The sequence below is a fragment of the Muntiacus reevesi genome, chromosome 22 (assembly GCF_963930625.1).
Source record: "Muntiacus reevesi chromosome 22, mMunRee1.1, whole genome shotgun sequence".
NCBI classification, from domain to species: domain Eukaryota; kingdom Metazoa; phylum Chordata; class Mammalia; order Artiodactyla; family Cervidae; genus Muntiacus; species Muntiacus reevesi.
In genome coordinates this window covers 18,985,530-19,273,887 of record NC_089270.1, presented here as the reverse complement: position 1 = coordinate 19,273,887, position 288,358 = coordinate 18,985,530, and the positions used below count along the sequence as shown (strand labels likewise).

Genomic DNA, 288,358 nt, shown 5'->3' with positions numbered 1-288,358 from the left:
ACTTTTAATTAATGAATTAAATACACCTTATTTCTTGGCTCTAGCTTTCTTAGTTCTAGTTTTCATTTTTGCCAGATTAATCAGCAGCCGCTATTCTAAAATACTCCCTACTCCACTGTGGGGGAAGTTCGTTGGCACTTGATTTTTTCTAATTTTTGGTAAAGTAACAGTAAACAGCCTCTGACCAAGAGTTTAATTGGCTTTTTTTGAGACAAATTCATTACCATTTTGGCAGTCCCAAAACGCTCTTCTGCTGCTCTAATAAGGAAGGTTGCTGCACAAAATCTGATAACCAGACAGGTGGATATACTACAATGAACATGCTGTACCGAATCCATCCCATCTTTAACATATTAAATCCATCCCATTTATATTCAGTAGACATACCAAAAATATAAACAGATAAAAAAAAGCCTGTTAATTCTGGATAAATGGAAACTTATTTTAGCGTCTCTATAAGCATTCCCACATGTCCTGCCTCAAATTATGAGATGGTGTAAGATATCAATTTAAACTATCTATATTTTATATTACTGTATCTTAAAGCACAGATTACCTTTGCTGCCTTGAATGCAAAGACTGACTTTAAAGTTACTTACACCCCTGCAGAGACATGCAAACATTTTACAATGAAGGAGAGCTGGACTTTCATAAAAATCCTGAGCAGTGAAGTTAAAACTACAGCACAGGACTTGTTCAAGTAGCAAAAATGGGTCCCTAATACTACAAGTTGAAAATCTGATCCTTACCTCTAAGTGAATCAATAATTCCAGCTGAAGTGGAGAACTTCATCTACAGTATCAACAAAGTTTAATTTTTTAATCCTATCTATAAAATTATTTAGCACCCCAGAGGCAATACAGTATACAACTTACAACACCTACTGAACAATTAAAATACCCTTGCCTTGTAGATACTGACATTATACCATACTGTAATATTAAATGACAAGCACTGCAGATAACTCTCCAAGAGAGACTTGAGGGTGCTTTGTGGGACATTCTCTTCTAGAGGAAGTAAATTTAGAGGCAGTGAGCCAAGCTACTTGGGGTTTAAATCCTTCTTCCAGAACTTACTAAAAGCTTACCTCAGCTATCTGCAATAAGGATTTAAATGGCACAGAACATGGTATGACACACTCCAAGTGCTCCATAAAAACAAATTACTATTTAGAAGGGTAGAACACAAACTATATCTAATTATTAAATAACTTTTTCATTTATTCAATGACTTGAATTTTTTTAATCTGCATGAGCTGCTAATGAAAGTTTCCAACATTAAAGGGGTATAGGCCAGGATGAGTTTTATATAAATGGATCCTAAGATTATTTTTAATGCTGAAGACTTAGCCTCAAAACTTTAAATATCCCATATAAAAAATACAGACAGGAAATTAGGTTGTCTGAAACTCGTAAATAAAATGTAGTTCCAAATTCACACTACTGACTTGTCTATACTCCACATAAATGCCAGTACCTTCAATAAGGAAGCATTTCTGAATATAAAAAGCAGCATGGAAGGAGCAGTACTGGCTGGAGGAAGCTGTTCTGTCTCTTCCCATCTAAGAACTTTATTCTCTATGCTACTGAGGCCCCTAGGGTTAAACACTCCAAACTCAACAGGACTTTTTATATAAAGAGACTTCCCCTAACAAGGCTTTACTGTCAAATACCCTTTTCAGAGTAATACAATTATTACACTTCTTTCCAATTTTGGAAAAGGGCAAACAAAGTTCTCTTAACTTTTAAAACTTCCCAACAACTTGTAATCTTCCATATGTAGTTTCATAACAAATTCTGACAGTTTAAAAACTACAACAGAATGTCAAACTGATAATACATCTCAAGTGTGTAACATGACTAGCCAAGTACTGTCACCTTTTAGAGTAATGTCACTCAAGCATAAACACTAATTCTTATTTAAATAAAATTTCTAGTATTTTATCATTATGTCTTTACAATCCTAAAATATTAAAAGTTATTGATAATAAGAATATTAGCAATAGATTAAAAAATGAGTATTTATTCTTCCTTATAAAATACAGATTTAGTTTAAAATTAAGTCAGCAGTTACCTAAACAGGGAGGGGTTCATTTTTTGCAACTAGATATCACATGGTATCATTTCAGAATCTGTATAAAAAAATCCCCCTGGAAATGGCTTGACAAACTTTTAGCAAGTAAATAAAAAAAAAATTCTTCTAGCTAATGTATCAGATCTTATTTCTTCATACTTTGAATGAACCTAAATGACTAAAAAAGACAACTGAGTTGAAACATAATAGCTAATAAACATGAGAGTTTTTGAACAAACTTTAAATGTTTAACCCAAAATTTCCCCATTTCATTCCCAAGCAAGAACGACATCTTGTAATTTTGCTTTTAAAATAAACTCTCAATCAACTTTGTAAGGTAAACGCTGTTCTACCTAGAGGTTAACATTCTGGTTAACTGAGATTACTACACATTCACAATTCTTTATCAACACTAAACTCATCAAATAATTTTCACCTTTCTTAATGGAACTTCAGAATCTTGCAATGCTTTAAAATCACATTACTTTTTAATAATGTAAGGGGAAAAGTATGTAAGATTCATTCCATGACATTGTCTGTTGATTGCTTTTTGAGTATACTGGCTGATAGTTTCATCTATCTTTCTCACGAGACTTGAGGTAGGGAGACAGAGCTGTTTAGGCTTTGTGATAGCTTCAAGTCTAGATAAGCAGGAGCTTACAGAACATGACCCAATACTTAAAACTACCACCTTGATTATTGGCCAAACACTGTCAGTAATATGAGTTTCCCCAATCCACCCCCAAATAGTCTTAAATGTCTAGTTCCAATGTACAATATAATACTCCAGAAACTAAAACATGCTTACCTTTACTCCACAGGAGTAAACCAGTGGCAGTACCAACTATTAAGGCACAGGATAAATACACACAAGCTATGAAAGCAGGCTATGGAGTCAATCTTCCTGTGATGAGCAGTGTTTCCATCACACAGATCAGCAAACCAAGTAACAAGCATGTCGTATTACCTGAGACCACACTGTTGGAAGTGAAGTAACAGAAACAGATCCCACGCTTCCAGCATCCAGTTCTGTGCCCTATCTACTAAAACGTTGAAGCAGAACTAAAGTCAAATAAAACTTCAACTAACGAAAGTTGTTCATCACTCCATTTGTGAATCTGCACACTCTCAAGGTGCAATTTTAACTGGAATGGGGGAAAAAATTAATTCTATTCCTTTTTAAATGCTTTCAAGCTAAAACTAATCACCCTCAATATTGGCCATGAAATCACATACAATGGTAAATTCAAAACTCTGTTAGGGCACCCTTACAGATGACAGAGTACCCAGGTAATGTTAAAAAAAAAAAAAAAAAACACCCACAGTAAACATACTTAATTTATAGGGGTCACAAGTATATTCATCTCAAAAAGCAGCACTTAAAAACTGATAATGATATTCTCCAATTTCAAACCCAAAAGGTCAGGTGATTTTAGAATCCTGTGTATTAGAGTAAGAATGTGAAACGAAGAGAATTTAGTACTCCTTCCTTAGAGGTTCATCATCCTAAGTTCTGGGGGCATCCATTTCTGCAATTTTAGCCCTGGAAAGCTGCCAAAGGTTCCAAAGAAAGTTAAAATTCAGTCTACTCAGGGTCTCAACTTTATAGTAAATCCAATGTACTGAATCAAAGGCCAGTCAATTTGGCGTGAGACTACTTTATCTAAAAGTAACTGTTCTACAAGGCGATGCTCAAGATGCCCCAGAAGCCCCAGGGTATAGATTATAATCTCAAATATTAAAACAAATAAACTTGTTAGGTAGACCCATTTCTTAAAAATTAGATGGGTGACAACCTATAGCACATTTAATTTACAATATCCTCAAACAGGAAGAATCATACTTAAGTTTATACACTAATAGTTACAGTACTAGATCAATCACCCTATTAACAGGAAAGTATTGCTGTACTTTGGCTGATAGACGAATGGGGGATTATTCTGCTTCTTGTCTAATCCAGTGAAGGCAAGTCAATGCACCTACCCTGTAAAACTGTCTGAAGGTTAACACAGTTACTATTACAGCTCCCCATGAATCATTAGAATGTAAAAACTCCGTCTCCAGGTAGCTTGCTGTACATGGGATGTGTTCTTTTACCAGACACTAATTTTAGAGCATCTAAAAGGATTGTAGCCCTATAGAGAAGTCCACACCAAAATGGGCAATCCCAGTCTAGTAGTTTCTAAGTAAAAACTTGGGACGTTAAAGTTGGAAAAATTAAAATGAGGTGAACTCAGGCAGGCATTTTACTATGGAAATACTCTAAAGGCCCACAGTAAATTGTGGAAACCCTTTATTCCACTAGAGGTTTAACAAGCATGCCCTCCTCAAAATACCTGTTTATTCTTATATTAAAAATAACACTTCAGTCTACAATAATTTAAAATACTTTTAAGATGAAATCGTAGTCACTTTAGTCTCAAGCTAGAATTGTAAAAAGAAACACACAAAAAGATGTGTTTGAGAAATTAAATTTAGATAATTTTGTATGTAGTAACCACTATTTCACTGCTATTATGAAACTTTTCCCCAGTTTTCCTCAAATTGGGACACAGAGAAGAACATATAGGGTGGCAAGTGCAGACACCAAAAAGATCAGAAATTTGAGGGATTTTGTTTGTCTAAGAAACAGTATGTGTAAAGCACAAGGCCAACTAATAAGACAGTAATTTTTTTAAGTCAAATTATTAGACTTTAGAATGAAAATATTTGTTAAATGTACAAAGTAAATTTCATAATCTAAAATTGTTAACTGTAAATATTCAATTGTCCAATTTTCCTAAGGGATTACTCAAAAAACTTGCAAAGTTATAGTATTAGGTAACAGAACACAAAAATTATCGCAAAGTCAAAAAAAACAAGAAACCTTTATACCTAAGTGTATGGTCCTTTCAAATTACTAAAAATAATTGCTTACATAAGATGAAATAAGTAATGGAGCAGTAAAGTCAAGTACAGCTGTAATTTATACTTAGCTTGCCACTATTACCTAGAAATAAAATTCAACTATCAAAGGGCCAAACAGATTAATTTGCATCAAAAAACTTTTATTTGGTATGTCAAACTTCATCTCCAATAATAATACTGGACAGATTTCAGTGAAAGAAAATAACAGTAATAAGCTCCTGTAAGATTTAAATGTTATCCCAACTGGGCTCTTAGAATGTACTTTCTACAGCTATAAGTCAACTATCTTCAATTTACCTGCCCTCTAAACACCAGTGGTAGTAAATACAAACTCTTAGAAAACTCAGATATAACCTAAAGGCTGAAATAGTGACATTTGGAGAAAGGGAGGGATAAAAAGAACAATAATCTACCAGACTTCCAAAAAGTCATGCAATTGTGAATACATGTAAACCAACTGTAATTAACATTCCAGCCAAATCACACTGAACATCTAAAAAATCTGATTTAAGCTGTAGTGGAAAGCCACATCAGTATGCTTTAATATCAATGTGCAATTCTTATTAAAGTTGTGTTTACAAATGTTTGGTGATTTAAAAAAAAAAAGAAACTACATTTTTGCATACATATACACAATACTACTTTAAAAATGGTTTTACTATTGACAAGTCCAGAATACTTCAGTATAACATGCAATATATTTTAAACACAATACTTCATATAAGATAACCTTCACACATAGCATTAAAGTTAGAATTACAACAAAAAAATTTTGTCTTAACAAAAACAAATCAACTTTAAATTTACTTTTTCTTGCTCACATAGAAAACATCATTACTAATTATATTAAGCTTTAATTGGCCAAACCACAAATACATGCATTACCACGGACCAAAAACCATGTAATGGCATCAATTTTGCCCAAAGATCACACACGATACCTAAAAGGTTTTATATCCCAGGTACAATATCCTACTGTACTAAAGTCTAGAATTTCCTGGGAATCAATGGGCAACTAACCAATTCACAGCCTCCACATGTTATGACTACTGAAACCTTTATAATACAGAAATAAAATGTAAAAGTTTTACCATTCTTCCCGCTGTGCCGTCGCTGCTTCAGAGTGTCGTGGGGAGGAGTTTGAATGGCTAGGGAATTAACAACCGGTACAGCAACCAATCAAAATTCTAGTTTTAGTGTTTGACATGTTAGGGTTAAAAACTTTAATTCATTTACACTCTAGTTCAATAGTAGATAAACTACAAAGGCAGCTGCTTTGTGATTTGAAAAATCAGAACAGAAAGCCTGCCCCAAACAGTACGTTAAGCAATTAATCATTTGGCTGCCTCTGTCCAAAGAACAGAATTCAGAGGAAAAAAAAAAAAATGTTAAAGGCTTAAGTTGCCAAACATTTAACATATCCCTTTCTTAAACTAAGTCGTACATAATTCAAGATAAATGAAGTTCCCCATCCCACCTCTACTCTCCCAAAGCCAGCAATCAGCAAAACAGCCCCACACAAGTCTGCCTCGGCTGAGAATATTAAATCCTGGATCCAAAGGGCTTATCTCTCTCCCGCTGCAAACCTTGTGCTTTTCCCCAATAAAGGAAAACGTGTTTTCTAATATTGGGTTAAAGCGACATTTTACTGTTTTTACCTTCTACCAACACCTTTCTCCTTGTTACAGCGGAAAAGTTTACAGACACACCCCCCGGCCCAACCACAAAAAGTAATGGAAGCGTTAACCCAACATGAGCGATCAATAACGGGAATAAGAAAACTCAAGCAAGAACCTCGATTTAGTCCCTGCTGCTAACTCCTGTATTATGCTCCCGGCTCCCAAAGGCTGCGTTCTAATAAATACTATGCAGCTTTAAGTAATACACACAACGTATTCCAAATGGAGCAAACAACTTACTAGTTAAAAACCTGCAAAAAAAAAAAAAAAGCCATAGCACAATACAGGATTTGTTCGTTTTATGAAAAAAGGCTGGTGGGCCTCCTCTAACTTAAGTGGGTGAGAGCGGGAAGGAGAAATCAAGAGAGACCAAAAAGAGGATCCCGGGCACAGGGTGGGTTGTAAAAACTGAAAACCGCCCAGAAGAGGTAAGGTAAATGTACAATCTGTACCAACAGTCGGGGAATCCAATAGCCGAGGGCGCGAAAAAGGTGCGCGGTTAGAATAACTCAGCGGGGTGGGGGAAGGGCAGCCTGCAGGCCAGAGGTAGAACAGCTCCAGTCAGGCGCAGGCCCGCCGACCAGGAACTTCAGGAAAGCCCTGGCAGCAAAACCAACGTACCAACAGGCGATCGGGCAATTTTACCGGGCCCACTGGGTTTCGTAAAGCTAAAAAGTAGGGACTATGTGAGCAAGCCGTTGGGCGATGGTGCATAGAGAAAAAAGGCGAAGATCGAGGCGAAACTTACTCAAAATACTTAAAAAAAAAAAAAAATTCGGCCTGAAGCCGAGACGGGAGAGGAGCAGAGCTGGACAGCCTACACATTCCCCGAAGCATGTGTTTTGAGAAGAAAAGCATCGTCTCGGGATGCTGCAGTGAGAAGCACCCAATAACCCTTAGGTGTCCAGGCATACAAGCTTTTCTGTCTGATTGCGTTTTTTATGCCCAGGACTTTTAAGAAAACTGGGCAGCGAGAAGACATCGGGGCTAGAAAAAAGGTTACCCACTCGACAGGCGGGAAAAAATTCCGGCGGCTAAGTCGGTGGGAGGAGATCCGAGGCGAGGGAGGAAAGGAGGGCGGGCCGGGGAGCAGCATGGTGACGGCTAAAGGTGGAAACGTGTGTGATGGGGGAGGGGGCGATTAGCAGGCTGGGGGGAGAAGGAAATGAAAGCCCCGGGGAGACCAGGATAGAGAAGGGGAGCACAGTGCAGAGGCTGCACGGACGCCTGGAGGACGGGCGGAGAGCGGGAACGAGGCCTAATGGCGGGGGGGTAGGGAGGGGGAGGGGGGATAGTTGGGCCTGACTATCCCGGGCCGCCCCTTACTCACCCTTCATCCTCCTCGTTCTTACTGGCATCGATCTTCGCCCCCTCCGACTCGGCGCTGCTCCCTTCGGTGCCGCCGGCCGCGGTTCCGCCCCCGGTCCCGGCTCCACTTCCCGCCGCCGCCGCTGCCCCCTGCGCCGCCGCCACCATGGCTCCCTCCTGCTCGCCCGCCGAGCCGCCTACCGCCGTTGTTGCCGCCGCCGCCGCCCCGTCCCCTCCGAACTGCTCCTCCGACATGGTGTTACTGCCTCCGCCGCCGCCGAGACTACACCCTCCGCTGCCGCGAACCGAAACCAGCAGCAAAGTAATCCCCGCCGCCACCGCCGCGCGCCCGCTCTACCGCGCGAAGCACACAACAAGGCAGAGAAGGCGCGCGTGGCTGCAAAGGCTCCCGCGCCTCTCCCTGGCCTGCCCCCCTCGCCTCCCACTCTCGCGTGGCGCGCACTCCCGCTCTCGCCCGCTGCACTAAAAAAGAATAAGCAGCGGCGGCCGCTCTTGCCTCCTCCTCGCTTTAATGGCGCCGCCGCGGACCACCTAAAATGGCCGACGGAAGAACGGCGCGTCCCGGTCACGTGACGCGCGAGCGCGCCCTTTGCACCTCCCCCGCCCCCTTTACCGCTAGTTTTCTTCTTCCCCCCCTTCCTCTTCGGTCCCGCCCTCTCGCTCCCTTTTATACCTTCCTCGCACGCGCAGCACCGCGCAGCGTGGGGCCTTTAAAAGGAACCGGAAATGGCGTTCGATAAGACGGCCGCGCGGGGACCATCGAGAACAAGGAGCGCTGTTTCAAAGGCGCGGCTAGAGGGGCCCCTTCCTCCGCCCCCGCTTTTCCGAGAGTTCCTGGGCGACTCTCCCAGCAGCCCCTCCCGCACAGCCCAGCTGCGGGCGGGAGGCGAGGCGTCGGGCCGGGGTGTGGTAGCACCTCCCGGAAGGCAGCTGTGCCCTGTGCGCCTGCGGATTTGGGGTGGGGGAGGGGAGGCGCGCAGCCGGCGGCTCCCTGGGTGGCAGCGGTGCCCGCCAGGAAAGGGAGTCGGCCCAGAGCTCTCGACCCCGTCCCGCGGGCTCCCGGGGACGCCTGGGTGGGGGTGGCCTGAGCGAGGCGCCCCCCGGCTGGCCGCGCGCGGGCACGGACTGCGGCAGCTCCTCCAGCCGCCGTAGTCGCTGGCGACCGGGTGACATTTTGAGGGTTCCCCGGCTGCCCCTGCTTCCCAACCCGTGACGGGCCGGCTGAGGTTGACGATCAGGGCTGCTTGCCTTTTAAGATGTACTTTCCAAATAAGATACTTGCTTGCCTGCTTTTCTTCTGAAATTTTCGCCAGAAGTAGGTAACTTACGTATCCTAAGGGACGGGGTGGTTTTGCTTTGCTATCATTGAGGATCCTGAAACCTGCCACGATTCTTTGAAAATGCTAGGAGTTGGGAAGTGTGTCAAATCAACCAAGGGTTCATTTAATGTTAATGTTATTTAGCATTTGTGCTATAGAGAGTTTATAAATGCTGTGAGTCATCTTTACAAGGTTTCTCGGTGTGTTGTGGACTAGGGGAGTTTTTTTGTTGTTGTTAAACACCGCTCGGAGTGTTATGCTGGTAACAGTCAAGTTCTTTAATAGACCTATGAGAAATCCCAAGCGCCTTGACTGGAAGCTGGTTTATTAGGGCTTTGCGATTTGCAGCTTCTTGCGATTACATCTAGAAGAAGACGAAGATTTTAGGTACTTCTTTAGTCAACAAGTGATTATTTGCATGTTTAGCGTGTGCCTAGGCGCTGGAGAAACGAAGACTAGTGTGAAGTATAGCTAAGAACTCTGAAGAGTTTAAATATTTGTTTTCCATTTTGTAATTAAATGAATTTGTATTAACACCATCCAGAATTCTCAAAGGAAGACTAAAAACTTTTCTTTTCCTTAATAATTAGTCAAGTTAGAAATAGCGTTACAGAATAATTAAAACCCAAGACTACGGATCAATTTCTGAAAACGTCTTAAACATATAATCTTACTGAAATATATTAAGAAGTCATACCCAGGCAATGCCAAGAATATGCATCTTTGATCAGGTGGTAATGACTTCAGGTCCGTCTCCACCTGTCGAAATAGTAGCCAAGGGACTTCCTGCTGGTTCAGTGGTTAAGATGCATTTCCACTGCCGCGGGTGGTGGGGGAGGGGGTGTGGAATTAAATTCCTAGTCAGAGAGCTAAAATCCCAGATGCCCAGCCATATGGGCCAAAAAAATAAAAGTAGCCAAGAAGAAAGTGAGTCTTGTGCTCAAACCAAATATTCCAATTTAGAGATGACTAAGAAGATGATCTGAAGGGGGTGTCTTTTGAATCTCTTCTGTCTAAAAGAGAGGATTCTTTTGCTCTTCAGACAACTTAATCACGTGCCTGCCTTTTATTAAAAACTCCCAAAAGGTTTATTTTAATTCACACATAGCCCTGTCGCTTCTGGACTTCTTGGTGGTTTAGTTGCTAAGTGGTGTCTGACTCGTGATCCCATGGACTTGTAGCCCGCAAGGCTGCTTTGTCCGTGGGATTCTCCAGGCAAGAATACTGGAGTGGGTTTCCATTTCCTTCTCAAGGAGTTCTTGGCAGTTTATATTAAAAATTCCAGGAAACCTAGGAGTGATTTTAAAGCTAACACTTTTACTATGTGTTATGTGAGTATATATGATGCCTTAGAACTCATATCCCTACGTATTGTGGTCCAGATCTCTGCATCTTATGCTCCCACATCCACCCAACATTCCTCTTAGAACTCATTTAACTTCAACCCTAGTTCTCTAATGTTCGTTATCTGCCTAGTAAAACTCCTATTTGTCCTTCAAAACTCCAATTAAATGTTTCTACTTCTGTGAATCCTTCCCAGACTACCTGAGGTAGAATTAATCATATATTGTCACAATCTTTATCTTTTCTTCTGTTTTTCTAAATATGTGATTTTACTAGACCTTGAGTTTCTGGAAAGTAAAGATATGTGTTCTAAACATCCTTCCTCCCTTATGCCCATATGCACACATAGTAAACTCACTGCTGGTTGAATTATTGAATGACAACTTAGCTTTAGGATGTTTTGAGTAAACTAGGTATTCTTCCAGAGATTTAAAAGTCTCTTACTACCATCTCACTGGTTTTTCCAGTGGTCATGTATGAATGTGAAAGTTGGACTATAAAGAAAACTGAGCACCAAAGAATTGATGCTTTTGAACTGTGGTGTTGGAGAAGACTCTTGAGACCCCCTTGGACTGCAAGGAGATCCAACCAGTCCATCCTAAAGGAGATCAGTCCTGGGTGTTCATTGATAGGACTGATGTTGCAGCTGAAACTCCAATATTTTGGCCACCTCATGCAAAGAACTGACTCATTTGAAAAGACCCTGTATATAAATAGATAATTTTTTTTTTTTTTAATGTAAAGACCCTGATGCTGGGAAAGATTGAAGGCAGGAGGAGAAGGGGACGACAGAGGATGAGATGGTTGGATGGCATCACCAACTCAGTGGACATGGGTTTGGGTGAACTCCGGGAGTTGGTGATAAACAGGGAGGCCTGGCGTGCTGCGGTTCATGGGGTTGCAAAGAGTCGGACACGCCTGAGCAACTGAACTGAACCATCTCACTTAATCTCTGCCATAAAATCATTTCCTCAAACCACTTGCTGATGTGTGAAATTTCTTTTTTTTTTTTTCTGACGTGTGACATTTCTTAAGAGGGAAAAACCAAATTTGTATTCTATAGTCATTGGTAAGAGTTTAATATTTAAGTGGCTGAAGATTGTGTACTGGCAGTATGTTAGACTGGTGCCAACCCTGCGGAAAACTAGTATCCCCTCTCCGTGTTGACATCAGAAATTCCATGCCTCAGGAGGTTCCCAGTGTTTCAGATAACACACAAATGCTAGAGCCTGGTTGCAATCAGCATTTATGAAGCAAAACCTGCAGTACTTATGAAAGGCAGAGTTCATTTGAGATTTTAAACAAATCACTTTTGTCCAGAACAGGATATACACACTTAAGTCAAGAAATCAGTTTTAATGTAATAAATACACTCTACAGTTTAGGATTCCATGTTTTCACCACCCTGGCCCAGGTTCAGTTCCTGGCAGGAAACAGATCCTGCAAGCTGTGTGGCATGGCCAAAAAATTTTAAAAATAAATAAGTACACTCTACAAATGGAGTAAGCAAATTTGTGCTTAGAAGTGGAATACACATTCCATTCAACAACCTAGAATAAACTGTCCAGAAGAAAATGCAAGAAGAACCTGTTTCTCATGCAAGGTACACAGTTGAGCCTCTTCTGCATCCATGTTAAACTCACTTGCAGGACAGCCTCAGGAGGATTTAAGCTTTTTCTTAAAGAATTAGCTTATGATTTTAGGTGAAGTAACCATTTGCCAAAAAAGTGAACATTCGCAATCATCATTCTTAGTTACCAGGAAGCTCTTTCACTTAGAAAAAATAGAGTCCCTGTCATTGTGAACTGTCAGATTTTAACAAGTCTGTCATAGAGTTTGAGTTATGCTTGACCACAGAGATGTCAGTAGGGTGCCTTTTAATTCAGTTAAAACCTAGCTCAAAAAAGATTCAAACAATTTAAAAAATTAATTATCCCATATCCAACTGCCTACTTAACTTCTACACCTGGTTGTCCCACAGGCATCTCAAGGTTTAGGTGTACAAAACTGAGCTCACCCTCCCTACAAATCAGCTTCTTTGGTCTTCCTCCTCGTCTTGGTAACTGATGCTTCCACCCACTGGTGAGTTCCTGACAAAAATCAGGGAATCCTTGATACCACCCCCACCTTCACCGTGCATCTCCAATCAGTCACCAACTCCTACCTCCAAAATATGTCTTCATTCATCAAAATGCTTCTTAGAACATTGACGGTGGGTTATTAAAGCTAGATTTATTCACATTCAGCCATGTAACACATGACAAGGTACATTTCTGGCATTGGGAATGTAACAGTGACCAAAGCAGACGTCTTTGATCTCACCGTGCTGACATTCTAGTGGGAGAGACAAACAATAGGCAAAATGTAGTATAATCTTAGGTAGTGATAGGAAGAATTAGCAAGGTGCTAGAGATAGAGTAGGGGCTTTCCAGGAGGCACAGCAGTAAAGACTCCGCCTGCCAATTCAGGAGATGCAAGAGACCTGGGTTCTCTCCCTGGGTGGGGGAAAATCCCCTGAAATAGGAAATGGCAAGCCACCACAGTATTGTTGCCTGAAAAACTCCATGGACAGAGGAACCTGGTGGTCTACAGTCTATAGGGTTGCAGAGTCGGACACGACTGAGCAACTAAATATGCACAGAGAGATAGGGTATGGATTTGTTTTGGCTTTAGTTGCAGCATGCAAACTCTTAGTTGTAGCATGTGAGATCTAGTTCCCTGACCAGGGATCAAACCCAGGTTCCCTGCATTGGGAGTTCAGAATCTTAGCCCTCAGACTACCAGGGAAGTCCTGATTTTGTGCTATTTTAGATACAGTGTTCGGAAGACCCTTCAAGGAGGTACTATTTTAAATAGAGCCCTGAAGGAGGTGAGGAAGAAAGTCATACACAGCTGAGGGGAGACTTGACAAAACAAAGACAGAACTGTGCTGGGCACTTTCAGTGAACAATAGAGGCCAACGTGGATGGACAGAGTGAAGGCAAGAAAGCATAATAGATCATACCTAAAAGAGACCCAGAAACCAGGTCACCCAGGACTTTGTAAGCTGCAGTAGTTAGCACTTCGATTTTATTATCAATGTGATGAGAAACTATAGTAGGGTTTTGAGCAGGGGGAGGATGTGACCTCACTTAAAATGGCCAGAAAGAAAAAAAAAAAGTGGCCAGAAGAATCCAGATAACGATAATCTGGATTCCAGTAGATCATTCTGAATGTTGTATGGACCACGAACCGTGGAAGGGTAGCAGGAAGATGAGTCAGAAGGCGGTTGTCATGAGGGGCCTCTCACCGCTGATTTCTTCTGATGACAGGCTAATCTCCAAATAAAGTGGTTTTTATGTGCGGTCATATGAGTTAATTTTTTTCCTAGAGCGACATTTTCTGCAAAGAAAAACACGCTTTGATACAGCAAAGGATCATTGCAAATAAAACCAAGAATTGGTTAATAATAACATTTCCCATAAAGAATAAGATGAACATTTTCATTAAATTCAGTGCTTTTTCCTTTTTTCCCTGCCCCTTTCTGAAGCCCTGGAGTGAAATTTTGGTTAACTACTGTGGGTAGGGTTTATCCAGACTTGGACTGAGTTCTGGCATCTTGGATCCTCCAGATGTCTTTTTTTTCCCAGGCTGAAGCCAAAGAATAGCGGGTTTTGCTTCATAAACTACCTGTAAGTTTCTTTTAACTAAATTTATAGTTGTCCTACTTCGGTGTTTTTTTTTTCTTTTTTTTTTTTTTTGGTCATGCTGCTTAGCATGTGGGATCTTAGTTCCCTGACTAGGGATCAAACCCAAGCCCCCTGCATTGGAAGCTTGGAGTCTTAACCACCACTAGACCACCAGGGAAGACCCTTCTTTCGTTTTCAGCAGCTACAGTTCAAGGGAATAATTCTTGAAAGAGAACAGAATATAGACAAGTTGCGGGTTTCAGGTTGCTGCTGCTGCTGCTGCTAAGTCGCTTCAGTCGTGTCTGACTCTGTGCGACCCCATAGACGGCAGCCCACCAGGCTCCCCCGTCCCTGGGATTTTCCAGGCAAGAGTACTGGATTGGATTGCCATTGCCTTCTCTGGGGTTTCAGGTTAGGGTTCAACTAACAAATATTGAAAACCTCAAAAGTTTAGGAATGAGTTTCTTGTCCTGGGGCTGTTTGGAGCCAGGCCTTTATTGCAGTGGCTCTGAGTTATTTGATATGCCTCATTTTGTACCAGCTGCCTGAGGACAGTCACCTTCTTACACCCTATTTGGGAGTTCTCAGGTGCTCAGACTCAAGGTTGTTGTTCAGTAGCTAAGTCGTGTCTGACTGCAGCCTCAGGGACTGCAGCATGCCAGGCTTCCCTATCCTTTAGAATCTCCCAGAATTTGCTCAGGCTCATTCCATCGAGTCAGTGATGCCATCTAGCCACCTCATTCTCTGTCACCCCCTTCTCCTCCTGCCATCAATCTTTCCTGGCATCAGGGTCTTTTCCAATAAGTCAGCTCTTCACATCCAGTGGCTAAATTACTGGAGCTTCAACTTCAGCATCAGTCCTTCCAATGAATATTCAGGGTTGATTTCCTTTAGGATTGACTGGCTTGTGCTTCATCAAGCCCAGCATTTCGCATGATGTACTCTGCATATGAGTTAAATAAGCGGGGTGACAATATACAACCTTGATGTACTCCTTTTCAGATTTGGAACCAGTCTGTTGTTCCATGTCTAGTTCTAACTGTTGCTTCTTGACTTGCATGAAGATTTCTCAGGAGTCAGGTAAGGTGTTCTGGTATTCCCATCCCTTGAAGAATTTTCCACAGTTTGTTGTGATCTACACAGTCAAAGGCTTTGGCGTAGTCAATAAAGAAGTAAATGTTTTTATGAAACTCTCTTCCTTTTTCAATGATCCAACATGTTGGCAATTTGATCTCTGGTTCCTCTGCCTTTTCTAAATTCAGCTTGAACATCTGGAAGTTCACTGTTCACATACTGTTGAAGCCTGGCTTGTAGAATTTTGAGCATTTGCTAGCATGTGAGATGAGTGCGGTAGTTTGAACATTCTTTGGCATTGCCTGTCTTTGGGATTGGAATGAAAACTGACCATTTCCAGTCCTGTGGCCACTGCTGAGTTTTCCAAATTTGCTGGCATATTGAGTGCAGCACTTTCACAGCATTATCTTTTAGGATTTGAAATAGCTCAACTGGAATTCCATCACCTCCACTAGCTTTTTTCATACTGATGCTTCCTAAGGCCCACTTGACTTCGCATTCCAGGATATCTAATGCTAGGTGAGTGATCATATCATCATGGTTATCTGGGTCATGATCTTTTTTATATAGTTCTTCTGTGTATTCTTGTCACCTCTTTTTAATATCTTCTGCTTCTATCCTGGGGCTGAATTAGGAAAACAGTATGTCAAGGCTGTATATTGTCACCCTCCTTGTTTAACTTATATGCAGAGTACGTCATGCAAAATGCCAGGCTGGATAAAGCACAAGCTAGAATCAAGATGCTGAGAGAAATATCAATAACCTCAGATATGCAGATGATACCACCCTTATGGCAGAAAACGAAGAAGAACTAAAGAGCTTCTTGAGGAAAATGAAAGAGGAGAGTGAAAAAGTCTTAAAATTCAACATTCAGAAAACCAAGATCAGGGCATCTGGTCCTATCACTTCATGGTTAATAGATGAGGAAACAATGGAAACAGTGAGAGACTTTCTTTTCTTGGGCTCCAAAATCATTGCAGATGGTGACTGCAGCCATGAAATTAAAAGACGCTTGCTCCTTGGAAGAACAGCTATGACCAACCTAGATAGCATACTAAAAAGCAGAGACATTACTTTGCCAACAAAGGTCTGTCTAGTCAAAGCTATGGCTTTTCCAATAGTCATGTGTGGATGTGAGAGTTGGACTCTAAAGAAAGCTGAGCACCAAAGAATTGATGCTTTTGAACTGTGGTGTTGGAGAAGACTCTTGAGAGTCTCTTGGACTGCAGGGAGATCCAGCCAGTCAATTCTAAAGGAAATCAGTCCTGAATATTCATTGGATGGACTGATGCTGAAGCTGAAACTCCCAATCCTTTGGCCACCTGATGGGAAGAACTGGCTCCTTGAAAAAGACCCTGATGCTGAGAAAGATTGAAGGCAGGAGGAGAAGGGGACGACTGAGGAAGAGATGGTTGGATGGCATCACCAACTCGATGAACTTGAGTTTGAGTAAACTCTGGGAGTTGAGTCAACTCCTGTCATCACTCTGGTGATGGACAGGAAAGTCTGGCGTGCTGCAGTCCATGGGGTCACAAAGTCGGATACTGTCGAGCAACTGAACTGAACTGAACTGAGGATTGACTGCTTTGATCTCCTTGCAGTCCAAGGGACTCAAGAGTCTTTTCCAACACCACAGTTCAAAAGCATCAATTCTTCAACACTCAGCTTTCTTTATGGTCCAGCTCTCACAACCATACATGACTACTAGAAAAATCATGACTGGGCAAAGTGATGTCTCTGCTTTTTAATATGCTGTCTAGGTTGGTCAAAGTTTTTCTTCCAAGGAGCAAGCATCTTTTAATCCCGTGGCTGCAATAATCATCTGCAGTGACTTTGGAGTCAAGAAAATAAAATCTCTCACTGTTTCCATTTTTTCCCCAATCTATTTGCCATGAAATGATGGGACCAGATACCAGATCTTCGTTTTTTGAAAATTGAGTTTTAAGCCAGCTTTTTCACTATCCTCTTTCACCTTCATCAAGGGACTTTTTAGCTCCTCTTCGCTTTCTGCTATTAGGGTGGTTGAACATAACCTCCCTAGCATGGGAAGTGAGCACAATTGTGTAGTAGTTTGAACATTCTTTAGTATGCTCTTCTTGGGAATTGGGATGAAGATTGACCTTTTCCAGTCCTGTAGCCACTGCTGGGTTTTCAGATTTGCTGACATAATGAAGACAGCACTATAACAACACATCTTTTAGTGTTTTTAAATAGCTTTGCTGAAATCCTATCACTTCCATGAGCTTTATTGGCATCAGTGCTTCCTAAGGCCCACTTGACTTCACACTCCAGAATGTCTGGCTCTAGGTGAGTGACCACCCCATGGTGGTTATCTGGGTCATTAAGATCTTTTTTTTGTACAGTTCTCTATATTCTTGCTATCTCTTCTTGATCTGTTCTGCTTCTATTAGGCCTTCTCCGTTTCTGTCCTTTTTTGTGCCCATCTTTGCATGAAATATTCCTTTGATATCTCCAGTTTTCTTGAGGAGATCTCTAGTCTTTCCCTTTCTGTTGTTTTCCTCTATTTCTTTGCACTGTTCATTGAAGAAGGCCATCTTGTCTCTCCTTGTCTTTGTCTGGAATTCAGCATTCAGTTGGGTGTACCTTTCCCAACTGAATGCAGGGATTGTGGAAGGGATTGTGCAGTTTAATTAAATAAAGTCTCCTTTACTGGGAAGATTATCCTGGATTATCCAGGTGGGCCCAGTGTAATCACAGGGATCTTTACAAGAGGCAAAAGGTCATAGGCAGAAAGAGAAATACAAAAAATACGAAGGTTCACTACTGTCTTTGAGAAAAGCCAGTATACATTCATTTCCCCTAGAACCTAGGAAAGACAATCTCCCCTAAAGCTTCCAAAAGGAATGAAGCCATGTGACCCCTTATTTAGCCCAATGAGATTTTCCAAAATGTAAAATAATAAATTTGCGTTGTTTTAAGCCTCTAGATTTGTAGTAATTTGTTCCAGGAGCAATAGGAATCTTGTGTGGGAGGTCTCGCTGCTCTCTGTTCAAAAGCCAATAAACTGGCCAGGTTGGTGGAAAGGAATGTTTGCATTATTTCAGGTGCCAACAACTGGTGGGGGAGAGTGGTGAACATCTGTCCAAAGGCCGACTCCCCCCATGATACGCAGAGGGTGAGAGCTTCTACAGACAGAGTTGAGGGGGTTACATGCAGAAATCACACAGTCATCTCCAACAGCCGTCTTTGATTGGTCATCAGTGGTCTGACTAGCATCATTTTGGTTGTTTTAGGTACAGTTAATCTTCACTTCCAGTGTGAACTTGTTCCCATTTTTTTTACAGTCAATTCTTGGAATTGTGGCATCTCACGTCCTGGGTACAATCTGATCATCTTTTAGTTAACTTCTCCACCTGGTGTTTTGCTATCTATAAGACAGCTCACAGGAGGTGGCTCAGAATATTACCTATAGCCCTTGAAAAAGAACTAAAGATCCTTGACTATGCTTAATGACTACATAATTATTATTTAGTCTCCTTTGATGACTGTTTTCCTTTGTTTCAGCATTTCTCACTTCTCTGATTAAACTTATTCTTTGACTGAAGTTTTCCACAGGCAAAAGGCAGGCAGAGGACTTGGTTAGGGGACAAGGACCATATGGTCCTGCTCCGTTTCAATCTGATCCATCTAACTGTCTGGAGATTAGGGTCCCCTTGCCTGAAGAACCTGTAATGACCTATCCTGAAGTAGGTGCTTTGCAGATGAATGCTGATTCTCCTCAAGACCCATATCACTTCTTTCCTTGCTTCTAGACTAACAACTAGACTCAAATCCTGAAAGACCCCAGTGGAACAAGTACATTGCATATTATTCTATGGTGTTGACCGTCATTTAACAAATTTGAAAGGACATTTGTGAAGATTACTAAAACATTTCTCAAAGGGGATACAGTATTTGTTCAAGAGGACCAGACCATAAAGGTTTTTTGGTCTGCTGATAGTTTGACATTATAGCTAACTGGCAGTCTAGATGACATATAACTCTATTTGTGGGGGCTGATTTCTTTTTATGTTTTAGCATGGTTGTATGATTATGATAATAATACAGTAGAAGGACAAAAACTGGTGATGTAGCATAGAAATGGGATAATTGCAGAAGCCAGGTTCTTCTGGCTTCTACCCCAATGCACACGTTGGGGTAGATATGATTCACATGTGGTATAGGAGGGAAGGACGATTATATGAGTCCAGATGTAGGTAAATCATTAGGTTTGGTGATAAACAGTTCTGATTGCTTCTATTCTTCTCTTCTGGTTAAGAAGTCGGTCGTTAGCATAGAGAACGGACCTGTGGTTGCCAAGAGGGAGGCGGATGGGGGAGAGGTGGAGTGGGAGGTTGGGTTAGCCAGATGTAAGGTTTTATACATAGAACAGATAAACAACAAGGTCATGTTGTATAGCAAAGAGAGCTATATTCAGTGTCCTATGATGGAAAAGAATATTTAAAAAGAAAAACTGAATCACTTTGCTATACAGCAGTAATTAACATAACATTGTAAATCAACTACAATTAAAAATAAAAAAGTCTATCATTAGCAGAGAGTAGACAGGGATGGGGGCTTCCCAGGTTGCGCTAGTGGTAAAGAACCTGCTTGCCAATGCAGGAGACATAAGAGATGCAGGTTCAATCACTGGGTTGGAAAGATCTGCTGGAGGAGTGCATGGCAACCCGCTTCGGTATTCTTGCCTAGAGAATCCCATGGACAGAGGAGCCTGGCGGGCTACAGTTCAAAGGGTCACAGAGTTGGACGTGACTGAAGCAACTTAGCACACATCCACGCAGACAGGGATGGAGGCAGAGAAGATTTAAGAATGTTAAGGAAAATGGAAACACAAGTTCCCCAGGCCCAGGGAATTCAAGACTTTAAGAAAAAATGTTGATTAGGACAGAGCCCTCATAGAGCCTTTACTGGAAGCTATCATAGATCTACTCATAAGATTTGAAAGCCACTTTCTCCAGAAATCTTAGGCAGGGTGTCACTGATTTATCTTCTGTGGGTGTGGTCATTTACCCAGTTACAGTATAGCTTCTTGTGTATTCAACCAACTCCTGTTTCTCCAGCTTGATGCTGAGGACTCCTGAGAAACCCAGGTGGTAGACTTCCCCGTTGGTGCAGTGAATGGGAATCCACTTGCAAATGTAAGGAACACGAATTCAATCCCTGGTCCAGGAAGATTCCACATGACACAAAGTAACTAGGTCCATGCACCACAGCGACTTTGCCTGGTGGTGGTGATTTAGTCATTAAGTCGTGTCTGGCTCTTGAACTTTAGCCCACCAGACTCCTCTGTCCGTGGGGTTCTCCAGGCGAGAATACTGGAGTGGGAGCCATTCCCTTCTCCAGGGGATCTTCCCGACCCAGGGGTTGAACCTGGGTCTCCTGTATTGCAGACAGATTCCTCACCCACTGAGCCACCAGGGAAGCCCTACTGAGCCAGTCTGTGTACTGCAACTACTGAAGTCCACTCGCCTAGAGCCTGTGCTCCACAACAAGAGAAGCCACCACAATGAGAAGCCCACACACCAAACGAAGAGTAGCCCCTGCTCGCCATAACTCAAGAAATCCTGCACAAAAGCAATGAAGACTCAGCACAGTCCAATAAATTAATAAATTAAAAAAACCCAAGTGGTAAATATCTTTAAAGTTGTCTGCCAAACCAAGGCCCCTTTCTCCAAATCCTCTCCTCAACCAAGGGTGTGGCCCTTTTGCAGCCAAATTTATATTATACAATCCCCACCCCCACCTCCAATGCCAAAATAAAAGCTGGGGTAGACAGTTGACTCACTGATCAATTGGATTTTCTCTCCTGGGAATTAAAATTGAATATAAATTCAAATACTGGGACTCTAAGCATTTGACGCTGGGGGGGGATTGGGGGCAGGAGGAGAAGGGGACAACAGAGGATGAGATGGTTGGATGGCATCACCGACTCGATGGACATGAGTTTGGGTGAACTCCGGGAGTTAGTGATGGATAGGGAGGCCTGGTGTGCTGCGATTCATGGGGTCACAAAGAGTCGGGCACGACTGAGCAACTGAACTGAACTGAACTGAACTGAAGCATTTGACTAGAGGGCGAGAGCTAGCGGGAAATCTGATTATGAGAGTGAGCAGCCTTTTTGCACCATGTGGATCAGAGAAGCTGAGAAGATAGGTTTTGAGTGTGAAGAAGGAGAGAGAGAAAGAATGAGCAGATGTGTAGAATGAACCGGAGACCACGTGATCCTGAAAGATGGTATCTGCCTTGGTTCTTCACCACATGCTAGTCACTGACTGCTGTCCTCAGCTGAACTTCCTCCCTTGGGTTATATACAGTGGTCCTATTCCCCAAGATTCACACTTTGCATGAGCAAATCTGAGCACATTTGTTATTGTGACCCAAAGAACCTTGACCAAAAGCAAAGATTTTTTAAATGCTAAGCAGAAGTCAGGATATATTGTGTCTATAGCATGTCACTAATCTAATCTAATAACCATTTCTGTCAGAAAAGAAGTGACCTGAGACTGAGGGATTATTTAGTGACTCTATGCAAACTCGGGAGATTTGAGAAGAAAAATGCGATAGTCACTACATAAGATCCAGTTATAATTTTTTTAGTCATTAAGAATAATCTTACTCAGTCTGAAAAGCAATCAAAGGAAAGAAAAGAAATCATTCATATGACTGCCTTCCTAATATAACCACTCTGAGCATTTTGATATGTTTCATGTGATTTTTCCCTTATGTGTGGACTTTTAACAGTGAAACTACATGTTCTCCTTTTTTTCATCAGATATTATGCCATATATATTTCCTGTGTTGCTGCATAATCTTCATAGCTAAAGTTTTCATGGCTACCTAATATTTACTGATCTATGATACTGATCTATGATACTCTAAAAACAACACTGCAGATCTAGTTCTCTCCAGTTTGAAATTCTGAAAAGAAATTCCTAGCTGAGTATATATAGCTATTTTTATCATGAGAAAGAAGTTCTTTTTTATAGGGTTGGAGATAGTTAGACTTTACCATTTTGCATCTCTCAAGTTTTATGTTCATGGAACTTCCCTGGTGGTCCTGTGGTTAAGACTCAGTACTCCCAAAGCAAGGGGCCCAGGCTTGATCCCTGGTCAAGGAACTAGAAAGATCCCATATGCCACAACTAAGACCAAACACAGCAAATTTTTTTTTAAGTTTATTCCTTTTTATTGGTGGCTCAAATGGTAAAGCATCTGCCTGAAATGTGGGAGACCTGGGTTCGATTCCTGTGTCGGGAAGATCCCCTGGAGAAGGAAATAGCAACCCATTCCAGTACCCTTGCTTGGAAAATCCCATGGCCGGAGGAGCCTGGTAGGCTACAGTCCATGGGGTCGCAAAGAGTCGGACATGACTGAGCGACTTCACTTTCATTTTCAGGGAACTATATCCCACATGCCACAAATAAGACCAAGCACAGCAAATTTTTTTTAAAAGTTTATTCCTTTTTATTGTTGCATGGTATGCCCTGATGTGAATGCAGGACAGTTTATTTAAAGCATTCAGCTGTTTAAATTCATCTGAGCAATTTCCAGTTTAGGATTACAACAAGTAAAGCCACTATGAACATTCATGTACATGTTTTCTATGAACATAAATGTTCATTTCTTTAGAATAAACACCCAAGAGTGTAATTGCTGGTTCAAACAGTACGTGCATGTTTTGTTTTATAAAAAACTGCCAAACTTTTTCAGGGTGTCTGTACCATTTTACATTCTCACCAACACTCTAATGATGCACTTCTGCATCTTCACCAATATTTGATATTATCACTATTTATTTCAGCCATCCTGAGAGGTATGTAGTGATTGTTCATTGTGGTTTTAATTTGCATTTCCTCATGTCTGGTGATGTCATACATCTTTTCATGTGATTATTTACCTTGCACAAAAAAGCAAGAGAGTTCCAGAAAAACATCTACTTCTGCTTCATTGACTATGTCAAAGCCTTTGACTGTGTGGATCACAACAAAATGTGGAAAATTCTTAAAGAAATGCGAATACCAGACCACCTTACCTGCCTCCTGAGAAATCTATATGCAGGTCGAGAAGCAACAGTTAGAACTAGACATGGAACAACAGACTTGTTCCAAATTGGGAAAGGAGTACGTCAAGGCTGTATATTGTCACCCTGCTTATTTAACTTATATGCAGAGTACATCATGTGAAATGCTGGGCTGAATGAAGCACAAGCTGGAATCAAGATTGCCAGGAGAAATATTAACCTCAGATATGCAGATGACACCACCCTTATGGCAGAAAACGAAGAAGAACTAAAGAGCTTCTTGATGAAAGTGAAAGAGGAGAGTGAAAAAGTTGGCCTAGAACTCAACATTTAGAAAACTAAGATCATACCTTCCAGTTTCATCACTTCATGGCAAATAGATGAGGAAACAATGGAAACAGTGAGAGACTTTCTTTTCTTTGACTCCAAAATCAGTGCAGATGGTGACTGCAGCCATGAAATTAAAGATACTTGCTCCGTGGAGGAACAGCTATGACCAACCTAGACAGCCTATTAAAAAGCAGAGACATTATGTTGCCAACAAAGGTCTGTCTAGTCAAAACTATGATTTTTCCTGTAGTCATGTATGGATGTGAGAGTTGTACTATAAAGAAAACTGAGCACTGAAGAATTGATGCTTTTGAACTGTGGTGTTGGAGAAGGCTCTTGAGAGTCCCTTGGACTGCAAGGAGATCCAACCAGTCCATCCTCAAGGAAATCAGTCCTGAATATTCATTGGACGGACTGATGCTGAAGTTGAAACTCCAATCCTTTGGCCACCTGATGCAAAGAACTGACTCCTTGGAAAAGACCCTGATGCTGGGAAAGATTGAAGGCAGGAGGAGAAGGGGACGACAGAGGATGAGATGGTTGGATGGCATCACTGACTCAATGGGCATGAGTTTGAGCAAGCTCCGGGAGTTGGTGATGGACAGGGAGGCCTGGTGTGCTGCAGTCCATGGGGTCACAAAGAGTTGGACAGGACTCAGCGACTGAACTGATATCCACTTCGGTGAAATGTCTGTATGTGTTTATAGGGAAGGCACTTCTTGTGTTTCTGCTCTACCCTACTTCCACTGTTCTCACACTTTCACAGTTCATAACACCTCTGACACTCAATCTAATGGAAAAAACACCTTATTTCCTCTTTACTTACATTCACAACACTTTGACCAGAGGTGCGTGTGTTTTTCCTCAACACCAAGCAGTTCTCAGTTCCTCCCGACACCAGCTGGGTGTTTACAGTTTAACTCAGTTCTGACACTGTTGACTTGTAGATAGCATCAGCTCCCACAGATTAAGTGCTCGGACTCACAACGCTGCCCCTGACCACTTCAGATGCCGATTGCAAGTCCAGGTCTTTATCTATTCTTTTGACCAACCAGCTGTAAATCAGAGTTTCCCACAACCCTTTCTCAGTTTCCATTAGTTTGCTGGAGTGGCTCACAGGACTCGGGAGAACAGTTTACTTGATCACCAGCTTAATATAAAAGGATATGACTCAGGAACAACCAGATGGAAGAGATGCAGAGGACAAGTGGGGGAGAGGCACAGCGCATCCAAGCCTTCTCTGAATGCATCACTCTCCCAGCATCTCTGTTTCCACCAACCTAGAAGCTCCCCTGACCTTGTCCTTTTGGATTTGTATGGAGCCCTTCTCTGTAGGTGTGGTCAATTGAATCATCAGTCTTTTATGAAGAATTCAGCCCCTCTCCCCTCCTTGGAGATCAGGAGGTGGGCAAAAGTTCCAACTATCTAATCACATGGTTGGTTCCCCGACAACCAGCTCCCATCACATGATTATCTAGGAGTTTTCCAAAAATCACTTTATTATCGTACACAGATGGGGGAAAGGGAATTTTTACGAATAACAGAAGACACATATTTCACCTTTATTGCGCTAAAGCTATTTCAGAAACAAAAAGATGTCATTATTATAACAAAAGATGCCTCTGTGGCTCTGTTCAGCTAGAAAATTACAAGTGTTTTAGGAATTATGTGCCAGGAAGGGACAAAAATATCATAAATCACAATACCATGATGTCTTTTGCCCATATTCTAATTTGTTACCCTTTCTCTGAGACCCACCGCCCACACACATTGATGCACTTATGGGATCTCAGTTCTCCAACCAGGGACTGAACCTGGGGCATGGTAATGAAAACCCTGAATCCTAACCACTGGGTCACCAGGGAACTGCTCAGTTCTTTATCTTTTATGACTGAACTCTGGTCTTTATAATCTTTATATTGAGTTGGCCAAAAGGTTGTTCAGATATGTGACCAACTCAATGTATTCTAAGTACTAGTCCTTTTTCTTTTGTGTGGCTTGCAGATATTTATCCAAGTTTGTATCTTGTCTTTTCTTCCTAGGTGCTGTCCCAGAACAAAAGTTTTAATTTTGATGAAGTCCAGTTTGTCGATTTTTCCTGTTATAAATTTTGCTTTTGATATCAAGCTCAAGTAGGCTTTGCCTAGCCTGAATTCCCCAAAGATTTTCTCCTATATTTTCGTCTAAAAGTTTCATGTTTTTTATATAAGTCTGTGACTAATTTTGAGTTTACTTTTGCATAAGCTGTGAGGTTTAGGTTGAGATTCTGTTTTTTGCCCATCAAGGTCCAGTTGCCCCAGCATCATTCATTGAATTGGATTCATCAACATTTTATCATTATATACTTGGAGACGGAAAGCTTTCTCTTCTTCCCTTCTAAGTTTGTTGGCTGGAATAATAACTAGCTGACATAAAGCAGATTAACAGAAGAAAAACAAACATAACTTTGTATGTTCAGGATGCCCATAAAGACATGAATGCTGTGCTGTGCTTGGTCATGGAGTCGTGTCTGACTCTTGGCGACCCCATGGACTGTAGCCCTCCAGGCTCCTCTGTCAGTGGATTCTCCAGGCAAGAATACTGGAGTGGGTTGCCATGCCCTCCTCCAGGGGATCTTCCCAGCCCATGTATCAAACGCAGGTCTCCCACATTGCAGGTAGATTTTTTACCATCTGAGCCACCTGGGAAACCCAAGAATACTGGAGTGGGTACCCTATTTCTTCTCCAGGGGATCTTCCTGACCCAGGAATTGACTGGATCTCCTGCATTGCAGGCAGATTCTTTACCAGCAGAGCTATGCGGGTAGCCCTAAAGACGTGAGACTCAGAGGCAATTGAGGCTTACATACTATTCTAAGCTAAGAAGGGGGTAGGGTGTGGGCCCTCAAAGCGGAGCAGGACAAATCATAGGATGAAGAAGAGAGTAAATGTTTACTCTGACATGCAGATAAGTCCTTCTGATATTAAAAAAATTATCTCTGGTAATTACTCTTTTTCTGGTACAGGCCCCCTGTTTAAACTCTTTTAGACAGTTAAGGAGAAGGTTAAAAAGAAAGGTCTTCCTGACTCTGCTGGGCCTTGATTATCTTCAGCTCAAAATAATCCACATGTGAAAGTAGCACGTTCTGGGGAAGCCTGCCCCAAACGCCCCTATATTGTTTCTTTTTATCCCTCAAAGTTCACTTTTTTCAAATATTAATGTGATTATCTCAGCTTCACGATAAAAAAGTTGAACCCAGAAGGAAGAAATGAGGTACAAGAGACAGAGAGGGACTTCTCTGGTGCTCCAGTGGTTAAGACTCCCACATCCACTGCATGGGATGTGAGTTTGATGCCTGATCCAGGAAGTTAAGTTCTACATGCTCTTCATGTGGCCGAAATAAGTCAAATTTCTTAAAAAAAAGAGATATTTGAATCCAAAAATTGAAGCCTAAGAAAAGAAAGCAGGGCTTCTCTGATGGCTTAGTGGTAAAGAATCTGACTGCCGATGCAGGAGACATGGGTTCAATCCCTGAAAATCCCAGATTTTCAATCTGGGAAAATCCCACATGCTGTGGAGCAACGAAGCATGGGTGCTGCAACCATTGAGCCTGTGCCCCAGAGCCTGGGCGCCGCAACTCCTGAAGCCCCTGGCCTAGAGCCCGTGCTCCACAGCAAGAGAAGCCACCACAACGAGAAGCCTGCATGTCACAACTAGAGAAAAAGCCTGCCCGCAGCAAGGAAGACCCAGCACAGCCAGAAATAAATTATTAAAAAAAGAAAAGGGAATCCCACCATGGTTCAATGGATAAGACTCCATGCTTCCATGACAGAGGACATGGGTTTGCTGCCTGGTTGGGGAACTAAGATCCCACATGCTTTGTGATGTGGCCAAAAATTTAAAAAAAAAAAAAAAAGTAGAAAAATCTTCAATGCGTCAGTATGATAGAGATCATGCAATGCAAAGAAGCGAAACATGTGAGAGCAGAAGAGAGATCAGAGATCAGCTGATCTGAGCCTCCCTTTTTGCAGATGAGGAAAATGAGGCCAGGAGACTAATTGTCCTGCTGACAGTCACTCACGAAGTGTCAGAGCTGGACTACAGCCCTTGGCTCCTGATGTTCAGTACAGTGCCTTTCCTCAAACATCCTGCTCCTTCACTCACTCGGCGATTATGGATTGCTGGTGTCATATATACCCAGAGACTTAACCCATCACCAGTTTGATCATAGGCAATACTTTTGAAAATGGATAGCTTTATTTCCTTTCTCATCAATTCACCTTTAAGAGAGAGGAGCAAAGAAGGAGTAGACAGAAGGCAAAAAAAGGGAAAGGGAATAAGCTTTACACAAATATAAAATCATCATTGGAAAAAAAATAAAAAATTAAAAAAATCATCATTGGAGAAAGCTTAATAATATTTCTGCTCCAAAGAGAGGGGGAAAAGTAGATTCAGAAAAGTTCGCTTTGGAATTTCCCTGGTGTCCAGTGGCTAAGATTCCATGCTTCCAGTGCAAGTGACCTGGGTTCAATCCCTGGTCAGGGAACTAGATCCCAATGAGACAACTAAAACCTGGTGCAGAGAAAGAGAGAGAAAAAGAAAGAGAGGAAAAAAAAAAACTCATTTCAAAACACACACACAAATCCTTTTAACTGACTTAAACAGTAACTCAGACTCTTGACAATTTTATCAAGTTACAGAATAAAACAGCCAATATTAATCCCATCAGAATGGACATGAAGGATGTTTGAGGAGGGAAGAAGTTTTTCTTGAAACCAAATGATCTTTCAGATGGCTAAGATAGACAGTCCCTTCAAGACAGAGTTGTTTTCTCTTTCTCTTTTTTTTATTCTAACGTGTCTCTAAAATGAGCCATCTTATTTAGGTCAAAGTTCCGCAGAGTAGCCAGTACAATTCCAAACCATCTTCTATGAAGCTATATCAGAAAGTAGTGCAAGTTTATTAGCAGACAACCCTTGAGAAGTTGGCTGACATTTGGTCAAAAATAAAAATAGAACTTACAAGAGTTTTGGGCCCTAACCCCAAGGATTAGTTGCCCTGCCTGCTTACTCAAAAAACCGGTGTGTCTCTGAAGCCCAAAAAGAATATAAAAGTCCAGATTCAGCATAAAACCCTGCAATTAAGAACAGGGAGCGCTTGGCAGGGGAAACACAAGGGGTCTCAGATGTGTTTATTGCTACCGAGTTGAGGTCCTGGTTTGTGGCAGCAAAGGACTTGTCCATACCTTGACGGCAGTTGTTCCAGGCCAATCAGCCTAAGACAGCTAGGAACAAACCTGTAGTCAAACACACATGTTGCAACAAGAGAGATTGCACATGGGAGAAATTATAGGTGTCTCAAAGGAAAAGAATTACAGGAATGGAGAGAATGCCATATTTAGGTGAAATTTAAAGGAAAGTCAAATGGTGTGATGGGATCAAAACAAAGCAGGGTTGTAGGTAAAGGTGACAGCATCAGTTGTGGTCTGCCAGGACGTCCCTGGTGGTCCAGTGGTTAAGAATCTGCCTTCCATCACGGGGACACGAGTTCAGTCCCTGGTCAGGGAAGATCCCACATGCCACAGGGCCACTAAGTCTGTGTGCCACAACTACTGAGCCTGAGCACCGGAGAGCCTGTGCTTCCCAACAAGAGAAGCCACCACGATGAGAAGTCATCACTCTGCAAGACCCAACTTGCGGCAACTATAGAAGGCCCGCACCCAGCAACAAAGACCCAGCGCAACCAAAAGTAAACACATGATGTAATATACTTAGATCTGGCCTGCCAAAATGAACAGCCTTGTTTCCTTGGAAACGACAAAGTTAAGGTAAAGGTGGAATGTGGTTCTCTGAAGCTGCGTAGAAAATCATTTCTCACATTCATGCCTTTGTGTAATCAGTTACACTTGAGTGTGGTGGGACTTCTCGCTTGCTTCTGCAACCAGTAGAATATGGCAAAGGTGATAAGCTGTCACTCAAAGTAAGATCACCTCACTTTGCCTAAGACTGTTTTGCTGTTGTACTCACTCCAGATATTCTTCTCACTGGCTTCATGAATCTAATGGATCTTTTTTTTATTTTTGGAGGTTTTCATTCATTTATTCATATACTTGTGCACTCAGTTGAACATATACATATACATATAGTGCAAATCATCATATTTATTAGATAAAACAGTGTGCCAGGGTCTCTAGAGGATTTCAGGGTAATATGGGAACCCTTATAATGGCATGCCTGGCTGTCTATCCCAGGAATATTTTGATCTCATAGTTGGAGCTACTCAGCTATCATGCGAGAGCTTGCTCTTGCTGGTGAACCAGAGGAACCGAGCATCTGCATCCGCAGAATGGGCTCAGCTGTGCTGCTCTACTTGGACTCATTCACTCATTCACTTACTCATTCATCAAATATCTATCGAGGTACAAACATGCTTGACACGATTTTAATTCTGATGACAGAAAAATCAACAGTACATGGCTCCTAGCTCCAAGGGGCTCATGGTCTAGTGAGAGAGTCAGACGTCTTGACAGTAATTATATTGGGCTTCCCTGGTGGCTCAGATGGTAAAGAATCTGCCTGCAATGCAGGAGACCCAGGTTCAATCCCCGGAGACTGAAGATCTCCTGGAGAAGATGTGTTTATTGCTACCGAGTTGGGAAGCACTCGGTAGATCCCATGGAGAAGGGGATGGCTACCGACTCCAGTATTCCTACCTGGAGAATCCTGTGGACAGAGGAGCCTGGTGGGCGACAGGCCATGGGTAGTTCATCCTGATGTGGAGGGTGCTGTTGGAACACAGAGGATCAAGTCTCTCCCGCCGTCTGGAGAGGCCTGGGAAGACTTCACAGAGGAGCTGATTGTGAGCTCTGCCTGGGGGAGACTGTGAACCCCAGGTAGATAGGGGAGGAAGCGGTGTTCCAGGCAGAGGGGCCTGTGTGTGCAGAGTCTGGTGTAGACAGGGAGAGGGTCCTGACTCTCTGGACTCTCTGGAAAGACTGACCCCTCGAGACCATGAGGGGTCTTGGTTCCGTTGAACCCTACTTAGAAAAGTTACTCTCTGGCTTTCTTCCTGGTGACCAAACTCCACCTTCCCTCTTTACCTTGGCTGGTTTGTTTATTAACCCAGTTCCCACTTTTCCCTCTTGAGGACTCGCATGTGGCCAAATCCCTCTTTACTTCAGATACCAGCTCTTTCTTCCCTTCAACCTCTGCAGGTGTCTCCAACCAGTTCTCCAGACTGAAGCTACACAGCTTTCCAGATGCAGAACCTTGGATTCTCAAAAATTGAAGACATTTTTAAGATGATCAGACCAGTGGTCTTTTTAATCCTTTTTTTGGTGTTAAAGACATGGTGATTTTCTCCTGCAAAACATACTTCCAAGGATGTATTTGCACCAAAACTCTGTTCCTGTCTTTCCACTTCAACTAACATTAGTGAACTGCAAGTAGTTGAAAGAGACATCACTGTAGAACTAATGCTGAAACTGCCAACACTGGCCCTCCTTAAACCACAGGTAACAATGTCCCTGTGACTGATCTCAAGGATCTGATCTCAACCAAAGATGCTTCTTTCAACACCCCAGAACCTCAGCTTGACGATTCCTGATGCTGTAACTCTCGTCTCTCATAAGCGTCGTGTCCAACTCTTTGTGACCCCATGGACTATACAGTCCATTGAATTCTCCAGACCATAATACTGGAGTGGGTAAACTTTCTCTTCTCCAGGGGATCTTCCCAACCCAGGGATCAAATCCAGGTCTCCCACACTGCAGGCGGATTCTTTACCAGCTGAGCCATGAGGGAAGCCCCATTCAATTCGCGGACAGCTCCAAATATTAGTTCTTTCTTAAACAGAGTAAAATCTCCCTTTCTGTGATTTTATGTATGCCAGTCCCAGTCTTTGGTTACAGAGAATAAATATAATCATGCCTCCACTTAACAGTCCTTGAAATATCTAAATATGATTACTCTAATTCCAATAGCAGTTTTCTTTTTCTACTTTAAATATTCCACAGGCATGGTTTCCATTCTTGGAGGACTAAATGGATCATTTAGGTTATCGGGGTAGACAAAAATTGGATTCGATGTTTAATAATTTTCTCTCCCACTAACTAAGAGGAAAGTCAGAATAGTTTTAGCTTGAGAAAACCCATATGTTATACCCCACAGGGTTATTTTATTAGTGGGTAACTGACCAAACAAATTTAATTATAAATCAGTGGGGTAACAAAAGCATTATGGTACAGTCTTAGGATAATTTATTATGTGACTAAAACCTTGCTTTGGGAAAATAAGTTACAGAATTTCAGAATGTCAGATGGACTGCAGTGCCATATTTCTACTAAATAAAAGGTCTAGTATGAAAGGAAAACAAAACTCCAAGAACTTCTTGTTTTTTCCCTGTACACCTGAATTGTGTTAAGAAGTAAATTTTTGAATTTATTTCACAAAATTGTCATGGGGAAATACAGACAAAAGGAAAAACTAACAAATGAAAATAGTATTTTCTAACCCATTCACCCCTTTCCCCAGTGCACATCTAATATGAAATTGAGTACTTTTTATGCTGCTGTTTTGTGATTAGTAACATTTTATTACATATTTTATCAATAAAAATATTTCAATAGAATGATACTCTGGTGAATTACCAAATTTTTCCTATAGCTAAATATAAAGTAAATTTAAATCTTTGCTTAATTTGATATGGAGAGCAGGAAAGTCATTTTCAATGTTTTTAATTTTATTTCTCTGAAATTATTTAATCAGAATCAGTTCTTTGAAGATTTGGTCACATCTTGTCCATATCTAATTTTACCACTGAAGATTTTACCACTATAATTTTTTTCTTTTTTTAGCCTTGTGTGGGATCTTAATTCCTTAACTAGGGATTGCATTCAGGCCCTCAGCAGTGAAAGTGCGGAGTCCTAACCACTGTTCCACCAGGGAATTCCCTATAATTTCTTTTTATGACCATAATTTCTACCAAGTAAAAATTTCCCAGTCATAATTTTGCATATCTAAATTTTGTCAAAAGATTTCACTCTTTGATTTTTTAGTAAAAAGTAAAGTCTTTTTCTTTTGTCTGTTGAAAATTTTGTTTTGTGTTCATTATTTCAAAGGTTTCCTTTTGTTAATTTTTAAGTTTTATTTTCTAAGGGTCAACATTCTTATTAATACAGATCTGAATCTGATAAGGTCTGACCCAAGCATGTTAAATATTTCAACTTAGAACTGGTTAAGTCAGAGAAAAAAATTTAGTATTGTATTCAGTTCAGTTCAGTTCAGTCGCTCAGTCGTGTCCGACTCTTTGCGACCCCATGAATCGCAGCACGCCAGGCCTCCCTGTCCATCACCAACTCCTGGAGTCTACCCAAACCCATGTCCATCGAGTCAGTGATGCCATCCAGCCATTTCATCCTCTGTCATCCCCTTCTCCTCCTGCCCCCAATCCTTCTCAGCATTAGGGTCTTTTCCAATGAGTCAACTCTTCACATGAGGTGGCCAAAGTACTGGAGTTTCAGCTTCAACATCAGTCCTTCCAATGAACAGCGGATGTTGGCAATTTGATCTCTGGTTCCTCTGCCTTTTCTAAAAGCAGCTTGAACATCTGGAAGTTCATGGTTCACGTATTGCTGAAGCCTGGCTTGGAGAATTTTGAGCATTACTCTACTAGCATGTGAGATGAGTGTAATTGTGCGGTAGTTCGAGCATTCTTTGGCATTGCCTTTCTTGGGGATTGGAATGAAAACTGACCTTTTCCAGTCCTGTGGCCACTGCTGAGTTTTCCAGATTTGCTCTTCAAGAAAATTAGAGATACCAAGGGAACATTTCATGCAAAGATGGGCTCGATAAAGGACAGAAATGGTATGGACCTAACAGAAGCAGAATATATTAAGAAGATGTGGCAAGAATATATAGAAGAACTGTACAAAAAAGATTTTCACGACCCAGATAATCATGATGGTGTGCACTCACCTAGAGCCAGACATCCTGGAATGTGAAGTCAAGTGGACATTAGAAATCATCACTACGAACAAAGTATTGTATTACATACCCTCAAAAATAACAATTCACTTAATGTGGCCTTATCTGTTTATGATCTCAAAAGGTAGATTCTCTTCTTCCAAATAAAGATTCTAAGATGCATTCAAGATTTCTTTGAATGAAAATAATGCACCTTCTAAAACAAAACATTATAAAATTATACAAAGATTATTAACATTATAAAACATTATAAAATAATGCTGTGGATTACTAGATGCACTTCATTTCTGTTCAGTGGCTCCGTTGTGTCTGACTCTTTGGGACCCCATAGACTGCAGCATGCCAGGTCTCCCTGTCCTTCACCAACTCCCAGAGCTATCTCAAACTCATATCCATCCAGTCAGTGATGCCATCCAACCATCTCATCCTCTGTCGTCTCGTTCTCCTCCTGCCTTCAATCTTTCCCAGCATCAGGCTGAGTCTCAGTGTAACAGAAAAGATGTCACCGATAAAGAAACTTGAAACATGAAAAATTGTAACAAGGCCTTTATTTCATTTACTTCTGGTATTTCATAAATACCAGAGGATGAATTGGACAGTTTGTGATGAAACTTAGAAAACTTTTTCCATGAAGCAAACTTAGAAATCTTTGCTCATGTCTCTGTCTTCCAACCCTCCTTCACTGTGTTGAAGAGGTATCAAGTTCTGTGCAATTTTTTGTTAAATGAGTGGTTTCCAAACTGACTGGACTCTCCAGATAAGGAGTTCCTGCTCACAGTTTCCCGGTCACTAGATCTATGACTCGTCCAGCTTTGAAAATGATCTCAGGCAGTTCGTGTTTCATGTGCTTTGTTCATGTGACAAATAAAGCAGTGAGAAACAGTACTCCGGCTTCATGCTTCTAAAGAGCATCATGAACGAAATGGGTTTTTCACTTACTAAAACACCTTAGTGGGGCCTTCCAGGGTGGTGCAGGGGTTAGTTGTCTGCCTGCCAATGCAGGTGATGTGGGTTCGATCCCAGGTTGGGGAGGATCCCACATGCTGAGGGGCGATTAAGCCCACGTGCCACCACTTGAGAGCATGTGCACCACGACTAAGATGGTGATGGCAGTCAAAAATAAATAAATATTTTTTTAAGAATAAAAAAGAAAATGCTTTCTGTACACTAACATATGTAAAATAGATAGTCAATGGAAATGTGCTCTATGACTCAGGAACTCAAAACTGGGGCTCTGTAACAACTTGGAGGGGTAGAAAGGGGTGGGAGATGGGAAGAAGGTTCAAGAGAGAGGGAACATATGTACAACTATGGCTAATTCCTGATGATAGAAATGAAACCAATATTGTAAAGCAGTCATCAATCAATTAAAAATAAACATAATTTAAAAAATCAAATGCTTTAATAAGTAGGGATCCGGAACAAGCCTGGTTAGTCTCCCTGTAGCGGTTTGTTGAATTGTCCCAATCACTTTTCCCAGGGCCCATTTGGCTCCTGACTTTATGTGGAGTTGGGCACCTGGAGTTCCACACACTTGTGCTTCGGGCCCTGGAATCCACCCACGCAGCGGTCACCTCGAGGCTCCATCCACTGGCCTGACTCGTGGCTTCCTAAGCTTTCTTAAGTCAATATTCAAAGTTTTCGTTTTTTTTTTTTTTTACCATTTATTTTTATTAGTTGCAGTGATGTAAAAAGAGATGTGGGACTTCACTGGTGCTCCAGTGGTTAAGAATCCGCCTTCTAACCCCAGGGTTGTGGGTTCCATCCCTGGTCAGGGAGCTAAGCCCATGGGCTACAGTGAAGACACAGCACCACCAAAATATAAAAATAAAACTGTTCTTTGATATGAATCAGCCATAGAGTTACACGTATTCCCCATCCCGATCCCCCCTCCCACCTCCCTCTCCACCCGATTCCTCTGGGTCTTCCCAGTGCACCAGGCCCGAGCACTTGTCTCATGCATCCCACCTGGTGGCTGATTCATATCAATGTATGACAAAACTCACTGAAATGTTGTGAAGTAATTAGCCTCCAACTAATAAAAAAAAAAAAAAAAAGAGAGAAAAATAAACTGTTCTTGTACCTCTCTGAATGCATACAGAAATTTAAAAAGGAGAAAAAGAGACGGGATTTTTAAAAAACAAAATGTGTATCACTAATTTTGTCACGTGCAGTTTTAGGTGAAATCAACTTGATGTCATTCATACCACTAATACTCATTTTTAATTTGGTGTAAGACTGATAATTTATGTTTCTTTCTTAGAAAATACACGAGGAAATTATGAGAGTAACTTTTGATCATTCAGAATTTTTCCATTGTCCTAGATGGTCTAACATTTGGTGAATCTACTATTTCCACACGCATTTTAGGAACTAACTAGTTCAAAGCAGTATCAAAGCAAAGTTTTGATATTTGCATTTCCCTCATGACTACTGAGGGCTTCCCATGGGGCACTAGTGGTCAAGAATCTGCCTGCCAATGCAAGAGAGGTAAGAAACTCCAGTTAGATCCCTGGGTTAGAAAGATCCACTGGAAGAGGGCATGGCAACCCACTCCAGTATCTTGCCTGGAGAATCCCATGGACAGAGAAGCCTGGCGGCTATACTCCATAGGGTTGCAAAGAGTTGGACACGGCTGAAGCGACTTAGTAGGCATGCACGCAATGACTACTGATGTTCAGCATATTTTCATGTACTTTTGACCCATTTGTATATATTCTTTGGGAAAACTTCTATTTGGATTCTTTGCCTGTCTTAAAATTGGGTTATTTTTCTTTCCCCCCAGCTTCATCGAGTTGTATTTCTTTAATACTCCAGTTACGAGGTGTTTTTTTTTTTTCTATCAGATATATGTTTTGCAATATTTTCCCATTCTGTAGATTGTTTTCACTCATTTGATGGTATACTTTGAAGCACAAACATTTTTAATTTTAATAAAATCCAATTTATCTGTTTTTTGTTTCCTGGCTGGACCATTTATTATTTAAGAAATAAGCATCCTATGTAAATTGAAATGGCTAGAATAGTTATTTCTGGATTACTATAATAAATATTTGTCAAAACCACCAACCATGGGTGGGAGGGACGTTCAAGAGGGAGGGGACGTATGTATACTTAGAGTTGATTCCAGTTGGTGTATAGCAGAAACCAACACAACATTGTAAAGCAATTATCCTCCAGTTAAAAATAAATTTTAAAAAATCACCAACCATCTCAATAATCACACAATTATTTCATTCATAAGAATTTCTAAAAGTAACTCTTGTATCAAAGAAAAACTTAAAAATTGCATGGGAGAGTTAAGTAATGGTCTGTGGAGTAGAGGAGGAAAATTCTGCTGTGCGATACTCGAACAAAGCATTTTTTATTTCTTTTTTTTTGTAGACTCATTGTTTCTTTTTTTATTTTTAATTGGAGGATAATTGCTTTACAATATTGTGTTCATTTCTGCCGTATATCAACATGAATCAGCCATAGGTTTATGTATGTCCCCTCCCTCTTAAACCTTCCTCCCAACTCCCACCCCATCTCCATTACGCTTTTGATTGATACAGTTCATGAAAAAAGTCTCCCTTTGCCTTCCTTTTTTTAGTGATTCCTCTGAGATGAAATTCAAGAAACCAAATCTGAGGGGAAAACTGCTTTCATAATCTCAAGTGTAATGCAAACAGGCTTTTTGATAAAAGCTCTAAAACTTGAAGAGAGGAGAAAGGCAAGCATATATTCCTTTAAACATTTCAATAAATTTGCAAAACTATTCAGCAATTATGCACATATTGTTTGTATACTTTTAAATTTAGTTATATAGTTATAACTTCTTAACTTATAGTTATACAGGTGATATATAATATTATATGTTACATATTACAATATAGTGATTCACAGTATAATTTTTAAAGATTAGGCTCCATTTATACTTACCATAAAATATTGGCTATATTTCCCAGATTATACAATATATCCTTGCAGCTTATTTTATACATGATAGTTTGTACCTTTTACTCTCCCACCCCTGTATTGCCTCTGCCCCTTCCCTCTCCCCACTGGTAACCATTAATTTGTTCTCTATATCTGTGAGTCTGTTTTGTATACTTAAAAATGCAAGAAATCTCATGCTTTGAATATTTTGTCCTGAGTGTTTTAAGGATATTTTGTTCTAGACGATTCAAGACTTCAACACACATATGTAATATATATGGCTGTTGTTCAGTCAGTAAGTCATGTCCGACTGCAACTCCATGGTCTGCGGCTCGCCAGACTTCCCCACCCTCTACTATCTTCTAGAGTTTGCTCAAGTTCACATCCAAGGGGAGTCAGTGATGCTATCTAACCATGTCATCCTCTGCTGCCCTCTTGTCCTTTTTTTGTTTTTAATATATATTATGTAACAGGAATTCTCCATACATTTAATATTGTGGACTCCCTAACAGTGTCAAACAATGAGAAGTCAAACACGACCACATCTATGTTGTAAGGAGAGTCCTGAGAATCGTCTATGTCTTTGCTTTCTGCTCAATGCTTCTGATAACTTAGCAGATGTACAGCCATAACTTATTTTCAAACATCCAGACTCCCTCCCTGGCTCACCACAATTACATATGTGCCAAGTTCTAAGTATTCACAGAAAGACCACAGCTGACCCTTTACTTCTTTCTCGTCCTTTTACCAAACCCTTATGTCACTTATAACATTACTTATTAATATCCCACACTCAAAGAAAAAGAAAAAAAATGCAGGCACACGAGTTTCCTAAATATCACTTAACCAAATAAATTTAAAAATCGATAAAACACTTTAATTCCTGCAACACAAACGGGTTTTCACATTCATCAGAACATTTTAGAATTATTCAAACATGAGAATTGAAAATGAGTGAGCTATTTGGAAGAGAACTCCTGAATTTATTCTCCAGAAGAAAAAGCAGACCTGAAGCATCACATTGCTGTAACACCTGAGACATGTTGACAGTTTCTTGTTTTCTTTTCTTTTTTTTAAGTTTCTTGTCTTCTAAACTTCAATGAAAGCTGCTTGCACAAACTATTTAATTAATGTGCATGCATGTGAGCTAAGTCGCTTCAGTTGTGTCCGACTCTTTGCAACCCTATGGACTGTAGGTTGCCAGGGTCCTCTGTGCATGAGATTCTCCAGGCAAGAATACTGGAGTGTGTTGGCACACACTCCTCCAGGGGATCTCCCCAACCCAGGGATTGAACCCATGCCTCTTACATCTCCTGCATGATGGAGGCAGGCAGGTTCTTTATCATTAGAGCAACCTGGGAAGCCCCTATTTAGGGAAAATCTTCCCCTATTAAGCCAGATATCTGAAGTATTAAGGAAGTCAGAAGCTCAGTCATGTCACTTCTTTCTGTTGCCTTCAGTTGGTAGGATACTGACAACCAGCATAAATATACTTAATGTCTCCATGTAGATTCCCAGCATTGAATTGATAGGGTCATATTTTTGAACCATATACACTGGTACTACTTCTACACACTTGATTGATTCCTGCATATCATACATAAGAAACATGCTGAAAGGAACTAATCTACCATAAATTGCTACTGAGTATACAGTGGCAACAGCCACCATGGTAGGTGGAAGAAACCCAGATGCCAGTGAGAACACAAAGATAAGATCTAGGCCCATGCCCAAGGGTGCGCCCATGTTCAGAAACTTCTCACTGGGTAGACACATGGCCACAGTGGAAAGGTCTCCCACAGTGCCAGCAGTGTACCCCTCTGCTCTGATGAGAAGAAGCCCTCATAATATTTTGAGGAGCCACCACTGCACTGATCACACTTGATAGTAATAACCAAGCAAGATGTTTTGGGCCTGGGTTCCAAGAATATGATACTGACTGTACCAGCATTCCAGCTCCAGGTATGGCTGCAAAGGTTGCACCAATCAACACCGAAGAGCCTTTCATCATGAAGTTCTTGAAAGACGGAGTTCTGCTCACTGCCAAAGCAGATGAAGCTGTTAAGCCAATACTTCCTGCTAAGAGTTAATACATACAGTGGAATTCTACCTTTCACATACTGAGGCAAAATTATAGCCTTTTCAATAGCTCCAATCTCATTAGACATTCCAAAGTCATCAAAGCACGAAGCACCAAGACCAACAGCAGCACTTCCAGCCATAAAAACATCTTCCCATCTGACTGGTTTTAAATGTTTTTCCAATGATGGTTCCAAAGTTGCCTACTCAAGTTCTTGGCCAGCTCTCCCATCGGTTCCATCGCTCAATCCTGTCCGACTCTTTGTGACCCCCAAAACTGCAGCATGCCAGGCTTCCCTGTCCATCCCCAACTCCTGGAGCTTGCTCAAACTGATGTCCATCAATTCAGTGATGGCATCCAACCATCTCATCCTCTGTCGTCCCCTTCTCCTCCTGCCTTTAATCTTTCCCAGCATTAGGGTCTTTTCCAAGGAGTCAGTTCTTCACATCAGGTGGCCAAAGTATTGGAGTTTCAGCCTCAGTATTAGTCCTTCCAATGAATATTCAGGACTGATTTCCTTGAGGATTCATTGGTTGGATCTCCTTGCAGTCCAAGGGACTCTCAAGAGTCTTCTCCAACACCACAGTTCAAAAGCATCAGTTCTTTGGCGCTCAGTTTTCTTAAGAGTTCAATTCTCACATCCATACATGACTACTGGAAAAACCATAGCTTTGACTAGACGGATCTTTGTTGGCAAAGTAATGTCTCTGCTTTTCAATACTCTGTCTACGTTGGTCATAACTTTTCTTCCAAGGAGCAAGTGTCTTTTAATTTCATGGCTGCAGTCACCATCTGCAGTTATTTTGGAGCCCAGGAAAATAAAGTCTCTCACTGTTTCTGTTGTTTCCCCATCTATTTGCTGTGAAGTAGATGGGACCAGATGCCATGATCTATTGTTTTCTGAATGTTGAGCTTTAGGGCAAAAGACCTCTCCTTGGATCCTTGCAAGACTTTATTTCCAGAGTTCTGAAGAAGTTGATTTTGACAACTTTGGCTACTGTTCTCATTTCTTTTATGGAGTAGTGAAATTTTGGATGTCCTCAATCTGCTATTCTGGCACTGGCTTCCATTAATTCATCTGTTATATATCCTTTCCTCTTTTTTTTTTTTTTAAACTAAAAGTGAATTTAATAATGACTATTTTAGTACTTAGACTCTCTAGGAGAGTTGGAAAGCCACACTGGGAACTCTCATCCAGGAATTATTTCCAAAATCACACCGCAGAATGGGCTCCATAAAGCTCCCCTTGTTTCTCCTGCCGCTCCTGCTATCCATGAACCTGCTGCTTTCGGTACTGATGCCATCAATGCTGGAATCTGGATGCTGCTGCTAATACACCACTGCTCTCTTGGAAAAGGATTACCACCACAGTGGCCACCTGTCCTAGCACTGATCCCGCTGAATCAATTCACTTCTGCCTGTTTCACCGTCTGCTGTAGGAGAAGCCTGACAGAGTTGAGGTCGTAAATCTGTGCTCTGGCTGTAAAGGAGGCTGGGAAAGTATTTTTATTTTTAGAGAGACTTTTTCTTAAGACTTTTTCTTCCTGTGGACCGTACTTTTTTGCATTTATTTATTTATTTTTATTTACACAAGGTTTAATTATGATCAGTGATCTTTAGAGATAAAATTATAAATGTATACATCAATGTATGATGTATAGTCCTTTTTTTCAATATTATTTAAAAAAAACTTATTCTGTGGACCAGACTCTAAGAAAAAGTCTTCACTGAATTTGTTACAGTATTGCCTTTGCCCTCTGTTTTGGTTTTTCGGCCTGGAGGAATATGGGATTTTAGCTCCCCAGTCAGGGATGGAACTCTCTCCGCTGCATCGGAAGGTGAAGTCTTAACCGCTGGACCACCAGGGGAGTCCCAGCAATGCTGTGTTTAATGGTAAAGCACTGGGCGTGGCCCGGAGTTGAGCAGCAGGGACAAGGTGCCCTCCACAGAGTCTCACACGGTGAAGAAGATGAGGAAGGGGGCCATCGGACAGAAGAGCCTCCTAGCCTCAGACACGGCAAAGCCCAGAATGGCACGGGGAAGAGTCGCTGCTTCAGGTACAGATTCCTGGCATAGTCAGCAGTCAAGCTGCCAAAGACTGTTCCAATGCTGGCTCCTGAACCAGCCACGCCAACTGTGGCAGCCCCGGCGCCAACAAACTTGGCTTCTGTGTCAATATTCCGGGAGATAGCACTGGTCTGGGACTCCCGCCTGGCCCCCTAGAGTGGGACACTGCTGTCCGAAGTCTGTTCAGATGGGACCTCTGGCTTCCCCAGGAAGGAGGCAGACAAGCCTGATCAGACCCCTGGGACAAGAGTACATCGGTCACTGCTTCCACTTTTTTCTGAATCTGTTTGCCATGAAGTGATGGAAACAGTGACAGATTTTATTTTCTTGGGCTCCAAAGTTACTGTGGATGGTGACTGTAGCCACAAAATTAAATGACGCTTACTCCTTGGAAGATGAAGCTATGACAAACCTAGACAGCATATTGAAAAGCAGAGACATCATTTTGCTGACAAAGGTCCGTATAGTCAAAACTAGGTGCTTTTCAGGAGTCATGAATGGATGTGAGAGTTGGCTGAACGCTGAAGAACTGATGCTTTTAGATTGTGGTACTGGAGAAGACTCTTGAGAGTCCCTTGGACTGCAAGAATATCAAACCAGTCAATCCTAAAGGAAATCAGTCCTGAATATTCATCAGAAGGGCTGATGCCAAAGTTCCAAAACTCTGGCCACTTGATTTGAAGAGTTGACTCATTGGAAAAGACCCCGATGCTGGGAAAGATTGAAGGCAGGAGGAGAAAGGGGCAATAGGTTGAGATGGCATCACTGACTCAGTGGACATGAGTGTGAGCAAACTCTGGGAGACAGTGAAGGACAGGGAGGCCTGGTATGCTGCAGTTTGTGGGGTCACAGAGATTTGGACAGGACTTAGCAACTGAACAACAGAAAGAGCAGATAAGAGCAGGAGGAATGAGTAATGCCCCAGGGGTCTGCATGTTTTTCAATCTCCCGGCTTTAGCTCTGAGACTTGGAAAGTTGAATTTTTCAATAGGATGTTAAGTGGTATGCCAAGACTCCTATGATGGGAATTCCCCAAACATGGGGAGGCAGTCTCCATTTTCCATAAAATCCATACTTGTTCAGTCGCTCAGTCATGTCCCACTCTTTTGTGACCCCATGGACTGTAGCCTGCCAGGCTCCTATGTCCGTGGGATTTCCCAGACAAGAATACTGGAGCGGATTGCTAGTTCCTCCTCTAGGGGATCTTCCCAGAGGAGGGATTGAACCCCTGTCTCCGGCACTGGCAGGCCGATTGTTTACCACTGTGCCACCAGGGAAACCCATGCTATGTCATAATTAAAGAAATAGTGATTTGTACTTTAAATGCTTGCTTACCATAATATATATTGATTACCCTAAGTCTTTTACAGTTGAACCACCTCCACTCCCCAGTTATTTATTTCACTTATTTTTTGAAGATGTGGGATATTCTAATCGCTGAATTTCCTACAATCTAGATTTGGATCGTTGCATCCTCATGGTAGTTTAACATGTGCCTCTATTTCTTGTATTTCCTGCTTACTGGTGTTTGGATCTAGATGTAGATGTATTAAGGATTTTCTCTTTGTTGTTGAATATTTTGCTTTCACCATGATGCATCTTTGTTAAGATTTCTCAGTATTTTTTGTTACTTACAGTTTGTTGGTACCCCGAGTCAGTAGATTGTCTCCCAACACTTCTGAAAAGATGTCAGCCATTCATCTCTTCATTGTCTTTTATTCGGTGCTGGGTCTTTGTTGCTGCATGGGCTTCCCTGCAGTTTGCGGTGAGCAGGAATACTCTCCAGTTTCGGTGAGCAGGCTTCTTGTTGCGGTGGCTTCTCTTGTTGCAGAGCACAGGCTCTAGGGCACAAGGGCTTCGATAGCTGTGGCTTCGAGGCTTTAGATCACAGGCTCAATAACTATGGCACATTGGCTTAGTTGCTCTGAGGCATATGGGATCTTCCCGGATCAGGGATTGAGCCCACGTTTCCTACATTGGCAGGTGGATTCTTTACCACTGAACCACCAGGGAAGCCCCATATCGCCTCATATTCTAAACTTCCAATTAAACATCTTATATCTACCCACTGTATCCTTAATGTCACTGGTTCTCTAAGGCAATTTTCTTGTTTTTGTCTTTCCATACTACATTTTGGATTGTTACTTCTTATTCATCCTTCAGTTCCGTATTCTTAAATTGTGCCCAATCTGTGGTTAGACCAACGCACCTATCTTTTGCTTTTAATTTCATTTATTGTGCTGTTTTATTTGTGTAAGTCCTGTTTGATTCTTTATCAGATCTACTGTCATGTTTTTTTAGTTTCCTCTTCCCTGGAGGTATTTTCAAGCTTATATATTATTTCAACATGATAAGCATGGAGGCCTGATGCTTCCTGGAATTGTACATTGTGTGTGCTGATTCTCACTTATGCTGGTTTTATTTATGGGACATTATGTTTGAATAAATATTTGTAGAAACAATCAGAAACCTAGGATGAAATAATGATTTTCATTTGATTCTTTCAAGCTCTTGAGCCCCTTTACTTTTCCTAGCACTATCTTAAATTCTGAGACTGAAGTTGCCTTAGCCACCCAGATGAGGAACCCAGGTTCTCTCTCGTTGGAAAGTGTAGCCCTTTGGAAACCCTTAGTTTAATGGAGTAATAGGGTATCAAGAATTTCCACTGGGGACTGGACCTACATTTTTGGCTTCTGTGCCCTTAGTCCAATCCTCGAGGCCATCAAACCCATATTTGAGTGCTAGGTTTGCTTCTCTAGGTTTTAATCTTCTCTCAGATTTTAGCCAGCTAAACTCCCGTTACCTTTTCAACTCTTCCAGTTCTCTTGTTGTTGTTCAGTTGCTAAGTCATATCCGACTCTTTGCTACCCCATGGACTGCAGCACACCAGGCTTCCCTGTCCTCCACTACCTCCCAGAGTTTGCTCAAACTCATTCCCATTGAGTCAGTGATGCCATCCAACCATCTCATCCTCTGTCATCTCCTTCTCCTGCCTTCAATCTTTCCCAGCATCAGGGTCTTTTCCAATGAGTCAGCTCTTTGCATCAGATGGCCCAAAGTATTAGAGTTTCAGCTTCAGTATCAGTCCTTCCAGTGAATATTCAGGGTGGATTTCCTTTAGGACTGGTGTGATCTCCTTGCTGTCCAAGGGACTCCCAAGAGTCTTCTCCAACACCACAGTTCAAAAGCATCAGTTCTTCAGCATTCAGCCTTCTTTATGGTCCAACTCTCACATCTGTACATGACTACTGGAAAGACCATAGATTTGACTAGATGTACCTTTGTCATCAAAGATGCTCCTGCTTTTTAATGCAATGTCTGGGTTTGTCTGTCACAGCTTTTCTTCCAATGAGCAAGCTTCTTTTAATTTCATGGCTGCAGTCACTGTCCACAGTGATTTTGGAGCCCAAGAAAATAAAATCTGCCACTGTTTTCATTTTTTCCTCATCTATTTGCTATGAAGTGATGGAACTAGATGCCATGATCTCAGTTCTCTTAAGAAGACTTAAAAAAAATTTATCCTGCTTAATTTTCTTTAGGATTGAACTATTTAGGCCATAGTTGCTGAATGCAGGCAGAATTCAGAGCATTACTTGCAGAGGCAAGTAAACACTTTATGAAAAATTATACATGAATACCTCATTTTATTGCACTTTATTGTTTTCCAGATGTTATTAATCCTTTTTTCTTTTTTAATGGACAGTTTGTGGCAACCCTGCATTGAGCAACTATTGGTACCATTTTTCCAATAGCATTTGCTCACTTAGTGTCTCTATGACATTTTGGTAATTGTCAAAAGACAAAACTTTTAAAATTACTTTCATATTTGTTATGGTGATATGCCAACAGTGTTCCTCGATTTAAAAATTGTAATTGTTTTGGGCACTGGGAACCATGCCCATTTAAGAATGCAATCAATAAATGTTTTTTTTTTTTTTTTTTAAATAATTAAGTTTTAGCTGCACTGGGTCTTTATTGCTGTACTTGGGTTTCTCATTGCAGTGACTTCTCTTACTGTGGAGCATGGGCTCCAGGACACATAGGCGTCAGCAGTTGCTGTGCAAAGGCTCGGTTGCCTGGCGATATGTGGAATCTTCCAGGACCAGGGATCAAACCCGTGTCACCTGCATTGACAGGCAGATTCTTAACCACTGGACCACCAGGGGAGTCCTAAGGTGTGTGTTCTGATTGCTCCACTGACCATCTAGTCCCCCATCTCTCTCCCTTTCCTCAGGCCTCTCTGCTGTTTGAGACACAACAGTATTGACATTAGGCCAGTTAACAATCCTACAGTAGCCTCTGAGTGTTCAGGTGAAATCAAGAGTTACACATCTCAGTTTAAACCAAAAGCGAAACATGATTAAGCTTCATGAGGAAGGCATGTCCAAAACTGAGATAGGCGTTAATAGTGCATCTCTTGCATCAAACAGCCAAGTTGTGAATGCAAAGGAAAAGTTCTTGAAGAAAATTAGAAGTGCTACTCCAGTGAACACATGAATGATAAGAAAGCCAAACAACCTTGCTGTTGTTATGGAGAAAATCTGAGTGGTCTGGACAGGAGACCAAACCAGCCACAAGTCTCTCTCAAGCCAGAACCGACTCCAGACCAAAGTCCTAACTCTCTTAAGACCAAAGTCCTAACCTCGAGAGAGGTGAGGAAGCTGCAGAAAAAAAGTTTGAAGCCAGCAGAGGCTGGTTCTTGATGTTTAAGGAAAGAAGCCATCTCCCGTGATCTATAAACGGCCACAGTCTGGAGGACAGCACATCTGTAGACATGGTTTCCTATTTTTTAAGTCCACTGTTGAAAGAACTACTCGGAAGAGATGATTCCTTTCAAAGTATTACTGCTCATTGACAATGCACCCAAGAGCTCTGATGGAGATGCACAATGAGATAATTGCTATTTTCATGACTGCTAACACAACACCCATTCTGCAGCCCACGGATCAAGGAGTAGTTTCGATTTCAAGTCTCACTGAAGAAATCCATTTCATAAGGCTACTGTTGTTGTTCAGTTGCTCAGTGGTGTCTGACTCTTTGCGAATCTATCGACTGCAGCATGCCAGGTCTCCCTGTCCTTCACCATCTCCTGGAGTTTGCTCAAACTCACGTCTATTGAGTCAGCAAAGCCATCCAACCATCATATCCTCTATCATCCCGTTCTCCTCTTGCCTTCAATCTTTCCCAGTATCAGGGTCTTTTCCAATGAGTTGGCTCTTTGCATCAGGTGGCCAGGGTTTTGGAGCTTCAGCATCAGTCCCTGCAATGTCCATCCTCGTTAAGGCTATAGCTGTCATGCTTTGTGATTCCTCTGATGGATCTGGGCAAAGTCAATGGAAAATCTTGTCGAAAAGATCCACCATTCTAGATGTCATTAAAGAACATCTGTGCCTCATGAGGTCAAAATGCCAGATACCAGCTTGGAAGAAGTTGATTCCAGCTCTCATGAATGACTTTGAGGGGTTCATGACTTCAGCAGGGAGATGTGGTGTAAATGGCAAGAGATTTAGAATTAGAAGTGAAGTCTGAGGATATGTCTGAATTACTGCAGTCTCATAATAAAATGGAAGAGGAACTGCTTCTTATGGATGAACAAATACAGTGGTTTCTTGAGATGTAAACTACTCCTGTTGAAGATTCTGTGAAGATTGTTGAAATGACATCAAAGAATTTAGAATATGACATAAACTTAGCTGGTAAAGCAGTGGCAGTTGAGAGGATTGACTCCAACTCTGAAAGTTCTACTGTGAGTAAATGATATTAAATAGCATTAAGAGCTATAGAGAAATTGATCATGAAAGGAAGAATCATTCAATATGGCAAACCTCATTTTTGTCCCCAGCATTCAGCAACCACCACTCCGATCAGTCAGCAGCAACATTGAAGCAAAACCCTCCAGCAGCAAAAAGGCTACTTGCTGAAGGCTCCAATGATAGTTAGAGCTTTTTAGCAATATTTTTAAATTAAGGTGTACACATTTTTTAGACATAATGCTATTACACACTTAGTCAATTATAGTGTAAACATAAGTTTTATAGGATCCGGGAAACCAAAGAATTTGTGTGACTCACCTTATTGCTTGAGATAATCTGAAACAGTACCTGCAGTTATTTCCAAGGTATGCCTGAATGCCTTTTATATCTCATGGAGTTATATATATGTACATCTGGATACTGTTCACACTATAGGTAGGAGTGCACTAATACACAGAAATGTAAATATGTATTGGGGTGGAGAGGGAGGTGGGAGGGGGGATTGGGATGGGGAATACATGTAACTCCATGGCTGATTCATGTCAATGTATGACAAAAACCACTACAATATTGTAATTAGCCTCCAACTATTAAAAATAAAGGAAAAGAAAAAAATTCAAAAAATAATAGAATCTTAGCAGTGATTTATGGAGTAATTTTGAGAAACTTTGACATCTTCACATAGTGCTTTTTCTTTCGTATGGCAACTCCTAAATGGAGTTAATAAACTGTGATGGTTGCTCTTCAGTTACTAAAAGAGTCTCCATATTTTCCCATGAAATTGTCAAGAGAACAGCAATTAATGCCTGTGTCATTTCCTGGTTGAGTGTCTGGTAACTTTCCTGGCAGTCCAGTGGTTAAGACTCTGGTGCCAAGGCAGGGGGCACAGGTTTGATCTCTGATCATCAGGTAACTAAGAATGGCACGACTACCCATCCCCCTCACCCAAAGAAGGAATATGAGTAGTTAGTTATGACAGGCTCTAAGTTCTATTTTTACATAACTGTAACTAAAAAACACATATATATATGAAAAAACATTTAAAATGAGATCAAAGCTGTAACTTGGGGGTCTGTTTATTTCTGGTCATTCAAATGCATAATTTAAAAAAATTGTATCTGTACAAATATTTTATCCTTTTTCCAAATTATGAAAAATTACACATACTAAAAAGTGACTTTTCTCTTTATCTCCAATGATGTACTGAGTATAGTTCTTAAGTCCTAGAGAGCAGCAAAAATTATTGGACTTGTTTTCAGTATCTTACTAAAAATATTTTTTTTACATATACACACTGCTTCCTAACTATTTTTGGTTGTGCTAGGTCTCCGTTGCTGCACTCAGTGAACAGGGGCTCGTCTCTAGCTGCGGTGTCTTCTCTCCTCTTGGAGTTCAGGTTTTAGGGCACAGGGGCTGTGGCGGCTGCAGCATGCAGGCTTGCTGCTGGCTTTTTGCAGCTTGCTGGCTCTAGGGCACGTGGGCTTCAGCAGTTGCGGCACAAGGGCGCAGTTGCTGCTTGTTGGCTGTAGAGCACGCGGCTTAAGCTGCTCCCCTGCACATGGAATCTTCCCAGACCAGGAATCAAACCTCTGTCCCCCGCACTGGCAGGCAGATTCTTACCACTGGGCCAGCAGGGAAGTCCTATTTCCAGTATTTTAAAAGTCGCACGTAAATCACATGATGAGGATTTCCCTGGGGGTCCAGTAGCTAAGAATCTGCCTGCCAAGGCAGGGTTCGATCCCTGGTTTGGGAAGGTAAGACATGCCACAGTGCCACTGAACTCCTCAGCCACTACTAAGGCTACACTTAGAGCCTGTGTCCACAGCAGGACAAGCCGCCACAGTGACGTCTGTGCATCACAGTGGAGAGCAGCCCCACCCACTGCAGGTAGAGAAATTCTCAGGCAGCAACCAACACCCAGCGCCAGCAAAAATAATTTAAAATTTTGGTTGGAAAAAAATCACACATTAAAATACCTGTGTAAAAGCTAATGGAAATGCTTCTTTTTTACCTGGTGTCAATAAATTGATGGTACACTGCTGAGTATCGCTGTACCTGTTCTGACAGCCATATGCCTTTAATAGAAATGTCACTACATAATGAGAACAATATGACACATAAGCCATTCAACATATAGGCCATGAGAAGGCTTTCGTGGTAATGAAAAATACTGGAATTACGCTGTATTTGTCTCCACTGACACACCCTCTCTTGGCCCCCGTCTGTATGGCCTACGAAGAACTTCTATGTATCAAATGTCTCACTGTGCAAGGGCAACCAAAGTAATCAGTCAATCCCATAGGACAGCTCTCTCACTAGAGTTAAGTAGTTGCTCCAGTTTATCTAGGCCCATTTCATCAGAATAAATCAACTGTAATAAAATCCTACTTTCCTACAAAAGATCTTGGCACCAACTTTAGTAAGATCGCTCCTGAACACTGAACCTAAGCCTCAGAGATGCCTGACGGGATGGACTGTAATAGATCCCGAATTTTCTAGTAGCTAACTCCTTCAACTTGAGAAAAATTAGGCGATTTGTTTTCCAGAGGTTCTGCAGGGCTGGGCATTCCTGTCTCATCCACCACCCCATGTATGTGTTCACCAGTCAACACAATTTCTGAGTAAATACTTCTAAAGAAACTGCCTCTGGGCAACCTAATCAACAGCAAATGCTGGCAATTACCCGCTGGTCCAGTGGTTTCGGTTCAGCTGTTTGGGATCTGGGTTCAATCCTGGTCAGGGAACTAAGATCCCAAAAATCAATTACAAGTGTGTCTTTTTTAGTGTTTATGTATAGACATTCATTTCTTCTGTTGTCTGAAGAGAAATCATTTTTGGTCAGTCTCAAAAGGAGGTAAGCATTGAAACAGTGAGAGAACTTGTCTGCAGTACAGTGTTTCTCATTTATTTCTACAATGCGCTGGTTTTTGATAAACCAAAACCTTAAGCACTGTTACTTGAAATTTTTAAGAAATCAGAGATCATTGAATAGTCCTTCTCAATCACACCTAAGCCCTGTCAACCCTCTGAAATTATGATCCACCTCCCCAAATAGGGTGACTCCTCCTGACAGAAAGTCAGAAATTTAACTGCCATTTAAGGTAACACAAACTTTAGAATGTTCATCATTTCCCTGAAATCCACAGAACACCAGCAAACTCTTCCCTACATTTTATAAAATGCAGTGGTTGAGCAAAAGTGAACTTTTTTCGCTTCAACCAAAACAGCTGAAATCTCACACTTAATTTTACTATTTCAAGACAAAAATACATTATTAAACATAAATTAAAATGCCCTGAGTAGAACAGGGCAGCCACAAAACTAGAGATCACAGTAGATGGCAATTCTGTTAAGTTGAAAGTGAAGTGAAAGGCACTCAGTCGTGTCCGACTCTTTGCGACCCCATGGACTACATACAGTCCATGGAATTCTCCAGGCAAGAATACTGGAGTGGGTAGCCTTTCCCTTCTCCAGGAGATCTTCCCAACCCAGGGATCAAACCCAGGTCTCCGGCACTGCAGGTGGATTCTTTACCAGCCGAGTTACCAGGAAAGCCCTGTTAAGTTGAAAATTCTGAGGTATTTTTACAGAATGACATTTCTTGATTTTGCATTACTGGTAGGAGAAATTAAAATGGTAGAAACACACCATTAGTTCTACCTCCTGTAACTAAAAACTGCATTAAAAATGCAATTATGTAATTAGTGAAACAGCATCTTATGATTGACATCCTACCAAATCTTGACAAAGGATCCAGTTCCCTTCATCATTATGAAAAAGATGCATGGAAGAGAATGGAATAAATGTTGTTTATCCATGTTAGTTTCTCAATAAGCATCTTATTTTAACTCTTAATTCTTAATCATGTAAATGTATCTGAGACTACAGAGTATTAACATGCTGATCAATAAAACTGTTAAATAATTAATGTGTCTTTCAGGGTAGGGAGCAACACACACAACTTGGTCAAAATTACTCAGGAAGTGTATTTAAGAAAAATACAGGCTAATTGAGTATGTCTGTCATAGGTACTTCATTTTTCTAAAAGACCTCAGACAATCTCTAGATGTAGTTTATTTCTTCAAAATCATATATATCAAGACTTGACTGAAGAGTATGGATTTTGTTTAAAAAAAGCCTTTATTCATTTTTGATCAGGGAAAGGACAATCTCAATGTCAACTTGTCACCTAATCATAAATTTGAACTTACAAGATTTACTGCCCTAAAGACACTGCACCTGACTTTTGACAACGTAACTTAAAATGAAAATCTCCTTTCTGTCCCCTAAAGTTGCACGTTGAAAGAATAAACAATCCTTTGCAACAGCCAACAGTGATACTTGGCTTAGGTTTAAGGTCAAATAGCAAAACAGGAGCAAAACAAGGCCAAAAGCATTATAACTTGATAGCCCATCAAGTACAAACATCACTGAAATAAAGAAAGTTGCAGGCACCAAAGAAAACAAGAGGCAGGTTCATTAGCATAAAAAAAATTTACACTTGGTTGAAGGTGAGGTGAACTATTCCACAAGTAAACATGTATGCCAATCCTAATGGCGAACATGAAACCAAAGCAACAAAACCCGAAAACATTAAACTCAGTTAACTACACTGAATGTGAAATTCAAAATTTGAACTTATCTAGGATATCCTCCCAAATCTAGAGCTAAAAGGTTTTCTTTTTAACGCACCAGGAAGATCTGTTGTAATGACATGACTTGGTCACACTGAAGACTTGCATTTACATAAGACTCAAGGGTCATCCTTCTCCATTATTCTTTGTCTGAATGTGAATATGCTCAACTACCCAGCTCATGCACTAACCGCATAAAAAAATGACTGAAACCTACTACCCATGCCTTCCAAGAACTCACATCATGTAACAGTTAACACCCAGTACAGCTTCCTAACAATGCCCCAAGAGAAAACATTTTGTTCAGTTTGGTGCTTGCTGTGACATAAAACCAACAGAATAGTATACAATTAATTTACTCAGTTTACTACTTCAAATCTTGTAATCTAACTTTTGTTCGAACTTCATACCTATTTGCCAAAATTGTGTAAAATCTAACTATATCTGATACTCTTAACCTGTAGCTCCTATATCACAGTTTAAGCGCCCCCGCCCCGCAATGGGTATTATCTGGACATTTTAATCAAGAAAACAAAGTTATTGTATTATGATTAGTCAAAGCTCTTTCTAGCAGACCACTGAATACAGCAAACCATTAAAAAATGTTTTTCCGGGAGACAAGCAAAACATTTTCTTCATAAAAGGAGCTACCAGCATGCTTTGTGCCATTAAACATTTATTTTTCAATATATAACCAAAGACTCATGGTCTACTAGAAAGCTCCCACTAATCACAACAGTATAACTATGCCACAGAAACTTTCATGACAATGTCTCCACATAGGCAGAGAGGAAAACAACATTAAAGGTTATGATGGAAGCCTCAGTTAGAGACAGAAATGAAGTCTTAAGAGCATAGAATACATCTAACAAAAAAGGGGAACAGAGCAGACACTGTAGCTGGCTATTCATAAAGGACCACAGTTTTCTCCTCTTCCTATGGAGCAAAACGCCCTACAAAATAAACTGTGCGTTAATTATTGCTTATTTAAAATTACACTTTTACAGAGCTATTTAGTACCTGACACAGAAAAACAATCACATAAGGAAGCATTTATTTGAGGTTTAACATGTAATCATACAAATAAAGTTTGTATAAACACAAATCCACAGAGTCATAACACAGATAGCAAAAGACAAAGTAAAAACAAAGAAAACTAATTGGCGGCTATATACAGTTGGACACAAATTGTGTCTTGTACACTAGAAAGTCTTTTACAAAATAATCATCTTAGATCAACAGAAGACCAATCTTCAATGTCCTCCTGCAAGATGGTTACGTTAGCAATCTCTTCCTAAAAACAAAAACAAAATGGCAATTAGACTTGTGCAACTCTGGCAAGCTTTCTAAGGTCCACTTTCATGAATTAAGTTCTCACTTTATCCTTTTCTTCAATAATTAAAGATCACATGCAAATTCATTGGCAAAACGCAGTTTGGGTAATTGTAATCATCATCATCATCTCACCTTGAAGTTCCCAAATGATGTTAAAATTTACTTAGAAAATCAGGGAACACAATCTTTTCATATTCACAGGTTGAACTGTGTAGATGCAAGGTTTACTAGAAGTGTCTCTAGTAAGCCATGTAAAATTCTATTACCAACATGAATTTCTAACACGCTTGTATTGCAAAGCAACAAATTGCTATGTGCATATGATCTTTAATTTAAATCCCAGATTTTAAAGTTCTTGTTTTGGTTTGTAGATTTCACTATTAGCTATAAAAAGAAAAAGCAAGCATTAAATCTTAAAGAATGAACACTTAAAATGAGGCTCCACAATTGAAATACAACACTAAACAGAAGACCAAAATGATTAAGCTGTAAAAAGGCATTTATGTACTTTAACTCCTGTAAAAAACCATTTAAGTTAAGTTTAGACACTTAATCTTCAAAAAGATTAAAAAAGAAGCCAAAGTCTGAAGTTTTCCACTTTAATCTTTACGCTGGTACATGAAGTTGGAAGAGACCATACCACAGGACAGCGTTTTCTGGTGTATGCCTTGCGCTCTGCCCGCAACGTGCGACCCCCAGAGATAGACGTGGTCAGGGTGACACACGGCCTGCAATGAAGTTCCCGCTGGCGGGTACAAACAAGGTATAATGTCAGAGTTAGAAGACAACATTCTTGTTTTCCTTAAGTTGTACCCATTTCAGTACTTTACCTGTTAATAGTTCTAAAAAAGTTTAATTATTCCTCTAGACCACCTGGTACACAAAGCAAACAGAAAAACTCTTAAGTTTTTCTGTATTACTAAAGAAAGTGAGATAAAACTTTAAAGTTAAAGATCTATAGACACTTTAGGCAAAACAGGCTCATAAAGCAAGTAAAAATTTAACAATTTAGTAAAAACACGCTACATGGTATTTTGTTTTTACTCATTTTCATTTGTCTATTGATCTTTAAATTAAATCAGACATTTCCACTGGTTTCGTGAACTCTTATACACACCTGTTTTCTCCAGCGTCCCTTTTAATACGGCTGGTAATTATTTTGGTGATTGCCACCCCCTCGAGATGCCTTGCCATAAGTACTCTGTTGGCCTATATTGAAAAGACAAAAAATTATACTTAGCCTTTAATGATATGGTTTTCCTATAGATTTAAAAGCTATTAGATATGCAAAATTCTGCATGCCAAGTAGTAGAATTAGATATTTTAAGTCATTATAAATTAGACACATACCACATTCTAGAATGCTAATAACTAGTCACTAAATCAGTATAACCCCGAGACTATTACATCTCAAAAATTTAACTCTGAACACTTCTATAAATAGAACACACACAATCTCAGAACTGAGATGAATCTTAACACCATTGGTTTATGAAATTAAGTAAACATTCTTACCACTGTAGTCCGCATAGCCCTGTCCGTATCCATAGTTCCCATAGTTATACCCAGTGTAATCATAGCCGCCATAGCCACTATAGCTTTGATCACCACCATAGGCACTATTGTAATTTCCATATCCTTGATCATAATAGTTATTAAATCCTTGGTTCCAGTTTTGGCCCTGACCTGAAACAATGCACAATGACTGTTAGGAAACAACTTCTGATCCCCAGTCCTAACATAAAATGATGCATTCCTGTCCCTCACTTTGCAAATCTTAAAAAAGAAGGGACACCCACAGTGCTATCTGGTCAAGAAAATATCACTACAGTTGCCATAAAAAAAAGGGGGGGGGGGCGCGCGCGGGTGTAGAAAGTCCGATTGTGCCATTATCAGACTTCCTAAATCTAAAGGGGGGCAAAAATCAAGAAGACAGCAAGCATGTTTAGAACAAGTACTCCTGCTGTAAAAAACCTATCATGCCAAGGTCTTATCATGTAATCTTAATTACATTCAATGGTATTATTTTCCCATCAGTACTGACACTGTCAGAGTGACTATTCTTTGAAGAAGTGAAACCAATAAAACCAAAGCCTGTGGACTAAAATGAGCACTTTGCATGCTCTAACAGTTTCAATTTGCCTTTACTCTCCTATGGGCTTATTCATATTTAGCGGTTGATAGCTTAAACCATCACGTCACTTCCCTGGAATTAAGTCTCACCTCGGCCACGACCCCTAGTACCTCCTCGCCCACCAGCTGCAGCACCTCTTCCTCCCTTTTGTTGTTGCTGTTGCTGTCTATATACCTCTTTGGGTTGTGCAACTTTGATTTCACACTATAAACAAAAGGTGAAAAGAAAACAAAATTGTTACCACTGTTCTAATGTCAAGCCATTTTTTTCCTTCTCAAAACAGGTTGAGAAATTTCCCTTAAAAAACCAACCAACCAACCCAGCCCACTGGGTTCACTCAATAGAATCCAAATAGCTTTACCTTCCCAGAACCAATTTGATGGTATCTGCTTTCTAACAATTTCTTTACTGGCTCCTCGTCTGTATATGTAATAAAGCAAAATCCTCTTCTTTCATTTGTTTTTGTATCCATAGGAAGTTCAATATTTTCAATCTGAAATTAAGATGCACACTCAAGATAACCCGGTAAAGGTAAAAAGCTACCAAAATGTTTTAGAATGACACAAATCACTCACAAGTTTCAACAAAGTATGTTATTCTCATGAATTGACTTCTGTATAAACTGTTTCATTATCATCATCAAACTAGAGTAACCTGGCTTATCTACAAAGTATCTATTTAAAAGGGAGAGGAAAACCTCAACAGCATTTTGTATCCCACATAATGCCACTCCAGTCCGGACCACATCAAAGCATCCACCTTTTTGCTGAAATAAACTATTAACTTCCATTATTAATAAAAAAATTTCCATTAATTTAAATACTAGTTTCCATTGTAACTCATAAATAGAGATCAGGGAGGGACTTGAGCAATAATTTAATTCCACCCTGACCGAACTCTTTACTCTGTAATAACTGGGCCAGGGACAAGACGTTATATAAACGTATCGAATGAAAATACACAAACAAAAGCACAGCCCACCTCTCCAAAGGCTCCAAAATATTCTTTAATTTGTTCCTCCGAAGTATCTGGGCTCAATCCACCCACGAAAACCTTTTTTGGGGGTTCCTTCCCCTTTAAAGCTTTGGCCCGTTTAGGGTCTATCAATTTGCCATCCAGTTTGTGTTCTTTCAGTTCCAAAACCTAGAAGACAGATTTATGTGATCTGACAACTTACAACCAACCCGCCGAACGATTTGCAAAACGCACACAAAAAGCACGATGCGAACAGGTTCGTACCTTATCCACACTAGCAGCATCCTTGAAAAGCACAAATCCAAATCCTCGTGATCTTCCAGTAACAGGATCTGTTTTAATCGTGCAGTCCACAACTTCCCCAAATCGAGACAAATATTCAGTCAGATCTTTCTTGCTTGTATCCCAGCTCAAGCCTCCAATAAACATTTTACTAGAAATAAAAGTTGTTTATTTACAAACAGCAGTAGCGAAAACGGTTAAATTCTAAAGTGACGTTTGCTACAAACTGTAAGCACAGGGAAATTCATACCCATGTACAAGTAATTCCACCTGTTTACAAACACAGGAACCAAAGACCACAAAAAGCCCCCAATTTCATCGAGGTCACTTATCCAAATCTTTGTTCTCCACACTGCACAAGGCAAAGTTTAAACGAGGCCAACGAAACACGTTAAAAGACCATTCCGAACTAGGAAAATGCAACTTTCTAAACTGAACGCCCACTACTCAGGTTCACCGACTTCCTCAGCTGTCAAGTCAACGTTCTACCTGAAGAACTCATCATCACGTATACAGGGGATCTGGGAACAAGACGCCTACAGGTTCCCAAACCAAGGGTCCCCCTACATCCTCCCCAGAAAAACTGCCCAGAGCCCTAACAGATACAATGATGAGGCGGCAGCAGCCGCAGCGTGCGGCGGCCGGCCCGGCCCCTCCCCCCCAGGCCCCACGCGGCGCCTGCGCACTCTGGCCCCAGACGCCGCCGCCCTCCGCCTCCAAACCCTCTCTGCCCTTCCCCCACCTTCCGCGGGGCTCTCCAGTCACCCGCCTCCGTCTCCTACTTTCCTCTTTCCATCGCCCTAGTGAGGTCCAGCGGGCACGCGGGAGAATCGACTCGGGGCAACAATGGGGGGGTAAGGTGGGAAAGGGTAGCGCGCGGCTCCCGAGGAACGAAGGGCGCGTGCGGCGCGCTGGGGGAAGGGAGGGGAGGGGAGAGGCGAGAAGCGTGCGGTACCCGTCATCCTGCTGGTTCTTGCTCGCGTTGATCTTGGATCCCTCTGCGAATTCCTCTATGTTGCTGTACTCGTTCATGTCTTCCATAGCGGCGGAGTGGTCGGCCGAAGAGTGCTGGCGCGCAGACCGAGTCGCGGCAGCAGCGGCGGCGGAGCGTTGTATGGAGCTGGATTTAAAATGGCGGCGGAAGAGATCCGGGCGCCGCCTGCGCCCTCCCTTTATAGCCGCCCCGCCCGCCAATCGGGAGGGCTGCTGGGCGGTGACGTGGCGCTGGGCCCGGCGCGCCCCCTGCCGGGCGGAGCTGGGAGCGAGCGAAGGGAGGAGCGGGGCAAGCTGCCGCGGCGCCCGCGGCCGCCAATGGGAGAGGCTGCGGGAGGCTAAAGTAGCGGGAGCGGACGGGAACAATGGCGGCGGCACATGGGAGAGTCGGGGCGGGACCTCCATCGCGGGCCTCCCGCTGAGGAGCGAGGTCGCGGGTGAGGGGACGCGGGCTTGGGAAAAGAGAGACGCGTCAGAAGGGAAACAACGACGGGGCGAGAAGTCCTGGGGTCAGAATCCCGAGCAACGCCACAGTCCCTCTTGCCTTGAGAGCCTTTTGTCTCTGGCGTCCGGTCCAGCCCACTCCCAGCCAAGAGCCGTCAACCCCGCCTTTTTCCGCCCTCGGTTCCCCCAGCGCAGAGCTGCTGCTATCGATTAGCACCGTGGCCGCGCCGCTCCAGAAAAAGGCGGTCTGCGCCCGGCGCCGGCGGCTGAGGCGGCGAGCGCGCCGGCCGTCCGCCCGCCGCGCGCACGCGTGTTTTGTCCTCGAGCTGGCTGGAACCAGCCGAACAGGAAGCGGGCGCGCGGCGGCCTCTCCGGGCGGCGGCGCGGCGCGGACGCGTCTTCCGCTGCCGCCCCAGGCGCGCGGGCCGAGGGGGGCGCGGCGGGCCTCGCGCTAGCCGATCGGCCACGCCGTCCAGCTGACCGGGACCCGAACGGCCTCCTTCGGTGGCTGAGGAACGGGAGGAGGGGCGCGGACCCGGTCGGATTACTGTAAAAAATGCCAAAGCCGAAGAAGTGGGCGGGGAGGGTGGGGGCTAGGTGCCGTAGAGGGCAAGGGGCACTCACATCCCCGGCGCGCCACTCGCGGGGCTCCCGTCTGCACGTGCCCCGAGCCTCTCCCGCTCGCTCAACCAGTCTGCGGAGAGCGCGCACCCGCGCACCCGTCTCCCGCGTTCGCTTCTTTGTTCCCGCCCACGCGAGGCCCCATTTTGACGGATCGGATTCGAGGCCCTCTAGCGGCCAATCGACGTCGGCACTGTGCCTCGCCCCGCCCCCTCGGAACCTCGTGAGGACCGCCCCCTCTTTCTGCCCACGTGGTCTGGGCCTCCCGCCCCGGGCAGCTGGCGAGTTCAGGGTTCTTGGGCTGCGGATTTCTTTACCTCCGGAGGCTCGGACGAGTCCTCTCCGCCTCGTGCGTCAGGCCGCGCCGCGGTTATCCGTTCCGGGACTCTTTTTCGGGGCCACCAGAAGCCCAGCCCTTTGCTGGGGGCGCTGCCGGCGCCGCCCTCCGCCCTCTCTACCAGTAGGCCGATTCTCTTGGTAGCAGTCGGTGGGGTGGGGAAATGGTCGTGCTTTCGGTGCCCGCCGAAGTCACTGTGATCCTGTTAGATATCGAAGGTACCACAACCCCGATTGCTTTCGTGAAGGTGAGGGGCGGAAGGGAGCGGGGAAGTTACTTATGCTTTAAACCAAAAATGTTGAAGGTATCGCAGACCTTGCACTAGAGACCCGAGGCGTGGGAGAGACGGTGTGGCTTTGCACCGACTCTGGGGTGGGAGGAGGTAGTCTGCGGCGGATTGCTGGATGCTTTTTCTTCTCATCTTCACCTTCCCTCGTCCCTACCCTCGGTTGTTTGCAGGTGGGTGGGAAGGGACGGAGGTGGTGGTGAAGAAGGGCGGAGGAGGGCAGGTCCGCGGCGAAGAGATATGGGCGCCGCCCGCCGGGCAGGTGTGCGCCCCGTCGCCCTGCAGGTAAGCGACTGCCTCGTGCCAATTTGGACCTGAGGAGTCGGCGGCCGCGATCTAGTGGTCCCTTAAGCTTCCAGTCCCGCAAAATGAAAAGACTGAAGCGTTAGGATGACTTTTCAGGTAGCCTTGGTGTCTTAGGCAGTAATGGTTATTCTTCGCCTTTTCCCACTCCTGGTGTTCGTGGCCGATCTTCTCACTGAATGTTCGTGGACTAGGTTAGCAACGGTCTAGATTCCGTCCATTTTCCTTTTTTAAAAAAAGACAGTTCTTACCCAAAGTCATCTAGGATAGCAGTGCTGACTAACAGTTGTCTGCATCTAATTCACAAACTTAAAACTTTGCATTAGAGCAGGTTCTTTTTTTATATATATTGTATTTGTCAAGATGATTAAATATCAGATATTAATATAATTTTTAAAAGAATCCCTCAAGCCTAATCTTCTGTTTATTTGACTTTTAGAGGTTTAAGATGAAAGTTCTCCTAGAAGTGCTTGCGTGCAATAATTGAGATACCGTTTACAAAGTAGGGAAAACCCATCTTCTAGCAAACTGCAAGTCTTAGTTTTAATTTTTTTAATTTATTTTTTAAAGTTACCTGTGAGGAATGTTTTTCTTGATCTAGGTTATAATATAAAATTGGTGTACACTTTTAGGTCTCCACTGTAACAGCCACTTACAGATTCTTTAGAAAGATCACAATATCTTGACATCCAGCAAAGTTTCTTAAGCAATCTAGTTTGGCATTTTTTCCCCCAAGTTTTTAAGTACACGTGAGGCCTCTGCAGAAATACTCAAAATTGGCCAGATGTTGATAACTGAGTGGACTTTCTTTCTCTTGTTTGTGACAAAATAACTACTTTCTTGTAGTTTTCAAAAAAAAAAAAAAAAAGGATTCTGCATTTTAATGGTTCATAGTTTACACGTCACAGTCTTGCTTTCCATTGTTATCAGAAGACCAGGAGTAATGACAAGTAGTAATATGGCATATGTACCATTCTTGGAAAATCTATTTAGGAAGAAGATATCTCATCCAAATCAATTTTGTAACAAAAAATAATACAGCTCTTTCACCTTTTTTAATCCACTGTCTTCTGCAAGATGACCTGAGCCACTTCTTTGAATCTTTGTTTATGACAGACTTATTCTGAAATCTTTCTGAGAATAAAAATGCCTTAATGGTCTAAACAGATTTTTTTTTTTTTTTTTTTTGCATTTGAGACAAGAGTGCAAAAAAATCGTACTAGGATCTTGTTTAAAGGATAGTTTCTTGTGCTTTGTCCTATAACCTATTATTATTTGTATTAATATTAATTACTACAGTTGTCTATTTGCTATGCATTAAATGACCAAAACCAGTGTTTCTGAAAGTATGTTCAGAAGAACGTTAGGTCTTTATGGACGTTTATTGTTAACTATGCAGAAAAAGATTACTAAATGCATTGAGAAAATGTTGTGTTCGTTTTCAACCAGGTTTTTTTTATTGTACACCTTCTCAGATCCTTTATATCATACATACACTTGCACACACATAATGCTTTATGAACATTCAAGAGACTAACATTTCACAAATTTATTTGAACCAAAAAATCCTTCAGCAGAATGTCTGTATCTTTTGAATACCCTTTAAAGAGATGCTAAATTATATCCTTCTTGAACCTCTGTTCTACTTTGGGCTTTAGTCATGGTAGTGTGTGAACTTGGAATGATGAAGGGAAACATTGAGATGCAACTGGTATACTTGACTACAATTCAGGCTGTTTGCACTGTTTGCATATTACTGACAGGAAACTGAGGCTCTGAAAAATTGAACAGTATGCCTGGGATTTGAAACCAAATTGTCTTGACACAACACCTCTTACTCTCCATTATTGCGCTCCATCTCTGAAATGGGAACCACAGTGCTTGTTCCATCTTCCTTGCTTGGTCTTGTGGGTGTTAAATGACACAGCTGACATGAGAGCACTTTAATCAGTAAGAAATACCATAAAAGTGTATGGTGGCAAATTTTAGTTTACACCACCTCTTGGTGATAGGTTTAGGAGTACACCCTTGGAACAGAATAACTATACTTTATTTGGGGGTTTGGTTCTGCCGTCAGTATACACTGTGAAAATTGAGTATTGTCAAAAATTGCCTTTGTGATTGTCATACTGAGTGAAGAAAATCCATACTGAGTGAAGTAAATCCGAGAAGGAGCAATATCCTATGATATTCCTTGTATGTGGAATCTGAGAAATGATACAAATGAACTTACAAAACAGAAGGAGACTCACAGACTTGAGAACAAACAGTTTGGGGCGGGGGAGAGGGGGAGAGGGGAGGAAGGGATAGTTAGGGAGTTTGGGATGACATGTACACACTGCTGTAATTGAAATGGATAACCAACAAGGACCTACTGTATAGCACGAGGAACTCTGCTCCATGGGTGGGAGGGGAGCTTGGGGGAGAATGGATACATGTATATATATGGCTGGGTCCCTTTGCTGTCCACCTAAAACTATCACAGCGTTGTTAAATGGTTATACCCCAATACGAAAGAAAAGGTTTACCAAAAAAATGCCTTTGAAATAGCGTTAGGAAGCCAGTCCTCTGGAGACTGAGTCCATCTTTCTGTAGATCACATGCAGCCATTTTTCCTTCAGAGTTGAAACATTGCTGCTGCTTCTCTTGAGCATCGGAGGAAGTAGTTGGTTTGGGATTAGGTGATGTAGATGAAAAATATATTGTGTCAAATACTAGGCTCAAACTGAACCATTCATGCTGTCAGAGACACTGGGGAACTGAGACTGTCCCAGGGAACAGAATACCTTCTATGAGTGGAATGGCAGACAGGTTACCAGCACTGGTTATATTTGTTTTTTCCCTTTCTCTCTCTCTTTTTCCCCTTGCTGAGTAGTTAGAGTTGAAGGTGTCTATGATGCAACTTATAACTATGAAAGATGACACTAACTCCTAGGTACCTTAGAGGATTCCATAGAATCTTCCCAGTCTGGAAATGTGTTGTTGACAGCCTGTTGCTCTGTCAGGGCATGCCTTTAACCCTTAGGCTACAGACAGTAATAAACAATGGTTTTACTTAACTGCTAATGTATCTTATTTTCTTTGAGTCAGAATGGTCAAATTTCTGGAGCGAGAAGTGTTCCTTGCTCCGGTCATCTAGTCAGTGTCACAACCAGCTAATTAATTTCTCATATAAATCAATGGATGCCTAGAGGCATGTCTTTGTGAGGGTCATCACAACTTGTTGGGGACAGAACAGCAGTAGAACCCAGCTTTCCCTCGCTGGTTCTCAGTGCATCTGAGTCCTCAAAGACACCAGTCCTGCCCCTCACTGCAGAATGTGTGCCTCTGGAGTTTCTTCTCTTTTCAAGCACTGACTTTGATCCTCTATGGTGGTGATCACTCAACATTTTTAGGTTATATAAACCGTCAGCGGGCTTTCCCGATGGCTCAATGGGTGAAGAATCTGCCAGCAGTGTAGGAGACACAAGAAACACAGGTTCAACTCCTGGGTTGGGAAGATGCCCTGGAGAAGGGCATGGCAACCCTTTCCAGTGTTCTTGCCTGGAGAATCCCATGGATAGAGGAGCTTGACGGGTCACAGTCTAAAAGGTTGCAGAGCTTAAGACACGACTGAGTGACTACACACACACATATATATACAAAGTGTCAGTAGAGTTGGGGTAGGCATAACCAATAGAATTTATTGTAACCAGTAGAATTTATTATGTACTGTTATTAAGTTATAAAGTAAATTAGAATTTAAAGATGAGGTTTAAATGAGTATAAATGAATGGGATTGTATTTTCTTCCCTTATCCCCTTGAATCATCTTGCCTGCACCCCATGGAGCCGCCACAGATCTTTGTCCATGGTGGTGTAATACTCATTTTATGACTTTTTGCATTGTGTTATTCCAATTATTTTGGTCTGTAAGCTGCGAAATAACACCATTACCAGTCCTGTGGTTATCCTGTCAGGAACCTTCAACTATTGTTTTTGAGTTGGGGAAGATGATCTCTTGTTTCTGAAAATGCTCTGTAATTTTGTGCTTTTCCTGTCATTACACATCAGATTAGTACTTGTAACAGCAGTTGGGGCAGTTATGATCTCTGAAGTCACTGCAAACACCATCTTAGCAAATACTGAAACATTGTCCATAGAGAGGATGAAGGGAAAGTTTCCTGTGAGCTTCTGGTCACAACTGATGGATAGATAATCTCGTTTTGCGTGTTTCTGTTTGTCTTATTTAATACATGTCATAGATTCCCTAACATTGAGCTCACTGCCAATGGCGCTATAACTTAGGCTTTGGTGGAGCTTATCTAACCCATGTGCTTGCTCCAAAGTCAGGTAGTTTTCTTGCCTTAGGAACACTAGACAGCACCTCAACACTTCGGGGGCCATTTTAAACTGCAACATCAACAAAAAGCACAAAATGTGAAAATGTAGTTGCCAATAGACTTTGAAAAGAATGGTTGTTTAAAATATGAGAGGTGAAGTAAGGCAAAGCATCACCTCATAATGGGAATGTGTGCAACTGGTTTTTCAGAAGTTTTGCTGTTCTGCTCATGTATGTACCTGTTGTCAAAAAAAGTGGGAAAGTTCAGTAAATAATGATTAATTTATGAATAAATTTTAATAGGTAGGAAAATTTTCAAATATAGTATCTTTAAATAACAGGGATTGGCTGGACAGTGTAGTACTTATCGGGATGAGCTTGGTGACTGCAAGTCTGGCTTAGCTTCTGGCTCCCTGAATGATTTATGGCAAGTTAGTTATTGTCTTTTGTGTCTGGGTACAAATGTCCTGTACAATGGCCTATATTGTGGGGATAGCAACCTCATAAGGCATGAACATTTAATGAATATTTGTGCTCAGGAATTGTGCTCCCTCAGTCATGTCCGACTCTTTGTGACCCTGTGGACTGTAGCCCTCCAGACTCCTCTGCCCATGGGATTTTCCAGGCAAGGATACTGAAGTGTGTTGCCATTTCCTCCTCAGGGGATCTTCCTGACCCAGGGATCGAACCCGAGTCTCCTGCATCTCCTGCCTTGGCAGGCAAATTCTTGACTACTGAGGCACCTGGGAAGCAAGGAATGAATATTTAACCACCCCCACATCCCCCTTGTATAAAATAAGTAAATACATTTCCATAAGTATTTCATTTGCTATCAACAAACCCTGTCAGAGAGTAGTGGGTGAGTGGCAGTGGGGAGGTATATTTTTCATTTATGCCTTAGAAAGACTATTTGTGCTTGAAGATAAAGTCTTTGTAATAATTAAGAACCTTCTATTAACTGAAAGTATGAATCTGATTAGAATATTTGTTCCTACAGAGTGTATTAAGTGGGTTGTGGCGAGTACCCTTGCCAGTGGCCTTTTATATCTGTGCTTCTCAGACTTGAATGTGTTAGACAAATAATCCAGAGATCTGGCTAAAATGTAGTTTCTGATTCAGAAGATCTGGAATGGTACTTTTTTTTTTCATTTTTAGTGACATTTGTTATTTTCTAATTTTATAAGCAGTACATATTCATTGAAAATAGAAATACATAAAAGCATAAAGTAAAAATTGACAATTACCCATAATTCACATTGACCCCCTTCCCACCAGAGGTAAGTGTTATTTGCACTTTGGTGCATTTCCTTACAGTGTGTACGTGTTTGTTTTCTTTTTCTTTCTCTGGCCAGGCCACGTGGCATGTAGGATCTTAGTTCCCTGACCAGGGATCGAACCTGTACCCCCTGCATTGGGAGTATGGAGTCTTAACCACTGGACCACCAGTGAAATCCTGTAGTGTTTTAAATGGAAGTATAATTGACCTACCGTGCTGTTAGTTACAGGTGTCATAGTGATTCAATATTTCTGTACATTGTAAAATGATCACCATGATATGTCTGCCTAACATCTGTCACCATACAAACATACTACAGTGTAAATGGTTATATTCCTCATGCTGTACATTTCATCCTCATTTATTTTGTAATTGGGAGTTGGTACCTCTTAATCTCCCTCACCTATTTCATTAATTTCTCCAGATTCCTCCCTTCTGGCAACCGCCTGTTTATTCTATTTGTTTTGTTTTTTAGCTATGTGAAATCAGACAGTATTTGTCTTTGCCTTGTTTCACTTAGCATAATACTCTCTAGGTCCATCTGTGTTATCACAAGTGGCAAGATTTCACTCTTTTTTTTAATGGCTGAATAGTATGGAATGGAAGCTGAGTTTTGAACAGGTTCCTGGGTGATGCTGGTGCTGCCGGTCCATGGACTGAACTCTGAGTAGTTACACTGTATACAGAAGCCAAGGTCTGTTAGCGTCCCTCTTTCCTTATTGCTCACTGGAGGTGACAGAGCAGACCAAGAGAGTGTAGGTGAATTAAAAGAGGTCTGTCATCCTTAACAGAACCAACGTACTGTTACTCTCAGAAGTCAAGTAAATTGACAAAAGAGAGCAAGATAATGAAATAAACTGGTAAACAACAAAGCAAAAAGCAAGTGGCCACTTCCCCAGCTTTTGCAAATTGTCCTCTAGGAGCTGCAGTGTAACAATAACTTTTTTCTTGTTGCTTGTGGAACTTCCCCAACCAGGGATTGAACCCACAGCCCCTGCAGTGGAAGCCCAGAGTGTTTTTTTTTATTATTTATGTGTTTGCCTGTGCTGGGTCTTAGTTGCGGCATGCAAGATCCACTTCCCCGACCTGGGATCAAACCTGGACTTCCAGCAGGGGGAGTGTGAAGTCTTAGCCCCTGGACCACCAGGGAAGTCCAAAGAAATTTCCTTTTATTTTTTTCTTAAATATTTATTTACTTATTTGGCTGCATCAGGTCTTAATTACTGCACGTGCTTAGTTGCTCTGTGGCATTTGGGATCTTAGTTCCCCAACCAGGTATAGAACCTGCACTCCCTGCATTGGAAACACTGAGTCCAAACCACTGGACTGCCAGGGAAGTCCTGAGATTATCATTTTTTTTTAATTGAGTTTTTTTTTTAAAACAGAATTTTAAAATTCTGTTTAAGGACTGTGGTGGTGTGGAAGTTGGTAAAGACAATTCGTAGGAGCTGGAGTTTTACCTTAGAGTACAGAATTTTTGGCAGTGTTTTGAATAAGACCAAGAGAAAAGAAGATGTCTCAATCTTCTCCATTAGAAAATCTGAATTAAGCAGACAAATCCTTGATCTATCAGTAGTATTTTTTTTGAAGTAGCAGATATTCATTTCATAGAAAGTCAAAATGATAAAGATATTGATTCAGTTTAACAATGGAATCCTGTTTGTATGCTTTTCTGACATTTGTGTAGTAAATTTCTTTGGACTCTATTTTATGCCAAAGCGCTTTTAGAAATAGCTCACATAGTCGATTGTTTAATAATACTTGTAATTTACTCTTATGTTGTCTTATATTCTAACAGTATATTCTGGAAGATAATAATGAGGAAATGTTGAAGCTGACTTTTTTTTTCTCATGAAAACTATTATGTTAATTTTATGATCTTTCTAGGAAGAGAGCTTGTGTTGTTTGATAGTGTCTCCAAACTTTAGTTTAATATCCATTTAATAAGGATATTATTTCTAATGTCCTCAGCATTGAGAGCTATAGAGTGCTGACTCCACCCTCAGTATGAAGCTGTTACAAGACTGCCCACAAGAGACAGCACGCAGGCGCTTTTCCCACCTCTGTGGTTTATTATTGATGCTGTAACTGTGTCACTTTTCCTAGGTTCCTTCAATCTAGGGATTCAGGCTTTTTCATCTCCAAGAATGGGGGGAGTAGGATCTGTCATGCTCACAAGGAAGAGAAGAAGATCAAATGAGATAGATACAAAAAGCTTTGATTCCCTGGATACAAGAAGGTGAGCCTCAGTTCAGTTCAGTCGCTCATTGTGTCCAACTCTTTGTGACCCCATGGACTGCAGCACGCCAGGCCTCCCTATCCATCACCAACTCGCAGAGCTGACTGAAACTCATGTCCATTGAGTTGGTGATGCCTTCCAACCATCTCATCCTCTGTCGTTCCCTTCTCCTGCCCTCAATCTTTCCCAGCATCAGGGTCTTTTCAAATGAGTCAGTTCTTCGCATCAGGTGGCCAAGGTATTGGAGTTTCAGCTTCAACATCAGTCCTTCCAATGAACATTCAGGATTGATTTCATTTAGAAGGATTGGTTGGATCTCTGCAGTCCAAGAGACTCTCAAGAGTCTTCTCCAACACCACAATTTGAAAGCATCAATTTTTTGGTCCTCAGCCTTCTTTATAGTCCAACTCTCACATCTGTGTATGACTATTGGAAAAACCATAGCCTTGACTAGACAGACCTTTGTTGGCAAAGTAATGTCTCTGGTTTTTAGTATGCTGTCTAGGTTGGTCATAACTTTTCTTCCAAGGAGTAAACATCTTTTAATTTCATGGCTGCGGTTACCATCTGCAGTGATTTTGGAACCCCCAATAATAAAGTCTTTCACTGTCTCCACTGTTTCCCCATCTGTTTGCAATGAAGGTGAGCTTAAGATCCTGTATACTTTTCTGTATCCAGTGACCGCCATTATACTTGATGACCATTATGTTAATCTTCTGTCCTTTTGCTTATGGCAGGAGATGGGTTAAATAAATAACTTAGTCATGAGCTGGGGGGTAGAAAAAAACTTCGAAAAATATGAAGCCCGGTAGAAACACTGATTACAATGTAGGAAATATCAGACTGGAGACAGAAAGCACTTGTGAAGAGTCAATATGGAAAAGGGGGCTCTAACATATACTGAAACTCACTGTGATGACTTCTACCTGTGCTTCTATGGCCCTGGGCAGAAATAGGTCAAGAATCAGACAGAAAACATGACTGCTCTCAGACAACTTGCACTGGAATGGCAGGATTTCCTGGTTTGATTACTATTCCCCCAAACCTCCCCTTGCTCCGGATTCCTACAGGGAGATATACTCATGGTGGAATACAAGAGGATTTTTGTTGATTCAGCTTGAAACAAGGGGAGGAGCCTTTGGAGAATCACTGTATTGGGCCTGAGTATATCATGAGAGGGATTAGAAAACACTTCCAGCCTTAATTTCTGGTCTCTTACTCTTCTAGAACCTTCCATGTCATGGCACATGCATAATGTTTTCAGCTAATCAGTCTTCCCTTCCTTTCCCCCACATTTATTTGAATACCTATCATGTGCCAGGTGCTGCCAGGAAACCAAAATTCTTAAAGATGCAGTTGCCACCCTTAAGGAATCAAGTAAGGAAGACAGGTACATAAACGGGTTGTCTTTGCACCATCACAATTCCTTTGGGTTTCCTGTTGGCTCAAAGATAGTTTCAGCTCCTCACCTTGAGTGAGTCGGGTTTTCCAACTTCCTGTTTCTCTGTTGCTTTACCCCTTTTTTGGTAAATACCCGATCATGCCCCTTTGGGTCGTGCCAGTCTTTGATGCCACCGCTGTTCCTCCAGCTTGGGATGTCATGCTTTTTCCTCTCCAAGTGCAGCTTGGTTCCATGCCCCCATTGACCTCAAACATGTTTTAAAGCACATTTCTCGTGTTAGGCTGTGGGAACATACAGGTGATACCGACTTCTGCTTTCAGAGGACTTTGGTTTAAGCAGGAATTTCCAAGTGCCCGCCCCCCTGCTCTGCAGCGCCCTGTGTTTGCCGTCACCGCAGATGCTGCCTTGCGGTGTGTCTGTGCTGTCTCCCCGCCGTGCAGAGAGCTCCGTAAGGGCAGAGAGCAGAGCCTGGCGCAGTGCTTGCACGTACGGCGTTCAGCAAATGCTCGTGATGGCGATGCGATGCCTTCCAGACTGGGCCCGGGAGGGGCTGGCATTGTTTGCTCCCACTACTGCTATCCTTGCTATTTCAGATTCCCTCAAGGTGATATTTTATCTTATTTGCACAGCATGCGATGTAATTGTCGTGTTTCTAGAGTAATATTGGAACTTTGACCCAGCATTTCTAAAACTGGTGTGTTTTAGAGAAATGAGTTAACAATGGAAGTTAAACACCATAAAATAAACTTTATTAACAATTAAGTATCTAAAGAGCTGAATAGGTTATTCTTTGGAAACTTGTATCTGTTAATGTGAGGATAGAGGAGTGTTTCCCCCCCCTAATTTTTCCACGGAAGTTAGTTCATGCTTGTTATGAACTGCAGACATTACAGAAGAGTATAGTGTAGAGAATGAATGCCGCTTTTGCTCCTACCACCTAGCAGTAATCATGAAAAGTTTGGTGAATGTTCTTTCTGATTTTTTTTTCCTATGCATAAAGTCACTTAGATTCTTGAAGTATATGTAGTCAGATCAACTCCCCGAAAGTACCAATTCTAATATATAACTCCTGTTTTGAAAATACATAGATAGCTAAGCCTTTCTTTTGCTCAGATAAACTTTTTATGGATATCCTGTGTTTAGCTATGAAAAGACCTCCCTTCTCTGGTGGTTCTTAAATTTTCTATCCTTAAAGCTCATCCCAAGTAACTCCTCCCCACACACACAAAAGCTATTCTTTTTACAGTAAAGCTTATTTTTGTATACAGCTTTTGATTTTCACGTTTATTAGCATTTAGTTTTCATTATCGGTTTCGGTAGAGATAGGGGTCAGAAGAAGGGTGGCAGCCAGCCCACTCTTATCTTGCTGTATCCGGTCCTCCGTCACATGGAAAGTCAGTAATATTGTCCTCAGAGGCCCTTCTGGAACCTCGTTGGCCCCTTCCCAGGGGACTCCACTTTCAAAAACATGGATTGCTTTTCAAAGACAGAATTCTTTAATACAGAAAAGGGTTCTTTGTCTTCTGGGTATGCACGTGAGGGCTTCATTTCTTAACTTGATTTTCAGTGATTCATTATGTGACCTTCTAACAAGTTCCTTTTCTTAAGTCCTAAAAAGTGTGGAGCTGCTACTGGGTAAAAAGAAACTAACACATGTAGTTTGAAAACTAGTAGGAATCCTGGCAATGGGATCTGGGTGGGATTTCGGAGAGGAGCTCGTGGTCAAGACTGGTGTTTGTGCTGCCGTCCTCCAAGAGGCTGGCTGACTCCTGCCCTGGGCTTTGGCTGGGACCAAGTCGATGTAAGTCTAAGCTAATCAGATCCCTTTGACCAGAAGATCAGGTTCTGGGGATCTGACTCTTCGAACCAAAGAAGGAAAAAGATCTGATTGGTAAACTATAGTTTCTTAGTTTATGCTTAACCTTTATGTGCCTTTGTGAAATGGAGGAAATAAGAGCTCTTGTTTCATAGGGTTATTTTGAAAACTGAAATGATGTAATTCAGGTTATTCATTAATCAGTGCATTTAGTAGATTTGGAGGGCTTGGGAGCAGTGGCAGATGGTGAGAAGTGATTAGATTCTGGATGTATTTTGAAGATAAGGGCTGACAGCATTTGCTGATGAACTGGTGGGATGTGGAGTGTGAGAGCAAGAGGAGTCGAAGAGGACTCTAAGGCTTTCGGCCTGAGTATCTTGGAAGGATGGAGCTGCCACTTGACTGGGATGGGACTGTGGGAGGAGCAGGATTAAGGGCTAGAAACAGGAGTTTGAATTTCAGATATCCAAGTGAGATTGGGGAAGGTAGTTGAGAAAAAATCAGTCTGGAGTTCAGGGAAGAGGGCCAGGTTCAAGCTATGGACTTGGGTCATTGGCAACAGATGGGTATATGGATGGTGCTAGCGGTAAAGACAGGATGAGGTGGTTGGATGGCATCACCGACACGATGGACATGAGTTTGAGCAAGCTCCGGGAGTTGGTGATGGACAGGGAAGCCTGGCATGCTGCAGTCCATGGGGTCGCAGAGTCTGACACGACTGAGCAACAGAACTAACTACTAAGTGGTAAAGAACCTGCTTGCCAGTGCAGGAGACGAGACTCGAGTTCAAAGCCTGGGTCAGGAAGGTCCCCTGGAGGAGGAAATGGCAACCCACTCCAGTATTCTTGCCTGGAGAATCCCATGGACAGAGGAAGCTGGCAGCTTGCAGTCCATGGGTTGCACAGCATCAGACACAACTGAAGTGATTTAGCACGGCAACAGATGGCATTTAAAATCATGGATTAGACGCGATCACTAAGGACTGACAGTAGAATGAGAAGTGCCTGGAACGGTGAAGGCTCAGTTAGTGTTGGCAGTTGTTCCCTCTGTTACTATAATTATTATACCTGTTTATTGGAACAGTTACAGTGCTGCCAGGTGAACCAGAATCTCTCATTTCTTTTCTTAGTGCAAATCTCTTTGAGAAAAGCAGTATTAGACATTTCTGTGGGGAAAAAATATCAGGATCTGGGGGGTTGGGTGATCCTAGTGAGTTGTGCTCCCTGAAGTAATCCACCCACAGAGCTGGATAGGCTCAGTCATTGGGCTTCAGTTGATCTGGGTTTTAGTCCTGGCTTTACCCTACCAGTGGAGAAGGCAATGGCACCCCACTCCAGTACTCTTGACTGGAAACTCCCATGAATGGAGGAGCCTGGTGGGCTGCAGTCCGTGGGGTCGTGAAGAGTTGGACACGACTGAGCGACTTCATTTCACTTTTCATTTTCATGCATTGGAGAAGGAAATGGCAACCCACTCCAGTGATCTTGCCTGGAGAATCACAGGGACCGAGGAGCCTGGTGGGCTGCCGTCTATGGGGTCGCACAGAGTCGACCCCATAGACGGACACGACTGAAGCGACTTAGCAGCAGTAGCAGTTACTCTACCAGCAGTGAAACCTTTTTGAATCTCAGCTTCTCCATTTATTCAGAGGGGGTCACCTTGCACCAATGTAGGTGGATTCAAGGAAGTAAATGTCAGTTCCCTCCCCTGCACACTCACAGGGGCTAGGACTCTGTCCTAGGACCAGTCAGGGTTCCTGCTCTGAAACTTCCGAGACATTGATGTTCTTTCTCTCTGCTGCTTTTAAAGACCTATCCCAACTACTAGTCCTTGTGAATAATGATAACCTTCCCTTGTGAGATGTGATTCATTGAAGTTAATTAGATTATAGTTTATATTTCTTTAATTACAGTTTAATCTTCTTAATGGAATTTAGAAGACAAGTTTGTCTTACAGCATCACATATATTCTTTTTGAATGCAGATGAAGATACTTAGTGTTCATTCCTAAAGTCTTCAGCTTTCAAAGGGGAATGATTATTTCTGCTTAACCCATGAAAATAGACAGCAGAATTACAATTTCTGAGCCCTGCTGACCCTTTGTAGCAGCCAGAGATGGAAAACTTCTCTTGGTAGTTCCTAGTAACTGTCTTCAGGAAGGATATTTAAGGAGCAATTCTAATACCACAACTGTTGAATCTATCTGATGGATGGTGTGGACCACTCCAAGAAGTAGTAGATTCCTCATTGTTAGAAATGTTCAAGCAGGTGTAAATATCCAGTTATAAAGTAAGTAAGTTGTGGAGAAGTAATATACAACATAGTGGTCAGAGTTAATAATACTCTATTGTATACCTGAAGACTGTGAAGAGAGTAGATCTTAAAAGGTCTCATCACAAGAAAAAGTTTTCTTAATTGTGATGGATATCAACAAGACTCACTGTGGTGCTCATTTCCCAGTATACTACAAACATTGAACCAATGTGTTGTCTTCATTGTTTAGTCACAAAATCATGTCCCGACTCTTGCGACCCCATGGAGTGTAGCCCACCAGGCTATTCTTGCAGACAAGAATACTGGAGTAAGTTTTTGCCATTCCCTTCTCCAGAGGATCTTGCTGACTCAGGGATTGAACCTACATCTCTTGCATTGGTGGGCCTATTCTTTACCATTGAGCTACGGGAAGCCCAATACATTGCATAATTGTGACTAATATAATGCTTTGTATCAATTATATCAACTTAAAAAAAGACTGTACTCTTTGATTGTAGAAATAGATATGTTAAAAAAAAAAAAAACCAAAAGTTTTCCCCCTCCCTTGGTATCTCTTGTCCCAGAGAAAACCTTTGTAACCTGTTATATCCATTTTCTCCTAGGTTTCATTTTATCTGTTTAGATAGTTCCCAAAATATGATTATGCCGTTTTTTCATTTCTTATTTAGAGAATGTGATTGATTCTTAGGACCCATCAAGCCACTTGATTTTCCTTTGTTTTTTATCCTCTGGGATTAATACAGAAATAATAGGTCACCAGTATTGCCTTTATGTTGTTTAATTCTCTGGCTGGAAAATGCTAAATTCTCAAATATTGTAAATCATTTGCACACTGTGGTCCCTTTGGAAAGCTTTTAAAATAGTTTCTTTAAATAGCTGTAGTACTCTTAAGTATCACCCATTACCTTTTTATTGCCCATTTTCTTCAAAGGAGACATGAGTAAATATAACAACAGTTTTATTTTTATTGATTCTATGACCTTTTCATTAAAACAACCACTTGACAATAAAGCACATCCATATCTAGACTTCTGAACATTTATGAGGCAGTTTCTTTAATCAGATCTTCAGAAATGTTGTGGCCCTTAATGGAGCGCTTTGAGAATGCTATCCCTGAGCTGTGCAGAGTAATATAAAGGGCTGCTTGCGTAGTACCCCCTCTAGCATGTAGTAGAATTTGTTAATAATCGTAGTCCCCTGAAAGACAGGTACTGTTGTTTAGTTCTGTAGCCTTTTGTCATGTGTGTGTGAGCATCTTGGTTATGTTCAGCTTATTGCGACCCCATGGACTGTAGCCCACTAGATTACTCTGTCCATGGGATTCTCCAGATAAATATACTAGAGTGGCTTGCCATGCCCTCTTTCAGGGGATCTTCCTGACTCAGGGATTGAACGCAGGTCTCCTGCATTGCAGATAGATTCTTTACTGTCTGAGCCAACAGGGAAGCCCCTTTTGTCATGAAAGTGGAAGTCGCTCAGTCGTGTCCCACTCTTTGCGACCACATGGAGTATACAGTCCATGGAATTCTCCAGGTCAGAATACTGGAGTGGGTATCCTTTCCCTTCTCCAGGGGATCTTCCCAACCCAGGGATCGAACCCAGGTCTCCCTCATAGTAGGGGGATTCTTTACCAGCTGAGCCACCAGGGAAGCCTCATACTCCTGAAGCTGTAACAACCCTTTAGGTGCCTGGTGTACTAAAAATATTTACATGTTTGTAGAATCTTGGGTTTATTACAGCAGTTGTTTTCATACTGTAGAATTGTGAATTGTCTATAAGTGGATTATAACTGAAGTTAAAGAATTTATCATTGCTGTTCTCGAATTACTTTTAAAGCCTGAAAATTTTCAATGGGCAGGTTTGGGCGATAAGCATTAGCTTTATTTATTTCTTTCTTTATTATTTTTTGGCCATGCTGCGTGGCACTGTGGGATCCTAGTTCTTGACCAGGGATTGAACTCATGCCCCCTTGTAGTGTAAGCAGAGTCTTAACTGGATCACCAGGGAAGTCCTACTACCGGCTTTAAAAACTTTGTTTTTAGAACATTCTAATTTGGTACCATTTTGTTCTCCAAGGCCAAACTTGCCTTGAAGCAACTTGCCAGTTACTCAGGCACCGGGTGATTTCCTGCTTTTCTATTCCAGTCCCCAGTGATGAATCCGACATCTTTTTTTGGTGTTAGTTCTAGGAGGTCTTCTGGGTCTTCATAGAACCAATCAACTTCAGCTTCTTCAGCATCGGTGTTTGGGGCATAGACTTGAATTTCTGGGATGTTTAATGACTTGCCTTAGAAATGAACCAAGATCATTCTGTCATTTTTGAGGTTGCACCCAAGTACTGCATTTCAAACTCTTTTTTTTTTTTTTTTAATTTTTATTTTTTCTGTCCATAGGGGGGACTTTGACTTGAGCCACAGGAGGGTTCTTACCAGAGAAGCCCCCAGGGTTCTTTCAGAGGCCCAGATCACACAATGATTGTTGAGGAGCTCTAGATTCATCCCGGGAAAACCACAGACCCTCTGCAGTTGAACATGCCTTTCCTGGAATCCCCTACACTCAAGGGGAATCCCTTCTACTGCTCCCAGTGGACATCCATGTTGATTGATGATACCCTCAGGAGAGACAGAGGAAGGACCCTCACGGTATGAGGGAGGTCACAGACAGTCTCGTAAAGGCAAACAGGGAGGATGTAACAGGCACAGAGATGGCAGGGAGAAAGACAAAGATAGAACATTGGACAGGGACAGAGAGACTATCTCTGGCAGCAAAGGAACCCCAATTAGCACCCACCTATGGGCCCCCAGCCCTGCTACTGCATGAGGTACCTATCTCTACAGGAGAAAAGAAGCTGCTCCCCTTCCCCGCACCCCCCCCCCCCCCCCAACCAGGGACTGTCTCTAGGAAATGAGTTAGTTGCCCGTGGCCTGAGTCTAAATCATGCTCCCTTGGCACACATCAGAGTCCTCTGCCCTGATCAAGACATGGAGATGATCCAGTCATGGGGAGGCTCATGCTGTACACGGGGTCCCTCACAAGCTGTCCAGCCCTGACTGCCCTCCTGCTGTCCTCAGTGCCAATGAATGCTTTAGTGGGGGAAAGAGAGGCAGGGATCGCTGCATTTGTGGTGGAGCCTCATGCAACTTGGTGTATGTGAGGTTTATCCCCACCTGCTTGGAGGCTCACCTCTGTATTTTCCACCACTCCCAACTCCCAGACCACTCGGACACTTACCAATCTAATACAAAAACCCTAAACGGAAAGAGAACCTTTAATAACTAAAAAACAGCATATAATCTTTACATAAAGTCCCCAGACAAATGGAAAACCTGCACCCTGTGCACAGATCCCCAAGCAGCTGAGACTTCACACCTTTAGACAAACCCATCCTTAAAGCAGCTCAGAGACATCACAACTTAGGATCCAGAATCAAAAACTCAGAGGTCTCACAATCTGGGGTGCACACGCCTACAAAGAGATCTCACGCCCAGGGACTGAAATGCCAGAAACCTCCAAAAATGCACACCCCGGAATACAGGCACACACATCCTAGAGGCTTTGTACTAGGCTCACAAAATCCACTCAGATCAAATATTCCATCACGCCCAATTCCGCCCAAAGACTCAAGGAGATCAAATGTACCCAAACAGCACCTGTGTGTCACACGTAGCATTCCCAAGCTGCCAGATACAGTTTACCCTCCAGGGAGAGACACCAAACTCAGAGACCTCTCCTTGGACAAGAATTGCATGCATTTGTGCAAAACACCGTGCGTTGTTGCCACACGATCCAGACTGAGCAAGAGCTAAACAAGACTGAAACGCCGTCACCATGCTCCTCCAGCTACAGCGCCAAACCTTGCCACTAACCAGGGCAGCTATTCGACCCCTTCGGGAAAAGCAATACAACTCCGAGAAAAATTGTACGCTCTGAAAAGCCGCGCACGCCAACGCAGGCGCACGCGTACACACACGCTCGTGGCCCTCAGGTCCAGCTCTGCCACCCCAGTGCCTGTAACAGCCAGCTAGGCAAATGGAACGGGGCAGGAGACCAAGTAGGATTTCGAACTCTTATTATGAGGGCTACTCTGTTTATTCTATGGGATTCTTGCCCGCAGTAGTAGATATAATGGTCATCTGAATTAAATTTGCCCATTCCTGTCCAGTTTTAGTTCACTGATTTCGAAGATGCCAGTGTTTATTCTTACCATCTCCTGCTTGACCACATCCAATTTACCTTGATTCATGAACCTAACATTTCAGGTTCCCATGCAGTACTGTTCTTTGCAGCATTGGATTTTATTTTCTTCACCACATACATCCACAGCTGAGTGTCATTTCCGCTTTGACCCAGACGTTTCATTCTTTCTGGGGTTGTTAGTAGTTCTCTGCTGTTCCCCGTAGCATATTGAACACTTTCCAACCTGGGGGACTCATCTTTCGGTGTCGTATCTTTTTGTCCTTTTATACAGTTCATGAGGTTCTCATGGCAAGTGTGATGGAATGGTTTGCCATTCCCTCCTTCTCCATTTCATCCTCCTCCTCCATCTTACCTGTCTCCTGAGAAACCTGTGTGCGGGTCAAGAAGCAACAGTTAGAACCCTGTATGGAACAGCTGATTGGTTCAAGATTGAGAAAAGTGTATGACCAGGCTGTCAGCTGTCAGCTGTCAGCCTGTTTGTTTAACCTCTGAGCACGTCATGAGAAATGCCGGGCTGGATGAGTTACAAGCTGGAATCAAGATAGGTAGGAGAAACATCAACAACCTCAGATACGTGGATGATACCGCTCTATTGGCAGAAAGCGAAGAGGAACTAAAGAGCCTCTTGATGAGGGTGAAGGAGAGAGTGAAAGAGCCAGCTTAAAATTAAATATTAGTTAAAAGTCTAAGATCATGGTATCTGGCCCCATTACTTCAAGCAAATAGAAGGGGAATAGGTGGAAGTAATGACAGATTTCCTCTTCCTGGCTCTGAAATCATTGCAGATGGTGACTACAGCCATGAAATCAGAAGATGATTGCTTCTTGGCAGGAAAACTATGACAGACCTAGACAGTGTGTTGAAAAGCAGAGACATTACTCTGCTGACAAAGGTCCATATAATCAAGGCTATGGTTTTCCCAGTGGTGATGTATGGTTATGAGACCTGAACCCTAAAAAAGGCAGAATGCCAAAGAATTGAGGCCTTTGAAATGTGGTGCTGGAGAAGACTCCTGCAGGTCCCTTGGACAGCAAGGAGATCAAACCAGTCAATCTTAAGGGAAATCAACCCTGAATACTTGGTGGAAGGACTGATGCTGAAGCTGAAGCTCCAGTATTCTGACCATCTGATGCGAACTGTCGACTCGTTGGAAAAGTCGCTGATGCCAGAAAAGATTGAGGGCAGAAGGAGAAGAGAGCATCAGAGGATGAGATGGCTGGTTGGCATCACCAATGCAATGGACATGAACTTGGGCAAACCTCAGAAGATGGTGAGGGACGGGGAGGCCTGGCATGCTGCAGTCCATGGGGAAGCCTGGCCTGCTGCAGTCCATGGGGTCGCAAAGAGTTAGACACGACTGGGTGACTGAACAACAACAGTTTGGTACCATAGTACCTATCAGACTGTAATTGTTGGCTTTTAAAAATAAGCATCTTAAAAATAAAAAAATAAAAATAAGCATCTTGAAGGCATTGTATTAGTTTTGTGTGATAGTTGCTCAGTAAGGATGTTGAAAGAATGGATAAAATCTTCACAGTTTAGTTATTTGGCCCATGTAGTTTTATGTTGTACAGTAACACTCACACTAAAATAGACTTCAGTCTGCTGCTGCTAACCTCCCAGTTCCAGTTACCTTGAGTTCTGACTTCATTGCCTACGTTTGTGTGCAGGTAGTCAGCGCAGAGGGGAGTTTTATGTATAAAGGAAAGAGGCAAGTTGGATGATCAGAAGTTCCAAAGTAAATTCTAATTTCTGAAGCATCTCCTAAACAGAATTGCTTGAAATCTGGACCTTTTATTTCTGTGAGTTCTCCGAGGATAAGGTCTGTGGTCTGTCACTCTGTTATCAGAAATGTCTGGTGGCACTTCCCTGGCGGTTCAGTGGTTGGGACTTTGCTCTTCCACTGCAGAGGGTCCGGGTTCGATCCCTGGTCTGGGAACTGAGATCCCACATGCTGAGCAGCCAAAAAGTAAATAAAAATATATATAATTAGAAACGTGTGGCACTCAGTAAGTCCTCAGTAGATGTTGAAGGAGTGAATTGGTTATCTTTGTGATTTGTTCTCTGGGGATTTCTCTGCTATCATTTGTCACTAAATTGGGGGAAAGGTGATCTTGCTGTGTTTAAATGTTTGTGCTGGAGTATATAATTAGTGGTAAGGAACTGGGTGTTTTCGTCTATCTAATTACCTCTAGTGACCGCAGTGACTTTGCTTGGTATTATCATCTCCATTCAGCAGATGAGAAAATAGGCTCAAAGAGGATAAGTTACTCAAACACAGTGAAAGAAAGAGCTAGAACCCTGGCGTGGCATACTGCCCAGAGTCTGTACCTGCTCTCAGGATTAACAGGCTCTTGAGTTGTTCTTGGTACCAATAAAGCTGGATATAGGAAATTCGATTTTGTGGCGCACAAAGAGTATAGCACTGTATGCGTTTAAAAAGTTTTTGAGGACTTCAACTCTGAGTGGCCCTGAATCTGACCACAGATTTTCCATGGGGAGTATTTTCAGTTGCTTAGAAGTTGAGGAATGACGGAGGCAGGATGCTGGAGAAGGACCAGATGAGAAAGGTGTAGCATGAGGGATCAGAGTTGGTTTGTTTTAATACATTTAAAATGAGCAAGGATAAAGACTAATGTAATAACTGCACACCAACCACAAAGCTAACTAAACTCTCATATGATGTTTATTGCAGATCTTAAAGAAATAAAACATTACAGCTATACCTGAAGCCCTTGGTACACCTCATTTTGTATTAATTTTATTCATATGCTAGAGTTTCTGTTCATATTGATAAATACAATTTTTTTGTTTTTGTTTTTTTTTATAAATACAATTTTAGTACATTCATTGTTAACTGCTAACTAATGTTTTAGAGTGTGAGAGTGTGAATATGCCTTTATATTCTCTAGCTGATGATGATTTAGAATGTTTCCGTTAATTTGCAGCCTCCCCAGTGTGACAGTAATCACTTTTTTGCCTTCCTCTCTGCACAGGTATGTCTGCCTAGGAGAGGAAGAGCTGTGTATGTGCACCTTCCTCTGCCACATCTTCTCAGATAGCACTCTCTCAAGTAGGGGCTAGTTTACAGTCCTGCCGTGGTGCATGACTGTAGGAGAGATGCTAAGCCAGAGAAAGGAAGGCAATGAGGAGGAACATCCTGGGAAAACATGACTATTTAAAGAAAGTCAGAAATATACGGGAAAGGGTAAACCTACCAATGCAGGAAACACGGGTTCAATCCCTGGGCCAGGAAGATCTCTTGGAGAATGAAATGGCTACCCACTCCAGTATTCTTGCCCGGAGAATTCCATGGACAGAGGAGCCTGGCGGGCTACAGTCCATGGGGTCGTAAAGAGTTGGATATGCCTGAGCGAGTAACACTTTCCCTGGTGGTCCAGTGGTTAGGACTCTGCCTTCCAGCGCAGGGGGTACAGGTTTGAACCCTGGATGGGGAACTAAGATCCCACATGCCACAGGGTGTGGCCAAAAAGAAAACCCAAAACAGCATTGTAAATCAACTATATGTCAATAAAAAAAATTTTTTTAAGAGATATATCAGTACAGTAAAAGGAATCTTGCAGAAAAAGAAAGCTATCTATCTTAGCTTGCTTTCCTTCTTTAAGATCAAGAAAGTTTTTATTGAGCTTAAACAAAACTTTTATGTCAAATATGCTGAAAATTTTGCCTGATCACAGTTTGTATGCTTCAGAATCTGCTGAGTGCTACTGGAATGCCACATGAGAACAAGCAAACTGAATGACTTCTTTGTTTTTACTGGGGCAGGTGAAATTTGAATAACATAGTATGAAGAGTCCTACCATTAAAAAAAAAGAAATCTGTAATAGTTTTCTTGTGTTGTATATTTTCTTTTGGGAGTGCAATTTAAGTTGAACTTAGAGTTGAATCTTCTGATATGTTAAAAAAAGTTCTGATTATGGAGCCAAGCCTTGTTTGAGTCAGAAAAATTCTATGCACACCAAAAAAAAACCCATGATTTTGTTCATAACAGTCTGTTAGCTATGTCCTAATCATGTCATCCCTTGGGCCTGTTAGCAGGAAATGAAATAAAAAGTTGTCTACCAGCTTCCTTTTTTTGTTTTTCAATTGAAGAATCACAGACTTACAATATTAAATCAGTTTCAGGTGTACAATGTAGTGATTTAATATTTCTGTACATTACAAAATGATCACCATGATAAGTTTCCATCTGTCACCGTACAAAGTTATTACATTAATATTGACTATATTTCCTATGCTATTCAGTACATTCCCATTCTTATTTATTTTATAACTGGAAGTTTGTACTTCTTAATTCTCTCCATCTATTTTGCCCATCCTCCACCCCCACCCTCACCCCCGCCCCACAACCAGCCTCTTTCTTCTCTTTTTGCCCGTGTTTACTCTCTTGTAATAGTGTTACTAGTTAGAAATCTCATGATCCAGAAGTAATAAGGAGGAAGTGGGAAGGGAAGGAAGGGAGAGGAACACAGAGCAGTGGTTTTCAGCACCGAGCTGGGGGGTGGGCTGGTACTAGCTAGCACTATCCGCAGAAGCCAGCCGTTCTTTCGGTCACAATGACCCTGTGATGGCCCGTGCTGGTGCTTCATGAATTGGAGCCCGTTCTTATTTTACAGTAAGTGAGCCCACTTTGCAGGGACGAGGATTGCTTTTCTTCAGGGCCTCTGCACATCCCCAGAAACATTTGAACCATTTGAAAACACCCGGCTTCAATCAGGTGACGACCCTACTGGAGCCTTTTTCTACCCACACCGTTTCCTCTGTGTGGAATTCTCTCCTCTTGTCTTCTCCAGGTTAGGTCTGTCTCCTTTTGGTGGTTCTCAGACCTCTTATTCTCAAGATTTCTTGGTACACTTAAAATTTACTGAGGACCCAACTTCCCTGATGGTCCAGTGGTTGAGTCCACCTTCCAATGCAGGGGATGTGAATTCAAGCCCTGATCGGGGAACTGCAATCTCAGATGCTTCAGGGAAAGCCCGAGACCCACAACTGAGACCCAGCGCAGCCAAATAAAAATAATAAATATTTTTAAAAAATTACTGAGGCCCCAAAGAACTTTTATGTGGGCTATACTGATCAATATTTACCATATTAGCAATTAAAACAAATTTTAAAATATTTATTCATTGTAAACAATAAACCCCTTTGCTTTGTTAACATTAATAAATAATACGCATGTGTGTGCTAAGTTGTGTCTGGCTCCGTGCGACCCTGTGGACCTGCCAGGCTCCTCTGTCCACGGGCTTGTCAGGCAAGGGTACTGGAGTGGGTTGCCATGCCCTCCTCCAGGGGATCTTCCCAACCCAGGGATCAAAGCCGCTTCTCTTACATCTCCTACATTGTTAGGTGGGTTCTTTACCACTAGTGCCAACTGGGAAGCCCCAACAATATGATTTTATGAAAAATGTTTCTTTTGTTTGTTTCGGAAAATGTGGCTGGAAGACTATTTTAGACGGTGTTTTGCATTTTATAGACTGGCTGGAAGATGGCTAGATTCTCATCTACATTGGGTCTCGTAGCATTACTCGTGTTGACTCTGGAAGACTCTCTTGTACTCTCGGGAAAGAGTAAAGTGGAAAAGGCAAATAATCTTAGTATTTTTATGAAAATAGTTTGACCATGTGGAGCCCCCTAAAAGGGTTCTCAAGACCCCCAGGACTCCTGAATTTCACTTTGAGAATCGTTGCTTTAGATCTCAGTTCTGTGGTCACTTCTCCAGTGACGCCTTCTCTGACCTCCCTCCTAGGTCAGACTTTCCTATTTTATGCCTTAAATATTGTACCTCTCGTTTGTACAGTTTATTAAAATACCATCTTTATAATGTTCTATTTCTGCTACTTGGCTCCTTGAGATTTGGGATCGTGTGTGGGTTTTGCTCACAATTATATCCTCAGCCTTTATGCAAGGGCCTGCCCCTGTGCTGGGCACTCAGGACATGTTTGAATAAATAAATGAGCAAGTCAGTTTAAATAAGCAGACTTCTTGGATTCAACTTGATTATAGACTTTGCTTTGAAATGTAAGCCCTTGTCTGAATTGTCTATCTGGTGTCTACATTCATGGCATCTGTTTCTTTCCTTTTTTTTCAGGCTGATCCTTGCTAAAATTGTTGCAGGTCCATTACGCCCTGGGTCTGCCAAGCATTCTGTTCATACTCTTGTCTCACCCATTGCACTGCATTATACTTCCCCCACCCCCCTCACTAATTTTTTTAAAGTAGTTTTTTTTTTTTTTTTTTTTAAGTATCTATTTATTTACTTGGCTGCGTTGGGTCTTAGTTGTGGTATGTGGAATCTAATCCCCTGACCTAGAATCTCATCCGGGCCCCCTGCATCGAGAGCATAGCGTTTTAGCCACTAGACAACCAGAGAAGTCTCTGATTTATTTATTTAAAAAATTCTCTAAAGAAGGATGATCATGAGGTTATCATGATTTGTATTTTGTACATTTCTATATTTTCCAAAATTTCTGTGAGCAAACCTGTGTTAGCTTTCAGATGAGAAAAGAGAGTTATTACATCTGGAGGTAATGTATCACAGTATAGTTGAGGAAGTTTCACGACCCCAGTTGTGGCCATTTGCATGCTCCTCACTCCAGTGTAACCGCCAATTTAGTATCTGTTTTAGATATTTTCCTTTTTTGTAATTTCATTATAAATGGGATCATATCTTACATAGTTATGTGTCAGATTTCTCTTACTTAGCATGATGTTTCTGAGGTTCATCCATGCAATAGCATGTATCAGTATTCTGTTGTATGAATTTCTGTTTACCCATTTGCCAGTTGATGGCCATTTGGATTGTTTCCACTTTTTCACTAGTATGACTCATTTCCTGGTGGCTTGAATGGTAAAGAATCTTCCTGCAATGCAGGAGACCCAGGTTTCATCCCTGGGTTGGGAAGATTCCCTGCAGAAGGGAATGGCTACCCACTCCAATATTCTTGCCTGGAGAATGCCATGGACAGAGGAGCCCGGTGGCTATAGTCCATGGAATCACAAAAGAGTCAGACACGCCTGAGTGACTAACACTTTTACTTTTTCATGACACATTCACATCCAAGTCTTTGTGAACAGTTTTCATTTCTCTTAGGATGGAACATTGAATGGAATCATTGAGTCATTTCATAAGCTGCTGAACTTTTAAAGAAACTGCCAGACTCCTTTATAGAGTGACTGCATCATTTTATCACCACCACCCTCCCCCCCCCAACTAGATTCTTGAGAAACTTATTGAGAAAAAGGATTGTGGGGAAAAAAAAAAGGGATTGTGACTTGTTTTATCTTTTCAGTCCCCGTCTCCAAGGCCCACTAGCCTATCTTAGCATATGCATGCATGCTAAGTCGCTTCAGTTGTGTCCGACTCTGTGTGACCCTATGGATTGTAGCCTGCCAGGCTCCTCTGTCCATGGGATTCTCTAGTCTATAGTACTGGAGTGGGTTGCCATGCCTTCCTCTGGGGGATTTTCCCTACCCAGGGATTGAACTCATGTTTCATGTCTCCTGCATTGACACGCGGGTTCTTTACCACTAGCGCCATTTGGGAAGCCCCACTTGGCATATAGTTGACACTCAGTTTTTATTGAATGTGTCACATTGGATTTGAAAAGACACATATGCTACAATTGCAAGTAAATATAAAAATTTTGACCTAAGAGAAATCATGTTCCCAGTGCATGGGTTACTGACAGGTTATTTCTGAATTGTTTTGCACATCAGAATAGGATGGATGGGATGGAGGACTAAAAAGAAAGTCCAAGAGGGAGGGGGTATATGTATGCATATGACTGATTCACTTTGTTGTACGGAAGAAACTAACAACATTGTAAAGCAAGTATACCCCAATTAAAATTAAAAAAAGAATACATAGGATATTCTGTAGGTATTCTGATTTCCAAACAGGAATCATGATGATCAGGTATTTTTAAAATGTTTGTTATACGTGGACATCATCCTGTCAGCAGGTATTTGTAATGTCCAGGTCCCAGGCTCTGTAGTGTAAACTGGATAGTCTTGATCCCTACCCTCAAGGACACGTGGTCTAGCCATCTGGTTTAGGAGTCAGCCCACTTTTTCTGTAAAGGACTGAATACTAAATGTTGAAATTTGAGGGCCATATGGTCTTGGTTACAAGTATTCACCTTCGCATTGTGACCCCAAAGTGACCACAGACACCCTGTGAACTAGTGAGTGTGGCCATATTCCAATACAACTTTGTTTACAAAAACGAAAGGAGATTGAATTTGGCACATGGGCTGTAGGTACTGACTCTTGATCTAGTTCGTTTCTCTGTCTTTAACTCATATCCAGAGCAACAGTTTTCATATTTTCAATGAAACTTTCAGTGTCTTGTTTGCTAGAATTAGCTGAGGTGTGATTTTTAAAGAACTTGATCTCATGCAAACAACTAAAAGCTAATGCTTGTTTTTTTCTTTTGCACTTCTATCTAGGACATTTTATTTCCTTACGTCAAAGAAAATGTTAAAGAGTATCTACAGACACATTGGGAAGAAGAGGAGTGCCAACAGGATGTCAGTCTTTTGAGGAAACAGGTTGGGATGTTTCTGTTCCCTTGCTTCTACATTCCCAAGGGTGTTAGAGCTGCGGATGCCCGAAGGCTTAGAATATACTCTGGGCTTATTTTAAAATAAGCGCTCTAGATTCACAGGGCGTGGAAGTTACCGTGACTTGCCTGCTTAGGAATCCATATAATTAAGTGGCCAGATCATGGCAGTTTATTGTCTCTACAGTTGCCTCTTTCTGAAGCTGTTTCAGTTGCATGCAGATATCATGTATTTATAAAATTAAGTCATTTCTGGGTGGAATGCAGAAAGGTCTTGGGCCATTTCGTCATATTTTTCATGAATGTCTCTTGTGACTACACGTCTTAACCTAACCTCGTTCTCCACTGTCTCCTCCCCGCGGCATAAGGCCCTGCTGCCCGGCCAAAGAACTCCTGGGCCCGCACCTCTCACGCCAGCTCACTCTCGGCCCAGTCGTCGTCTTTATTTTTTTTAATTAAAAAAAATGTTATTTATTGTTTATTTTATTTTTTGCCTGCACTGGGTCTTCATTGCTACGCGGGCTTTTCTCTAGTTGCGGTGAGCAGGGGCTCCTCTCTCGTGGTGCAAGAGCTTCTCACTGCAGTGGCTTCTCTTGTTGCAGAGCATGGGTTTTAGGGTGCGTGGGCTTCAGTCGTCGTGCCTCCCAGACTCCAGAGCACAGGCTCAGTAGTTGTGGCTCACAGGCTTAGTTACTCTGCGGCATGTGGGATCCTCCTGGACCAGGGATCGAACCCGTGCCTCCTGCATTGGCAGGCAGATTCTCTGCCACTGAGCCACCAGGAATGCCCCTCCGCCCAGTCTTTATACCTGCCTTTAGTTGCACATTCTCTGTTGTGCTCTGACCCCTACGACTGCTCTGTAGAGCTCCTGTTCTGTTGTTTTTCTTATTAAAATTGCTTCACTGGCAAAGGTCTTACATGCTGTGCAGAGCGCGCTCTCTGGCAGTCCTTTTAGAGTTAATTTTCTACATCAGACAATGGGAGGCTCTGTAAGTTCTTTCAGGAGTTCGGATTGAAGAGAGTCACAGCCTTTGGAGCATGGGGCATTTGGGTTTGTTAAATTTTCCAGATAACTCAGGGTTAGTCTGAAACATTCCCCTCTTCACCTTTTTTGGTGTCTCACCTCTTGTGGAAACATACATATGTATTCCCCCATTGTAGTATATGAATCATTGCATCTTTAGGGGTTGGGCATACACATTGTCACAGGCTCAATAGCTATTAGGGTTTTGCAAGATGTGGGCTGATTGCAGGAGACTATGTGAACCAACCAGAGGCACTGCTTTACTAGTTTCTTTTCATTGAATTCTAGGCATAAACTAAGATTTTCTTGATTTCTTCCTCAGTTAGTTATAGTGCAGAGAAAATGATCAGATTTAACTGAAGCCCAGGTTTGATCCTAGTAAGTTTGATCTTAGTAAGTGAATCAACAAACCAGGTCTTATTATAACATTTTATCATTTTATGCTCTTTCTTCTCACAACATGCCTCTCGGTTTAAGTTTCAACTTTAGTGATACAAGAAAGCTGTTGTAAACTTACGAATTATAATCCACTATTTTTTAGGAATCATTCATTTCAGTCCCAAAGCATAGGATACTTTAATTTGTGACAGGGCTCGGAGCTCACGGTAGTTGGAGATAGTTGGGTCTGCTAGTTTTCAGGTATGATTTAAGGGATCTCTTCACAGATTTCGTGTTGTTGTTGACTTAAAGGCTGAAGAGGACTCCCACCTGGATGGGGCTGTTCCGATCCCGGCAGCCTCTGGTAATGGGGCGGACGACCCGCAGTGGATGATCCAGGCCGTGGTGGATAACGTGTACTGGCAGATGTCGCTGGACCGGAAGACCACGGCGCTGAAGCAGCTGCAGGGCCACATGTGGAGGGCGGCGTTCAAGGCGGGGCACATGAAGGCAGAGTACGTAGCCCCTCAAGTGACTCAACACTTCACCCGCCCCCTGAAGCACATGCATTTTTCACAACTTTTCTCTCTCCGGTGCTAGTTGCACGATTTGCAAAATAGCTAAAATCAACCTTCTATTTACTCCAACAAGTGAGTGTGTTATTTTGTTTTTTCAAAGCTGGGATAAATTTAGTTCACCCAGCTAAATTGCCCAGGCCTATATCTGGCTTGGTGTGACGGTTGGAAACTTTTAAACCCAGCCGTAGAAAACGGCGACTTCCTTGAGCTCAGTCATACCTGATCCTTAGGGTGTGAGTGATGGCACCGTTGGGCGCTTCCCAGGACTGTTAGATCACCTGCTTCCGCTCTGTTGGAGAAGGAAGGATGCTGTGAAATGATGCACCTGCCACTTCGGGCTTACTCAGTGTCTGCACTTTTCCACAGACCTTGGGGTCTGAGCACTCCTGCAAAGGAGACTCCCGAGTCCTGTATTGCTAAGAGAGTCTTAGTAAGTCACATCTACTAGGATTTTAGGGCATTGCCTGATGTAAAGCCTCAGACCCAAGACTTACTAGCTGCTTATATTTCTTTCTTCTGTCGATTGAGATGCTATTCCTTTTAGGTGCTTTACAAGGGGGCTTCTACCTTTTAAGGATGCTTGAGAACTTCAGGCTAGGCCAGTGATGTGGAAATCAATATCAGTTAGTTCACACTGTAAAATACCTAGAGGAGTGGAGCCAGGAGACCATGTCACAGGAGTCAGCTCTGCCTTCTCGTAGTCTTCGTTCCTTAATTATAAAACCAAGGGCTTGAAGTAAATCATCTTAGACTTCTAAGCCCTGCTTTGGAGCAATATCAACCTGTATATTCAACATAGAATAATCCTGCCTCTGAGTGAAAAGTAACATAGGAAGTAACTCACAGTTATGTGAACTGGTTTTTAACTAAATCATTGATCCCTTTCCTTCAATTTGTGTAATATATTGAGTTGTGTTTCATCCAGCAGAAGACTTCTCCAACATTTTCCAGGTAATCCTCTATAACAGACTGGCTCCACCTCCCAGGTTTCTCATGCTTCTCTTCACCCATTTCCTGTGATGTTCCCTTCCTGAACAGAATACATCACAGAATTGGTGAACAAGTTAGTGTCAGGACCCAGAAAACCAGACACAACACTTTGCTGATTAGCAAATGTGAGATGGTACATGTCTCTTAACTGATTCGTTCCATAGTTTTTTGCTGTAGAGTAAAACTTGAGGTTTTCTTGGTTCTCAAGAAATGTAGTTCTGTTTTCTAGCTAATCGAAGACGAATAGCTTTGAAGTCCCCCAATTTTTTTTTTAGTTGTTTGCGTACAGATCTTTCTAAAAGCATTTTCAGCTCTCTTATTAAGGCACTCTGGACATAACCTTTTCTAGTCATGAACTAATTAAAGATTACATAGCAGTGCAGTATTACTCTTGTTTGCTTTGTGGAATTCCTTAGGACTTCAAAAAATTGCTTTCTTATGTTATCTCTTTGTCCATATCACTTTTTACTGTCATTAGGGTGGCTGTGTGTCAAAAACCCTTCCCCTCTCCCCTGAAACTGCGTCTGTGACGGTGGCACGCTGGGGACACGCTCATGACCTTTGCAGGAGCTCTCAGCCTCATGGAGGTGCTTTCCCTGGTGTCCATTTGTCCACAAATAGAGAAACTCGTGACAGCTGTGTGACTGGTTTTCGTCTGGCTAGAATAACCTTTTCCTGCATTTTACCTCCATGCTCTTCCCCCTAGGTTCTTTGAAGACGTGGTTCCAGCCGTCAGGAAGTGGCGAGAGGCTGGAATGAAGGTGTATGTCTATTCTTCAGGGAGCGTGGAAGCACAGAAACTATTATTTGAGCATTCTACAGAGGGAGATATTCTTGAGGTAGGTTGCCCGATTACTTTGTTTTTTGGACACCCTCAAAGCATAAGATAGTGACGGTGAGTGCTACAGTTATAAACTAAGTCAGCATTCAGGTAATTGCCTCTACATATGTGCGAGTTGAAAAAAGTGGAAACAACGGAGATTACATTATGGAAGGGTGAACTGTAGCCATAGTTTCAGAGTTTGCACCACTTTGTAAGAAGTTGTTATACTTTGCTGCCCATAAGGAACTTGAGAAGTTTGTTAAGAATGTAGATCCCTGGGCCCCACTTGGTAGCACGTCTTGAATCAGCAGGTCTGGGGTGAGGATCATGCATGTGCATTTTAAAATATCCACCCTAAGTGATTCTGTTGACCATAGTATTGAAACTAGCTATATATACTTATTTATATATGTATATAGATTGACGTATCTATATATTCATCCACACACACACATTTATCACAGCTGAATAAGACATGAGTTAGCTTGTAAAGCAGCTATCTTGTCAGTATTAGAAAATTGTCAGCCTAGAGGAAGGGAAACTGATGGCTTCTTTTGGTTGTTGAAGGTGTCAGGTGAGATGTACAATAGTGGCACGTAACTTTGTGATGCTGGTTTACTCGCTAAGTCGTGCCCAACTCTGGCGACCCCATGTGGGGCAGCCCGCCAGACTCCTCTGTCCATGGGATTTCCAGGAAAGAAATACTGCAGCGGGTTGCCATTTCCTTCGCCAGGGGATCTTCCTGACCCAGGGATGGAACCTGGGTCTCAGAAAAGGACACACAGACTTCTTGAGTGCGCCTGAGAGGACGCGGCAGTTTCATTTGTTTCTGGTACTTTGGAGACAGATTTTGTTTTAGCAGAATCCTCATTCTTCTCGAAGAGAACTGGCCATGTTATTGCACAAAATAACTTAAGGCCATCTTTGAACACTTCTTGTACCTGAGAAGGGTCTGGCTAGCTTTTCTGTCCCACTGTCCCTGCGCCCTCTGGTGGACAGGATGGTCATTGGAAAAGGGAAAGAAATGCTGAGTAACTGAATACAGGCCAAACTTAATGTTGCACAATAGTTTACTGAGCTAACTATTTTTTAAAAATAAATATTTATTGACCCTTTAGCATATACAGAAAAAGGTTTGGTTTGAGATTGTCACAGTCTCATTTTACTTTCCTTCTTTTCATCTTAATTCTAAATCAAATATTAAATAAAATGCTTTCATTGATAAAACCCATTCATTGTTTGGTAACTATTCTCCTCTGAATACAGATTTAAGCTTCTTTTCTGCTATCTCTGATAAAACAATCAGGTGATAGGAGACAGGATGTAATAATTACCTGCTAGGTTCAGTAATGAATACTTTATTCTCCACTTGCTCATTGTGAGACAGACTTGAGAAAGAAAATATGCAAAACCATTCTTAACTTTAAAAATCATAATATTAATATACCTTAATTTCTTTGAGTGATTGTTTTTAGTTTGAGTGTTTTTAGGTAGGCTTATTTTTAGTTTGTGAAAAGTTCTGAAAATATTCAAGAGATCACATTATATAATGTGTATGTGTGCTCAGTTGTGTCCACCTCTTTGAAGCGCCATGGACTGTAGCCCACCAGGCTTTTCTGTCCATGGGATTTCCCAGGCAAGAATACTGGAGCAGGTTGCCATTTCCTCCTCCAGGGGATCTTCCTGACCCAGGGATCGAACCTGCAGTCCCTGCATTGGCAGTGGGTTCTTTACCAGTGAGCCACCTGGGAAGGCTGCCACTATTACTACTCAAAAATGCTAGATAAAATATTGGGTTGGATAGAATTTCAAAGTGTTTAATTTAGAAAATCAAAGTTTCTTGGAAGTAAGATAACAGCTTAGTAATGAGGCAGGTTAGAGAAATCCGTTCATGCTGGCATCAAAAGGACAATGTGGAGAACCTTTTCATCAGAGGTAAAACCTAGTCCGTAAGTAGTTTGAGTGCATATAGTATTGTAATGGTAGAAAATAGGGCATATATATGTAAAAGACTTCGGATATAAAATTGAAAATGAAAGAAAGCTGAAAAGATTACAGAATGATCTTATATACATTGGATCAGTAGTTTCCTTCTTCCAGATGTTTATTTCTATAAAATCTTACTTTATTTTTCATAGCCTCCACAAAGTTCTCTATGAAGTAGACCTACAGGGAATATTTCTTGAGTGGATGAAGTGACTATGATGGTTATTTCAAAGAAAAGGGATGAGAACCAGAGGGGCTGGGTTGCACATGTGCTCATAGCATCCTTCTTTCCCCTCCTGTGCGTTCAGCTTGTGGATGGTCACTTTGATACCAAGATTGGACACAAAGTGGAGAGTGAGAGTTACCGAAAGATCGCCAGCAGCATCGGCTGTTCAACCAGCAACATCTTGTTTCTGACGGATGTTTCCCGAGGTGAGTAATCTGACTTCTTGCATTGTACATTCCAGGTTGGGAGCGGAGCCGGGCACTGGAAACATTTTGCCTTCATAAAGAAGGTTTCCATGGGGAGCCATGAGAAATGAAACAGGTTTCTAAAGGAAACTGCAAATAGATGCTTACGGACAAAACTTGTCCGGTGGTGATCTTGGTAAGAGGTCTAATGCTAAACGGCCATTAACCAGTGTCAAGTCCCACGTGGACAGTGATGACTCAGCTTGGTCGAGAAGCTGGGTTGCTGGTCGAGAGGACTGTGCTAGAGGCAGCGGTGCTTGGGAACTGTGCTTGGGAACTCGAGGTGCATGGAAGGCAGTGGCCCTGCTGCTGAGTAAATGCATCTCAGGAGGGGAGTGTGGAGCACTCTTTTTCGGGGAGGTGACAGTCCTTTCACAGAAGGTGGGAACATAGAAGAGACTGCTCTGCCCCATTTACTTTTCGTACTTAAAGTGAAAGTCTGTTAGTCACTCGGTTGTGTCTAACTCTTTGCAACTCCATGGACTGTAGCCTGCCAGGCTCCTCTGTCCATGGGGATTCTCCAGGCAAGAGTAATCGGAGTGGGTTGCCATTCCCTTCTCCAGAGGATTTTCTCGACCCACGGATCAAACCCAGATCTCCTGCCTTGCAGGCAGAGTTTTCACCTTCTGAGCCATGAGGGAAGCCTGTCGCCCTTTAATTAATTCATTCCGTTGCTCTGTTTTCCTCAGGTTGAGAAACTCCTGGGGATTCTTATTACACCAGATCTGAATTTCAGAGCATGTGTTTCAGATTCTTGCCCTGTTTTGCCCATCTCTGACCACAGACCTGTGTCCTGTCTCCATTCGTCCACTGTTTGCACATGTATTTTATGTCTGCCTGCAGTGCCTCCTCTCTTGCCAGTTTTCCTTCCTTGAAGTTTCTGATCAAAGCTCACAGTCTGTGCAGAGGAGTCATTTGTTAAATTGCGGGTCCTCATTCAGTAGTTGCACATTGAGGACCTGAGTCATTGCATTTTTAACAAGCTTCCAGGTGATTCCCACACTGCTGGTCCAGGGACCGCTCAGAGCAGTGGTGCTCTGGAGCAGGAGTTGATAGTAGTGTTCTGTAAAGGGCCAGGCAGTAAATATTTTAGGCTTTGCAGGCCATGCAGCTATTCAACTCTGGTCTTTGAAACGCAGAAGCAGCCATAGACAGTACAGAAGTGAGTGGGCCTGGCTGTTTCCAATAAAACTGTTTACGAAGACAGGTGGTAGGCCGTCATTTGCTGGCCTTCGTTCTAGAGCACAGACCATAGAGCCTGACACGTGATTTCAACCTGTAGCTCTGTCACTGGCTAGCTCTCAGTTTCCATGTCTGTAGAATGGGGGTGGTAATGTAAAGCTAATTACCTAAGGGTTGTTGGAAAGATTTAGATGGGAATGAAAACTCCATGAAGACAAGATCTTTACTTTGTTCCTGTTTCTGGTCCTAGCATAGTACCTGGCACATAGTAGCTGCTAATTTAACACAAGGTATTAGCTATTATCTTTCAGATAGAAACAGAAGGAGGAGGGGATTGTAACCCGAGACATGTTAGAGATATCCCCCGCAATATGTGGCTTACTTGGTTTCATTTGATTAGTCCTGTCTTTTGTTTGTTTGTTTGTTTTGGCTGCGCTGGGTCTCTGTTGCTTTCCTTGGGCTTCCTCTTGTTGCAGAGCACCGGCTCTCGGGTGTGGAGGCTCAGTAGCTGAGGCATAGTGCTTAGTTGCCCTCTGCCGTGTGGAATCTTGCTGGATCAGGGATCAAGTCCATGTCCCCTGCATTGACAGGCAGATTCTTTACCAGTGGACCACCAGGGAAGTTCTGACTGGTCCTGTTTTTATTTCTACCCATGCATGCTATGGGCTTCCCGAGTGGGTCAGATGGTAAAGAATCCGCCTGCAATGTAGGAGACCTGAGTTCGATCCCTGGTTTGGGAAGATCCCCTGGAGGAGGGCATGGCAACCCAGTGCAGTATTCTTGCCTGGAGAATCCCATGGCCAGAGGAGGCTGGCGGGCCGTGGGGTTGGAAAGAGTCGAACATGCCTGAGTGACTAACACATCCATGCTGTCACTGATGTTAAAGCACTCACGGCCCAGTGAGAAGAGAGGCAACAGGTAGTGACGGGTCAGGTCGCATTGTCCTGTGCACGCTTAGGCACGCCAGCTTAGGCACGCCAGTCATGTCCGACTTCTGCGACCCTACGGACTGTAGCCCTCCAGACTTGGAGGTTCTTTACCACCAGCACCACTTGGGATGTGCCTCATATTGTCCCGATGGAACTAAATACACGGAGCACCTAGGATGCTCTAACACAGATGGTGGTGGCTCTAGAAGATAGAATATTTGAGCTGACTTCAAAGAGTAGGAATCTGCCAGGTGAAAACGGGGGGCAGTCTAGCCAAGGGTTATGACATCTTTGGGCTCCAGGTATAAGTAGGTATTTAGCCTGATTAGGTCCTGGGGTTCCATTTGTCCCATATCTGTTTAATTGGAATTATTCCTGACAACCTGTCCTCTGGGAAGCAGCTCAGGTCTCTGGAGGACTGATGGGAGAGAATGGAAGAAAGCTGTTGGCAGGAAATGGCTCTGTCTTTGTGCGTTCATAAGCGCTTAATAAAGCTCAGGAGTCAAGGATACACCATCCTCCTAGTCTGTCAGTACAGTTACGTATTTGAAAAAATGTTTTCTGGAAAAATTTAAAACAATAATTCCACCCCCATGTGCCTTTTTTTTTTTTCTTTTTTTTAAAGATTATTTAGTTATTTGTGTTGGGACTTAGCTGCAGCATGTGGGATTTAGTTCCCTGGCCAGGGATCGAGCCCTGGCCCCCTGCATTGGGAGCTAGGAGGCTTAGCCACTGGACCACCAGGGAAGTCCCCATGTGCCTGTTTTTTAGCTTCAACAGTTATAGAATCTGGACTAGATTTCTTTCTTTTTTTAAGTTTTTTTTTTTTTTAAGTCTTTGTTGAATTTCTTACTCTATTGCTTCAGTTTTATTATGTTGGTTTTTTTGGCCACAAGGCATGTGGGATCTTACTTTCCTGACCAAGGATCAAACCCTCTGCATTGGCAGGCAAAGTCTTAACCCCTGGACCATCAGGGAAGTCCCAAGACTTGTTTCTTGCATTCCCACCTCCCTTTGATCGCTTTGACGCAAATCCCAAGCATCCTATTCTGCTGTTTCCGACACATCTTTTGCTTCTCGCAGAGGCCAGCGCTGCTGAGGAGGCGGACGTGCATGTGGCCGTGGTGGTAAGACCGGGCAACGCAGGGTTAACTGATGATGAGAAGACCCACTTCAGCCTCATCACATCCTTCAGCGAACTGTACCTGCCTTCCTCAGCCTAGGGGAGGGGCCCCAGGAGACCAGACTGTCTTCACAGCGTCGTCCCAGTCGTCTAGTTTTATTCTAATGGTAAAAGGCATTTGCTTAAAAAATACAGATAAACACACATGGAAGGTTTGTTAAGTGTGTGTATGTTCAGACTTCCTTTCACAAGCACATAAGTGGGAAAAAGAATATCCGTTCAGTGAAAAGGAAACTTATTTTAAAGATGCTCTATATGTAGAAATTGTTTGGGACCACAACCTTAACCCTTATGGAGGGCGACATATAGTTGAGAGAAGAAATTATGACTGAACAGGTCGAATGTGTTAATGTTTATCAAGTCAAGTATCAAAATAGATTGGTTTGAGCGGTTTCTCAGAAGCCTTGTTATTTTGAAACTAGAAGTTTTTCAAAGACATTCCTAATAATTACTTCCCCTTTTAAATTGTGAGTTTAAGATTACAACAACCTAATTTGAAACTATTAATCTCTATTTACAAGTGGCAAAGCTATTTGTTTCTGCTCCAGAAGAGAGCAGAGTTGGGAAAGAAAATGCATGTGAGTCTTGACTAACCAAGTGTCTGCTACTTAAGAAACTTGCTGATCATTGTGGTACCCACAGCAAGCAGTTGCCTTACCAGTGGAAAAGATGCACTAATGTAACAGCTGAAATAGAAATGTGCTTCCTAAGGTTTAAGCAAACAGCCCTAATCCTGCCCGTTACAGATTTCAGAGTTGCCCAGCTAACTACTTCTTAGCACAGTTTGAGAACATATGTTAATTCCTATTTACTATTAAAAAATGAATGGTTTACTGAAATTTGTCCAAAAGACCTAGAGCCCTGATATCTAATATGAAATGGATGCAAGAAATGTAAATTTTATAACAGCATTATTTATCCTGGTTCAGCCTAATGGGATGGCATGTCAGTTTCATGTGATTAATAAAAGCATTTTCTTCTTCATTCAGTTTTATGCAAGCTTACTTACTGCCATAAGCAAAAAAGTAGCTGAAGAGAGATTGGATAAATAAGAATTTTAGTTTAGCTTTTGCCTTAATCTTGAGTGTGTGTTTGTGATATGGGTGTTTATGTGTGTATGCATTTTAATGGATGCCAGTAGAAAATCACTGACCATTATTTGAGTTTTATATATATGGGTAGCCTTAGTAGTTACTATTTCATTTGGATAGTAAACATTCAAAATATAAGTGGATTTCTTAGATTTTTGAGAATCTTATGTTTGAGGTATATAAGATAATGCTTGAAGGAGGCAACTATTCTCCCAGTTAATCAAGAAAATTGAATGAATCCTGGAGTAATAATTGTAGTAGCCTTGCAAATAGGAGAGGACAGGGAACATAAAAGATTTTATGTTGATAGTTTCTGTGTTGTAGTAGCTAATTAAGAAATCTAAGGACTGTGAAGATATTATTGTTCAGTCGCTCAGTCATGTCTCACTCTTTGTGACCCCTGAACTGCAGCACGCCAGGCTTCCCTGTCCTTCACCATCTCCCGGACTACACTCAAACTCGTGTCCACTGAGTCAGTGATGCCATCCAACTATCTCATCCTCTGTCATCCCCTTCTCCTCTTGCCTTCAGTCTTTCCCAGCATCAAGGTCTTTGCAAGATATGTGAAGATAGAGAAGAGTAGTAAAAGGGAAATGAATATAAGTAAATCTTAGAAATGGGAGTAATTTGTAAGTGTTAGTAAAGCCACAAATGGTAATTAAAGGATGAACTTCATACAGATTCTGAAAAAGCTTATGAGAAGACAAAGGGGATGGCTTAATGATAGAGGAACAACTGGAAAAGTCAGGAAGGAATGAGAAAGTTATGCACCAGGGACGAGATCAGAAAGAAATGAAAAGGAGAATGCTCAGTTGCTAGCCAGTGGAGAATTGAGCTGGAGAGTGTTAGTCCCTCTAGGCTGCTATAACAAAATCACAGAGATTAGGTAGCTTAGAAACAGCAAAACTTTATTTTTCACAGTTCTGAAGGCTGGGAATTCCAAGACCAAGGTGCTGGTGAATTCATCATCTAGGGAGAGCTTGGGTCTTGCTCTGGTGGGCGGGCCCATGCTCAGTAAATCTTTAATCCAGTTTTCTGCTGATGGGTGGGGCCTGAGGCTGCCCAGTCTGGAGTCTGCAGTCTCTATGGTCGAGCTGCCATATGATACCTCTGTGGAAGAGCTTGGGCTTCCCTTGTGGCTCAGCTGGTAAAGAATCCACCAGCAATGTGGGAGACCTGTGTTCGATCCCTGGGTTGGGAAGATCCCCTGGAGAAGGGAAAGGCTACCACTCCAGTATTCTGGCCTGGAGAATTCCATGAACTGTATAGTCCACGGGGTCACAAAGAGTCGGACTCTATTGAGCGACTTTCATTTTCATTTTCACTTTCCTTTTGTGGTAGGGCTGATGGCAGCCTCCTCCAAGAGGACTTATGCCAACACACTGTGCCTCCCAGGACGGCTGCTGCCAGTGGCCCTGCCCCGCAGCAGGCCGCTGTTGACCCACGCCCCCACAGGAGCCTCCTGGACACTCACAGGCAGGTCCGGCTCAGTCTCCTGTGGGGTCACGGCTCCTTTCCTCTGGGTCCTGGTGTCCTCCCAGAGTCTCTAGCAGGCATGGAGTTTGATTCTAACCTGGCTGTGCCCCCTCCTGCTGGCTCGTTGCAGCGTCTCCTTCGTCCTTGGACGGGGGATATCTTTTTTTGGTGGGTTCCAACATCCCCCTGTCGATGGTTGTTCAGCAGCTAGTTGCGATTTTGGTGTTCTCGCAGGAGAAGATGAGAGACGAGGGGAGAGGCCTGTTCCCTTGCCGCTGGCTGTCTTTGTCGCTGTCACTGCACGTGGTGGTGGAGGAGCTTCTTGGGCCTCATTTATAAGGACACTAATCCCATTCATGGCCCCAAAGGCCTCAAAGGTCCTGCCTCCAATGCACCACCTTGGGGGTTAAACTTCAACATAAGAATTTGGGGTAGGAAGGGGGAACACAAGCATTCAGTCTGCAGCTAGAAGCATTTACTATGCATAATAAAAAGGGTACTAGATACCGTATTAACACATGTACATGGAATCTAGAAAAGTGGTACTGCTGAGCCTACTTGTGAGTCAGGAAGAGAGACGCAGACAGACAGAACAGACTTGTGGGCGTGGTGGGGGCAGGGTAGGGTGGGATGAACTGAGGGAGCAGCATTGATGTATATACACCACCACGTGTGAGACAGACAGCTTGTGGGAAGTTCCTCTGTAACACGGGGGCTCAACGTGGTGCTCTGTGACAATGTGGAGGGGTGGGGTGAGGGGTGGGAGTGAACCGAGGGGAGGGGACCTGTGTGTACCTGAGGGCTGATGCACGTTGTATGGCAGAAACCAACACAATATTGTGAAGCAGTTATCCTCCAGTTAAAACGTTTTTAAAACGGGTCCCAGAAACACTAATTCATGATGAGTAGGTGAGGATAGAAATAGATTAAAAAATTAAGAGAAAACTGAAATACCAGATTCAGTTTGTCAGCGTGGGCTGGGAACAAAGGGAAAAAAGAAAAGGTGCGTGGGGTCTTTCTGAGGTCCTAAGAAATGCATTCATAATTAATGTGATGGAAAAGGATCTTAGAAGAACTTGAGTTATCAAATAGGCTGGTTCTGAGGAAGAAAAAATGCCTGGAGAGTAGGGAGTGAGCTAGGAGCTGAGTCCAGGTCAAATCATGATCCTTACTAATAGAAAAAGAAAAATCTCACCTCTGAAATTTCCAGAAAGAGACAAAGGTACTAAATTTGCTAAGCATCTTACCTGCTTCCTTGATAGCTCAGTTAGTCCCCTGCAATGCAGGAGACCCTGGTTCGATTCCCGAGTTAGGAAGATCCCCTGGAGAAGGGATAAGCTGCCCACTCCCATACTCTGGCCTGGGGAATTCCATGGACTGTATAGTCCATGGGGGTCACAAAAAGTTGGACACAACTGACTGACTTTCCCTCTCCCTTTTGCCTGCAGAGATATCAGGGCACAAAGGCCTCTTAAAGCTGTGTCTCTTTTCATTCCTGTTAATCCAGATCTGCCTTGTGTTAGTCGCTCAGTCATATCCAATCCCATGGACTCTAGCCCACCAGGCTCCTCTGTCCATGGGAGTCTCCAGGCAAGAATACTGGAGTGGGTAGCCATTCCTTTCTCCAGGGCGTCTTCCTGACCCAGGGATCAAATCCAGGTCTCCCACTTTGCTGACAGATTCTTTACTATCCGAGCCACCAGGGAAGCCTAGTTGTGCTCCCTCCCACAGGAGCACTGACCTTCGATCTTGGGTCGATAAAGTTGGTTTCTTAGAAGAGAAGCCTCACGCAAAGGGGCTTCTCTAATCTTATCAGCACTTGGCCTTCTGCAAGGCTGGCTTGAGTTGCTAAGCCTAACTGGTGACTTTTCACCGACAGGTGCACGGCAGCCTTTGTCCAGCAGAGGGTGCTGTTTCTCTGGGGACTAGGAAGTGTGCGTCCTCCCAAATTAACAGCAGATGGCGCTAGGAGGTAGCGTTAAGAGAAAACGGAGGTGTGTGTTTGTGTGTGCGCGTGCGTGCGCACGAGGAGGTAGCGTTAAGAGAGAAAATGAGTGTGTGAGTGTTGGTCGGTCAGTCGTGTCTGACTCTTTGAGACCCCGTGGACTATCCCGCCAGGCTCCATTGTCCATGGGATTCTCCAGGCAAAAATACTGGAGTGGGTGGCCAGTCCCTTCTCCAGGGGATCCTCCTGATTCAGGGATCAAACGTGGGCCTCCTGAATCGCAGGCGGATTCTGTCTGAACCACCAGGGAAGCCCCAAAATGAGGGTGGTGGTGGTGGTGGTTGTGGATTAGTTGCTAAGTCGTGTCTGACTCTTGTGATCCCGTGGACTATAGCCTGCCAGGCTCCTCTATCCTTGGGACTCTCCAAGCAAGAACACTGGAGTGGGTTGCCATTTCCTTCTCCAGGGGATCTTCCTGACCCAGGAATCGAACCCGGATCTCCTGCATTGCAGGAAAATGATTTCCCAACTAAGCTATGGTGGTGGTGGTTTAGTCGCTAAGTCGTGTCCGGCTCTTGTGATCCCGGGGACTGTAGCCTGCAAGGCTCCTCTGTCCACGGGATTCTTCAGGCAAGAACACTGGAGTGGTTTGCCATTTCCTTCTCCCAAAATGAGTATATTTATCCTTAAATCCATGACAGTATTTATCCTTAAATTCATAACATGATATTGCGGAAGTCAGAGTAGTTTGGGAAAAAACAGTAATACTGAATGAAATCTAGCCACTAATGTTTTTCTTCCTTCTTTGTTCCCTAAGTCACATGAAAAAAAAAAAAGAATCCGTGACTTTGGATAACTGGTTTTTCTAGATGCAGTGTTAAAATGAACTTGTTTGGGGTAAAAAAACAAAACCAAACCTTGGAGTACAAAGTTGGATGTAGTATGTGCAGGAAGAGTTTCTTATTCCCACCACCCCTGCCCAGATGGTAAACTGCTGTTATCTTCCTCATGTATAAGAATAGCTTTGTAGTTTTCGCCAAAGCATTGGAGTTACTCTAACAGAAACAAAATTCACTCTGCAGATTTTACCCGAGTTATTCATACAAATATTTATTAAGCATCTACAGTGTGCTGTAAGGGGATAAAGTCCGTCCCTACTCTCAGGGTACATCCATTTTTTAAAAACTTTGATTCATTGGGTTTTGGCTGTGCTGGGTCTTCGTTGCTTCCAGAGGGCTTTCTCTGGTTCGGTAAGCAGGGGCTACTCAGTTGAGGGGCGCAGGCTTCTCACTGCGGTGGCTTCTCTCGTGGAGGACAGGCTCTGGGGTACTCAGGCTTCACTGGTGACGGCTCCTGGGCCCTACATGCTCGGGCTCAGGAGTTGTGGCACATGGGCTTGGTTGTCCAGAGTCGTGGGATCTTCCCTGATCGGGGATGGAACTCGTATTCCCTGCATTACAAGGCAGATTCTTAACCACTGGACCACCAGGGAAGCCTCAGTACATTCATTTTTGGAGGAAGCAGTCAATAGACAATAAGTGATAGAAAATTAGACACCAGTAAGTGCCCTGAAGAGAAAATAGCGCAGTGGCTTTTTACAAGGAGGATGCTCTTCCATCTAATCTGAACATGAAAGACTAGACAAGAAACTGGAAGCAAAACAAAACAAAAAAAAAGAAACTGGAAGGAAGAACATTCCATGAAGATGGAATAGCATGTAGTAAAGATCTAGAGCAAAGCTTGGCTTATTTCAGAAATTGAGAGCAGGCCAGTGGCTGGATGGCATTGGAGAATCAGGTGGAACTAAGTCGTCAGGCCTTGGTACCACAATAAGGAGTTTGGTTTGTTTTCTGCAGGTGGTGGGAAGCTCCCAGAGAATTTTAAATGGAAGATGGCATGATGTAGGTTATATTTTTAAGGGAATTCTCTGTTGGATGGAGAATGGATAATAGGTGGGCAAGAGTGGACATAGGAAAACCAGTTAGATGTATCAGAGTTGAATGCCAAGGCAGAGGCCGCTTTAGGTATTTTATTCAGAGAGGGATTTAAAATGCAGAGTGAGACATTTGTGAAATCAACGGGAAGGACTAGAGGAGGAGTAGTGGCAGGTGGTGTTGCTGGATTACAGAGTTAAAGGAAACTCACAGTAGTTGAGTCCAGAGTTTGAGAATCCTGCCGCCACTGACGTTGCTACTCAGGGCTGGCCAGACGCTGGAATACCAAGTTAGCCTGTTACAGCTTCTTCCAAACACTGGTACTCTGTCACCTTGCTTACCAACAGCAGTACCAATAGGAAGGTTGCCTCTGGGTCTTGCTTCTCTTTATTAACTTTGTGCTAGTACATTTAATAGACAGTATTGAATTTTAACCTAACTCTAACACATTAGAGTGTCTGGGACATGTTTTTAGGTTTATAACATCTCCAGTTTGTGAATAAAATGGTGCTTGAGAGAGACAATTTGCTAGATCTAAGACAAGATTATTGCAGTAAGGATGGTGGTGGCTTGGCTTAGGATGGCAGAAGTGGAAATATATGGAAGTGGACACAGTGAGAGTATGTTTTAGAGGTAACAATGATAGCACTTGCTTATTGATTGGATTTGGAAGAAAAATTTTTCTATTTTTTTAGCTTGAGGAGTTGTAGCATGTCAAGTGTGAAATGCCATTGTAGACATGACTAACAAGCAGTTGAATTTAAGCCCAGAATTGAGGGCCTTGCCCTGGCTGGAAATCAGATTAGTGAGTTCTATGGCCAAGCCCAGAATTGAGGGTCTTGCCCTGGCTGGAAATCATATTAGTGAGTTCAATGGCCTGAAGATGCTATCAAAACCCAAGTCATTTATCCTTTAAAAATATAACACGTAAGAAGAATGTTGATAGAAAGCCTAGACCGAGCCCTTGGGCTCTAACATTACAGATCAGGCTAAGGAGAGTAGTCAGCAAAGGAGCTGGAAAAGGATTGGGCATGGAGGAAGGAAAGTCAGGGGAGTGACATGTGAGCCAAATGAAGAAGTGAGTGCTCAGGTGTGTTAGGTGCTGGTAAGCAAGTCAGTTGAGAATAGCAGTGGTACCAGGATTAGACAAATGCAGTTTCAGGGGAGTAGTAGGCATAAAAGTAAGATGAGTTTAGGGACTTCCCTGGTGGTCCAGTGGTAAGAATCTGCCTCTCAATGCAGGGGACGCAGGTTCGATCCCTGGTTGGGAAACTCAGGTCCTACATGCCAAAGGGCAACTATGCCCACGTGCCGCAGTGAAGGCCCAACACAGCGACAATAAATAATTTTTCTTTAAAAGTAAGATTAGTTGAAGCTGAAGAGAGAATATGAGGTCTAAAGACTTATCAGTTTGGTGGATCTTTTCAAAGAACAAACTTTTGGGTATTTTATTTCTCTGTTTTATCTTCACTCTAATCTTCATTATTTCTTTTCTTCTGCTTGTATTGAGTTTAGTTTGCTCTTCTTTTTCTAGTTCCTTAAGGTAGATAGTTAGGTTACTGCTTTGAGATCTTTCTTTTAAAAATATAGTCATTTATAGCTGGGAATTTCCCTCTGAATACTGCTTTCACTGCATCCTGTAGGTTAGGTATCTTGTGTTTTCATTTTCATTTATCTTGAAGTATTTTCTGGTTTCCCTTGTGATTTCTTCTTTGACTTATTGGTCATTTAAGAGTGTGTTGTTGAATTTCCACATACTTGTGAATTTTCTAAATTTCCTTCTGTTACTGATGTCTTGCTTCATTCCATTATACTTGGAGAACTTTGTATGATTTTGATCTTTTAAAATTTATTGAGACTTATTTTGTGGCCTGACATGTGATCTATCTAGGAGAATGTTCTCTGTGCCCTGAAGAAGAAGAATGTTGTTTTCTGCCACTGTTGGGTGGAGGGAGTGCTCCATGGATGTTCACTGGGTCTCACTGGTGTGTAGTATTCAGTCTTCTAATTGTTTTTTCCATTGTTGAATGTGGAGTATTCAATTCTCCATGTATTATTGTTGAACCGTTTCTTCCTTCCATTGACTGTTTTTGCTTCGTTTACTTCGGTGCTCTGTTTTAGGTCCATATATATGTTTATAGTCTTCTTGCTAGATTGGCCCTTCATTATAACCAGTGAACATCTTTGTCTCTTGTAACAGTTTTGTCTTAACCTCTATTTTACCTGATGTCAGTATACCAATCCAGTCCTGTTTTGGTTACTGTCTACACGGCATGACTTTTTTCCTCCTTTTCTTTTCAATCTGTTTTTACCTTTGCATCGAAAATGTATTTTGTGCAGATAGTGTATAGTGGGTTATATTTTAAAAATCCATTCTGCCAATCTCTGCTTTTTGATTGAAGTTCATTTCTCCACATTTCATGTAATTACTGGTAAGGACTTTCTTCTGTCATTTTTCTATTGGGTACAAACTTGTAATTAGGACATGAATAAGTTCTGGAGATCTGATACATAACATTGTGATTATGGTCAACAATACTGCATTATATACCTCAAAACTCATTTCTGTATTTCTTGTATCTTTTTTGTTCTTCAGTCCTCCGTTGTTGCCTTGCTTTGTGTTAAGTAAGTATTTTCTAGTATGCCATTTTAATTCCCTTGTTTCTTTCTTTTACATTATGTCCTTGAGTTATTGTATTTTCCTAGGTGGTTATATTTTCTCTGGGTGGTTATAATTAACATCTTAAAACAATCCATTTCTAATTAGCACTACCTTAATTTTAATAGATATAAAACTCTGCTCGTATATAATTCCATTCTCTGCCATTCCTCTACTTATATTTTGGTCACAAATTACATCTTTATTATGTGCCCATGAACATAGATTTATAATCATTTCCTTATGCCCTTGTCTTTTAAACCAGATATGAGAAAAAAAAGGAGTTACAAACAGCAAATATATTTATATTTTCATTTAATGACTCAGTGGGAAAGAATCTGCCTGCATTGCAGGGGATGTGGCAGGAGCCATGGGTTCGATTCCTGGGTTGGGAAGATCCCCTGGAGAAGGAAATAGCAACCCACTCCAGTATTCTTGCCTGGGAAACCCCGTGGTGGGCTGCAGTCCATGGGGTTGCAAAAGAGTCAGACACGACTTAGCAACTTAACAACATCAATATTGTGTTAGTTCCCTAGGGCTGCAGAGAACCGCAGATTGGGTGGCTTAAAGCAACAGAACTTTATTCTCTCACAGTTCTGGATGCCAAAACTCTGAAATGAAGGTGTCGGCAGAGTTGGTTCCTGCTGGAGGCACCGAAGGAGAATGCGCCCCTTGTCTCTCGCTTCTCCTGACGGCTGCCGATGCTCAGCGTTACTTGGCGTGCAGAGGCATCACTCTGATCTCTGTCTCCGTCTCCAGTGGCTTTCTCCCCATGTGTCTGCGTCTTCACAGACTGACTTACAGGCTCACCAGTAGATTGGATTAGGGGCCGACCCTCCTCCAGCATGACCTCATCTTAACTGATTGCATCTGCCACAATTCTGTTTCTAAATAAGGTCATGTTCTGAGCTCTTGGGGATTAGAACTTGAACAGATCTTTTTGGGGAAACACAATTCAACCCATAACACCAGGAACATGTCAGAACTTTTCACAGCCCTCATTTGCCGAAGTATCTCACTCTCCACTCTTTCCTCTCAAGCTTTTTAGTCAGTCTGTCATTATCCCAGTTGTTCTACAGTACTCCGGGTAGCTGCGCCTGATCCACTGACTTTAAACTTTTTTTAAAATCTATCATTTGTTTTTGGCAGCACCGTGTCCTCGTTGGTTTCAGTGTGGACTTCCTCTAGCCTTTGTCGCAGTGTATGGGCTTCTCATTGCAGCCTCTTCTCTTGTTGCCGAGCATGGACTCTAGGCACACGGGCTTCAGTAGTTGCAGTACTTGGGCTCAGTAGTTGTGGCACAGGGGCCTCATTGCTCCAAGGCATGTGGAATCTTCCCACTCCAGGGATCAAACCTGCATTGGAAGGCAGATTCCTATCCACTGCACCACCAGGGACATTGTTGACAGTTGCCCTTGGGTAGGGTAGCTGCCTCAACCCTGCGGAATTCTTAGCTAGGCACGATAAAGGCAAATGCTTTGAGCCAGTCCCCCGAGAAGCCACCGGCTGGTTGTTATGGACTGAAGTAGGTTTCTAGGCCCTCCGCCACCCCCCACCCAACCCCTCTCAGATTGATATGTTAAAGCCCTGACTTTCACTGTGACTGTCTTTGGAGATGGGAACTTTAGGAGGTAATTGACCGCAGCCATGAAATTAAAAAGACGCTTGCTCCTTGGAAGAAAAGTTATGACCAACCTACACTGCATATTAAAAAGCAGAGACATTACTTTGCCAACAAAGATCTGTCTAATCAAAGCTATGGAGTTTCCAGTAGTCATGTATGGATTTGAGAGTTGGACTCTAAAGAAAGCTGAGCACTGAAGAATTGATGCTTTTTAACGGTGGTGTTGGAGAAGACTCTTGAGAGTCCCTTGAACAGCAAGGAGATCCAACCAATCCATCTTGAAGGATATCAGTCCTGGGTGTTCATTGGAAGGACTGATGCTGAAGCTGAATCTCCAATACTTTGGCTACGTGATGTGAAGAACTAACTCATTTGAAAAGACCCTGATGCTGGAAAAGATTGAAGGCAGGAGGAGAAGGGGACAACAGAGGATGAGATGACTGGATGGCATCACCGACTCAATGGACATGAGTTTGAGTAAACTCTGGGAGTTGGCAGTGGACGGGGGCCTGGTGTGCTGCAGTTCATGGGGTCGCAGAGTCGGACACGACTAAGCGACTGAACTGAACTGAAACTGAAGGTTAGACAAGTCAGCAGGGTGGGGCCCTGGGCTTCCCTAGTGGCTCAGTCAGTAAAGAATCTGCCAGCAACGCAGGAGACCCTGGTTCCATCCCTGGGTCGGGAAAATCCTCTGGGGGAGGGAATGGCTATCCACTCCAGTGTTCTTGCCTGGAGAATCCCGTAGACAGAGAATCCTCTGGGGGAGGGAATGGCTATCCACTCCAGTGTTCTTGCCTGGAGAATCCCATAGACAGAGGAGTCTGGTGGGTTACAGTCCATGGAGTTGAAAAGAGTCAGACACAACTGAGACACACACACACACACACAGTGGGGCCCTGATCCAATGGAATTTATGTCCTTACAAGAGGAGGAAGAGACCCCAGAGAGCCCTCACCGAAAACTGAATTGGCCAGAACCTTGATCTTGGACTTGCCAGCCTCCAGACTGTGAAAAAATAAACTTCAACAAACAACCTATGCTTTTTTTTTTTTTTTTTTAACTGCTGCTTGAACTAACACAGCTCAAAGCGAACAGCCACAATTCTCAACAAACGGGGTCCATTTTTCTGCTCTTACCTGTACCAGAAATACAGGCTGTCACTGTCAAGGCCACCCTTGAGCCTGGGAGCAGGGCTGGGACCAGAGAGAGTTAAAACACCACCACGCTCTCTGTTTTTACTGAGATTCAGCTGTTTTTGTCTTAAGCCTTTCCCTCTGGGCTGCTGCAAGGTTTTACTTACTTTCCAGAATGTTGAAAAAGTTGATTCTGACAGGTTTTGCCAGTCTATTTCTGCTTCCTTAGAGGGAGGGACTTGTTTTTTAATAAATTAATGTATTTATTTGGCTGCACTGGGTCTTAGTTGAGGCACGTGAATTCTTAGTTGCAGCATGAGGGATCTAGATCTCTGAGGAGGGATCGAACCTGGGACCCCTGCACTGCATGCTTGGAATCTTACCCACTGGACCACCAGGGAAATCCCCTGGAGGGAAGGACTTTTGAGGTTCCTTGTGTGTTAGTTGCTCAGTCATGGCTGACTCTTTATGACTCCATGGACTGTAGCCCACGAGGCTCCTCTGTCCATGGGATTCTCCAGGCAAGAATACTGGAGTGGGTTGCCATGCCCTTCTCTGGGGTATCTTCCCCACCCAGGGATTGAACCTGGGTCTTCCCACATTGCAGGCAGATTCTTTACCATCTGAACCATCATGGAAGCCCTATTCTGTCATACCAAAAATAACACTTTGACCCCAACGTGATTTAAACACATAACCTCCTGGTCTGGAGTCACACACACTATTTCGTTGCTCCAGGAAGCCTTCCCTTACTCTTCCATTTTCACTGCTGTCATCCCACCATGCTCTTTAACAATATGACATTGACACTCCTCCCACCAAGAAGGTGGTGACCTTTGTTCCCTCCTTGAGTCTGGGTGGGAGCTTATGACAGCTCCAACTGAAAGAGGCCCTCAGAGGTGACACTCGGACTTCCCAGGCAAGACTGTGAAAAGGATACAGCTTCTTAGACTTTTTTCAGGAGCTAGGGGTTGGCCACTTGCTCTGGGGAACCAGCTTCTGTGCTGTGAGAGCCAAATTAGCCCAGGTGGAGAGGCCCCTGGGGAGAGGAGAGGGGCCCCCAGCTGGGGCTGCCCGGCGGTCCACTGGCTAAGACGCCAAGCTCCATACAGGGGGCCTGGGTTCAGTCCCTGGTCAGAGAACTAGATCCCATATGCTGCAACTAAGAGTTCACGTACCACAGCTAAAGATCCTTCATGTCAAATAAATAAATGAAAGTGAAAGTGACCCCATGGACTGCAGCCCACCAGGCTCCTCTGTCCATGGGATTCTCCAGGCAAGAACACTGGAGTGGGTTGCCATGCCCTTCTCCAGGGGATGTTCCCGACCCAGGGATCAAAGCTGGGTCTCCCGAATTGTAAGCAGATTCTTTACCTTCTGAGCCAACAGGGACGCCCCAATAAATAAATAAATATTAATAAATAAACTAAGACCCAGTGCAGCCAAGTAAATATTTTCTAAAAAAGGTCCCAAGGTGACAGCCAGCCTCAATCTGCAGACATATGAATAAACCAGCCTCAGAGGCTTTGAGCCTTCAGCCCGCAAGGCTTCCAGCTGAGACCTCAGACCTCTTGGAGCAGAAATGAGCCGTCCCTGCTGTGCCCTGTCTGAATTCCTGACCCGCAGAATCTGTGAGCATAATACACAGTTGTTTTTATGCCACTACATTTTGCGGTAATTTGCCAGGCAGCCACAGTAACTGGAAAGTCACCAAGTGAGTCATATGGTATCAAGCAGTGGACAGACTTGTCCCTTTGAGTGCAGATGGATTTAAAGGGCCTGTGTTCAAAAGTGTAGGGGGTTGGGGGGGTTTGGGGGGAGGGGATGGCCAGCAGGATTGTATCACAGGCTCCCTTTTCCTCCCTCCAAACAGTGGCCTCTCTTGTCTTCCTCCATTTTCGGAGTGTCCCCACCTCCCCAATCATCCAGACTTGAAACCTCAGAATATCTTTGATTTTTCCTTTCCCTTCACCCTCCTGGGGCTTTCCTGGTGTCTCAAATGGTAAATAATCTGCCTGCAATGGAGGAGACCCAGGTTTGATCCCTGGGTCAGGAAGGTCCCCTGGAGAAGGGAATGGCAACCCACTCCAGTATTCTTGCCTGGAGAATCCCATGGACAGAAAAGTCTGGTGGGGCCACAAAGAGTCAGACACAACTAAGCGACTAACACTTCACCCTCCTGAGTAACAAATCACACCCACCGTCCTTTTCACAGCGCCTCACACGTTTGCTCTTTCCATTCCTAACAGCCTGTGCTTGAAATTCCAGTTCACTGTTACCTACAGAATACAATGCAATGAGATGGAAATAGACAGCCAGTAATAATAGGCATTGTGCTCCCCAGTTTCATACTAGAAAAGCGTAGGGTTTAAAGCTTTCCAGGGGCAAGTGATGATAATACTAATAGACAGTATGTGGAAGTCTGCTGTATTTTGAGAAAGTGCCTCCAGGGCTATTTGAGAAGCAAATAAGTAGGTAGTCTGTGGAGTACTTTTTTTTAAAATTTTAAGTTAAAGACAAAAATTTATTTTTATTTTTATTTTTTTGTTGCACCCTGTGACTTGTGGGATTTTAGCTTTTTGACGAGGGACGGAAGCTGGACCCCCTGCAGTAGAAGCTCAGAGCCGGAACCAGACTGCTGGGGAATTCTCTGGAGTGCTTCTAATCCCTGGATCCACTTGCTTCCTGTGTTTAATCAAAGCGCTTTTCCTCCAGCCTCTCTGAGTGATCCTTGGCTGTAAATCTAAACTTGGTTTACAGATATCTAGAGGTGCTAAGTGTTGACTGTTAGCGCTTAGTTCTAACTTATACCCTTTTCTTTATCTTGACCCAAATAGTATCTGTATGGAGAGTTTTTGACAAGCTAAATTTTTAAAATCTGAGTATGGGACCTCCCTGGCAGTCCAGTGGTTAAGACTCCATGCTTCCAATGAAGGGGTTTCGTGTTCAATCCCTGTCAAGGGAATTAAAATCCCACATGCCATACTGTGTGTGTGGTGGTGGGGAATAAAAAAATTTTTTTTAAATCTGAGTATCACTTGCAGGCTCATCTCAGCTTCCTGTCTTAAAGCCATGAAATAGATGCAATTTTCTTCAGGTAAGTACCCAGTTATCCAAAAATAATGATTTTATGTTTGAAGCTCCAAAAGAGAAAATCAGGTTATGACACAGAGCTTGCATGAAGATTACTTCAGGTCCTAATTAGAACCTGGGTATTTAATGTGTCCTACTTGCAGACATCATAAGAAATAACCCTTTTTATAATCTAGACTTTCCTCCTTAAGACACAGGAAAGCTGTTTGCTATGAGAAGTGGAGGAACAACTGCATCCTCTGACATCTGACCCTGTTACCATTGTTTCCTAAGTGCCTTGGACACTGAGTAGCTCACATTTACAAGACTAAATGTTAAAAAAAAAAAAAAAAAGAATGAAAATAAAACTAACAGAGCGGGCAGGGCCATTTATTTAAAAAATACTTGCTAAGCACTTAACTGTGTGCCAGGCACTGTTCTAGGAACCAGGTATGTGGCAGACAAAAATTCCTGCCCTCATGGGGCTTGCCTTTTAGGGGTAGAGAGGTGTGATAATAAAATAAGTAAAGTGGGTTAGTGTTATGCATGTTAAACATTTTCATAATTATAGGAACATGTTTTTTTAAAAATGCTGTGGAGCAAAAATAAAGCTGAAAAGAGTGACGGTGCTGGAATGGACTTGCAGGGGGTGGATTTTAGAGGCCAGAGAGGCCCAGTGAGAACGTAACACTTGAGGGGGGGAAGAAGGTGAGAATTTTAAATATCTGGGGGAAGATTATCCAAGTCCAAGGTTTTTAACAAGCGCAAAGGTCCTGAGGTCAGAGCATGCCTGGCTCTTAGGGGAACACATGGAGTCAGAGGGACTGGATCAGAGAGAATGAAAAGTATAGAGGTAAGGACTTCCCTGGTGGTCTAGCAGTTAAGACTTCACGCTCCCAATGCAGGGGGCCTGGGTTCTATCCCTGGTCAGAGAACTAGATCCCACACCATAACTAATCCCTCATGTGGCAATGAAGATCTCAGGTGCTACAACTAAGATCTGGCTTGCAGACAAATAATTTTTTTTTTTAAGGTGAGGAGGCAGGTCTTATTGACCTTTGTAGGGCATTTCAGTGATTTGGGCTTTTAGTCTAAGTAAAAGAGAAGCAATTGGAGGATTTTAGGTGGAGTATGATGATCTAAGATCATTTTGACTGCTGTGTTGAGGACAGTCTGAAGGGAGCAAATGAAAAGGCAGAGAAACTAGTTTTTTAGCTATTATAAAAATCCAGGCGAGATGGAAGTGGTTTGGACCAGATGGTAGCAGGGGATAAACTCTACTATAATTTGAAGATAAAGCAGAATGAATTTGCTGACAGATGTGGGTGTGAAAGAAGGAAGAGATAAGAATGACTTCAAGGTTTCAGTGTGGCAACTCGAAGATGAGTTGTCTTTAACTTATATGGGAACGTGCCTGAAGGATTGACTTTAAAGGAATCAGATCAGGACTGTTAAACTTGGGATGCCCTTGAGGGGAGATGCCACAAAGGTAGTTGAATATATAGGCCTGGCATTTAGGATAAAGGTCTGGGCTGGAAAAGCTGGGAGAGGTGAGTATATGGCAACAGTTCAAACTAGAAGACTGGATGAAGTCACAAAGAGGAGTGTAGATGAGAAGGAACAGTTCCAAGGCCTGAGCCACGGAACCAGTGTTAGGACGGTCATCCGACGTCAGCATGTCTGGGAGAAGGCAGCCCAGGAAAGAATACTGAGGAGTGGACAGGAGCAGGAAGGAGACTGAGAGTGTGATGTTCTGGAAGCCACGTGAAGACAGTGTAGGTGATCCAGTGGTGAAGCTATGTAAAACATTAAACTGTGTCTACAACACGACAAGAAGAACTTGAGGAAAGCAGGTCCAGTGAAGTGGTACCAGCCACAGCATGACTGGAGTGGGTTCAGCAAAGAACTGGTCCTACTGTGTGGCACAGGGAACTGTATTCAGTATCCTGTGATAAGCCGTAATGGAAAAGAATATGAAAAACATGGATAACTGAGTCACTTTGTTGTGCAGCAGAAATTAATACAACATTGTAAGTCAACTGTATTTCAATAAATTTTTTAAAAAGTGGAAGGGGCTGGGAACAGCAAATATGGACTTTTTGTTGTTTCTTTTGTTTGCTTTAAAATTTGTTTCTTTATGACTGAGCTGGGTCTTCATTGCTGCCTGGGGGCCTTCTCTCGTTGCAGCTGTCGGGGGCTGCTCTGGTTTTGGTGCATGGGCTTCTCACTGTGGCGCCTTCTCTTGTTGCAGAGCGTGGCTCTGGGCGCACAGGCTCCATAGTTGTGGTGCATGGGCTGAGTTGCTCCTCAGCATGTGGGATCTTCCTGGACCAGGGATTGAACTCATATTCCTTGCATTGGCAGGTGGATTCTTAACCGCTGGACCACCAGGGGAGTCCCTGTTTACTTTTTAAGACAGGAGAAATAAAAGAATATTTATGCTAATGAAAAGATCTTTGCTTTCCCAGTGACGGACCTAACTTTCTCACTCACCTTCCCTTCCTTTCACTTCAGATTTGGATGTTTGCTGTTCCTTGGAACCCTGACTTTGAGGAATGTTAATAGGGAATCTGAACAGATAGAAAACTAGTTATTGTCTCCACGATAACCAGCAGATTGCAAATTTCAGGATAGGCAAGTTTTGCTTTTCTATACCATGTGAAAGTCAACTTGTTTCATGTGTGGAATTCTCTTTCTCCAAACTTCCCACTACTTTGGAGGACATGACACATTTTAAATGTGGCTGAGAGTCCTTAGGCTTGGTGGGATTGCATTTCTGTCATCTAGCTGCTGTTTAGATGGTTCTTCACACTTGTAATTAGGTGTTTAATCAGCCCCACAGTTCGCCTCCTTCCTCCATTTCTGTATGATGATGAGTTTCTCTTTTTTTGGCTGCCCTGGGTCTTAGTTGCAGCATGCAAGATCTTCCATCTTGGTTGTGGCATGTGGGGTCTTTAGTTGTGGCATGCAGACTCTTCGTTGCGGCATGTGGGATCTCGTTCCCTGACCAGGGATCAAACCTGGGCCCCCTGCATTGGGAGCGCGGAGTCTTAGCCACTGGACCACCAGGGAAGCCCCTGTTGATGAGTTCTTTAACAATTCTCCCATTTCAACGGAAGGACAGTAACTCAGAAAGTCTTTAAAACTTAATGTGAGTCAATGAGATTTCAATAAAAGTAAATCAGTGACATCCCACCTCCAACCCCCCTAAAAAAAAACCTAAATATGAATCTTGTGGCAGTAAGTCACAAGATTGTTCACAAAGGCTTCTTCTACTCCGGGCACACAGCCAGAGAGCCACCCTTGGCTATGGTGATTTGCCCTCACCAGTGAAATGTAAGCTAAGCGATATTTGTCCCTTCATAGCGGTTTTAAAACCAGTGAGCAGTCTCCCACATCTTCTTGGCTGTCAAGCAGCTATGAAAGCAGTTTTAAGATGAAGACTTAGAAGTTCCCTGGCAGTCCAGTAGCGAGGGCTCCACCATTCCACAGCAGAAGGGCTTGAGTTCGATCCCTGGTCGAGAAACTAAGATCCCACATGGTCTGTGGTGTGGCTAGAGGGAAAAAAAAAGATGAAGCCTCTATCAGCCAACATCTGAGTCATAATGATGAGCAGAGCCTCCTTGCTTATCCAGGATAGACACCTAGTTTGAGAAATAAACTATTTTCGTTAGTTTTATTTTGGGAAGGCAAAAACCTAATTCATCCTGACACAGTGCCTAAGGACAAAAATAAGCAGTGATATACCAGTCTCCACGATAACTAGCAAATTGCAAATTTCAGGATATGCAAGTTTTGCTATTCCATGCCGTGTGCAAAGAAAATCCAATACATAACACAGGTAACACAACTTGACCTCACTGTCAGTTCTCCACTGACTCAAAAACTGTTGAACCTCGAATGTTGTTTTTAAAATATTTCTCTCCTAACCAGGAAGGGCAGTTTTCAAGAGACTTAGCTGGACTACCAGAAACACAGTGCAGTGTTATTTCCTGTGTTCTCTGGGTCGTCTGCATTAGCTCCTCTATGGATGCTCACCCCAGATGCAGGCTCCCTGGTCTTGTCCTCCTAGACGAATACTGTGGTCCTTAACTCCTAGGAGGTTCTGTCGTCTGGATCTTCACGTGTCTCTGTGCTCTAATACAAAATTTTATTTGGTCTTTGTCTTCGGTTCCTGCCAAGAGCTCCTAAAACTTGGAATTTCCCAAGTGATAGGGGGAGCTTTTGTTTCTCATAATGAGCCCCTTTGATCACACTTGAGTTTATGCTCATGTGATCACTATGGGTGGGGCCTCTAGATGGCCTCAGGGTGAAGCCGGTCACCAGGAAGACCAAGTGGCCAGATCTGCTGGACCTCCAGGCAGGAGTGGGGGAGGGGGCTGGAGGGGAAAGTCTATACTCTTCAGCAGTTGAGATTTAGAGAGCTCCTTCGTTGGTGAGCATATTGAACCCCGGGAGGATGGCGTGCCCCTGCACCCCTCGCTTTCCTTGTCCTGTGCATCTCTTCCACTTGGCTGTTCTGAAGCTATAGCTTTTTTTTTTTTAATTGATTTATTCATCTTTGGCAGCACTGGGTCTTTGCTGCTGCACCTAGGAGACTGGGATTTACTCTGTAGCAGTGATGCACGGGCTTCTCATTGCAGTGGCCTCTCGTGTTGCAGAGCACCGGCTCTAGACACGCAGGCTCAGTACCCGCAGCACGCAGCCTCGGTAGTTGTGGCGTACAGGCTTAGTTGCTCTGAGGCACGTGGAATCTTCTTGGACGAGGGATCGAACCTGTGTCCCCTGCATTCGTAGGCGGATTCCTATCCACAGTGCCACCAGGAAAACCCAAGCTATGTCTTTTATGATAAACCAGCAAATTGTCTGCCCAAGTTCTGTGAGCTGTTCTCAGGAAAACATTGAAGGAAGAGGAAGGGAGTTGTGGGAACCCTCCGATTTTATGAGCAGGTTGAACCTAAGGTAATCTGGGAACCTGCCACTTGTGACCAGCATAGGAAGTGAGGGCGATTTTATGGGACGGAGCCTTTAAGCTGGTGGAGTCTGACAATGACTTTGGGTAGTGTCAGAACTGAACTGAATTGTAGGACACCCAGTTGGTGTCTGGAGAATCAGAGACTTGGTTGTTAGTGTTGCCAAACACCCTACCGATATGCTATCGGTGTGACACTGAAGTTCACTTTCATCATAATGTCTCATTGGGTTTACCTATGCTTCAATATTAGACAAGGAATGTTCTTTGAAGAGGCCAAAAAAAAAAAATCACAATTCTGCATAAAAGAATTTTATTTAGCGATCAGATCTCAATGAATAATGCCAGTCATTGCTTGATTCTGTTAAAATGTGCTATTAGATATACTCTTAAAAAGTGTACAGTGCATCACCAAAAGCTATTTAACTTGGATTGTGTAGAGTAAAAGAAAACTTCATAAATCTTTGTTCTTTGATAAAATTTTTAAAATATAAAAATGAAAAAAAACCTCCAAAGCAGTATTCAAAAATAACAAATGTCACCTTGGACTATTTACAGTAAGATGCCTTTCTAATAGGAGAACACTCTTTTTTTCTCACATTTTACTTGGCTGTTAGAGGTATTCTTCCTCCCCCACCTCAGGATTTCTTCCATTCCAATCTTGCAGGAAACGGTCATCTTCTCTCTCATTCATCTTTGAGTCTTTCTCTGATGCGCCCTTTTCCCATTCTAAATTACCAGTAATTCTAGTCAACAGACGTTGGTTGAGCACCTAGTGTGTGCCAGGCACTGTGCTAAGAAGTGGGGATAAACACAGAAGTGAAAAGTTGTTGAACCCCCTCCTCAAGAAGCTCAGAGTTTGTGTTGAATTAAAAAACATTGTTCACATTATAGTCCTTGAAATCTCAAGTCCCTGCGAAGTGAATTTGGGGATTTCTTGAAACAAAGTGCACTCACAGGGTCTGTCAGCTTGACCCACTCCAAGACATTTTGAATTTAGAATTCTGCTCATTCTTATGAAGCACAGCCTCTATAAAGCCCAGGCCTACAGTTTGAGATCTAAACTCTTTGCAGGTGGAAACTACATGCTGGGTTGTAGGGCACTAGCTGAACCAATTTGTTTTGGGGGGAGGGTACCCTTCTACTTGGCTCCTACAAATTCTGAGGATGAAAAGCCCGTAACCTCCACCACCCCAATACAAAACTTAAGCGATAGGTCCATTTGAGAAACTCCCCTCTTATTTGAACCTCCAACAAGATGCTCTAAAACTCCTACCTTTGACAAATGTCCAGAAGGAGTTCTTTTTATCACCTTTGTGCTTTTCTGTGACTATTTTCTTAGCTTCAAACATAAAAGCAGCAAATTGAGCCTACAGGTGACCTTTTCCCCCCACTTTATCACGGTTGAATCCCAAACAAGTTCAGTTCTTGCATTTGGTCTACATCCTCTTTATCCACGAGACCTCGAAAGACCCATGGTAGTTCCTTACAAAAAAAAAAAGCAAATCACGAAGTAGAAAATAAAAACCAAACATAGCGTACTATGGAAGCAAAAACGAAACCACACCCTGGCTGCCCCCATCTCTCCATGCCTGGCAGACCTTGGTCCTGCAAATATTCACATTTGGAAATATTTTCTCAGTCACAGTAAAGTCCAAATCATATGGTGGACTTCCCTCTCACAGCTTATAGCGTCGAATCTGGTCAGCCAACCACTGAGCGACGATGAAGGGAGTTTCTCTGGGAAAGTTCCATCCTTTGATCCCACATCGTCCGCAGTTTACGAGGGGTCACATCTCTATACAGTGTCCATCCAAGTAAGTGATACTCGGTCCATTCAAGAGCCAGATTCACAATTTCCTCATGAGCTGGTTCCAAGCCCTTTGGATCTGAAGGCAACTTTGGGAGTTGGCACTGTTCCCACGTTACATTTGGCCTGCCCTACCCAAGGTAGGGTGATCATAGTGGTTGGAGTATGCGAAGAGGACAATAAGAACAGGGGGTGTTGGGAGAGAGGGGAAAAGACGTGATCATGCACAAGCTTCTTGCTCTGTCGTGCATTATATTTTCAGTGTAACAGCGTGTGTTTCAACATATAGGGCTTGTGCTTTTTCGTTAAATAACTCGCCCTGAAAAGCTCATTTGGCAAATGTGGCCATGAATGTGTGTTTCTGCGTGTGTGTGTGTGTGTGTGTGTGTGTGTGTGTGTGTGTGTGGTGTATCACCAGGTTCTGTGTCAAGTCCTGTGGGTGTGTCCTGGCCCCTCCCTCGCTGCCACACCCACCTCCCCGGCAAGGAAAAGCTGAAGGGTTACACCTGGTCGGTTTGATATTCGGAAGCTTCGGACAGGCTCTCTGAGAAGCTTAGGAAGTTCTCCTGGTACTCGGAGCAAACAATCTCGTAGCGATAATGCCGGAACTCCACGGCAAAGGTCCCGAAGTAAGACAGGAAGCACATGACCAGGCCCCACTGGACCCTGGCGGCGTACATGTGGATGCCTTGCGCCATGAGGATGAAGTCTGGGGAGAGGTGGTCAAGGAAAGTGCCTCCATCGGCCACGTTAAGGCTGGGCTCTTCTCTGGGCAGACACAGGTGACAGAAAAGAGCCAAAGAACTTGACAGGGCCAGCTGAACTCTGTCTATATAAATAATACAAGGTCACGTTATTCAGCCCTTCCTTTGTGCCAGACATGCTTCTAGGCGCTTTCATGGAACACCTAGCTTGACACTCACAACATCCTGTTATCATCAGTTTGTTTAAAATAGGGAGCACAGACCGATGAACCTATTTTCAGGGCCGCAGAGGAGACGCAGACATAGGGAACAGGCTTGTGGACACCTGGGGGAAGCGGAAGGAGAGGGGGGTACGAATGGAGAGAATAGCATGGAAACATCTCCACTACCATATGTAAAAGAAACAGCCAGTGGGAATTTGCTCTAAGACTCGGGTAACTCAAACCGGGGCTCTGTGACAGTCTCGAGGGGGTGGGAGGGAGGCTCAGGAGGGAGAGGATAGATGTACACCTAGGGCTGATTCATGCTGCTGCGTGGCAGAGACCAACACAATGTTGAAAGCAATTATCCTTCAGTTAAAAATGTTAATTTTTAAAAATAGGGAGTTCAGGGGCATGCGTGCATGCTCAGTAGTGTCCAACTCTTTGTGACCCCATGGACTGAAGCCCTCCAGGCTCCTCTGTCCATGGAGTTTTCCAGGCAAGAATACTGCAGTGGGTTGCCATTTCCTACCCAAGTCTCCCGTGTCTCCTGCATTACAGGCAGATTCTTCACCTGCTGCGCCATCAAGGAAGCCCTTAATACAGGGAAACAGAGGCCAAATGGGTAACACATGTATTAACTGGTGGAACTGGGGTTCAAACACAAGAACTCTGAGTCCTTGCCCATGTATTCGACCTCTATTCTTGATGGCGACCTAATAAACTGTGAGACTAGCTAAAGACTTATAATTCCAAAGTAATTATTTGGCCAGAAAAACAATGTTATATTTTTAAAAGACACTGCAAATGACTCTGGAACACGGTGTACTTACTAAATAGCGAACCACATCCATATAAGCTGTGTTTGTCTTTGCAGTGCTGCCAACGATGTTTAAGTGGCATTCCTTCCTCTCTCTAATTTTTATTATTGTCTTTCAGAGCATATTGTATAGGCTGGTTTCATTCCTGGTGTTGCATTAAACTTGTGCCCAAATAAAAATAGGCAACTAAGAAATCAAAGGAACAGATGATATGTCTATGCCTGAATATATATGAAGTATATGCATATATGTACACACACACACACACTTCAGTATATATAAAGGTAGGAGCTTGGAAGAAGGAAGTTTCATAATATTTTTGATTGCAGGGGTCCCCAACCCCCAGGTCGTGGACTGCTGCTGGTCCACAGCCTGTTAGGAACCGGGATGCACAGCAGGAGGTGAGTGGCAGGTGAGGGAGGGAAGCTTCATCTCTGTTTACAGCTGCTCCCCATTGCTCTCATTACACCTGAGCTCCACCTCCTATCAGATCAGTGGAGGCATTAGATTCTCATGAGCGCGTGACCCCTATCGTGAACTGCCTGTCCAAAGCATCTAGGTTTGGCACTCCTGATGAGAAACATCCTGAAACCATCAGCCTCTCCCCACCGCCCCAGTCCATGGAAAAACTGTCTTCCATGAAACTGGTCCCTGCTGCCAAAAAGGTTGGGGACCGATGCTCTAGTGAAAGGCTAAGAGGTCAAGGACTAAATAAAGTTATTTAGAAAAGTCAGAAATGTTCCCTTAGAATTAGTTCTACCTTCAGAACTTAGACTTAAAATCTTGGGAAATTTTCAGAGAGCAAAAAAGTATGTGAGAGCTACTTCAGCTAAACTTTGCTCTCCTGACTAGACTTGGATCCATTCACCAGGGAACCAAGAAATGGTTCCAAGTCTTCAGAAATAACATGGATCAGAATTGTTTAGTATAAGCTCAAAATTAAAAGTAATTCAAAACCCTCACATACTCTTCTGACTGAGGGTTCAAAATATTGCCAAAACAATATTATTATTACTTAATAGGGGAGGGATACATCTTCAGATCTCACACTGGCAGAATTCTGACTTTACTCATAAAATAATTCTGACCTATTTACTCAGATTACTAGTAATAAGCAACTTTTTTGGCTTGAATTTCAAGTCCTTTGATGTTCTCTATCTAATATGACCATAGAACTTCAGAAAACCCCTAAAATGATTGAATGGCAGTTTGGGAAGGAAGAAGAAATAAACCCCTCTAAATACTCCACTAACTAAAGAACGTCTTTGAACACTAAATGTTTTCATATTTTAAAGCCACTCTAAGTAAAAGAACTGAGCCTGAGTTTAAAACAAACTGACACATTCTATGTGTGATCTTGGGTAACTAACCTCTGTTACTATTCTTGTTAAGTGAGGATTAAAAGCGTAGACATATTTAAAGTTGCTTATAATAATGCCTAGCACATTATAAGTGCCCAATAAATACTGGCTATTCATGAAGTTATACAGTTTCTATAAACTGTATAACAGTTTCTATAACTGTAAAACATTCATGTTCATTCTACAGTTTGCCATCTAGGAACCTTACTCCCTTCTCCACGGTTTCCAGAGAACCTGTTGGAGTGAACACTTAGGAATGATTGACTGATCTGATTGGTGGAATAGGAACTGGCCCGCTTCCACTGGGCTCCTCCCTAGACTAGACCCTCTGCAATCTGTTTGGGGTTCAACTGAGTGAAGTGCTGTTCTCTGCTCTTTTCCTGACTTCTCTACTTGTTACTGGGTGGATAAATTGGATTCTAACGTGTGAGCTAGGAGGCCTGCATAATTCTCCCTTCCAAGTTTACTCGGAATAAAGGCTGATTTCTTCACACCCGTTTGGCACCCACTTGTCTCCTTGTGACTGTTCTCCATTGGTTCAAACTCCAAGGGAGGAAGGGAAATAGCACATCAAAACCTCAAAATTATTTGTTTGGGACAACAGTGCAGGCCGTGGTAATCTAGTTCTTGAATTTCTTTTCCAGAAAAGCTTACTTGTTTTTCTGAAAGTTAGAAATGTATTTTTGTCCCTTGAAATTCATTTTTACAGCTTAATAAATTAAATGAAATAACAGAGCCAAGATAAAGTCACAAATGAAAAAAAAAATTGTCAAGATGGAAGAAAAAAAGCACAATTCTCTCTTGGGTTATGCATTCTATCTATTTCACAAAAGGAAACCTTATGCCATTTGTGATAAGGTGCATGCATGACACCATTCCTACAGACTGAAACAGTTTTGAGCGGGCAGCGCTTTTTTTATCTTTAGTTCTCCATCTCCTCTTTGGCATGAAAAGTAGGTCTGAGCGGTTTTGGTTTTTACTTTTACTTTTTGTTTTTGTCTAATATTCTGAGATGATCTGACAGTATATCCTAAGCAACTGAGAATGGCAATGTTCTCATCTTCTACAAGGACAAGTCCTCTGTGTTTTCATCTCACTGGCAGAGAACCTTTTCACACCCAAAGGATACAGAGGACCACGCAGAGAGTGATGGATGCTGAGAGAATAACTCGTGGAATTCCAACCTTCCGTCCTTCATTCTTGATGTTGACTTTGAGTGTCAGCGCCGCCTGGATCCAGCAGGTCAACGTGCCAAATCCAAAAGTCAAGGAAGTTCCGACGTTATGGATTTCTTCATCATTTGTGAGCTAAGGGATGAACAGACAATGACCTGTGGAGGCCCATTCAGAAAATACATACAGGCCAATGGAACACATGAGGGAGAAAGAAATAGGTAAAGAGATGTTCTAAGAGCGGGCTAACAGACAGTAGAAAGAGCAAAATTCTTCATCTCCACTAGCTCTTTGGGTCTGTTCTCCACTGGTTTGAACTCTGAGGGAAAGAAGGGAAATGACTAGTACCCTCAAACCTCAAAGCATTTGCTTAGATGAACCAATGAATGAACAGGCAGTGGTGATGTATTTTTTGAATTTATTTTCCAGAAAAGCTTTGGAGAAAAGTAAAAGAAAAAAGCAGGAAAGTTACACATAAAAAGAGAAATGTCAAGTTTCTACAGACATGAACCCCAAACTCTGTTCTCTAGATTAAGAAATGAGACCAGAATCTGGCTGTGTATTTACTGATTGAGGATGGCCAATTCTAAGCAGGTCAAGATTTCATTGGCCTGGACAACTAACAACACTGGTTGTTATCTACTCTGTTCTGTAATGTGGCCAATCATTGTTAGGTTGAACCTGTGCCCCCTTCAGGGGAAGCATGCAGTTCTAACTACTGGACTGCCAGGAAATTCCCTTTTCCCCCCCATTATAATAAGAAAAATGCACTTATGAGCTTTGGCCATATCTGGAGACCCATTAAAAGGCAGCAGTGTTTGAAGATTCCTGGTCAAGGCCTTCATACAGTTAATAGGTTAAAGGAGACCCATTTGGGTTGTCTCATTTGGAAGTGAGAGATGTAAACTGCTCAAATCATCACCCACTGATTTAAAAAATACACAGTAGTACAGTAGGATTTTTTTCTTCTTTGAAAAGAACCACTACCCCACAGGTCAAAACACATATTTTTGAAACATTTTAAATAATGATTCCCCAAATCAAATTTTACTTCTAGAAAACTGGCTTTCCATGCTGTTCATAATCTGGTTTATTTATTTTTTAAATCTAGTTTTAAAACTAGATGGTATATTTAGTAACATGGGTCAAATTTTTAAAAATTATGAAAAGAGTACAGGTTGAAAAGTCTATCTCCTATCTCATATACTAGTTACCTGGTTTCTCAATAGGCAACTGCATTATTTGTTTCTTGTGTAATCTCTGTAGATACTCCAGAAAATGTTCTGTGAAGAACATGTAGTGTCATCATTGATGGTTTTGAATATTTGTGGTTCAATCAGTGGGATTGAAGAAACCCATCAATGGCATTAAAGAAACCCATCAATGGGAGTCTTTAGGGAACTTAAGTGAAAGACAAAATGTCTACTCAGTAACTTCCATCCAAGGCCCAGTTGAAAGAAATGATAGTTATTGAGAATTTTACAACATGCCAGCAATCGGAGCACAGAAGCATAAGTGGAAGAAAGACTCCCACCAAAATCTCAATTAAAAAAAATGCTCTGTGCCCTAACATTTTGGAGCTCAACAGATAAACTCTCAAATATTCTCCTGATACTTCACTGTCCAAGGCAATAGGTTCTAAGAATTCAGCTTTCTAATTATTGGGGTTGATATGGAATGAGACCTTGGGTAATTAGAAGAATTGGTGGGACTGCAGGCCTATCTGTTAGATAACCTGTTAAGTAAAAAAATACTGTACCAGGGGATGTCTAGGGGGATGAGATACTGCTGCTGCTGCTAAGTCGCTTCAGTCGTGTCCAACTCTGTGTGACCCCATAGACGGCAGCCCACCAGGCTCCCATCCCTGGGATTCTCTGGGCAAGAACACTGGAGTGGGTTGCCATTTCCTTCTCCAGTGCATGAAAGTGAAAAGTGAAAGTGAAGTCGCTCAGTCGTGTCCCACTCTTAGCAACCCCATGGACTGCGGCCCACCAGGCTCCTCCGTCCATGGGGTTTTCCAGGCAAGAGTACTGGAGTGGGGTGCCATTGCCTTCTTCCAATAAGATACTACTTTAATGGATTATCAGCACTGAGGAGTCAGGGCAAGAGTCAGTCTTAGAAAACCCACTACCGTATTTTCAGTGAGAACATTATGAAACACTCACTGGAGTGCTGAGTGTCTGGAATGCCTTCACCATTTGGATTTCACTCAGTAGACAAGGGAGAAGTGTCAGGATCAGCATTTAATTGCAAGAAGGAAGTTTCTAGTAGCAGTATTTAACAGAGGCTGGAGGATGCTGGGGAGGAAATGGAGGCAGGGAGAACAGACAACCACTGTAACAGTGCAGTGGTCTCCATGACTTAAAAAGTGAAGTCAAGAGTTGAGTGATGGTATTAACAAGGGAAATTATGCTTAAATGACCTTGGGTATGTGTTAGTCGCTCCGTGGTATATGCCTCTTTGCAATCCTGTGGACTCTAGCCAGCCAGGCGCCTCTGTCCATGGGATTTTCCAGGGAAGAATACTGGAGTGGGTTGCCATTTCCTCCTCCAGGAGTCCCTCCTCTAGGGGTCAAACCTGAGTCTCCTGCATTGCAGGCAGATTCTTTAGCACCTGAGCCACCAGGAAAGTCCCTAAATGACCTTGCACTTTTATATTTCTGGGAAGAAGAGTTAGGTTAGTACATCTTTATACAAATCACAGGTATTCTAAAGAAATTCTGAATTTTCAAACTAACTTCCATGTGAACCTGCTAATCTGAAACACAAGCTTTCATCCAATAAGGATGTTCAATGTTTAATTATAGAAAGGCAATGGTCCTATTAGTTTTCTAGAAAGGTAGATTAGGATACAATTTGTTATGAAAAAAGTATACAGCACTTTGAAAGCCCTTGTAGAAAATACACAGCTATTTTAGTAGCTGCATTTCCCAGAAGCTGTGCTGTATGTCTGATGTACAGTGAGGACTTTGCTGTGTATGGACAAGGGAAGCCTGGCATATTGCAGTCCATGGGCTTGCAAAGAGTTGGACACGATTGAGCGACTGAACTGACTGAGGTGAGGCTCAATGATCAGACAGGCTGACTGCTGGAGAACCTGTGCATTATTAGGAACCACTGTTAGAATGTTTTTAAAAGTCCATGGAGAATTTTATGGGCCACATAGTGACTATACCTTACTGGCTGTGATAATCATATAGGCGAAGCATGAGATGGGAGATGAAAAAGGCCAAATGAAGTACCTGAAAATTACCAAGTAAGGTCATTCCAAAGGAAGCCAGACAGAGAGCCACCAAGCCACTAATATTCAGCCACGGATTTAAAACCTTTGGTTTCAGTTGTATGAAGCGCAGAACAGCTACCACAAGAGCTGGGAATAAAACAAAATGTTATAATTGAAAAATTGAAATCACACCGTCAGATTAGGAAATAGCATTCTAAAGCCACAATGTGCAAAAGTAAACTTCTTGCCATCGTACATTTTTAAATCTCTGAAACGACAATTTTTCAAAGAAAACTTGCGGGCAATGTTTCTGATTATTGAGATGTTTTATTTTAGCTAACCCGGGGAAAGCAGGAATTGAAGCAGCAGTGTTACATGTTACTTGGGTGATGCAAGATAACAGACTGGTAATAGTGTTGTTCCCAGAGTTTTCAAAAACAAGGTCAGCACAGGACAGACTGGCCTAGGAGAGCATTGCAGAGGTTTGGCACACGACAAATCGGATGCAGAGAGTCGGCCCATGGCACGAGAATCCACTGACTCAGCCACCCTTTAACTGAGAGCAGGGTTAGGACAGATGGGGCAAGAAGACATGGGGAAGAAGACATGGTTACCAGTCTAGACAGACCTGCTCGAGCCTGTGCCAGAAATCATTCCTGGGTATGGGAAGGAAGATCAAGCAAGTATACAAACCCCTTCATTACTAGTTTACTCCCTCTCCCCTCTGATTCTACCTGTGGGTGTTCATGTCAAAGGACAAAGATAGGTCATCCAAAGTAGGGCATTGACAGTAATAAAATCATGGAATCTGTATTTTAACATAGCATATCTGGGGGGTTGGTATGTATTAAAAATCATACTGTGATTATATTAAGAAAGCCCAGTTCTTTCAAATGATGTTAATTACTCGTTTTAAAAGCCCACTCTTTTCAACCAAATTGTCATTGGAGAATCTGAAGAGAGAATGATTTCAAATTACTTAGATTTCAAATGTGACTTCTAATAGTGACCTTGAGGCTAGTCCATACTCAAGCCATTAATCTAAGAATCCCTTTTTTATTAACTGCTTACTGCAGGGATATTTTCATATTTATACAAAAAACTGGGAGAGCCTAGTCTACAAATGATTTTTAAAAAGCACTTGCAATTAATATGTTATAGCTAATATAAGGAAAGGCAGTTACTGCTTCCTAAGGCAATTTATTTTGACATTAAGGTTTAGCAGGGAAGATGATTAGGAATTCAGGAATTATCCTATTTATATAGCAACTCAGTAGGTAATTATTTACTAAAAGTCTACCTTGATTACTGGCCAATATTAGTAGCCATTAATAAAGAAACCATCCACAAATTTGCATTTCTCAAGTCTGCTAAATTTAACAGTTTCAAGCTACGAAGTTAGTTCATCAAATTGACTTTCAGTTCCAAGTACCTCTGGTGAAAGAGTGGTATACATCTTGGATAATATTTGGATTTCGGAAGCAAAATATAAATAAACCATAATTTATGAAATCTTAAATTGTTTGGCTTTGATTTAGCTTTTTGTATATTTATATTTAGCCCACAGTTCATCATCAGATTAATAGATTATACTTGAGTTGATAATAGTTTTTCAAACTAATGGTTTGAGGGATCCAGTTAGGAGCTACAGTGCAATATTTTCAGAAGTCTATTAACAGTGACAACAATTACCCTTGTTGTTTAGTCACTAAGTCGTGTCGAACTCTTTTGTGACTGCATGGACTGTAGCCCACCAGGCTCCTCTGTCCACATTAGGAGATGAAAAAATTTCTATTACTTTGGGGATGGAAATAGGAGGAAGAAGTGGGGAGAGGAGACATTCACTACAAGTACCCCAACACAAAGTGATCTTCAGAAAAGGAAGCCATTAGATTTAGACCAGAAACCTCCATACAGGGCATCAGGGGAGACACTTGCTAGTTACCTGTGTGTGGGTGTTAGTCAGGGCATAATGACAAAATCAATCCTAAAGGAAATCAGTCCTGAATATTCATTGGAAGGACTGATGCTGAAGCTGAATCTCCAATACTTAGGCCACCTGGTGCGAGGAACTGACTCATTGGAAAAGACCCTGATGCTGGGAAAGATGGAAGGCAGGAGGGGAATGGGATGACAGAGGATGAGATGATTGGATGGCATTACCAACTTGATGGATCTGAGTTTGAGCAAGCTCCTGGGAGCTGGTGATGGATAGGGAAGCCTGGCGTGCTGTAGTCCATGGAGTTGCAAAGAGTCGGACACGACTGAGCGACTGAACTGAACTGAGTGACAAAATCCCGAGGCAAATATGACAAAATGTATTTGAAATACATTTCAAATGTGCTTTTACAAATGACTAGTGGAGAGTATGACTCTGGGAACTCTCAGCTGTCATTCAGTTTGGAGGGCTAGGATGGTGCTGGAACTCTGGCCGAAGCCCCGACTCAGAGCCGAGGCAAACACCAAAACGGCTCTTCACACTGGCCAGCCAGGTAGTTGGTGCCACTGTGCCCCCAGGGACACAGTCACTGCCACTCTTTGTGTTGCTCATTTCTCACCAATGAACTCTGGACATGTACCATTCCCCTGGCTCCAGTTATTCTAGCCTTCTCATTTGTAATCTGAATGGTAAATCATTTCATCAAGAACAGATAATGAAATTAAGCAGGAAGCAGAAACCTTTCTGAAGACAGGAATCAACCCGACACTCCTCTAACTTCCAGAATTGCAACCCAAACACCACACTTTGCCCTTTTCACCTATTAACTCCATTATAAATCAGCTGAGGGCTTCCCTGGTGGTCCAATGGTTAAGAATACGCCTTGCATGCAAGGAATACCAGTTTGATCCCTGGTCTGGGAAGATCCCACATGCCGTGGGGCAACTGAGCCTCTGTGTCATAAATACTGAGCCTACATACTGCAACTTCTGAAGACTGTGTACCTAGAACCTGTGATCTGTAACAGAAGAAGCCACGGCAACAAGAACCCATGCACACTAAAGAGTAGGCCCTCTTTTTCTGTTTTGCATATAGGGTTATCATTACCATCTTTCTAAATTCCATATATTTGTGTTGATATACTGTAATGGTCTTTATCTTTATTGGATTCTGTGGGAGAAGGCGAGGGTGGGATGTTTCGAGAGAACAGCATCGAAACATGTATATTATCTATGGTGAAACAGATCACCAGCCCAGGTTGGATGCACGAGACAAGTGCTCGGGCCTGGTGCACTGGGAAGACCCAGAGGGATCGGGTGGAGAGGGAGGTGGGAGGGGGGATCGAGACGGGGAATACATGTAACTCCATGGCTGATTCATGTCAATGTATGACAAAAACCACTACAATATTGTAAAGTAATTGGCCTCCAACTAATAAAAATAAATGAAAAAAAAAAAAAAAAAGAGTAGGCCCTGCTCACTGCAACTAGAGAAAAAGCCAGAGCAACAAAGACCCAGCACAGCCAATAAATAAATACCTCTTGAAAAAATACCAGCTGAGACAAGGCATACTTTCCTTTTAAAATAAGATCTAGTTGAAATTTTATGGTTGTGGAAATAATAAAGTTTCTGGTCTGTTAACAATTTTATTAAGAGGTTTAAATGGAGGCAGATTCAGACTATCTGTTATGAAGTCCACTTTCAACCAAGTAGTGATTTAATTATAGCTTCCTGAAAGGGTCTTCTGGGCAGTACGGTCATTTCAAAGCCATCTTTATATATGCAAACCAGTTTTTCCCACATTAACATTCTGCTCAACAGATTTTTTTTAAAGTTTCCTTAAATTTTTAAGATTTTACTTACAGTTTTAGAAAAGATTTTAAAAACCCACCCATCTGTGGTTTTTGATACTTAAAACAGTTCTTTGCTATAGAGATGCTCTTTTTAATTTATCTCTCTGTTAAAAAATACAAATATTAGAGAGTAATTGCTTATTTTCTTTGTTAAATTTTTTATTTTGAAGCTGATAGGGTTCTTCAAGTTCAAACTCAAAATAGCAGCTCTTCACTGCAGTTGTAGACTGGTGCCTGGCCAAATTCTTCTTCATTTTGTTCAGTTTTACTGTTTATGCATCAATAATACCTATTTATGACAGCAGTAGAACATAACAATCAATATGTTTTGGCTGAAGGAGGGAGAGAGGCTGTTGTTAGGTGACCGAAATCATTCAGCTATTAACTTTATCCTCACAACCTCTCCAGGGCAGAAATATTTCTATTAAGAAATGTGTCTTACAGCAAAAGAGACGCAGATGTAAAGAACTCTGTGGGAGAAGGTGAGGGTGGGATGATTTGAAAGAATAGCATTGAAACATGTATATTATCATATGTGAAATAGATCACCAGTCCAGGTTCGATGCATGAGACAGGGCACTCAGGGCTGGTGCACTGGGATGACCCAGAGGGATGGGATGGGGAGGGAGGTGGGAGGGGTGTTCAGGATGGGAGACACATGTACACCCATGGCTGATTCATGTCAATGCATGGCAAAAACCACTACAATACTGTAAAGTAATTAGCCTCCAATTAAAATAAATAAATAAATTTAAAAAAATAAATGTGTTTTAGATCATAAAAGTGCAGATTTAGGACAAAGAATATAAATTTCTGTAAAGAAAATCACTGAGCATTTGATCTTTGATTAGTCCATCAAAAAACAGAAGATTTTTGCTAATTGATTTTGATAAATACCACACCAACTCATTTGTAGGTTGGAAATTATAATCTGTATGGCTGCCAACAAGCAATGACTTATATGAGGTCTTCGTTGTTTCTTAGGGCTTCTCCCATGGCTCAGTAGTAAAGAATCTGCCTACAATGCAGGAGACACGGGAGTCACAGGTTGGATCCCTAGGTTAGGAAGACCTGCTAGAGGAGGAAACGGCAACCCACTCCAGTATTCTTGCCTAGAAAATCCCATGGACAGAATAGTCTGGCAGGCTGCAGTCCATAGAGTCAGACAGAACTGAGTGAACACACAGCATGCAGGTTGTTTCTTAGAGTCAGTTATGTCGTCCAAAATGATAGTCTGAGATCTAAAAGGGACAGGCCTGGGGAGACAAAAGCAACCACAGTTTAAGGCAAGAATTATTAGGAAAATGATTGTTTTTCACTCCCAGATAAGTAAATAATAGATGGTTCACTCTCACTGAACACTAATCTTACTCAGCTTTTGTGTCTACCAGATGGCACTAAAAGTGATGAAATATAATAAACACTGGATGCTGCAATACCTTAGAGCAAAAGCTAGTAAAAACTTAATTGCTTCTTGATGGAGCAGGGGAGGACTGGAGAATCAGATGCTGACGGATGTCATCTGCAAGAGGGGAACTTGTTTTCATGCCTGTGTTTTTAGAACTGCTTTTATAACGAGTTAATCATCAGCTTTGTAAAGGGATAAATTTGTGAGCTGGGAAAACTGGCATATTTTAGATATTGCACTAAGGACCGTTGGGACATATCAATTCGTCTTAAGAATACAAAAGGGTAATATGTGGCTTCTAACATGTTCACTGGTTTCTTTAAAGCCCCATGGAGGACAGACATCCTGTGACATTTCCTCATAAGGGAAGTCTCCTGTGTATTATGATTAAAAGAGGTAATGTTTGCAAAGCACTTAGCATTGTGCCTGGAATATTAAGAGGCTGTCATTAATTACTGTTATTGCTGTGCTCCATGGGGATGATGGTATGAATTGGTACCAACCTGCCTACATGGTGTGATTGCTGACGGACTGGAAAAGGTCTCTGACCCTGCAAGTCCAGAGTCACTCTTGGGACTTTGTGTTCTATTAGACGCAAATATCTCCTTAGCGGTCATTTATGCCTTAGTATGAGTACATTTATTACATCTTTTCAGAAGAATGGTATGAAGAATAGGAAAAAAGAGTGAGTACTGAGTTCCTACGCAGGAGAAACGGGTTTGATCCTTGGGTCGAGAAGATCCCTTGGAGAAGGGAATGGCAACCTACGCCAGTATTCTTGCCTGGAAAAATCCATGAACAGAGGAGCCTGGCTGGTTACAGGCCATGGGGTCTCAAAGAACTGGACACAACTGAATGACTAACATGGAGACTGAAGTCAGTGAGGACAAAATCAGACTGACTAGCATTTCCCCTGGAGTCTCAAGGGAACATTCTCCATGTTTCTCTGCCTTCTGAACCAACTAAGATTCTGCCTGTGGTGCAGGTTGGATCAACCATCTCCCTTGATTTTCCAGGGAATTTTATAGGTCTTCCCTTTTCCTACAGCAAAAATTTTAAAGGAACATGTAAGAATTCAGCAGAAATTTTTCTGGGGGAGGAGAGTTATAAATAGGTGAAATAACAGGCCACCTCTTTGAGGGACAGGTGCTACAAAGGTCAAACCCTCAGTAATAACATCATCATTAGATCTCACTTGGAGTGAAAGTCTCAGTATCCAAAAGGACCATGTCCAGAAAACTGCTGTTGAAGGATTTAGCTGTCACTGGCTGGACCCAACAAAATACCAATGGTGATAATTGGCTGACCTCTTTTTCTTTTTTTTTTGGACACACTCCAGGGCATATGGGATCTTAATTCCCGGACCCAGGATCAAACCTGTGCCCCATGCATGGAATGCATGGAGTCGTAACCACTGGAACACCAGGGAAGTCCTAACGTATTGAAAGACACAGAGGAGTCCTTGGCCTGGAGAAGATGAGCTCGCAATTTGAACTGTAGTGCTGGAGAAGACTCTTGAGAGTCCCTTGGACTGCAAGGAGATCAAACCAGTCAATCCTAAAGGAAATCAACCCTGAAGATTCATTGGAAGGACTGATGCTGAAGCGGAAGCTCCAATACTTTGGCCACCTGATGCGAAGAGCCAGCTCATTGGATAAGACCCTGATGCTGGGAAAGATTGAGGGCAGGAGAAGGGAGTGACAGAGGATGAGATGGTTGGATGGCATCACTGACTCGATGGACATGAGCTTGAACAAATTCTGGGAGATGGTGAAGGACAGGGAAGCCTGGTGTGCTGCAGTCTATGGAGTCACAAAGAGTCAGACACAACTGAGCAACAGAACAACGAGGCTGATTTGAAGGAAGACACAGAGTATGGCTGGTTCCCACAACCCCCGGAGAGAAGCACTCAGAGAACAAAGAGGACAGGATATTAAACGAGAGCTTTAGTCCCTGAAGGAAAAGGGAGTTGGGGCCGGACATGAGTACAAAAGGTTTCTTTCTGTTTTTTATAAACCTGTGTTCCCATTTGCCAGCTTGATATGTGTAAAGGCAAAGGGGAGGGCATGACCCTAATGATAATATCAACCTTTAGACTGAAAGATGATGTCTATACACATCAATATTTATCTCAGGCCCTATGCATTTTTCATGCTTGCCAGTGAAAGAATGTATAAAGCATTTTTTTAAAGAAAACATATTGCACAATATTATATTCTCATGCAGGATTTTATGGCACATGAAATACATTATTTCATGCAGCAAAAGAAATAAAGTCAAGAATTGGCTGTAATGATTGAAGATGATAAAGAGAAAAGAAAATGGAAGGTAAGCAGGTGAATGTAAAGGGATTTATGAAAAAAAGAAAAGACCCTCAAAACAAAAAATGCCCACTTTAGCATATTGACATGATATGACACCAAATTATCAACTAAGCTCACCATACTTTTGAAATGAGTTTCTGGAGAATTTAAAATAAAAAACAAATATCCAAAAGCATGTAAAGCATTCTTCATGTTCTTCTTACCTAGGAATGCTGCCATGTTCATAACTTGACTAAACACACAGCTTGCAGGAGGTTCATCACCTGCAATACTTGAAAAATATGAAATGTTTTATTATTTCTATAGTAAAATCTATGACTGTTTGTAGTGGGCTGAAGGTATGTCTCCTCAAAATTCATATGTTGAAATCCTAACATCCCATGTGATGGTATTAGGAGGTGGGGCCTTTGGGAGATGGTTAAGTGATGAAGGTAGAGCCCCAGTGAATGGGATTGTACCCTTATAAAAGGGCCCAAGAGAGCTCTCTAGTCCTCTTTCTGCCATGCGTGGACACAGTGAGAAGACAGCAGTCTGAAACCCGGAAGAAGGTTCCCATCAGAACCTGACCATGCTGGCACCCGGATCTTGGACTTTCAGTCTGCAGAGATGTGAGAAATAAATTTCTGATGTTTATAAGCCACCCAGTCTAGGATACTTTGTCCTAAGAGTCAGAACTAATACACCCTGCTAACATTGCCTAAGATACAGCAGATCAGAAGAGAATTATCAAGTTACCTTATATATGGTGCATGCTTCACGCCAGGTTTCCTGGATGACAGAAAAAACCCAGAAGCTCAGGTTAATGCATGGTCACTTTTGCATAGTCTAACTTTACCAGTGGCAAAGTTCTGCTAAATCTACTGATAAACAAAGAGTTACCCAGAGATATACTTTACCTTTCAGCTGAATTTAATGGGAAAATTTTGTCATCTTCCACAGCTATAAAGTATCTATGAAGAAAAAACAATAAAATTTATAAAACAAAGAAATTAAAAAAAAAGAATTATCTGTTTCCCAATTTACTGGACTAACCACATTAAATCATATTTGCTTGTTTAACAAGTATAAGGACGTCCTTATACTCAATGACTGTTAAACAAGCAAATGTTTGAATGTACATATGTATGTGTGCTCAGTTGAGTCTGACTCTTTGTGACTCCATGGACTGGAGTCTGCTAGGCTCCTCTGTCCATGAAATTTTCCAGACAAGAATACTGGAGAGGGTTGCCATTTCCTTCTCTGGGGAATCTCCTCGACTCAGGGGTTGAACCCTCATTTCTTGAGTTTTCTGCATTGGCAGGCAGATTTTTTAACCTCTGCATCACCTGGGAAGCCCTAATCCGTAGCATGTTAGTGTCAAATTAGCAAATCTTGCAAATAATGAGTCCATATCACCAGTATTCAATATCTGCTTTGCATAATTTATTACTTATTATTTACTTTGGGTGATAGAATAAAGGGAAATGGGGACTTCAGCAAGGTTGAGTTAGCAAACATTATTTTAAAGTATTTACAAATACATTCACGAAAATATGACATATACAGTTGCCCATCTGTATTTGCGGGGGACTGGTTCCAGGATAAGCAGTGGATACCAGAATCTGTGATTTCTCACATCCTATAGTCAGCTCCACATCCTCAGACTCAACCAACTGTGGACCACATAGTACTGTAGTATTTATTGAAAAAAAATCCACGTATAAGTGGACCCTCACAGTTCAAACTACTGTTGGTCAAGAGTCAACTGTACTCTCCACACGTCCTCCTGTATACTTTCATTTCTAAGTTATTGATGATACCTAATACAATAGTTGTAAAGATAAAGTAAAATGCTATATAAGTAGTTGCCAGTGAGCAGCAAATTCAAGTTTTGCTTTTTGCAACTTTCTGGAATTTTTTTTTCCTGAATATTTCTGATTAGGAGTTGGTTGACTCTGAGGGTATGGAGCCTGCAGACAGAAAAAAGGAGGACTGTGCTATCAGGACTTTGCTTTTTTATCTCATTATACCTGAGTCCTTAAATAAGAAAATACTCACACTATCCACAATCCAGCAGATGTAAACAAGGTAAAAACAAGAGGTAAAAACATCCATACACTGCATTTCTTCCCATCCATGCCTGATGCCTGTACCCCTGAAATAAAATGAACAGGTGTTAGTACCTAAGGCAAAACTTGGTCTCACCCTTTCAAGATGGAAAGGAAGCTTACTTTAATGAAAAGAAAAAGCATATTTTATGAAACAAAGACTCAAATGAGTATCATTACTGTCAACTACACAGGTAGGAAATCCCTTGAACAAGTAACATGTTAGACTGTTTCCTATGATTACCTTAAATATTCCAGAATTTTACTGAGAATTGATGGAAAATTTTTTCTAAAGATGTGCATCCTTGTATTTAAGAAAGGACCAAAGAGTTTAGGTTAGGACTTTCAGGAGAAAATCTAGATACCAAAGGCATACAGCCTACTTTTCAGTTCAATTCAGTCACTCAGTCGTGTCCGATTCTTTGTGACCCCATGAACCACAGCACACCAGGCCTCCCTGTCCATCACCAACTCCCGGAGTCCACCCAAACTCATGTCCATTTAGTCAGTGATGCCATCGAACCATCTCATCTTCTGTCGTCCCCTTCTCCTCCTGCCCTCAATCTTTCCTAGCATCAGGGTCTTTTCCAATGAGTCGGCTCTTTGCATCAGGTGGACAAAGTATTGGAGTTTTCAGCTTCAACATCAGTTCTTCCAATGAACACCCAGAACTGATCTCCTTTAGGATGGACTGGTTGGATCTCCTTGCAGTCCAAGGGACTCTTAAGAGTCTTCTCCAACACCACAGATCAAAAGCATCAATTCTTCGGCGCTCAGCTTCCTTTATAGTCCAACTCTCACATCTATACATGACCACTGGAAAAACCATATTCTTGACTAGATGGACCTTTGTTGGCAAAGTAATGTCTCTGCTTTTTAATATGCTGTCTAGGCTGGTCATAACTTTCCTTTCAAGGAGTAAGCGTCTTTTAATTTCATGGCTGGAATCACCATCTGCAGTGATTGTGGAGCCCCCAAAATAAAGTCAGCCACTGTTTCCCCATCTATTTCCCATGAAGTGATGGGACCAGATGCCATGATCTTAGTTTTCTGAATGTTGAGCTTTAAGCCAACTTTTTCACTCTCCTCTTTCACTTTCATCTTTTTCACAACCTCCTTTTAGTGCTATTAATATTATTCAACATAGTTTTCTTTTTAAAAAGTGTTTATGTATTTATTTGGCTGTGCTGGGTCTTAGTTGTGGCATGTATGATCTTTGATCTTCCTTGCAGCATGTGGGATCTTTAGTTGAGTTATGCAAACACTTAGCTGCAGAAGGTGGGATCGAGTTCCCTGAGCAGGAATTGAACCCTGGCCCTCTGCATGGAGAACCTGGGGTCTTAGCCACTGGATGACCAGGGAAGTCCCTAACATAATTTTCTAGTAATGTGACATTTTGAAACTATCTACATTCATCATATTTTTATTTATTTATTGACTGCATGGCATGTGGGATCTTAGTTCCCTGACCAGGGATCAAACCCATGTCCCCTGCATCAGAAATGCAGAGTCTCAACCACAGAACCACCAGTAAGTCCTAGTACTATTATTAACATTTATGGATTTATAGATCTATGGACCTGGCATGTACATATGTCTACAGCTTGGCAGACAAGAGTGTGAGAAACAAATGGTTACTAAACAAATTAGCAGCACAGAAAGAAATGACAAATGCTTTGCAAATCTGGACTTTCCTCATGACATGTTATTGAGCAACCATCTCAGAAGACTCTGAAGATGAATGCTCTAGAAAACAATGTGTTGTGGATAACTTTAAATTTGCTTCAACCAACACAATGAAAAAGAATACAGATGTCAGGCATTTTGGATATTGTATTTTAAAGGAAAAATATGTGAACAAAAAATTCTCCACAAAAATGACATGAAAACCAGAAGCTTCAGATATATCTGTGAAAAGTTATTGGTACAGAACAGAAAGAAGTAACTAATTATCAGTTTCCTTCTTTGCCCAAAGCTATCAGACGAAATTGATTTGAGACACTGGATGCCAACAATCCTTAAGGCAAAAAAGAAAGCTTGTTCCAAGAAACTAAAATGTCCTAAGTGACCTCCACAGGTGACCTGACAAACAGGATAATGTGATTAAATGCACCGTAACAGTGGCTATTATTTTTGTTTTGCAAGGAAGGAGATGTTCAAAGGGAGCTAAAAGCTCTGAATGCAGGTCTCTTGTTTGATTTGAACTAGTAGAGGGTAATGGAAATTTCAACAACCATCATCTTGCCTGCTTTAGCAACACTGTATAGAAGACATGATGACAACTAAAAGTCTCATGGCCCAGTAGTATGAGTGGATGGCTCAGACGGTAAGGAATCTGCCTGCAATGCGGGAGACCCAGGTTCAATCCCTGGGTTGGGAAGATCCCCTGGAGAAGGTAATGCTACCCACTCTAGTATTCTTGCCTGGGAATTCCCAAGGACAGAGGAGCCTGGCTGGCTACAGTCCACGGGGTTGCAAAGGGTCGGACACGACTAAGCGACTAACACTTTCACAAGGAAATATCACTGCTCATTATTAACATTTCGGGTTTTATAATTAACCACAAAAAGTTACCTACTGGGTTTGAACCCGCACTGCCACATTTCTGATGCTTCCATGATACTTGATTACACGTGCTGAGATTCCCTGGCTCGTCCGAGTGTTGAAAACAGAGAGAGAACACAGACTTCCCTTCCAGGCTGCTAACCTGCAAGGGCTCAGGAAGATCTTAGTTGTCAGAACTGAGCTACCTGATTAGGTACGTCTTTCACACTAAGGCACAGACAACTGGACCTAATGATGTGTCAGTGAACAATCATGCTGTTGCCTAAACATCTGTCTGAGTAGGGGTGTTAAATAAATTACAGAATCTAGAAGCTGAAACACATCAGAGCCACTTTCAATCAATTTAATTCAATCGAATCCAATCCAAACCAGCTCATAACTATTGACAACCTACTTGTGACAGGTACTATAACGGGTGGTGGAAATACTCTAAGGAATACAACTATTTATAGATAACAGTCTGTGTAATATATAAAAGCTGTTCTATGAGCCAGTGGTGCATAGCTATCCAGTTAATATAATATGGAAAATGATGAACGTTTTAAGCATTCACAATACATTTTTTCAGTATCCATTCATTAATTTATGTACAGAATATTGTGGGCTCATAATAAAGCTACAAATAATGCTAACAAAAATAATTCCACCTGTACCCAAAATGCAGAGGGAGTACAGAAAATAAGGACGTTGATTGAGCATGTATACCAATTTTTCTGGATCTGGCCCTGAAATAGGGTGCTCCGACAGGATAAGTAGAACTGAAATGGTTATACCAGAGTAACGGATCGGAGACCTAGTTCTCAACCTTAGCTTTGCCAATAACTGACACTGTAAGCCTGGGAGTTACTTAAATCAGTAACACCATTTTTCCATCTTGAAGACTGATTTCTGAGGCCCCTTAGGGTGGTGGAATACCTTGGAAGTTAAGTTCAGTATATTTTTACAGTAACCGAATTCTCCAGTACACCCAGAATTATCAGCCATAGAAGAACTCATGCCTATTAACCATTTTTTAAATGGGCTGATGACAAAATCACAATGTCAACTGATTCATGTACAGTGAGAAACACAACTGCCAAAAGGAGAAATACTCACACTGGGTCCCCTTTTAGGAACATCTATATGAGAAATCAAACCTTGGAAGTAAGAAAGAAGAGTGAAGAGAGTTAATGATGTGATTCTAGGACTATGGCATTAAGCACAATAGCTTTGCGTGCTCACTGCCTTTCAAGAGAGACAGGAAATGGTGTGCCAGGCAGAGGACTGAAGCCCAGTTCTGCCATTTGGTAGCTGTGTGATCTCTGGCAAGTTTTTTAGTCTCTCTCTCTTTTAAATTTGAGGCACATAGGACCTCAGTTTTCCCAACCAGGGATCGAACTCGTGCCCACTGCATTGGAAAGTGAAGTTTTAACCACTGGACCACCAGGGAAGTCCTAAGTTATTTCATCTCTTCAGCCTTAGTTTCATTATGGAGATAACTATTTTGTGGGGTTGTTCGGAGGATTAATGACAAGGCAGGTAAAGGACCTCACACATAATGCATGTTCTGTAAATGGCATCTCTGCCAACTCGAGCTGCCAAGCAGGCCAATACTCCTATAAGGACAAGGTGCTCTCCCTCCAGGGCAGGGATGAGGACAGGTTAATGCTTTCTGCTCTGGGCTCATGCTTTTCTAGAACAATACAGACACCCTTCCTGGTAGTCATAGTTTCTTTCTTTGGAGATGATCCTCCAAAAAATTAATTAATACCTTTTCCTTACACATACACTGAAGGCCCACCTTTCTAAGTATCTACTCTTTGGTTATCTTTAAGTATGTGTTGCTTTGCTCACTTTATTTTGGAAGCATTTAAGGTGGCTAATGGCTACTCACTTAAACTGTTCTATTTTTACTAGCTTAATTCTCACAAGAAAACCTTATGTTCGAATTATGCAAAAACCAGACTGTATCCTTTGTCTAATGAGAAGTGAAAATTTCCCTTTCTTAACCAATGAGATGCCTTGGGAGGTGATAAGAATAAGTTTATGGATAATTGTTTTGTTAGCTTCTAACGGAACTACTCATAATGTTTACTTTGGTTATGTTTTTTGTTTGTTTTAGAAAATTCTAAGTTCACAGGCAGTTGTAAGAAAGAAAAGAGTGATCCTGTATATCCTTCACTCTATATCCCCGTCCTGTATAACCACAGAACAATATCAACACCAAGATACTGACACTGATACAATGCTTTCACTTTATTCAGATTACACAAGCTTTACACGCTCTCCTTTTTGTATATGTGTATTTTGTTGTTCAGTCGCTCAGTCGTGTCTGACTCTTTGTGATCTCATGGACTGCCCATGCCAGGCTTCCCTGTCCTTCACCATCTTCCGAAGTTTGCTCAAACTCATGTCCATTGAGTGGGGGGATGCCATCCAACCATCGTATCTTTTGTCATCCCCTTCTCCTCCTGCCTTCATTCCTTCCCAGCATCAGGGTCTTTTCCAATGAGTTGGCTCTTCACGTCAGGTGGCCAAAGTATTGGAGCTTCAGCTACAGCATCAGTCCTTCCAATGAATATTTAAGGTTGATTTCTTTTAGGATTGACTGGTTTGATCTCCTTTCTGTTCAAGGGATGCTCAAGAGTCTTCTCCAGCACCACAGTTCAAAAGCATCAGTTCTTTAGCACTCAGCCTTCTTTATGGCCCAGCTCTCACATCCATACATGACTACATAGCTTTGACTAGATGGACCTTTGTCAGCAAAGTGATGTCTCTACTTTTTAACATACTGCCAAGGTTTGTCACAGCTTTTCTTCCAAGGAGCATGCGTCTTTTAATTTCTTGGCTGTAGTCACCATCTGTAGTGATTTTGGAGCCCCTCAAAAATAAAGTCTCTCACTGTTTCCACTTTTTCCCAATCTCTGCCATGAAGTGATAGGACCAGATGCCTTGATCTTAGCTTTTTGAATACTGAGTGTTAAGCCAGCTTTTTCATTATGTGTATTTAATTTATGCAATTTTACATGTGTAGATTCATATACCACTACAGTTCAGGCACAGGACAGACAGTTCCCGTCACCTCAAAGATACCTAGGGCCACCCTTCTATAACCACACCCGCTTCTCTCCCTCTCATCCTCCTTAATGATCTCTGGCACTCATTATTCTGTTCTCTAATTCTATAATTTTATCATTTCAAGAATATTATACAAATGGGATCATGTAGTATGGAACCTTTAGGATTAACTTTTTTTTTAACTCAGCATAATTCCCTGGAGACCATCTAAGGTTTGTACTGATCAATAGTTTGGTACCTTTTATTATTGGGTAGTATTTCATGGTATGGATGGAACAAGTGTGTTTATTCACCCTTTACAAGATATCTGGCTTATTTCAAGTTTTTGGCCATTGCAAATCAAGAAGCTATGAACATTAGTTTACAGGTGTTTGTGCAAACATAATTTTTTATTTCTCTGGAATAAACACCCATAATTGCTGTTGCTGGGTCATTTGATAATACATGTCTAGTCTTTTTTTTTTTAACTCAGTCTCCATAGAGACTGTCAAAAATTGCCATTGCAGACTATATTTCAAGTCATCATGGTGGGGTATTGGGAAAAGTTTTCAATTAGCAATAATCACACCTTGGATAAACCTCATTGCCTACAAAACTGCCACTGTGCAAAGCTAAGCATTTAGTTCTTTCTTAAAAATAACACTTATTTTAATTTTATTTTTGGTTGTGCTGGGTTTTTTGTTGCTATTCTCAGGCTTTTCTCTAGTTATAGCGAATGAGGGCTACTCTCCAGTTGTGGTGCGGTGGCTTGTCTTGTTTCAGAGAACAGGATCTAGGCACATGGGCTTCAGTAGTTTCAGAACACAGGCTCCAGAGCACACGTTCTGTAGCTGCGGTGCATGGGCTTAGTTGCTCTGCGGCATATGGGATCTTGCCACACCAGGGATCGTACCTATGTCCCCTGCATTGGCAGGCAGGCTTTTATTCACTGTATTACCAAGAAAGTCCTACATGTTTAGTTTTTAAGAACTTGGTCAAACTGTTTCCAGAGCAGCTATTCCATTTTATATTCTTACCAACAATGTATGATTGATCCAGGGTCTTCATATCATTATCAGTACTGGTGATATCACTATCTGGTGTTACCATTAAATAATTGGTGTTAGCCAGTGCGGTCACTACTTTTTATGTTAGCCATTCTGATAGTTATACATTTGATATCTCACTGTAGTTTTAATTTGCATTTCCCTGGTGCTAGTGATGTTGGAATATCTTTTCCTGTGCTTGTTTGCCATCTGTATGCCCTCTTCAGTGAAATGTCTATTCTTTTTACCCATTTTCAATTTGGATTTCTCTTTTTAATAGTTGAGAATAAAAAAAAACAGTTTCAGAGTTCTTCATATATTCTAGATACTAATCTTTTGTGGGAGGATACCTGGTTTGGAAATCTTCAAGCCTGTAGCATCTCCGTTCTCTTAAACAAAGTCTCTTATTAAAGAATTATTTTAAGTTTTTTTATGTATATATGGTGAAATATACATAACACTAATTTTTTTGTTACCATTTTAATCATTATAAGTGTACGATTCAATGGTATTAAGTACCTTAATATCATTATGTAACCATCACCACTATTCATCTCCAGAAGTTTTTAAGTACCTTCATATTGTTATGTAACTCTCACCACTATTCATCACCACAATTTTTTCATCTTCCCAAACTGGAACTATATACCTATTAAACAATAACCCTCTTTTCTCCTGCCCCAGCCCCTGGCACCCATCATTGTACTTTCTATTTCTATGATTTTTACTAGTCTAGCTACCTCATGTGAGTGGAATCATAGAATATTTGTCCTTTTGTGTCTGGCTTATTTCATTTAGTATAAAGTCCTTAACGTTCATCCCTGTATCAGAGCTTCATTTTTTTTAAGGCTGAATAACACACCATTGGATGTATATATATATACACCATATTTTGTTTACCCATTCATCTATCAATGGACACGTGGATTGTTTCCACTTTTTGGGATACTTTGAATAATGCTGCTATAAAATATATATTACATATAAACAAATTCACGTCTCTGTTTTCAATTCTTTAGGGTATATACCTAGTAATGAAATTAGTCACATGATAATTCTACGTTTAATTTTTTGAGGACCCCTCGTGACAGCAACACCATTTTACATCCACACCAGTGATAAACAAGAGTTCCAACTTCTCCATATCCTCACCAACCCTGGCTATTTTTTGGTTTCTTGATGGTAGCCATCCTAATGGGTGTGAAGTGGTATCTAATTGTGGGTTTGATTTGCATTGACCTATGATTAGTGATGTTGAGCATCTTTTCATTTGCTTACTGGCCATTTATATCTCTCCTTTGGGGAAATGTCTATTCATGTCTTATGCACGTTTATAATTTTTTTTTTTAATTGTTGAGCTGTAGGCTGCTGCTGCTAAGTCACTTCAGTCGTGTCTGACTCTGTGTGACCCCATAGACGGTAGCACAACAGGCTCCTCCATCCCTGGAGTTCTTGATATATTCTAAATATTAATCCTTATCAGATATATGACTTACAAAATTTCCTCCCATTGTGTGAGTTGCCTTTTCACTTTATTGATAGTGACCTTTGATGCACAGAAGTTCTAAATTTTCATGAAGTCCAGTTTATCTATTTTGTTGTTTTTGTTGCCTGTAGTTTTGGTGTTCCATCCAAGAAACCACTGTCAAATCCAGTGTCATGAGACGTCCTTATGCTTTATTCTAAATGTTTTATAGTTTTATCTCTGCCTATTTCAGAGATATCTTGATTCAATTTCTGTATATGGTGCAAGGTAACCATCTTTTTTTGCATGTAAATATCCAGGACCATGTATTTAAAACAAAGTCATTTTCAATTTTGATAAATTCTAACTTATCAAGATTTCATTGTGTGGATCATCATTCCGATGTCAAGCCTAAGAACTCTCTGTTTAGCGCTTAATAGCGAAAATCTCCTCCTGTAGTTTTTTCTAAAAGATGTACAGTTTTAGGTTGAAATCTGTGATCTGGTTTTGTCTTTTAAACTACAGATCTTTACCGTCTTATTCAATCGAATTAGACCCCCAAAATCACTTTGACAGGAGTCAGGAAATAGGTGATGAGCTAAATCAGTCTTCTGACCTAGTAATATGTTGTAAAGAAGATTCTTACAATGAAGAACATCTACTTTAGCCATAAGATACTCTACCATCACCAGGTTCTTTGGCAGTTGACGAGTATGAGCTTAAAGACAACAGTGAGGTGTGTGTTTGTAGACAGCAGAAGCTGCCTTACTTCCTTCATCTCCCTAGCCACATTTGAGTTACCATGGAGACCAGAAGATGAAAGTAAAAAGCTCTTTTAGGACCAGCTTTGGTTTTGTGGTGACTCAGATGGTAAAGAATCTGCCTGCAATGCTGGAGATTTGGGTTCAGTTGCTGGGTGGGACAGATCCCCTGGAGAAGGAAATGGCTACCCACTCTAGTATCCTTGCCTGGAGAATTCCACGGACAGAGGAGCCTGGCTACTACAGTTCATGGGATCACAAAGAGTAGAATGCAGCTGAGCGACTAACACTTTCTGGTTTTGTTAATCTGCCAATGCCCCATCTCACATATCTTGATCCTTTTACTCCTTTCTCTTTCCCTAAGAGAACAACTGTGGTAACTGAATAACTCTGTAGTTGTTCAGTCACTAAGTCCTGTCTGACTCTTTGTGACCCCATGGACTGTAGCGCGTCAGGCTCCTCTGTCCTCCACCATCTCCTGCAGTTTGCTCAAACGCATGTCCGTTGAGTTGGTGATTCTATCTAACCATCTCACCCTCTGCCGGCCCCTTCAGTCTTTCCCAGCGTCAGGATCTTTCCCAGTGAGTTGGCTCTTTGCATCAGGTGGCCAAAGTATTGGAGTTTCAGCCTCACCCTCAGTCCTTCCAATAAATATTCAGGATTGATTTCCTTTAGGATTATTGGGTTTGATCTCCTTGCAGTTCAAGGAACCCTCAAGAATCATCTCCAGCATCACAATTTGAAAGCATCAATCCTTTCTTCTTGCTCAGTGTTTCTTTATGGTCCAGTCCTCACATCCTTGACTATATGGACCTTTGTCAGCAAAGTGACACCTCTGCTTTTTAATTCACTGTCTAGGTTTGTCACAGCTTTCCTTACAAGGAGCAAGCGTCTTTAAATTTCATGGCTGCAGTCACTGTCTGCAGTGATTTTGGAGCCCAAGAAAAGAAAATCTGTAACTTTTCCCACTTTTTCCCCTTCTATTTTCCGTGAATTGATGGGACCAGATGCCATGATCTTAGTTTTTTTAATGTTGAGTTTCAAGCCAGCCTTTTCTCTCTCCTCTTTCACCCTGATCAAGAGGTTCTTTAGTTCCTCTTCACTTTCTGCCATTAGAGTGGTATTACCTGCATATCTGAGATTGTTGATATTTCTCCCAGTAATTTTGATTCCAGTTTGTGACTCATTCAGCCCAGGATTTCTCATGATGTACTCTGCATAGAAGTTAAATAAGCAGGGTGACAACATATAGCCTTGTCATACTCCTTTCCCGATTTTGAGCCAGTCGGTTGTTCCATGTCCAGTTCTAATTGTTGCTTCATAGTCCATGGGGTGCAGAGTCAGACACGACTGAGTGACTAAGCACAAGATACCCACAAACAGGTTTCTCAGGAGGCAGGTAAGGTGGTCTGGTATTCCCATTTCTTTTAAGAATTTTCCACAGTTTGTTGTAATCCACACAGTCAAAGGCTTTAGCATAGTCAGTGAAGCAGAAATAGCCATTTTTCTGGAACACCCTTGCTTTCTCCATGAGCCAATGAATGTTGGCAATTTGATCTCTGGTTCCTCTACCTCTTTGAAACCAGCTTGCTCATCTGGAAGTTCTCAGTTCACATACTGTGAAGCCTAGCTTGGAGGACTTTGAGCATAACCTTACTAACATGTGAAATTAGCACAACCGTTTGGTAGTTTGAACATGCTTTAGCATTGCCCTTTTTTCAGATTGGAATGAAACTGACTTTTTCCATTCTTGTGGCCACTGCTGAGTTTTCCAAATTTGCTGACATATTGAGTGCGGCACTTTAACAGGATCATCTTTTAGGATCTGAAATAGCTCAGCTGGAATTCCGTCACCTCCACTAGCTTTGTTTGAGTAATGCTTCCTAAGGCCCACTTGCCCTCACACTCTCGGATGTCTGGCTCTAGGTGAGTGACCACACCATTGTGGTCATCCAGGTCATAAAGACCTTTTTTGTTTAGTTCTTCTGTGTATTCTTGCCACTTCTCAATCTCTTCTGCTTCTGTTAGGTCCTTACTGTTTCTGTCCTTTGTTATGCCCATTCTTGCAAGAAATGTTCTCTTGCTAACTCCAATTTTCTTGAAGAGATATCTAGTCTCTCCCATTCTATATTTTCCTTCTATTTCTTTTCATTGTTCATTTAAGAACGCCTTCTTACCTCTCCTTGCTATTCTTTGGGAACTCTGCATTCAGATGGATATATCTTTCCTTTTCTCCTTTGCCTTTCGCTTCTCTTCTTTCCTCAGCTATTTGGAAAGCCTCCTCAGACAACCATTTTGCTTCTTGCATTTCTTTTTCTTTGGGATGGTTTTGGTCACTGCCTCCTGTACAATGTCACGAACCTCCAGTCGTAACAGGAGGTAACTGTTACCTATAGTGCCTGTCCGTAGTCCTTCAGGCACTCTGTCTGTGAGATCTAATCCCTTGAACCTATTTGTCACCTCCACTCCATAATCTTAAGGGACTGTGTTATATACACCCAAAGAATGGGACTCTGTTATATATACTATTCTTGTCCAAAATAACCTATCTGTCTTTCCTTAGCCTGTACCTAGCTGATAATGTGACCAAAAGAACCTGCAATAGAAAAAACACTGATATGCTCTATTCTTTCTGTGCTGCAAGAGGATTCCTGGAGGTGCCCAGAGATGAAGATTTGATTTCTTTAAAAATATATTTCTTTATTTATTTGGCTGCACCAGGTCTTAGTTGCGGCACGTGGGACCTTTAGTTGTGGCATGTGGGATCTAGTTCCCTGACCAGGGATGGAACCCGGGCCCCCTGCACTGGGAGCGCAGTCTTAGCCATTGGACCACCAGGGAAGTTCCTGGTTTGGTTTATAAGCTGTTCTGACTTGATAAGTTCAGATGTTGACTGCAAGTACCTCTAAAAGAAAAAAAAATGAATTCAGTTCAGTTCATTTCAGTCGCTTAGTCGTGTCTGACTCTTTGTGACCCCATGAACTGCAGCACGCCAGGCCTCCCTGTCCATCACCAACTCCTGGAGTTTACTCAAACTCATGTCCATTGAGTCAGCGATGCCATCCAACCATCTCATCCTCTGTCATCCCCTTCTCCTCCTGCCTTCAATCATTCCCAACATCAGGGTCTTTTCAAATGAGTCAGTTCTTCACATCAGGTGGCCAAAGTATTTGGAGTTTCAGCTTCAACATCAGTCCTTCCAATGAACACTCAGGACCGATCTCCTTTAGGATGGACTGGTTGTAGTCCAAGGGACTCTCAATAGTCTTCTCCAACACCACAGTTCAAAAGCATCAATTCTTCGGTCTATTCAATTAACTCTCTTCACTGCCTCAGTGTTACCTGAGAGGTGGTTCTCTTTATCTGATCCTTCCTGACACCATTAAAATAAACTGGCCCAATGCTTCCAGTCACACTAGCAAGTGTCACACACTTGTCCTAGTAAGGACAAGTTCCACTCTTTCCCTGAGTTGTATCAATGTGGTACCTACCAGCTAGGAGGCCACATTTTTCTTTGCCTTCTTAAAGATAAGAGGGGGGGGGACTTCCCTGGTGGTCCAGTGGTTAAGACTTCTCCTTCCAATATAGGGGGTGCAGGTTCGATCCCTGGTCGGGAAGCTAAGATCCCACATGCCTTGCAGCCGAAAAGCCAAAACAAAACAGAAACAGTATTGTAACAAATTCAATAAAGATTAAAAAAAATAAAAAAATAAAGATAAGAGGGGAAGAAGGAAGGACTATGCCATATTCCTAAGATAGCTTTATCTTTGCATTCTTAATTATGCTTCTATTTAATGTAATATTTACTCCATTGATATTAATCTTCCAATAATATCTCACAGGAAAAAACAGGATAATTGCTCCTGTATCCCAAATAGTAAACTATATCTGGAACAGTGTCACCCAATACATTTCTGACAAAAGGAAGAAAAGAGCCAGAATTGCATAAACCTTCTCAAAAGGGTTCTGGCATTTAGACTCGGTTGGGAAGATTCTCCTCCAAATGGTGTCATTTATCCAAATGATTTGCAAAGCTGTTATCCAGACGGTCAAATCCTCCTCTCGTGCCAGTACTGCTAATCCTCTGGACATTTCTATTGGGTGTTTGTTTCTTTCAGTAAATAGCAATCCCTCAAGTCTGAGGCTTCCCCAGTGGCTCAGGCAGTAAAGAATCTGCCTGCAATGTGGGAGACCTGGGTTTGATCCCTGGGTTGGGAAGATCCCAGAAGGGGATGGCTACCCACTCCAGTATTCTTGCCTGGTGAATTCCATGGACAAAGGAGCCTGGTGGGCTGCAGCCAGAGGGGTTGCAAAGATTCAGACATGACTGAGCGACTAGCAGTCTTCACTGTCTTTCATGGAATCTCTGGTAGGGACCATCAAACACTTGGAGTCAGAGGCTGAACACTTCAATCTGCTCCCTGATTCCCTGAAGCTTTCCTTCTTCCTCAGAGGAAAAAATGAACTCTGTCAAAGGTCTGCAGTGGCTCTGCCATTGCCACTTTTATTCCCCTGTAAATCTTCTAGCTCTTTAAAAAATCTTTTGGCTGTGCCACAGCATGCAGGATACAGGCTCCTAGTCCCCTGCGTATGCGCTCAGTCGTGTCCAACTCTGCGCCCCAGTGAACTGTAGCCCGCCAGGCTCCTCTGTCCGTGGGATTTTTCCAGGCAAGAATACTGGAGTGGGTTGCCATTTCCTCCTCCAGGGGATCTTCCCCACCCACGGATTGAATCCATGTCTCCTGAGTTTCCTGAATTGGCAGGCAGATTCTTTACTGCGGAGCCACCTGAGAGGCCCTCTTAATTCCCTGAAAGTGAAGTGAAAGTGAAAGTGAAGTCACTCAGTTGTGTCCGACTCTTCGAGACCCTGTGGATTGTAGCCTATCGGGCTCCTCCGTCCATGGGATTCTCCAGGCAAGCATACTGGAGTGGGTTACCATTTCCTTTTCCAGGGGATCTTCCCGACCCAGGGATCAAGCCCAGGTCTGATCAGGAATCAAACCCTTTCCCCCTGCATTGGCAGCGCAGAGTCTTAATCCCTGGACCTCCGTGGAAGTCCTAGTCTTCTAGCTGTAATGCTCAAGAGAACATCTGGCCATTTGAAAATTTACAGTCTCATGGAAGCAAATAAAGTGTCACCTTAAGCCCAAATTAGCTTGGCACCCAAGCCTCCAACTACGTGAACATGATCTGAAGAGGGGGTCTTGATAATGGTCATATATTCATATTTTTCATCATCAAATTCCAAACAGATGGCTCATACAGTATTATCTAATGAAGCTTCTCAAGTCAAAGAATATAGTGTACTGTTACTAAGATAACCCTTGAATTCAAGCCTTCTGCTCTTTCAAGTGGTGGTAAAACTCCTCCAAGCCACGAATGGGAAAAAGTAAAGCCCACTGGATCATCTTCATTTATGGATTTTATAATTTTACTTAATGAGAAACTACTTATGACATAAAATGTCTCAAAAGTTAAGATAATATCTTCTGGAGCTGGAAACAATTTTCTTGTTATGAATTAGAAGGATTTTATAAAACGGAGATTAGCGGAGAGATGCTGCTCTAATTCATGGATTCGGGAGCCAGATTACCAGGGCTTGGAATCCCAGCTCTGCCACTTATTACAGTGGTTGTGTGACTTCAGTTGTTCAGTCCTCTGTGCCCCAGTTTCTTCATCAGTAAAGTGGGTACAATAATGGTACCCACTTCATCGGGTTTTCATGAGGATTGAAAATATGTCTAAAGCTCTGATAGCAGTGCCTAGCATTTGATGTCTTTTTAATGTCTTAATCACATGCTACTGCAAGTGATGTTTGGGATCTTCAGTTATCTTTTTCTTTTTTTAAAAATTTTGTAATTTATCAGGAAGTAAGCTCTCTGCCAAAGCAATTTTTCATTCTACTCTTAGGGCCAGCTGGCATGAAGCAAGAAAGATTAACAAGTCACCACTAATGACCAGGATTGTCACAGTGTCTATGAACCAAGCGCATCCTTGATTTTTTTTTTAACCTTCAGGGAATCTTGAGTTATTTTTCACATGTGTCATAGACAAATGTGGGGGGTTTGTGTTATTTTGTAATTCATTTACAATTTTAAATTGTAATGACAAGGACTATTTGTTTTGTTTTGTCCTTAAAATGTTTACAGAGTCTCAGATATAAGCCAGCATAGAGAGACATCTGCAAAACAACAAACTCAGTATGCTGGTGGTTAAAATTCTGCTTTCAGTATTCTAAATCTGGGAAAGCATGATAGCTTGAGTGACCTGGTGTCACCCTAAAAATACATGACTTCCTCTAATCATAGAGATATAAACAATACTATTCAGGCTATGAGGTCCATTTCCAAAATAATTTCCCCGAGCACTGGAAAGAAACAATATATTAGTTAAAAAGGGAAATCTGTGAAATATTACCATCTCTAAAAGAATAGGATAATTTCGACATAGAACCAGTGGTGATTGGTTTTTCTCCCCAATGTACTCTTGATTTCTAAAATCAATCACTTTGGGACTACCCTGGTGGTCCAGTGGGTAAGATTCCAAGATCCCAATGTGGGGGGGGGGGCGGGTTTGTCCCCTGGTTGGGGGACTAGATCCTGCAAGCTGTGACTACGACTCTGCATGCCACAGTGAGGATCCCACAAGCTGCAATGAAGACCCAGTGCAGCCTAAATAAATATTAAGAAAGAAATATTTTAAAATATAGTCAATCACTTTCATTCAATTGACAGATGACTTATAGGAATCCTTTCATGTCTGTGGCCCAAATGATTCTTTTTCTCAGAAATAGATGGAACATACTGACCTCACATCATTCACAGAATAATCCCAGAAGGAAGTCTCTTCTTCCAGTATTTCAGTTCAACAATATCCTCTTAGATTTTCTATGCCAAGATCCTCCTCAGAGTCCATTTATATCTTCAATAATATTAAAAATATTCCCCATGTGTGACAGATACAATTGCCAACCCAACAGTCATTTCTCTGCTTTGTTGTAGCTAACAGAATCTAGTTCTACTCAGGACAGCAATGTGTTCAACCCAAGGGTATAAGTCATGACCAGTCTAAGCCCATCATAGGTATCTCATTTTCCTTAGACAAATGTATTTCTAGATTCCCTTGCACCTAGCCAATGAGATGCAAATGGGAAGGATTTGCATCCCTGATAATGGAAAGTCTCTTTTCTGCCCACTCTCCTCCTTTCTCACTTGGAATGCTGTTGTGAAAGTATGATACCTAGTGCTATGGCATCCATCATGTAACCATGAGACCACAAATACAAAGAGCCAAAGCCAACATACTGAGGATGGCAGAGTAGCAGATGGAAGGAACTGACTCCTTGATAGTATCATTGAGACACTGCACTAAATCCTAGCCATTTCCAGCTTCCAACTTTTTTGTAATGTGAACTAATGAAGTCTCTATTGTTTTATTCCTGTAGGTTGGTATTGCATCAAAATCTACCCTCCCTTCTTTCATTATAGCTAGGTAAGTAGCCAAGACGTGGAAACAACCTATATGTCCATTAACAGACAAATGGATAAAGATGTGGTACACAGATATCACGGAATATTACTCAGCCATAAAAAGAATGAACTAAGGCCATTTGTAGTCATACAGATGGACCCAGAGATTACCATACTAAGTGAAGTAAGCCAGACAAAGACAAATATCATAGGATATCACTTATATGTGGAATCTAAAAAAAGAGAGGCAAGTGAACTTATTTACAAAACATAAAGAGACTCACAGACATAGAAAACAAACTTCGGTCATCAAAGGTGGATGGGGGAGGGATGAATTAGGAGAGTGCGGTTAACACATACATGCTACTATATGTAAAATAGATAAATTACAAGGTCCTACTGTATAGCACAAGAAATTATATTCAATATTTTGTAATAACTGAATCACTTTCAGATGCTGTACATCTGAAATTAACATGACATGGTAAATCAACTATACTTCAATAGAAAGAAAATAAGATAATTAGATAAAACTGTTTAGAAAAAAAGAACAGACACAAGAAAAATGTCTTCCAAAATTTGGTCTGTTCCAAGAAAGTCCCTTGATTCTTTAAAAGAGAAAAAGAAAACAAAACAATCATCTGCTAAGTCTGATTTGGAAGGCAGGCCACATGCCTATGGAGCCCAGGAGAAATGATTGAAAAGTGCCTGTATTTAGCATGAATTGGTTGTTCTTTGTTGTTTTTATCAAGGTCTTATAAGAAAGAGACAGGACCAGAGTAGACTGATTTGCAACAGAGATGCGAAAGAAGAGGAGTAGAAATCTGGGCCTTGACACTTATTGTTGAAGCCTGGCTTGGGACATTTTGAGCATTACTTTACTAGCATGTGAGAAGAGTGCAACTGTGCAGTAGTTTGAATATTCTTTGGGATTGGAATGAAAACTGGCCTTTTCCAGTCCTGTGGCCACTGCTGAGTTTTCCAAATTTGCTGGCATCTTGAGTGCAGCACTTTCACAGCATCATCTTTTAGGATTTGAAATAGCTCAACTGGAATTCCATCACCTGCACTAGCTTTGTCCACAGTGATGCTTCCTAAGGCCCACTTGACTTCACATTCCAGGATGTCTGGCTCTAGGTGAGTGATCACACCAACGTGATTATCTGGGTCATGAAGATCTTTTTTGTACAGTTCTTCTATGTATTCTTGCCGCCTCTTCTTAATATCTTCTGCTTCTGTCAGGTCCATACCATTTCTGTCCTTTATTGTGCCCATCTTTGCATGAAATGTTCCCTTGGTATCTCTAATTTTCTTGAAGAGATCTCCAGTCTTTCCCATTCTATTGTTTTCCGCTATTTCTTTGCACTGATCACCGAGGAAGGCTTTCTTATCTCTCCTTGCTATTTTTTGGAACTCTGTATTCAGATGGGTATATCGTTCCTTTTCTCCTTTGCCTTTCACTTCCCTTCTTTTCACAGCTATTTGTAAGGCCTCCTCAGACAGCCATTTTGCCTTTTTGCTTTTCTTTTACATGGGGATGGTCTTGATCCCTGTCTCCTGTACAATGTCACGAACCTCCATCCATAGTTCATCAGGCACTCTGTCTATCAGATCTAGTCCTTTAAATCTATTTCTCACTTCTACTGTATAATCATAAGGGATTTGATTTAGGTCATACCTGAATGATCTAGTGGTTTTCCCTACTTTCTTCAATTTAAGTCTGAATTTGGCAATAAGGAATTCATGATCTGAGCCACAGTCAGCTCCCGGTCTTGTTTTTGCTGACTGTATAGAGCTTCTCCATCTTTGGCTGCAAAGAATATAATCAACCTGATTTCAGTGTTTGCTATGACCAGTGCGTTCTCTTGGCAAAACTCTATTAGCCTTTGCCCTGCATCATTCTGTATTCCAAGGTCAAATTTGCCTGTTACTCCAGGTGTTTCCTGACTTCCTACTTTTGCATTCCAGTCCCCTATAATGAAAAGGACATCTTTTAGAGGGCGTTCGTTTTAGAAAGTCTTGTAGGTTGTCATAGAACCGTGCAACTTCAGCTTCTTCAGCGTTACTGGTCGGGGCATAGACTTGGATTACCATGATATTGAATGGTTTGCTTTGGAAACAAACAGAGATCATTCTGTCATTTTCGAGATTGCATCCAAGTACTGCATTTCAGACTCTTTTGTTGACTATGATGGCTACTTCATTTCTTCTAAGGGATTCTTGCTCACAGTAGTAGATATAATGGTCATCTGAGTTAAATTCACTCATTCCAGTCCATTTTAGTTCACTGACAGTAGCCACAGGACTGGAAAAGGTCAGTTTTCATTCCAACCCCAAAGAAAGGCAATGCCAAAGAATGCTCAAACTACCACACAATTGTACTTATCTCACACACTAGCAAAGTAATGCTCAAAATCCTCCAAGCCAGGCTTCAGCAATACGTGAACCATGAACTTCCAGATGTTCAAGCTGGTTTTAGAAAAGGCAGAGGAACCAGAGATCAAATTTCCAACATCTGCTGGATCATCGAAAAAGCAAGAGTTCCAGAAAAACATCTACTTCTGCTTTATTGACTATATCAAAGCCTTTGACTGCGTGGATCACAATAAACTGTGGAAAATTCTGAAAGAGATGAGAATACCAGACCATCTGACCTGCCTCTTGAGAAAACTACATGCAGGTCAGGAAGCAACAGTTAGAACTGGACATGGAACAACAGACTGGTCCCAAATAGGAAGAGGAGTGCGTCAAGTCTGTATATTGTCACCCTGCTTATTTAACTTATATGCAGAGTACATCATGAGAAACGCTGGGCTGGAAGAAGCACAAGATGGAATCAAGATTGCCAGGAGAAATATTAATAACGTCAGACATGCAGATGACATCACCCTTATATGGCAGAAAGTGAAGAAGAACTAAAGAGCCTCTTGATGAAAGTGAAAGAGGAGAATGAAAAAGTTGGCTTAAAACTGAATATTCAGACAAGATCATGGCATCCAGTCCCATCACTTCATGGCAAATACATGGGGAAATAGTGTCAGACTTTATTTTTTTGGGTTCCAAAATCACTGCAGATGGTGACTGCTGCCATAAAATTAAAAAACACTTGCTCCTTGGAAGGAAAGTTATGACCAACCTAGACAGCATATTAAAAAGCAGAGACATTTCTTTGCCAACAAAGGTTCGTCTGGTCAAGGCTATGGTTCTTCCAGTAGTCATGTATGGATGTGAGAGTTGGACTATAAAGAAAGCTGAGCGCCGAAGAATTGATTCTTTTGAACTGTGGTGTTGGAGAAGACTCTTGAGGGTCCCTTGGACTGCAAGGAGATCCAACCAGTCCATCCTAAACGAGATCAGTCCTGAGTGTTCATTGGAAGGACTGATGCTGAAGCTGAAACTCCAATACTTTGGCCACCTGATGTGAAGAGCTGACTCATTGGAAAAGACCCTGATGCTGGGAAAGATTGAAGGCAGGAGAAGGGGATGACAGAGGAAGAGATGGTTGGATGGCATCACCTACTCAGGGGACATGAGTTTGAGTAAACTCCGGGAGTTGGTGATGGACAGGGAGGCCTGGCATGCTGCAGTCCATGGGGTTGCAAAGAGTCAGACATGACTGAGCAACTGAACTGAACTGAATTGACAGGTGGGAAACGCCAATGGCTTATATCTCAGACATCAGGAGATTAGAGATGAGAAAAAGCACATTGCCTTTCTCCTTAAGTCTACTGTTCCAGACGCCTGCATAGAGCTGCCATTGATATCAATGAGGGAGGCAAGAAAGTAGAGAAAGAAGGCTCAAGACCGAGGGCTTGGAAAGTATTTGGGAAGAGACTTCTGGTCTGTGAACTGCTGAGAAGTTAATACCTCAGAAGCCAGCTGAGTCTCAGAGGGATTTGTATTTCCAAAGGTACTACAGCCAAGCCAGTAAACCTGTGGCCGCTGTGCTCTGAGACCTCCGGCTGTCAGTGCAGAGAAAACAGCAGAGCCGCCTACAAGGGCATGTCCCTAACGCCCGCTTCAGAGGTGGCTAAAGGGGAAACTGAATAGGAAGAGCCTCCCCTCCCTCAAAGACGAGGCCAAGCGACACAAAGCCAAGGCCGAGAGGGTCCTCCTGAAGAAGAGGGTCCTCCTGAAGAAGAGAGCCAGGTCTAATCAGGGAGCCCCCTCCTCTGCCAGGGCAGGGGTCTTCCCAACGCCTGCTCCATGGTACCCGCATTGCTATGGGCCAGGGTCTGCTATGTGCATTTCTTTCTCGTCTTTTTCAAATGGGAGTTCCGACGGCAGTTTTCTAACCCCTGTTTCATCATTGTATATCAAGTGTGAGTATGAGTGTACAAGAGGAGGTAACTTGTATTTGAGATCTCAGGTTGCCAGGCCGTTAGAACCATATCCAAACCTGATGGAAACGACTGTGCATTCCCCAGAGACCACGGACTTTCAGGTGGTACGTTTACTCTATGGGCTCTTGTTTGTCTCCCTTGGGGTGCAGCAGTTGGGTTCTCTGTGTTGGAAAGAGGGTATTCGTGATACTTGGCGGCCAGAGGGCCTGACTGTGGCAAGGCTTTAGCCATCAACCTAGGTGTCCATCAACAGAGGGATGAATAAAGAAGATGTGGTATATATGCACAATGGAATATTATCTCATCCATAAAAAAGAATGAAATATCATTTGCAGCAATACAGATGGACTCAGAGATTATCACACTACATGAAGTAAGTCAGACAGAGAAAGACAAATATATGATATCACTTATAAGTGGAATTTAAATAAATGATACAAATGAATTTATTTACAAAACAGAGACAGACTCACAGACTTAGAGAAATGAACTTATGGTTACTAGAGGGGAAGGATGGGAGAGAGAGACAGCCTGGGAGTTTGGAATGGATAGCTACACACTGCTATATTTCAAATGGTTAACCAACCAGGACCTACTGTATAGCACAGGGAATTCTGCTCAATATCATCAGCCTAAATGGGAAAAGAATTTGAAAAAGAATAGATACACGTACATGTATAATTGAATCACTCTGCTGGACACCTGAAACTAACAGAACATTGTTAAACAACTATAATATAAAATAAAAAGGTACACATTTTAAAAAATGATACAAATGAAATTATTTACAAAACAGAAAGAGACTCACAGACATAGAAAACAAAACGTTATGGCTACCAAAGGGGAAAGGTTGGTGGAGGTGGGAATAAATTAGGAGTTTGGGAATAACAAATACACACTAGTGTATGTAAAATATTAACAGATCACCAACAAGGACCTATTGTATAGCATATAAGTAAGTATTGTCGTTCAGTCATGTCTGACTCTTTGCGGCCCCATGGATATTTGTGGTGCACCAGGCTCCTCTGTCCATGGGATTCTCCAGGTAAGAATACTGGAATGGGTAGCCATTCCCTTCTCCAGGAGATCTTCCTGATCCAGGGAACGAACCCAGGTCTCCTGCATTGCAGGCAGGCTATCGTCTGAGCCACCAGGGCCATAGATGTAAAGCATAGGGAACTATATTTAATATCTTGAAATAACCTATAATGGGGAAGAATCTAACAAAGACTACACACACACACACACACACACACACATCTGTATCTATATCTGTGTCACTTTGCTTTACACATGAAATTAACACAACATTGTAAATCAGCTATATTTCAATAAAAATGTTGAAAAGACTGTTAGCTAACTGTCTATGAAAATCCATTCTCCCTTTCTTCCATCACGTTAGAAGAACTAGGCATTTGGCCGCCCAGCCTCCTCTGCACTGGGAATTATCCACCGGATGAAACTCCTGCTAATGGAATGTGAATGGCAGAGTGTGTGCCACTTCCTGGCATAGCGCACACCTCTCAAGCACTCATTTCCCGTGGGCTGAGCTGGCAATGATCAGAAGAAAGACGTTACATTGAGCATGGCTTGTCATGAGAGCCTTCTCTCCCACTGATGTGGGACACCCGCCAGGGACTGATATATGAGGAAACAAACCTTCATTTTTAAAGCACAGTATTGCTGGGTTTCTTTTAACAGCACCTGAATCTTTTACTATAGCTAATACATTCAGATTCTCTGTTAACCACAGCCCAAATATCTTATCTGATACCTGCCATTATTTCCCACAAAGATAATGAAGTGACTGTCCAGAGCTCCTGGAGAAGTACATGGATTCTGAGTTGATGATGATTTAACAGAACCTGCCCTGATGAACCAGATCATACCCAAGAGTTCCAAGTGACCAGGTGTTTTCTCTAAGTATGTGAAATAATTAAGGCCAAGGACCGGCTTCCTCACTTAGCAGTGATTGATGTTATATATAATTTTTTTTAAAGACCTTACAAATACTCAAAACATATGTTTTTCCTAAAGAGCTAGTTGTACTTTATAAATCTGAAATCAAATGAATTCTCAGGACATCCTGGGAGGTATAATAAAGGTTGGGTAACATTATTAATTTCATAGATGACAATGAAGTGATTGCTTTTAACATTTGTGATTCACCAGTTCTAAAGAATCTTTTCTAGACTTTTCACCACATGCAATTATTTTACGAGCCTTCCTGTCCCTAAGGCAAAAAACAAACACATAAAAAAACTATAAAGCAGTCTGATCACAGGCTAACTGAAAATGAAATCCTTGTGGTGGGAAGTCCCTGATCCAGAGCTTTGAAATAGCATCGTAACAACCCTTTCTAACCCAAAGTCGCAGCTCCAAGAACCCAAAACAAATGACTCCTCATGATGCTGGCACTCTCTTCCCAGGCTCTGACACCAACTCCTCAGTCCTGAAACAGACGCTAAACAAACCAGAGCATAAAAGAAATCCCGGAAGATAGGTAAGTTCAGGAAGTTCAAGATCTGAGAAGGAAATGCAGGGAGAATCTTATGTGGCTTGTGGTAGAATGCTATGGCTGGGAAATGCTAGGTTACTACTGCACATGATGGTCAAGTCCTAAGCACGGAACTTGGATCTCTTCATCCAACAAATTGACAAGCTGCTCACAGGATAAGACCAAAAGTGATGGTCAAAATGGTCCTTCTTCCACTCTCCATTACAGTGGGGACACAGAACTGAGCTGGATCCCTGAGAATGTGTCCCTGCTCCAGAGACTCTGGTATTAAATCTAGGCTCTGCCACTGAGTTGCTGGGTGAGTGAGGGATAGTTGCTCAGTTGTGTCTGACTCTTAGCAACCCCATGGACTGTAGCCCGCCAGGCCCCTCTGTCCATGGAATTCTCCAAGCAAGAATACTAGAGTGGGTAGCCTCTTCCTTCTCCAGGGAGTTGCTGGGTGATGTTGTGCAAATCTCTTAACCTCTCTAAGCCTTGATTTTCTCATCTATAGAATGGGATCATAATAGTACCTCCTTCCTAGGGCTGCCATGATAATTAAGGAAGTTAATCCACGTCAGGCTCTTTGATAAGTATACGGCAAGAGCTCAGTAACTGGAAGCCCATTTTTATAAATTGCTGCCTTACTATCCCTAGTGCCCAACCATTTGTGGTTGAGAAAAAGAAAGTAGAAATGCAGATTTATTCCAGCTTAACAGTGACTGCTTAGGAATTCAGTGAGGAACCTGAAAGAGAAAGGAAGATAGGCTTTTAATGTTCTCTCAGTGGAGCAGGGTATGACCTTGTACAAAAATTCTTCAAACAATCTCTTAGAAATTATGCTGATGACTTCTTTGGAAGGACAAAAAAAAACAACATAAAATATCTGAGACCAGAGGTTGCTTTGCAGAGTTCAGACAGGCACCGGTAAAGGTCATACATCATCCTGCATCTTTCTCAAGGCCAGGGGAACTAATCAACAACTCAGAACCTGAGCTCCCTTGAACACTCAGAAGTGCTACATCACCAGAATAAAAACCAGTGAAGCCAAGGACTTATGAAATGTCGTTAACTTGCCTGATGCCTAGTCTTCCACAGCCAGCTGGTGTTCCACACACTGTGAAAGGTGACCTAAGGCAGTTTCTCATTACAGTTCCCTTGAACAAAAAACAACCTGGAATAGACCTCAAAAATCATCAGCCTTGGGGCTTCTCTGGTGGCTCAGTGGTAAAGAATCCGTCTGCCAATACAGGAGGCACGGGTTCAATCCCTGGTCTGGGAAGATCCCACATGCCTCAGAGCAATTAAGCCTGTTTTCCACAACTGTTGAGCCCGAGCTCTAAAGCATGGGAGCCGTGACTAGTGAGCCCACATACATGCTGGAACTACTGAAACCCATGCATCTCAGAGCCTGTCCTCCACCACAAGAGAAGCCACCACAATGATAAGCCTGCATGCTACAACGAAGCATAGCCCCTGCTTGCCCCAGTTAGAGGAAAGCCTGTGTAGCAATCAAGACCCAGTGCAGCCAAAAATAAATAAATAAATAAAATTATCAGTTCAGTTTAGTTCAGTCATGTCTGACTCTTTGCGACCCCGTGGACTGCAGCATGCCAGGCCTCCCTGTCCATCACCAACTCCCAGAGTTTACTCAAACGCATGTCCATTGAGTCGGTGATGCCATCCAACCATCTCATCCTCTGTTAATTTTAAGCACTCAGAAGGCTACCCTGGGTGGCTCAGATGGTAAAGAATCTGCCTGCAATGTGGGAGAACTGGGTTAAATCCCCAAGTTGGGACAATCCCCTGGAGAAGGGAAGGGCAACCCACCCCAGTATTCTTGCCTGGAAAATTCCACAGACAGAGGAGCCTGGTGGCCTACAGTCCATGGGGTCGCAAAGAGTCAGACTCAGCTGAGGGGCTAACACTTTCACTTTCAGAAGGCTACAGGGTATACTTAAGGGGCATGACTGCAGAATTCAGAGCAAAATTAGAAAAATCACCAACAAAGGTGGCTGCATAGTGAACAATGACATTTAGCGTTTAGAGGAGTAACATCCGTACAACCGTACAATCCGTACACAATCCGTACAACCTAGAAGCATCTGCTAAGAGACTGGTCTGCTTCCCAACTCTCAGAAAGTAACGACTGGTGTGAAATTGGAACTCTAAACTGCTCAAGAGGGACTTCCCTGGTAGTCCAGTGATCTGCACTTCCAGTGCAGGGGACGCAGGCTTGATCCCTGGTTGGGGAACTAGGATCTCACATGCTGGGTGGCCAAAACAAACAAACAAACAAAATCCAAATTACCTAACCTGCACAGTACACTGGGCCCAGAGGTCGGTCGTGCCCCTCGGTGGCTCTCCAAAGGCTCCAATGCCCTTCACCACACCAAGGATGCTTTGGCTTGGGTTCTGGGTTCCTTTCTCAGGTCGGTGCTCTCCCAGCTGCCCCCCTCACAGCTCAGATGCCAGCTGCCTTCTGTGGTCCATCTCTACTTCCCTGTGAAGATGGATCAGACGTACCCTGCATGCTATCCATTTCCCGAGAGGGAGAGGGAGGGGCATGGTGGAGGAGGGGGAATCACCCCCTATGACACTCACACCATCCCTCCCAAGTGCCTCCTTTTGGTTTTGTTAAAATCAAACACAAATGGGGACCAGACTTGAAAATTCCCTGAACAAAATCAGTTTAGTTATACAAGTAGAACTTAATTTGGTGTGTTTTGCAAGACAAGCAAGGCTAATATGACCTGAGTCACTTCTTGCTTCTGCCTCTGGGAAAGTCAAAAGTGAAACTTCAGTCATTCTCTGAAATTGATAATGACGTCATCACTAACCAATTCCCTTTCATTTAAGAAAATCCTAACATTGTAAACAACCACTGTGAAGAATAAACAGCCAATAGTATATAAGCTGGGCTTCCCAGGTGGCACAGTGGTAAAGAATTCACCTGCCAATGCAGGAGAGGCAGAGGACTCAGGTTTGATCCCTGGGTTGGGAAGATTCCCTGGAGGAGGACATGCAACCCACTCCAGTATTTTTGCCTGAGAAATCCCATGGACAGAGGAGCCTGGCGGGCTACAGACCATGGGGTCCCAAAGAGTCAGACACTACTGAGCACACACATCACACCGTGTAAGTTGCTTTATAACAATATGCCTCTGGACCTTGTTCCATGTTTTGGTTTGAGGGCTCCTGTCTTGCAAACTCTTTATTTTGGGTATGTGCACAATAAACTTAAACTAATACGACTACTTCAGTGAGTCACTGGTTTTACTTCTGCTTTTTTCCTAAACTTTTGACAGTTCACAGCATCAGAAGTGGAATCCCAAGAAGATCCCCAATGACTCCAAGGTTGATGAGCAACAGGTGCCGGGACCCAGACAGCCCACTGTGCCTGCTCCTTTCTCACGGACCCTGGAGTTTGAGGGCTGTCTCTCGGATCTGAGCTCTCCTCTCTTTGCATTCTGAGTTCTCCAACTTGACTGTGCGCTATTGCTTTCTGTTTCTGTATGTGTAAGCTTCTTTAGAAGTCTGAGTGGGAGGGGAGAAACCTGTGATTCCCCGGGGTTTAGCTAGCAGTAGGATTACTGGGCTCCGCATAGATTATTTGTTTCAGGAAACCTAAAGGCAGAAATAAGTTCCACTTGATCTGAATCTCCTACTCCCTTTAAAGACTCCCTCTTTTATATATATGTCTGATCTTATGGATCAGGATCTTGTGCCTTTCCAGAAAAACGAGTGAACTTTTAGATGATTTAGAATGATAGTGGCCACTACAGGGAAATTTCAATTTAGATAAATCCACCTTAAGAGACACTCTTGAAAAGAGAAATATGTATATTATCAAGTGTGAAACAGATCGCCAGTCCAGGTTGGATGCATGAGACAAGTGCTCGGGGCTGGTGCACCGGGATGACCCAGAGGGATGGGATGGGGAGGGAGGTGGGAGGGGGGATGGGGATGGGGAACACATGTAAATCCATGGTTGATTCATGTCAATGTATGGCAAAAACCACTACAATCCTGTAAAGTAATTAGCCTCCAACTAATAAAAATAAAGGGAAAAAAAGAAAAGAGAAAATCCCAAACTTCTCAGGGACAATGGAATGCATTCTTTGACTGGTCTGCAGAAGCTTCTAAAAGACAAGATGACTACAAAAGTATCTTCTGTAAAAGAATTCTTACAGAATGCCCCAGAAACCTTTTGTAAAAGAAGACTTTGTCCATCTAAGCAGGTTATCTCACCTTAGTTCACCTGCCAGAAACACAATTTGGATCCAGTTATTCTTTTGAGTTTTGTACCTGAGACATAGCTAAAAATTTTAAATGAAGGCTAAAAGATCTGTGTTCATGTCTGTCTATGTTTATGTGTATGTACATGTATATTATTTTTGTGTGATATTTTAAAAAGAGATATTTAGTTGAGTTAAATAAAAGTAATGTTTATATAAATTAAATTTTCCTAAAATTCTCAGAATATAAAATCTAACCCAAATGGTTTTTCAGGTTAATATGATATGGGATAATCTTTGATAAATGGAAGCTAGTTTAACTCCTAGAAGAAAACATAGGCAGAGCATTCTTTGACATAAATCACAGCAATTTTTTTTTTTTTTTTGGCTCCATCTCCTAAAGTAAAGGAAATAAAAGAAAAAAAAAGAGACCTAATAAAACTTATAAGCTTTTGCATAGTAATGTGAGCTACTGCCAAAAAAAGGCAACCTACTGAATGGGAAAAATATTTGCAAGTGATATGACTGAAAGGGGATTAATATCTGACATGTATAAACAGTTCATACAACTCTGCATAAGAAAGCAAACAATCTGGTTAAAAAATGGGCACAGAACTGAGTAGACGTTTTTCCAAAGAAGAAACGCAGATGATCAACAGACACATGAAAAGGTGCTCAGCATCACTAATTAACAGGGAAATCCAAAACCATAATGAGATATCACCTCACACCTGTCAAAATGACTATCATCAAAAAGAACACAAGTAGCAAATGTCGGTGACGATGTAGAGAAAAGGGAACCCAGTGGACTCATTGATGGGAATGTACACTATTGCAACCACTGTGGAAAACAGTATGGAGATTTCTCAAAAAACTAAAAATAGAGCTACCATATAACAGAGCAATTCCACTCCTGGGCTGTATATCAGAAAAAACCAAAGACACGAGTTCAAAGATACAGGCACCCCAGTGTTCATAGCAACATGATTACAGTAGCTAAGATATGGAAGCAAGCAGAGTGTCTGTCCCTCAACAGATGAACGGACAAAGAAGATGTGGTGCACATATATAGTGGAATACTACTCACCCATAAAAAATGGAATATTACCAACTGTAGCAACATGGACGGACTTAGAGGACATTATGCTAAGTGAAATAAGTCAGAGAAAGACAAATGCTGTATTATATCACTTATAAGTGGAATCTAAAAAATACAACAAACACAGTTGTATTGAACTATTATAGTGAATATAACAACAACAAAAAAAGGAGTCTCGGAGATAGAACGTATTAGCAGTTACCAGTGCACAGGGGAGGGGCGACATCGGGGTGAAGGAGTGGGAAGTCCAAACAGTTAGGTGTAGGAGAGGCTGTAAGCATGTATGATACAACTTGGGGAATACAGTCAACACTTTGTAACAACTGCAAATGGAAAGTAAGTTTTAAAAATTGTATAAACTAAAAAAAATTTTTAATAAAAGAATACTTTGGAAAAAAATGTAGTTTAAGGTTATTGGTTTAATAAAAACAGACATGTCTTCAGAGTTGTCGACATTAAATGTAACAAAAACATACAATTTTTCCTACCTGGGTTTGCTTTGTCACATAAGCCCATGCTATCTCTGTGTCACAAAATTTGTCAACAAGAAAAATAACTTAAGAGGACGTTTAGTTATTTTGATGTCTAACAACTAAGCATGATTGTTAAAAACAAGTAATTTAAATAAATAAGATAAAAGTTTATACTAAGTTAAACTAAATAATAGATATTCATTGAATATCTAGATTATTTCCAAATAAGATAGTATACTGAGACATTGATCATTAAACATGTTTATCAATGGGGAACACATGTAAATCCATGGCTGATTCCTATCAATGTATGGCAAAAACCACTACAATATTGTAAAGTAATTAGCCTCCAACTAATATAAATAAATAAATAAAAAATAACGTAAAAAAAGAAAAAAGATCATTAAACATGTTTATCTACTTTTGGCTTTTTAATTTTTACAGAGAGACAAAAGATAATTGGGTCTATTAATAAATGTCTTTTACCACAGTAAAAATTGTACTATAAAAAAACATGTCTCTAAAAAGTACAAGTTTTCATGATTATACATTTATAAATTTGCTGAACTACCAGTGGTGGTGCTCAGACGCTCAGTCACGTCTGTCGCTTTGTGACCCCCAGGCACTGGAGCCCGCCAGGGTCCTCTGTACACGGGATTACTGGAGCAGGTTCCCATTCCCTCCTCCAGGGGATTGTTCCCAAATCAGGGACGGAACCGGAGTCTCCTATGTCTCCTGCATTGTCAGGCAGGCGCTTTACCACTGAGCCACCTAGGAAGCTAATCCACTGCAGGATGCTAATATGTGATAGACAATTGACAATACCTCTTTCCTAGCCTTCACTGGAAGGCAAAAGCTACTGAAGGTTAAATTTTATAATTAATATGTAGGACAAAACTATAAGAAACAATGAATGATAGGAAACACCTTTCCATACAAAATATGGGAAGAAAATGGGAAGCATTTTTATATGCAGAGTATGCAAGGAATAGAAAATGTGCTTTTGTTAAGGAAAAAAGGGTAAAGGTGTCTAAAATAAAGTAACTACTTGTTCCAGAGTAAGAAAAGAAAAGAATAAGACAAAACCTAAGTGAATATAGAAAGTCACAGGTTTGTGGAAAAGGAATTTTATGTTGTGAAGTGAAAGCTGACTGAAATTGAATGGGCTTATTATAAAGGTTTTAAAAATAATCTTTAATAAGTAGCATCCTTATGTAAAACTAAAACTTAATATGCTTTCATCTGCTAAGCGGACAAAATTGTATTAGACCATTGGCCTGCTCCTAATAAGCTTCTCCAAGGTCTTTCTTTATCCTTAAAGTAACCTGCCTAGAAAACAAGGACTCTGTGTTTTATCCACATAATTTCTGGGGCTTCACACTGTCTTCATCACATTTTTGATTAAGAAAACTGAGTTCTCTCTATTAAAAGAGCTAAGGATTTTTACAGCTACATAACTTCCTCGATTATTCTTTGAAATCCTTTGTCACTATGGTTGAATAGATAACTAGGTATTGTTTACGGTGACCTGTAATCCTATTTGTTCAAGTGTTTTAAACCTTTTGACATTTTGGACAAACTTCCCCAAATCAAATTCTGAGTTATCTTTTTGACCTTAAACTAACTTTGGGATTTTCCAGAGGGCCCATGGAAGATCCCAAGAGATACTCTCTCTGTTCTTATAAAAGAAAAATGTTAAGTTATTTAGGCTTATTTGATATGTTAATTTGCATGGGAAAGATGGTAAAATAAAAAGTAACATTTAACCATCTTAGATTATATTTACATGCTATATAAGTGCTCAAGAAATTACACAAAATTCCTAAAAATCTGATATGTCCTGGTACACTGCTATCAGTCATAATTCCAGTTATTACTTTATATCATAAAATAATATTTATTATATTTATATCATAAAAATAACAATTTGCTTCTCAATTATATCATTTAGGTGAAATTTCTCTTATGAGATCCTGAATGATTGTTACTTTTAAATCTTTTTATGCTCCATTCTTCTCTGAAAGCATTTACAATCGACTACAGCAAAATGCTTTATCTGCAAACAGATTCATGGAAAAGAGCTGGTAAGAACTCTAAGAAAACATTTTTTCTCTCTATCCAATCCCTCCAGAATTCAGAAACCTTTATTAAATATTTTTTTATTTTTCATGACAATATATGTATTTCTATAAGTCCAATGTTCTTGTAGTAGGACACAATTAGACAAGTTCTTAGCTTGGTTTCTTATCCTAAAGAAACTTAAAAAAACTAATCTGAGATTCCTTATTACCAGACAATGTTAAAGAACTAAGGTTGACTTTAATCAATAAAACTTCAGCTGAAATGTTATATTTGAGAATATGCATAGAATTACAATTGTTACTACATTGATATGAATACTAAGACTAGGCCTTTTGTTTTAACAAACAAATTAGTTTCACTGTAAATATCTTTGGCAAAAATGGGTAACTATAAAAATTGTATCTCAATAGAAAACTGAAGCATACCCATTCTCAGATTCTGGTCCAGTTCGTTGTCTTGGGGGCTGTGTTAATGACTTTAAACTTCAGAGACATTAGCACGTAAATTACACATGGACAACCTTCAGGCCTGTTGCTGTGTGGGCCACTCAGGAAAGTTCAACAGAACAGCTGACAACTTCATCAAAGACAGTCAAACTGCTTGATGTATGATGCAGGGAACCCAAAGTCAGTATTCTGTAACAACCTGGAGGGATGGGGTAGGGAGGGAAGTGGGAGGGGGGTTCAGGAGGGAGGGGAGAAATGTATGTCTGTGGGCCGATTCATGTTGATGATGGCAGAGGCCATCCCAATATTGTAATTATCCTTCAATTAACATATATATATAAAGATAGTCAAACTGCAAACCAGAGAAATCCATCCAACTGAGACTGCCACCCTCATTCCATCTGCTAAAGATGCTTTGAACTCAAACCTAGAAATATTCTCAACTAGCTGTTCTCCAAATTTCAAAACTCAATGTATAATTTGCTGAAACTATTACCCTTGGTTTTCTTTCTGTTTCCATAGAAACACTTCTTATTAAATTACCTGATAGTTCACATTACACAGACGCCCAATTTAGGTGAAGACTCACCTGTAACACTACCTCCTGAAATAAAACACCATCACATCCATCCTGTTCTACGTAATCAAGAGAATATGTGATTGCTCCTACATTATGTTGGGCTATGTGAATCACTCAAAAAAGGTAGACTGACTTAGAAAGGTAAAGTCTGAATCTGATGATAACCCATTCGAGTTGTTTCATTGGTAAAATCTTGGCCTCTGAAAATCTCTGCTCTGGGGAATTTTTCAATCCTTGGCTACTAACCTCCTTATAGTCATATTAACCTTTCTAGTGTGTTGTATCCTCTTAAGGGTTTTAAATACCTTTCAGCAGCCACACACACATCAGTGATATCCACCAGGATGAGACAACTTGAGGAATACAACGATCTAACTTCCCAGGTCTATGATGTTGATGCAACTGCTGGTAACAGCAATTACAGGACCCTCAATTCTGATGACTATTGGATTCAGTGAATATGTGACTCTTCAGCCTGGCTACACCAAGAGTGGTAATCAAAAGTTACCAATTTGCTCATCCTCTGTACTGTACAAGTTATGCAAGTTGCTCACATTCTATGGCATATAAGTTGCTAGACAAGTTGCTCAGACTCTGAGCTTGCTGACAGAAAGACCAAAGTGGGTAACTGTTGAAATCAAACACAAATAGAAACTAGACTTGAAAATTCCTTGAGCGGACAAAACCTGTTTAGTTATAAAAGCAAATATTCATTTACCCCATTTTGCAAGATGAATGACGCTAACTTGATCTGGGTCACTTCTTGCTTATGCCTCTGGAATCCATAAGTAAAACTAAAACTCTTTCCCTAAATTGATATGAGATCATCATGAACCAATTTCTTTCATTTAAGGAAATTCTAATATTGTCACGAAACACTGTGAAGAATAAACAATCACTGCCTCCACACTGGGTAAGCTACTTTATATTAATAACAATATACCTCGGAGCCGCATTCCAAGTCTTGGTTTGTGTGCTCGTGTCTGGCAAACTATATTTTTGTGGTGTGTGCACAATAAACTTATACTAATGACTACTTCAGTGATTCATTGGTTTTACTTCCGGTTTTTTTTCCCGCCTGAACTTTGAACAGTTCCCTTTCCCATATGTAGACCAAGTCTCTCCCCAACTGTGGTTTGACTGTTCAGTTTCTGGACAAGTACTGTTCTGTCTTTTAGGATGTGCCACTTGCCTGTGTTACTTTTCCTTTTGCTATGGTATCTGCAAAATTCTCCTTTAAAGGTTCTGCAGCCCTTGGCCCCCTTATAAAAAACAGGCAGAAAAAGTAGTTTTCTGTTAGAAAGACCTCATCAGCAAATAGACAATCTATTCTCTCTTTATATAACTAACTTCTAGCATATTATTCAGATTTTCATATCAGTTACACGTCCCTTAATATATTGAATTGTTCCTTGCTCGGTGTAAATTAAGGACAGATTCTTTAACTGAGCAACTCAAACCATTAGAATTCTCAGTATGTCTGAATAGGGGGAAAGTTTTTTTGATTCTAAAAGTGATTAGTTTTCTGGGGAGAAACAACTTGAGAGAAAAGAATAGCAATTTGCCAAAATAGTCTTTCGTGATAGAAATATCCTCACTTCTATTCTAAATCTGTATTTACCAAGTCCCATTTTGGCTTAGAATATGGTATTCTGAATGCAGTTACTCACAAGAAAAAATTTTCCTAAGCAAATAATTAAGGCTGCTTTCACCCCATTGTGCATGTATTTGTATTCTGATTTAGAAATGTCTTATGAATTTGTTGATGTGACTTGCCTTCCAGAGTTTGAGCACTTTCTGGTGAATGATGAAGGAAACCTGCAAAGTTGAGAGCTTAGACCTTGGTCTGATGGCCCTACCTTATCCATCTTTGCTGTTCGCCTTCTCACATGCACTGAGGGAGGGGCCATATCATGCATTTTGTGCTCCTCACATCACTGGATTTGTGGATTACATGCACATGAAAAATAGAAGGTGAAGTCCCCAATAATGCCACACCCTAAACAGTTAATTGGTGGCACTTAAACATATGTTTTCCCAGGCTCCCCTCCCCCATATGTCTAAGTCTGAAATTTTTTTACTTAATATATTGTGGACAGCTTTATACGTCAGTAGACACAGATGTCCTCCTGACCTTGTTCCCCCAAACCTGCAGTCTCCACTTCTCATTAATGGTGACTGCATCCTTTCTGATTCTCAGGCAAAATCCTCAGGGTCTCCTTCAGTGGCTCAATTTTTCACCCACCCTACACTTGGTATGCCAGGAAATCTTGATCTGACACCTAGCCACTTCTTACCACAGTGGTCTGGTCATTTGAAAACATGGACCAGATCACTGTTTAGCTCAACTCCTGCTCAGGGTAACACCAGCCCCTTCCTCTGAATGCTCACTCTGCTCTGAATTTGTCCATGTATTTCTCCTGGCTCCAGACACTCCAACTTCCACGTGAACCTTGGATACCTTCAGTATTTCCTGCGCTACCCCCCAGAAATGCACATGATTGCCCTCTTATCCCCATAAATCTTCACCCAAATGGGACCTCCTTGGGGAGAAAGTGAAAGTGAAAAAGTAAAGTGTTAGTCACTCAGTCGTGTCTGATTCTTTGTGAGAGTAGCCTGAATTGTAGCCCGCCAGGCTCCTCTGTCCATGGGATTCTCCAGAGAAGAATACTGAAGTGGGTTGCTATTTTGTCCTCCAGGGGATCTTCCCGACCCAGGGATTGAAATTTGGTCTCCTGTATTGCTGGCAGATTTTTTTACCGCCTCTCTGAAAACCCATTTTAAATCACCCTCATGCCTCACCTCCAGAATTCCCTGAATCACATTGCTCTATTTTTTATTTATTTATTTATTTTTATTAGTTGGAGGCTAATTACTTCACAACATTTCAGTGGGTTTTGTCATACATTGACATGAATCAGCCATAGAGTTACACGTATTCCCCAACCCGATCTCCCCTCCCACATTGCTCTATTTTTCTCAAAAGAACCCAGAGTGATAATTTATCTATCTTATTAATAGACTTTCTTCTTTGGCTAAATATAAGCTCCATGAGGGTAGGGTTTTTTTTCTTTTGGGCCAGGGTGTTTTTTTAAAATAGTAGTATAGTTGATTTACAACGTTGTGTTAATTTATGCAGTACAGCAAAGTAACTCAGATATATGTATATTTTATGTACATATATGCTCTACATATATATGATTGATATATATATATATATATATATATTCTTTTAAAAATATTCTTTTCCATTATGGTTTATCTCAGGACATTGAATATAGTTTCCTGTGTTGTACAATAAGACCTTTTACCCATTCATTCCATATGTCATAGTTTGTATCTACTAACCCCAAATGTGAGGGTAGGAATTTTTATATTTTATTTCTGGCTTCATCCCCAGTGTCAAAAATAAGGCCTGGCCCATGGTAGGGTGAATACTTGGTAAAGAGTGAATGAAAGGCAATCTGCTAGGAAATGGGAAATAAAAAAATTTTAAAAGGCAAACAAAAGCAGAAGTCTTGGCCCAAGAAATGTTAAGTGTGAAAACAAATAACTACACTCTAAGGAATAACCTGGTCACTGCTACACACAAGTTGAAAACAAAGATCTATGCCTATACTGCAGTAAAAGTGCTTTATGCTGGTCATAGCGATCAAGACCATGGTAGAGAGGGAGGCATTTGAGCTGCTCTTGATGGGGCATAGAACTGCAAGATGCTGGAAGGAAAAGGAAGGCTATCAAGCAAGATAAACTGTCTAAAAAGGCCAGAAAATATTTGTGGAGAAGAACATGTGAGGCAGTGGGGCTGATGCACGGAGCATTCAGCTGAGGAACAAGGAGGTGGGAAGTGTGGTCCGGGAGGGTCTGCAGCCAGGCTGTGCAGCCCCGGAAGGCACACTTGGGAGGGGACTACATTCCTGGGTAATAATGGGGGGTACTGACGGGTCCTGTATTAGCAATAATACGGTAAGTGAAAGCAGTCGCTCAATCATGTCAGTCTTTGAGACCCCATGGACTGTAGCCACCAAGCTCCTCTGTCCATGGGATTCTTAAAGCAAGAATACTGGAGTGGGTAGCCATTCTCTTCTGCAGGGGATCTTTCAGACAGTGCTTCAGGAGGATGACGTCCACAGTATCTGTCCAGAGTATTCTCCAGAAACATAAAGACATGGAGAAAAGGCTAGAAGACCGTAGGAAGGGCTGCTATTCCCATTTCTAATCACACTTCTCTGCCTTGGGAGTTATCTGGTTAAGAATGGTAAGCTAGGGACTTCCCTAGTGGTCCACAGTGGTTAAGACTTCACCTTCCAATGCAGGGGGTGCAGATTGGGTCCCTGGTTGGGGAGCTAAGATCCCATATGCCTCGGGGTCAAAAATCCCAAACATAAAACAGAAGTAATACTGTAACTTTTCCAGTAGTCATGTATGGATGTGAGAGTTGGACTATAAAGAAAGCTGAGCACAGAAGAGTTGATGGTTTTGAACTGTGGTGATGGAGAAGACTCTTGAGAGTTCCTTGGACTGCAAGGAGATCCAACCAGTCCATCCTAAAGGAGATCAGTTCTGGGTGTTCATTGGAAGGACTGATGTTGAAGCTGAAACTCCAATACTTTGGCCACCTGATGCAAAGAGCTGACTCATTTGAAAAGACCCTGATGCTGGGGAAGATTGAGGGCAGGAGGAGAAGGGGACGACAGAGGATGAGATAGTTGGATGGCATCACCGACTCAATGGACATGAGTTTGGGTGGACTCCAGGAGTTGGTGATGGACAGGGAGGCTTGACGTGCTGCAGTTCATGGGGTCACAAAGAGTCGGACAGAACTGAGTGACTGAACTGAACTGAATATTGTAACAAATTCAATAAAGATTAAAAAAAAAAAAAGAAAAGAATTGTGAGGCATACCCTGTCCTTGTTACCAAAGTCCATAACTGACCAAATGAAACAATGTGGAGAAACCAAACCATCGAATATTCCTGAAATGGTTTTGATATAATGGAAGTAAGCGCCAACAAAACACCCCAGAATATATTCTGAAAGTTAGTGGGGGTCATAGCACATAAACTTTTACTTCCTGTTGCATTAAATGATGGATTTACAAAAATAAAGAGGTGCCTCTAGGAGGCCTGGCGTGCTGCGATTCATGGGGTCGCAGAGTCAGACACGACTGAGCGACAGAAATGAACTAGGTTTATTTGGGGTGCAAAGAAAACCTGGCATCTTAGTGCATGAAATCAAAATGTGTACTGTCCTGAGAGGCATCAGATAGCCAACTGTAGGGTCCTGAGCATTCTATACGATGATGAAAGAGTGGGAGGAAAGACTTCCTTGGTGGTCCATGTAAGAAATAAAAAACTTAAAGTGGTTCATTTTCAAGAATAGCTAGCTTTGAGTGACAGCATGCTGATGTAACCGCCGACAGCCATAAGGCTTACAAAACTGGAAAGTCTGAGCAAACAAAGGGAGGGAGGGATGCCTAGGATTTTGGTGCGGGTTCATTTCAAAACATAAGAAGGAGAATAGGTGTGCAGGAAAGGGGGAAACAGGATGTCAGGGACGGGGCAGCCCATAAAGAGGGAGGGAACAAACTTATGTGATGTCTGGCAAGATTGTTCATCCCATAGTACTCACCATTGTGGAACTGCGGGGAGGGATCTGTGTGCTAGGTATAAGATGCTCGATTTAACCACTGTGGGTGTGCCTGTCCATCAGACACCCCATCTCACAACACTGTCATTAAAGCCTCCCTTTCTCCCTGCACCTCAGGTCTCCAAGTCCATTCTTTGAGTTTGGGCTGGTGAGTGTGTTTCTCACATCCAGAGGCTAAGATTCCAAGCTCCCAATGCAGAGGCCTGTGTTCAATCCCTGGTCAGGGAACTAGATCGCACATGCAGCAATTAAAAACCCTGCATGCTGTAATGAAAATCGAAGATCCCACATACTACAGCTAAGACCAGTGCAGCCAAACAAATAATTTTTTTTTTTTTTAGAGAGGAAAGACTGGGTAGGGTCAAATAACCTACTTTATTAAAACACAACACCTAAAACGACCATAATTCAAAGCAGGGTCGCAGAAACTAAGATTATCTCAGATGTACCATTTTGTTCTTTGATCTTTTTTGAACAAAAACAAAATCTGCCTTTTTTTCCTACAAAGACATTCATTGTATATTTAGGCAGATATTATCCATTTCTAAAATGAGTGAAGTATATCTTGGGAGCCCTGCTTTTTATCCTCTGACTGTGAAAGAATAACCCATTTCTTTTAAATTGCAAACAAGTTACTTGCAGCTTTCACTAGTTTCTTCAGAAAAATATACAAGTAATTGTCTCCTTTATTCTTTCTTATTTATATACCAACCTAAAAAAAGGAGTTTTTTTATTTGTTTGTTTTAAAGGAGATTTTGCTTTCATTTACTCAACAAGTATTTACTAAGTGCTTTCCCTGGGTATATTTATGAAGAGGGCAAGGATTCTGCTCTCAAGGTGTCTAGAGGAGGAGTGGGACAGCGTCAGATAATTACACATGCAAATGTCATAGTTTTCATAATACAAACAAGCTCTACCAAGCCCAAAGTCAGGCATGCCTAGTCCCCCTGAGGAAGCTAGGGAGAGATGAATAGAGAAGGTGACATTTAAGATGGTCTGGACGGAATTCACCAGGCAGACAAAGCTGGAAGGGAATCCTGGGCAGAGGAACAAAGCCATGGAGACACGATTAGAAAATGAACTTGTTTTACCACCAAAGAGGATTTCGGTATGGCTGTGGTACTGGGGGAGCCGAAAGCTCTTGCACAGTCTTGGAGAGAGACATGGATCAGTTCAGTTCAGTCACTCAGTCGCGTCCGACTCTGCAACCCCATGGACTGCAGCACACAGATATCTTGACCCAAAGCAGTAGCACTTGGGACACTGTGAAACACATGAATTCAAGATACTTTCTAATAAAATTTTTGGCTGTGTTGGGTCTTCATTGATGTGTGCAGGTTTTCTCTAGTTGCAGTGTGAGGGCTTCTCGTTGTGGAGCATGGGCTCCAGAGTGGAGGCTGAGTAGCCCCACTGCATGTGAAATCTTCCCAGACCAGAGATCAAACCTGTGTCCCCTGCTTTGGCAGGCAGATTCTTAACCACTGGACCACCAGGGAAGTTCAAGAAATATTTTGAAGGTGGAAGGTGAGACCAGAAAGAATGCTTGAGGCATTTCATTCTTGGAAACATCGCTGAGACAGGGCCTGCAAAATACACCTTTCAATGACTAGGAACCCTTTATTCTACTGAGGGAATTTTTGTAATTGGAATAAAATCAACTTGGGCTTAGAAAAAAAATGATTTTTTTTTTAAAGAAGAAAAAAAAATGATTTCTTTGAAAGGATCCATAGATTTTGTTTTAAAGGAGAAGTATATAAATGAAAGTACATTCTGAGGATCCAATCGATACTGAGTTAACTTAAAACTCAACATTCAGAAAACCAAGATTATGTCATCCAGTCCCATCACTTCATGGCAAATAGATGGGGAAATAATGGAAATAGTGACAGACTTTATTTTGGGGGGCTCCAAAATCACTGTAGATGGTGACTGCAGCCATGAAATTAAAAGACGCTTGTTCCTTGTAAGAAAGGCTGTGACCAACCTAGACAGCATATTTAAAAGCAGAGACATTACTTTGCTAACAAAGGTCCGTCTAGTCAAAGCTATGGTTTTTCCAGTAGTCATGTATGGATTTGATAGTTGAACTATAAAGAAAGCTGAACGCTGAAGAATTGATGCTTTTGAACTGTGGTGTTGGAAAAGACTCTTGAGAGTCCCTTGAACTTCAAGGAGATCAAATCAGTGAATCCTAAAGGAAATCAGCCGTGAATATTCATTGGAACGACTGATGCTGAAACTCCAATACTTCAGCCACCTGATGAAAAGAGCTGACTCACTGGAAAAGACCCTGATGCTGAGAAAGATTGAAGGCAGGAGGAGAAGGGGATGACAGAGGATGAGATGGTTGGATGGCATCACTGACTCGATGGACATGAGTTTGAGCAAGCTCCGGAAGTTGGTGGACAGGGAAGCCTGGCGTGCTGTGGTCCACGGGGTCGCAGAGAGTAAAACACGACTGAGAGGCTGAACTGAACTGAACTGAATCAATACTGAAACTAAGTAATAAAGCCAGAAGGGACTGTATTATTTCAAATTCCACTGCAGTGATTTTTCTCCAGTTAAAGTGGTCACAAACCAGGAAATCTAATTAAAGATGCAGGGGTGGGGGGCGGTAGAGGGAGTGGATGAAACTGAAGATTTGCAGGAGATAAAGATTTATGAAAACTCAATGATAATCACGGTAAAAAAAAGAGGTTAGGATAGCTCTTTAATTAAAGGATAACATTTTGTTTGTTGTTTTTAATTGTTTTACAAAGATAAAGAAATATGCAGGTCTTTCTCTCAGGCAGAAAAAGGCTTAACAGCTTCTAATTATGGTTGTAAATTGAAATCCATGGCTGTGGGCGGACATCAGTCTATTTCTCCATGGCTCCACAGAACAAATCTCTACACTCTGCTTCAGGGAAGACCTACGATTGCTTTATTTTTGTTTAATTTTTAGTTGTTTTATTTCTTAATTGGAGTATAGTTGCTTTACAATATTATGTTAGTTTCTGCTGTATAGCAAAGTGAATCAGCCACACATAAACCTGTATACCCTCTTCCTTGGATTTCCTTCCCATTCAGGCTGCCACAGAGCCTTGCCCCTCAATTGCTTTAACCTCTTCTCACTCCTTCCTGCTAGCACCTGAGGGTGGGTCAATTGACCAACTATGGTGGGTGTGCACATGGACACCCAACTCGCGAACAGGCCGGGAGGCTGGGGTTCTAGCCATATTAACTGCTGCGCTCTGGGCTCTCAAACCATCCTTGCCCAAGGCCTTGTAGAGCAGGTAGTAGAGAAAAGTTGCAAAGCCCATGACTTAGGCAAAGGAAAGAGAAGATTTACAGGAAAGCAGAGGGATGAATTTGGGGGTTGAGCTGAAGAGACAAAGGCAACAACATCTGAATCCAAAGGAAAGATAAAGACAACAAGAGCAAATTTCTTCTGCCAACAATGATCCTGTCTGCTGAGATCAAAGGTATCACTGAATCTTTGGAACCAGCCTGCCTGGAAAGTATTTCTTGGAGAAATAATAGCAGTATTGGTAATAACAGCACCAACAATGACGATGAGATATTGGCAGCAGTTAACATACTATGTGCCTAATATTCTGCCAACCAAGTACTTTACATGCATTCTCTTATTAAGTCCTCACAACAGTTCTGTGGGGTAGAGACCATTATTAGTGCCAATTTACAAATGAGAATACCAAGGCTTACAAAAGTATAATATCTTGCTTCAAGTCACAAGGCTATTAAGTGGGGAGTCCATGCTCTCACCCACTATATTCGACTAAACTCTGTTATCCTTTATTACACTCACTAGTATTAAAAAACCTCACTAAACTATAATGCATAAAGGATATTCTAATTAATTAAATTCAGAGGCTTTGTTTTAACTTTTACTGATAATCTTTCTAAAATCTGTTCTTCCTCAGTAAAGATAATGTCCTCAGCATAATTATACCTTTCACTAGTGACTGATGATCTTGTGTTGAGAATCATGATTTGTCTCCCCTGGGATGTCCTCATCTTCCCCTATGTAATTCTTATCCATCTCTCTGGAACCAGTTCCACTGTCAGCCAATCTAAGCAGGGTTTTCCTTTACAATTCAGCTCACAGTGGGGTTTTTTCTTGCAAAATATTGCCTATATTGCAGAGTTTTCAGTCCAGAGAGTAAACCTCAGGTATTTCAGAATCATGCAGGGTACATCATGTGAAAGGCTGGGCAGGATGAATCAAAAGCTGGAATCAAGAGTGCCAGGAGGAATATCAATAACCTCAGATTTGCAGATGACACCACACTTGTGGCACAAGGAGAAGAGGAACTAAGAGCCTCTTGATGAAAGTGAAGGAGGAGAGTGAAAAAGCTGGCTTAAAACTCAACATTCAGAAAACTAAGATCATGGCATCTGGTCCCATCACTTCATGGCAAATAGATAGGGAAATAATGGAAACAGTGATAGACTTTACTTTTCCTGGGCTTTGAAATCACTGTGGACAATGATGGCAGCCATGAAATTAAAAGATGCTTGCTCCTTGGAAGAAAAGCTATGACCAACCTAGACAGTATATTGAAAAGCAGAGACATCACCTTGTCAACAAAGGTCCATCTAGTCAAAGCTATGGTTTTTCCAGTGGTCATGTATGGATGTGAGAGTTGGACCATAAAGAAGACTGAGAGCTGAAGAATTGATGCTTTTAAACTGTGATGCTGGAGAAGACTCTTGAGAGTCCCTTGGACAGCAAGGAGATCAAACCAGCCAATCCTAAAGGAAATCAACCCTGAATATTCATTGGACGGACTGATGCTAAAGCTGAAGCTCCAGTACTTCACCAACCTAATGCGAACAGGTGACTCACTGGAAAAGACTCTGATGGTGGCAAAAATAGAGGCCAGGAGGAGAAGGGGATGACAGAGGATGAGATGGCTGGATGGCATCACTGACTCAATGGACATGAGTTTGAACAGGCTCCGGGAGATGGTAAAAGACAGGGAAGCGTGGCATGCTTCAGTCCATGGGGTCAGCAAAGAGTCAGACACAATTTAGCAACTGAACAACAACAACAATTTCAGAATCAGACTCATGGATATTGTGGTGACTTTGTAAGGTGTCAGCTTGCCAGCCTAAACTAAGTTTTCCTGAATTTCCTTCCTGGTCTGTTCTTGGTGAGAATGGGGCACAAGGCATGTTTTCACATGAGATTTGGAGGCAAAAGCGAAGCAGCAGCCATTTTAAAAAAGTTTATTTTGGAGTACTTTTAGAAGCACAGAGGCATTTTATTTTCTTTCTCAGAAGCTCAGGGCAGGTGTGGGGTTTTTTTGGCCATGCTGTGTGGCATACAGGATCTTAGTTCCATGCTAGGAGTTGAACCCATGTCCCTTGTACGACGGGTGGGAAATCTTAACCACTGGACAGTCCCTGAGGCAGGAGCTCCTGCAGCTCCCACCTGTGGGTGTTTATCTGCTGGCCTTCTCTTCAGTGAGGGGTACCCACTGGCCAAAGCTGCTCCCCTTTCCCGGATTCTCCTTTAGCGCCTCTGACTGCTGGGTTGGGAGTGTCTTTAGCTCCATGGCGGTGGCACTGGCTACACATGTGGGACATCCATATCATCAAGGCTTGAGGCAGAACCGTCCTGTTCCAGTCTGTCCTTGGGTTCAAGTTCACGCTCATGAGCTCCACTGTACGCCTGTGGGGTCTGGTTTCCCTTCACTTTCCCCACACTCCCTTCACAGCTCTCTCTCCCTTCCCAAATCTTGGCCCAAATGGACTCAAGTTCCAGCATTCAAGTGAAGACAGTGGCTTTGCACGGTTAGTTTATTCAGCTTACACTCATATAAGCTCAAATCCCTGTAACAATTATCCAAACACACATACACCACATCGAAACACACACACAAACACACATACACACACACATACCTATATATCTCTATTTGTGGTTCTGCTCGCTTTGAACCTGATAGATATGAATGGGTTGAACCTTTGAATCCAATGAGAACATTGCTTTTAAACAGTAAGATCTCACTGTGATGATTTATTCATGCCCAGAAGCCAGGTTCAAGGCAAGGGGGGAAGAAAAAGAATGGGTAAGAAGGGAGTGACAGGATGTCATGGAGGGCAGAATGAATAAAAGTAATTTGTGATCAAGTAACATGCCTACTTCATACCAGGCACCAGGCCTAGTGCTCGAAATATGAAGATCAATAATAACCCTGGACCTTATAATCTGTTGGAGAGGAAGAATTCTTAAAAAGCTAACTATAATAGAATAAGTGCTATATAATTGGCATGGATAAAGTACTGTGGGAAAACAGAGGAGGAAGTCATTAATTTTGTCTAAGAGGATTGGGGAGGGCTCTGCAGATGAGGTAATACTGATGCTGGGCCATGAAGGATGAATAGGGAATTCACTAAGTCAGGGATTTTCAAACCTTAGCAGGCCTCAGAATCTCCTGGAGAGCTTTTTGGTTTTTTTAAAATATTTATTTATTTACTTATTTATTGGCTGTGCTGGATCTTTAGTTGCGGTATGTGGGATCTAGTTCCATGACCAGGAATTGAACCCAGGCTCCCTGCATCGGGAACACAAAGTCTTAGCCACTGGACCACTAGACTTTGGAAATCACGGCTAGTGTGGAAAAGTGGGTGGGGTGGTAAGCATCCCCAACACAGCAGGGACAAAGCAGAAGAGGCATAAAAATTCATTGACAATTTTTTCCTTCCCAAGACCCTCCTTCTTTTGTTCTCCCATTTCTCTTATTTCTACTTTCTTTGCCCTCTCGGCCCATTATCTTGGACAAGTCAAGTTTTATGGTGTCTCTGAGGGATGAAAGCAGAGTTGTTAAGAAGGCAGCAGATGATACAGGCCTGGAGGTCAGGAAAGCAGGCAGTCTGGACATAACTGATTTGGGCGTTAAGCCTTCTGGTGATGGGGGAGCCATGAAAGTGCAAGGGAGACATCACTTAAGGAGAGTGTGGATGGGGGCAGGGGATGAGCGAGTGGGGAGGGAGCGGGAAGAGGGCAGAGCAGAGGGAGAGCCCAGCAGCGCCAAAGACAGAGGACCCGGGCACATCGGGAGAAGAGGACAAAGGGGATACTGCAGAGGCGAGTGGGTGTGAGTCATCAGCCAGACAGGAGAACAAGGGAGAGTTTTGTTGCGGAAGCCAGGGAAAGGGTGTTTGTTGTTGTTCTATTGGAGCATGATTGCGTTACAATGTTGTGTTAGCTTCTGATGTACAGCAAAGTGAATCAGACAAGAATGGCCAAAAGAAAATCAAAATGCCCAAGGAAACGAACAAGTATGATAATATGGACAAGCTGCATCTAAGAGGCCTTTGGGACATTCAGAAAAGAAATACACAGTTCAGAACAGAGGGTGAAGTTAAAGACAAGAGGTTTGGGAGTCAATTCCACAGAGTTTCAAGTCAAGATTCAAAGTTCAAGCCAAGGCAGCCATTCCAGTAATTCAGACAGTATAGGATGAGAAGAGTCGACAGAAAATTAATCAGTCTATCGAAAAGAAATGAAAATTTTAATTTGAGGATTAAAATCCGGGAACAGTATCGCAGAAAGCTCCCAGAACTGTTCCACCCCTTACAAGTCAAAACACAGTTATGGAAGTTTTCTGAGACAGAAGGCTGAATGTCAGATGACATATTATTGACAGTTTGCACAATCCAGATCTAAGCATCATTGTGGTCTCTTACAAGTTCAAGAAGGAATGTTATTTTTTAAGGAGTTGTCTTGTTGATGCTGGGAAAAGGTTGCTGTTTATGGTTGAACAGGTATTTCTGCCAATAGGGGAGGTTTAGTCCTTGCATAATGCAGATATACAAGGTATGGTAGGGGAAAGAGAGGAGTCCAAAAGGCAGACAAATATTTCATGTTTAAATTTTTCTTATCTTGGTATAAAATATGAATTTTATTTTATGGAAAAAAGGTTGCAGAACACTCATGTTTAGAGGCAAGGGAGAAAGGGAAGGGCTTCCCAGGTTGCTCAGTGGGTAAAGAATCTACCTTCAATGCAGGAGATGCATGAGACATGAGTTCGATCCATGGGTGGGGAAGATCCCTTGGAGGAGGGCATGGAAACCCACTCCAGTATTCCTGCCTGGAGAATCCCATGGACAGAGGAGCCTGGTGGGCTACAGTCCACAGTTGAAGAGAGACACGGCTGAAGCAACTGAGCACGTACACGCGGAGAAACAGAGGCTGAGAAAACAGTCACGGAAGTTGAGCAAAAGGAAGAATATATTGTTAGAAAAGATGGTCAACAACATCAAATGTTTTGAGAGCTCAGCAAAGACCAGAAACAAGATGAGGTCTTTGCATCTGACAGTTCAGAAATCACTGATGACACTGGCATGAATGGTATTCAGAGTATGGCTCAGAAGCTAGCATACAATTGGGTTGAGAAAGGAGTGGGATGGGGAGTACTGTTTTAAGAGGTTTGGCTCTAAGTACACAGATGGAGCAACAGTTCAAAGAAAAGCCAGGATCAAAGATCTTTTGGGATGGGAACTATGGCAAGATCAGCACAATGGATTATATAAACTGAGAATGAGAAGCCAGTGGGGAACATAAAAGAAGAGTATAATTAAGACAGTGAGATAACATGCTTGCTTCTTAAGTCAGAAAAATTTTAATAAAAATGACAAGAATTAGTGCTGGTGATAATGCATACTGGCATAATCTTTCTGAATTTGTCAAATATTGTATGTAGGAATATGCAGGTCAGGTTACACTCAGGAATAAATGGGTGACCTTAAATATTTTCATTATAATAACAAAACAAAGAAAGAATAAAAGAAGCAGTCTCTTCAAGAATTCAGGGGAAAAAAGACAAAAATAAGGAAACTAAGAGGGAGAATTACAATTAAGCTAAGAGCAACAATCAATGCATTATAAAAAAGAGCAAATTAACACAAAGAAAAATCCAAGAGTTGGTTCTTAAACCACCACTGCCTTCCCCACAGAAAATTAAATAAATAAAATATCTTAAGAATAAAAATATGCAAAACTACTGCTAGAAAATGTCTACAGTATGTATTCACACTGACTGGTGTTACCAACTAATGAGTATCACTTCCCACGAGGCTCTACAACCTGTAGCTCTATTAACCAGTTCAGGCTGTGTCCTCCAACACACCCCGAAAGGAATTCAGGGCAGAGATCAGGTCATTCTGTGTTCTGGGGAAAACTGGAAGAACAGGCCTTCAGAGAGTTTTATATTTTCAGAAGAAAATTTATGAACCCAAATTCTTTCACCTGCTCACATGTAGAAAAGCACTAAAATCATTAATGGTGACATCTGCTCCTTGTGACTAGCAGGAAGCCTCCGCCAAAACGTGTGCTTGACTGCACGGACCCCCTTTGGCCAATGTCATATATATACTGACCTCACCCCACCTCCACCTCTCCAGAGCAGGTCCTTGGACCTATTAAAGAAGCTGTCAGCCCCAAATAAAACTGCACTCACAGCGTTCACGTTGTGCGTTTTTTTTTCAGTGTACACTATGTATATACATGTGTGTATATTTTTATATATACACACCATATATAAAATAAACAGTAGTTACTTGTTGGGAGGAGTGGGAATTAGGCAGATAGAGGACATAGAGGAGAAGGCTTCCCAGGTGGCCCTAGTGATAAAGAACCTGCCTGCCAATGCAGGAGATGTAGGAGACCAGGGTTCGATCCCTGAGTTAGGAAGATCCCCTGGAGAAGGAAACGGCAACCCACTCCAGTATTCTTGTCTGGAGAATATCATGGGCAGAGGACCCTGGCTGGTTGCAGTCGTCACACAGAGTAGGACACGACTGAAGCGACTTAACATGCACACGTGGACATATAGGAAAGATACTCTTCAGTATGTAACTTCATAATTTTTGATACTTGAATCATAGGACTTCAAAAATAATATAAAAGAAAATTCTAGAAAATAGAGAAGAAAATACTGTAAGCAATTGAATACTAGTAAATTTGAAAAATCTCAATGAAATGGACTATATTCTGGAAATACATGAATTTCCAAAACTGAATCTAAATGTAGGCAATCCAAATGGATCAAATTCAGAAAGAAATTGACGCTGGATAGAAATTCAAACTTTTGTTGAATAAATGCATTTCTTTAGCTTTACTACTGTGTCACTTTTGTAGGAAAAAAAGTTGTGTTCAGTGGAAAACTACCATCTAGAGGACAGCTTTCCAGGTTATCTGATTCTATGAAAGCTATTTTACAATTATAAATTATAGGTAATTAAGAGTAACACCATTATTATCAAAACACATGCATATTCTGCTGTGTCTCATAGAAGCGCAACTGATTCCCCTTTTATCTGTGAAAAAACACTTGTGTTTTCATTTGTACATTTATTCATTCATTTCAATATTTCTTGTCTATAATTCAGTATTGATCTATAAATATGTTCATTTGAAAAAGTTCGCTTTGAGCTGGTTATAACATCTGCCTGGCTCCCTTACTGATTACTGAGTAAAATAAAGTCTATGACACATGTTCATTTTTCTATCTGTGTGAGTCAAAATTTTCCTTTTTTTCTGAATATTATCCCTTTAACAGTTGCAAAATTTTAAGAAAAAGTCAATTTTAAACTGAATATATTATATTAGAACATGAAAAATATGAGAAGCTACTCAGTTTTTTGAAAATAAGGTATTTTTGATACCAAAAACAGAAAAGCATTATCTCCAAGAAAAACTATAGACCAATTTCATTTCTGAATAAAAACAAAAGACATCAACTCTTAGTTTTGAATTGATGAAATTTTATAATTCTTTATCAAAAATTATAAATTCTTGATTTTTTTTCAAATATCCACAGTTTATGCCCTTATACAAAAAAAAAAAACAAAAACAAAAAAAAAACAATAATCATTTCTCTCCCTGGATCTTGTGTGTGAGTTTCCTGAGTGGACCAAAAAAATCTCTTTGGCTCCATCTTCCCAATCCACAGATTGATCATTAGGGAACCACTCCAAAACACGCCAGTAAATATTCTGATAATCTCCCCAAATGACCACAGTTTAAGAAGTATTTATCCAAATTTACAAAAACAAAGGAGACTCCAAGTCCAAAGCACACTCAGTTTCTCAATGAATCAGGAAATCACAGAAATGTTTTCTGTTCAATTAGATAGCACAGTGGTAAAGAATCCACTTGCCAATGCAGGAGATGCAGGTTCGATCCCTGGGCTGGGAAGATCCCTTGGAGAAGGAAATGGCAACCCACTCCAGTATTCTTGCCTGGGAAACTTCAGACAGAAAAACCTGGTGGGTTAGAGTCCACGGGTTGCAAAGAGTTGGACACGACTGAGCACACACACACACAAACACACACAAAGAATGTGGATCAGGAAAAAGGTTGTCTATCAACAGAAGTTTCAGCATCAACAAATCTGGTTTGTGTTAGAAGAGGTTACCACCTAGAACTTTCCCTGTGAATTTGGTTCCACAGTCAAAACTGAAGTTGGTGCCTTGCTCCAGTCTCCCTTTTTTCTTTTAACCCCCACCCCTTTGATTTTATTTATTTTTTACTGCAATCTGCTTTTACACCTTGGTCTTGTCAACTGTAGTTAGGCAAGGAAAGCTACTTTTTAGAATTAAAATTCTCACAGTTGGAGAGATTGCTTTTGTAAGGAATAAAATTCAGAGTGCAAGACAAGAATAAGCTACAACTAGATACGAATTATTTCAGAAGAGTGGAAATACCTTAGAAATTATATTAACATACTTTTTCTTTAAAAAAAAAAAAGAAAATAATATTATCACTTAGTCACTGAAAAGGCACTGTGTGAGATTTGAGGGGATTAGGATATGCCACCCCCAAATCTGCCCCTTTGACAGAACTATCATGAAATAAAGGTTTTGGAGTTCCTGAAATCCTTCCTCTGCCTACGGGATTTCCCAAAGAACTTGACTGTGCTAAATCTTCTCAGAAGCAACTGTAATCTTTTTTATGCACAGTAGAAAAGTCAGACATTGTCACACCATCTGCTCTCCCAAGGAAAGGCCAATCCAGCCAGAATCATTTGTTTTTCCCTAAGTTCCCCTTCCCCCTTCCCCTCGGAAGTTAGGTATATACTCCAAATTCTTCATTTTTTAAATTGAGGTGTAACTGACATACAACAAAATGTTTTTGCTCAGTTGTTAAGTTGCATCTGATTCCCACGGACTGCAGCATGCCAGGATCCTCTGTCCTTTACTATTTTCCGGAGTTTGCTCAGATTCATGTCCACTGAGTGATGCTATCTAACCATCTCATCCTCTGCCAGCCCCTTTCTCCTTTTGCCTTCACTCTTTCCCAGTATCAGGATCTTTTCCAATGAGTTGATTCGTCACATCAAGCAGCCAAAGTATTAGAGCTTCAGCTTCAGCATCAGTCCTGTGAGTGAATACTCAGGGTTGATTTCCTTCAGGATTGACTGGTTTGATCTTCTTGCAGTCCAACAGACTCTCAAGAGTCTTCTCCAGCACCACAATTCAAAAGCATCAATTCTCTGGCGCTTAGCCTTCTTTATGGTCCAACTCTCACATTTATACATAACTACTGGAAAAACCATAGCTTTGACTATGCAGATCTTTGGCAGCAAAGTGATGTTTCTTCTTCTTAATATGCCGTCTAGGTTTGCCACAGCTTTTCTTTCAAGGAGCAAGTGTCTTAATTTCATGGCTGTAGTCACCATCTGCAGTGATTTTCGAGCCCCCCAGAATAAAATCTGGCACTGTTTCCATTGTTTCCCCATCTATTTGTCATGAAGTAATGGGACCAGGTGCCATGATCTTTGTTTTTTGAATGTTGAGTTTTAAGCCAGCTTTTTCACTCTCCTCTTTCACATTCAAGAGGCTCTTTAGTTCTTCTTGGCTTTCTGCCATTAAGGTGGTGTTATCTGCATATCTGAGGTTATTGATATTTCTCCTGGCAATCTTGATTCCAGCTTGTGCTTCATCCAGCCTAGCATTTTGCATGATGTACTCTGCATATATATTAAATAAGCACGGTGACAATATACAGCCTTGACGTATTCCTTTCCCAATTTGGAACCAGTCTATTGTTCCATGTTCATTTCTAACTGTTGCTTCTTGACCCACATACCGGTTTCTCAGGAGACTGGTAAGGTGGTCTGGTATTCCCTATCTCTAAGAATTTTCCACTGTTTGTTGTAATCCACACAGTCAAAGCCCTTTTCGTAGTCAATGAAGCAGAAGTTTTTCGGGAACTCTCTTGCTTTGTCCATGATCCAACAAATGTTGGCAACTTGATCTCTGGTTTCTCTGCATCTTTAAAACCCTGCTTGTACATCTGGAAGCTCTTAGTTCACATACTGCTAGCTTGAAAGATTTTGAGTATAAGCTTACTAGCGTGTGAAATGAGCACAACTGTATGGTAATTTGAACATTCTTTGGCATTGCCCTTCTTTGGGACTGGAATGAAAACTGACCTTTTCCAGTCCCATGGCCACTGCTGAGTTTTCCAAACTTCCTGACATATTGAGTACAGCACTTTAATCGCATCATCTTTTAGGATTTGAAACTGCTCATCTGAATTCCACTAGCTTTGTTCATAGTAAAGCTTTCTCAGGTTTCCCTGGTGGCTCAGACAGTAAAGGATCTGGGTGTCAATGCAGGGGACAGAGGTTCAATCCCTGTGGCGGGAAGATCCCCTGGAGAAGGGGATGGTTACCCATGGGCAGCTAAGCAGGGCAGCACGAATGTTTCCTAAGGCCCACTTGACTTCACACTCCAGGACGTCTGGCTCATTAGTTCCCAGATCCTAACCACCCTTTTGAGTACTCATCTCTGCTCACTCCCATGTGTAAGCAGGATGCACATGCTAATAAACTTGCTTTTTTTCTCTAGTTCCCCTGTCTTTTGTCAGTCCAATTTATCAGGCCTCAGCTGGAACCCAGTAGGGTAGAAGGAAAAAGAATTTTTCCTCCCCACAGATTCTATACCCATGCCTTAATTTTTTTAAAGGCAGCTTTAAGAAGAGTAGGAATAGAAGGCTATTTCCTTATCATGATTTTTTTAAAGGTCCACAGAACAGCAACCTGGTGGCTCAGATGGTACAGAGTCTGCCTGCAGTGCAGGAGACCCAGGGATCGAACCAGGTTCGGTCCCTGTGTCAGGAAGATCCTCTGGAGAAGGAAATGGCAACCCACTCCAGTATTCTTGCCTGGAGAATCCCACGGACAGAGGAGCCTGGCGGGCTACAGTCCATGGGGTTGAAAAGAGTCGGACACAACTGAGTGACTAACACAGAGAAGAGCAATGGCCAAAACCATTCTAAACCATGAAACCATAGCAGAGACATTCCCTTTAAAATCAGGAATAAACTGAGGGTGAATCCTATGAGTGTTCAGCTTCCCTTGTAGCTTAGTTGGTAAAGAATCTGTCTGCAACGCAGGAGATCTGGGTTCAATTCCTGGGTCAGGAAGATCCCCTGCGAAAGAAATGGCAACCCACTCCAGTGGGACACAACTTTGCGACTAAACCACCACCTATGAGTGTTCATCTAGCATTGTTCTAGAAACTCTAGACAATGAAGTGACATATAAACTAGATATAATAGTTTATACTAAATTTAATGCTGTAAAGAAGGAAGCAAAAATCAAGTGTTCCCAGGTGCTGAGCTGGTTTACCAATCTCGCTCTCCCCTTGTCCTTACAAAAGATTTAACTGAAAAGCTATTAGACTTAATAAGAGAACTCAGCAAAGTGGCTGGATAAAAAATAAACATCTAAGAAATCAATAGCTTTCCTGTGTACTAGCAATAACAATTACAAAATATAATAGGAAAAAAAAAACCTACTCACAATGAGCAAGATGTAACATATGGAGGGAAAACTTGACTAAAAAATAAAAAGAAGACCAAATAAATGGAGAGACAGTAAAAAAGTTGTTCCTTGCAACTTTCCCCTAGCAGTGTATCTTTAACTGGGGTCTAGGGATTACTGCTTTACAATCCCTCAGATGCTTATTGAAATTCAGATTCCTGGGCTGAGCCCAGACTTAAAAGAAAAACAAGAGGGGTAGGTTTTCAAGAAAATTATCTTCTTACTAAGCCCCAAGTGATTCTAATACACATTAAACTTTACCAACCACAGTTTTACATAGGTTTCATAAAACTTCAAGAAGATTCCAATGTCATCTGGAATGAGAGCCAAGAAGGGGGCTGCCCTGACATCTGTTAAAGTGTATTATAAACTTTAAAAATACATATAAAAACATCAAAAACTTCAATAATAAAAATAATGTGGCCTTTTGCAAGAAACAAGAAACAAACCAACTGAACAGAGCAGTCCCAAGAGAAATTCCTGCATTAAGTTACAGAAGTATAATTGTTTCTGTGTGTTAAATGATTACATCACCAGGAAACTGCTGCATCTTTTTTTTCCCACCCACTTTGGAGGTTTTGTTTGGAATGATCCGATGCTACATGCAGAAGAAGTGACTTGGTTGGGGAGGCCACAGGTACCTGGGTTGTAAGGAATAATTATATGACTTAAAATGGGCTTTTGCTGATGATCAGTCTGGTGTGGACTGGTATAACACCACAAGGAAGTGTTTGAAAGTCAAAGAGATGGATTATATTCACAGGTTCTAGAAGGGGGAGGCCTGGCAGAGGACTACAAGGGAGAAGGGGCCGGCGGTCAGGAAGTGGGTTCAGTCAAGCCGGGTAGGGAGCAGAGAGGGGGAAAGAAAGAAGGCACCTTAGGCAGACGACTTTACTAGGGGCTAGGGGAGTGTGCACAAGCAGAAGACATGAGGGGATATCACTGGTGCTTTGGAATGTCACTAGGTGAAAATCAATGGCACCCCACTCCAGTACTCTTGCCTGGAATATCCCATGGACGGAGGAGCCTGGTAGGCTGCAGTCCATGGGGTCACTAAGGGTCAGACGCGAATGAGCGACTTCACTTTCACTTTTCACTTTCATGCATTGGAGAAGGAAATGGCAACCCACTCCAGTGTTCTTGCCTGGAGAATCCCAGGGACGGGGGAGCCAGTGGGCTGCCGTCTATGGGGTCGCACAGAGTCAGACACGACTGAAGTGACTTAGCAGCAGCAGGTCAAAATCAGGGGAGAGGGTTTCCCTGGTGGTTCAGTGGTTAAGAATCCGCCTGCCAATGCAGGGGACACAGGTTCAATCCCTGCTCCAGGAAGATTCCACATGCCGAGGAACAGATAAGCCCACGCACCACAACTACTGAAGCCCATGCACCTGGAGCCCATGCTCTGCAACAGGAGATGCCACCGCAATGAGAAGCCTGCACACCACAACTAGGGACCAGTCCTGCTCACCGCAACTAGAGAAAGCATGCTTGCAGCAGTGAAGAATCCAGCACAGCCAAAAATACAGAAAAGGAATAAAATTTTTAAAAGAAACAAAATGAAATTGGAAGAAAACAAGAAGAAGGATGCTTGTGGTAGGCACCAGCCTATTTCTAAGCTGGCCACCTGGGCGGGGGGTGCGCATAGCCTGTTTGTGGGGATGTTGAGGCAGTAGGGAAATATGAAGTTTTACAAATTTGTAATAGTATACCATCGGCCTTGTGACGCTGCAACATCACTGACAATACCAGGCGGGCTGGATGACATCTGTCACCTGGGCTGTGGAGATGTTAAAGTGAGCGGAACAGCTTGACTTGGCCATGGAAGGCTAACTCTGCGATAGGTGACAATATATGACGAGAATATGGAACCCAGTCCCACAACCAGGCATGTCACTTTGTCGGCAATAGCCAAGAAGAGAACAGGACAGCATCTCTGATTCTAAAGAAATCTTTTAGAAGATGCTGGTATGAGAGAGCTTTACCTCTTGGCCCATGCCTTGTAGTCTGGCCTGTATCTGAGTTAATAATGCCATACAGTAGGAGGTACTGTGTGTGATGAGGAAACAGCTATTTTGAGTTGCTGCTCAGGCATTTTATAGTATATTTTATACACTGATAGTAGACATTTGGGGCTTCCTAGGTGGCTCAGTGGTGAAGAATCCACCTGCAAATGCAGGGAGGTGCGGGTTTGATCCCTGGGTCGGGAAGATCCCCTGGAGAAGGAAATGGCAACCCATGGGCCTCCTGCACTGCAGGCAGATTCTTTACCATTTGAGTCACCAAGGAAACCCCAGATAACTAGTGGGAAGCTGTGATATAATTCAGGGAGCTCAGCCCAGCACTCTGTGATGACCTAGAGGGGTGGGATGGGGGGAAGGTGTGAGCGAGGCTCAAGAGGGAGGGGATATATATATATAAAATATACATATATATAGTTACAACTGATTCTCATTATTGTACAGCAGAAACCAATACAACATTGCAAAGCAATTATCCTGCAATAAAAAATAAATAACCAATTAGAGTTGAGCCCCCAGAAAAGCTAGTAACCTTGGTTCCAACCACCTTATCGGTAAAAGGTGCTTGCTACCCTGCTGTCTATCTTCTGCTCCCCCCACCCACCCCACTATGGAGGGCTGCCCTTCCCCTGGCTCACTGCACGCCCCCATTTCTGGGATCTGTAAGTCATAAAGCTTGTAACTTTACTTTCATTGTGTGAGTGTACTGAAACTGAACCATCAAACAAAAGAACCCGGGCTTTCACTTTCCCAACGTGGCAGCTCAGGTGCTGAGGAAGTCACTTGTCAACTTGGTATGGGGTGGCCTGGGCCTCCTTGTGATTTGCATGCTTCTTTTTAAAAGTATTTATCTATTTCTGTTTATTTATTTGGCTGCCCTGGGTCTTAGCTGCAGCATGTGGGGTCTTTTAGTTTCGGCATGTGGGATCGAGTTGCCTGACCAGGAATCAAACCTGGATCCCTGCACTGGGAGCACGGCGTCTTAACCACTGGACCACTAGGGAAGTCCCTGATCTGTATGTTCTTAATTTAAGATGCCATCTGGGGAGAAGGGCACACCTGAATGGCACAAACCCCTCCCTGGCTAGTAAGTAGTCAAGAGCCAGTCTGTCATCTATCACCATTTGAGTTAGGGACTCACGGGCTTTTTGCCTAAGGGAAAGCATTTTGTCCAGCCTCTGAATGATCTGAAAAGGCCACAGAAAGGTGCTGGTTGGCAGTCAGGACTTGACTTTGTCTGAGAACAGCCCCTATACTGGTGCCAAGGCTGGTTGCTCCTGAGGCTATGGCAAACCTTATCAGGATAGGAATCAATATCGCCCTTGGGTTGACAGAAGCCAGAAGCACCTGGTGGGTAAAGAACTTGGAAACCCTAGTGTAACCGTTGCCTCTTGGGGTATGGTTTCCTTAGGAAAAGCGTTGATGGGGGAGCCAACCAGGAAAAATATATAAGGTGCTGTGCCTATGAGTCTGGGTCACAATCATACCTGAAGGTGCCACTATTTAGAGCACAATGTACTGTGTTTAACCAATGGGGAGGAAAAAGAAGGTTATGGTTGGAGAAAGAAGGCAAGAGACTGTGGTTGCAAGTTGGGTGCGGGGAGGGTATAAGAAAAGGTATTAGGGAATGGGTGGTCCTTTCCCCAGGAAGTCAAAGGGCTGGTTGATGTGAGACATGTGTCTCTTGGAGAAAGCAGCAATCTGCATCAATTTAATTAAAAAAAATTTTTTTGGCTGCAAAGCACAGCATGTGGAACTTCCCTGATCAGAGATTGAACATGAGCCCACTGCAGTGGAAGCGTGGAGTCTTAACACTGGAACACTAAGAAAATCCAAAGATTCTCTTTTTGGCTGTGCCACTTGGTGTGTGGGATCTTATTTCCCAGACCAGGGATCAAACCCAAAACCCCTGCATTGGAAGTGCAGAGTCTTAATTGCTGGACCACAAGGGAAGTTTCTCTATTTATATTAGTAACCTCTATTTCGCCCTTTAGCCATGGAGGCAGAGGGTGTATGCTTTAATAGAGAGCAAGGAGTATACTAGAATCGAGGGCTAAGCAGACAGCAGGCTCAGGAAGGAAAGAAAAATGTCCCATGTCCACTTTGTCCATAGGAGAGGTGGTCCGTGGGTGTCCCTGGGGTGGCGGTTTTAGTGTAAGAGATGAAGACATCTCAGACACAGAGGGTGAAGTTGTCTCCAATGCCGTGGTCTTGTGTTGGGGCGATGTCATCTCCAGCCATGAGATTCTGGGCCAGGACAATGTTGTCTGGGATGTGGGACTGGGGGGACCCTTTCCAAGTGGGTACCCATGTGAGTTGCTGTGAACTTCCAGACTGTAAACCAGCGGAAATGCCTAGGCTAGTAGTAATAAGACCAACAGTCAGCAGAGTGGTGTGTGGCTATTTTAGTTTTGGTGAAAGTTCTGGTTCAAATGAGTCCTTTCTCAGGCGAGCAGGGGCCTGGCCTGTGGAATAAGCTGTGGTTAATGACTCCTAGGAAAGTATGTGCCCTTGATCTGACCTCTAGCCTGAAGTGGTGAGAGGTAGATTGAAAATTTCTAAAAATAAGGCTTGGGGCAACATAGAGAATTTGAGAGTTTACTATTGGTTGTTCTAGAATTTGAAAAGGGGTACTGAGTGCTCAGTCATGTCAACTCTTTGTGACCCCGTGAGCTCTAGGCCATCAGGCTCCTCTGTCCGTGGAATTTTCCAGGCAAGATTACTAGAGTGGGTTGTCATTTCCCAACCCAGGGATCAAACTCGCGTCCCTTGTGTCTCCTGCATTGGCAGGCGGATTCTTTACCACTAGTGCCACATGGGAAGCCCATTTGAGAGACCAAGTGTCTCTCAATTAAACTGGTTATTTGGAATCTCTCAAGGACATAAACGTTCTATGGGAGACTTCCCTGATGGTCCAGTGGTAAAGAATCTTCCTTGCAATGCAGGGGACTTGAGTTCGATCCCTGGTCAGGGAACTAAGATCCCCCGTAGGGCAGGGCAACTAGGCTGGCGACTTGCAACTACTGAGCCTGTGTTCCACAAGCAGAGAGCCTGTGTATCGTACTGAAAAGATCCCACACAATTCCATGCGCCATGACTAAGATCCGGCAGCCCAAAAAAAGGTCCTGTCGGCTACTTTTCCAAGTGTCCTGCGTTGTGAATTTTGAAACGTGAAAATGTGCATCTTGGTTACTGCCAGTAACGTCTGTAACTCTGAAGACAAGGAGAGTCCTGGCAAAGTCTTGTACTGTGGCCTTAATATATGCAGTGTATGTGTGTGCTAAGTCACTTCAGTCGTGTCAGACTCTTTGCTTCCCTATAGACTGTAGCCCACCAGGCTCCACTGTCCATGCGATTCTCCATTTTCCAGGTGAGAATACTGGAGTGGGTTGCATGCCCTCCTTTAGGGGATCTTCCTGACCCAGGGATTGAACCCGTGTCTCTGATGTCTCTTGCATTGGCAGGCGGGTTCTTTACCACTAGTACCACCCGGGAAGCCTCTTAGTATATGTAGAGACCTGTGCAATTGTGGTTTATATTCTGGGTATCAGTGAGGCAAGAGATTTCTAAAATATTTTACCCTGAAAGGGATAATTTTTAGGCTATAGCCCAACAGTTTGCAATAAATATGAGACGGAGCCATTGTTGGCCTGGGTTTCCAGACGGTGAGATGACCCCCTGGAGTGTGGCTGAGTATGCTGTTGCTTGGGTCCCCTGCTTTATCGGGGACAATCTGGCTCAGGACGATCTGGAAAGGGGCAGCATCCCACTGAACTCCATCCTGTATGAAGTGAGAAGTGCCACCTGTACCGTACGTGAACTCCCACTGCTCTTCCCTCAGTTAATCCAAGGATGCCTTCCAGGTAGCTAAGTGGTCTGGGGGTGACCTTCTCCAGTACCCTGGCATCTGGCAAGGGACAGAGGTCTAGGGAAACCACCCCCTCCTGTAGGTGGAATACACCAAAAGGCCCTAGTGGGGCTCCCTCTTGTCTAAAGGAGGCCTTGGGAGCCGTGCTAAGCTTGTGGCATGCTTATGATCCAAAGCAGAAGCACTCACAGTAGCTCAGATGGTAAAGAATCTGCCTGCAATGCAGGGGACCCAGGTTTGATTCCTGGGTTGGGAAGATCCCCTGGAGAAGGAAATGGCTACCCACTCCAATATTCTTGCCCAGAGAATCCCATGGACAGAGGAGCCTGGTGGGCTACAGCCCATGGGGTCGCAAAGAGTCAGACATGACTGAGCAACAAACCACACATACAAAGCAGAAGGGACAGCTGGGTGTGGAGGGTCACAGGCTCCAGGTCTGTGAGAGCTTCTGTTTTCAGGAAAGCTCAGCAAGTGGCCATCACTCATTGTTTTAATGGTGTATAGCATGAGACCAAGGGGGCAGTTTCTTGCATCAGAAGCCCTGGGGCAACCAATGGCCATTATATTAATAAGTGGTCTGGAGACTTCAAGAGGCATGAAAAGAGGCTGCCAGAGCCTCTATAGGAGGAGTTTTTGAAGACACTGGTAGGAGTGCCTGTAGATTTCAATTTGTAAGTAAAATTCATAAATGAGAAGTATGTTGTCATCAGAATCCAAAGAGGACAAAATGATGTTTAGTTACTAACATACACTATAATGTGTGTGCTATGCATGCCCTTGGAGGAGACTGTGATTTATTATTTTTCCTCTACTTAGTTCTTTTTTTGTCACTGTTGGTTTAATCAGTAAGTAATCTTGGACTAGGATGATGTTTGCTACCTCTGGTTTTTGCTGGGTTCATAAGGTTTGCAGCTCCTTCCTTCCTCCCTTCCTTCCTTTTCCCTTGGGCTTGTAGCCACCAAAAGTGGCAGTTTGTCTACCCAACACTTTATTTATTTAGGTTCCTGCTAGCACTGGTCTTTAGTTGTGATAAAGGGGAAGGGAGAAGAGGAAGGACCGACTTAATTCCAGGCAGAAGTCTCTCTGGGACTGCCTTCCCCTCCTGCCCCCAACCAACCACAGGATAATCAGCCCATTTTTTCGTTCCCTCTTTTTTTTTTTTGCTGTTTTGGTAAAATCTTTTTGAGTGTTTTGTATCTCCCAGCAGCTATTTTTTTTTCCCTCTGTCTTTGGACACACTCCTGGTAGTCTCCAGTGACTGCAGCTGTGAAGAAGGGGGTGGGAGATGTCCTCTCTTGGGGTGGGGGTCCCCATCTACCTCCCTCTAGAGGGGCTGGGGTCTATAAGCGGGAGATCTGGAGCAGCCTCAAGTTCTTTGTTCAGTGCCAATTTAATTCTAAGGAGACTACTAGCGTGTCAATAGCACTTAAGTGGACCCAGAGATCTCAGGTAAACTGAGGAACAGCCTCAGGTATTTTAGGGGGGCAGGATTAAAGTGCTCCTCCCCTCCCCCTACACACGCCACAGCCCTTTTTTTTCCCACTTGGGCCACCTGTCTGCATAAATGGGATCCCTGATACTCTATGGGCTTGGGGGCTGAAAGAGGGATGCTGCAGATGGGGTTGCCATCACCAGCAGGATGGATCCTTACAGGACCTCATGGCTGACACTCTGTGCGGGGTCTCCCGACACCAAATGAGAAGGCAGGGGTACTCCCGGTGTCACTCAAAGCCACAGGGCAGTGTGGACGGGGTCATGAGCCGATACCACGGGCCACAGTGACCCCTCGGCTGTGGGCGCTGACACTCAGCCCTTGGTACCACTTCACGGTGCCTTAACCAACATACGGGTGGTAGAAGGAAATGGCAGCCCACTCCAGTATCCTTGCCTGGAAAATCTCATGGAGGAGACTGGCAGACCATAGTCCGTGGGGTCACAAAGAGTCAAACATGACTGAGCACAGGCCTTCCCTAATTAGTCCGAGCTCCGTCCAGTCAAAGCGATGGTTTTTCCAATAGTCGTATATGGATGTGAGAGTTGGACAATAAAGGAGGCTAAGTGCAGAATCGATGCTTTCCAACTGTGGTGCTGGAGAAGACTCTTGAGAGTCCCTTGGACTGCAAGGAGATCAAACCAGTCCATCCTAAAGGAAATCAACCCTGACTATTCACTGGAAGGACTGATGCTGAAGCTCAACATCCAATACTTTGGCCACCTGATGCGAAAAGCTTACTCTTTGGAAAAGACCCTATTTCTGGAAAGACTGAGGGCAAGAGAAGAAGTGGGCAACAGAGGATGAGATGGTTGGATGGCATCACTGACTCAATAGACATGAGTTTGAGTAAACTCAAGGAGATGGTGAAGGACGGGGAAGCCTGGTTGGCTGTAGTTCATGGGGTCACAAAGAGTCAGACATGACTTAGCGACTGAACGACAACAACCAGGATACAGGCAAAATGACAGGCTAGCTGCCCAGCGGCTCTGCTTACCTGCAGCCCCAAGATGACCAGCCTTCTCCTGTGAGGCTCGCGACTGGGAAACGAGATCCTGGGACGTTCCACTGGGCTCAGGGCATGGTCTGCACTTAAGGGTGGAGATTCTTGGAGTCTAGGTGGCACTTGAATGCCAAGACAGAGCCTTCCAAATGCCTGAGCCCAGGTGCCACAGCCCATTCATCAGCCAGAGTCATCCTGGGGCATCTCTGTGGGGCTTTCCATCCCTGGCTTAGATCATCCCATCCTCCACGCCAAATGTGTTGCAAGGAGTCATAACATTACTTAAACTGTTGTTGGGGTGTTTTTTGTTTATGGAGGATCAGTCTGACAAGGACATGGAACACCACCATGGGGAGGGGTATGAAGGTGAAAGAGCTTGGTCAGACGCAGGAGTCCCAGAAGAGGGAGGTGCGGCGGGACGCGGAGGGGACCACGCGGGAGGAGTGCCCGGGGAGCGGCTCAACCGCGCAGGTGGCAGCCGAGACAATGCGTCCCCGAGGGCAGTGCCTTCACAGGGGCTCGGGGAAAGTGCACATGCCAAAGGCGCCAGGGGATTTCATTGGCATCTTTGAACGTCACGAGGTCACAGTCAGTGGAGGGTCAGAGGGGAGCTTATGGCACCTCCAGCCCATCACACTGACTTGCTCATCCAGGCAGGGTGCCCACAGCCTGTCTGTTGGATGTTGAGGCACCAGAAAAACATGAAATTTTTAAAATTTACAATGCCAAAGAATGCTCAAACTACCGCACAATTGCACTCTTCTCACACGCTAATAAAGTAATGCTTAAAAGACTCCAAGCCAGGCTTCAGCAACACGTGAAGAACTTCCAGATGTTCAAGCTGGTTTTAGAAAAGGCAGAGGAACAAGAGATCAAACTGCCAACATCCGCTGGATCATTGAAAAAGCAAGAGTTGCAGAAAAACATCTATTTCTGCTTTATTGACTATGCCAAAGCCTTTGACTGTGTGGATCACAACAAGCTGTGGAAAATTCTGAGAGAGATGGGAATACCAGACCTCCTGACCTTCCTTTTGAGAAACCTGTATGCAGGTCAGGAAACAACAGTTAGAACAGGACATGGAACACAGACTGGTTTCAAATAGGAAAAGGAGTACGTCAAGGCTGTATATTGTCACCCTGCTTGTTTAACTTATATGCAGAGTACATCATGAGAAATGCTGGGCTGGAAGAAGCACAACCTGGAATCAAGATTGCAGGGAGAACTATCAATAACCTCAGATATGCAGATGACACCACCCTTATGGCAGAAAGTGAAGAAGAACTAAAGAGCCTCTTGATGAAAGTGAAAGGAGAGTGAAAAAGTTGGCTTAAAGCTCAACATTCAGAAAACTAAGATCATAGCATCCGGTCCCATCACTTCATGGCAAATAGATGGGGAAACAGTGGAAACAGTGGTTGACTTCCTTTTTCTGGGCTCCAAAATCACTGCAGATGACTGCACCCATGAAATGAAAAGATGCTTAATCCTTGGAAGGAAAGTTATGACTAACCTAGACAGCATATTAAAAAGCAGAGACATTACTTTGCCAACAAAGGTCCATCTAGTCAAGGCTATGGTTTTTCCAGTGGTCATGTATGGATGTGAGAGTTGGATTATAAAGAAAGCTGAGTGCTGAAGAATTGGTGCTTTTGAACTGTGGTGTTGGAGAAGACTCTTGAGAGTCCCTTGGACTTCAAGGAGATCCAACCAATCCACCCTAAAGGAGATCAGTCCTGGGTGGTCATTGGAAGGACTGATGTTGAAGCTGAAACTCCAATATTTTGGCCACCTGATGTGAAGAGCTGACTCATTGGTAAAGACCCTGATGCTGGGAAAGATTGAGGGCAGAAGGAGAAGGGGATGACAGAGGATGAGATGGTTGGATGGCATCATCGATTCAATGGACATGGGTTTGGGTGGACCCTGCCAGTTGGTGATGGACAGGGAGGCCTGGTGTGCTGCGGTTCATGGGGTCACAAAGAGTTGGACACAACTGAGCGACTGAACTGAACTGACACCTCAGGTAGGGAAAGGAGTATGTCAAGCCTGTATATTGTCAACCTGCTTATTTAACTTATATGCAGAGTACATCATAAGAAACGCTGGGCTGGAGGAAGCACAAGCTGGAATCAAGATTGCAGGGAGAAATATCAATAACTTCAGATATGCAGATGACACCACCCTTATGGCAGAAAGCGAAGAAGAACTAAAGAGCCTCTTGATGAAAGTGAAAGAGGAGAGTGAAAAGTTGGTTTAAAACTCAACATTCAGAAAACTAAGATCATGGCATCTGGTCCCATCACTTCAGGGCAAATAGATGGGGAAACAGCGGAAACAGTGACAGACTATTTTCTTGGGCTCCAAAATCACTGCAGGTGGTGCTCCAAAATCACTGCAGGTGGTGACTATAGCCATGAAAGTAAAAGACACTTGCTCCTTGGAAGAAAAACTATGACAAACCTAGACAGCATATTAAAAAGCAGAGACATTACTTTTCCAACAAAGGTCTGTCTAGAAAAAACTATGGTTTTTCCAGTAATCATGTATGGATGTGAGAGTTGGACTATAAAGAAAACTGAGAGCCGAAGAATTGATGCTTTTGAACTGTGGTGTTGGAGAAGACTCTTGAAAGTCCCTTGGACTGCAAGGAGATCCAACCAGTCCATCCTAAAGGAAATCAGTCCTGAATATTCATTGGAAGGACTGATGCTGAAGCTGAAGCTGCAATCCTTTGGCCACCTGATGCGAAGAACTGATTTGAAAAGACCCTGATGCTGGGAAAGATTGAAGGCAGGAGGAGAAGGGGATGACAGAGGATGAGATGGTTGGATGGTATCTCTGACTCTTAATTTGAGCAAGCTCTGGGAGTTGGTGATGGACAGGGAAGCCTGGCATGGTACAGTCTATAGGGTCAGTTGCAAAGAGTCAGACATGACTGAGCAACTGAACTGACTGACAAACTGGGGCAATATTTACAAGCAGTGCAACCAAAGGATAATATTCTTCATTTATAATAACTGTATAAATAAGAAAACAGCAAATGCATTAAAGTAAAAATGGGCAAAGACATTGCAAAAGATTTTACAGAGGTATTTCTTTGGTGGTCCAGTGGTTCAGATTTCATGCTTCCAGTGCACGGGACACAGATTCGATCTCTGGTTGGGGAACTAAGATTTCACATGCCACTTGGCCAAAAAAAAATTTTTTTTTTACAGAAAAAGAAATTTCCATGTTAAGTACACAGAATTTTGTCAAATTTATGAACAATTCATGAAATGAACTTTTAAAAATCAGTTTCTATTTGTACCCAATCCAAAAAAGGTTTTTTTTTTTTCCAATGGTAATACTTAAATTGGGCGAAGCTGTAGGTAAATGAGTACTCTACAACGCTGATGAACCAGGCCATCTTATGCATTTTGGAAAACAATTTGGTAATAAGTATCAAGAGATACTTTGATACCTGTTTTTTGCCTTTGTATCTCTACTCAAAAAAAGTGTAGTGGGTTAAATATTGTTCCTCTCAAGTAAAATAAACCCAAGTCCTACCCCTCATTACCTATGAATGTTACCTTATTTAAAAACAGGCCCTGTGCAGGTATAATTAACAAAGCATCTTAAAAACAAATCATCTTGAATATATACTGATGGCCAACAGGCAAATGCAAAGTTGTTCAACACTGCTAATTATTAGGGAAATGCAAATCAAAATACACAATGAGATTTCACCTTATGCCCATTAGAATGGCCATTATCAAAAAGATAAGAAATAACAAATGTTGGAGTGTCCGAGAAAAAAGAATCCATGTGCCTTGTTGATGGGAAGGTAACTGATGCAGTCACTATGGAAAACAATATGGATATTTCTCAAAAAATTGAAAATGAAGCTACCATGTGATCCAAAAATTAAAAAAAGAAAGAAATCATCATAGATTTAAGATATGGCTTAGATTCAATGACTGATGTTCTTATATGAAAAGGAGGGGACACAGAGAGACACACATAGAGAAGGCCATGTGAAGACAGGTAGAGACGGGAGTTTTGATACCACAAGGAATGCCAGGAGGTGCCAGAAACTGGAAGAAGCCAGGAGTGATTCTCCCTCTAGAGCCTTCAAAGGGAGCATGACCCTGCCAACACCTTGACTTTGAATTTCTGGTCTCTAGGACTATGAGAAAATAAACTTCTGCTGGATTAAGTTACCGTGCGTGCGTGCTAAGCCCAACTCTTTGCAACCCTATGGAGTGTAGCTCGCCAGCCTCCTCTGTCCATGGGATTCTCCAGGCAAGAATACTGAAGTGGGTTGCGTGCCCTCCTCCAGGGCATTTTCCCAATCCAGGGATCCAATGCATGTCTCTTACATCAAACCTGTATTGGCAAGCAGGTTCTTTACCATTAGGGTCACCTGAAATGCCCTAGTTAAGCTACTAAGTTTGTGTAATTTGTAGTGGTAGCCTTTGGAAACGAATACACTACAGAAACAATCAGCAGTAAGAATAAATGTTTACACATAAAGACGCTCATCTTTGCATGATTTATGCTTTTGTTGTTCAGTTGCTACGTCGTGCTTAACTCTTTGTGATCCCATGGACTGTAGCCCAATGGGCTTCTTTGTCCTTCCCTATCTCCCGCAGTTTGTAGCAGTCCAAAATTAGGAAAACTTAAAGCAATGAAAAAAACAGGAAGATTAAGGAAGTTATGATAAACCATAATATATCCTGCAGCCATTGAAATATGTTTTGAAGAACTTCTAATGCCATAGGAAAATGCTATTGTATTTAAGTGTAAAATTTAGGATACAAAAGCATATGTACAATGTCACCCCCAAATACAACTGTATTACAGTTACTTATTTTTTGAATTTTTTATTTTTATTTTTTGAATAACAGTGATGAACAACATGAGTAAAAAGTCCTAAATACAAAATAGCACATAAAGTCAACAATAAAGTAAAAGAAAAGCAAATCATGGCCTAGGAGAGTTTATCTCAGGAAATATGTAATTATTATGAAGATATGCAGTACACTATTGAGTCAAATAAGATTAACCCTATGAGGATGTTGAAAAGGCTGACCAAATTCAGTGCTCATCCTTGCAAAATATCTAGGAAAGCTAGGGTTAGAAGGATTTTTTTTTTTTTAATTTTTTTTATAGAAGGATTTTATAATGGGTATCTCTTATAAGGCAACAGCCAATATTATTTTTTTGACATGAAAAGGGAGATTTCCAATTAAAACTAGGATGAATCGATTACGATGTTAAAAAAGAGACAACAGTCCCCAAATGGAGTCTCTTGTCCTGAGCCCACATCACCAAACCAAGAGTTAATACCAAAGCTAGCGGCTATTTCAACCTCTTCCAGGATGTAACCTTAAACCAGTCAGACTGGAATTACTTGGTCAGCACTAGCACAGTAATCTGCTTGACAGACCCCTGTCTTCCCCCAAAAGAAGGGGACATTGCCTGAAACAATCCACCCTTTGTACAATAAATTTTGTGTCCTGCCTCCTTCTGCCTATAAAAGTCTTCCATTTTGCACAGCTTCCTGGAACCCTTTTCTGTCTCCTAAATGGGATGATGCCCAATTCAAGAATCATTAAATAAAGCCAGTAAGATCTTTAAATTTTACTCAGTTGAATTGTTTTTTTTTTTTTTTGAAAAAACAACTATCAACACTGTTTGGGCAGGTTTTACCAATTCATCAAAAAAGAAACAGAAATAAGGGGCTTCATTATAAGAAATGCAGAAATGGAATTATCTGTAACAATAAGGCCAGAGAATTGATTAAAATATTATTTGAATTAATGAGCATTCATATAAAGGATTGGATAAAAGATGAAAATTCAAACAGTTTTTTATTATACAGTAAAGAAACAGAAACATAATAGGTTTACAAGAGCAACAAAACCCATAAACTATCTAGAACTATCTGTAATGAGAAATGTACATGAAAAAAACTCACAAAATTCTGAGAGACAGAAAAGTTTGAATAAACGCTTCTGGAGGGTTAATTAGAATGCTGTGAAGAAAGTCACTCTCACCAAATTAATTTAGAGATATCAAAGAATTCAATAGAAAAAAACTCAAGGGGATTAATTTGGAATTTGACAGTGTTTTTAATGTTCATCTGGAATAATTGCTGAAATACACAACTATATATAAAAACAGTGTCTAAGTCCCCTTTTGCAATCTACTTAGTAAGCCTAAAGAAAGTTAGTTTTATTTGAAGATTCACAAAATAATCATTCAACATCTCTACCTGTTCTTTTAGTGGTCAAATTAATAGAGAAGATATTACCATTCATTACTCAGGAGGTTTCAAAATTGAAGGATATTTTCTTTAAAGATTTTTTTTTTCCCTTGTGCATTATATCTTTTATACTTTATTCCCTTTTATCCTGGCTAATTTCCTCTAGGGAAATGCCAACCTCTGCAAAGCTTTGTGGTTATTTTGAAGTACCCAACAAAATCTTTTTATTTACATATTAAACATTATTTTTATACTGGCATAAAGACAGGCTGGTATAGCAAAAGACTGGGCTATATTTGAATCACAGCTCTGCCTCTTTCACAGAATGCTTCAATTTATTTGCTTTTGAAAAGTAGATTAATATGTCCAACTCAAATATTTGTCGGGAGGATATATTAATAGTAACATAACTATGACCTAGCACAGAGCTTGGCACATACTAGAAAATTAGTAAGTGTGATTAACTATGTTTATATACTTTCTAAGTGTGGTCTTCTATCTCTGTATTTACCCAGTTTTCGAATGTAACTATTTACCCTTGCTTAATCCAATCTCATGATCGTTAGACCACCTTGTTCACACATGTTTCCAGTGCTAGGCTGTGATCTCTTAGCAGGGGAAGGCCATGTTTTACTCATAGAGCTCTGTCGAGACCAACGCTCTCTGCATTTCAGATGCCCATTGATTGAAAGAAAAGAAAAATGAGGAAAAATGAGGGAAGAAGGAAGATGGAGTTGATCCTCACAATGTATGTAGCATGTTTGCACTCTAGCAATAAAATTTTATTTCATTATGGTGGTGCATGGCACTCAGGCACTCAGTCATGTCCGACTCTCTGTGACCCCATGGGCTGTAGCCTACTAGGTTCCTCTGTCCATGGGATTTCCCAGGCAAGAGCACTGGAGCAGGCTGCCATTTCCTTCTCCAGCGGATCTTCCCAACACATTATATCTTAAGTTTAAAAAAAGTCTAATATTTTAGCAGATCTACTAAATTAGTATGAAAAGGTAAATTGACACATACAGATCAGACTAAATCACGGAAGGGCCCAAAATAAACCACAAACCAATCTGTCCATAACAATTATTGAACTCCTACTATGTATTTAAGTGATTTCAGGGTTCTGGCTCTTTATTCTGTCACCTATCCATGGTTTAATAGTGAAGAAATGTTGATGTACTGAAACAGCCAAAATCTCATGTATTATAAAAGTCAAGAACTAGAGACTTATGAGTCCCATAAAACCAATAGTAGTCCTGCCTTGCTCTACAATATTATTTTGTTTTACTGCATATGGTCTGGACTCCAGGGTTTTATTTATGAGCAGTGGGGTAGAATTACAGCTGCCAAGAGGAAAAGGTTACATTTTTAAAAAACTTATACTACATATAAAACAAGTACAATTTTCCTGAATGCCTAACTGGTGAGCTTACAAAATTTTAATATTATCAAGTTAATGTCTGAGTCATTAATGAGAAGATACTAATTTTCAAAATGGTACCTAAGAAAGCTCTAAATTAAATATAATCAAATGCAAAAATACAGGAGAAGCTAATCAATGTTCAGGAGGGGACACGGTTTAGGGAAAAGGTGGGGAGAGGGCCTTAAAGCTACAGGCACAAGTCAGGTCTTTCCTGGTGGTCCAGTGGTTAAGACATCTCACTTCCACTGCAGGGGGCATGAGTTCGATCCCTAGTCAGGGAACTAAGACCCCACATGACAAGTGTTATGGCCAAATAAAAAATAAAATAAAGATTTAAAAAGCTATTTAAGTGTAAATAGAAGGAACAGGGAGGGCAGTTCAGTGTGGGGACCTTGAAAACAAAAGTAAGAACACAAATGACAGTGAACAAAAGTGTTAGTTGCTCAGTTGTGTCTGACTCTTTGCAACCCCATGGACTGTAGCTCACGAGGCTCCTCTGTCCATGGGATTCTCCAAGCAAGCATATGGAGTGGGTTGCCATTCCCTTCTCCAGGGGATCTTCCCCACCCAGGGATGGAACCTGGGTCTCCTACATTGCAGGCAGATTTTTTACCATCTGAGTCACCAGGAAAGCCAAGATTAGACCCCAGTGAGTGGGAAGTAAAATTCTACATTAGAGAGGAGTTGGAAGTAAAACATGGATAGATAAAATGGGCTCAGATTATGTATGACCTTGAAAGGCAACACCAGGAGCTTGGATTTCATCCCACAGTAAGATACTATCTCAACAGAGTTCTTGGCCTGGGGAGACCTGACAAGAATGAAATAATGGGGAGATGAGGCAGACAGCACTGTGTGAAGGAGACTCTAATGGCCAAGAGGCAGAGAAGCCAAAGTGGAAACTGCTGCAGTGTTTGCACATAAGAAATCAATATTATTTAACATCATCTTAAAAATCTCTACTGCCTGGGAATAGACCAGATATTTCTACATAGCCCTTCCCTGGTGGCTCAGATGGTAGAGAATCCGCCTGCAATGTGGGAGACCTGGATTCAGTCCCTGGGTTGGGAAGATCCCCTGGAGTAGAAAATGGCAACCCACTCCAGTATTCTTGCCTGGAGAATTCCATGGAAAGAGGAGCCTGGCGGGCTACAGTCCATGGGGTCACAAAGGGTTGGACACAACTGAGTGATTTGCACTTTCACTCACTTTTTACCAAGCAAACAATCGAAAAATAGAGCATGCAGCAGTGCCAGGCCAGAGCAACGTAAGGTCAGGCCTTCTCTGAATTTACACTTTGCATCCAGGTGGTCACGGGTGTCACTAGAAGGGTCCAGGTGAAAGACACCCTAAGTGGGCTTTAGAAAATGTCACACGGAACTGAATTACCACTAACCCAGTTAAGATAAGGAAAGAGCCAGGACTAGAACTTCAAAGTGTGTCCAATACTTGGTAAGCACGCACGCATGCTCAGTCATGTCTGACTCTGCAACTCCATGGACTGTAGCCCACCAGGATCCTCTGTCCATGGGATGACCTGTGGACAGCAAAAATACTGGAGTGGCTTGTCATTTCTTCTCCAGGGGATCTTTCCAACCCAGGGATCAAGCAGGAGTCTCCTGTGTGTGTTCAGCACTGGCAGGCGGATTCTTTACCACTGAGTCACCTGGGAAGCCCCCAACACTTGGTAAGACGTTACCAAATAAGTGGTACCTTTATGTGAGTACAGAAAGGCGAACTGACCTTTCTGGGGCTGGGGCGGTGGCAGGCGCAGGGTTCGCAGCTGTGCAGACACAAAACTGCTCCATGCTTCAGTGCCTGTGAAATTCTTTATGCAATGAGCCACCTGCATTAAACTTATTTATTTATTTTCTTTATTTATTTTTTCATTTATTTTTATTAGTTGGGGGCTAATTACTTTACAATATTGTAGTGGTTTTTGCCATACACTGACATGAATCAGCCATGGATTTACATGTGTTCCCCATCCCGATCCCCTCTCCCGCCTCCCTCTCCATCCCATCCCTCTGGGTCTTCCCAGTGCGCCAGCCCTAAGCACTTGTCTCATGCATCCAACCTGGGCTGGTGTAAACTTATTTTTTTTTTAAATCAGACTGAATTATTGAGGAGCCAAAAATAAACCACAAACCGATCTGTCCATAATAACTACTGAATTCCAACTATGTACCTCAATGATTTCAGGGTTCTGGCTCTTAGTTCTATTGCCTATCCATGGTTTAACAATGAAGAAATGTTGACATATAGCAATAATCAAAGTCTCGTGCATTATAAAAGTCAAGAACTAGAGACTTATGAGTCCCATCATGGCAATAGTAGCCCTGCCTTGCTCTACAATTCCCACTAATTCAGTTAAGGTAAAGAAAGACCCAGTACTTTCTTTAGTGTAAAATACTTACAATAATTCACAGTGTGTCCAACACTTGGTAAGACTTCAGCAGATAAGTACAACGGTTTTGTGAGCAACACTTTGCAAAGCCCATTCACATATTATACCAACAGCTGGTACGTACAGAACACTTAGGGCGTTCAGGCACATTGACTACAACCCTAGGAAGTAGGTAGCTTCATCCACTTTCACAGATGCCCAGAGCACAGTCACTGCTACTTCCTGGAGCCAGAACCGGGGCCCAGGGACTATGCTCTTAACACTACACTCTACTGCTGCTCATCCTACTTGCTCTTTCAAACAACCTATGAAATAAGTAAGATGAATCTGGTTTGTTTGAAAAATATTTATAGAGTTCTTACCCGCCAGGCCTCATACCACACACTGAGTTTCCAATGATGGATGAACCATACCACCCCTACTCTGAAGAAGCTGACAGTCTAGTAAGCAAAACTGACAGATAATCCACGTTTTCCTGATGAACAACAGAAACTCTAAGCTTCCATAAATTAAATATCTTATCCGAGCACACAGCCAGCTAGAGAGTGGTCAGGCCAGGGCTTAAATGCTGACATCACATCTCTGAGTCTAATACTTACTCCAGGTAATGATGTTAACTTCCTTTGCTGGCCTACTGGGCAAAAACAAAAGAAAACCCAACAACAATATCATAACCAGGACTATCTAGTCTAACCCAACTTTTATGAAAAGAGCCTGAGCTTGGTAAGAAGGAAACATTAAATCAAGCTATTGTGATTCTGATGCAAACAGCACAGACCACTTATGCCAATTTACAAATCACTTCAACAGCTGGAAAATCTATCATTTCAACCATTAATTGTCCTGTCATCAAACATTTTGGCTAAACATATTTCAGATACTTTGGGTGAATCGCTTACAATGGGCCACTTTTCTCAAGGAAAATCAAGATAAATTCTTGCGGTCTGCAAAGCTAACGATGACCCTAAAAGATTCAGTTCCACAGTAATTATAACCATTTTTCATTTTTCCTTCTGCTCTTTTAATGCTCCCTAAAGGAGGCCTAGAACCTTTCTTTCATATGTAAGGGAATTGTCCCAAACGACTAACTGCACCAGCCTGCAAAATCTGTTTCACAAAACTTGGCCCATTACAACTTTCAGAGTGAACATTACACAATAAGACTTTAAGCCCCTCTTGGCCCAGGAGTAACTGGGAACAAGTGCAGCAAGGATTCATTAGCTGCTTTTACACAAAGGATGTTTAAACACTGCACTCAAGCCATGCCAGTAGTAGATCTTTTAACTTCTTTGTTTTTTCTCAAAAGGGTCCTGGCTGGGATCAATCACACATGTGGTGTAGGCAGCTAGTCACGATCATATGACTTGGAGGGTGATAATAATGGCTTCCTAGCCCCTGAATAAATCCCCTCCCAGCCTCTCAAAGTAACCAAATTTAAGGAAGAGAAGTTTGATCACAGGGAGCTAATAGGGTTATTAAGGAAGTTAACAAGTATTTATCCTTGTGATACTGGAGAAGACTCCTGAAAGTCCCTTGGACAGCAAGGAGATCAAACCAGTCAATCTTTAGGGAAATCATCCCTGAATACTTGTTGGAAGGACTGATGCCGAAGTCCCTATTTTGGTCATCTTATGCAAACAGCCAAATCATCGGAAAAGTTCCTGCTGCTGGGAAAGATTGAGGGCAGAGGAGAAGAGGGCATCAGAGGATGAGATAGCTGGATGGCATCACTGATGCAATGGACGTGAACTTGGGCAAACTTCAGGAGATGGTGAGGGATGGGGAGGCTGGTGTGCTGCAGTCCATGGTGTCGTAAAGAGTCGGACACGACTGGGCAACTGAAAAACAACAAGTATTTACTAAATGTGTGCTATGAGCCCAAGACAACAGGAGACCAGGCATAGCCCATGTGACCAATGTCATTAAGACATAAATGCAGTGCATTTCAATAATTTTAATATCTATTTTTGTTGTTGTTTAGTCACTAAGTCATGTCCGACTCTTTTCTGAATCCAAGGACTGTAGCCCGCCGGCCTCCTCTGTTTATGGGATTTCCCAGGCAAGAATACTGGAATGGGTTGCCACTTTCTTCTCCAGGGGATCTTCCTGACTCAGGGATTGAACCCACAACTCCTATGTCTTCTGCACTGTTCACGAAGGATAGAGTAGCATGAAGGGTCTTGGGGGAGTCTTCCACCTACTCTTTCAGCCTCATTTCTGAGCATCCAAGGAGCCAGCCCCTCTGAACAACCAGTGGCTCCCCAAGCTGCCCAGCGTCGTTGCCCAGGCTCCGTGCCAAGGGCTGCAGATACAAAGATGTAGGCAATCCCCACCCCCAGGCGGCCCACAGACAATCAGGAAACACGTGCAGTGACAGATGGGTGCAGGGATTAGGGAGCTCTGAAGGGAGGAAGCTGACCCCGTACTGAGGGCAATGGGAGGACAGGCGAGGAGGAAATGATCCTGAGCTGTGTCTCCAAGGATGCAGGGGGTTCCCACGCAGCTGTGGTGGCCTGTGCAGGGCATCCCACCACTGTGGGTGCAGGAAGCCGAGTTCCTGGTGCTCAGAGCAGAACGGGTCAGGCCATGAGTGGTGGATGAGAAGCTGGGAGGAAGGCAGGTGCCTGCCACGGCGGGGATTACTACAGTGTAGCTGATGTGGCTCCACTGAATGTTCCTTCAGCATTTACAACAGGGACGTGTGCTCATTGCTAGTACTTTAAAAGGTACACAGCAGGAAAAAGAAGATGAAAAGGGTTCCAAATTCCATAGGCTAGAACTGAAAAACCAGTCATTTCAAACATTAAATATCCTGCCATCAGTCATTTTGGCTAAACATTTCAGATACTTTGGGGGAATCATTTACCCTGGGCCACTGTAAGGATGGCCTGTTAACATTTTGGTGTACAATCTTTTATACATATATGTATGTATTAATATGTTTATATATTGTTTTACCTATGCTGTGCTGTCGCTCAGTCACATCCGACTCTTTGTGACCCCGTAGACTGTAGCCCGCCAGGCTCCTCTGTTCATGGGATTCTCCAGGCAAGAATACTGGAGTGGGTTACCGTGCCCTCCTCCAGAGGATCTTCCCAACCCAGGGATGGAACCCAGGTCTCCTGCATTGCAGATGGAATCTTTACGGTCTGAGACACCAGGGAAGCCCAAGAATACTGGGGTGGGTAGCCTATCCCTTCTCCAGGGGAACTTCCCGACCCAGGATCAAACCAGGGTCTCCTGCACTGCAGGTGGATTCTTTACCAGCTGAGCTACCAGGGAAGCCCACATTTACCTACACTAACAAACACATTTTTCTTTAAAAGTGAAATCATTTAAAGTGTGGTGGATTTCCCTGGTGGCTCAGACAGTAAAGGATCTGCCTGCAATTGAGGAAACCTGGGTTTGATCCCTGGGTCAGCAAGACCCCCTGGAGAAGGGAGTGGCTACCCACTCCAGTATTCTTGCCTGGGAAATCCCATGGAAGAAGAGCTTGGTGGGTTACAGTCCATGAGGTTGCAAAGAGTTGGACACGACTGAGTGACTAAAACACACACATATACATACAATGAAATATTATTTAGCCTTAAAAAGAAAGAAAGTTCTGGGGCTTTCCTAGTGGTCCAGTGGTTGAGACTTCATCTTCCAATGCAGGGGGTGCAGGTTTGATCCCAGGTTAGGGAGCTAAGATTCCACAGGCTTCTGTGGACAAAAGAACAAAACATAAAACAGAAGCAATACTGTAACAAATTCAATAAAGACTTTAAAAAAATGGTCCATGTCAAAAAATCTTAAAGAAGAAAAAAAGGAAAATTCTGACATGCTACAACATGGATAAACCATCACAACATTGTGCTAAGTGAAACAGGCCAATCAGAAAAAGACAAATGCTACACAACTCCATTTATAGGAGTACCTAGAGTAGTCAAATTCATAGAGGCGTAAGTAGATGGAGGTGACGGCTGTCTGGGGGAGGAGGGGGGGAAAGTGAGCAGTTGTTTAAGGGGTAGAGTTTCAGTTTTGTAAGATGGTAAGATTTTGGAGATTGGCTGTACCTATGTGAATATACTTAACACCCCTGAACTGTATACTTAAAAATAGTTAAGATGGTAAAGTTTATGTTATGTATTTTTTTTTAACCACAGAAAAGGAAAATAAATAAAATGTGAAAAAGAAATTCACTTGATAAAGCTATTTTAATACTTTTTTCACTCATTTTTTTGGGGATCGCCTTTCCACATGAGATACACACACACACACACATATATGCCACCATCAATATTTCAGATAACTCTATAGTATTCTAACATAGTTGTTGATCAGTCACTCAGTCATGTCTGACTCTGCAACCCCATGGACTGCAGCATGCCAGGCTTCCCTGTCCTTCACCATCTCCTGGAGCTTACTCAAACTCATGTCCATTGAATAGGTGATGCCATCCAACCATCTCGCCCTCTGTCGTTCCCTTCTCCTCCTGCCTTCAATTCCAGCGTAGACATCTACCTTAATTTATTTAACCCAGGAGAATTACTTTTTAAGATGGATGAAACCTGCAAAGTCTTGGTTGATAGGAAGGAGCTGTGATGGCCGATGGGAAGGAGTCAGTAAAGGGTTAAGAAAGATACAAGACCACAGAAGAGAGAAGAATATTAATAGAGCCAAAGTTCCAAAGAAAGCATGAGGGGACTTCCCTGGTGGTCCAGTGGTTAAGGCTCCCCACTCCCAATGCAAGGGAGCATAGGTTTGTCCCTGGCCAGGGAACTAGATCCTATAAGCCTCAACTAAGAGCCCGTGTGCCACAACTAAGACCTGGCACAGCCAAATAAATTTTTTAAAAAAGACCATGCTTATTAAAACAACAAAACAAAAGTGAAACAAGAACAACTAAAAAAACCCCACAAAGACAGCATGAACAGATGGCATTCAGGGTTCAAGTATTGGGCCAACCTTAAACATGGGTCAAAATGGACCACATCCCTTGAGGAAAGGAAATGAAGATGAGTACAAATATATATATTTGGGTTCGATTCCTGGGTTGGGAAGATCCCCTCGAGAAGGAAATGGCAACCCACTCCAGTATTCTGACTTAGAGAATTCCATGGACAGAGAGCCTGGCAGGATACTGTCCATGCGGTCGCAAGAGCCAGATATGACTTAGCGACTAAACCACCACCACCAATATATTTGCACGTGTAGAGAAAAGTCTGGGTAACTGAAGAAGTCCAGGGATGACATCTTAATGAAGATAAAGAGGTAGAGAAGTAGGGCATAGAAGAGTCGGAAGGATACATCGCTACGTTCAGAAATAAGACACTGAGGTTAAAATTCCTTAAGTGAAAATCTACCAGCTGGATAAGGATCTGGGTGAGGGTTGGGAGTGAGTGGCTGAGGTTCTCAGAGGACTCACTGAGCAGGTCTAGTGATTTTGAGGCCAGATTCACACTTAGATCACCTGGGATGGTGCTGTCCCCAAGGGTAATGACCAGAGTCAGGAAAGGGAGGTATGGGAAGACCAGGTATTCAGTTTTTCAGGCAACAAACGAAAGTGATTGGAAGCCAGATGGAGAGTAGCAGTGAGAAACAGTGAAAGGTGGTTGACCACATTTAGCCTCAAAGTTGAGGATAACAAGCCTTTTCATGCAGTGACCCATGGAAGAGGGTGACAGAGCAATCAGCCAAAAGGTTGAGAACTATACTCACCCTGGGGAGAAGAGGAAAGGAGGGAGGGAGGGGAGTCAACAGAGGACTGGAAGTGAGGATGCCACGAGACAGTGAAAATACAAGACATGACGCACGGGTCGGGGGGCAGGTGGGTTTGAGAGGTTGTGTTGGCACAGGTTACGGTCTTGCAGAAGGACATGGGGTCATGGACACAGGTGGAAGGCCAGGCTTGAGCAAAGGAGGGGAAATGACTGTGGAACCCAAATCCAGTCTCAGAGAAGTGGTAAGAACTGTTACTAAGGGACTTCCCTGATGGTTCAGCGGCTAAGACGCTGTGGAACAGGGGGCCTGGGTTCAAGCCCTGGTCTGAGAACTAGATCCCACATGCCGGAACTAAAGATCTCTAATGCCAGAGCTAAGGCCCAGTGCAGCCAAATATATACATATACACACATATATATTGGAGAAGGAAATGGCAACCCACTCCGGTACGCTTCTCTGGAAAATCCCATGGACGGAGGAGCCTGGTAGTCTACACAGTCCATGGGGTCACAAAGAGTCGGATATGACTGAGCAATAGGTTCTATATTATATATAAGAGAGCAAGCTGCTACTAAGTTCATAGAGAAATGTGATGTGACTTCTGGTTCTCAGAGCACAGTCTCCAGAATCTCCAAGTTCCTCACCATGTTTTATTTTTTCTTTCTAGCACAACAGCCATATACTATATCATTTCCTTGTTTATTTCTGGTTAGCTTGCTCCATTAGCATATAAAGCTCCTTGAGGGCAGGCATGCTGTCTGCTTTGTTCACTGCATTATCACCAGCACTTAAGTCATATCTGCACACAGTAATGCCTCCATAAGTCACACTTGTTGAGTGAATGCATGAATGAGTAAACAAATAAATGATAAAGGCCAGTTAGGATAAGGATGTCCCATGAGGTTTGCTAAAATAGCAGGTAGGGTGTCTGCCAGAAGGAAGCAATCTTATGGTCTTCAGTCCTAAAGGGACAAAAAATGTTGGCCAAGCTCTGCTCCCAAACTCTATCTGCTCTTTTTTTTTCCATCTCCTCCTCTTCTTGTGACTACTTCTGATCCTCCAAGACTCAGCTTGGTGTCACCTCCTCCAGGGAGCCCTCCCTGATGTCTCCTCTTGGGTGCTCTCAAGGCACCCTATAATTCTTCTATTACTGTGCTTACCCTCCTGTCTGATAACTGTTTACCTGTTGGTCTCCCCCACTAGACTGAGCAAGGATAGCAAATCTCATACACTTAGTAGGAACTCCATACACGAAGGCCAAATATACAAATGGAAAGCACGGGACATGTGACTTGGTCAATAAAAGCCTGTACTTTTCCTCCTTTGAAGTTCAGCTTGGCCACACACAAATTCATACTTTGACACCACTGAACAAGAGGGCCCTTGTTGCCAGGGCATCCAGGTGGGAAAACAGCTCAACTTCCAACACTAAACGTAAGCTGGAGTCTTTCTGTTTAAGGTAAGATTGAGTTCCACTGTCTTTCATGCGTCTGTTCCCCTCTCTACCTGATTCTGGGCATCCCTGTGATACTATGGGTTGCCTTGCTCATCTGTGATGCTTCCCAAGTGAAAGAGTGTGATAGAACACCCAGTGAGCCTTGTAAAAATCTCTGCTTTAACTGATCTGGGGTGCAGTCTGCATTTTTACAGATTTTCAGATGATTCTACTGCACAGCCAGAGTTGAGAACCATTACCCTCTGGCTGAGTGCCATTTGCCCCTGGCTTGTGGCGCTGTCCAAGGTAGCAGTTCATCAAGCACTTCTTCACCCCAATGTCTGCCCAGACCAGCCATGGTCTTTTGAATAACCCAAGGGGACGGTGCTGCACCTTAGGACTTAACACGTTAAAGCCAATTTTATACAGTTAGCTGTGTTGGAGAAGGCCACCGTTGGGTGTTCAAACTAAAACTAGGCTGTCCAATAACCACATGTGACTACTTAAATTTAAATTAATACAAATTTGAAATTGCTCTAATTAAAAGTCCAGCTCCTCAACTGCACATTCAAGTGCTCAATAGCTAGTGGCTGCTGTACTGGATAGTTCAGAAACAGAACATTTCCATTATCGTAGAAAGTTCTGCTGGTAAATGCTGATACAAAAATATTCCTTTCTTCAGAAAATAATCTATGTGGTTATATTCATCTTCTGCTAATCATGGGCAAAATGAGCCACACAATATGCAGAGGGTGACCACACTGAATCTCTGGTCATTCCTTCTCAGATGAGTGACAATGGCCCTTTACCTATTTTCTTTTCTTTTTTCTTTTTTTGGCCACACTACATGGCCTGTGGGAACTTAGTTCCCTGACTAGGGATGAAGCCCATGGCTCCTGCAGTGGAAGTGTGGAGGATTAATCACTGGACCACCAGGGAAGTCCACCCCTTTCCAAGAATAAGAACAAAGAAAGGAGTTCTATGCTCTTTTGAACAAAAGTTTTTCTGGACAGTTCCACCTATGTATTAGGGCAGCAATGGTTTTCCAACTTTTTTGACTGCAACTGACAGCAAAAAATACATATTTTACATTATAATCTTGTATACAGTTATATACATATATAACAAATTAGAAGTTTTACAAATCAATATTTATCCTTACTACATATTTTGGACTTGGATACTTTATTATTCTATTATTTTCTATTTTCTGTTTTATTAAAAAAAATAAACCTACTTAACTGTTCTCATAGCTCTGCTGGCCAGTAGTTTGGAAAACTACTACCTTAAGACATAAGCGGTCCACACAAAACTGGGATTGAATTTCACACTGCAGAGTTAATAGCCAGCTGGATAGTAATAGCTAACATTTACTGGGCACTTAGTATATGCCAGGCACTGTTAAATGTTCTATATTCATTGCCTTGTTCAATTCGCATAATAACTCCATAGAACAGTTGTCCAAGAACCGTGAAAGAACTGAGATTTTACTTGCAGAGGTTAACAGAAGACACAAGACTCCCAGGGTGGAGACAAAGGACTTTAGCATCCACAGCAGTAGCGGTAGCCAAAGCATCAGCATTTCCTTGCACTAGTTCCCCAGCTCCAACTCCCAGGGCATCCAAAGAGGGCCATAACACCTGCATATGCAGTGAGTAGCTTTACTGGAGAGGAACTCTGAGCTGCAAGAACTCAAATCCATTATATTGAATATTAGCAAGCCTGTTCTGCACTTCTGAGGGCAACAGTATCTCAATCATCCAAGACAGTTTACTACACAAACATCCTTGTAAAGGCAACCTAGACTGAAAGGGCAGTCGGTGCCTCTCTTTGTAAGTCCTGTCGAAACGCATGGGACGCAAGAGCTGTCTCCCAACAGCAGGTACCATACTTATGCCCACTTTGTACATGAGGAAAGAATGAGTTTAAAAGGATTAAGTAGCTTATTTAAGGTTACATAGGTCAACTTGACATCTAAGTGTATGCTGATAACACCTTTCGCAGCCATTGACAGTGAAACAGGAAGAGGGAAGAGAGATGTCATTCATTTAGTCCTGCAGCTGTGAAACTTTCCCCTACAGAAAGTAATTCGGTATATATAATTTGTAATAAGCTATTTTTTTTTCATATTTTCTTCCAGAATCCCATAGGAAGAGTATCAAATGAACAAGTCTTTTCTATAAAGGGCCAAAGAGTAGAGATTTTCAGCTTTACGGGCCAGATGGATTCTGTTTCAATTGCTACTCAACTCTGGAGAGGGAGTGCAGAAATAGTCACAGGTAATTCATAACCAATGGGTGTGGCTATTTTCAAAATAGTGCAATTTGCTAACTCCTGTTCTCAGTGGGATACAAACAAAATTTTTGTTTTGACAGACAGCCCAGTGGGATACAAAAAAAAAGTTGCATAGTAATTTCTACACACAATGATTTAATTGGAAAAAGAAGGTAAATAAGCAACAAGCAAGCAAATCAAGAGTCATACGGAATGGAAGCGAGCCTGGCTTCTATGTCAGAGTCCTCTTAAGTCAGCCTGGATAAACAGTATGTCAAGAACTAATGTAAAATATTCATAGATTAAAAGTAGAATAGAGTCTATACAAGGGCTTCCCTGGTGGCTCAGTGGTAAAGAACCCGCCTGCCAAAGCAGGAGACATAAGAGATGCGGGTTCCATCCCTGTGTCAGGAAGATCCTCTAGAGAAGGGCTTGGCAATCCACTCCAGTATTCTTGCCTGGAGAATCCCAAGGACAGAGAAGCCTGGCGGGCTACAGTCCATAGGGTCACAAAGAGTCAGAATCGCTGAGCAACTGAGCACGCACACATGCAAAATCTACACATCATCTCTCTGTGATGACTGTGGTCATGCCAAGACTCTAAGAAATAAATTATGTGACTTTCAAAGGGTTTTTCTAGCTATTAGATGCTCAAGAGGGGAGCAGTTATCATCCAGAACAATCCTCTTTAATTTTCCATGTGATGACATTAGTTAAAAAACCTACGTTATGAATAAGGGGGAAGTAATAGTGAAAAAAAAATGGTACTCTAGGCGAGGGACCATTCTAAGCATTTCACAAAAAATGCCCAATAACTAAGAAAGAATACCATTTCTGAATTGCCAAAATTTATGGCTCAGTGAATGAACACTCACGTGGCCTGATCTTAAAAAAAAAAACCACACACACATAGAGTGCCATTATTTGATCACAGTGGTATTCTTTCCCCAAATCAGTTTACTGGAAAGTTGTTGTCTTTACTTTTACATGCATACATATACAATCAAAATTGTGTTTGTTCTTCTTTTTCTAATTCTTTTAGATTGTAGATTAGGTTGTTTATTTGATATTTTTCTTATTCATACAATCAAAATTTTAGTATACAAGTGGTAACCCACTCCTTTTCATAGAATCAATTTTTATGCCACATATAAGCTCAAATTAAAGTGGAAAAACACCAATCAAAATGTCACAGAAAAAATAATCAGCTTTCTCAACAACAATTTTATTAGCTGCAAATATGATTTGCAGGGAGATAAATATGATTCTTGTAAACACTGTGCTGTCATTGACAAGACCGGCAAACTTTTCAAAATGACATAATTTTGAAGTCTAGGCTATGTGGGAGCATAATACCACAAAGAAGAAAAACTGTCATCCATAAGCTAATATTCCTGTTACAACAGTTGGCATAATTTAGATACTATTGTTTCTATGTAAATATACTTTAAATTTTGGTGAAAAGTAGAACTTATTTTAGGAGATAGATTTCCATTGAAATTCCAGAACAATTACATTTCATAATTCTAAGTATAATTCACAAACACTCCAAGTTCACTAAAAAAAAAAAAAAATCATATTTCTATTTGGTTTGCTTTACCATGGTATCAAAACCTCTTAATTAACACCTTTCACTCATGAGTCAATAGAATGAAAAATCATTTGAAGACTATTTTATTAACCAGCCCAGTTTAAAAAAATACAATAGTCATTTTAGCTATGTACAGTTTTAATTTATGTTTCAAAACTTCCAGTTATTACCATTTAAAATATTTCTTTGGCAGTTAAATCACTGTAAGTGTAAAAAAACCAGGAAGACATCTACTTTGTTAATACATGAAATGCTTGATGACTACTAAGTCTATGCTATTTTTGGAGACATTTATGTTTACATTTAGTTGAAAGCCATTATAATTCATTATAATTACTTCAGAGTTAAATAACACCATTTAAACTACAGGCTAATTTCTGCTACTGCCATAGTTAATCACAATTACTTCTTCAGCTTTGTCTACGTTAGCCTAAAAATATTACATGACTTTCAATGTCTTGTCAAAGACACGTCATCTCATTTCTTTGCATTCCTAAGATAAAGCCTGTATCACTATCCTCGGAGATGGATAGTTCTGAAGCCCTGAACAAAATCTGCATATCTTATGGGTTTTTAGGATGTTTGACACAGCCTCTGTAGTTTTTAAAGAAGAAAAGTAACCATGATGACAAGCTGTTGCCTTTTCTATTCGACCTGACAAAGTCTATGAACAAGTGATTGCTCATATTTAGTTTGACCTTTAAGAAAAACAGAACTCTACTTCAAAAGCGAAATTAGTTTTACTTTTCAGATTGTTCTGGAGCTGAGGAAGGGTACAAGGAGATTCCTAGCCTCAGTTTTAGGACATCTCCTTTTATATGAAATTCTTAAAGCAACATTGTTCTCCTTTTATTATGTTGAAAAATAGGTCATGAAGCACTTCCAGGCAGAAAGTGATTTTGAAAAAGAAATAATTTAGAATCAAGTAAAAAGTGTATGGGAGGGACATATTTAGACCTCTTGTGACTATTTGCTACAAAGCAGTGTGTAGAAGGGAGGAAGTGATCAGGAGGGAAAGATGACTGAGTTCCTAGCTTCTGGAACATCTGGGTTTCTTTGGGCCCCAGACTGCCTGTCCATTAAAGAGCATTAAACCTTAGAGGCCACAGGCTGGCAGCAGTGAGGTCTCCTTCAGCTACAATGCACAACGACCCCCTCTCACTCATCAGGCCTCGTCTTACGCAGAAAACAACTGTCGTCAGCTCGTTTCCGCACTTGTGCAATGCTGGACAATGTTGGAGCCTCACCGGTCTGCAGACGTCCATCTGTGTATCCCTACTGCATCACAACATGCGAGCCAAAAGAGTTGAACTTTATGGACTCTGTCACCAGACATCCAGGTCCAGCGTTCCGCATGGAGTCCTGTCTCAGATGCGTGTTTCCCAAAGTGAGGCTCAAGCCTGGTTTCAGAGGCAGTATTTCACATCACGATCCAGGATACATACATACATTTACCTAATAATCAAATGCATAGGGATTCCCCGGGGGTCCAGTGGTTAAGAGTCCAGCTTGCAATGCAGGGAACAGGGGTTCGATCCCTGATGGTGGAAGCTTCCACATGACAAGCAGCAACTAAGCCTGGGCATCACAACTACTGAGACCACGCTTAAGAGCCCGTGGTCCGCAACAGGAGAAGCTACTGCAATGAGAAGACCATGCACCATAACCAAGAGTAGGTCCTGCTAGCCACGACTGGAGAAAGCCCGCTGGCAGTAACGAAGACCCAGTGCAGCCAAAAATAAACAAACAAATGAACAATGAGTAGGTTTACATAGTGCTTATTGCACAGACGGTCAGAATTGGAGCCCCGGGGTCTTTTGACCACCACTCTCCATTGTCTCACGGCCTTGCACTTACATACATGAGGGAACCAAACACGTCATCAAACCCTAGTAACTCCCACTAAGAGGGATGCACAGTGATAATTCCTATTCTAAGATATATATCCCATCTCATTCCCTGGCAGCTGAGTCATTAAGAATCTGCCTTCCAACATAGGGGATGTGACTTCGACTCCTGGTCAGGGAACTAAGATCCCACATACCACTAAGCAACTAAGCAACTAAGCCTGAACGCAGCAACTACTGAGCCTGTGTCCTCTAGAGCCTTTGAGCCACCAGGGACGATCCTGTATCCCGAAACTAGGACGTGATGGGAAGTGAAGTGAATTGAAAGTCATTCAGGCATGTCCGACTCTGCAACCCCATAGACCATACAGTTCATGGAATTCTCCAGGCCAGAATACTGGCGTGGATAGCCATTCCCTTCTCCAGGGGATCTTCTGAACCCAGGGATCGAACCCAGGTCTCCTGAATTGCAGACAGATTCTTTACCAGCTAAGTCACCAGGGAAGCCCAAGGCCTGACGTACCCAAATATATATATATATGCATATATATATATTTTTTTAAATGCTGATACAAACCTGTTAAATTGATTTTCTGACTCAGAATATGTGGTTTGAAAAATACTATAGTAAGTGCTGTATGAAAAATTTTTTGAAAAACCTCAACAATAAAAAAAATAAATAAGTATATGCATCTCATCTTAGAAACTTAACATGAGGTAGTGCATTGAAAATCTCAAAAAAAGGGGCGGATTATATGGAACAGTTCCTAAATTTACTCGAGCATCTCTATCCTCTTGTGGAATGGACACTAATTTGGGAAATCTTATCCTATAGTGTTAAGACCTTAAGGGCAGGGACAAACTGGGGGTTAATTTATTTTATATTTTGTGCATTCTTAGTCACACTGTCTCTTCTGACTCTGGGACCCCCTGGACTGTAGCCTGCCAGGCTCCTCTGTCCTTGGGATTCTCCAGGCAAGAATACTGGAGTGGGTTGCCATGCCCTCCTCCAGGAGATCTTCCTGATCCAGGGATCAAATCCACGTCTCCTGAATGGCAGGTGGATTCGCCATCTCTATGCATGAACATTTATGTCACATTTTTAGATAACTGATTGAAGGAGAGTCCCTTCCAGAGAAGGGGAGCACCCAGGACCCCGAGCTCTGGCCTGGGGAGAGATATTCCAGGTACCTAGGCTGGGTGAGGCAACGACTTTCTGCCTCTCTAAATCCCCCTCCCCTTGGCCTTCCTGACAGTGCAGTGGATGGTAGTTCATCTGACAATGCAGGGGATGGGGGTTCGAAGATTCCACGTGCTTCAAAGCAATTAGGCCCGTGGGCCACAAGGACCAAGCCTCAGTATGGCAGCTACTGAAGGCCACGTGCCTAGAGCTCGTGCTCCCCAGCAAGAGAAGCCCACACACCACAAGAGGAACCCCCTACTCGCCACAACTAGAGAAAAGTCAGCGCAAAGCATTGAAGACACAGCGCAGCCAAAACTAAATCAATCAATAAAACTATTTAACCCTCCCCTTGAAATACTGAAAAGTATAGAAACTGACTCTAAGAATGAATGATTCCATAATGGGTAAATAAGCAAATAATAAAACAAGTTTAAGAACACAGACACATGGGGACAAGCATCTAAACAAATCTGAGTGATGCTTATTTTTGTGGCCAGCAGACATATGGAAATTAAAACAGAAAAACCACTTTTAGAATAGAGTTCTTCAGGGTAGCTGTGAATATTTTTTCATAACAACAGGATTAGAGTCAAATCTTAATTCCTGGTTCTATTAAGGCTGATCTCTACTTTCTTCTAATTAAGGGTAATTGCCACTAAGTACTATCTCTGCAGGAAATGGGGGTGGGGTACAATTTAAAGCTGCAGGGTCCAGTATGGTAGCCACAAGCCCCGTGTGGCTATTTAAATTAATTTAAATGAAATAAATTTTAACATTCAGTTCTTCAGTTATACTAGAGACATTTCAAGGATTCAATAGCGACATGGGGCTCTTGGCTACCAAGCTGGGCAGACTGTAGAACATTTCCATCATTGTGGGAAGTTTTATTGGACAGCACTGATCTAGAGAAAGCCCATTCACAGATGTTAAAAAGAAAATTATCCATTTCTCCCTTCATAAAGAGTTCCAAATGCTACCTAACGGAGCTGGCATGACTTAAAATACTGTGGGGTTGAATGTGAAGGTTACTGCCAAAGATTTCATTATTATTTCAAAGTATCATTCCAATTGGCCAAATATCTCTTTGCATTAAGATTTTCCATTTCCACAAGTTATCTTTCAAAATTCATACATGCCAGGAAATGATATTTGGTGATAATAATAACTTGTTAAAGTTCTACTAATTTATGAGCTAGTGCTAAGAGCAAATTATGAAGGAAAAAATAAAACCATAAAGATACATGGCACCATTAGCTCTGAGAATAAAAGTTTATAGTTAAAACAAGTAGGGATGCCCTTAGGATAAAGAAAATATTTATTACACACACGGGTCTGTTTCTAGCCTTTTCATGAATTTAGACTCAGATTCTGTAACACTTGGTTTTTGCATCACATGTTGAGAACTTTAGCTCATATATCATTTGAGCTTCACAGCACCTACTCAGCACTCTAGCATGGGTTCTGAATGTTGTAGATTCTTCTCCTGAAGGGGAAAACAGAGGTCATGCATTATCTTGTCACTGTCTGTCTTGCTTAGTCAGTTACTGAACTGATCCCAAGCGGCCAGATTACGCTGAAACCAAATGGCTAGGATTGCAGAGGCCAGCTAGCTTTTCGTCCTTCATGTCTCCAGGCTGCCCTGCTATTCTGGCCACCGTACTGCACAGGTATGCCTAGATCACAGGCAAAACAAAGAAGAAAGACCCACAGGAGTGTCAAGGCAAGTGCCATCACTCTTGATGATCACAAGCAGATAAAGTGAGTACAAGAAAACCCTGCAAGGTCATCATAAGCATGACCACTGGTAGTTCTAAAACAAAGCCTAAACATAAGGCATTACTATGTTCATGCCAAAAAAAAAATTACTCCACAGAGTAACCTATCTCCCCCACAAAGCAACTGGGGAAAGGCATTTGATGAGAAATATATGAGTTAAGCAACTGCTATAAAGACACTTCAATTTAAATAATCCAAACAAATTGCCTTCAGCTAAATGGCAGGTTATAATAAACATGCGTTTCCCAAATATTTTAATATGTTTGTTCAATGTCATAACATCTACCAACTGTCATTATTGTTAGCAAAACTTCATCCTTTTATTTACCATGTCCAGTTTATGAACTTCCAACTTGGGGAGTTTGCAAAATATTTATTAAATACTGTATAAATAAAAACCACCATTAAAATTCTTATGCTTATGCCTTGAAGATTAAACTCACATTTCTAGCTATTAAGAGACAGTAGCTATAGTTAATCTTAGAAACATGGTGTTTCTGGGACACATGGAAGAAAAAGTTTGGGATTTAATGCACGAGAGCTGAAATTGTAAAATACTTTGATCTGCAAATGTCATATTTTTTATGATTAAAAAAAACTAACAATTTTTCCTTAAAAACTTTAAGTAGGTCAACGTATTAACTGTTGCCATGGAGTTTACACATTCACATTTGCCTATCCTTTTGATGAACTGCAGCCCAGGATGGAGTTAAAAAACCTGCCTTTGATTCAAGCACAGAAACGGAGAAGCCGAAATTAATATTACCGTTTAGGCTGTGTTATTGTAATTGATCCAAGAACTTAAAAAAATATATTTTTAGTATATTTGGTTGCCTAACAGGACCTCTCCTGGTCTCCCACAGGAAGTGGGAACCGTCTCACTCCAGGAGAAGGGTTTCCATCCAGACTGGGCTGTGTTCTCATATTTGTAGTCACAGTCCTGGCTCGTCAGGGAAAGACAGTCTGGCTGGGAAAAAAACCTGACTTAAAAAAAAAAAAAATCAGGGAAGTGTCGGGGATATAATAAAGTGCTGTGGAGGTCGGGGTGCACGGAGGAGAGGGATGAGTAGAAAAAGGGAATATGGATTCAGAATGGGAAAATAACCCTCTGGCTCTCCGTTGGATTCGTTTAAGGAGGAGAGAATCGTTCCACAACGGCTCTCTCCATAATCCACAGCTAATCACTCTTTTATTGCAGCGAAGGATCAGACAGCCTCGGTCGTCACCCACTCACCGGCGTCTCGCCGGAGAAACCGAAAATCCCATCTCTTCCGCATGGAGCACCGGGGAAGGACGGCGAGGCTGTTGGTTTTCGAGTGGAGGGCTGCGCACAGGGCAACGCAACTTAGAGTCCCTGCCCGGCTCCCCGCGCCAGCCCGCCGCGGCGGACGGCAAAGTGGAGAACGGCGCGCGGCGCGGAGACCCGGGAGGCCGAACTTGGGGTCGCTTCCCCCCCGCCTGCCCCCGACCACCACCGAAGGCCCGGGCCCCCGATGGGGCGGCGGGCGGGGACACCTGTCAAAGGAACCGGACCCGAGCCGCAGCCGGCGGGCGGCGCCGGGGCCCGGCGGACGGCACTGCGGCGGCGGCGGCGGCGGGGACCGGGAGCGCCCGCGGCACCGCGCCTCGCTCGGGGCGTGCGCCCGCGGGGGATCGGGGGGCGGCCTCGCGCCCAAGGCGCTCCGGGGAGGGGGCTCAGCCGAGCAGGGCCCCGCGGCCGGGAGGACCCCGCCGCCCGAGCCCCTCTGCGGCGCCCGCCGCCCCCGGGGTCTCCGCCTCGGGGCTGGACGCGGAGCCGAGCCCGATGACCCCGGGCTGCCCGGCGGCCCCGCGCGGAGGAGGGGGCGCCGCGCCTACCTGCTCCCGGTGCGGCGGGGCCGCGGTCGCCTGGCGGGGCCGTGACCTGCGGCGGCGGCAGCAGCAGTCGCGGCGAGGAGGGCGCTTCCTTCAGGAAGGGGTGGGATCTGCCCGCCCGCCCGCCGCGCCACGCCGCGGCCCGCCCCCGACTTATTCTGGGGTCCCGGCTGCCAGGCCACCCGGGGAGATTCCCCCCACCTCACCCCCCGCTCTCCCCACCCCGGGTCTCCGGCTCCCACCACCCCGCGGGGCCCCGCGTGGTTACCCGGGGCTGGAGCCGAGCGGCGCCGGTGGGACCGCTTCTTTCGCCTTTGTGGACGCGATCGCCTGGCGCTCGCCGCTCGCCCAACAAAAGGAAGGACGGAATCTGGGATCCTCCGCCTGGCGGCTATTTATTCCGGACCTGTTGTAACCTTCTGGCCGGCTCCCTTCGGTCCGCACACCTAGAGCTTTTGCACAGAGCAGCTAAAATTCATTTTCGTGCCCACCGGCTGAATGCAGTTCGCCGCCGCTCGGCGCTCTCCCGCGGTTTTCTTTCATCGGGAAGAACAAACACAGGGCCAACTTCTGACCCTGGCGAAGAGCGGCACTCCAAGGGCGCCCTCCCAGCGACAGCTTGCTGTCTTCCTCCCAGAGGCTCGACTCTTTTAAAACTGTCTTCATCGGCATTTGAGTAGCTTTCCCCACCCGGGATCGCAGCCTATCAGGGGCACTATGTCAGTGACCTCTGGCAGCGGCGTGGATCAATTATTTTCATCACGCGCTCACGGGTTAACTTCTCTTCCAAAGGCATCCTTACGGTGCTCCCACAAGAGAACCCCCTTTATTAACCTGCCTTGGGCTGACCTCCGTTCTTTTGCGGGGCGGGGGCGGGGGGGGGGGGTGGGGACGGTCTCCCGGGGGGCTCCCTGCCACACCTGCCTCTTCTCCGCTGCCTCTCAAAGCACGTGGTTCAAATCCTCCAATTCAACCTTCCAGAACTGTTCCTTCCCCCACGATATACTATTCCCCCACAATACACTATTATCTGTGCATTGATTTGTTTTTGCTGTTTTCTCCTGGCTACTAGACTATGAGCTTCTTGAGGCCAGGACTCTGGTCTCTTCTGTTTCCCTTCCTTTAAGGTTAAAACCTCTGGGTAAAACAGCCAAACCAAAAACTTGAAATCCTCTGCTGCATGTTGTAGGGGTGAGTCTCTGCCCATTTTTCACCAGTGGGAGCTTTAAAAAATAGAAACACCTCGATCTACCCCAGACCCCACTAAGTCTGAACCTGGGGGTGGGGAATGTTGAGCAGAGAAGAGCAAACTCAGCAAGGCTAGGTTTTTTAAAAAGAGCCAAAGGCGATTCTGACATGCCCAAGACTAAGTTATTGCCTTTCTTTGAAGGGTTCCCTATTTGTAAAATGTCCTGACTTTTCTTTGTCTTTATGGAAGGATTGAGAACCCTTACACTACGCTAAAGTTATTTGATCATTTTCATTTTCACTTAAAGCCAGGCCCACTTGTGCTTAAGAAACAAACTTGAATTTGTGGCATCAGGCTCAGCGCCATTTGTCAGCAGCACTAAATCATTGCCAGTTTCATCCGTAAAGCGTCCATCCAAATGTTAACTCAAAGGGTGGAATAAATTACCTTCCAGACTGGGATATTGACAGCTGAAATATTATGTTAAGATGCTGGCTATGAAGGAGAGTTGGTTGTTATAAGCAGATTCCATTAATGTCACGAGAGTTCTAGTGAAGCTTCAAGAGAACCGAAGACAAATAAAATAGAAGTTTATCTATGCTTTGATCTTTCTTTTATTGGTCTTGATATCCCACCTGTGAAAAATTCATCCACAAAGTATTCAATATAATCTAGATAATATTAAATCATCTATGGGTGTAAGACTAAAAAGCTATCCTGGAGCTGGTTCTCTTTTTTAAAAATGTATTTAAAGGTTCATACTTGGGACTTCCCTGGTGGTCCAGTGGTTAAGAATCTGCCTTCCAATGCAGGAGACGTGAGTTTGATCTCTGGTTGGGGAACCAAGATCCCATGTTGCCTCATGGTAATTAACCCCATGCTCCCCACAAGAGAAGCCCACATGTCACCACAAAGACCCAGTGCAGCTAGGAAAAAAAAATCCAACCTGTATTCTTTTTTTTAAGTTTCTTTAGTTGTTAATTAATTAATTTTAGTTTTATTTATGTATTTTTGGTTGCATTGGGTCTTTGTTGCTACGAGCGTGCTTTTTCTAGTTGCAGTGAGCGGGAGCTACTGTGTTGCCTCACACAGGCTTCTCGTTGTGGTGGCTTCTATTGCAGAACACAGGCTCTAAGCTCATGGACTTCAGGAGCTGCAGTCTGAGGGCTCAGTAGTTATGGCACACAGGCGTTCGTTGCCTGCAGCATGTGGAATCTTCCCAGACCAGGGATTGAACCCGTGTCCCCTGCGTCGGTAGGCAGAGTCATATCCACTGTACCACCAGGGTAGCCTGTTCCTGTATTCTAACACAATCTGTTGACGACAGAGCAAACAGAACTTAAGACCCAGAAATGAGAGGCCAGCATAAACCTGGTAAGATGGTGACTGGTACTCAGGAACAGGCTCATATCCCAGGACCACCGTGCGGTACCGTGATTCTGACCCCATGGGGCTCTGCCAGGTCCACTGACCCGACTCACAGCCCAGGCATCCTGCATCTGAGTCGGGGTGGTAGCTTTTCAGATATAAGAGAACTTGTTATCTAACTGAAGCCACTACAGAACATTTAGGGGGAAAAAAAATTCTCTATTCTCATTTCCTTTCTCTCACCAGCCAATTTATTGTTGCTTAAGATTCAGATCATTTTCTTTATTCAGTTGGCAAAACAGACTTGAGAAGCACAACTCATAAATAACACTCCCAGGATTCTGGGAATCCTGCTGCTGGTTCAATTGCAGCGAATCTCGTTATAGTAATAATCTCTCTCTAACAAAATCATTGCCAAGCCTTATCCAGCCGCTGATTATTCAGGCCATCTTTGGTGAAAAACACCACCATACAAAGTTCATTGAAATGGTATTTGATCTTTACCAACATCTATTTTGGCCACCTGATAGGAAGACATGACTCACTGGAAAAGACCCTGATGCTGGGAAAGATTGAGGGCAAGAGGAGAACGGGCGACAGAGGATGAGGTGATTGGATGGCATCGTTGTCTCAATGGATATGAGTCTGGGCAAACTCCAGGAGCTAGTGAAGGTCAGGGAAGCTGCAGTCCATGGGGTCACAAAGTGTTGGACACGATGGAGAGATTGAACAACAAAACAACTTTTTAAAGAAAACCTCATGGGGTAATTGGAAAGCCAGTGAAAAAACATCGGGTAACAGGATGCTAAATGTGAGCTATTATTTTATTTCCACTTTGACAGTGGCCCCAGATGATAGTTGCCAAGCACTCTCACATTCCAGACGAGGTGCAGAGCCACCAAATAAGGCTTAGAAGGAGTGTTCCTTAACCTCTCGCTCACCTTGAAGGTATAAAAGGGTTGAGGCGGAAGCTGCTGAAGAAGGATTTCTATGGAAGGAGTTGTAAGTGTCCTAAGCGGCCCTCCTGTGCAGCCACTAGCGGGAGGGCGAAGAAGGCTCTTCTCTCACCTGGAGCCTGATGAGAGGGACTGAGAGCTTGAGGTGTGATGCCTGCAATTTGGGGAACGCCATGGACCGTTGTCTGGCTCATGCCTGAGAAATCTAAAGGGCCAGCGTTGGCAAAAGTGGCCTGAACACAGGGTAGGGACTCTGGTAGGGGAAGTGATTTACACCCACGGAAGACAAGTCTGAGATAGTGAGACAGTGTGGGCTTGACTTTGATCAAGAGGACTGCTTGGAAGAGCAAAGAGACCTCAGCAGAAAGAAGCCGGAGGTTTGCCTCCGGAAGTTCACAGCCTAGGCAAAAGAATCTCAGGCAAGCAGTCAGAAGCAAAATGAACTTGCCCATGCCAAGGAAATGAGTGGTGAGAGGTGAGAGGCCCAGTAGGGTGCTGGTGGTGAGGGTGGTTCTGACAAATGCATGAAAGCACCGATGAGAGAGTGTCACCTCCGCGGCCAAAGGAAGCTCTGCCCACCTGCAGCCAGCTTTCTGCCTCCTTAGCCCTCTCTCTTCACCACTTTCCTCCTGGAGGAGTCAGACAGCCTCCCTCAGGTGCAGGAAGTGCACCCCACAAAAGTGTGGGGTTTTTATCATTACACTATACCAGACATATTAATTACTGATATAAGACTATTTTTTAAAGCAACATATGTAATCTATTTTAGCAGCTAATGACTTTTTAAAAAATATATTTATTCATTTGGCTGCATCAGATCTTAGTTGTAGCCCACAGGATCCTTGTTGTACTCTCTAGTAATGCCACGTGGATTCCAGAACTTAGTTCCCTGACCAGGGATAGAACCTGCATTCCCTGCATTGGAAGGCAAATTCTTAACCACTGGACCACCAGGGAAGTTCTGGTATAAGACTATTTTTGACTATAAGTAATGAGAAGTCTTTTGTTTTGTGTGTCTTTTAAATTGAAGTATGGCTGTTTTCCCTGATAGCTCAGTTGGTAAAGAATCTGCCTGCAATACAGGAGACCCTGGTTCAATTCCTGGGTTGGGAAGATCTTCTGGAGAAGGGATAGGCTACCCACTCCAGTATTCTTGGGCTTCCCTTGTGGCTCAACTGGTAAAGAATCCACCTGCAATGTGGGAGACCTGGGTTTGGTCTCTGGGTTGGGAAGACCCCTGGAGAAGGGAATGGCTACCCACTCCAGTATTCAGGTCTGGATAATTCCATGGACTGTATCGTCCATGGGGTCACAAAGAGTTGGACATGACTGAGTGACTTTCACTCACTCACTCATGGTTGATTTACAATGTTTCAGGTGTACAGAAAAATAATTCAGTTATACGTATTTATGAATATTTTTCAGATTCTTTTCTATTTTATGTTGTTACAAGTTAATGAATATGGGTCACTGTGCTATACAGTAATTCTTATTGGTTATCTATGTTATATCTATTAGTGTGTATATGTTAATCCCAAACTCCTATTTTATCCCTCTCCTCCCCCTTTCCTCTTTGGTGACCATGAGATTGTTCTTATGTTTGTGAGTCTCTTCGTGTTTTATAAATAAGTCTTTTTATATCATTTTTTAAAGTTTCTTCATATGAGTGTTATCTTATGATATTTGTCTTTTTCAAAGACTTTTTTTCCTTAAATTTATTTTTCAATTGAGAGTGACCCCAATGTCACCACACCTACACATTAATTTATACAAGGAGCAGGAAGACAACTAGCCCCACAGAGCAAGTTTGAGCAGGCATGATAGAAGGGCATCGAGTTGTTTTTTGATTACACCATAGTCCCGCTGGGTCAATATATCAGCTATATATTCAAATATAATGTGTTCCCTATTATGCCTTAAAACCTCTAGGAATGTCTCAAGTGGCCATCTTATCTGAATTACAAATAACTGGTATGTGTCAAGAAATTCCCTTCATGTATGATAAATTATAGTTAAGCTTTCCAACGAGAAAGAATTAAGGATACTGGATTAAAAGATCCAAATGGATCTAAATCTTGGTTTAACCTTTGCTGTGGTTTCCTCTTCAAGAGACCTGGGATTCGATTAAAGGTCTCTTTTAGTCAGGAAAGTCTAGGTTTTGAAAAGGTTACGGCCACATACAGCATGCCCTAGATCAGGGACCAATTAACTCTTTGGGAGATTTCCCTAGTGGTCCAGTGGTTAAGAAAACCCCCCTCTCCTCCAATGCAGGGGGCGCAAGGTCAATCCCTGATTGGGGAACTGAATCCTACATGCTGTGGGGGAACTAAGATTTGGGCGCCACAACTAGGGAGAAGCCTGTACACTGCAACTAAGACCCAATGCAGCAAAAAAATGTTTTTTAAAAAATTAATTCTTTGGGTTCTGTTCCACCAGTCCAGCAGCCCTCAGGCCAGCATATCTTGTGCTAGAGGACTGCAATGCTTCGGAGTAAGGAGGGAAAAACATTTCTGAAATGCAGACAAGTAAAGGGAGATCAACGTGTGGCTGAGGTTGACGTGATTACCTTGGTGATGGTTTCCATACCATATGCTTGGCAGCCGTGATCTGGGAATCCCCGAGCACCTTCCTGTATTCTCTTGAGTGCAAGGTATTATCATCTTGCTCCCCTCCTCCAGTGGGAAAGCAGAGTTGCAAAAAGTTCTGTGGCTGGTGTTCAGAAGAAGAACCTCAAATAAACACCAGATTTTGAGTCCTGAAATTCACCCCATTTCCCCCATTTGAACTATGAGACTGTCTTTCACTATGAGAGAATCAACCAAAAGAGTATGAACAATTTTATTTCAATTAATCCTCTCTCTTTAGACCTTTTGCCAACACACGTTGTGTTTGTGAAAGGCATCCATTTTTTTATTTGATTAAAAAAACAAACCAAAAATACCCCTCCTCAGTCACAGAGCTAAATATTAATCATAAGATGGTATGATATTCTCTTTGTCACAAGTGACTGTTTTTGAGGAATTTGGATCACTTGTATTCAGTCTTTTAAATTTCTAACTAGGAGATGTTGCTTCAGCCCCAGTGTTCTGTTGTCCGCCTCTGCTGTCTGTCCCAGCCTGTACCCCGAGAGCTCACCTTGATCAGCAACTAAAGAGTTAACACAGTTGGAGGAGAGGGCCTCCATGTGGTGTCTGGACAGTTGGGGTCCACCCTGCCCTCATCGTGACATATTTAAAATTTCACCCCCAGGATGGAGGCTCAACTTCTCTCCACCAAAAAACATCTTTTTTATTTTCTATAATTCTTCTCCCCATCATTTTCTCTTAAAAAGGAAATTCCTCACTTTATTTCCAAGCCCAAATCTACCATTTGTTATTCGTCATTCTGTCTGCTTCCAAGACTTTCTTAAGGGTATCTAATCTCTCCCTCTCGACTGACTCATTCTCTTCATCTATCAATGTGGACATATTTCACATTAAATATGCACAATTTTTTAAACATTATTTATTGTTAATTGAAGGATAGTTGCTTTACAATATTGTGTTGGTTTCTGCCATACATCAACATGAATCAGCTGTAGATACAAATATGTCCCTTCCCTCTTGGGCCTCCCTCTACAATTTTCATTTTAAAAAAGATCCAAAAATAAGTAACAACAAAGTTGAAAAAAATGTAAAAACCACTCAATGTTCCTATTAATATTCATAAATAACCTATATGAGAAAAGAAACCAAAAAAGAATAGATACATGTATATGTATGGGCTTCCCAGGTGGTTCAGTGATAAAGAATCCGCTTGCTATGGAAGAACATGTGTTCGATCCCTGAATCAGAAAGATCCCCTGGAGGAGGAACTGGCAACCCATTCCAGTATTCTTCCAGAGATAATCATATGGACAGAGGAGCCTCGGGGGAGCTATAGTTAATAGGGCTGCAAAGAGCTAGACACAACTGAAGCGACTGAGCATGCAAGCACGTGTGTGCAACTGAACCACCTTGCTGCACACCCAAAATCAAGGCAGCATTGTCAATCAGCCACATTCCAATCTAAAATAAAAATTAAATTAAAATTTAAAATGTAAAAATTATTCTCAGCTTGCTCCCAGCCACTATTTTAATAGCGATTGCATTGAACCTATAGATCAGTTGTGGGGATACTGTCATCGTAGCAATAGTTCTTAATTAATCATCTATTTTATACATAGTATCAATCGTGTATATATGTCAATCCCAATTTCCCAATTCATTCATCCCCTTTTCCCCCTTGGTGTCCATATGTTTGATCTCTATATCTGTATCTCTGTTTCTGCTTGGCAAATAAGATCTATATTATTTTTCTAGATCCCACATATATGTAGTAATATACAATATTTGCTTTTCTCTTTCTGACTTACTTTATTCTGTATAGTAGTCTCTAGGTCTATCTATGTCTCTACAAACTGGGTCATTTGTAGAGAGGTGGAGAGGGGACTTTCTTGTGGAACTAAACCCTTAACATGTGAAATCTAACACTACCTCCAGGTATATCTATCAGTTCAGTTCAGTCTCTCAGTCGTGTCCGACTCTTTGCGACCCCATGAACCACAGCACGCCAGGCCTCCCTATCCATCACCAACTCTTGGAGTTTACCCAAACTCATGTCCTTTGAGTCAGTGATGCCGTCTAACCATCTCATCCTCTGTCATCCCCTTCTCCTCCTGCCTTCAATCTTTCCCAACATCAGGGTCTTTACCAATGAGTCAGCTCTTCACATCAGGTGGCCAAAATATTGGAGTTTCAGCCTCAACATCAGTCCTTCCAATGAACACCCAGGACTGATCTCCTTTAGGATGAACTGGTTGGATCTCCTTGCAGTCCAAGGGACTCTCAAGAGTCTTCTCCAACACCACAGTTCAAAAGCACCAATTCTTCAGTGCTCAGCTTTCTTTATAGTCCAACTCTCACATTCATACATGACTATTGGAAAAACCATAGCCTTGACTAGACCTTTGTTGACAACCTTTGTTGACAAAGTAATGTCTCTGCTTTTTAATATGCTGTCTAGGTTGGTCATAACTTTCCTTCCAAGGAGTAAGAATAGAGTTAATAAGACTGGTGTCAGAGGACTATTTGATGTGTGGAAAACCCACATGTCTGGTATCAGAAGTGAAGCAGTGCTGTAGAAGAGTATTGTGAGTACAGGGGACATACCAAGGGGGGAAATGGTGTGGATGAATTGGGAGATTGGGACCGACATATATACATGATTGATACTATGTATAAAATAGATGATTAATTAAGAACCTACTGTATAGCAGAGGGAATTTTACTCAATACTCTGTGGTGACCTAAATGGGAAGGAAATCCAAAATGAGAGGGGATACATGTATACATATAACTGATTCACTCTACTATAAGCAGAAAGTAACACAACATTGTAAAGAAACTAAACTCCAATAAAAATTAATTTTAAAAAAGAAAGTCCTCCCTCCCCACTTCAGATGCCCACTTCAAGTCCAGGTTATTACCTGTGCTTCTGACCAGTAAACTGTAGATTGGAGATTCCAGTGACCCCCGCCTCAGGTTCAGTTAATTTGCTAGAGCTGCTCATTGAACTCAGGAGAAGAGTTTACTTACTAGATTATTGGTTATTATGAAAAAGTGAAAGCGTTAGTTGTGTCCGATTCTTTGAAACCCCGTGGACTCACAGGCTCCTCTGTCCATAGGATTCTCCAGGCAAAAATACTGGAGTGGGTAACCATTCCTTTCTCCAGGAGATTGATCTTCCCAACCCAGGGAATGAACCCAGGTCTTCCGCATTGCAGGGATAGTCTTCACCATCTGAGCCAACAATTGTTGTTGTTCAGTCCCTCAGTCATGTCGGACTCTTTGCGACCCCATAGACTGCAGCTACCCAGGCCTCCCTGTCCTTCACTATGTCTCAGAGTTTGCTCAAGCTCATGTCCATTTAGTTGATGACGCCATCCAACCATCTCATTCTGTCATCCCCTTCTCCTCCTGCCCTCAATCTTTCCCAGCATCAGGGTCTTTTCCAATGATTCAGCTCTTTGAATCAGATGGCCAAGATGTTGGGGCTTGAGCTTCAGCATCAGTCCTTCCAATGAATATTCAGGGTTGATTTCCTTTAGGATTGACGGGTTTGATCTCCTTTGATCTCAAAAGTCTTCTCTAGCACCGCAGTTAGAAAGCATCAGTTTTTTTGTGCTCAGTCTTCTTTATGGTCCAACTCTCACATCCATACATGACCACTGGAAAAACCATAGCTTTGACTAGACGGACCTTGGTTGGCAAAGTGGTGTCTCAACTTCTTAATACAATGTCTGAGTTTATCATAACTTTCCTTCCAAGGAGCAAGCGTCTTTTAATTTCATGGCTGCCGTCACTGTCTGCAGTGATTTTGGAGCCCAAGGAAATAAAGTCAGTCACTGTTTCTATTGTTTCCCCATCTATTTGCCATAAAGTGATGGCACCAGATGCCATGATATTCGTTTTTTTGATTGTTGAGTTTTAAGCCAGATTTTTCACTCTCTTCTTTCACTTTCATCAAGAGGCTCTTTAGTTCCTCTTCACTTTCTGCCATTAGGGTGGTGTCATCTGCATATCTGAGGTTATTGATATTTCTCCTGGCAATTTTGATTCCAGCTTGTGCTTCATCCAGCCTGGCATTTCACATGATGTACTCTGCATATAAGTTAAATAAGCAGGATAACAATATGCAACCTTGACGTACTCCTTTCTCAATTTTGAACCAGTCTGTGAGCCACCAGGGATGGATATAATTCAGGAATAGCCGTAGGGAAGAGACACATAGAGTAAGATAGATATATGGGAAGGAAAATGGAGCTTCTGAACACTGTTCTTTAAGCTTCATTACATGGGCGTGATTGATTATATCACTGGTCATTGGTGGCTGATTGAATTTTCTTCTTCCAATTTTTTTCTAATGCTTTTACTGTTTTGTTTGTTTCTTACAGTTGGTTTTCTGATACAGTTGGAATTTCTTATTTATGTTGCAATGTCCAGGGATCTAACTTGATCTCTTTCCAGTTCAATTGATAATTATGTCAATACTTTTCGTTAAATAAACTGCCATCAAATTGCTGCATTTGTCATGGGACTAATTTTAAAATCAACTTGGATTTATTTCTGGTTTCTTTGTGCCAACGTTATTCTATTTTTGATCATTTTAATAAAGTAAGGCAAATTCTCCCTTGCTGTCTTCTTTTGCATAAATTCTGTCCTTATAATTAAACGTTTATTCTGTGATATTATAGTGAACATTGTTGGCTACTTTCACAGCTTTCCAAACATCACTCTCCTACTGGGTAGCAGCCATGAAGTTCGGATGGATTGATCCACTCTTGGCCATGAGGGTGGCCTCCGTTGTTCTAGGGCATCAGTTTAATACTGTTTCTCTGGCTCTGGGTCATGAATTCATTCATGCAATGAGAACTGTATTGGTCTAATCGGAGTGAAACTTTGGACTTTTCACTAAATGCTGGGAGAAATAGCAACTAGCCCTGGTGGAAGCAGTCTTGCAACCACAGAGATAACTAGTCTGAGAATGCCAGCACACGGAGGAGGACAAGGCCAAGATAATCATAGAGAAATAAAACTGGGGTCTAATGAAAGTGTGCCTGTAGTCTGCCCTACCTCTGAAATTTTCAGCCATATAAACCACTGAATTCCCTTTTTTTATGTTCATGAGAATCAGGTTTTCTGTTACTCTCAGTGGAAAGACCCCTAACTGACATACATATAGACTTTACAAGAATTTTCTTTTTAAAAACTGAAATGGAAATGACCTTTTATTGTCCCCAAACCCTTCAATCTTCCCCTTGGATACAAAACTAGATTCCATCTGTTTAGCATGGGCTTTCAGCCTCACTGCAATCTGATTCTATCACACTTCCCAGGCTTCTTTCCCATTACTTTTGTCCCTCCCCTTAGCCCGACCACCTATATCTCTTGATTTTATCACCCAATCCCCATCACTCTATTGGCACTCTTGTTGGTTCAGCCTCCTATTAAAGGTGTGCCCACATTTTGACATACAGTCTCCAAATATGTATTGAGTGTCTAGTCCCATGGGGATGGCCTGTGTGAGGTGTTGGAGACAGGCCTGACTGAGACATGAATGCTGCCTTGTGGAAGAGGGGCTCAGACTCACATGCAGATGGTTTTCACACAATGCTGAAGGCTCCTGTAGACACCTTCAGTAAACCTCATGCATGTAGTGACAAATAAGTATTTGTTAAACAAAATGGGATTTAAGGTCATGGTAACTAACACAAACATGGATTCTAGATCCCTAAAATTAGATGTATGCCAAGATAAAACTCTGCAAAAAAAGCCAAGTAAACATAGCAAATGAATAGGCCCCTTTAACAAAGCATGGTCATTTATAACTCTTTTCTTGTGATGTCTTTGTCTGGTTTTGATGTTAGGATAATCTGGCCTCAAGAAAGGCAAGTTGAATATGACAAAAACCAGCACAGTATTGTGAAGCAATCATCTTCCAGTTAAAAATAAATAATTTTTTAAAAAATTAAAAAAAAGAATCACTGACCTAAAATATTTTCCCAGGAGATAGTTCTCATCATCCGATGTGACCACTTAAACATATTTAATAGCACATTTCAATAACACCAAACTTTGAATCTTGTGACACCATGGTGAACTCTCAGAGCTAAACTAGTTGTGAAATGTAATAAAAGAATCAAATTAAAAAAAAAAAAAGAGAGTTGAGCAAAGTGGTTTTTTTGACAGCTTTATAATATTCCATAATTTGCCATCACAACTTCCCCCTCTTCCTTTCAGGAGTGTGGAAGGCCCCAGGCTGTTAAAGATAGCAGTAGGATGAGAAGAACCAATTGATATACAGGAGAAAGTATACCTCAGACACATGCATTCAGAGCAGAGTGTGGGCCAGTGGAAGGGGGGGCCTCCGCTTTGTTCACCTTACTAATCTCAGGCACCTGATACACCCCAGTGCTTCAGCACACCTCCTGACAAAGGTACCCAGGTATTGCTCTCCAAATTGCAAAAACACTTCTATCTTCTCCCTCAAAAAGCTGGGCCTGTCTCTTGCTAACAAAGCCCTATCTTATCTCCAGGCTATTTGCTTTCTTCTCCAACATGTTTTTCTTATTTTAATTATTTATTTATCTGCACAGAGTCTTAGTCGCATCATGCAGGATTTTGATCTCCATTGCATCATGTGGGATCTTTAGTTGCAGCATGTGGGAGCTCGTTTCCTGACCCCCTGCATTGGGAGCACAGAGTCTTAGCCACTGGACCACCAGTGAAGTCACACCAAGGGAAGTCTTCCCTCTAGGGAAGTCTCCTCCAACATCTTTTCTTGCCCTTTTCTCCGTGAAGGCTGCCTCTACCTTCATTTGAACCACAGTGACCAGTGGAAGAAGCTGTACAGGGCCAGTCCACGCAGAATCTGACCCGTCCTGGATTCCAGACTCACCAGGGCCCATCTCCTAGGATGAAGTTACTACCAAAACTTCGACTGTACCTTTCTGGAGAACAGGTTCCTGAGAACCAGACCATGCTGTCTCAGGCCACAGCTACCACTATGTGAATCTGTCAGGTTTTTATATGCAGCTCAGCTCTGCAAATACACACCTAATTATCTCCTTCACCTTTTGCTCCTTTATATGTACTAACAGATCCTGGTGGCTTAGACGGCAAAGAATCCGCCTGCAATGCAGGAGACCCCGGTTGGAACCTGGGTCGAGAAGTTTCCCTGGAGAAGGGATAGGCTACCCAGCCCTGGAAAAGGGAGAGGCTACCCACTCCAGTATTCTTGGGCTTGCTTCCCCTGGTGGTTCAGATGGTGAAGAATTTGCCTGCAATGTGAGAGACCTTTGTTCAGTCCCTGGGTTGGGAAGATCCCCTGGAGAAGGGAACAGCTACCCACACCAGTATTCTTGCCTGGAGAATCCCCTTGGACAGAGGAGCCTGGCGGGCTATAGTACATGCAGTGGCAGAGTCAGACAGGACTGAGCGACTAAGCATAGTACATGTGCTAACTGAAAGTTAGGTATCCAATGCGACCCTCTGGCAGTCTTGGCTGCTGGCGTCCTCAGATCCTGTTTGCACAGCACCAGTCTTCCAGTTTCCCCTCAGAGAGTTCAGAGCCTTGGAGAGCCAGACTGGCCCGATCATTGCCCCAGGAGTACTGGCTGAACCTCTCTTTGGCTGCCCTTTGTTAAGTTTCTGTCACTATAGATACAGTACTTGGAAGTAACAGAACTGTCCTTGTTCTACTATCTTCTACAAATTCTTCCACTTGGCTCTCCTGCTTCTAAGTCAGTGAGACTAACTTTAAGTTCAGTTCTCCATGAGCACAACTTAGCAAAAGGCCATTTTGCATTATAAACAAGTATGGGAGTTTGCACTCCAGTGGTTTAGACAATAAAGAGTCTGCCTGCACTGCGGGAGACCTGAGTTTGATCCCTGGGTTGCCATGATCCCCTGGAGAAGGGCATGGCAACCCACTCCAGTATTCTTGCCTGGAGAATTCCATAGACAGAGGAGTCTGGCGGGCTGCAGTCCATGGGGTCGCAAAGAGTCGGACACAACTGAACAACTAACTTTCAGGCTCCCAGTACCTGGTGAGAAGAATGTCCCGGCTGGAGTCAAGCCAGTTCAATTAACTCCACCCAGCACCCTCCTAGTTAGTCAGAGTTAGTCTAATATGGTTCTCGGGCCATCTTGTGTCAACTTGAGTCAGCCAAATTCTCTGGGCCTCAGCTGTAAAATTAAAGTCTTATGGGTTATGATTGTATTTATTTTTATTTGTTTCATTTAAAACATTCTTGTTTTTGTTGTGCAGTCGCTAACCTGTGTTGTGTCCAGCTCTTTGTGACCCCATGAGCTGCAGCACGCCAGGTTTCCCTGTCCATCACTGTCTCCTGGAGTTTGCTCAAACTAATGTCCATTGAGTCAGTGATGCCGTGGAACTATCTCATTCTCTGTCGCCCTCTTCTCCTGCCCTCAGTCTTTTCCAGCATCAGGGTCTTTTCCAATGAGTCGGCGTTTCATATCATGTGGCCAAAGTCTTGGAGCTTCAGCTTCAGCATCAGTTCTTCCAATGAATATTCAGGGTTGATTTCCTTTAGGATTGACTAGTTTGATTTCCTTGCTGTCCTATAAAACATTTTTATTGAAGTATAGTTAATTTTCTATATTTTGTTAATTTCTGCTGTACAGCAAAGTGACTCAGAGATATAGATAAATATATTCTTTTCCATTATGCCTTATTACAGGATATTTCATATAGATCCCTGTGCTAGACAGTAGGATTTTGTTTTTCTATCCATCCTATATATAATCGTTTGTATCTCTTAATCCCAGACTCTCAGTTCTTCCCTCCCACGTCCCATCCTTTTCAGCAACCACAAGTCTGTTCTCTATTATTTAGATTAGCGTTAGCTACTTGGTATGGAGCAGAGGTAAGTCACTGTGGGATCCTTTGTCCTTTTCCATTGATACATTAACACAGATGAAACTTGATTAGAAATTAACATCAAGAGCAACTTGGGTGACTAATTAAAGCTTCTAATACTAAAAGGGGAGGGAGCATCATAGTTGCCAGAGGACTATCAGACATCCTTTTTGGCAGAGGGATGGGACCGGCTTGGGTCTTTTTTTAGCTGCATTTGGTAGAGCCATTCTGTGGCCTTCTTCCAGATCTTTGAATCCTGTGGAGCTCCACCTAAACCATCCTCTTGGGAGTGTAGAGACACTCCTACTTCCTCCTTAATCCCAAAGTTTTCAGACTAGAGCAATGGAACTAATTTCTTGTTCTATAAGAGCAGGCCTGGAATTTCCCTGGTTCAGTGGTTAAGAATCCACCTTCCAATGCAGGGGACTCGGGTTTGATCCCCAGTCGGGAACTAAAATCCCATGTGCTATCAGGCTACTAAGCTCACATGCCTCAACTAAAAGGCCCCTGGGCCATAAGTACAGAGCCCACGTGGTCTGGCACCCGGACACCACAGTGAAAGATCCTGTGTGCTGCAACTAAGAGCCGTCACAGCCAAAAATAAATAAATAGATATTAAAAAGAAAGAAAGAAAAAGAGCAGCTCTAGCCATTGTCCTATCATACGTGTATATATGTGTCTGCTTACTGTTTGAAAGTATTAATTACTGTGGCATTCCCCATCATATGGAATTCTTCCCCATTTGCCCCTGAGAGCCTGTCCCTTCCCCGGGTAAAGACAGTAGTCACCGAATTCTGAAAGAGCAAACCAAGATTGCAAATACTTATTAAATCTACTTGTAAAACAGAGGTTCAAATGACTCTCTGTGCAGCAAGTTTCCTATCACTACTGTGGGCCTGGGGGCTTCGCTGGTGGCTCAGACAGTAAAGAATCTGCCTGCAATGTGGGAGACTTCAGGTTCGATCCCTGGGTCAGGGAGGTCCCCTAGATAAGGGAATGGCTACCCACTCTAGGATTCTTGCCTGGAGAATCCCACAGAGAGAGAAGCCTTGCGGGCTACAGTTGATGGGGTCACAAAGACTTGAACACGACAGAGTGATTAACGCTTTCACTTTCTTTTCACTATGGGCCTGGAGAAGAGGAGGAAGGGCAAGGATAATGAGGACAGAAGATTGTCAGTCTGAGAAATGTCAGTCCTCTCCCAGAGGAAGCCTCATTGCTCACCAGCGCCCGTGGGTCTCCAAGTCAGCACCCGGTCATCTTCTCCGAGCTTCTCCAGTTGTCAGTGATCAGCACACAGCCATCCATCTTTCAGACAGTGACGCTTGCCTCTTCCCTGACCTCCTCATGCAGACAACTCCCTCCCTGTTCAACAGCCCTGGACCCTTGTTGGCCACCTGGAAGCAGTCCTTAGAGGTGAAGTGGCTCTCTAGATACGTCAAGGAGGGATGGTGGGTTGAGAGGGCAGTCAGCGGCCCCTGACCCAGGCGAGAAAATCTGGAAGAGTTTGAAATCCTCCACTGAGGCAGCATGATGGTGGAACACGTGGTTCTTATTACACGCACAGTTCCCTGGACTTTTCTCTATTTTCTTTGCCACCATCCTCATTCAATCTATCATCGTTGTTTACAACTGGTCCCCCTGAGGCTACTCTTGTCTCCCTTCAGCCCACACAGATCAGCCAGAGTGATTAATAACAAACACATTATCACAGACAGAGAAAACAAACTATGGTTACTGCAAGGGGAAGGGCGGGGCGAGGTGGGGGGAGGCTTGGAGAGGGGTAAATTAGGAATTTGGGATATGCACTACTATGTATAAAATTTCCCAGGTGCTGCCAGTGGTAAAGAATCTGCCTGCAAATGCAGGAGACGCAAGAGACACGGGTGTGATTCCTGAAGTCAGGAAGATCCCCTGGAGAAGGAAATGGCACCCCACTCCAGTATTCTTGACTGGAGTCAAGAATCCCATAGACAGAGGAGCCTGGCAGGCTACCGTCTATGGGGTCACAAAGAGTCGGATATGACTGAGCGTAGCACATGTCTAACCAGCAAGGACCTACTGCATAGCACAGGAAACTCTATTTAATGTCTTTTAATAACCTATAATGGAAAAGAATCTTGAAATGCTGAATCACTTAGCTGTACACCTAATTGTAAACCAGCTATATTTTAATTTTTAAAAAGTTTACAAAATCACCACATTATACCAACCATTTCTGTCTTTAATGGCTTCTCACTGCACTAAGACTAAAGCTCAAGAAACTTCCACTGCCTACAAGGCACGATGCAGTCTGGGCCCTGGCCTCCTCTTCAGCCTCACCTAAGCCCCATCCCCCTTGCTCATCTTGTCCTAGCCATGTTGGGTCTATGAACCAGTTTAGAATAAGCTAAATTCTTTCGCTCCCCAGGACCTGGCATTAAGTGTTCTTATTAGCTGGAAAGTTCTTCCCTTGGATGTTCATATGACTACTCATTCTCACTGGTCAGATCTCAGCTCAGTTGCCCCTTCTTGCTCTAAGATAATTGTTTCTTCTAGTCTCTATTTCCGCACTCTGTTTATTTCCTTCATAGCATTATCAAAATCTAAAATCTTATACATTTGTTCATATTTATTATAGATTTCTTTCATCAGAACCCAAGCTCAGGAAGTTCAGGAGCAATCTATCTTGTTTTATCCAAGTGTCTAGCTCACTGCCTGGCTCATATCAAATAGTCAATAAATATTTGTTGAATAAAAGATGTGCTAAAACAACACATTTACATGCATTTGCACACATAATATCACTCATACCGTGCTTAGCTTTGCAGGTGGCTCAGTGGTAAAGAATACACTTTGCCAAAGCAGGAGACGTGGGCTCAATCCTAGGTCATGAAGATCCCCTAAAAAAGAAAATAGCAACCCACTCCAGTATTCTGAAAAGTCCCATGGACAGAGGAGCCTGGTGGGTTACTGTCCATAGGGTCGCAGAAGAGTTAGACACGACCTAGTGACTAAACAAAAACAACATCAAATAAAGTGCTTATTATACCCCAGGCATTGTTCTGAGAATGTTCTACCTGTTAACTCATTCAGTTCTCATGTAACTCTGAATAGGTGCTATTATTATCTCCAGTTCACAGCAGAGTCAACAGGCTGATTACCTACGTCCCCTAAGTTCACACAGTGAGTTAGGTAAAGCTGGGATTGAAGCCTAGCAGACTTCCTCCAGAGTCTGTGCTTTTAACCCATATGCTGTAAAACCTCTGAACAAAGAAGAACATATTTGGCACATTTTTAGTTTTCTCATGTGGAGACACTCAGCTGCCCACTCAGTATCCACTTCAACCTCCTGCACCCTTGACTCTTGCCAACAGAACCCCTCTTTGGTCCAGTAAGGCAGTGTGGCCAGCCCCAGCACTAAGCCAGTCCTAGTAACTCCACTCCCATTTGCTCTTTACTCATATACTCAGCCTCCTTTTGCATATGTAGGGATGGCATGTGACCTGGTTCTGCCCTGTGAAAGACCAGGAGGAGTTGACTGGGGGACATCCTCTTATAAAAGAAACTGGCGGGAGCTAAGAACTTACAGATACCATTTTTCTTCTTGCTGTATATATGGATTTGATTCCGGAGCCGTGGCAGCCATTTTGGGGCCATGAAACAATGAACATGAGAATCAGAGGCCAGTGTGATCAGGACAGCAGACTTAAAGCGAAGTAAGAGCGTGAGTCTGATGACATCGTGAAACTGCTGGATGAAGCTGAGAATCACCCACTTCAGACATCCAGTTATAAGAGATAATCAATTACCCATAGGCAGCTGTTTTTTTTTATAAACAGCTATATTAAGGTATAATTTAATTTTGGGACCATAAAATTCACCCATGTGAAGCATACTATTCTAGTTAATTTACAGAGTTGTGCAACCACTACCACAACCCAGCTTTAGAACATTCCCATCGCCCCCAGAAGGTTCCTTGTGCCTGTCTACAGTCAATCTTCATTCTTACCCACAGTTCTTGGCAGTCACTAGTTTGTTTTTTGGTCTCTATAGATTTGCCTTTTCTGGACATTTCATAAAATGACATATGGATGTACAGATGGTAAAGAAACCCACACCCAGCTGACAGTAAAATGAAGGAAAAAGGATGGCCACCAATATGGTGTAAATAGAAAGAGCCCTCAATATCAGGACACCTCGTTCTGGCTCCAGCCCCTCTCCTAATCAAATGTGTGCCTTGGGTAAATTTTAAAATATCTCTGAGCTGCTTTTTCTCATTCATGAAATGAAGGGATTCCAGTGAATGGTTTTTGAACTCTCTTCCAGATCTTAGTTTCTAAACTATTTTCTTGAGAAATGTAGTTGAATTATTTCAGATAAAACTGTATTATTCCATAAAAACTAACAACTCCACTCTTCTATGAATCTGAAGAGTTAATCATGGTAAGGTGGATAATTCTGTAACTGGGAGAACTGAAGGTGTTATGAAATATCTATCAAGAAAGAGATACACGTAATTGTATGCAGGAGAGAATGAGTGAATTGTTACAAAAGGATAATGTTGGATTGGACCACTTGTTGGAGAGAAGGGTGAAGGATGCTTAGAACATGTTCTGTTCATGGTACATTTGAATGCCTAGGAACATTTCTACTGTAAAAGGGACACTGTGAATTAGAGTGTTGTCTCATGATTATAGATAAATAGGATCATGTTTATCTTTTAAAAAGTCTGTTACTGTTTTTAAAGATGTGATGGTAAGATTGTGGTTGTAGATAAGAAGTCTTCTGGGGTAGTAGAACTATTATGTATCATGATTGTAATAATGGTTACACGAATCTACACATGCATCAAATATTCATGGAAACATACACACTGCAAAAAGGCAGTTGTCCTGCATGTTCATTTAAAAAGTAAAATTCAAAAGAGCCTTTACCTTTTAGAGATACATATTGAAGTATACAGTATCTAGTATTTGCTTCAAAATAGTGTGAGAGAGAGGGGAGTGGTAGGCTACAGATAAAAGAAGATTGGCTGTGAGTTGATAATTTTTGAAACTAGGTGTATTATACTCTCCAGGGATTCAGTATACTCTCTTCTCCCTTTCTGTTTCTGCTCAAAGATTTTCATCATAAAAAGTTAAAAATAAAAAGCATCGGTGAGCAAGAATAAATTTTCTTCCTGCTTGCACATTTAAAAGAAGCTTATATTTTATTTCCTAACTGATGACTCTCTCTAAGGGGAGATGTAGTCTATACAGGTAAAGTGATGTCAAAGATATATCATCTCTTTATATAATGTATGCTTATTTCATGATGTGAGAATGGATATTTTTATGTATATGAAACAGCTGAGCTGAATACATTTTAAAAATTACCTTTATGTTAAATCAGAATTAATGACTACCATTTACTGAGACTCTTGAGAGTCCCTTGGACAGTAAGGAGATCAAACCCGTCAATCCTAAAAAAAAATCAACCCTGAATATTCATTAGAAGGACTGACGCTGAAGCTGAAGCTCCAATACTTTGGTCACCTGATGCGAAGAGCTGATTCATTGAAAATGACCCTGATGCTGGGAAAGATTGAGGGCAGGAGGAGAAGAGGATGACAGAGGATGAGATGGTTGGATGGCATCACCTACTCCACGGACCGGAGTTTGAACACACTCTGGGAAACAGTGAAGGACAGGGAAGCCTGGTGTGCTGTGGTACACGGGGCCACAGAGAGTTGGACACAACTTAGCGACTGAACAACCACCACAACTTACTGAGCACCTGAGCATCCCAGGCGTCAGAGCGGTAAAGAATCCACCTCCAATGCAGGAGCCATAAGAGACGTGAGTTCCATCCCTGAGTTGGGAAGATCCCCTGGAGAAGGAAATGGCAACCCATTCCAGTATTCTAGCCTGGGAAATGCCATGGATAGAAGAGCCTGGCGAGCTACAGTCCGTGGGGTCGTAAAGAGTCGGACATTGACCGAGTGAGCACACACGCCTGCAGCACTGAGTACCTGTCTACTATAGTCATCAAAATGATTCTTCAACTAAAATACCTGGAATTTCTACTCCTCCCCCAGAAGATACTGTTTCCATTTCATGAAGGAGAGAAGCAAAGCCTAGCAGGACTTGGTTGCATGTCTCGCAAGTGAAGTTGGGATGCAAATCCACATCTGCTTTTAAAGAATGTGCTGACTCCCTGGGCAGTCAGATTTCCCAACTGGATGTTGTTTCAAGCAGGAAGCTTTGTTCAGGTTCTGGGTGTCCATCCTCCACGTCTGACTGCTTCTGATCTAGCATCTCACACCTGGGACTTTCTTCAGAGAGTTTCAGACTCCTAAGGGTTTGCTCTGCTGAAGCCCAGAGAGCCAACAGTGCGCAGAGATTATTACATCCCCATAAACTGGCCCAAAGGCAGTGATTCTATGCACTGGAGTATAGAAGTTCTGAGATAAACTCTGAGGAATAATGAACATATCTGAGCTCCCCTGGGGATCAGGTGGGAGCAGAAGCATCATTTGAAATCAGGTCCTTGTTCAGCATCTTCCACATCCCTGGCCCACTTCCCCCACTCCCTCACTGGCTTCTTCTGGAAGGGTTTCCCTAGTAAATCATTTGCTCATGAACTGTTGTGTCAAGGGTTGTTTCCTGTGAACCAAGGACAACTTGTTTTTCCTATTTAAATGCAGAGGTTTTTGCTAATAATTTCCTACCTAGGAAACATTTATGAGACTATGATGTGTTTTCATAGAGTTAAGTTCATAAAGTTAAGTGTTTTTGTTAGAGAAAAAGATAGTAAAACAATTTTTTATTTTAAAAAAAATTTATTTATTTATTTATCTGCTCTGGGTCTTAGTTGCCGCATGTGGGATCTAATTTCCTGACAAGGGATAGAACCCAAGCCCCCTGCATTGGGAGTGCAACGTTTTAGCCACTGGACTCCCAGGGAAGTTCCCATATATATATCTGTATGCAGTTTTTGCAGTGACTGGAAATAGACATATCAAAGATAAAATATATTCCCTGCTATGAAGATCATGTGCATGCTTGTGTGCTGAGTCACTTCAGTCATGCCAGACTCTTTTCAACTCCATGGACTGTAGCCTGCCAGGCTCCTCTGTCCGTGGGCTTCTCCAGGCAAGAACACTGGAGTGGGTTACCATGCCCTCCTCCAGCGGATCTTCCCTACAGAGGGATCAAACCCGTTTCTCTGATGTCTCTTGCATTGGCAAGGGTGTTCTTAACCACATGTGCCCCCTGGGAAGTCCTATGAAGATTGTTCTAACCCATAATGAGAGGCTAAAAACATGTGCTCTTTGTTGCCGCAGCATCCACACAAGTGATCTAGCAGCACAGCCGAATCAGAATGGGCTTCTGCACGATCATCCAAATACCGTCTGCTGAACCAGCTCAGCTTTAGCCCCTGAAGTTGGGATGAGGGTTGGGAAGAGGGCATGTTAGTGTGGGTTGAAGAGAAAAGACAGAACAGTTTGAGTAGGCTCAAAACTCCATCTTTAGGACTTCCCTAGTGGTCCAGTAGCTATGACGCTATACTCCCAATGCTGAGGGCCCAGGTTCTATCCCTGGTCAGGGAACTAGATCCTACATGCTACAGCTAAGACTTTGCATGCCTCAACTAAGGCATCCATGTGCCACAACTAACGTCCAGCACAGGCAAATATATGAACAAATATTTGAAACAAAACCGAAGACCTCATCCTCAAAGCCTCCAAGCACAACGAGGACAATGCTTTCCAGTAAGCTCCTTGCTGGAAAGAAGGAACTGCATTTATGGAGAACAGAGCTCAATTGAGTCCTGTCTCCAGTGAGAAGGGGCTTTCCATTGGTAAAGGAGTCTCCTGCTGTGGTGTGGCGCCGGAGCAAACCGTGGCGATTAATAAGAATGTGATTCCGAATCTCAGTTGTGTGGATCCACAGACTGGCTCCTTCACACCTCTGAGGCTCTGTTTCTTATTCTGTACAATGAGACAATAATAAAAAAGACCTCACATTGCTGTTGAGGGAATTGTATTAGGTCCATAAGCCCCCAGAATGTGATGAGAGCTTAGTAAGTGATTCTTACATTAGCAGAGCTGCAAATGTTCTTCTTTGAATGTCTTTATTAAAGATATTGTGATTAGAGAGACTGCAGTGTACGCCCATGTATGTTGGGGGCAGGGACCATCGCCATCATTTTAGAAAGAAATACAGCAAATCAAGCACCCCTCCCCCCCAAAAAAAAACTCCACCTGGGCTTCTGTAGCAGTTTGTTCTTATCTATGTTACAGTGTTTGATGTGGTATATTCTGATTTTTCTGTTAATGTGTCTCTCCATTGCCAGGAGGAGAGCTTTTGAAGGGGCAGGCATCGTTTGCATCACTGCGTCCCCAACATTTAGCAGCTGATGCAGTAGGTTCTCAGTAAGTATTTGTTGTTAAATGAAAACAGAGCCTTATCCCAGTAACTGGGCTGTGGGTAGAATTATTCTGACTCAAACCAAAGAAGAAAAGAATTTATACAAAAATGTCCAATGTAAGAAAGGAAGGAAGGAAGAAAAAGAAAGAGAGAAATGAAGGAAAAAATAAAAGGAAGGAAAGAAAGGAGGGGGAGAGAATGATGGAAGAAAAGAAAGAAAAAAGGAAAGAGAGAAAAAGAAACAATGGGATTTCATGATAGGAAATTTTAAGCAATTTAAAGCAGATCTAATCAATTCTGATATCATAATATATATGTGTCCATTAAAACTTAGATAGTCTCTGTAACAACACGGAAAAAATAATTATGATGAATTACGTTTTTTTTCCTTTTTTTTTTTAAGGGGCCATGTAGCATGAGGAGAAGGGGGTGACAGAGGACGAGATGGTTGGATGGCATCACCAACTCAATGGACATCAGTCTGAGCAAGCTCCAGGAGATGGTGAAGGACAAGGAGGCCTGGCGTGTGGCAGTCCATGGGGTCACAAAGAGTCAGACCTGACTGAATGAGCAACTGTGGCTCATGGGATCTTAGTTCCCCAACCAGGGATAGAACCCAGATCACCTGCAGTGGAGGCAAGGAGTCTTAACCACTGGACTGCCAAGTAAGTCCCTAATTATGATGAATTGTTCAGTAAAAAGAAAAACATGTTTTAATCTTAATGATGACATTAACTCTGTAAAAGTACATAAATGCATACAGACAAGGACTGGCAGGCAAATATGTAGACATATGAAAATAGGCTATTTTATGGTCCTGATGACATCATGGGTGAATTTTTAAATTTTTTTAGTTTTTCATTAGTCTTGCTATAATATTTGTGTGTGTGTCTGTGTGTGTGTGTGAAGTCAAATAATGTTCTTAAATAAGGAGAGTAGCTAATCTTTCACTGCAGAACTCTCAGTTTTTCTAGAACAATTGCTTCTCCAGGTCTCTTTCAGCCCAGGAGTCTGGGATTTTCCAGCTCCTAGCTCTGCACTCTGAGACTCCCAGGACAGCTTCAGAAGCAATTGTTCGTACATATTGTCTGTGCTGTCAAAATCCTGTGGAAAAACAGAGTTACAATAAAGCAGAATCAATACAAGTGGTGAAAGGGCTGACCCCTACCTCTGAAATACTCTCTAAACATTTACTGAATATTTGTTAATATGCCCATCACTGCCCTAAGTGCTGGGGATACAAAGCATGAACAGGGAACAAGATGAAGTTCTTGTCTCAAGGGAGATCAAAGCCCAACAGGATAGGGAGACAGCAAATAAACAGCTCCAGTGTGATACGGTAATTGCTATGGCAGAGCGTGGACCAGATGTGTGGGAAGGTTCCTTAGGGGAAAAGAATAGGAGGCTTCAGACTATCTGAAATCAAGGAGGGCTCATGTAAGGACATAGAGAAATGTCATGGAACCCAAGAAGGAAGTGTATCCTGGATCTTAGAATTCAGGAAGCCCATCTGAAATAACTTAGGAACCAGAGCAGCTTGCAGTCTCGCCATTTCTTTCTCTTTCTCCATCTCTATCTCTTTCATTTCTTTGGGGATAATGGGGTCTTTTGTCTCAACTTCCCTTGGTGCATCTATTCCTTTCTCCGGACTCACCTCATTACTTGGTTTTCACAAGTTTCACCATGGAAGATGCACCATGTCCAACTCTTTGCAACCTCATGGACTGTAGCCCGCCAGCTTCCTCTTGTCCATGGGGATTCTACAGGCCAGAATACTGGAGTGGGTTTCTATGCCCTCCTCCAGGGGATCTTTTCAACCCAGGGATCGAACCCAGGTCTCCCACAATGCAGAAGGATTCTTTACCATCTGAGCCACCAGGGAACCCCAAGAATACTGGAGTGAGTAGCCTATTCCTTCTCCAGGGGTCTTCCTGACCCAGGAATTGAACTGGGGTCTTCTGCATTGCAGGCGGACTCTTTACCAGCTTAGTTACCGGGAAAATCCCTATGGCTTTCCTCAAATGGTGCCAAGTTCCAGACTCTGTGTGACCTTCAGATCTAACACTTACAGGTAATTAGAGTCATTGGGTTCCAATTTCAAATTCCTAAGAAAATGAATGTAGTAGGTGAATGTTGAATCAGGGCCAAATACAGCTGAGGGCAGGGTCACGTAGCCTACTGTCTACTCAGGAAGGGGCATCTGGAAGCAAACTGACCAATGCATCTCCTTTGTTGGAAAGCAAGAGATTTAAGATTTAGACTAGGGATGCTGTGGTCAAGAAGGTGTTTTTGAATTGAGTTTTGGGGTGACAGTGAGGGGTTAGACTAGAATAGGATGTAGATTTCAAATATAACTAGGAGGAAGAATCAATAAATGTGATTGGATGACAGAAGGAGGGTTGAATCTCAGTCTGTCTCATCATTGCTTTAGCTCATCCTATTTATTAAGGAAACTTTTCAACTTCACTGTCCTTGGGAATACCAGAATTTTCTCTATAGACAAAACCAGGGAACTTCCACCTACCTCAGCAATAATACATTGTATTAACCACCAACTTCAACTGGAGAAGGAAATGGCAACCCCCTCCAGTATTCTTGTCTGGGAAATCCCATGGACAGAGGAGCCTGGCAGGCTGCAGTCCATGGGGTTGCAAAGAGTTGGACGTGACTGATTGACTGAGCACACATGCACGTCAACTGCAATAAAAGCAGAGTTACAGGAAACAGCCTGATTCCTCAGAGGAACTGGAGAATTCCACCTATTGTCCCAGCTTTGTGCTGTATTTCAAATCCACATGCTTGTGTACATGCTCACACACACACACAGACACACACACACACACACTAACATATATTCCAAACACTTTCATGAAATGATGCAGAGCATCTCTGGCTGGCTATATTTGTTTTATTTGTTTTGCATAATGTATGGAATAAATTCACCACGCTATTTGTTGGAGAGAATTACAGCCAGCATATGTGGTATGTTATACTCTGTATATATGTAAATACAGCCCATTTATAAACACAGTGATTGTGTGCATATGCATGTTTAAAATTAGATTTTTTAAAACAGAGGATCCATCAGTTTACAAACTATTATTTTGCACATTGGTCCTTTCCGTTCCCACTATTGTCAGCCTAATTCAGGACATTCAGCTCATCCTAAGTTATTGCAGCAGCCCTGATGGACCATTCTATCCATGACCACCAGATTCAGCATCTTAAAGCGTCACTTGCATGATGACCCTCCTTGTTCACAAACCTTCCATGCTTCCCTGTTATGTACTGAAGTCCAAAGTCTATGTCCTAGCACGAAACGCCAAGGGAATTTAGTACTTGCCAACTACCCAAGCTTCTCTGCTTCTCTGCCATGCATCAGTCAAATTGAACTACTTTACTACGAGATTCCTAAATACACTTGAATCTTTTCAATCAAGATATAATTCTCCTTCGGCCTGCAGTGATTACTTTTCTTTCCTCTTCTCCAATGATCAAGCTAATTCTATTTCTTCCACTGCATCTTTACTAATAAACCCAGTAAGAAGTGATTGTGGGGATTTCCCTGGTGGTCCAGTGGTTGGGAGTCTGCCTGCCAATGCAGGAGACAGCGGTTCCATCACTGATCTGGGAAGATCCCATTTGCTGCAGGGCAGCTAGGCCCCTGTACTGCAGCCACTGAAGCCCTCACCCCTAAAGCCTGTGCTCTCTAACAAGAGAGGCCCCTACTTGATGCAGCTAGAGGAATCCCACAGGCAACAACAAGGACCCAGCGTGGCTAAAATAATAATATCAATAATAATACGAAAATAAATTAACTTAAAAGAAGAACCCACCTTCCAAAGCAGGGGACTCGGGTTTGAAACCTGATTGGGAAACTAAGACCCTACATGCCAGGGCAGGGGCGCTTGGGAGGATGTGGGGGAGTGTGGGGGGGTGTGGTGGGGTGACGGTGGTTGGGGCCCTAAGCCTAAGTGCCACAATCAGAGAGAAGCCCACTCCTCCAACGAAGACCTGTGCAGCCTGAATAACTAGATAGTGTTTTAAAAAGAAGAGATCGTGCCTTCTTCTGCACCTTCAAAATATTTCACACGGATGTTTTTCCCTCCCACGGATATGTGAGCAGACGTCTCGTCTCTCCTTCTAGATGGCACTACCTGTGCTCTTTCTCCATCTTTGCACACGCTGTGATTATACCTATCTCCTCCACGCGTCCCCACACCCGGCACCCCGCCTGCCCAACCCTCACCTATATCAGTCAGTTGCTTCAAACAACAGAACCCAGGCTTGGCTCTCCTTAAGGAATTTGTTGGCAGGGACTCATGGAATAACAGGAAGCTGCCGGGAGAAATATCAGTAACCTCAGCTATGCAGATAACACCACCCTTATGGCAGAAAGCAAAGAGGAACTAAAGAGCCTCTTGATGAAAGTGAAAGAGGAGAGTGAAAAAGTTGGCTTGAAGCTCAACATTCAGAAAACTAAGATCATGGCATCCAGTCCCATCCCTTTTAGGAAATAGATGGGGAAACAATGGAAACAGTGTCAGACTTTATTTTTCTGGGCTCCAAAATCACTGCAGATGGTGATTGCAACCATGAAATTAAAAGACGCTTACTCCTTGGAAGGAAAGTTATGACCAACCTATATAGCATGTTAAAAAGCAGAGACATTACTTTGTCAACAAAGGTCCATCTAGTCAAGGCTATGGTTTTTCCAGTAGTCATGTAGGGATGTGACAGTTGGACTATAAAGAAAGCTGAGTGCCAAAGAATTGATGCTTTTGAACTGTGGTGTTGGAGAAGACTCTTGAGAGTCCCTTGGACTGCAAGGAGCTCCAACCAGTCCATCCTAATGGAGATCAGTCCTGGGTGTTCATTGGAAGGACTGATGCTCCAATACTTTGGCCACCTCATGCGAAGAGTTGACTCATTGGAAAAGACCCTGATGCTGGGAGGGATTGGGGGCAGGAGAAGGGGACGACAGAGGATGAGATGGCTGGTTGGCATCACCAACTCGATGAACATGAGTTTGAGTAAACTCTGGGAGTTGGTGATGGACAGGGAGCCCTGAGGTGCTGCAACTCATGGGGTCAGAAAGAGTTGGACACGACTGAGCGACTGAACTGAACTGAACTGAACTGAGAGGACCAAGATTGGAATGCAGACATGAACAGGGAGCCAAGGAGGACCAAGGCCCAAAAGTGCAGCTGTTGGTTACAGGATTCTGCCATCGCTGTTGCGGGGCATTAGTGCCATTAGTAGGCACAGTCAGTGCCATCGCCCACACTGGCTATGCATGAGTTCTATCCAGTTTGCCCCTCTGCCACCAGATTCACTATTGGGGGCAGGGAGCCTGACAGGCTGAACCCAGGGCTTGTGCTCCTGCCTCGGCTTCCAGGAAGGAAAGAAGTCTACATGGAGCCTCTTAGCTGGAGGAGACAAAGCTCTGGAGACCCAAAAGCACACACAACAAAGATTTTCTCTCAAATAAGAGAGCTAGGCAAGGTTATACCCCACAAAACACGAAGGTCAACCACAACTTCTATTTCCTCTTCAATCCATGACTTTGTCACCTCCTCTAAAAGGTTGGTACAAACTTCTCTCTCCTCCTTCCAGGAGAGGCTATGGACTCCCTCTCAGCTTGCAGAACATCCTAGAATTTTTCTATTACAACACAACACTGCACTTAATATAATTTTTTTTCTTATTTGAAAATCAACTTCTTGAAAATGTAAAAGTATAAAGCCAAAACACAAGCTCACTCATCATCTCATTTTTAACATTTTGGATTGAGTATTTTGATTTTTTCTTCTATTATACACATATTTTACTTATCATTTACAGAGTTTGGATCACACTTGCCACATGACATGTTTATGTTCATCTTTCACCTCTAGTGGATTGTGAAGTCCATGAAGGCAGAGATGATGGCATTTCCTATCTTTGTGTCTACCAGCTAGTAGCTCCTAGACAGTGTTTGGCACCTGCTTGGCTCATGCTTGTTAAATAAACTGAAAAGTTTCTCAAGGGCAGAAGCCATGACCTGTAAAACTTTATAATCATTATAAGACCTATTATACTATATTGCACATAGTAAATATTTTAACTTAATAGTTTTGAATTAAATCACTTGTCATAAGTCAATATTAAATTCTGAAATTTTCAGCTTCAAATATATATATACATATGTATATTTTTTTCCCCTTGGCTTTACAAATTTAGGAATAAGACCAAGAGTGTGAATTACAGTAGCAAGTAATGAAACCGGCCTTTGTCTCTTCTTCCTCCTCAGCAAATCACCAGGAATATTGAAGTCCCAAAATTTCTTTCTCCTTCCTCCTTGTAGGACCAGACAACTGTGAGGTTCTACTTAAATAGCCATTCATTCTGCCATTCTATGGCTGATCTTTCCCATGGTCCATGCAGGGAATTAAAGATGGCAGCAGGGACTTCCCTGGAGGTCCAGTGATTAAGACTCTGTGCTCCTAATGTAGGGGGCCCAGGTTCGATTCCTGGTCAGGGAACGAGATCCCACCTGAGACAGTAAAGATCCTGCACGGCGCCTAAGACCTGGTGTTGCCACACACACACACAAAAGGCAGGAAACTTACTGTCACTTCTGACGCTGAAAAGTAGGAGCTATTTCTCTGCTGCTCTGTATGCTGGGCCAGGCTTGTTGCTGTTTTGACCAAAAAAATGGAGCGGAAGTGACGCCGTCCCAGTTTCCTCTTTGTCTCTCTTGGAACCCAGCCTCCATATTGTGAGGGAGCCTGAACTTGGACACTTGCCAAGGTCCCTCTGAAAGAGAATTGAGGCCCCTGGTGGCCACTCAGGCTGAGTGCTCAGCTGACAGCTGGCTGTGGGAGGAGGCTGGCTTGAGAGTAACCCTCCTCCCAGTCAAGACGTCCCAGCATATGCTACATGGAGCAAGAAGGATGACCTGTCCCAGCCTTAATCCTCTTGCTGTTGTTCAGTCACTCATTTGTGTCTGACGCTTCGTGATCCCATGGACTGAAGCACACCAGGCTTCCCTGTCCTTCACCATCTCCTGGAGCTTGCTCAAACTCATGTCCACTGAGTCGGTGATGCCATCCAACCATCTCATCCTCTGTCATCCGCTTCTCCTCCCACCTTCAATCTTTCCCAGCATCAGGGTCTTTTCCAATGAGTCAGCTCTTTGCTTTAGGGGGCCAAGTACTGGAGCTTTAGCTTCAGCATCAGTCCTTCCAATGAATATTAAGGGTTATTTTTCTTTAGGATTGACTGGTTTGATCTACTTGCAGTCCAAACAACTCTGAAGAGTTTTCTCCAGCACCACAGTTCAAAAACATCAATTCTTCAGTGCTCAACCTTCTTTATGGTCCAACTCTCACATCCGTATGTGACTACTGGAAAAACCATAGCTTTGACTGTGCTTAATCCTGACTTGATATCAAAATGGTGAGCAAATAAATGGTTCATGTTTTAAGCCACTAACTTCTGGAATAGTTTGTGACATAGCAACATATAACTGATACAACCCCCAGAGTTGACCCTGCTTCTCTCCTAGAGATAGAAGGGAGATCACGTGCCTCTGGGGCAACAGCAAGAAATTTGCTATTCCCATTTCTAATTCCTTCTTGAGTTGTATCAGGGAACTCAGAAGTTGAAGTGGCACATTTAAGTATCTCGTTTTTTAAAAATCAGTATTTATTTATTTGGCTGTGTTGGGTCTTAGTTTCTGCATGTGGAATCTGTAGTTGTGGCATGTGAGCTCTTAGCGAGGTATGTGGGGTCTAGTTCCCTGGCCAGGGATTGAATCCTGGGCACCCGGCACTGGGAGTGTGGAGTCTTAGCCCCTGGACCACCAGGGAAGTCCTTAAGTGTCTCATTGTGAAGAATCATTCAAGAACTGACCAGTACTTCAAGAGAAACCTAGGGCCCTCAGCTTTGCCTTCCACAGAGTCATCTCTCTAAACCTCCAAGGCATTGCTCAAGAGAGCCAGAGTGGCCTTGATGACCCCTTCTTGTTTAAAGTCCTCATTATGGCTTCTAGGAGCCCAACTAGCAGTCCTCCAAATCTTCTCTGTTTTTTCCTCCAAAAGATTCATCAGATCTCTGTGAAATTAGGGTTCCAGTTAGCCCTGGTAGATAGGCCCAGCCCCCTCTGATGTCCACGCCTTAGTTACATTTGCATAATGTCCAAAGTGCCTTACTAATCCCAACTCTTTGCAACTCAAATAACCTTTGACTCTTTGCAAGCAACATAACTCTTTGCAAGCTTCTCAAACTCTCAGTAGCTCATTGTAAAGAGACTCAGTATCTTTCTTTCCCTTGCTTTTTGTGATCCCCTATTTAAATTTCTTTTGCCTGATGCTTTGGCTGTCTGCTTTGGATGTCACCCCAGCATCTTAAATCCAGAGCTCTCTTCTGCTTCAGCAGCCCCCATGGTGTAATTTCCTCTTTTAATTCTGAAGGGCTGCAGTAGGATATCAGAGCATTCTGGGGTTGGGAAGAACCCCAGGGGAATGATTTCGATCAATCCTCTGCCTTCAGGTGGGATTACATGCACAAATAATTCAGCACATAAAAATAACAAGAAATATTTATCTCACTAAAAGGTATCGGAGACTCTCTTGTAATCCACAATCTTTTACCCTAATCTGAAGCCTCCAGGGTGGGACTGAAGCACTTATTAAAAAGTGGACTGGGTCCTCTGCAAACTTGGATCTCTACCAACACTAGGGGAGGCACACATTCATCTAAAATAGGGGAGGGAGGGCTTCCCTGGTGGTGCAGAGGTTGAGAATCCACCTGCCTATGCAGGGGACATGGGTTCCTTTCCTGGTCCAGGAAGATTCCACATGTCATGGGGCTAGTAAACCCGTGGACACAACTGCTGAAGCTCGTGTGCCTAGAGCCCTTGGTCCGAAACAAAAGAAGTCAAGGCAATGAGAAGCCCAAGCACTGCAACTGGAGAGTAGAACCTACTCACATCAACTAGAGAAAGCCCATACACAGCAACAAAGATCCAGCACAACCAAAAATAAATAAATAACTTTTTAAAAGAGTAAAATAGGGAAGGGGTGGTGTTCAGGGTCTTGATTAAACTAGCTCCACTAAGAATCCTTTTAGGAAAAGCAATCAATCATACAGATGGGGACATTTTTACGAGTAAAAGGATTTGCTTTTGAGAATTATGTCATGGCAACAGTTACAAACTGGGACTGTCCCAGTCAAACTCAGATGTACGGTCACCTTGTGTTTTGGAGGTCCTAAGCACATGTGGGACGGGAGGAGGAGTGAGGTAGGACAGATGTAAGAAGGAAAAAGTGTTCTAACACCCATCTCCCATGTCCTTTGGCGTTTTTAGGCCCATGGTTCTTGCATTAAAATTGTCCAAGGAGCTTTAAAAAAAAATCAAACCCCAGACTCCAGCTTAGACCAACTGAGCCAGAAACTCTGCTTGTGAAGACATGCCTTGAACATTCCCAGGTGATTTTAATGCACAGGCAAAATTGAGAACCCTGCTTCGGACCTTTGAGGAGAGCCTCAATTCATACCTGCTAAGTTTGACACAATGTTTAGGTTATGTTGAGTTGCAAAGAACAGAAGACCCCAGTAATCAATAAGGAGGTTTGCTCATTTAAATAAATAGTCTAAAAGGTAGGTTGAAGCTAGGCTTGGTTAACTCAATGGCTCAATGACATCATCAAAGTCTTACATTCTTGAAACTTTGTGCATTTTTTCACTTAGTAATATCTGGGAACAACAAGGGCAGGTTGATATCATGTAGTTTTACGTTGACTAATCACATGCTGTTTGTGTCCTGATGAACAGCAAGGTCTTGACTTAGCAGGCACCCAGTGATTGTTGATTGAATAAATATTAGTTCTTCCCATAAAAAAAAAATCTTACATCCTTCTGCCTTTCCCTATGTCATCCTAATTTGTTGGTTTATTTCTGGGGTAGTTACCTTCACAGTCATGAGATAGCTTCCACAGTCCTAGACTTCAAACTCAGCCATGGAGTCTTGAAGTACTGTTTGTTTCACCCCTGTGTCTTTCTAAGATCTAAAAGACTTTCCTAGAAGTTCCCCAGCAGACTTGACTCCTGTTGTATTAGCTGACCTGGGTCATTTGCCACAAAACAATCACTGGCAAAGAGAATAAAGTCACCATGATTGGCTCGGATAGTTCAGGGCTTTTACCACTGGACTGGGGGAGGGTCTTCTTCCAGGGAGGGACACTCAGTAAGTCAGAGTTCTGCGGCAAGTAAGGAAGAATGTACGGGAACCAACAGTGTCTGCAATACCTAACTGTGCCCCAGGTCAGAACAACTGCAGCAAACCCAGTCAAGTTGACTTGTGGATAGGAACACCCACCCTCCTTGGGTGGTTTTGTGCATCACATTGAGATAGTGTAAGCTGAAGGGCTGTCCATTATGTACTACTCTAAAATCATGTATTTTTACTTTTTATTATTTTTAAGTTGAAGGATAGCTGATTTACCATGTTGTGTAGTTTCAGGTATATAGCAAAGGGACTCAGTTATACATATATAATTATATATATGTATCTGTTCTTTTTCAACTCCCTTATAGTTTATTATAAAATACTGAATATTGTTCCCTGTGCTATGCAATGGGTCCTTGTTGGTTACCTATTTTTTTATCTAGTAGTGTGTATCTGTTAATCCCAGACTCCTAACTTATCCCTCTCCCCTCCTTTCCCTTTTCGGTAACCACAAGTTTGTGTTCTATGCCTGTGCATCTATTTTTGTTTCGTAACAAAGTTCATTTGCATCATTTTTTAAGATTCTACACATAAGTGGTATGATTTTTTTTTTCTAGAATTTCATTTTACAGAAGGAAAAATGAAAGTGCTAGTCCTTCCATCATGTCCAACTCTTTGTGACTCTACAGACTGTGGTCCACCAGGCTTCTCTGTCCACAGCATTTCCCAGGCAAGAACACTGGAGTGGATTGCCATTCCCTTCTCCAGGGGATCCTCCCGGCTCAGAAATCGAACTTGGGTCTCCTGCATTGTAGGCAGATGTTTTACCTCTTTACTGTTGGAGCCAGAAGGAAAGATGAAGGCACAGGAAAATGGGATGCTCTCATCAAGCTTACCCAGGTGGTCCAGAAGTCATCTGAAGCGCTGACTGCTGTGCTCCAGAGGTGATGGTTCTGTCAGCACTTTCCATCATCCGGTTTCCTGGGGCTCAGCCAGGGAGTCTTCCAGGAAGAGGGTTAGAAGGAAAGTGAAGTCGCTCAGTCGTGTCCAACTCTTTGTGACTCCGTGGACTGTAGCCTACCAGGAGCCTTTGTCCGTGGGATTTTCCAGGCAAGAGTACTGGAGTGGGTTGCCATTTCCTTCTCCAGGGTATCTTCCCGACCCAGGTATCGAACCCGGGTCTCCCATGTTTCAGGCAAACGCTTTACCATCTGAGCCACCAGTGAATGTGGGTAAGAAGAAGGTATGATGTCAATATAAAGCAGAAATGGAATGGACTCTTGCTGGAGGAATACTATTTATGATGTGTGGGGGAGAATGGAGGAAGTACTTGCAATGATCAGGAAAGGAAGAAACACTTAAATGGGGGTGAAAGGTTATAAAAAACCAAATGGAGACCCAGAGAAGATGCACAATGCTGAAAGAAGCCCTAGCAGGAGACACTGGCGAAATCGGATCCTCTTGTTTAACGTCTGTCAGGCTTGCACAGTGTTCGGTGCTCGTGGTGCTACAAGATGGTCGTTGTTGTTGTTGTTGTTTTCTGATTCCTAGAAGTTGATCTGTCAAAACACAGATGTTGTATTAGGCTGCTTTGTCATTAGTAGGGCAGTTCAGGTGGCGCTACTGGTAATGCAGGAGACGTAAGAAACAGGGGTTCAATCCCTGGGTGGGGAAGATCCCCTGGAGGAGGGCATGGCAACCTACTCTAGTGTTCTTGCCTGGAGAATCCAATGGACAGAGGAGCCTGGCAGGCTACAGTCTATGGGGTCACAGTCAGACACGACCGAAGCGACTTAGCACACACACAGGCATGCGTGGTGCCTTGTCTCAAAGACTGCACTTGGAGAGTCTTTGCAGAGGAGAGCAGACTGAGGTGTGCATGAAACTGAGATTCTTTTTTACTCGGACCATTTTGGAAATAATTAATTCAGTTCTTTGAAAATATGTGTATTGCTTCTCTTTCTCCCAACTCCATCCCTTCTTAAAAAACTTTGCTCCAGCCTAAGTAGTTTCTTCATGTTCTTGGTGTGGGTGTAATAACATGTTTGAGAATTTTGAAATGCAGACCATGAAACAAAATATTCTGTGGTTAAGCCACAGTGCTAGTGGGGTAGTGTCATTGAGAACATCGCTGACCAAATAACCATATATACCAGTATTTACTTTCTGGTGGTACCTTGTTCTGCCACCTCTAGATGCGAATTTATATTTGGAATAGTAAACCAGAGCCAACAATGCAGAGGAAATAGCCAGAGTTAAGCAACTTGATGCATTCTTGGTTAATACGTCCTAATAAGCAGGGCGACTCTTGAGTAAAATTACAAAGATGATCGTGTCCCTTTGGGGGCTTCTGCGTGTCCCTGTTCCCTGCTGCCTTTCTTTCCTACTGATGGAATAATAAGTGTTCTCCAACACTAGCATCCCAGAATCCTCTGGGATGAATTCTTCCCACTGGTCTCCACCCCCTCAACCCTCACTCTAGTTCATAAATTATCACAAGCACCACCCCCTCTCTCCTAGCAACCCTCAGTCTATTCCAGCTCAGCATGGTTAATCCACACCAGGTATTAGGATCAGGTGGTTGGGTAAATCAATATACTTCAAGACATAAATGACCAAAGATATTTGCCATTTATTTATTTATAATATTTATTTATTTGGCTGCTCTGGGTCTTAGTCATGGCATGTGGGATCTTTAGTTGAGGCTTGTTGGATCTAGTTCCCTGAGCAGGAATCAAACTTGGACCCCCTACATTAGGAGTGCAGAGTCGTAGCCACTGGACTACCAGGGAAGTCCTGATATTTCATCTTTTCAATGAGATGCTTTTAACCCAAACAAATCTGTAATTGGTAGAACTCTAGGCATTGACAAAGAGCAATGAGAGTGAAGACTTGGCAAACAATGACAAAGGAAGGAAGGTGAAGGAAGTCTGGGGACAACTTTGATATCACCCGCTTAGGCCACAACAAACGAGCTACTTAACTCATCAGCAAGAGAGTCACACCTCCTCAGCTGGGAAAGAAGTAGAGGGGAAAACAGGAGATGCTGTTCTTGTAAAGCCATGGGATGCATCCCCCTTTGCCTTAGGTGTTGCCTACTCTTTTTATGTCACTGGTCATGGTTATCTCTGGCCTATGGCCTCAGTCAATCCAGCTGGGCTTATAATTGTACAAACTGTGATAAAAGAAACACATATCCCAGGATACCTTTCCTTAAAAGCAATTCTTCTAAGATATCAGACTTTGGACCAGTATGTTCACAAGGATCTATAAGCAGAATTTTAAAGGAAGCAAACCCAGAGAAACTTGATAAAAAGAGACAATGATAATGCTATATATTATGGGCTTATTATTATTATTATTATTATATATAATTATTATAATTAAATGGGCTTATTATAATTATATATATATTATGGGCTCTCATTCTTTGGTCCCTGGGGATTCCCTCATACAAAGACTCCAAAAGAATGTACAGATTTTTTAGTTAAGCCTGATGAACTTGTGTTAAATGTCAAAAGCAGCTAAGGAATCACAACCCTGAACAAAACAGTGAACTAGCAGGCTTTGCTACTGACTGTCCGTCTCATAATAGTGAGTTGACCAAAAAGTTCACTTGGGTTTTTCCATAAGATTTCAAAGAAAAACCCAAGTGAAATTTTTGGCCAACCCAATATATGCACATAAACACTCTATTTCTTAGTTTTCCCACAAAAATAAAACTTTGTCCTTGATTGTCTGCAATAGCAAAAGGTTGGGGAAAAAAATCTAATGTCTATCAACAAGGAAGTTGTGAAATAAACAGTAAAATGTCTACACAATGAGGTATTAGGCAGCTATCAAAAAGGACAAGGAGGCTATTTTCTGGCACAGGAATAACTCCCATAGAGATTGAACACATAAAGGTGTTACCCGCTGTTTAAGAAGGAGCCATACAGTGATATACTTCTTCATATTGATGAGTTTGCATAAATAAATCAGAATTTGACGGTTACTCAGACTTCCACTGTGGCTCAGTTGGTAAAGAATCTGCGTGCAATACAGGAGACCCAGGCTCAATCCCTGGGTGGGGACGATACCCTGGAGAAGGAAATGGCAGTCCACTCCAGTATTTTTGCTTGGAAAATCCCATGGACAGAGGAGCCTGGTGGCCTATAGCCCATGGTGTTGCTAAGAGCTGGACAAGGCTTAGCAGCTAAACCACCTGATGGTTACTTGTACAGAGAAAATAGGAGGGGAATCGAAATAATGGGATCCAGGGTGGCAGGCAGACTCTTCACCATTTTCTATTGTTTGGATTTCTGAGCCATGAAAATGGATTACCTGTTCCAAAGCTTTTGTGATTAGAATCTGAAGTATTTTCAAACTGGTTTGTTGAGAGCATTTGTTATACTATTCTCCAGGGAAGTAGGTTGAACTTGGACAACATTCTCCATGGGATGGAGGAGCGAATAGAGCCTCCAGGTGATCTGGCTAAGGTCCCACCTCTGCCATTCTTTGATCTTGGGCCAACCATTTAGCTTTTCTAACCGATCTGTGACCTTGGTATAATAATAGAATTGAAATGGTGAGTGTGGAGTGGAGTGGCAGAGGAGGCCTCAGTGAAAGTTAGCTGCAGTTCTATGATTGGTCAGTGTCTGAGATCCGAGGACCCAGGTCTCCCGATTCCTAGTCCAGTGTGCACTTCACCAGAAGCTCTGCAGGAAAGCGGCTGCTCCTTTTCTCTTTTAACATTTAAAAAAACATGGATCTTTTAAAAGTCTTTATATTTGTCACAATATTGCTTCTGTTTTGATTTCTTGGCCCTGAGGCATGTAGAATCTTAGCTCCCTGACCAGGCATAGAATCCACATACCCTACATTGGAAGGCTAAATCCCAACCACTGGTCCACTGGGAAAGTCCCAGTGGTTGTTCTTTGCTGTTCAAATATTTTGAGATTTCTTGGAAGGAAGATATCTTCTAAGAGATAAGAATCATTTGGTATTGATAAAAGAAAGCCTCTGAAAAGGATAGATTTTCCTTCTAAAAGTTGTTCTGTTTTCTGGTTGTTATAACACTTTAAGCATTGATGGATGAATTAATATGTCTGAGGTTTGATTAAAAACACTGTAGGGCTAGAGGAAGTAGGTAGGGAGTGTAGATGAAACAAATTGACTGTAAGTTAAAAATTGTTGAAGCTAGATGATGTGTACATGGAGGTTTATATACTATTTTGCCTACTTTTAGATATGTTTAACATTTTCCATAATAAAAGATAAATATATATATACACACACACACACACACATATATATAGTAGCAGAATAAAGATGGCTACAAATTCTCTGATACGCCCTCTTTTTGAGTGGTGGTGTCTATATCTCCTCCCCTTAAGCAGCTGGCTGTTTTGATCAACAGAATACAGTAGAAGAGACCCTCCCTCTGTTAGTTTACTGACTTTGGCTTTAAAAGACTGGCAACTTCTAGCCACTGTCTCTTGGGACACAAGCCAGGATCCTGGAATTGCCATGTGCGAAGTCTGACTTTCCTGCTGAGAGACCGCAAGGAGCGGTCTTGAGACCACATGGAGAGGAAAAGGGGCTCAGCTTTCCAGCTGTTGCCGCTGAGGAGCCCAGCTCCTTGGGAATGAAGCCGTCTTTGTCCCCACCGGCCCAGCCCTGGGACCAGCTGGATCCTGCTGAGTGACTTAGTTCTTACACCTCATAAAATGCACCTTTTTGCATTCTCATAAAGCAGGAGAATTGCCCAGTCAAACATGCTCAGTCAAAATCCCTGCCTCCCAGAGAGTGAGCATAGTAGGATGACTGCTGTTTTAAGCACCAAATTTTCTGGTTGTTTGTTACAGAGCAGTAGAGGGATAACACACACGTGGACATGCCTACTTCTTTATATTATTATTATTTTTTATTGAAGCATAGCTGGTTTGTTGTTGTTGTTGAGCTGCTAGCTCATGTCTGACTCTTTATGACCCCATGGACTGTAGCCCACCAGGCTCCTCTGACCACGGGATTTTCCAGGCAAGAATACTGGAGCAGGTTGCCATTACCTTCTCCAGGGGATCTTCCCAACTCAGGGATCGAACCCGTGTTTCCTGCATTGGCGGGGAGATTCTTCGCCACTGAGCCACCAAGGAAGCCTCAGTATTGTTCTGTTTATTGCTATACGGCAAAGTGATTCAGTTATTCTTTTTTTAATGTTCTTTTCCGAGACATACTTACTTTAAAAACGAAGTGTGAGACATTTAAACATCTGGCTACCTAAAATGTTGCAGCATGATCAAACGAAGGTATAAAATTATGAAGAGCTTGGTTCTTAGTGTGACAAATTTATTTAAGTATTTGAAATTCAGGACAGTATTATAAAAGCAGATTGGGTCTTTTTAGTAAGTAAATTGTAATGATAGGTTGTGAAAGACTTTCAGAGTCTAAGAAGTTCTACTAGTCTTCATTGGGTACCAGTTTTGCTGACAAAACTAAAAATTGTCAAAGGGACCAAAAGCTGTCAAAAGTTCTTAGGAAAAAAGAACACCAACAGCTTACAGATAGATGCAGCCATATCTCAATTAAATGTGATTTAGTGGTCACTTTTCATCGTTTTCAGTGTCATCCTTTCATTTGGTAATATGCATGTTTCACCAAGTAGATAAATTAATCATAATCTCTTGAGCATCCATTGATTTTCAAATCCAGTTTATTCATCATCTGCTTGTGCAAATTGCACTTAGGTTGACTTAAGTGGTAATTTCAATTGACGGAGACAGCTCCAATTTATTTACATTCAAACTTGACATAGAAGCAACAAAAACAAAAAAGACAGAACCTCCTGTGTCCCAGTGCTTTCTATAGAACCTTTTCCAGCTCTTGGATTGGGCGGATCAAACCCCAGCTTTTCAGGAAGACCCCTCCCGCTTACCCTATTGCAGAACAGCACCCCAGGTTACTCTGACCCCTGGCTCTCTTTTACTTCGTGGTCACTCCGAGGGCATTATATTTTACATTGGATTGTTGCTGTCTCTCTCCGCCATGTGCAGGTAAGACCCTTTGGACCTACAACATTGAGTGGCATCTAGTAGATATGTAACAAATATTTGTTTAAGTGAATATTTTTATCCCAATTGATTTATGGTGAGAAGCCACCTAAATGTATCAAAATATGGTAACAATTAAATAAGCTATATTGGGGTTGGCCAAAAAGTTTGTTCAGGTTTTTACGGTAGACTGTTGAATCCGAACAAACTTTTTGGCCAACCCAATAATATAGCCTTGTGTTAGAATAATGAGCAAATTATGATGTGGTGCTAAGTTCCGAAGCCGTACACCATGGGAGGACTTCAAAATTATGCCAGGTCTGCAGGAGGAGACCACCGGCCTCCTGACACACAGTTTTTCTTCTCTGGGAAGAAGGATTAACAGTCATTAGCTTGTTCTGAAACATAAGAGGGCAGTTAGGCATCTGCTGCCTGAGGGAAGGACAGAGTATTTTCTGTGGTTGAGCCAAATTCTCTGTCGGGTGCTTCTTCGTGCAAATCATTCTCAGGAGGAAGTGCTCTTGTTTGCATGAGGAGCCCAGGACCTTCTGAGGGGAAGTGACCGTCCCTGAAACTCAAAGTTAAACGAGTCTGTTGGGTCAGGCTGGAAGGGCCCTAAGGCTTGCAGTTGGCACAGGCAGAGGGTCTTTTGAGAAATTTACCTTGAGGGTAGAAAGAGATAGGACGGGTAGCCTATTGCGTCCTGGGCTGGCACGCGTCAGTGAGCATTCTAGGCCCATGAACATGAACGCAGGGGAGTGTGCCAGGACACAGCGTCTTGGAGGCAGGTCCGTGCCAGGGATGTGGCTCTGAGAATGCTGACCTCACCAAATAGTCCACCTAGTGGCCAACTTCTCAGCCATGCTTAACTCTGCGAGGTGGTTAAATACAGGCTGTAGTCTCTGGGACCCGAGGGAGACTCACTCTTACTATCTCCCCTGGGCTCTGGATGACGTCAGAGTCACCCCCACCCCACCCCAGTAGGCAGGAAGACCCCTGGAGTGACAAGTGTTGCAAGGAAGCCAGACTGGACTTCCCGTGAACCTTGGTAAGAGATTCAAGTACTTCTCTTTGGGAAACCAGTGGGTGGAGGGATTGTGTTCCATCTTATACCATAAAGTCAGATATCTTCATTACAGGTTCTACTGGGTTAAAGGGTGAACCCCTCCCAACATTCGTGTCCACCTGAGACCTCAGAATGTGACTTTATTTGAAAATAGGGTATTTGCAAATGTAATTAGTTAGGATGAGGTCATATTGGACTAGCCTGGAGCCTAAATCCAGTGACGGGTGTTCTTATAAGGAGACCATGTGAACATACAGAGGAGCAGACACTCAAGGAAGAAAATCATGTGAAGACAGAGGCAGGGTCTGGTACTTTGTTCTAACAGTCCTAGGAAACTAATACACATGCATTTATAGAATGATCTTAATTTTGACAAAAATGATAGATAAGTACTTGTATGTGTTTTCACAGGGGAAGGCATACAAAAAAAGTGGGATCTTACACAAAGAACATGTAGCAAAATGTTAGCTGTGGTTATTTTTAGTGGTATAAAAATGATCAACTTTTATTTCCTTCTTTTTTCTCCTTCGGTTTTTCTACAAGCAGCAGTTATTGCTTTAATAATCAGAACTAAATTAACTGCTCCTCTAATGGATGCTTCTGGCACATTAACACCCAAATCTGTAAATCGGATTGCTTTAAATCCCACTTTTAAAAGTACTTACAGGGACTTCCCTGGTAGCCCAGTGGCTAAGGTTCTGTGCTCCCAATGCAGGAACCTGGAGGTCACTCCCTGGTCTGGGGACTAGATCCTACATGCCACAACAAACATTGAAGACCCACATGCCAAGACCTGGTGCACCCAAATAAGTAAACAAATAAATATTAAAAAGAAAAAGTACTTATACTGGTATAGTCAGTATTGCCCACCAAATGTATTTGTCTTTCTAAACACAGCTATGGTTTGCTTTTGTTTAGTTTCTTATTTCTTTGTTTTATTTTCTGTCAAAAGATAATCCTCTTCAAGTTACAGAACACAGGCCTGTGAAGTTTATTTCTCAATTCCTCCTTCTAACCATGTTGATGTTTAAAATTAGCTGGTGGTTCTAGTCTTCTAAGGAATAAATGAAAGAACCTCGATAATGATAATGATCAGCCTTACTCTGTGCTGGGCATTATTCTGTGCGTTTATGCATTGACCTGGGCTGGAACCCTCTTCATCTCCAAAATGTCTAGTGTGGATAATCAATTATGCGATTACCCTGACTCTGAGGTCTTATTGTGTGTGTGGCTGTGTGTGTGTGTATGTGTATGCACTTCGTCACTTGTTGTGTCTGACTCTTTGCAACCCTATGGATTGTGGCCAGCCAGGCTCCTCTGTCCATGGGATTCTCCAGGGACGAATACTAGAGTAGATTGCTATGCCCTCCTCCTAGGGGACCTTCCCGACCCAGGGGTCAATTCTGAGTCTCCTGCATTTCAGGCAGTTTCTTTACCACTGAACCACTGAGGAAGCCCCATGAAGTCCTATTACTATCCCCCATTTTACAAATGAGGAAACCAAGGCACAGAGCAATTTAAGAACCTGCCCAAGTTCACACAAGGAAGTCAGGGACAGAGCTGAGATCTGAACCCAAACTCCAGAATCCATGCTGTCTTAAACACTAAACATTTTCACTACATCTGGTAGAGGAATACGGAAGAGTAGAGATACTGTAAGTGAAATACAACTTTTTGTTAAGTAATTAGGTGCTTTAGATGTTATCTATTTAGTATTTGTTTTGATGTGGACCATTCTTTTTTTTAAAAGTCTTTATTGAATTTGTTACAAAATTGTTTCTGTTTTATGTTTTGGTTTTTTGGCCATGAGGCATGTGGAATCTTAGCTCTTCAACCAGGGATCAAACCTGCACCCCCGCGTTAGAAGACGAAGTCTTAACCCCTGAACCGCCAGGAAAGTGCCCTTTAGGTGGTATTTAAAATCTGCTTTATATCCTACAAATAAGCATGATCAAGAGCAATATGTTCCTTTAAAGTCCTGGAAAAATGAGTCTGAAATTGTTCTTACATAAGAACACAGCTGTTAGGCAAGGACATGGTTAGAAAATCAAAAGGCTGCAGAGACTCAGCTGGCCCCAGGGCACAGGCAAACCATCCCTGACTTAAAACTTTTCACTGCCTCTGTGCCCTCAGGGTCAAGTCTAACAGTCCTTACCAGACTCCAAGACCCTGTTCACCTTTCCAGTCTTACAGATTTTCTTTCTGCTTCTGGGACATTTTCTGCTCCATCCAGGTTTTTCTCTGCACAAACTGTTCCCTCTGCCTGAAGAGCCCTACCTTCGCCATCTTTGGCAAGAAAGTTCAGGTTAAACTCGACTTTTCAGAGAGGTATTTCTGAACCCTGGTCCCCACCCCTCCACTCCACTCTACCACCTCCGCCCTGGACCTGCAGTGAGTTTTGGTCCCTCCGTTACACACACTTTGCTTTGCTCATGTTTGTAACACTCATGGTTCCAGTCCAACTTCTTGTCTTCTCCATTCTGCTGGAGGGCCCCTTATTCAACTTGCTTAATGCCACATCCCCAGCATCAACACACAGGGCGTCATCTGGAAATATTTGTAAACTGAATTCCTGACAATCACACAGACTAAAGGAAACAGAAGATTCACACACACACAAGCTTAGGCTTGAAAAGTTTACCTCTAATGAAAGCAATCAACAAGAATGCATCAATCATCAGCGCTAGGTTGCTTCAGTTGTGTCCAACTCTTTGTGACCCTATGGACCATAGCCTGCCAGTCTCCTCTGTCCTTGGGATTCTCTAGGCAAGATTACTGGAGTAGGTTGCCATGTCCTCCTCCAGGGAATCTTCCTGAGCCAAGGATGGAACCAGCATCTCTTATGTTTCCTGCATTGGTGTGTGTGTTAGCTGCTCAGTCATATCCCACTCTTTGCGACCCCATGGACTGCAGCCCTCCAAGGCTCCTCTGTCCGTAGGATTTTCCAGGCTTTTTTTTTTTTTTTTACCACTAGTGCCATCTGGAAAGCCCACATCAATCATAAGACTGCAAAATTAACAGAGTGGGGTTAAGGCCATGACTGAGGTTGTCCTATTTAGTTACCCCTAAAGCTAATGGTTAAATTCATCAAATAGGATTCTGAGAAGATATCTTGCCTGTATTAAATTAACTATGATATGTTCTAATTTGCACATAAGAATTTACATTTCTCAGATCTCATCTTGTACTGAAAGATCCAGCTTCCATCTGACACTAAGATATGTTCCACATTAGGAAGATAAATAAGCAGACCTGGAACTAACAAATGATTAGATGTCACGGGGGCTAATTGTTTTTCCCTGCTGGAGAAATTAGTCATGACATATATAAATATCAACTATAGGTATTTATAGCAAGAAAGTGAAAGTGTTAGTCGCTCAGTCATATCCAACTCTTTGCGACCCCATGGACTATAGCCCACCAGGCTCCTCTGTCCATGAAATTCTCCAGGCAAGAATACTGGAGTGAGTAGTCATTCCTTTCTCCAGGGGATATTCTCAATCCTGGGATCGAACACAGGTCTTCTGCATTGCAGGCAGATTCATTACCATCTGTGTCACCAGGGAGAGGTAACCAAAAAATAAGAAAATTGATTTTTTAATGACTGTTATGAATTCTTTTGTTAGTTTATGTAACTTGGAGATCAGTTGCCTGGGTATACCCCAGATATTCCAGAATTGTGGGAGGCACTCTGTTAGATAATATTTAAATAAAAATTTTTAACTACATAGAGTATCAGATGGTGATGAATTGACAAATTCTGTGGAGAAGGTTAAGCAGGACAGAGGACTAGGGAATGAGGGGACAGAGGAGTGTTAGGTATCCTGGGCAAAGCCTCCCCAAGAAGGTGGCTTTTGAGAAAAGACTTGAAGTTGATGCAGGGTGGGGGTGGAGGTAGGACAGAGAGGGTGCAATCTTTCCAGCAAGTTCAAAGGCCCCATGCCCGGTGAGTTCAGGAACCCAGAGGTTGATCTGCCTGGAGCAGAGCCAGCAAAGTGGAGAGGGGCAGAAGGTGGAGATTGAGCAGCTTGGGGTAGAAAATAAAAGGTCTGTAAGGTCTTGGCTTTTAACCTGATAAAGTGGGAAGACACTGGAGGGTGTGGCAAGAGGTATCTTATCATCTGACAGCTTGTTGAGTAGAGATTGAAGGGTCAAGGGTGAAAGCTGAGCGAATAATCTGGAGGCTTCTGCAGAAAAGCAGACCAGAGAAGATGGTGACCTGGATCAGGGAGCTGACAGTGGGTGATGAAAAGAGGTCAGATTATAAATATATTTTGAAGATGGAACCACTTGTCTGATTACTCCCTTTTCAGTGTTGATACAATAGTCACATTTTCTTCCAGGAAACTTGTGCCAATTAGTACTTGTTATGGGCAATTTATAACCTCAGATATGCAGATGACACCACACTTATGGCAGAAAGTGAAGAAGAACTAAAGAGCCTCTTGATGAGAGTGAAAGAGGACAGTGAAAATGTTGGCTTAAAGCTCAACATTCAGAAAACTAAGATCATGGCATCCGGTCCCATCACTTCATGGCAAATATATGGGGAAACAGTGGAAACAGTGGCTGACTTTATTTTTTTGGGCTCCAAAATCATTGCAGATGGCGATTCCAGCCATGAAATTAAAAGACACTGACTCCTTGGAAGGAAAGTTATGACCAACCTGGACAGCATATTAAAAAGCAGAGACATTACTTTGTCAACAAAGGTCCATCTAGTCAAGGCTATGGTTTTTCCAGTGCTCATGTATGAATGTGACAGTTGGACTATAAAGAAAGCTGAGCACCGAAGAATTGATGCTTTTGAACTGTTTTGTTGAAGAAGACTCTTAAGAGTCCCGTGGACTGCAAGGAGATCCAACCAGTCCATCCTAAAGGAGATCAGTCCTGGGTGTTCATTGGAAGGACTGATGTTGAAGCTGAAACTCCAATACTTTGGCCACTTGATGTGAAGGGCTGACTCATTTGAAAAGACCCTGATGCTGGGAAAGACTGAGGGCAGGAGGAGAAGGGGATGACAGAGGATGAGATGGTTGGATGGCATCAACAACTCAATGGACACGAGTTTGGGTAAACTCCAGGAGTTGGTGATGGATAGGGAGGCCTGGCATGCTGCAGTTCACGGGGTCGCAAAGAGTCAGACACGACTGAGTGACTGAACTGATGGGCAGTTTAATGGGATTCCTTCGTAGCTCAGTTGGTAAAAAATCTACCGACCATACAGGAAACTCAGGTTTGATTCCTGGGTCGGGAGATACCTGATATTCTTGCCAGGGAAACCCCAAGGACAGAGGAGCTGGCAAGCTATAGTCTATGGGATCACAAGAGTTGGACACGGCTTAGCAACTAAACCACTTTCTCTATACCTTCACCAATAGTGAATTAAAGTACTGCTTAAAATTTTAGAAGTGAAAGTTAATTCACATTATTTCTCTTTGGAGGGAGTCAGTTATTTCACGAAATGACCAAACAACAAGAAATGCCTTGGAGTTGAGAACCCCTCCCTTAGTAGGCAAGAGCTGTGAGCTGTATAGCATCAACCCATTGGGATGACTAAATTGCTGAGCTGACCTCGTGTTGCACTCAGGCCCATCTCTGCTCTCTCAAACCACATTAGAAAAGTGACAAGGTCAAATCGCACAACTGGAAGTGGCTCACCAGCTGGACCTTCCACTTTGCACTCTCACAACAAAAGGACTCTAGCTTCTTGCTGATTTGCTGTTGCTGTTGGCACTGAGGAATAGTTGTTTGTTTTACTTAAGATGAAATGATTCAAAGCACTTTCTAAGGCTCGGTATTTCAAAGACTTGTTGAATTTCCCACATGATGGTCCACCCGGGTGACCAGCAGAGCCTGCGCCTAGCAACTGTCCTTCAGCTCTCAGTTTCTGGGTTTGCACTCATCCACTCTGGGGTGTGCACATTCCTTTTTCATTTCTCACTTTGTTCTGCTATGATAATTGCACGTTTGGGAAAAGGCAGCTAAAATATCACCGAGAAAATGAGAGAAGAAAAAGGTGTCTTCTTGGGGGTGCTTCCATTAATTTAAGTCTTAATTCTGGTTTGCTTTCTGTCTGGCTTCTGATTTTATGTATTTACTCCTCAGGGCTGTAGTAATTGCATTTCTGGGCTTTCTTCTTCAGAGTTGGCTTAGTAAGATTCTTACAACACCTCAAAGGTTTTGTTTTGTTCCAATATATTCAGTTCCTTTGGATTGTCTGTCCTTAATGTCTTTCATCACTTCTCTGTCCCCTCCACCCCTTTGCAGATTTCCTATTGTTCACACACTGGTTTCTTCTTGCACCTGGAATTGTTTGCTGAGACATCTCAGTCTGCAAGCAAATTGAAAAGAGGTTGTTTCAATAGGAGTGTCGCCTTCTCTTTCTCAGCGTGCTTGCATTTCTGTGACAATTTGGGCGATGAACTAATTTCCCAGTGTTTGGCAGTACACCAGGATTGTTGATGCATCCATCACACCCCTCCACCCCCCCCCCACACACACACAAGGAGAAAGCGGTCTGATTAAATCTCCCCTAAAGTTCCCCCCATTTGTCACTCACTTCTGCCTGGCTCTCCTGCTGCCCTTTGGTGGGAATTTTGGTTTTACATGAGAAAGAATTATTTTCTAGGTTAGATTTTTTCAAGGTAGCAATTTAACTGTGGTGGTTATCCGTTTTAAGAAGGGATGTCTTATTTTGGAACTGAGAAAGAAGCAGGGGGAATTCCACGAAAAATAACAGTGAAAGAAGAGGAGTAAGGTTGAAAATACACTGCCACCTAAATTTCCATTTAAATTGAGAAATAGTTCGCACGATACCATCAAAACGCAAGGCCTCCTTAGACGTGGGAGTCTGATCATCAATTAGTCTTCCTTGTTGCTTGGTTGGAGTTTATCTTTGAACGCCTGGTTCTTTGGAAGCGGTTGTCAGGGAAACCTGGACTGGAAGGCACTTCCTGAGTTCTTTCCGTGGGTCCCGCCTCTGAGAGCGCGGGAGTGCCATGGGGGCTTTTGTCTGCTGCTTATTATAGTTTTATCTTGATTAATATGAACAATCACTTGATGACTCAGGGAAATTTTTTTTACATCTTGTGATGAGGCATTGAAAAAAATGACACTCTCATTTTATTCACCAGCTGGGTTTTAGTGGATGTTCCACCTAACAGTTATTCACTAATACTGTGTACAATACATCATCCTCGAAGACTTTCATATGTGGATTTAGGATGGTGTCCTAATAAAAATATGAGTCATGAAAACTACCCAGATTTTTAACTCTGTGAAGATGAAAATTGTGATCTAAACATTATTCATAGTCTCCATTTCCTTACTGATAGGATATAAGACTCATGGATTAAGAGAATCTTCATCTGTTGAGTGTGATTCCTTAAATGTTTCTTTCAGCACAGCTTTTAGATTTTCCTTTGCTTAAGCCCTTGCGCTCTAATGTGAGGGTTTTTAAATAGATAATTTTGATTGTTTAGTTCAGGGAAAATCCATAATACTCTATTATTTTGGCTCTATTCTGAATTTAGCTATTCCCTAAAGTCATCTTCTAAATGAAATGAGGAACTTGGAAAAATGATTTTGTTTCCAATATAGTAAGAAACCAGCAGATCATCTTTCCTAGCTGAGTCCATTGGGCTGCTATTACAAAATAGCTTACAAACAACAGGAATTTATTTCTTATATTTCTGGAGGCTAGAGGTCTGAGATCAGGCTACCACAGGGTTGGGTGATGAACCATCTCCCTGTGTCTTCACATGTGGGAGGGACGAAGGAGCCCATTCAAGAGGGCTCCACTCTCATGACTTAAGCACCTTCTAAAGGCCCTATATCTCTTAATACTATGTTAGTATTATAGTAGTATAGTATACTATATGTGCTCAGTTGCTCAGTCATGTCTGACTCCTTGCAACCCCATGGACTGTAGCCCCCCAGGCTCCTCTGTCCGTGGGACAAGGCAAGAACACTGGAGTGGGTTGCCATTTTCTCCTCCAGGGGATCTTCCCAACTCAGGGATCAAACCCAGGTCTCCTGTATTCCAGGCAAATTATCATCTGAGCCACCCAGGAAGTCCCATATAGTATGTATACTATATATATTAGAATATATATACTATATGTAATATAGTATACTATCTGTGTATATAGTAGTATAGTGTACTATAATATGAGCTTCCCTGAGGCTCAGAGGTAGAGAATCTGCCTGCCAATGTAGGAGATGTCAGTTTGATCCCTGATTTGGGAAGATCCCCTGGAGAAGGAACTGGCAACCCACTCCAGTAGTTTTGCCTGGGAAATCCATAGGGTTGCAAAGAGTCAGACATGTCTTAGTGACTAAAAAGAACCCAAATATTATAAATAGCAATATAGTATATCATCTTTGGGAGACAAGATTTCAAAATATGAATTTTGGAGGTGGGGCAGAAATATTCAGACCGTAGCACTAGCTCAGCAACTTTGTACTATTCATAATACCTGTGATCTAGTAAGTTCAGGCCAAAATTAGATGGCTTATGTTCATTCATTTCGTCATTCATTCATTCATCTAGCCATCCAACATTTACTTTGAGGAAGCCTCTGTAACTAACAGTGTAACTTCAGTGAAAGATCATGTGTTATAGCAGATTGATGACTCATCTTAGCTAAGGCTGTGTGTAGATGTACTACAGCCAGGCCTCATATACAGTAATAAAGAGCTTGGGTTTTTTTCTTGTAGCAAATGAAAGCCATTGCAAGATTGCAATCAGAGGGGATAATGAGTGGCTGATGGCAACATGGAGGATAAATCAGGGTGAAAGAGTGGCGGCAGGTGAGAATCGAAGAGTGTATTGAGTGGTCCAGGCAAGCCTGATCTGATGATGGGACACCCAGGGTGCAGATGGGAGAAAACATGCTCTGGAAGTGTTTATGAGGAAGCATTGTAAAGATCTGATCGATTATCCCAAAGGCACTAGGTGGGGTGACTTTGACTCCTAAGCAGGAGAGGACGGATGTCAGAGGTAGGAAGATAAAATTGTGGGTTTGGGAGGTGCTGAGCACGGGCTGCCTGAAGGGACGTTCAAGAGAGGTCTGCAAAAGCCGAGCCGAGCCAGGAGTTCAGGACACCTGAAGTGCATCCTACTGCCAACAAAACATCCTCACTTTTGTTTCTGGGGCTCTCTGTTATTCTCATTGCCCAAGGCCACTGTGACAATCTGTTAATAGCTCTTCTCCTGGCCTCAGCTCTGGTCTCTGCTCCATGAAATTCTCTCTTCATCCTGCCCCCAGAGGGATCCAAATGAAATGCTAATCTGCCATTTCCTGATTAATTCCTTAAATGACATTTCCATGTCATTTCCTGATTAACGCTTTTCAGCGGCTCACTCCTCCCCACTGTGGGATGAAGCTCAAGCCCTTGGGCATAGCCCCCAAGCCCTCTCTGTGTGGTCCTTGCTGACATGATGAATGACGTCCAACCTCGCTCGTTTCACTCCAGCCCTACCAGCCCCTGGCAGCTCCCTGACCTCTCCCTGTGCTGTTCTTTGCTCCTGCTCTCATCTCTCGCTGGTAGGGTTGAAGAAGCAGGAGCAAGTGGACTGATGAATGAAGCAAGAACCTGGAAGACATAGAAAGCAAGTGATCAGAGACACAGGAAGACAAGGAGGAGAGCTCTGCTGGGATTTCAGGAGAGGTGTAGAAATTGTAGGGGATGTAGATGAAAGCATGGGCGACCCAAGGGACAGGAAGTTGGGTGCAGGGGACACACGGGATCTGGGCTGCTTCTGCCAAACACAGGGTCCCTCTAATGGGCAATCCTGGCTCTGGGATTTTCCAGTGACCTGATGGAGATTTTTTCAGAACCGTGCTGCAGTCAGGACCTGCATTCCCTGTCTCCTTTCACAGGGGTCACACTGGCATCATGGCTCAAAACCGCTCCTTGATGACTCCGACTCCCTCCCCCTTTATCTTTACAGGCATTTCCCTCAATAAATCTCTGGTACATCTAATTCCATCTTTGTGTCTGGCTCATCAAGGATCCAAAATGATGTAACAGTTTGTAAGTTACCCAAATGCAGGGGCAGGGGATAAAAGGATCGAGGGAGGGACTTCCATGGTGGTCCAGTGGTTAAGGCTTCACCTTCCAATGCAGGGGGTGTGGGTTTAATCCCTGACCAGGGATTAAATCCCTGCTAAGATCTCCTGCTAATCTCACAGGGCTTGTGGCCAAAAATTCAAAAAATAAAACAGAAGCAATATTGTAACAAATTCAATAAAGACTTTAAAAATGGTCCACCTAAAAAAGATCTTAAAAAAAAAAAAAAGGACCAAGGGACTTGATGTGGTGGAAGAACAGATGTGAGAGCACAGGGATTGGAAGGGGAGACAGTGAGGCTCAGAGAGAAAGATGTGTGTGTGTGCTCCGTCTTTGAGTCGTGTCCAACTCTTTGTGACCCCGTGGATGGTAGCCCACCAGGCTCCTCTGTCCATGGAATTTCCCAGGCAAGAATACTGCAGTGGGTTACCAGTTCCTCCTCCAGGGGATCTTCACGAACCAGGGACTGAACCCACATCTCCTGGGTCTCCTGCATTGGCAGACAGATTCTTTACCACTGAACCACCTGGGAAGCCCAGAGAGGAGGATATTAAAACTTAGTTGATCAGGAGGTGACGTGTAACAAACTACAAGAATGGTCATGAAGAATAGGGTGGGTGAAGCAGAGTAGAAGTGAAGGTCAATGATATTGGACAAAAACTACAAGGCAAGAATGTTAGTTTTCACTGATTTCACTCAGAACAGCTAAGAGACCGCCCTTCTCAGGTTTCTCCGCAGTTGGCACAGCAAAGAATATATGTAAGTAGAAGTCCTCAGGGGGGAAGGGGATCTGGGAAAATTGAAGTGAGCAAGTCACCTGGAAGGTACACTCATTTGCCGTTTTGTTTCCCCCTTTCCTTCTTTTAGGCTTTCAGTCAATTTGAACCATGAGGCCGCTTGAAGGATAGAAACCAAGGCTAAGAACAGAAAGACTGAGTCCCCAGTAACATGGATTCACCCTTCTCACCCTGATCTGCCTAGTTTCTAGACTTGCTTTATGTGAACAAACTCTGTATTATTTAAGCCACTTATTTGGGGATTTTAGGTACAGCTAAACTTATTATGCTTCCCAGATGGTGCTAGTGGTAAAGAACTTGCTTACTAATACAGGAGACATAAGAGACTTGAGTTCGATCCCTGGGTTGGGAAGATGACCTGAAGAAAGGCATGGCAACCCACTCCAGTATTCTCGACGGGAGAAACCCACTCCAATTTTTGACTGGAGTCAATCAACCTGTAGTCTGCAGGGTTGCAAAGAGTTGGACACGACTGAAGCGACTTAGCATGCACACAAACTTGTAACCAATACAGAGATGCTGTTCACACAGACATAACAATAGGAACTTCTGCTGGACATGGTGTAGAGAGAAAGAAAGTACGTAAACAAGAAGGCAAAGCTCTTTGTGTATCAGGGGGCGTGACTTGGAGGTCGCAGATGAGAGGAGCAAGAGGGCGGTGGCAGTTATGAGAATGTGTGAATGTTGGGGGAATCAAGTGAGCAGAGTTTTCGCACGAGAGTGGAGAAGTAATGGGTTGGAAACATCAGTGGAAGGCACCCAGTGGGAGAATATTTACCTCCCCTGCCTGGCCCCAGTGATTGTGGCGTGAAGCAGAGGAGCAGCTTCTAGGCCAGAAGGCTGAAATGGAAGAGTTTGTTGCCAGTGAGAGTTTTGGAAAATAATTGAAATGGACAGGGGAGCTCTATCAAGTGAAGGGAAGAGTCAGAGGAAATAAATCAGAAAATGAGATTGAGGGAAAGAGAGAGGAGAGGATGGGAGGAAGCATGGAGTGCTGCCTCTGGGGGCAAAGTGTCCGAGGATTAGAAAGAATAGAAGCACAGAGAGAAAGGCTTGCAGTGTTTCAGCCACTGACTGAAGCTCAGTGGTTGAGGGCAACACAGCCCCATGGGCTAGAACTGGAGCCTGAAAAGGTTTTGCATTTTTGCTGCTATTCAGGGACACTTTTGTGCATGGAAGCAAGGATGAATCTAGTCACAAATGTTGATTCTGACTCCAGTATCATATAGGAGGCATGCTGTGTGCTAAGTTGCTTCGATCACGTCTGACTCTTTGCGACCCCATGGACTGTAGCCCGCCAGCCTCCTCTGTCCATAGGATTCTCCAGGCAAGAATACTGGAGAGGGTTGCCATGCCCTCCTCCAGGGGATCTTCCCGACCCAGAGATCGAACACACGTCTCTGATGTCTCCTGCGTTGGCAGGAAGGTTCTTTACCAGTAGCACCACCTGGGAAGCCCATACATGTGGAAGCTCAATCCAAAAATGGAAGCAAGATTCTCGGTGAAGAACCTCAGGATCAGAAAGTTGCCCAAGGTTGAGGTATCTGAGAATTAGGGTTTTTACCAGGCTCTTTGGAGAGAGGTACTGTTTCTCCTTCACTTGGTATTACCTTAGGCACCCCTGTAGTCAAAAGAAAATCAAGGAAAAATCACAAATCTAAGGATTTCGGGGTGGAGGCCACAAATGGAGAATTACTTAGCTCCATGTATTACATGAAAGAACCAATGTCTGATGTGATTAGGATAAATCTGAGCGTTTCTGAAGTTCTGGAGTATCGCAGCCACATTTCCTCTTTCCTTGTCTCTTTTCCTCTCCTAAAAATGATGCATGAACAATACAACTAAATTTTCTGAACCCTAAAGACAATAAAAGCTCTGATCATAAGTATTTTTGTTAATAAGCCAGAATTCTTGAAATTAGACCTGCCCTGCCCCCCTCAAATGTAGGCTGTCTAGGACATACACACTTTTAAGAAAATGTTTATTTTTGGCTGTTCTGAGCACAGGCTTTCTTTAGTTGTGGAGAGTGGGGTCTACTCTCTAGCTGTAGTACATGGGCCCCTCGTGATGTTGGCTCTCTTGTTGCAGAGCTTGGACTTTAGGTGCACAGGCTTCAGTAACTGCAGCACAAGGGCTCAGTATTTGTGGCATATGGGCTTAGCTGCCCCATGGCATGTGGGATCTTCCCAGACCAGGGATCGAACTGGTGTCCTCTGCATTGCAAGGCAGATTCTTTTTTGAAATTTATTTATTTTTTAATTAAAGGACAATTGCTTTACAGAATTTTGTTGTTTTCTGTCAAACCTCGTGAATCAGCCAGAGGTATACATATGTCCCCTCCCTCTGCAAAGCAGATCTTTACCACTGGACCACCAGGGAAGCCCCCGTATTCACTTTCTATAACTAAGTTAATTCTGTTTTTAGGATTCCGTGACACTCACTCCATCTCGAGAGAATTAGGAAATATGTGGAATGTTGCAAAGATAAGGCTAGGAGTGACTAAGCCAGATATTGCCCCAAAGTGCCTTGGTCATCACAGGTCCTAACCCAAGCCATGCACAATCTCCTCCCTGCAGAGAATACTCACTTCTTAACCTCCTCTCTTTATAGCACCTGTCAGGCCCAGGACGTCCAAACAGTCCAGCTCCCAAGATGCAACATGTTTGGATTCCAGGGAAAATGAATAGACTTTGGAGGTTTCTGTTTTTGGCTGTTTTCAACGACTTTGGACATTTTCTTCCAACTGGTTAAGATTGTGAATGAATGTGAACGCGAAAGTCGCTCAGTCGTGTCTGACTCTTTGCAACTGCATGGACTTCTGGCCATGGAGTTCTCCAGGCCAGAATACTGGAGTGGGTGAAAGTGAAGTCACTCAGTTGTGTCCGACTCTGCAACCCCATGGACTGTAGCTTACCAGGCTCCTCCATCTATGGGATTTTTCCAGGCAAGAATACTGGAGTGGGTTGCCATTTCATTCTCCAGGAGACCTTCCCGATCCAGGGATTGAACCTGGATCTCCTGCATTGTAGGTAGATGTTTTACTCTCTGAGCTACCAGGGAAGTTCAGAGAAGTTCCCTTCTCCAGGGGATCTTCCCAACCCAGGGATTGAACCCAGGTCTCCCGCACTGCAGACTAATTCTTTACCAGCCAAGCCACAAGGGAGGGTTAAGATTAAATGTGCTTTTCTAAGGTTCTTTTGAGAAAAACCAGAGACTCACACTTCCTATTTCTGTCACTGCTGGTTCCCACATTCCAGGAGATTCTCCCTGTCTCTCCAGCTTGTTGTTTTGGGATGCTATTTCCAGGCCCAGAGGAGCCAGGATGGAAGCACAGCAGTGGATGATGAAGAAATGTGGTGGGGAAGCCAGGAAGTGACTGAAACTGGGGTCTCACAGTGTCATTTCCCTCTGTCCAATGTCATGGGCAGGGCAGTCCTGGAAGCTCTCAGGGGCTTCTCCCCACCCCCAAGTCAGTTTGTGAACCCAGGGGAAACGTATTTAATGAATACTAAGGATGTCCATCGAGGGCCTGGGAAGGAAGAGGGGGTACAGTCAAATAGGGTCATCTGAAGAGAGTGTTAAAAGGGATGGCTTAGCTGGATTCTCCAGGAAACAGATGTTAGGGTGGAGTTAGGCTGTAACTGACTTATTGGGGGTAATGTCTGTGGAAGATGAAGGGGAAGGAAACAGGAATGAACAGGGAAACGCTGTGCTCTTTGATGCCGATCTGATCCCTATGAAAGAATACAGAGGGGGAGGCAGGACTAGGCAGGGAAGCCTCAGAGCACCATTCAGACCTGACAGAGTCTTAACTGATTCAACAGGGATGGCGAGCAAAGACTGCCAGTTAGTGGAGTCCCTCTTGTTGGGCAGAAATGGCCAAGCTTGCCCATGATGCTCAGTCACCATCTGGGGCTGTTCAGGAAGATGGAAACAACGGCAACAATTCTGATCTCGAAGTCTGAAGGCCACTGGTTAGCCGCAGCCTTGCAGCTCAGTGACAAATTCTTTTTTTTTTTGGCTGCACTGGGTCTTAGTTGCAGCACGCAGGATCTTTGATCTTCATTTCAGAATTCGGGATCTAGTTTCCCAACCAGGGATGGAAGCTGGAACCCTGGCACTGAAAGTGCGGAATCTTAGCCACTGGACCACCACCGGGGAAGTCCTGGCAAATTCTTTCTTGAAAGAAGATTTGAGAGACACACCTCTATGGCTGTCATCTGGGCTACTCAAAAAAGCATGGAGCACGGGGTTGTTAAGCCATTGGAAGCAACAGAATGGAGCTAGTGAGGCAGGGGCAACACTAGCCCCCTTTAGCTCCAAGGACAGAGAGACTGACCATGACCGTCAGCTCAAGGATGCAGCAAGGATGGAGGGGATCGGGGCATCAATGCCTGGACCTCACTCACTGCCCTCTATCCTGCTGCTGCTCCTGTTCGCCAGTCCCAGCCAGCTTGCTGATATCACGTGTGCCCATCAGTCTCCCCAAGAAGACAGCGGGGTGGAAGTGCAAACTAGTGTATCCAGGATCCAAGGGCAGCTTCCAAGGAGCAACTACAAAGGGAGAGATAACCCAGCCTTGGAGAAGGCAGGAGTCAGGGCACGCTGTTGCCTTGCTGTGCTTCTCCCCACCTGAGTGCCTCCTGTGATCACTGGCCAGGTTCTAGACCACGGCTCTCAGCACCTGCACTTCCCAAAGCAAGGTCCTCAGTGGCAGATGACCGAGTAATTCCTTGGATGGTTGGATGGCATCATCAACACAATGGATAGGAGTTTGAGCAAACCCTGGGAGATGGTGAAGGACAGGGAAGCCTGGCGTGCTGCAGTCCATGGGGTCACAAAGAGTCGGACACAACTGAGCAACTGAACACCAACAATTCCTTGGAAGTGGAGGAAGGAAGGGAGGGAGAGAGATAGAGACAGAGGTGAGAGAGAGTGGGGAGAAAGAGAAGGAGGAGCAGGAGAAAGAGGATGGTGAGGATCATGGTGTTGGGGAGGAGGAGGAAGAAGGGGAGGAAGACAGAGAGAGCCTGAGAACATGCCCTCACACACACCACACATCTTGTTCTATCAGTACTTTCCTAGATCCTACATCTGAGTATGAGGCACTGAGGGAACCAGAATCTGAAGTCAGTGACACGCCCTAGACTACTTATAAACCTGTGCGTGTGGTCCAGACTCCCCAGATCAGTCCATCTTTCAGAGGTCTGGCGACTCTCAGAGTACCCTGTGGCCATCGGCACACGCGTCCCCTTAGGTCTTTCTTATCAGTTCCTACAGAGGGCTTCTCTCCATTATCAGCTCTCTCTCTCTAGCTGCCTGTAGGCATTTATTTTGTGATGTTATTTCACAGACATTCACAACCACAGGAAACATTAGTTCTGCTTCCGAGGAGTGGACAATGCTAGGCAAATTACTTTTGGCAGTGAGCAGTTAAGATAATTTTTTAAATGATACAAACAGGCATCAGCCAATGGTGTTCGACACAGGCCTGCTGGAGTTGAACTCGGAGTGGACAGATGGTTTCTCTCCTAACTTAGTTTGATTGAGTGAGACATTTGATTTGAGCTTCTATTAAAGGGAAATAATGTATTTAATTGCTTGATGATGCTTGGCCTATTTTCAGTGAAAGCATGTAACTCTTTTTGTCTATAATTCCAAGCACCTCCCCTGGCCCTCATTTAATCATCAAGGGTCAAACCCTTAAGTGAAGGCTCAGGACTTACTAAGTTACTTTTTTTCCTACACATTTAGAAAAGTGATTGTGAAAGATGTCTAAGCCATGTGATGGTATTGGGACTCCGGGATGGGAGATGGGGAAGATTCCTTCCTTTCCACAAGAATTTATTTCCTTCTTAAGAGTCAGAAATAATTGGTGCAGGCACTGTGGAGAACAATGTTGAGGTTCCTTTAAAAACTAAAAATAGAACTATCATATGACCCAGCAGTCCCAGTCCTGGACATATACTGGGAGAAAACCATAATTCCAAAAGATATATGCAGCCCAATGTTCGTTGCAGCACTGTTTACAATAGCTAGGACATGGAAGTAACCTAAATATCCACTGACAGAGGGATGGATAAAGAAGATGTGGCATATATATATATGTATATGGAATATAATATATATCCTATATATATATATGCACATATATACACACACACTGGAATATTATCTTCAGCCATAAAAAGGAATGAAATTATATAATTTGCAGAGATGTGGATGGACCTAAAGGCCATACATACAGAGTGAAGTAAGTCCAAAAGAGAAAAGCAAATATCATATATTAATGCATATGTGTAGACTCTAGAAAAAGTGGTATAAGAAAGTGAAAGAAAGAAAAGAAAGTGAAGTCGCTCAGTCGTGTCCGACTCTTTGAGACCCCATGGACTCCTCAGGCTCCTCCATTCATGGAATTTTCCAGGCAAGAGTACGGGAGTGGGTTGCCATTTCCTTCTCTAGGGAATCTTTCCGACCCAGGGATTGAACCCGGGTCTCCTGCATTGCAGGCAGACACTTTACCATCTGAGCCACCAGGGAAGCCCTCTAAATTCCATATATATGCATTAATAAACTGTATTGGTGTTGAATCTATTTGCAAAGCAGAGAGGCTGGGATGTAGAGGACAAACTTACAGACACCAAGAGGGGAAGGAGGGTGGGATGAATTGGGAGTTTGGGATTGACATACATATATACTACTATGAATTGTCTTCTAATTGATTTTGAGAAATGGACTATTTCCTGCCATGTCAGTAAACAAGGATGTCACAGTCACCAGCAATTGCAGCCACCACAGATAGTGAGCTGGTGCACCCTGGGGGAACTCAGGAAGGAAAGAATACCTGCCGTCTAGCAGCATCAGACTACAGCCACTCCCCACGGTGAGCCCTGAGGAAGCTCAGGATGTGAAAACAGGAAACTGCCCACCTCCCCCACCATAGCTGAGGGGAACAGAGGAATGATTTCAGTGAGCCCAGACTCCTGCATCTTCCCATACACAGAAAAGTGCTAAATTTCTTAAGTTGAGCCCTCTGGTTTTCTTTAATTAATAATAATCTTTTTTTTTTTTTTGCTTGTTCAACAAGTTTATTATTGTCTTATCTGAAAAATCTTGATAGAAAATTGTGGTTTCGTTTAACTCTCCGCAGCTCGTTCCTGAGTTTTAAGGAAGCTTGCCTTCTTCTGAGCTACCCGATCTTTCTTCTGGGCAAGTGACATTTTGGGACGGTTCACCTCTTCTTTTTAACTTCTTTCTTAGGCTTCTTCTCATACACTGATTCTCTCGTATTGCAGCATGAGCTTTCTTATACCTCTCCTCCATGTCTGGAGTGACGTTGTTCTTTATGGACTGAGAGAATTGTTTCTTGTAAGCATCTCCATCTTCTTCAATCAGGTAACGCACGTAGTCTGCAACGTTCTGACCCATGATATGCTTTGGGTGTACCTCAGCACTGAGTTCTTTGCTTTCTGAATAATAACCAGGGAACCATTTGGTACTGTGAGGGATAGACAAGCCTCCATCGACAGCTCCCTTTAGGGCCCCCAAAACTTTATTCCCCGTAGTAGTTCTGGCAAGTCCTGCATCCAAGTAACAGGTGAAGGCACCAGGTTGACCATCAATACTTTCCACATAGTATTCATGTCCAGTCACTTCAACTTGGCCTTCATAAATTTTGTCCATACCAAACCTATTAAGAAGCCTGTGGGCCAGCAGCAGGCCAGTACAATATGCTGCAGTATAATTTGTCAGGCCAACCTTCACACCATATTTTGGGAGTTCATGAGCATAAGCTGCACAAACTATCATATCTCCTTCTGTACGGGCATAAGCAATCTGACAAATGATCTCTGTTCGTTACACAAACAATTATTCTGTATTTAGGTGTGTTGTACTTATTTTTATCTTGGATTACCAATCGTTCCCGAGCATAGTAGTCACTTTTGCCCTCTCGCCTTCTTCTGAATTTCACTTGGTATTTCTTGAAGTAGGCCTTGTTCTTGACAACTTTAACAAACCCCATCCTGCGGAACAGAACCCTGATTCCGCGGCTTGCCGCAGAGCTGCAGAACCAGCACGGCTCCGGGGGGGACAAAGGCTGCGGCGCGCGCGCCAGTGCAGTATGTAGCCATAATTAATAATAATCTTTTGCTTTCAGACTACCTGCCCTTCGTTGCAAAACTTCTATGTAACCTGGCTCATTCCCTCACCTCCTTTCTCTGAGGATTACTTGAGATGCCATCTCCCAGGCGTGAAGTGCTAAAAATTCCCACTGAAGAAAACTTTCTGGCCTGGGAAATCCCACTGACAGAGGAGCCTGGTGACCTACCCTCTTTGGGGTTGCAAACAGTCAGATACAACTTAGCGACTAAACAGCAACAGAGAGTGACCTAAATGTCCACTGACAGAGGAATGGATAAAGAAGATGTGGTTCTGCTGTCACTTCAGTCATGTCCAACTCTTTGTGATGCTATGGACTGTAGCCTGACAGGCTTCTCTGTCCATCGGATTCTCCAGGCAGGAATACTGGAGTGGGTGGCCATTAATAGAATATTACTCAGCCAATAAAAAGAATGAAATAATGCCATTTGCAGCAACATGGATGGACCTCGAGACTGTCCCACTGAGTGAAGTAAGTCAAACAGAGAAGGTGAAACATCCTATGACATCCTTTGTACATGGAATCTAAAAAGAAATGATACAAATGAACTTCCTTACAAAACAGAAAGAGACTCACAGACTTGGAGAATGAACTCATGACTGCTGGGGTGGAGGGAAGGATGAGGGGAAAGGAAAGTTAGGGATCAACATGTATACACTGCTGTATTTGAAATGGATAACCAACAAGGAGCTACGGTATAGCACAGTGAACTCTGCTCAGTGTTACGGCAGCCTGGATGGGAGGGCAGTCTGGGGGAGAGTGGATGCAGGTATACGTGTGGCTGAGTCCCTTCGGCGTACTTGAAACTATCACGACATTGTTTGTGAACTGGCTATCCCCCAATACCAAATAAAAACTTTGAAAAGCAAAAAATAAAACATAAACTCTCAACTTGGAGGTTGTGAATATTTTTTTTTAAGTCCACAATTTACTTTTGTAGGTTGGATTGCTGCATCCCATCTGTATTCACAAACAGTGACAGCTGAACCAACAATGTTGAGGCCTTGGTACATGGTAAGCTCTCTGCTGGGGGCTTAGGATCCTGGTGAGCACATCACAAATTTGGGATTGCCTGCCTGGGGTTTCACCTTTAACAAGGTAAAGAACGGAATGAGTTACAAACCTAAGACAGCAATACTAAATAGTTTCTTTTGCATTGCATTGCATTGCACTGCATGGCATTGCATTCATCCAGTCATTCAGTAACATTTATGGAACTCCTCCCACCTCATGCCCTGTTCTGCCTGCTGGGAAAACACTGGTGATTAAGTCTGGCATGATCTGCATGGCTCTTAAATGGGAAATGTGAATTCTTTGCTTATTATTTTATAGCTGCAGCTGTAATGCATTCAGAAAACTGAGCCAAATGTGGTCAGAATTATGTGGAATTTGGGGAAATACCTTTCTTTCTAATGAAGTTTTCCTCCCCCCCCCCTTTTTTTTCTGTCCATTGTTTTTTGAAAGGTGGTGTGCTGAGCAAAATTTCAGTGATCTGAGGTGTCATTTGCAGACTGGTTTGCTAAGATTTAGGGCTTCCCAGGTGGAGATAGTGGTGAAGAACTTGTCTGCCAATGCAGGAGACACAAGAGGCACGGATTCCATCCCTGGGTCAGGAAGATCCATCCCCTGGAGAAGGGAACAGCAACCCACTCTAGTATTCTTGCCTGTAGAGTCCCGTGGACAGAGGAGCCTGGTGGGTTACAGTCCACAGACTTGCAAAGAGTTGGACACAGCTAAAGCGTCTTAGCATGTAGCACGCACATTGCTAAGGTTCTATGTACCACTTGTGGTCTGTCATACCTGATAGATGTGCTTTTGTTTGACTTTCTTTCTAATGAAAAAGAAATTTTAGAAATGCATTACAATCATTGACCTAGAACTTATAATAAAGGATGTTCTTTTCAGTTAGAAATAACCCTTAAGTACTATATACCCACAAGTCAGGAGCATTCTCCTATTTAGAGTTGAAAAGACAAGCGAAATGGGAGTAGCAAAAAAATAGATACATATGCATACTTTCAAAGAGTAATTATATTTTTACACCTCCTCAAGCTGTCCTATTTTCTCTCTCTCTCTGATGTGGCAGTGTTCAAGTTAAAGCAAATGGGAAAACAACAGACTGACTGTTACAACAGAAGACATTGTAAAAATCAGATTAACCAAGACAAGTTGGTTGGAAGGTTTAAACGATCTCTGAGCAGCCCAATTTTAACATGGAGTGGGGAGCTTTGGCAGCCAAATCCCCATGGCATATGATGGGTGGTGACCTTATTCTGAAGCATGTTATTGTTTCCAAGTGTTATAAAGCTGCAATTTCCTGGACACAGCACTGCTTATTTTAAGGGCATCTCTTTGATGGGAACTTAAAACAATTCAAAGATAAACAAAGACAAACAAAAACCCGAGATGGTGCAGAAATATCTAGCCATCGCAAGGATGCCTCATGAATATCTCCACCAGCTGTTCACATGGGCTTGGAAAGAGGGTCAGTTTTCTGAGTGCTACTGTCTTTGAGACTTGTCCCTTCTTTCCTTTTTTAGGGATACATAACTAGGATGGTTTCTGGCCACATCTTTTGTTTGGGTAAAGCTGAATCTAGTACTTCCTAAGCTCGCTTGCAATCGATTCCTGTAGTTTCTGATCTAAGAATGGATGTAGCAATCATTTTTCTATTAATAGCTCTTATATATTATGGATGGAGAAGCAGCGATTTTGCATATTTTTCCTTAGGCTGTTTGTCTCCCAGTTGACAATGCAGCCATCCCTGGGTTGTATAAATGTAGGCCAAGGAGTCAAGTAATGTTTAAACAAAATCACATGAAAATGGCCTGTCCATTTCAGTGCCTTTAAATGGATTCAGGCCCCTGGGTTCAAAGTGAACAAGCAGGTGGTGGAAAAGGCTCCAAAGTATCACTGCTTAAAAATCTCCCACATCAAGGCAAAAGCAAGGACTTCACTTTTTAAAAATATATTTGTTTATTTGACTGCACTGGGTCTTAGTTGTGGCACGTGGGATCCAGTTTCAGCTTGTAGGATCCAGCTCCCCAAGCAGGGATCAAACTCAGACCCCCTGCACTGGGAATGTGAATTCCTGGCCACTGAACCACCAGGGAAGTCACAAGGTCTTCACATTTAGAACAGTGCTTTGAAACCATCCAGGCCAAAGTATATATAGGGCTTCCCAGGTAGCTTAGACAGTAAAGCATCTGCCTGCAATGCGGGAGACCCGGGTTTGATTCCCTGGATCGGGAAGATCCCTTGGAGAATGACTTGGCAACCCACTGCAGTATTCTTGCCTGGAGAATCCCACGGATAGAGGAGCCTGGTGGGCTACAGTCCATGGCATCCCAAAGAGTCAGACAGGACTGAGCAACTGACACTAAAGACAAACTATCCACTTGGAGATGACTTTTCCCATCTCACCTCAGTTGTACTTATTCTAACAAGCTGACTCTCAGAATTCGGATCCTGTGTGTTACAAACGGCTCGGTCTAGCAGGAGGTGTAGAGAACAGGGCAAAAAAACAGCTGAGCTCGTCGCTTGGCACACCTGGAACAAGCACTTTATGACGTCAGGAGCGCTTAAGTGCCTTTTAGTCCACAGAAGGGATTTGAGGGAGCCCCTCTGGCTCTCAAGGAGCTGTGTGTGCGTTCAATGGACAGTTCCTCCGGGGCCAGGAAGGAGCTGAAGTGGATCTTCTTCCCATCCTCTCCCCGTCAGGTGTGAGAAGCCTGCTTACTGGAACCAGAAGGTCATCATCCACATTGCTCATTCACTCTTGCTTTGAGACCCTGCGGATCCTAGTGAGCAGCCCAGGCCATCTCCCGCCAGTGATCACAATGCCCGCAGCATGTACCTGGTGCAGACACCCAGCCTCACATACAGCTTGTCACATTGAGACGGGCTGGGACCTGGGACCCTGTGCTGCAGTGCGGCAATGCTTGCTCCTGGACACACCTCTCCTCCAGCAACAAAATACAAAGAAACTATATGGGACTAAAAATAACTGCGTGCATGCCTAGTTGGGGCAAATTTTGGCAAGGAGACCAAAAAACCTACCTGCTACCTTTGAGGAGCCTGGAGCAAAAACAGTGTCAGGAGCAAAAAGCAAGTTAGGGCACATGCTCCCTACACACTGCATCACCTGAGGGGTGGGCAAACCACCTAAGCTACTCCTCCACCAGACCCCTGGGCACACTCCTACCCTCACCCCATTTAAGGAACAAGCTCGCCCCTCCTAGCGGAGAACAAGCAAGCCAGGAAACCTGTTGTCTGTTCTCCCACCCCTCCAATCCCCCGCACACACACACTGCAGCAGGACCCCAGTAAACCCTTGCCTGAATTTCTTATCTGGCCTCTAGTCAATTTCCATTGACTAGGGAAGGCGAAGAACTCTGGTCCCAGGAGGGGAGCGCTGTCCACACGCAGCTCCTCTCTTTCCACAGGCTGTGAGCACAGGCTTGAGCGAAATCTGGTGTTAAAAAGCCAACCACACCCCATCCAGTGGGAACCGGTGGTTTTGTCCACGGGCCGCAGGGTGGCGGGGTGGGGAGGGAGGGGTGATGCCCAGCAGTTGGCGCTTCTATTAGAA

The 288,358-nt window shown here is 42.6% G+C and overlaps 4 protein-coding genes, 1 non-coding gene and 3 pseudogenes across 15 annotated transcripts in view; 1 reads left to right on the top strand and 7 right to left on the bottom strand.

Moving 5' to 3' along the window:
• HNRNPD (heterogeneous nuclear ribonucleoprotein D) overlaps positions 1 to 8,496 on the bottom strand; it is a 16,619-nt gene extending 8,123 nt beyond the window's left edge. For 4 of the 6 annotated variants that reach the window (XR_010660270.1, XR_010660271.1, XM_065914042.1 and 1 more), the window contains exons 1-2: positions 7,990 to 8,496; positions 6,072 to 6,128 (exon numbers count right to left, since the gene is read on the bottom strand). Coding sequence is in view for 4 of the 6 variants with exons in the window: in XM_065914042.1 (XP_065770114.1) it covers positions 6,072 to 6,128; positions 7,990 to 8,222 (290 nt within the window). In the remaining 2 variants the exon portion in view is untranslated. The remainder of the gene's footprint in view (positions 1 to 6,071; positions 6,129 to 7,989) is intronic. The other 2 variants (XM_065914043.1, XM_065914045.1) reach the window with 1 other exon arrangement.
• Positions 8,497 to 34,405: 25,909 nt separating this feature from the next.
• On the bottom strand, positions 34,406 to 38,686 carry LOC136152730 (small ribosomal subunit protein uS17m-like; annotated as a pseudogene).
• A 395-nt stretch (positions 38,687 to 39,081) lies between these two features.
• Positions 39,082 to 40,028, bottom strand: LOC136152729 (growth hormone-inducible transmembrane protein pseudogene; annotated as a pseudogene).
• A 13,182-nt stretch (positions 40,029 to 53,210) lies between these two features.
• Positions 53,211 to 58,613, bottom strand: HNRNPDL (heterogeneous nuclear ribonucleoprotein D like). 2 transcript variants are annotated; one of them, XR_010660319.1, is made up of 9 exons: positions 57,860 to 58,613; positions 56,887 to 57,055; positions 56,629 to 56,790; positions 56,009 to 56,140; positions 55,737 to 55,851; positions 55,029 to 55,199; positions 54,631 to 54,722; positions 54,154 to 54,258; positions 53,211 to 53,472 (listed from the first exon to the last, which is right to left on the bottom strand). XR_010660319.1 is itself a non-coding variant. In XM_065914656.1 (8 exons), the coding sequence occupies exons 1-7, from the start codon at positions 58,300 to 58,302 to the stop codon at positions 54,652 to 54,654; spliced, it is 1,263 nt and encodes a 420-aa protein (XP_065770728.1). In that variant the 5' UTR covers positions 58,303 to 58,609; the 3' UTR covers positions 53,211 to 53,472; positions 54,631 to 54,651. The 2 variants fall into 2 exon arrangements, 1 of the variants encoding a protein (XP_065770728.1); XM_065914656.1 differs by lacking the exon at positions 54,154 to 54,258 and having other exon boundaries at positions 57,860 to 58,609.
• Positions 58,614 to 59,201: 588 nt separating this feature from the next.
• ENOPH1 (enolase-phosphatase 1) lies at positions 59,202 to 96,520 on the top strand. Of its 4 annotated transcripts, none has more exons than XM_065914657.1 (6): positions 59,202 to 59,546; positions 85,880 to 85,981; positions 87,707 to 87,909; positions 89,669 to 89,801; positions 92,080 to 92,203; positions 95,437 to 96,520. In XM_065914657.1, the coding sequence occupies exons 1-6, from the start codon at positions 59,463 to 59,465 to the stop codon at positions 95,574 to 95,576; spliced, it is 786 nt and encodes a 261-aa protein (XP_065770729.1). In that variant the 5' UTR covers positions 59,202 to 59,462; the 3' UTR covers positions 95,577 to 96,520. The 4 variants fall into 4 exon arrangements, with proteins under 4 accessions (XP_065770729.1, XP_065770732.1, XP_065770730.1 ...); XM_065914660.1 differs by having other exon boundaries at positions 59,208 to 59,517; XM_065914658.1 differs by lacking the exon at positions 59,202 to 59,546 and adding an exon at positions 59,851 to 59,870.
• A 19,225-nt stretch (positions 96,521 to 115,745) lies between these two features.
• Positions 115,746 to 223,641, bottom strand: TMEM150C (transmembrane protein 150C). 2 transcript variants are annotated; one of them, XM_065914065.1, is made up of 8 exons: positions 223,328 to 223,641; positions 134,294 to 134,390; positions 133,153 to 133,206; positions 132,992 to 133,024; positions 132,460 to 132,527; positions 124,752 to 124,879; positions 121,468 to 121,645; positions 115,746 to 117,961 (listed from the first exon to the last, which is right to left on the bottom strand). In XM_065914065.1, exons 2-8 carry the CDS (start codon positions 134,371 to 134,373, stop codon positions 117,753 to 117,755), a joined length of 750 nt encoding a protein of 249 aa, XP_065770137.1. In that variant the 5' UTR covers positions 134,374 to 134,390; positions 223,328 to 223,641; the 3' UTR covers positions 115,746 to 117,752. The 2 variants fall into 2 exon arrangements, with proteins under 2 accessions (XP_065770137.1, XP_065770136.1); XM_065914064.1 differs by lacking the exon at positions 223,328 to 223,641 and adding an exon at positions 223,063 to 223,191.
• Positions 140,438 to 140,578, bottom strand: LOC136153096 (U4 spliceosomal RNA). The gene has a single exon (XR_010660337.1). It is a non-coding gene; the product is annotated as a U4 spliceosomal RNA (small nuclear RNA).
• Positions 223,642 to 282,683: 59,042 nt separating the features above from the next.
• LOC136152864 (large ribosomal subunit protein uL18 pseudogene) lies at positions 282,684 to 283,685 on the bottom strand (annotated as a pseudogene).
• Positions 283,686 to 288,358: the final 4,673 nt, after the last annotated feature.

What these genes read in the sequence shown, in the direction of transcription:
- HNRNPDL (XM_065914656.1), bottom strand. Translation starts at nt 58,302, where the DNA reads ATGGAGGTCCCGCCCCGACTCTCCCATGTGCCGCCGCCATTGTTCCCG. An exon ending in ATTTTGGAGCCTTTGGAGAG is followed by an intron (nt 56,141 to 56,628) that starts GTGGGCTGTGCT and finishes TCTTAATTTCAG; the next exon opens with ATTGAAAATATTGAACTTCC. An exon ending in TACTAGGGGTCGTGGCCGAG is followed by an intron (nt 55,200 to 55,736) that starts GTGAGACTTAAT and finishes GCATTGTTTCAG; the next exon opens with GTCAGGGCCAAAACTGGAAC.
- ENOPH1 (XM_065914657.1), top strand. Translation starts at nt 59,463, where the DNA reads ATGGTCGTGCTTTCGGTGCCCGCCGAAGTCACTGTGATCCTGTTAGAT. An exon ending in TCAGTCTTTTGAGGAAACAG is followed by an intron (nt 85,982 to 87,706) that starts GTTGGGATGTTT and finishes GTTGACTTAAAG; the next exon opens with GCTGAAGAGGACTCCCACCT. An exon ending in GCGGGGCACATGAAGGCAGA is followed by an intron (nt 87,910 to 89,668) that starts GTACGTAGCCCC and finishes TCTTCCCCCTAG; the next exon opens with GTTCTTTGAAGACGTGGTTC.
- TMEM150C (XM_065914065.1), bottom strand. Translation starts at nt 134,373, where the DNA reads ATGGATGGGAAGAAATGCAGTGTATGGATGTTTTTACCTCTTGTTTTT. An exon ending in TCTGCTGGATTGTGGATAGT is followed by an intron (nt 133,207 to 134,293) that starts GTGAGTATTTTC and finishes TTTTCTTCATAG; the next exon opens with ATACTTTATAGCTGTGGAAG. An exon ending in GAACATGGCAGCATTCCTAG is followed by an intron (nt 124,880 to 132,459) that starts GTAAGAAGAACA and finishes TTTTATTCCCAG; the next exon opens with CTCTTGTGGTAGCTGTTCTG.